General features: G+C 46.9%; 2 protein-coding genes across 3 annotated transcripts; both read right to left on the reverse strand.

The window, feature by feature from the left end:
• Window positions 1-167456: 167456 nt before the first annotated feature.
• On the reverse strand, window positions 167457-171651 carry LOC123189662 (probable GMP synthase [glutamine-hydrolyzing]). The gene is made up of 5 exons (XM_044602129.1): window positions 170498-171651; window positions 168727-168784; window positions 168521-168604; window positions 168302-168443; window positions 167457-168015 (listed from the first exon to the last, which is right to left on the reverse strand). The coding sequence occupies exons 1-5, from the start codon at window positions 170976-170978 to the stop codon at window positions 167611-167613; spliced, it is 1170 nt and encodes a 389-aa protein (XP_044458064.1). The 5' UTR covers window positions 170979-171651; the 3' UTR covers window positions 167457-167610.
• A 22286-nt stretch (window positions 171652-193937) lies between these two features.
• LOC123189663 (magnesium transporter MRS2-C) lies at window positions 193938-198151 on the reverse strand. Of its 2 annotated transcripts, none has more exons than XM_044602130.1 (5): window positions 197515-198149; window positions 196618-196746; window positions 196180-196518; window positions 196028-196075; window positions 193938-194310 (listed from the first exon to the last, which is right to left on the reverse strand). In XM_044602130.1, exons 1-5 carry the CDS (start codon window positions 198049-198051, stop codon window positions 194077-194079), a joined length of 1287 nt encoding a protein of 428 aa, XP_044458065.1. In that variant the 5' UTR covers window positions 198052-198149; the 3' UTR covers window positions 193938-194076. The 2 variants fall into 2 exon arrangements, 1 of the variants encoding a protein (XP_044458065.1); XR_006495930.1 differs by having other exon boundaries at window positions 194177-194310; window positions 195818-196075; window positions 197515-198151.
• Window positions 198152-288358: the final 90207 nt, after the last annotated feature.

Raw genomic sequence — 288358 nt, forward strand, 5'->3', positions numbered from 1 at the left:
ACTGGTTAGAGGTCGCAGTCGGCCGCTTCGAGGCTTGGAAGGCGTCAGCGGCCTGGTCCGGTGTTGGGCGGGCTCTGGAGTTCGTCCGAGCTTGGTATCCTGGGCTGAACTTGGACCAGATGAGCACCTTGCAGCAGGAGGCTGACGAGGAGCTGGAGGCGGTGCGGCCGGCTATCATCCAGCGCGCCTCAGCGATCGCCGAGTATACTGATACCAGCGCCTTTCCTCCTGAGGTGGATGACGCCAGCGTCGCTCAGCCGGAGGAGTGGTTCGGGCTGAACCCGGCCGAAGGTGAGGACTCAGCGAAGGAGATTGCCTCAAGTGATGAGGGCAAAGGGGAAGAGGGAGAGGATGACGAAGACGCTGCACCAGATGGTGAAGCGACCAGCCCGCCTCAGCCCGATCATGCCTCTAGCAACGATGCCGAGACTCGCCAGCCGGTCACTCCTCCAGCCGGCACCGCCGACTCCGCCAACCTGCCCAACTCGCCTGTTGTTCCCCTGGCTTGATCCGCCGTCCTAGCTTTCCTGCTTGTTACTTCTTTCCAACTTGCGCAGTTCCACCCACTGGGGGTGTATTCAGACTATGTTGAATGCTGGCCTTTCGAAGGTATTTTGTGTAAATATTATGCATGTGTTTGGCTTCCGTTTATGTTTGCTTTTTATCCTTTGGCTTTTTCCTTTGCCGCCTTCCCTTGGCCGCCGCCTTCCCAGCCGGACAGCTGCTCTGCAGTCTATGGCCGGAGAAGGACTTGGTCGTTTTGGGAAGGCAAGTACTCGAGCTTTCTCAGATTGCAGCAAGGTAAACGGGAAGCCGGCCAGCCGGCTACTCTGGTAGCCGGCTGGCGGGTGGGAGGCCAGCTCACGTTATATAAGTTCATTGATCCTTAGCCGTTTTCCGCATGGGCATCCTTTCCTGCCCTTGGCTATTGCCAGTCGGACAGTCGGTTCTTCGAGCTGTGACTTTTTGGCAAGAGGGGGCTTGGGTGCCGGCACACTACTTGTCTGACTGCAGGTGGAACTTCAGATATAACTTGAGGCGGCGAGTCCCCAGGCCGACTGGTCGAACCCGGTGCCGGACGAAGAAAGCAAGTGTAGTAACATAATCGTATGCATGATACTCGTCTTTCATAGATAAAAGAGGGTAGTCCCTGAGCGCTCCATGGGGCACCCCTTGTCTCGTACTTAGTACAAAAGGTAGCGTGCTACGTACTGTTTTTTAACTGTAAAATCTTCAGAGGAGATTGGCGTTCCACGATCGTTCCGACTCCTTTCCGTAATCATCTCTCTTGCGTGCCTTCGGCTTCTGCGCGTCGATTAGGTATTAGGAGTCGTTGCCTAAAGCTCTGCTGATGATGAAGGGGCCCTCCCAAGGGGCCGAGAGCTTGTGCTGGCCGGCTGTTCGCTGGATTAGCCGGAGCACAAGATCACCCTCTTGGAAAGATCTTGGCTTGACCTTTCGGCTGTGGTAGCGGTGCAGACCCTGCTGATAGATGGCGGACCGACTGAGAGCTAACAGCCGGCCCTCTTCCAGTAGGTCAACACCGTCTTCTCATGCTTCCTTGGCTTCCGCCTCCGTGTACATGGTGACCCGAGGTGAGTGGAACTCGATGTTAGTTGGGATGACAGCCTCGGCACCATATACAAGGAAGAAAGGGGTGAAGCTGGTCGACTTGTTTGGGGTAGTGCGCAAACTCCAGAGGACGGCCGGCAGCTCGTCGAGCCAACAGCCGGCCGAACGCTCCAGTGGCACGACCAGTCGGGGCTTGATGCCGGAGAGGATGAGGCCGTTTGCTCGCTCGACCTGGCCGTTTGACTGCGGGTGGGCAACGGACGCTAGGTCCAGCCGGATGCCGCGTGTTGCGCAGAAACGTGCTAGTGCTCCCTTTGCAAAATTTGTGCCGTTGTCGGTGATGATGCTATGTGGTACGCCATACCGGGTTGTAATATCTGCGATGAAGGTGACGGCAGTCGGCCCATTCAGCTTCTTGATCGGCTTTGCCACAATCCACTTGGTAAATTTGTCCACAGCGACGAGCAGATGCGTCATACCGCCGCGTGCCATCTTGAATGGGCCCACCATGTCCAGCCCCCAGACGGCAAAGGGCCAGGTGAGGGGGATGGTCTTGAGTGCAGAAGCCGGCAGGTGTTGCTTGGAGCTGAAAACTTGGCACCCTTTGCAGTGTTTGACTAGTTCGTTCGCGTCTTCCAAAGCAGTCGGCTAGAAAAATCCATGGCGAAAAGCCTTGGCGATGAGTGATATTGAGGCTGCGTGGTGGCCGCATTCGCCTTGGTGGATGTCCCTGAGGATTGCTATGCCCTTCTCTGGTTCGACGCAGCGCTAGAAGACTCCAGTGACGCTGCGCCTAACAAGCTCTTGGCTGATGATTGTGTAGGCTCCGGCTCGGTGTTGAACTTGTCTTGCCGAGATCTCGTCGGTTGGCAGCTCTCTGTTTACTAAGAAGTTGAGGATGGGCTGGGCCCATGATGGAGCTGTGACTTCTTCTATTGTCAGTACTGCCACTGTGATAGGGGCAGGTGGGCTGGGTGGTGAAGAGTTGGAGTCAGAGTCGGCTATCGCCTATTGTGTTGATGTAGTCCCCGGGCCGGCTGCAGTAGCCCCCGGGCCGAGTTCCGAATTCCCCAGGTCGGGTGCGACTATAGCAGTCCCCGGGCCGCCTGTTGGAGTCCCCGCGCCACCTGCTTGGTTTCCCAAGTCAGATCCGACTGCGTTGGGGTCAGGTGGCACGAAGATGGAATCAGATTCTGGAGACGGCTTGATAGATGGCTTGAGGAGGCGGTGGAGAGAAACGCCGGCTGGTATGGCTTGCCGAGTGGATCCTACTTGTGCCAGGGCATCTGCATGCATGTTGTCAGCACGTGGTACATGAAGGAACTCACATCCTTCAAAATATCCACTGATTTGCTGGATGAGGTAACGATAGCTCGCCATGTTTGCGTCTTTGGCGTCCCAGTCATCGGATGACTGTTGGACCACCAAATCCGAGTCGCCATAGCACAAGATCCGGCGGATGCCGAGCTCTTTGGCTAGCCGGAGCCCGTGTATGAGCGCCTCATACTCGGCCACATTGTTGGAGGCGACAAAATGAATTTGCAATGTATACTTGAGCTTGTCGCCCTTGGGAGAGGTGAGGACGATGCCGGCTCCCAAGCCAGTGTGCATCTTGGACCCATCGAAGTGCATCCGCCAGTGCGTGGAGTCGGGAGCCGGTGGCAGGTATTGGGTTTCGGCCCAATCGACGAGGAAGTCGGCCAGCACCTGGGACTTAATAGCGGTGCAGGGCTGGTAGAAGATTGCGTAGGGGGCCAGCTCAATGGCCCATTTGGCCACTCGGCCGGATGCATCCCGGCTGCCTATGATCTCGGCGAGCGGGGCAGTACATATGACCGTGATGGGGTGCTCTTGAAAATAGGGCTTGAGCTTCTTGGCAGCGAAGTACACACCGTAGCACATCTTCTGGTAGTGTGGGTAGTTCTGCTTCGAGGTGGATAAGACTTCTCTTAAATAATACGCCGGCTTCTGAACCAGCTGAGCCCGGCCTTCTTCTGGGCACTGGACTACGATGACAGTGCTGACCACCCGGCTAGTAGCGGCAATGTAAAGGAGCATGGTCTCCTTTTCAGCCGGTGCCGCCAAGACAGGCGGCGTGGTCAGCATCTTCTTTAGCTCGTGGAAGGCTTGGTCCGCCTGGTCGTTCCACTCGAAATGAGCAGACTTCTTCATGAGTCGGTAGAGGGGGAGGGCTTTCTCTCTGAGCCGGCTAATGAAGCGGTTCAGGGAAGCCAAGCATCCGGTGAACTTCTGGACATCCCGCAGCTTGGTGGGAATCTCCATTCTCTCTATGGCCTTGATCTTCATTGGGTTGCACTTGATGCCGTGTTCGGAGACCGGGAAGCCTAGGAGCTGGCTGGCTGGTACTCCGAACACGCATTTCTCGGGGTTGAGCTTGATTTGGAATCGGCGCAAGTTTTCAAATGTTTCTCTGAGGTCTTCCAGCAAGGTGCCACGCTTCTCTGTCTTCACTACAATATCGTCTACATAGACGTGGGCATTTCTGCCGAGCTGCTTGAGGAGGCATTTCTGCATGCAACGCTGAAAAGTGGCACCGTCATTTCTCAAGACGAATGTCATAGTTAGGTAGCAGAAGGCTCTGAATGGTGTGATGAAGGCGGTTTTCAGGCGGTCAGCTGGATCCAACTATATCTGGTGGTAGCCTGAGTAAGCATCCAAGAAGCTCAACAGCTCGCATCCGGCTGTGGAGTCTATCACTTGGTCAATCCTTGGCAGGGCAAAAGGATCTTTGGGGCAGGCCTTGCTGAGGCTAGTGTAGTCTATACACATGCGCCACTTGTTCTTTTTCTTCAGCATGAGGACCGGGTTGGCAAGCCACTCTGGGAAGAAAACTGCCATAATGAAGGCGGCTGCCAGAAGCCGGGCTATCTCTTCTCCTACAATCCTTCTCTTCTCCTCCGATAGTCGGCGGAGAGGCTGTTTGACTGGTTTCGCACCTTCTCGGACATGTAGCTTGTGCTCGGCGAATTCCTTCGGCACACCCAGCATGTCCTTGGGGGACCATGCGAAAATGTCCCGATTCTCACAGAGGAAATCGGCGAGCTCGCCTTCCTATTTGTTGTCCAGGTTTGCCCCGATGGTGGCAAACCTTTCTGGGTGATCTGGGTCCAGAGGTACCCTCTTGGTTTCTTTGGCCGGCTGAAAAGAACCTTGGGCACCACATTCCTTGGGGTCAGGGGACAGGGCTGGCTGCTTGCCAGTCATGGCCACGACTCGGTCCAGTATCTTCTTCTCTTCAGCAATTACAAGGGACTCGACCAGTCGGCTGCTGGCAGCCGCACACTCGGAGGATTTCTTGTAGTCTCCGGCTATGATGATGATGCCCTTGGAACTTGGTATCTTCATCTTGAGGTAGGCATAATGGGGTACAGCCATGAACTTGGCCAGGGCAGGTCGGCCAAGCAACGCGTGGTAAGGGCTCTCTAGATCCACCACTTCAAACCACACCGCCTCTCGACGGAAATGATCCTTGTCCCCGAAGAGGACATCTATCTTGATCTTGCCGATTGGGGAGCATGACAAGCCGGGTACGATGCCATGGAACACAGTCCGACTGGGCATGAGCTACTTTGTCTTGATGCTCATCTTCTCCATGGTGTCACGGTATAGGATATTGATGCTGCTCCCACCATCTACCAACACACGGAGAACGGGCGGCTCACCTTTCCGTAGCGAGGGTGGCGTCCAGAACCAATGCGTAAGAGCCGGGAGACGGCATCACCTCTGGGTGATTTGTCCGGCTCCAGGTAATAGGCCTTTTGGACCAGTGCATGAATTCTGGGTTGTTGGAGGCGACTGCGTTGACTTCTTGGTGTTGTCGGCGCCGGCTACACCGATCTTCTGGCTGGCTCATAAAGACGATGTAGGCGGCATGCTCGTCGGGGTACTCGTCTTGAACTGCCCCGACCGCTGGTCGAGCGGCCGGCTGCGGAGGTGCCGGAGGCGGGTGACCAGCAGGCGGAGGTGGCGCCATCCCCTCACCCTTGGAGATCCGTGTGAGCCAATGGCATTTTTCGGTCGTGTGGTTTGAAGGCTTTGCGCCGCTGTGAAACTTGCAGGGGGTATCAAGTGCTTGCTCGTAGGAGAAAGCCGGCTGCCAAGCCGGCCTACCGCCCTTCTGCTTCTTGGGTGTGGGCTGCCCTTCGGGTTGTTCGTCTTCAACTATGGCCACCTGCCGACTGGTGGAAAGCGGCACGGGAGCCTTGCGCTTGGGGTTGTTCTGGTGCGGGCATCGGCTGGATTCTCCAGCCGGCGTCTTGGGACTTGGAGCGAGCACCTTCCTGGAGGCGTCCACTCGGAGCTCGGTCTTCATTAAGGAATCGGCCGTGGCGTATTTATCAGCTATGATCAACAACTCGTCAAAGCGTAGTCGGCTCGTCGCAGAGGAGTTGGTGCTTGAGGAGGGTGCCTTCTCGGCACCCGGCGGTGAAGTACTCTATAGCTTGAACCTCGTGCACTCCCTCGCAGGAATTGCGGAGCTCGGCCCAATGCGTGAGGTAGTCGCAAGTCCATTCGTTGGGCCCTTAGACGCACAAGGAGAGCTGTTGGGGCTTGGGAGCCCGCTTGTAGGTGCTGGTGAAGTTGCGTATGAAGGCTTCAGTGAAGTCTAGCCAGCTGTTAACACTATAAGGCTTGAGGCTGTTAAGCCAGGTGCGCGCCGTGCCTTGGAGCATGAGGGGCACATATTTTACGGCAACACGCCTGTTGCCGTTTGCGATACTAACCGCGGTGGAGTAGTCGATCAACCAATCTTCCGGCTTCACGGAGCCGTTGTACTTGGGCGTGTCTCTTGGGAGCGAGAACCCTTTGGGGAAGGGCTCGTCGCAGATGTGGGGGCTGAAGCAAGACGGGCTGACATCATCTTCTTCTTCCAGGGCCAGGGATCGCACAAGGCGGTCGATCCGATGGCGGGTATCATTCTCGCCGACTCCTTCGTGGCGACCCAGCCGGCCGCTGAGAGTCGGATGCATGGCAGGCGGCGGGGTGGGGTATCTCTCCCCATGAGGAGGAGGAGGGGGGGTTGCCCCACCACTCCACGGCTCGAGGCGGCCCTCTGTGTCACGCTCGATGGAGATTCGAGTCCGGCTGCGGCTGGCAGCCGGCTCCTTTTCTTTTCTCGCGCGGGTGTTGCCCGCGGTCGGTGTTCGGGACGTCGCGCCGTGCTCTCGGCGCGGGGGAGGACTCTCGGCACGGCCGCCGGCTTCATGCCGCTCTATGGCCGCGTCGATAAGTTGCTGGATGTGTCTGGTCATGTAGGGGAGCTCATCAGGCCCCAGCCCATTCAACTCGTCTGCGGCCGCCTGGGCGGCGCGCAAGTTCTCGAGAGTCGTGGCATAGATTGGGAGGTCTGCTCCCAGCATGTCAGCGATAGCCGCGCCGTGTTTCTTGACGATGCCGACGCGGCTCGGTCCATCAGGAGGCGGCGTGCCGAAGGCGGCACGGACGACCTTGCGCTGGTGAGCCTCGGTGAGGCGTCTCATGGTGGCGAGCTTCTGGCCCTCCGCAACGAGGGCGAGGCGGCGCGCCTCCAATGTCTTGTCGTCCGCGTCGGCCAGGACGGGGACGGACAAGTCGTGCAGCACCGTCTATAGAGCGTCGTGGGCATTTTCGTCTGAGGGGGCGTCGTGGCTGATGACCAGTACCTCGGTGATGGCACTGCCGCTGCTGTCGGCTCGAGGAAGAGGGTCGTTGATGACCACCACGTTGGTGGGGAAGGCGTCAAGGGATGCCGTGTCGGAGTCGACAAGCATCGGGTCGGTGGAGCCAACCGACTCCAAGTCCGCGGCAAGCTCGCCGGAGACGTGGAGTTGGTCAAGGAGGCTGATGAGGTGGCTCTCGGGGCAGTCTGTGCCCGCGTCAGATGCGGGCTCGTCGGAGATGCGAGCCTCGCCAAGAAGATCAGTGAGGCAGCTCGCTGCGCAGGCGTCGGCGACATCTTGCAGCGCGTCGGGGCAAGCGCCATCAGGCGAGCCGGGCTGGCTACGCACGTTGGGAAGGAAGAGGGTTCCCGTCTAGAACAGGTCTCCGAACGACGATGCACCTGGCCCCATGGTGGGCGCCAAATGTCGGGTGGTTGGTGCGACATATGCCAATGGATGGCTTATCATTGTGGGAGCCAATAAAACATCGTCGGTGCCTGGAAACGGGATAAGGCGAAGACATGCACGCCGGCGAGTCTTACCCATCTTCAGGGCTCTTTGTGGAGATAACACCCCTAATGCTGCTCTGCGGGGTCTCCGCATGATCACTAGCTCGATGGGTAGCTACAGAATGCTCCTTGAGCTGTTCGGTGAAAGGATGAAGGAGGGCTAGGCCAGCCCGCTCCTCTTCTCCTTGTGGTGTCTAAAAACTATCCAAATAGCGATCCCCCTGCATGGGAACCCTGGGGGGTTTATATAGGCCTACCCCCCAGGGGTACAATGGTAATCCAGCTGGGCGTGGGCCCTAGCCGTCTGTGTCTACGCCCGCCGGCTTCTCCGCCGACTGGTGGGCCCGCCGGCTGCCGACCCTTTAGTCGACAGGCCGGCCCCACCGCTCGGGGGTCCTGTCGGGGGCTGGTTACTGTTACCTTGCCCCTGCTGATGATGGCTTTGTCGTGGTAAGCATGGCTACAGTGCCGCCGCGAGGCGACTCATCACTATAGCCTTACCTTCTCTTGTCTCCTTAATGAAGCACCTCCTTGGAGGGAGAGAGCTGGCCGGCTATTGGAAGCTGGCCATACCCTTGGCCGACGGTGGGAAGCCTGGCTGCCTTTGGGATCTCCCTGACCGAGGGGCCCCGGCACCCACGGGTCGTACTGACCGCTCGCCGTGGGTGACGTCACGATCATCGTGGCAATAGTGCCACGCCGGACGGGTGATGGCCGCCCCATACGGTGCACTGTGGCCATGTGTGCGCCCGGATTCGGGGGTGGCAGGCTTTACTGTTGCCACGCCCCGTCTTGTCGCCGTTATGTGGGTGCAGACTCTGAGGGCAAGATCTTAGCCGCCTGCTGAGGGGCCGGCTCCTGGGAGTTGGCCTTTTCATGGCCGGCTTCTGGAAGTCGGCCTTCTCGTGGTCTTGTTTCTCAAGGATTTCAGGGCTGGGCCGCCTTTGCGCAGACGGCTTGAGAGGTAGCCGGCTGGGGGGAAGGTGGCCCCATGTCTTGGACGCTTGGAGGTTTGATCGGCCTATAATTTTTCTAAAGTGCCAGGGGAAGCCGGCTAGGCTACCCATGGTCATTTACTCCGACAAGGCGCGGAGCCGGAAAACTCAACAAACCAACACGAACGAGAAAAGATGCCCCCCATGCTTTGCCAATGAATATATGACTGCGAATTCAAATCCAAAAGGCGGTAAACCGAGCTATAGAGAAAGGGGTTGAAAGCAAAAAGCCTGCGTCCGGCACCTAGCTAGTCTTCTTGTCTTCTCACCAGCGCAAAGCCTAGTGCCTTTGCTGGCCGTGAGCTTAGTCATTGGGAGACAGTGTCGACGGCCAGCGCTGGGCGTGGTGTTTCCACTAGGATGTGGGCGGCAGCCCCCGAGGCCCGAGGGCGGCACTCCTGAGACTCCGGGGCGTGTACAGCCCCACTCATTATTATGTGAGAGTGTCATGGGCGGAGACCTTCACAGGCGCGAGCCTTGCTTCATATCGCCAGAAGAGGGTCCCGCCTTGCGCCACCCTCAACCACTGTTGGAGCATCCGGAAACTAGGACGAGGCCAAGGGGCAAAGGGGACGCCAGCGGTTCCCTCGGCGACCAAGGGCCCTCTGCCGGGGGAGGGCTCGCTGACGCCTCCCTGGCAGAGAACCTACCTCCGGGTGATGCCTTGCCCCGCATGACATGAGGGAGGGCCTTGCTCCGGACCCCTTCCATGTAGCCCCCAGTGCATCACTCCTGATTGGAGTGGGGCTGCAGCACTGTGATCGCCGTCAACCGCCGCAGCTCGATCCACCTACGGCCCATGGTTAGCATAAGCCTGCTCCTGAGATATCAGCGGTACCCTCGGGTGGTTGTCGCCAGCGGGTTCGGCGAGGCTCCTAGGTGGCTCGTAGAAGGCCTCGGCCTCCAGCATCTCTTCCTCCCAGCCCGGCTCGTGGAACATGCAGGGGTCATTTTCTAGCGTGTACTCCTAATCCACCATGCGGGGCACATAAGCTTCCTGAGCTGCCTCACCGAGACCTCTGCCAAAGCACCCTGCGCCCCACACTGCTGAGCCCGGCGCGCCTGTCGGTGTCAAAACCGGCGGATCTCGGGTAGGGGGTCCCGAACTGTGCGTCTAGGCCGGATGGTAACAGGAGGCAAGGGACACGAAGTTTTACCCAGGTTCGGGCCCTCTTGATGGAGGTAAAACCCTACATCCTTCTTGATTAATATTGATGATATGGGTAGTACAAGAGTAGATCTACCACGAGATCGGAGAGGCTAAACCCTAGAAGGTAGCCTATGGTATGATTGTTGTTCTGTATGTTGTCCTACGGACTAAAACCCTCCGGTTTATATAGACACGGAGAGGGTTAGGGTTACACAAAGTCGGTTACGATGGTAGGAGATCTACATATCCGTATCGCCAAGCTTGCCTTCCACGCCAAGGAAAGTCCCTTCCGGACACGGGACGAAGTCTTCAATCTTGTATCTTCATAGTCCAGGAGTCCGGCTGAAGGTATAGTCTGGCTATCCGAACACCCCCTAATCCAGGACTCCCTTAGTAGCCCCCGAACCAGGCTTCAATGACGATGAGTCCGGCGCGCAGATTGTCTTCGGCATTGCAAGGCGGGTTCTCCTCCAAATTCCGTGTACCTGTTGAATAAAGTCCGATTTCTTGTAAATGTTGCGCTCCTTGGCTTCTACGCCCAATAATGGCCGTCTCCCACATGTCAAATGAATATGAAAAGTCTGAGTGTTTTTACATCCACACCCCTAGCCGTGTAAATGAGCCACCCATTTAAGGGGACGAGGATTTAGATCCAAATCACACCTTCTTCCCTTCGCGAGTGTTCATTAGAGCGCATCCGACAAAGGTCCATTCCACCATGGCCAGCCGTCGCAACTCCTCCATTTGCCCTTCCAGCCCTCAGCCTGGATATTCGGAGAGATGCTCCATCCCGCATAGCGAGCTAGTGATGCTCCAGACCAAGGGATTTCTCCCCCCGGCCTATATGGTCCCAGTTCGAGCCGGTCTTGCCATCTATAACGGCGGAGAGCAAGCAGAGAGTGCCCCTAATCCCTCCAAAGGAGAGCGGGTATGCCTTGTCCCTTATTTAATAAGTGGGCTCGGATTTCCAATCCATCCTTTTCTCCGGGGGCTCCTGGAGTTCTATGGCCTCCAGCTACACAATCTTACGCCCGCCTCTGTATTGCATATCGCGGGCTTCATAGCCCTCTGTGAGCTGTTTTTGGGTGTTGAGGCTCATTTCGGGCTATGGAAAGAGCTATTCTGCCTTGTGCCCCGTTCTCAGAAGGGGTCAATATATCAAGTGGGCGGAGCCGAAGTGTGGCGCATCGCCGGGACTGGATATCTATCCGGAACCCCAAAGAAGGCGTCCGAGGACTGGCCTTCGGAATGATTTTACATGGAGGACGTCCCGCTGCCGGATCCTGTCCGGACCGGCCTTCCTGAGTTCGACAGTGCTCCACTAAAGAAGTGCCTAAGTTGGCGTCCACGGAGCCCTCAGAGGGAAAGTGACAAGGACGTTCTTTACCTGATGGTCCGGATAAGATTGTTAGCTCATTCTGGACTGACCATGATCGGGGTCATGGCCGCATGCATCATGCGAGGGGTGCAGCCGCTACAGTATAGAGGCCACCCCATGTGGGACTTCAACAGCGATGATAACGCCACCCGCTACGGCCGTAAGGGGCCGGATTCAGCTGCGGCTCTAACAAAGACCTTGTCCGCTTTGTACAAGGGAGAAGAGGAGGAATTTCTCCGTGTCAACCAACAGGGTGGATTTTCTATGTACAATCCCCCAAGCTGGGTAAGCGATCACATTTACTTGCCCATCCGTTTTATATTCCCATTGTTAAATATTCAGTCTGACGACTTCAACGCAGGAACTGTGCTAGGCTATTAAAGAAATAAACAGCCCTCCTCCACAACCCGAGGACCCAGGACGGTCCCTCGACCCGGCCTCTCAAGAGGATCCGGACTTATCTGTGGAGCTGATTGATGGAGTGTTCCATCAATTGAGCAAGGACAACGCCTTGGTGGCCATTACGGCCGATTACCCAGGGCTAATCCCGGCCTCCCAGGTAACTGAGGTCGAAGTCCCAGTACCCCGAATAGGAGTCCGCCCTCTCGTGTTTTCAGTTTCCTGATTACAACCGGGCTTTGCAGGGGAGGTTTTTGAGACGGGAGGCCGAACCTGCGGCGACAAGCCAACGAGGGGCCGCAGGGCCCCGTGGGCAGAAAAGAGGTGCAGTCCGGACCGAGGCGTCAGCGCAAAGGTATGGCGCGCCCCCTTATCCCAGGTGTTATACCTTCAAGGCATATTAATACTCGTGCTCTCTTCGGGACAAAGAGACCTCGCCGTACTATATCCGGAGAGGCTGCCAATCGTGCCTCCACCAGCCAGGCTCCAAAGCCTGGTCCGAAGGCGGAGGCGAACACAAGGCGCGCACCGGACGCTCCTCCGACGGAGGATGTGGACAGGTTGTTTGCCACCAACTCTGAGGTGGAGAGTGCCATGAACCACAGGCATCGCCAGACAATTCTTCGCGACGCTTGTTTCTCCCAAGAGGCATTAGATGCCTTCAATTCGGGAGATGCGTACCTCCATGCCGCTCAAAATGGTCTAGCCAGAGCCACGGAGCAATATGTAAAAGACATACGGGTAAGAAAATTTTGGTAATTATATATATATACCAGTAGCCCCCGAGACTTGAAACAGTTAGAATAACTGATTTAAGGATCATTTGTTATGCAGGTTCTTACAAAAAAGAATTCCCTACTGTCCCAGGAGCCGGAAGAGTGCAAAGCCCAACTTGAGGCCGCATTAGCCGCGACAGGGGAGCCCAAGGAGACCCCCTCTGGTAATATACACTTCGAAAGATAAGTATTTTGCAAAGCACGACATGGATGCGAATCTGACAAATGAAATTGCAAATGGCGCCGAATTGAATCCGGAAAGGCAACACCTCCTACGCCAGCTGAAGGCTAGTGAGAAGGTGCTGACAAAGGTGAGGCGGGAGAAGAACAATCTCCAAGATGCCAACACCAAGCTGGGCGTCGACCTGAAAGATGTTCGTGCCCAACTGTCAGACTCCGTTACGGAGAATCAGCGGCTTCGGCGCGGCATATTTAGTAAGTGCTTGAACGAACCTTTGAAAAAAAGTTCGGCGGGGAAGTCGACTAACAGAGTAATGTCTGTAGGTGTGCTAACAGGTCGTCCTGCAGAGGAGATGCCCGGTTCTATGGGTGACCTTCTTTCTGAGCTCTCGCAACTGCTCGAGCGAGTTCGGTAGGCGATGCAAGGCGTCGCCCAGGCCTTGTGGCCATCCATCTCCATGCCCGAAGGTCTTGGAGAGCTTGTGGAGAAGCTAAAGGGAGCACGGCGGCGCTTCCGATTGTGGAAGATATCAGCCTGCCATCAAGGTGCTAGGTAGGCCTGGGCCATGGTGAAGACGCGGTACACAAAGGCTGACCCCAACCAAATGGCCGAGGTTGGTCCTGTGGGGCCCGATGGGAAGGAGATCCCTGTAAGCTTAGTATACGGCCAAGTAGAATTGGCCGCAAAGTATTCCCAGCAGGACTGTAAATTAGACAGCCTATTAGATGGTATTGAAGAGGAATACAATTAGTCAGAATGACTATGTAATTTAATTGACATTCATAATGCCTTCTAGCCGGATTGTAGATCGTTTGTCATGGCCGACCTTTTCGCTTCAGCCTCGGGACCTGACGGTCCGGAGTGTGTCCGAATTCCCATGTGGTTATATAAGAACCGGGGAATGCATGGAGACCAGGCGTAGGGGTCATTAGTGCGTGAACAGACAAGTGCCCGACTAGTTATGTTATATTACATGGTTAGTAAGAAACATCTTCCAGGGAGAATAGTTCCGTTAGGGGTTCCTTTCCCTGGGAGGCATGCCCTAAAGTGCATGCCCATTCTGCGAAAAAGACGCGAGAAAAAGCCTTTGGGGGTGCATAAATAAATAAGTGAAAAGATCATCTTTTAGGTCACCGACCGAATATTCCCTTAAGAACGCTAGCTTTCGGCTTCACCCAGTCTAAGGTACACATCCGGCTGATCCGGCAGTAACAATCGTAGAGGTGCTCCCTTTACCGCCTAGCCGAATAAGCGGGAATGTAGGGGTAAGCACAGGAGCCAGGCAACCCAGCTTGGCCAAAACTTAAGTCATATCGATGCATATAATGGTGAAATAAAAGGTACATGTGGAAGTGTAACACATGTGTTGGGCATGAAGCCCGTATAAATAAGCTTCTGTTAAAAGAAGCCCCCAGGTTTAATGAGTGCGGATAGCACATCATTGGATGAGCCTTTAAAGGCTATTAGAGAAAGGAAGGGGAGAAGGAGAGAAATGTAAGACCGAAAGTATATAAAAATGGACAGAGGAAGGAGACGAACACAGAGTCCAGCGCTAGGCATAGAATCTTCGGAGACGGGCTGCGTTCCATGGGTTCAGCTCGAGTCGGTTATCCGATGCATCTCGCAGGCGGTACGCTCCACTAGTCAGGACTTGGTCAATTATGAAGGGACCTTCCCACTTGGGCTTGAGTTTGTCCTTTTTCTTGTCCGGCAGGCGTAGAACTAATTCGCCAACGTTGTAATGTTTGGCCCGTACTTCTCTGCTTTGGTATCTTCGAGCCTGCTGTTGATAAAATGCGGAACGGGCTTTTGCCACGTCACGCTCCTCCTCCAATGCGTCCAAACTGTCCTACCGATCGAGCTTGGCTTCTCTTTCTTCGTACATGCGCACTCGAGGTGAGTCATAAATTATGTCGCAAGGCAAAACTGCCTCTGCGTCGTACACCATAAAGAATGGTGTGTATCCGGTGGTGCGATTCGGCGTGGTCCGCAGCCCCCAGAGTACGGAGTCGAGCTCCTCTACCTAGTGCGTGTTAGATTCCTTGAGGGACCGCACTAATCTGGGTTTGATGCCGCTCATGATAAGACCATTTGCACATTCGACCTGGCCGTTAGTTTGTGGGTGATAGACGGAAGCATAATCGAGCTTGATGCCCATGTTTTTGCACCAGAGTTTTACCTCATCGGCCGTAAAGTTCGTGTCGTTATCAGTGATGATGCTGTGGGGGACGCCGTAATGGTGTACAACCCCGGATATAAAGTCTATCACTGGTCCAGATTCGGCCGTCTTAACAGGCTTGGCTTCTATTCATTTGGTGAACATATCCACCATGACCAGTAAGTATTTTTGCTTGTGGATTCCGCCTTTAAGGGGTCCAACCATGTCAAGCCCCCAGACCGCGAAGGGCCAAGTGATGGGGATGGTTTGGAGGGCGGTGGGTGGCATATGGCTTTGGTTTGCAAAGAGCTGGCAACCGACGCATCGTTGGACTAAGTCCTGGGCGTCTTCCCGGGCCGTCGGCCAATAAAAGCTTGTACGGAAGGCCTTGCTTACAAGGGACCGAGCTGCAGCGTGATGACCGTCGAGTCCGGCATGAATTTCAGCCAAGAGGTTCCGCCCTTCCTCTTCGGAGATGCACCTTTGAAGGACTCTGATAGTGCTTTTCTTATAAAGCTCTCCCTCGTGGACTTTGTAGGCATTGGATCGCCGCACTATGCAGCGCATTTTGATCCTCGGGGAGTTCCTGCCTAGTAAGGTAGGCGAGGAATGGTTCTGTCCACGGGGCGATGACGGCCATTATTACGTGGGCTGAAGGTGTTATTTCATTGGCAGAGCCTCCGATTGTGTCAGAATGTTCGGTGTCAGGCAGTGCGGTTGGGTCCGGGCTGTTATTGTTCGGCTCCCCTTCCCATACTACGGATGGCTGGAACAGCCTTTCCAAGAAGATGTTGGGGGGGACTACATCGCGTTTTGCGCCGATGCGTGCCAGGACATCTGCCGCCTGATTATTTTCCTGGGCTATATGGTGAAATTCAAGCCCTTTGAACCGAGCTGACATTTTTAGGACGGCGTTGCGGTAAGCTACCATTTTTGGATCCTTGGTATCGAAATCTCCATTTATTTGGGATATTGCGAGGTTCGAGTCCCCGCGCACCTCTAGGCGTTGAATGCCCATGGATACTGCCATCCGGAGACCATGTAAAAGGGCCTCATATTCGGCTGCATTGTTGGAGTCTGTGTACATAATCTGGTGTACGTATTGAACTGTGTCTCTTGTGGGGGACGTCAAAACCACGCCAGCCCCTAGTCCGGCCAACATCTTGGAGCCGTCAAAATGCATGATCCAATTTGAATATGTGCCGTACTCTTTAGGGAGTTCGGCCTCCGTCCATTCTGCGACAAAGTCGGCCAAAACTTGCGACTTGATGGTTCGCTGTGGCTTATAAGTTATGTCGAACGGGAGGAGCTCAATGGCCCATTTTGCAATCCGGCCCGTTGCGTCACGGTTGTTTATAATATTGTTAAGTGGTACTTCCGAGGCTACTGTTATTGAACACTCTTGAAAGTAGTGTCATAGCTTCCGGGATACCATGAATACCGCATACGCAATCTTTTGATAATGCGGGTACCGTGATTTGCATGGAGTGAGGACAGTGGACACATAATAGACCGGCTTTTGAAGGGGGAATTTGTGTCCGTCCGTTTCTCGTTCGACAACGAGCACTGCGCTTACAACCTGATGTGTTCTGCAATGTACAATAGCATTGGTTCGCCAATGTTTGGCGCGGCCAGGACTGGGTTTGTTGCCAATATGGCTTTTATTTCGTCGAGTCCGGCCATGGCTGCATCCGTCCATTCGAAGTGTTCGGTGCGCCGAAGGAGGCGGTAAAGGGGTAGGGCCTTTTCTCCCAAGCGGGAGATAAAGCGGCTTAGAGCCGCCACGCATCTGGTTAACTTTTGTATTTGTTTGAGGTCCTTTGGGATATCCAATTGTGACAGAGCTCGGATCTTGGCTGGATTTGCTTCAATTCCTCTACCGGATACAATGAAGCCCAAGAGCTTTCCAGCTGGAACGCCAAAAACGCATTTTTCCGGGTTGAGCTTGATGTCGTATGTTCGGAGGTTATCAAATGTGAGCCTCAAGTCGTCTACTAGAGATTCGACATGTCTTGTTTTGATGACCACATCATCTACATATGCCTCCACTGTTTTGCTGATCTGGTTTGCCAGACATGTCTGAATCATGCGCTGATATGTTGCGCCGACGTTTTTGAGCCCGAAGGGCATTGTGTTGAAGCAGAATGGGCCGTATGGTGTGATAAATGCCGTTGCGGCTTGGTCTGATTCTGCCATCTTGATTTGATGGTAGCCGGAATATGCGTCGAGGAAACACAACGAATCGTGTCATGCGGTAGCATCGATAATTTGATCGATGCGGGGGAGGGGGAAGGGATCCTTTGGGCAAGCCTTGTTAAGGTCTTTAAAATCAACGCACAGGCGCCAGGATTTGTCCTTCTTTGGTACCATCACCAGGTTTGCTAGCCAGTCCGGATGTTTTATATCTTTGATGAATCCGGCCTCCAATAGCTTTGCTAGCTCCTCTCCCATGGCATGTCTCTTAGGTTCAGAAAAACGCCGAAGAGCTTGTTTGACAGGTTTGAATCCTTTTAGGATATTTAAGCTGTGCTCGGCCAGCCTGCGTGGGATTCCTGGCATGTTTGAAGGGTGCCAGGCGAAAATGTCCTAGTTCTCTTGTAGGAACTCTCGTAGTGCGGCGTCTACATCAAGGTTTAACTGTGCCCCGATGGAAGCTGTTTTATTGGGGTCCGTTGGATGGACCTGGAATTTGACTATTTCGTCCGCTGGTTTAAAGGAGGTGGACTTGGATCTTTTGTCGAGTACCACATCGTCCCTATTCACCGTGGAGCGTAGCGCAGTCAGTTCCTTAGCCGCTAGGGCTTCGGATAGTGCCTCGAGGGCCAGTGCGGCTATCTTGTTTTCGGCGCGGAGTGCTATGTCCGGATCACTAGCGACAGTGATGATCCCGTTAGGCCCGGGCATCTTGAGCTTCATGTACCCGTAATGGGGTATTGCTTGGAAGATTGTAAACGCTTCCCGTCCTAGCAGAGCGTGATAACCGCTGCTGAACGGAGCCACATGGAACATGACCTCTTCGGACCTGTAATTATCCGGCGTGCCGAACACCACATCTAGTGTGATTTTTCCTGTACAGCGCGCTTCCCGACTGGGGATTATTCCTCTAAAGGTTGTGCTGCTTCGCTCAATGCGGTTCCAGTCTATTTCCATTTTTTGAAGGGTTTCCTCATAAATGAGGTTCAATCCGCTGCCGCCGTCCATTAGTACCTTGGTAAGACAAAAGCCGTCCACTATTGGACTGAGGACCAATGCGGCTGGTGCTCGGGCTGTTCGGAATTTAGGTTCATCACTGGCGTTAAAGGTAATAGCCGTGTCACTCCATGGGTTTATTGTTTCTACTTGGTAGACTTCGGCAAGGTTGTGTCCTTTTTCGCATATTATTTTATGTGAAAGTCTCGAAGACTATTAATACCGTATTGGTGTCTCTGGGGTGGCTTTCTGTGGCCTCCGGAATTAGGAGATCTTCACCAATTTTGGCCACCTGCCGGGGTATCCAACATGCTCTAAGTCTGTGAGTTGGTTTGGCGTCCTCTGTACTATGAATTTTACAGGGTCCATTAAGCCATCCTTCCAGTACGGTTCCATGCCCTGTAGAGGGTTTTTGCTTTTTGGTGTTTGACCCGGGTGTCTGGCGATGATGCACCCTTTTATTTCGGACTGGGTTTGTATTCAGGGCCGGATCGTCCCAAAATTTTATTTCGGTTTTCCAGGCGCTTTCCATTGCACAGTACTTTCGTACAATGGATGCCAAGTCAGCAAAGCGTGTAATATCACGGCGACTTATGGCGTTGAGGATTCCCTTGTCCGTGCAATTATTGCAGAAGATTGAGATTGCGTCTTCCTCGCGGCAGTCCCTTATCTTGTTCCTAACCAGGAGGAATCTGGCCCAGTAATGATGTATTGTTTCTTCGGGCTCTTGCCTGATTTGGGATAGGTCGCTTATGTTCGGGTGGGTGGGTGGAATTAAATCCGAAGCCTCACCCAATCTGAGGCTCGGAGGTCGAGGAATTTCCGAACTCGAAAATTTGGATTCCTGGATGTTGTCCAATGAATCCAGCCCGTCGCCTGACTCTAAGTTCAGGTCTTGAGTGATATCCTCCCCTCCACGGGTATCTGGCTTGGAGGGATCGGGAATCCGGACGTAGCTAGTCCTTAAGATAGATGAAGGGTCGCCGCACTGTCTCTCTACTACGGCAATGTGATGGGTGACTTGGGGAGAGTTAATCTCTCTCAGATCGGGTTTAGGCCCAATCTGGTCATAATCCGTAGCGACTCCCAGGGCGGCGATGCGATCCAAGAGCTCGTTTATGGAGGAGAGCTCCATTGGATCTAATTGCTCGGTGAGTTCCGAGCTGACATGAAGATTGTTTTCGATGGCTCGAGAGGTCATCATCGGCGCAGAAGCCGAACAGGCGGTCATAAGAAAACCACCTAGCCGGAGGGTTTGGCCGACAGCCAAAGCTCCCTTAGCAACGGTGCCGTCTTTAAAGACGGGGCGAGGCATCCTTCCCGATGGCGACGACACAGAGGAACTCTCAATGAAAGCACCAATGTCGGTGTCAAAACCGGCGGATCTTGGGTAGGGGGTCCCGAACTGTGCGTCTAGGCCGGATGGTAACAGGAGGCAAGGGACACGAAGTTTTACCCAGGTTCGGGCCCTCTTGATGGAGGTAAAACCCTACGTCTTGCTTGATTAATATTGATGATATGGGTAGTACAAGAGTAGATCTACCATGAGATCGGAGAGGCTAAACCCTAGAAGCTAGCCTATGGTATGATTGTTGTTCCGTATGTTGTCCTACGGACTAAAACCCTCCGGTTTATATAGACACCGGAGAGGGTTAGGGTTACACAAAGTCGGTTACAATGGTAGGAGATCTACATATCCGTATCGCCAAGCTCGCCTTCCACGCCAAGGAAAGTCCCTTCCGGACACGGGACGAAGTCTTCAATCTTGTATCTTCATAGTCCAGGAGTCCGGATGAAGGTATAGTCCGGCTATCCGAACACCCCCTAATCCAGGACTCCCTCAGCGCCTTCCTGGTGGTCGTGTGGTGGCTCTCGATTGGGACCGTGAGGAGCGACGCCCGCGCCTATGCCTCCTGGGGAAGGCAAGGGCGCGGCAGGATGTCCGGTACCACCGGTCGTGCTGGCGCTGGCGAGCCCTCCTGGCGCACCTGGGAGCGCGCGGGCGCAACAAGGTCCGTCGTGCGACCTGTCCACAACTTGAGATGTAAGTAGGGAGCAGAAAGGCGGTGTACCCCTGGCCGCAGCATCCAGTAGCTCGGCGACGCATTCCAGCAGCGCGTCACGGCCGCCCTCCATCAGCCGGCACCGCAGCAGCTCCCGCGCCACCACGAGCGCGACTCGCATGTTCCCCTATTCCCATAGGGTGTGTGGCACCATCGCTGCTGCGTAGCTTGCGGTGGCCCACGCACGTTGCGCTGTGAGGGCAGTGGACGTTGATCCATGCTTCCCCCGCTCGCGGGCATTGGGCGGCATGCGGGCCACCTGGAGTGCAGAATTGAGGTCTTCTTGGGCAGACGGCGGCACCCGGGCGGGCCATGCCACCCAGCGGTCAGCTTGGGTCCTCCGATCGCCGGACATCAGAGCCCGACGGCGGGTCGGCTACGGAGAGGGAAGCTTCGGTCCATCCCTACCTGGCGCACCAAATGTTGGATTTCGGTTTCCGGCAAAACCCTTAAGGTTCGAACTCTGGGGTGCGCACGAAGATCTCTCCCTCTCCCTAGCTCACTCACTCACCATGATCTCAAAGCTCAGCTCGTCGAACTCTAAGGACAAGGGACACAAGAGTTTATACTGGTTCGGACAACCGATGTGGTGTAATACCCTACTCCAGTGTGGTGTGGTGGATTCCCTTGTAGGCAGAAGATGAACAAGTACAAGGGAAGAACAACCTCCTGAGGAGAGGTGTTCTTAAGCTCGGTGAGCTGGTGCGTATGAGGGTGGAATGGATCCGATCCCAGCTCTCGTCCCTCCTATGGTGGAGGCTAGTCCTATTTATAGAGGCCCCGGTCCTCTTCCAAAATATTAGGCGGGAAGGGATCCCACAACGGCCAATTTGAAGGGGGACATATCATACAAGCTATACTGACAAAAGGTGGTCTTTGCGTGCCAAAGGCTCTGGTGGTGACACCATCGTGGGCTCCGTGATAACCTCCGTCCTGCTGGTCTTGGTCTTGTTGGACCGATATGGAAACCTTTGCATGATGCCTCGGGACTCCTCGCCTACTCCTGCTCCTTTAGCACCAAAGATGCAACTGGTGCTCTGTGCCCGCTGGCGCCCGCCTGGCACCCGCCTGGCCTTGGTCATCATGGCTCGCGCCACAGGAACCTCACGAGGTGCCCCTCACCTTGATCTCTCCGCTCCTCGCGAGCCGGCCTAGTGAGGCCGCCATTGAGGAGGTCTTGTGTCGTCCTCCTCACGAGGCTTCGCCCCTCGTGAGGGTCTTGAGCGTTGGTTGATGAAGATGGGCCGTACCAGGCCGTTGGCAGAGCCACGCTGTGGGCCGCAGGCAAGCAAGTCTGGGGACCCCCGTTCCAGAATGCTGACAACTATCACCGCCAGTGAGTTATCACTACACCCTGACATCGTCGATGGCATCGAGCTTCCAAAGCCGAAGGCGGAGTTCCACACCGACTCCGACGACCACTCCAGCGACGACTCCGACGACCACTCCAGCGACGACTCCGACGACCACTCCAGCGACTACACCGATGATGACGGACAGCTGGTTAGTCATCTATACCCATTTATGTGTTAAATAGATCATAGGGTTTCTCTAGTTACTCCTGCCTCCCCCTTTTTGGAATAGAAATCCTATGGTTATTCTCTCCCAATCCATGAAATCTAAGTAAGTTTCGTTAAATCCGTGTAGTGTATTTATTGTTTGAACGGTACAGGTGATAAGTGATTAGTTGTTTCATCTGTGCAAACGATTTCTGCTAGTAATCCGACTATGGTTAGTGTTCGTGCTAATAATTCCTAGCCAGGGCTTGACAATTGATTTTCAAAGACCTACATAGGTTTGTGCCATTATTTTCTTCAAGATTGGTCTGTACATAGACGACTGCGCTTAAAAATCAAACCATAATCTCTGGATATGTATAAATAAATAGCCATAAATTCCTCATCCTACTTCACGGTGTGTGATCGGTTCGCTCTAGCAAACCGTCGCCCCCAAAATTCTTTGTGGGACAGAAAACCCTCACCACCCAATTCAAGAGAAAAAAGAAAACCCACACCATACCCACGTCACAAAAACCCTCACCCCGCCCACCACCCCCTCGGCCCCTCCGGTACGTTCCCCATTCACACCTGCACAAGCTCCTCCGCGTTTATGCCATGGCACCGCCTATCGCGGCGGTAAACACTTAGCTCGACACCTGCCGCCGCCAGGCTGCCGGCAAAGCCCACTGCATTTCGCCACTTCTGCTTGCCGCCGCCTATCGCCATCGACTTTCTTGATGCTGCTCGCGGTCAACCCAGCTCTGCTCGGTTGGGGAATCTGCCGTACTGAGGGTTCTTTCTCATGGACGACAAAGTAACTAGTTTAACGAGATATTATCTCATCTCTTATCCCAGTTCATCTGCCTCCTTTAATCACCCGGCAGAAATCACTGTGAATTCATTTTTATTCGAGCTGATTTGAGGGTTTTCTTTCATTCATAGAATGTACAGTGCGCCGACACTTCAGGACTTGGTGACCGCCGCCAGAGATTCCATCTCATCATACCAGATAACTTGAGGACGCGCATGATATGTTCAATCTCACACTAAATCGGTTGGCATGGCCTACTTTCCTGAACATATTCTAAATGTTGCTACATTTGGATAAAAGGTGCCACATGCACCATATACATCAAAGGGGATTTCCCCCCTCTTCTTTCTATATTAGGCAAATTAATAATGTATTGTTCTTTCGATTACTCTCATATTTCCATGACATCATGTTTACCCTATCTGTTTAATTATATACTTTTGTCCTTCGATTTCAACTGTTGTATAGTTCTTTCAATTTGGGCCCATATTTGCATGTTACCATATTTTCTTTAACAATCCTACCATTTTCTGCAGGACATCCCTCGCTATGCAACAGATTATGTAGTGCAAATTTTTTCCCTTTACATACATCAAGGCTCCACGAATGTCATACTGCACACAAACCATGGATTTACAATCATTGCTACTGTAAGACTTGATGAACGTGGTGACTCCTATTTTGGCACTGGCTTTTGGAATGAAATTGCAAAGTTTTATGTACTAAAAGCTGGCACTAAAATTGCACTGCACATAGAAGGGCCTAGTCATGAGATATATGCTAACTTCCCCAACAAAATCATCCGTCCAGACTTTGTTCGAAGTAAGTTTTCTTTTCAACTATCTCCATATGTTGACTTACCCAGCAATGTCAAATGAATTGTGTAGTATTTAAGCAACCAATTGTAATTCCCTTGTCTTACTATATTCCTACCTAATAACTTCTAGTTATGAATACACTTTTCTATTGCCCTGTTTTAACTAAATATTCCCTGTACTCCCATTTCTATCAGAAAGCGCCACTGACAAGGAGACTCCGAAGGTGGAGAACGGGGCTGCCAACAAGCGGAAGTGGGGCGATCTAGAACCGCAAGCGACTCCAGTAGGCCTAGACTTAATCAGCAGCCTCCCCGATGATATGTTGAGAGTCATCATATCCCTCCTCCCAATCAAATATGGGGCGCGGACAACCCTCCTTTCCCGGCGGTGGTGCCCCCTATGGAACTCCAGCCCTCTCGACCTCATCGACACCCACGAGCTCTGCCATGGCTATCGCAAAAGCTTGGATTCGTTCTCCAAGATCCTCGACAGTCACCTTGGCCCAACCAGAGGCCTTAGAATGGCAAGTTCCGTTCCAACGGCAAGGACCGAGCCAAGCTTGACGACTGGTTCCGATCCCTCGCCCTAGATCAGCTCGAGGAGCTCACTTTTTATGATGGGCATATGTGGTCGCTACCAACGTCTGCACTCCGCCCCACGCCCATGATGCGTGTCGCCAAGTTCATGAACTGCCATTTCCTGCCCCTTAATGACGCGCCCGCTCTTATTTTACCACGACTGAAGCACCTCGAGATCGTCTCGTCTGCCTCTCAAAGGGTGACATGGAGCGCCTGCTTCATGGCTGTACTACACTCAAGTACCTTCGTCTTCAGGCGATCAATGGGTTGATTACCTTCCACATCACCTCCATGACTCTCCGGACTATTTATGTGTGTTGCTGGTGCGGCAGGAAGACATCACAAAAGGTGGACCACGGTATGGTCATCCATGACACACCAGCACTTGAGAGATTACTTGTAGTTGATCAAGAAGGTCCAACAAGAATCATTGTCATTTATGCGTCGAAATTGACAGTGGTGGGCTACTCGTCTGACAAATACTCCGAACTTGTTATTGGATCCACACCCATTCAGGTACAACAACCGCCTTCTACCTCTCCTTCTACAAATTAACATTATTTCTAATTTTGAAGATGTTTGTTCGTCTGTCATTCAGAAAATGATTCCGACAAGCTTGACCCTGAAACTGCGCGCAGTGAAGGTCTTGGCACTAGAATCTATCGGGCCCGACCTGGAGCAAGTTGTCAGTTTCCTGAGATGCTTTCCGTGCCTGGAGAAGCTATATATTGAGGTGATGTTCCTTTCCTGTTAAATTTTAACCATAAGGGAGTTCAATTTGTGACACCTTTTTCCAAGTTTACAATGACAATGTACTACGATTTCTGAAGGTTCTTTTGGAGGATTTCAGTACATACATGCCCCTCCCCATATTGGTTGCTTGATCCATATGGTTACAATCAATAAGCATTTCTCCTTTGGATTCATCTGTACTAGTTTCCTTAGGGAACTTCTCATCCACTCCAACCTCTTGTGAAGAAGGCTACATTTTTCTAGAATGTAATCAAATGCCCATGTTAATACAATGTTCAAAACTGCATGTAGGCACTAACACGTTTTCTTCTTTTGCAAATAAGATTAGGCCCACTGGTGGATAATTTGATACAATATAACAATCACGTCGAATGCCTAGATCTGCATCTCTCATAAATTACTTTGAACTCCTACCGAGGGACCTTACCGGAGATTATATTCACCAGGTTCTTTGTTCTCAGAGCAAGGGTGCTGAAGGAAATGAGGTTTGCCCTACATTTATTTCACAAAAATGAATGGTCTGTTGATCAGCGCCGGCGCCTGCGGCAGAACGGAGTAGGTTCCAAAAATGTTGAATTTCATTTTGGAACTTCAGATGACAGAGTAATCGGAAGTCATCGGGTCAACCCCATACATGACTTCTTAGTGGCTGACCCCTTTGCAAAAATTGTGAGGTTTCGAAGCCAGACTTAGAAGCGGTGATATTAGTTTGAACCTCTCTAATATCCATGTTCAGCGCATCAGCGCGAGCCTTTGCAGCTGATGAGCCGAGTTTCATTTCTAACATCAGTTTGAACCTTGTAATCTTCGAAATTGAGCCATATAACTCTGGAATTTGAACATTGTAACATTTCAAGCTTTTGTGTTACAATCATTGAAATGGCATCGTATGAGACTCGTATATTGCTAGCACTATTTTGACCTTAATATGCAATGGTCTTAGTGTTGGGGATCGTTGCAGAAATTAAAAAATTTCTATGCATCACCAAGATCAATCTATGGAGTAACTAGCAACGAGAGAGAGGGGAGTGCATCTTCATACCCTTGAAGATCGCGAGTTAGAAGCGTTGCAAGAACGCGGTTGGAGGAGTCGTACACGTAGTGATTCAGATCGCGGCCGAATCTGATCTAAGCACCGAACAACGGCACCTCTGTGTTCAACACACGTGCAGCCCGGTGACGTCTCCCGCGCCTTGATCCAGCAAGGAGGAGGGTGATACATCTCCAACGTATCTATAATTTTTGATTGCTCCATGCTATATTATCTACTATTTTGAATGTTTATGGGCTTTATTATACACTTTTATATCATTTTTGGGACTAACCTATTAACCCAGAGCCAGGTGCCAGTTTCTGTTTTTACCCTGTTTTAGGGTTTCGAAGGAAAGGAAAATCAAACGGAGCCCAATTAACCTGAAACTTCACAGAACTCATTTTTGGAAGGAAAGAAGCCCAGAAGACTTGGAGTGCACGTCGGGGGATCTGCGAGGAGGTCACGAGGCAGGGGGCGCGCCCACCCCCCTGAGCGCGCCCTCCACCCTCGTGAGCCCCTCGTGGCCCCCCTGACGTACTTCTTCTGCCTATATATCTCCATATACCCTAAAAAATCCGAGGGCACAATAGATCGGGAGTTCCCCCGCCAGAAGCCTCCGTAGCCACCGAAAGCCAATCTAGACCTGTTCCGGCACCCTGTCGGAGGGGGCAATCATTCTCCGGTGGCCATCTTCATCATCCCGGTGCTCTCCATGACGAGGAGGGAGTAGTTCTCCCTCGGGGCTGAGGGTATGTACCAGTAGCTATGTGTTTGATCTCTCTCTCTCTCTCTCTCTCGTGTTCTTGAGGTGATACGATCTTGATGTATCGCGAGCTTTGCTATTATATTTGGATCCTATGATGTTTCTTCCCCCCTCTACTCTCTTGTAATGAATTGAGTTTCCCCTTTGAAGTTATCCTATCATATTAAGTCTTTAAAGATTTGAGAACACTTGATGTATGTCTTGCCGTGGATATCTGTGGTGACAATGGGATATCACATGATTCACTTGATGTATGTTTTGGTGATCAACTTGCGGGTTCCATGACCTTGGGGACCTATGCATAGGGGTTGGCACACGTTTTCGTCGTGATTCTCTGGTAGAAACTTTGGGGCACTCTTTGAGGTCCTTTGTGTTGTTTGAATAGATGAATCTGAGATTGTGTGACACATATCGTATAATCATACCCACGTATACTTGAGGTGACATTGGAGTATCTAGGTGACATTAGGGCTTTGGTTGATTTGTGTCTTACGGTGTTATTCTAGTACGGACTCTAGGGCTGTTTGTGACACTTATAGGAATAGCCCAACGGATTGATTGGAAAGAATAACTTTGAGGTGGTTTCGTACCCTACCATAATCTCTTCGTTCGTTCTCCGCTATTAGTGACTTGTGAGTGAATCTTTGTTGCATGTTGAGGGATAGTTATGTGATCCAATTATGTTATCATTGTTGAGGGAACTTACACTAGCGAAAGTATGAACCCTAGGCCTTATTTCCTATCATTGCAATACCGTTTACGCTCACTTTTATCATTAGTTACCTTGCTGTTTTTATATTTTCAGATTACAAATACCTTTATCTGCCATCCATATTGCACTTGTATCACCATCTCTTCGCCGAACTAGTGCACCTATACAATTTACCGTTGTATTGGGTGTGTTGGGGACACAAGAGACTCTTTGTTATTTGGTTGCAGGGTTGCTTGAGAGAGACCATCTTCATCCTACGCCTCCTACGGATTGATAAACCTTAGGTCATCAACTTGAGGGAAATTTGCTACTGTCCTACAAACCTCTGCACTTGGAGGCCCAACAACTTCTACAAGAAAGAAGGTTGTGTAGTAGACATCAAGCTCTTTTCTGGCGCCGTTGCCGGGGAGGTGAGTGCTTGAAGGTATATCTTTAGATCTTGCAATCGAGTCTTTTAGTTTCTTGTTTTATCACTAGTATAGTTTATAAAACAAAACTATAAAAGAATGGAATTGAGTTTGTCTCATACGCTTCACCTTTTTAATATCTTTCGTGAGTATGATGGAAAGGATAATTGTGCTCAAGTGCTAGAAGAAGAAATCTATAAAATGTTTGGCATTAAATATTTGAATGATGAGCATGATTGCAATGTTGTTAGTACAAATTCTTTGAATATCCATGATACTAATGATGATTGCACTAGTTATGATGAAAATGTCTCCTATAAACATGTCAATTTTTGTGGAGTGCATTGGGTTTGTAAGTACACACCAAATAGGGAAGATAGATATTGCAAGAGGCATAAGTACTTAGAAACTAAATTGTTGCAAGAAGAGCTAGATGGATGTGCTGAAAATTTAATTTTTCTTAGCCCTACTTTTGAACTTTGCAATGAACGTGATCATTTTAGTACCCAATGCAAATTGTTTCATGATCGTATCGTGTCCAAAAATTGTGATGACTTGATTTCCCTTGCACATCATAATGAACTTAGTTTGCTCTTGGGTTATGAATAAATTAAATGTATAACTAAGGATATTCCAAAATTGCCCTTGATAAAGTTCTTCATTTTGATCTAGAGAAAATTTATATGTATTGTGCGGTGAATTGCATTCAAAATCCTTATATTGCCAACTACATAAAGAAAAGAAAACAAATAGAAGATGAAGAGAATACTAATGAAAGGGAAGAGGCTTCCCAATACCCTCCTATTATTTCTTATGATGAATCAGGTAACGAGGAGGAGCCTCCTATTCAACCAATCTCATTAATAAGGAGCTCCAAAAAGAGGATTGAACCCACACATGATGTGGTGAAGAAGAAGAAAAGAAAAAGGAAGAGAGGTAAAAATATATCTCTCCCAAATAGTGGTGATCCTATTACTATGTGCCTCATGAAAATATAATTGCGTAAGATAATGACAGTTCTTATGATCTTGAAAATCTTTTTGGCACTTGCTTGGAAGAATATGATAATTGCTATACTATTGGTGCTATCCATACTATTAACGATGAGAGTGATTATGCTTATGATATGAAAAGGCCCAAGCTTGGGGATGCTATGTTTGATTAAGAAGATGTTTTTGAGAATATATTTGCTGCGATTAATGTTTGTCCCAAGCTTGGGGATGCTATGATTAATGAAGATGATATTTTTAGTCTCCCAAGTTTTGATATGCAAGTTTATAATGATGATAGCATGCCTCCTACTTATGATGATTATTGTGATGATACTTAGGCTATAAAAAGTAGTGATTATATTTATAAAACTTGTCATGATTATGATTACCCCTTCTCTGAGCATTACTCTTTTAATATGGAAACAATTTATAGTATTCGAGTCTCTTATGATACTCCCACTATTTTGATTGAGAAGAATTTTGCTTATGTGGAGAGTAGTAAAATTCTATGCTTGTAGATCATGAAAAGAATGCTTTAGGCGCTGGTTATATTGTTGAATTCATTCATGATGCAACTGAAAATTATTATGAGGGAGGAACATATGCTTATAGGAGTTGCAATAATATCAAGTTTCCTCTCTATGTGCTTAAAGTTTTGAAATTATGCTTGTTTTACCTTCCTATGCTAATTGATTATTGTTTCCACAAGTTGTTTGCTCACAAAAGCCCTATGAATAGGAAGTGGGTTAGGCTTAAATTTACTAATCATATTCTTCATGATGCTCTCTTTATGTTACAAATCTTACCTTTTATGTGAGCATCATTGAAATCATCATGCCTAGCTAGGGGCGTTAAACGATAGCGCCTGTTGGGAGGCAACCCAATATTATTATTATTTTCTTGATTTTTGCTCCTGTTTAGTAATAAATAATTCATATAGCCTCTGTTTAGATGTGGTTTTATGCTTTTAATTAGTGTTTGTGCCAAGTAGAACCTTTGGGAAGACTTGGGGAAAGTCTTGTTGATCATGCTGTAAAAAACAGAAACGTTAGCGCTCACGAGAATTGCTGCCATTTTTATTTGGAGAGTGTTATTTAGTTAATTCTTTTTGAATATGATTAATAGATAAATTCCTCAGGTCCATAAATTTATTTCAGAATTTTATGAGTTCCATAAGTATACGTTTGATCCAGATTACTACAGACTGTTCTGTTTTTGACAGATTCTGTTTTTCGTGTGTTGTTTGCTTATTTTAATGAATCATGGCTAGTAAAATAGTTTATAAACCATAGAGAAGTTGGAATGCATTAGTTTTAACACCAATATAAATAAATAATGAGTTCATTACAGTACATTGAAGTGGTGATTTATTTTCTTATACTAACGGAGCTTACGAGTTTTCTGTTAAGTTTTGTGTTGTGAAGTTTTCAAGTTTTGGGTAAGGATTCGATGGACTATAGAATAAGGAGTGGCAAGATCCTAAGTTTGGGGATGCCCAAGGCACCCCAAGGTAATATTCAAGGACAACCAAGAGCCTAAGCTTGGGGATGCCCCGGAAGGCATCCCCTCTTTCGTCTTCGTTCATCGGTAACTTTACTTGGAGCTATACTTTTATTCACCACATGTTATGTGTTTTCCTTGGAGCGTCAATTTATTTTGTTAGGATTTTCTTTCTGTTATTTAGAACAATTTTTTGCATCTTTTATTTCAATAAAAGTGGCATTGATAGCCTTTACTATGCCTATGTTACAAGTATACATGTTGCTGCTTGAAAACAGAAAGTTTACCGCTGTTGCAATATTCCCTAGAAAAGTCAGAATGTGATAAAATGTTGAAACCTTTTGCATATTAAGCTCTGATAAATTTACTACAGTGGGAATTTTATTTCATAATTTTTGGAGCTAGGGAAGTATGGATGTTGCTGCATTCTTTACAGACTGTCCTGTTTAGGCAGATTGCTGTTGTGTTTGCATTGTTTGCATATGTTTTGCTTCTTTAATGATTCTATTTGAGGATAGGACTATTAAATATGCAGAGGCATTTAGTATGCAATTTCAAATAATAATTTTAGGGATTTTCTAAAGTAGAGTATGATAAGGTTTTGGCAATGCTTTATACTAACTTATCTCACGAGTCCTTGTTGAGTTTTGTGTGGATGAAGCTTTTGAGATTTAGGGAGACCTTGATATGAGAGGAATTAAGGAGACACAAAAGCTCAAGTTTGGGGATGCCCGAGGCACCCCAAGATAATATTTCAAGAATTCTCAAGCATCTAAGCTTGGGGATTCCCCGGTTGGCATCCCACCTTTCTTCTTCAACAACTATCGGTTAGTATCGGTTGATCCTAAGTTTTTGCTTCTTCACATGATGTTTGCCACTCTTAGAATGTCATTTTATTTTGTTTTGCTTTCCGTTTGAATAAAATACCAAGATCTGAAATTATTAAATGTTAGAGAGTCTTCACATAGCTGCATAATTATTCGACTACTCATTGATCTTCACTTATATCTTTCGGAGTAGTTTGTCATTTGCTCTAGTGCTTCACTTATATCTTTTAGAGCATGGTGGTGGTATTATAGAAATATATGAACTCTCATGCTTCACTTATATAATTTTGAGAGTTTTAAATAGCATGGTAATTTGCTTAAATAATTCTAATATGCTAGGCATCCAAGAATAGTAAAAACTTTCATATAGAGTATTGAATACTAAGAGAAGTTTGATGCTTGATGATTGTTTTGAGATATGGAGATGGTGATATTAGAGTCATGCTAGTTGAGTAGTTGTGAATTTGATAAATACTTGTGTTGAAGTTTGTGATTCCCGTAGCATGCACGTATGGTGAACCGTTATGTGATGAAGTCGGAGCATGATTTATTTATTGGTTGTCTTCCTTATGAGTTTCGGTCAGGGACGAGGGATGGTCTTTTCCTACCAATCTATCCCCCTAGGAGCATGCGCATAATACTTTGCTTTGATAACTTATAGATTTTTGCAATAAGTATGTGAGTTCTTTATGACTAATGTTGAGTCCATGGATTATATGGATTCTCACCCTTCCACCATTGCTAGCCTCTCTAGTACCGCGCAACTTTCGCCGGTACCTTAAACCCACCATATACCTTCCTCAAAACAGCCACCATACCTACCTATATGGCGTTTCCATAGCCATTCTGAGATATATTACCATGCAACTTTCCACCGTTCCATTATTATGACATGCTCCATCATTGTCATATTGCTTTGCATGATCATGTAGTTGACATCGTATTCGTGGCAAAGCCACTATTCATAATTCTTTCATACATGTCACTCATGAGTCATTGCACATCCCGGTACACCGCCGGAGGCATTCATATAGAGTCATATCTTGTTCTAAGTATCGAGTTGTAATTCTTGAGTTGTAAGTAAATAAAAGTGTGATGATTATCATTATTAGAGCATTGTCCCAGTGAGGAAAGGACGATGGAGACTATGATTCCCCCACAAGTCGGGATGAGACTCCGGACGAAAAAAAGAGGCCAAAGAAGCCCAAAAAAAGAGGCCATAAAAAAGAGAAGGCCCAAATAAAAAATATAAAAATAAAAAATAAGAGAAAAAGAGAGAAGGGACAATGCTACTATCCTTTTATCACATTTGTGCTTCAATGTAGCACCATGATCTTCATGATAGAGAGTCTCCTATGTTGTCACTTTCATATACTAGTGGGAATCTTTATTATAGAACTTGGCTTGTATATTCCAATGATGGGCTTCCTCAAAATGCCCTAGGTCTTCGTGAGCAAGCGAGTTGGATGCACACACACTAGTTTCTTTTGTTGAGCTTTCATATACTTATAGCTCTAGTGCATCCGTTGCATGGCAATCCCTACCCACTCACATTGATATCTATTGATGGGCATCTCCATAGCCCGTTGATATGCCTAGTCGATGTGAGACTATCTTCTCCCTTTTTGTCTTCTCCACAACCACCATTCTATTCCACCTATAGTGCTATGTCCATGGCTCACGCTCATGTATTGCGTGAAGATTGAAAAAGTTTGAGAACATCAAAAGTATGAAACAATTGCTTGGCTTGTCATCGGGGTTGTGCATGATTTAAATATTTTGTGTGGTGAAGATAGAGCATAGCCAGACTATATGATTTTGTAGGGATAGCTTTCTTTGGCCATGTTATTTTGAGAAGACATAATTGCTTAGTTAGTATGCTTGAAGTATTATCATTTTTATGTCAATATGAACTTTTGTCTTGAATCTTATGGATCTGAATATTCATACCACAATTAAGAAGAATCACATTGAAATTATGCCAAGTAGCACTTCGCATCAAAAATTCTGTTTTTATCATTTACCTACTCGAGGACGAGCATGAATTAAGCTTGGGGATGCTGATACATCTCCAATGTATCTATAATTTTTGATTGCTCCATGCTATATTATCTACTGTTTTGAATGTTTATGAGCTTTATTATACACCTTTATATCATTTTTGGGACTAACCTATTAATCCAGAGCCCAGAGCCCAGTGCCAGTTACTGTTTTTACCCTGTTTTAGGGTTTCGAAGAAAAGGAAAATCAAACGGAGTCCAATTGACCTGAAACTTCACGGAACTCATTTTTGGAAGGAAAGAAGCCCATAAGACTTGGAGTGCATGTCAGGGGATCTCCGAGGAGGTCACGAGGTAGGGGGGCGCGCCCTCCACCCTCGTGAGCCCCACGTGGCCCCCCTGACGTACTTCTTCTGCCTATATATCTCCATATACCCTAAAAACATCCGAGGGCACAATAGATCGGGAGTTCCGCCGCCAGACGCCTCCGTAGCCACCGAAAGCCAATCTAAACCTGTTCCAGCACCCTGCCGGAGGGGGCAATCCTTCTCCGGTGGCCATCTTCATCATCCCGGTGCTCTCCATGACAAGGAGGGAGTAGTTCTTCCTCGGGGCTGAGGGTATGTACTAGTAGCTATGTGTTTGATCTCTCTCTCTCTCTCTCTCTCTCTCTCTCGTGTTCTTGAGGTGATACGATCTTGATGTATCGTGAGCTTTTCTATTATATTTGGATCCTATGATGTTTCTTGCCCCCTCTACTCTCTTGTAATGAATTGAGTTTCCCCTTTGAAGTTATCCTATCGGATTGAATCTTTAAAGATTTGAGAACACTTGATGTATGTCTTGCCGTGGATATCTATGGTGACAATGGGATATCACGTGATACACTTGATGTATGTTTTGGTGATCAACTTGCGGGTTCCGTGACCTTGGGGACCTATGCATAGGGGTTGGCACACGTTTTCGTCATGATTCTCCGGTAGAAACTTTGGGTCACTCTTTGAGGTCCTTTGTGTTGGTTGAATAGATGAATCTGAGATTGTGTGACACATATCGTATAATCATACCCACGGATACTTGAGGTGACATTGGAGTATCTAGGTGACATTAGGGTTTTGGTTGATTTGTGTCTTAAGGTGTTATTCTAGTACGAACTCTAGGGCTGTTTGTGACACTTATAGGAATAGCCCAATGGATTGATTGGAAAGAATAACTTTGAGGTGGTTTCGTACCCTACCATAATCTCTTCATTCATTCTCCGCTATTAGTGACTTTTGAGTGACTCTTTGTTGCATGTTGAGGGATAGTTATGTGATCCAATTATGTTATCATTGTTGAGGGAACTTACACTAGCGAAAGTATGAACCCTAGGCCTTATTTCCTATCGTTGCAATACCGTTTACGCTCACTTTTATCATTAGTTACCTTGCTGTTTTTATATTTTCAGATTACAAATACCTTTATCTACCATCCATATTGCACTTGTATCACCATCTCTTCGCCGAACTAGTGCACCTATACAATTTACCATTGTATTGGGTGTGTTGGGGACACAAGAGACTCTTTGTTATTTGGTTGCAGGGTTGCTTGAGAGAGACCATCTTCATCCTACGCCTCCTAGGGATTGATAAACCTTAGGTCATCCACTTGAGGGAAATTTGCTACTGTCCTATAAACCTCTGCACTTGGAGGCCCAACAACGTCTACAAGAAGAATGTTGTGTAGTAGACATCAGAGGGCGAGTTTGAGGAAGAAGGCTCCAACAGCAGCACGACGGCGTGGTGGTGATGTAGTGTGATACGTCTCCGTCGTATCTACTTATCCAAACAGTTTTGCCCTTTGTTTTGGACTCTAACTTGTATGATTTGAATGGAACTAACCCGGACTAATGTTGTTTTTAGCAGAATTGCCATGGTGTTGTTTTATGTGCAGAAAACAAATATTCTCGGAATGACCTGAAACTCCACGGAACATCTTAGAAAAAACAATAAAAAATCATCGCCAAAGATGAAGACCAGGGGGCCCACACCCTTCTCACGAGGGTGCGGAGCGCCCCCCTAGGGCGCGCCCCCCTACCTCATGGGCCCCTTGGATGCCCTCCGACGCCAACTCCAACTCTATATATTTGCTTTCGGAGATAAAAACTAGGAGAGAAGAAATTATCGCGTTTTACGATACGGAGCCGCCGCCAAGCCCTGGAGGAGCCACCGCCAAGCAAAAATTACCGCGGGAGGAGCTGCCACCTGGCCACGAGGGTGGTGGGCGCCCCCCCTCTAGGGCGCGCCCCCTGCCTCGTGGGCCCACGGTGGCCCTCCTCCACTTATCCCAGCACCCATCTTCTTCCTCTGTCTCACACAAACCCGAAAAACCAACTCAAGCATGAGTTCCAGCCACTTTTGCTGTGATTTTCGATCTCCTTGCTCAAAGCACCTCTCGCAAAACTGCTTGGGGAGATTGTTCCTTGGTATGTGACTCCTCCATTGGTCCAATTAGTTTTTGTTCTAGTGCTTTATTCTTTGCAATTTTTGCTGCATAGGTGACCATGTTCTTGAGCTTGCATGTCAAATTTATATGGTTCCAAGTAGTTCTAATGCTTGATTTAGGCTCTAGGCACTTGTAGGAGTAGTTGCTATCAGTTTTATTAAAGTTGGTTCACTTTTGTTTGAAGTTACTAAAAATTTCAGATTATTTCAAAAAAATGAGGAGATTTTTGAGGGGCTCATCGAGCCAAAGCTCGAAGGAAAAGGCACCGAAGCCTAAGTATAATTTGCCGCGCACCGCGGAGATTCGGGCGTGTGAATGGCCTTTTGAAGATTTCTTGAGAGTAGCCGGTATCTATGAAGATTTTCATGAATTGGCTCACAATGCAGGCCTCACCACTTTTCTCCATGACCAATGCGATCAGTATCTCTTACTCACAAATACTTTTGTGCAAAACTTTCATTTTCATTCTAGGAACCCACCACCTACGGTGGAGTTTCATTTATATGATGAGCATAAGGAGATGTCACTTTATGATTTCTGTCGAATTTTTTTAATCCCTTTTTGAGGGCAAGACAGAAGAACCACATCATGATGATGTGGTTGGGTTTATTGATACTATCACTATAGGAGAAACTAGAAAGGTTTCCAATGCACGAATCACTAGCATACATTTTCCTGTTTTACGCTACTTTGCATTATTTGCTAGTCGTTGTTTAGTTGGACGCGGAAACAGTGGAAACCTTAGTATCCCTGATATAATTATTCTGCACCATGGTTTATACAGTGATAACACTTTTAGTATGGGCGGTATTATTGCTAGACGGTTAAGTATGAACCGTACTAAGGGTCCCATCTTTGGGGGCGTCTATGCCACACGCCTAGCTGCACATTTTAACATACCTATTAGGCACGCTGAGAAGGAAGAAAAGGTGCTGCCCCGTGTTTATATAGATCATAAAAGTATGGTGGCACATGATTTTATTGTTAATAATAGGGCAGGAGAGCTTAAATATCAATTGTTCTTTAACAGACATCATCCTGAGACTATTATCTTGCCTGCTCCTTCTTTGTTTAATTTTGTAGGACCCTACCTCGTTACGTGGGCTGGCATCAAGCTTACAAGAATCCTGCACCAGCCCCGGAACAGGAACCACAAGATGAACCTCCACGACAATCTATTTATTCTTGGGATCCAGAGATGACTGTCAGCCAGTGGCAGTCAGAGTCTTCTTCTTCATCACAGTATGATCCCAACTATTCTTCCTCATCACAGTACGACCCCAACAACTATTATTATGGATATCCGCTAGGCTAGCTGTGGCCATAGACCAACTTAGGCCAAAAGCCTAAGCTTGGGGGAGTACGTATTTCTCACTGACATTACATTTATGTTCACACACACTCATTGCTAGATGTCGGTGCTCATACTTTTTCACTGTAATATCCATGCTAGTTTATTTTCTTTTTCCTGCTTTCTTCTTGTGTGTTTGTTAAACCTTAAGAAAAAACAAAAAATTAGTAGTAGTTTATTTTTCTGCTGTAGTAGTAATAATTAAAAAGAAAACCCAAAAATATTTCCCGTTCTTCTTTTGCTTGTTGGGAGCTTTCCCGTGTAAATAGTTTTATTTCTTTTCTTTTCTTTGGGGTCATTAGGAGAAGACCATAATTAAATTGTTGAAGTGGCTCTTATAAGCATTATTGTTGATTTAACTCAGAGCCCATATTGCCTTGTCTTCTCCTGTTTATTGAATGCTCGTAGATTCCATCTTAGTCCAAGGCATGTGCACCCTTATTATTATTCACACCGTTCGGTCGTGCAAGTGAAAGGCAATTATGATGATATATGATGGACTGACTGAGATGAGAAAAGCTGGTATGAACTCGACCTCTTTTGTTTTTGTAAATATGATGAGTCCCTCATTCTTGATTCAGCTTATTATGAATAAACATGTTTGCAATGACAATTAGAGATCATAGTTGCTTGTGCCATGCTTGATTAGCTATGAGTTATAATGGTTTACCTTGTGTGCGAACATGCTATTGAGATGATTATGATGTGGTATGATGGGGTGATATCCTCCTTTGAATGATTTAAGTGAGTTGACTTGGCACATGTTCACGCATGTATAGTTGAAACAAAATCAACATAGCCTTCACGATATTTATGTTCATGGTGGATTATATCCTACTCATGCTTGCATCCAATGTTTATTAATTTTAATGCATGTACATGGCTGTTGTCGCTCTCTAGTCGGTCGCTTCCCAGTCTTTTGCTAGCCTTCACCTGTACTAAGCGGGAATACTGCCTGTGCATCCAATCCCTTAAACCCCAAAGTTATTCCAGATGAGTCCACCATACCTTCCAATATGCGGTATCTACCTGCCGTTCCAAGTAAATTTGTATGTGCCAAACTCTAAACCTTCAAATAAACATTCTGTTTTGTATGCTCGAATAGCTCATGTATCAACCAAGGCTGTCCTTATCTTCCGTGTTAGGCGGGTTATTCTCAAGAGGAGTGGACTCCACTCCTCACTTACGAGAAAATGGCTGGTCACCGGGATGCCCAGTCCCATGCTTTATGCAAACTAAATCAAAATTAATTGCAAACAAAACTCCCCCTGGGACCTGATGTATGTTGGAGGCACTCGTTGTTTCGAGCAAGCCATGCATTGATGCTTGTTGGTGGAGGGGGAGTATAAACTTTACCATTCTGTTTGGGAACCGCCTATAATGTGTTTAGCATGGAAGATATCGCCATCTCTTAGTTGTTACGTTGACAATGAAAGTATACCGCTCAAAATAAAATTTATCTCTATTTCAAAACCGAGCTCTGGCATGTCTACAAATCCCTGCTTCCCTCTGCAAAGGGCATATCCATTTACTTTTATGTTGAGTCATCACCCTCTTATTAAAAAGCACTAGCCGGAGAGCACAACTGTCATTTGCATTCATCACTGTTAATTTATATTGGGTATGACCATGATTGGATCTCTTTTACCATGAATTACAATGTCTAGTCAGTCCTTGATCTTTAAAGGTGCTCTGCATTTATGTTTTGCGGTCTCAGAAAGGGCTAGCGAGATACCATCTTGTTATATCATATTATGATTGTTTTGAGAAAGTGTTGTCATCCGAGATTTATTATTATGACTTGCTAGTTGATTATGCTATTGATATGAGTAATTATGAGACCTGAGAATTATTGCAAATGTGGTTAGTTATGATCTATGCTGAAAACTTGAATGCTGCCTTGACATAGTTACAACAACAAGAGCAAACAGAGTTTGTAAAAGTTTTTCTTTCTTTCTTTCAGTTTGTCAACTGAGTTGCTTGAGGACAAGCAAGGGTTTAAGCTTGGGGGAGTTGATACGTCTCCGTCGTATCTAATTTTCCAAACACTTCTGCCCTTGTTTTGGACTCTAACTTGTACGATTTGAATGGAACTAACCCGGACTGAAGCTGTTTTCAGCAGAATTGCCATGGTGTTGTTTTATGTGTAGAAAACAAATATTCTCAGAATGACCTGAAACTCCACGGAGCATCTTAGGAAAAACAATAAAAAATCCTTGCCAAAGATGAAGACCAGGGGGCCCACACCCTTCTCACGAGGGTGGGGGCGCCCCCCCTAGGGCGCACCCCCTACCTCGTGGGCCCCCTGGATGCCCTCCGACGCCAACTCCAACTCTATATATTTGCTTTCGGAGAGAAAAAATAGGAGAGAAGAAATCATCGCGTTTGACGGTACGGAGACGCTGCCAAGCCCTAAAACCTCTCGGGAGGGCTGATCTGGAGTCCGTTCAGGGCTCCGGAGAGGAGGATTCGTCACCGTCATCATCATCAACCATCCTCCATCACCAATTTCATGATGCTCACCGCCGTGCGTGAGTAATTCCATCGTAGGCTTGCTGGACGGTGATGGGTTGGATGAGATTTATCATGTAATGGAGTTAGTTTTGTTAGAGTTTGATCCCTAGTATCCATTACGTTCTGAGATTGATGTTGCTATGACTTTGCTATGCTTAATGCTTGTCACTAGGGCCCGAGTGCCATGATTTCAGATCTGAACCTATTATGTTTTCATGAATATATGTGAGTTCTTGATCCTATCTTGCAAGTCTATAGTCACCTACTATGTGTTATGATCCGGCAACCCCGAAGTGACAATAATCGGGACCACTCCCGGTGATGACCATAGTTTGAGGAGTTCATGTATTCACTATGTGCTAATGCTTTGTTCCGGTTCTCTATTAAAAGGAGGCCTTAATATCCCTTAGTTTCCAATAGGACCCCGCTGCCATGGGAGGGTAGGACAAAAGATGTCATGCAAGTTCTTTTCCATAAGCACGTATGACTATATACGGAATACATGCCTACATTACATTGATGAATTGGAGCTAGTTCTGTGTCACCCTATGTTATGACTGTTACATGATGAACCGCATCCGGCATAATTATCCATCACTGATCCGGTGCCTACGAGTTTTCCATATACTGGTTTATGCTTATTTACTTTCCCGCTCCTACTGTTACAATCACTACAAAATACCAAAAACATTACTTTTGTTGTCTTTACTTTTGTTGCTGCTACCACCACTATCATATTACTTTGCTACTAAACACTTTGCTGCAGATACTAAGTTTCCAGGTGTGCTTGAATTGACAACTCAGCTGCTAATACTTGAGAATATTCTTTGGCTCCCCTTGTGTCGAATCAATAAATTTGGGTTGAATACTCTACCCTCGAAAGCTGTTGCGATCCCCTATACTTGTGGGTTATCAGAGTGGCAGTTCTCCGGCAGGGCTTCGCCAAGCTCACGCGGAGGAGGAGAGGTGTTGGGGAGGGGAGGGGCTGTGCCTTGGATGTGGTGCTGCAGCCCTCCCCTCGCCCCTCTATTTATAGGTAGAAGGGGGAAGGGGGTCGGCCCCTCTAGATGAGATCTAGAGGGGGGAGGCGGCCAAGGGGGAGGGGGCTTGCCCCCCAAGCAAGGGGGCGCCCCTTTAGGGTTCCCCCCAAACCCTAGGCGCATGTGCCCTAGGGGGGATGGCGCCCAGCCCACTAGGGGCTGGTTCCCTTCCACCTATAGCCCATAAGGCCCTCCGGGGCAGGTGGACCCTCCCGATGGACCCCCGGAACCCCTCCGGTGGTCCTGGTACAATACTGGTATACCCCCCGAATATTTCCGGTGACCGTATGACGACTTCCCATATATAAATCTTCACCTCCGGACTATTCTGAAACTCCTCGTGATGTCCGGGATCTCATCCGGGACTCCGAACAACATTCGGTAATCACATACAAATCTTCCTAACAACCCTAGTGTCATCGAACCTTAAGTGTGTTGACCCTATGGGTTCGGGAACCATGCAGACACGACCGAGACAACTCTCCGGCCAATAACCAACAGCGGGATCTGGATACCCATGTTGGCTCCCACATGTTCCATGATGATCTCATCGGATGAACCACGATGTCGAGGATTCAAGCAATCCCGTATACAATTCCCTTCGTCAATCGGTACATTACTTGCCCGAGATTCGATCGTCGGTATCCCAATACCTCGTTCAATCTCGTTACCGGCAAGTCACTTTACTTGTTCCGTAATGCATGATCCCGTGACCAACTACTTAGTCATAATGAGCTCATGATGATGCATTACCGAGTGGGCCCAGAGATACCTCTCTGTCATACGGAGTGACAAATCCCAGTCTTGATTCGTGCCAACCCAACAGACACTTTCAGAGATACCTTTAGTGCACCTTTATAGCCACCCAGTTACGTTGTGACGTTTGGTACACCCAAAGCACTCCTACGGTATCCGGGAGTTGCACAATCTCATGGTATAAGGAAATGATACTGACATTAGAAAAGCTCTAGCAGACGAACTACACGATCTTGTGCTATGATTAGGATTGGGTCTTGTCCATCGCATCTTTCCCCTAATGATGTGATCCTGTTATCAATGACATCCAATGTCCATAGTCAGGAAACCATGACCATCTATTGATCAACGAGCTAGTGAACTAGAGGCTCACTAGGGACATGTTGTGGTCTATGTATTCACACATATATCACGATTTCCTGATAATACAATTATAGCATGAACAATAGACAATTATCATGAACAAGGAAATATAATAATAACCATTTTATTATTGCCTCTAGGGCATATTTCCAATAGTCTCCCACTTCCACTAGAGTCAATAATCTAGTTACATTGTGATGAATCGAACACCCATAGAGTTCTGGTGTTGATCATGTTTTGCTCGAGGAAGAGGTTTAGTCAACGGATCTGCGACATTCTGGTCCGAATGCACTTTACAAATATCTATGTCTCCATTTTGAACATTTTCATGAATGGAGTTGAAGCGACGCTTGATATGCCTGGTCTTCCTATGAAACCTGGGCTCCTTGGCAAGGGAAATAGCTCTAGTGTTGTCACAGAAGAGAGTCATCAGGCCCGACGCATTGGGAATACCTCCTAGGTCGGTAATGAACTCCTTCATCCAGATTGCTTATTGTGCTGCCTCCGAGGCTGCCAAGTACTCCGCTTCACATGTAGATCCTGCCATGACGCTTTGCTTGCAACTGCACCAGCTGACTGCCCCACCATTCAAAATATACACATATCCGGTTTGTGACTTGGAGTCATCCAGATCTGTGTCGAAGCTAGCATCGACATAACCCTTTATGACGAGCTCTTCGTCACCTCCATAAACTAGAAACATATCCTTAGTCCTTTTTAGGTACTTCAGGATATTCTTGACCGCTGTCCAGTGTTCCATGCCGGGATTACTTTGGTACCTTCCTACCAAACTTACAACAAGGTTTACATCAGGTCTGGTACACAGCATGGCATACATAATAGACCCTATGGCCGAGGCATAGGGGATGACACTCATCTTTTCTCTATCTTCTGCCATGGTCGGGCATTGAGCCGTGCTCAATCTCATACCTTGCAATACAGGAAAGAACCCCTTCTTGGACTGATCCATATTGAACTTCTTCAATATCTTCTCAAGGTACGTGCTTTGTGAAAGACCAATGAGGCGTCTCGATCTATCTCTATAGATCTTGATGCCTAATATATAAGCAGCTTCTCCAAGGTCCTTCATTGAAAAACACTTGTTCAAGTAGGCCTTTATGCTTTCCAAGAATTCTATATCATTTCCCATCAATAGTATGTCATCCACATATAATATGAGAAATGCTATAGAGCTCCCACTCACTTTCTTGTAAACACAGGCTTCTCCATAAGTCTGCGTAAACCCAAAAGCTATGATCATCTCATCAAATCGAATGTTCCAACTCCGAGATGCTTGCACCAGCCCATAGATTGAGCGTTGGATCTTGCACACCTTGTCAGCATTCTTAGGATCGACAAAACCTTCTGGCTGCATCATATACAATTCTTCCTTAAGGAAACCATTAAGGAATGCCGTTTTGACGTCCATTTGCCATATCTCATAATCATAGAATGCGGCAATTGCTAACATGATTCATACGGACTTCAGCTTTGCTACGGGTGAGAAAGTCTCATCATAGTCAACCCCTTGAACTTGTCGATAACCCTTAGCGACAAGTTGAGCCTTATAGATGGTCACATTACCATCTGTGTCTGTCTTCTTCTTAAAGATCCATTTATTTTCTATGGCTCGCCGATCATCGGGCAAGTCAGTCAAAGTCCATACTTCGTTTTCATGCATGGATCCTATCTCGAATTTCATGGCTTCCAGCCATTTGTCGAAATCTGGGCCCGCCATCGCTTCTTCATAGTTCGAAGGTTCACCATTGTCTAACAACATGATTTCCAGGACAGGGTTGCCGTACCACTCTGGTGCGGAATGTGTCCTTGTGGACCTACGAAGTTCAGTAGCAACTTGATCTGAAGTTTCATGATCATCATCATTAACTTCCTCTCTAGTCGGTGCAGGCACCTCAGAAACATTTTCTTGAGCTGCGCCACTCTCCGGTTCAAGAGGCAATACTTCATCAAGTTCTACTTTCCTCCCACTTACTTCTTCCGAGAGAAACTCTTTCTCTAGAAAGGATCCATTCTTGGTAACAAAGATCTTGCCTTCGGATCTGAGGTAGAAGGTATACCCAATAGTTTCCTTAGGGTATCCTATGAAGACGCATTTTTTGATTTGGGTTCGAGCTTTTCAGGTTGAAGTTTCTTGACATAAGCATCGCATCCCCAAACTTTCAGAAATGACAGCTTAGGTTTCCTACCAAACCACAATTCATACGGTGTCGTCTCAACGGATTTCGATGGAGCCCTATTTAAAGTGAATGCGACAGTCTATAGCATAACGCCAAAATGACAGCGGTAGATCGGCAAGAGACATCATAGATCGTACCATATCCAATAGAGTGCGATTACAACGTTCAGACACACCATTACGCTGAGGTGTTCCAGGCGGCGTGAGTTGTGAAAAAATTCCGCATTTCCTTAAGTGCGCACCAAATTCGTGACTCAAATATTCTCCCCCACGATCTGATCGTAAGAACTTGATTTTCCTGTCACGTTGATTCTCAACCTCACTCTGAAATTCCTTGAACTTTTCAAAGGTCTCAGACTTGTGTTTCATTAAGTAGACATACCCATATCTACTCAAGTCATCAGTGAGGGTGAGAACATAACGATAGCCACCGCGAGCCTCAACACTCATTGGACCGCACACATCAGGATGTATGATTTCCAATAAGTTGGTTGCTCGCTCCATTGTTCCGGTGAACGGAGTCTTGGTCATTTTGCCCATGAGGCATGGTTTGCACGTGTCAAATGATTCATAATGAAGAGACTCCAAAAGTCCATCTGCATGGAGTTTCTTCATGCGTTTGACACCAATGTGACCAAGGCGGCAGTGCCACAAGTATGTGGGACTATCACTATCAACCTTACATCTTTTGGCATTCACACTATGAATATGTGTAACATCACGTTCGAGATTAAATAAGAATAAACCATCGACCAGCGGGGCATGACCATAAAACATGTCTCTCATATAAATAGAACAACCATTATTCTCAGATTTAAATGAGTAGCCATCTCGGATTAAACGAGATCTAGATACAATGTTCATGCTCAAAGCTGGTACTAAATAACAATTATTGAGGTTTAAAACTAATCTCATAGGCAAATGTAGAGGTAGCGTGCCAACGGCGATCACATCGACCTTGGAACCATTCCCGACGCGCATCGTCACCTTGTCCTTCACCAGTCTCCGTTTATTCCGTAACTCCTGTTTTGAGTTACAAATATGAGCAACCGCACCGGTATCAAATACCCAGGAGGTACTACGAGCGCTGGTTAGGTACACATCAATAACATGTATATCACATATACCTTTGACATTGCCGGCCTTCTTATCTGCTAAGTACTTGGGGCAGTTCCGCTTCTAGTGACCGTTTCCCTTGTAATAAAAGCACTCAGTCTCAGGCTTGGGTCCATTCTTTGGCTTCTTCCCGGCAGCTTGCTTACCATGCGCGGCAACTCCCTTGCCGTCCTTCTTGAAGTTCTTTTTACCCTTGCCTTTCTTGAACATAGTGGTTTTATTCACCATCAACAGTTGATGTTCCTTTTTGATTTCCACCTCCGCTGATTTCAGCATTGAATATACCTCAGGAATGGTCTTTTCCATCCCCTGCATATTGAAGTTCATCACAAAGCTCTTGTAGCTAGGTGGGAGCGACTGAAGGATTCTGTCAACTACCGCATCATCCGGGAGATTAACTCCCAGCTGAGACAAGTGGTTGTGCAAACCAGACATTTTGAGTATGTGCTCGCTGACGGAACTATTCTCCTCCATCTTACAGCTGTAGAACTTGTCGGAGACTTCATATCTCTCGACCCGGGCATGAGCTTGGAAAACCATTTCAGCTCTTGGAACATCTCATATGCTCTGTGTTGCTCAAAACACTTTTGGAGCCCCAGTTCTAAGCTATAAAGCATGCCACACTGAACCAGGGAGTAATCATCACTGCGCGTCTGCCAGGCGTTCATAACGTCTTGATCTACTGGGGAAACAGGTGCTTCACCTATTGGTGCATCAAGGACATATGCTTTCTTGGCAGCTATGAGGATAATCCTCAGGTTACGGACCCAGTCCATGTAGTTGCTGTCATCGTCTTTCAGCTTGGTTTTCTCTAGGAACGCGTTGAAGTTGAGGGCAACATTAGCGTGGGCCATTTGATCTACAATACATATTGCAAAGATTTTTAGACTATGTTCATGATAATTAAGTTCATCTAATCAAATTATTTAATGAACTCCCACTCAGATAGACATCCCTCTAGTCATCTAAGTGATACGTGATCCGAGTCAACTAGGCCGTGTCCGATCATCACGTGAGACGGACTAGTCATAATCGGTGAACATCTTCATGTTGATCGTATCTTTTATATGACTCATGTTCGACCTTTCGGTCTTCCATGTTCTGAGGCCATGTCTGTACATGCTACGCTCGTCAAGTCAACCTAAGTGTATTGTGTGTGTAAATCTGGCTTACACCCATTGTATGCGAATGTTAGAACCTATCACACCCGATCATCACATGGTGCTTCGGAACAACCGACCTTAGCAACGGTGCATAGTTAGGGGGAACACTTTCTTGAAATTATTGCGAGGGATCATCTTATTTATGCTACCGTCCTTCTAAGCAAATAAGATGTAAAACATGATAAACATCACATGCAATCAAATAGTGACATGATATGGCCAATATCATTTTGCTCCTTTTGATCTCCATCTTTGGGGCGCCATGATCATCATTGTCACCGGCATGACACCATGACCTCCATCATCATGATCTCCATCAACGTGTCTTCATGAAGTTGTCTCGCCAACTATTACTTCTACTACTATGGCTAATGGTTAGCGATAAAGTAAAGTAATTACATGACGTTTATGTTGACACGCAGGTCATAAATAAATTAAGACAACTCCTATGGCTCCTGCCGGTTGTCATACTCATCGACATGCAAGTCATGATTCCTATTAAAAGAACATGATCAATCTCATACATCACATATATCATTCATCACATCCTTTTGGCCATATCACATCACACGGCATATGCTGCAAGAACAAGTTAGACGTCCTCTAATTGTTGTTGCAAGTTTTTACGTGGCTGCTATAGGTTCCTAGGAAGAATGTTTCTTACCTACGCCAAAACCACAACGTGATATGCCAATTTCTATTTACCCTTCATAAGGACCCTTTTCATCGAATCCAATCTGACTAAAGTGGGAGAGACAGACACCCGCTAGCCACCTTATGCAACTAGTGCATGTCAGTCGGTGGAACCACTCTCACGTAAGCGTACGTGTAAGGTCGGTCCGGGCCGCTTCATCCCACGATGCCGCCGAATCAAGATAAGACTAGTAACGGCAAGTAAATTGACAAAATCGACGCCCACAACAACTTTTGTTCTACTCATGCATAGAAACTACGCATAGACCTAGTTCTGATACCACTGTTGGGGATCGTTGCAGAAATTAAAAAAATTCTATGCATCACCAAGATCAATCTATGGAGTAACTAGCAACGAGAGAGAGGGGAGTGCATCTTCATACCCTTGAAGATCGCGAGTCGGAAGAATTGCAATAACGCGGTTGGAGGAGTCATACACGTAGCGATTCAGATCGCGGCCGAATCCGATCTAAGCACCGAACAACTGCGCCTCCACGTTCAACACACGTGCAGCTCGGTGACGTCTCCCGCACCTTGATCCAGCAAGGAGGAGGGATAGGTTGAGGAAGAAGGCTCCAACAGCAGCACGACGGCGTGGTGGTGATGGAGTGGTAGTTCTCCGGCAGGGCTTCGCCAAGCTCACGCGGAGGAGGAGAGGTGTTGGGGAGGGGAGGGGTTGCGCCTTGGATGTGGTGCTGCAGCCCTCCCCTCGCCCCTCTATTTATATGGAGAAGGGGGAAGGGGGCCGACCCCTCTAGATGAGATCTAGAGGGGGGCGGCGGCCAAGGGGGAGGGGGCTTGCCCCCCAAGCAAGGGAGGGCGCCCCCTTTAGGGTTCCCCCCAAACCCTAGGCGCATGGGCCCTAGGGGGGATGGCGCCCAGCCCACTAGGGGATGGTTCCCTTCCACCTACAGCCCATAAGGCCCTCCGGGGAAGGTGGACCCTCCCAGTGGACCCATGGAACCCCTCCGATGGTCCCGATACAATACCGGTATACCCCCGAATATTTCCCGTGACCGTATGATGACTTCCCATATATAAATCTTCACCTCCGGACTATTCTGGAACTCCTCGTGACATCCGGGACTCCGAACAACATTCGGTAATCACATACAAATCTTCCTAATAACCCTAGTGTCATCGAACCTTAAATGTCTAGACCCTATGGGTTCGGGAACCATGCAGACATGACCGAGACAACTCTCCGGCCAATAACCAATAGTGGGATCTGGATACCCATGTTGGCTCCCACATGTTCCACGATGATCTCATCGGATGAACCATGATGTCGAAGATTCAAGCAATCCCATATACAATTCCCTTCGTCAATCGGTACATTACTTCCCGAGATTCGATCGTCGGTATCCCAATACCTCGTTCAATCTCGTTACCGGCAAGTCACTTTACTTGTTCCGTAATGCATGATCCCGTGACCAACTACTTAGTTATAATGAGCTCATGATGATGCATTACCCAGTGGGCCCAGAGATACCTCTCCGTCATACGGAGTGACAAATCCCAGTCTTGATTCGTGCCAACCCAACAGACACTTTCGGAGATACCTGTAGTGCACCTTTATAGCCACCCAGTTACGTTGTGATGTTTGGTACACCCAAAGCACTCCTACGGTATCCGGGAGTTGCACAATCTCATGGTCTAAGGAAATGATATTGACATTAGAAAAGCTCTAGCAGACGAACTACACGATCTTGTGCTATGCTTAGGATTGGGTCTTGTCCATCACATCTTTCCCCTAATGATGTGATCCCGTTATCAATGACATCGAATGTCCATAGTCAGGAAACCATGACCATCTGTTGATCAACGAGCTAGTCAACTAGAGGCTCACTAGGGACATGTTGTGGTCTATGTATTCACACATGTATCACGATTTCCGGATAATACAATTATAGCATGAACAATAGACAATTATCATGAATAAGGAAATATAGTAATAACCATTTTATTATTGCCTCTAGGGCATATTTCCAACACTTAGATTTTATTAACCATTCTCGAATCAATTTACCTTGTCAATCTCACATCACACGGTCTGTATAGCTAACTCGACTGCAATCTTTTACATTATTGCACATAGTTGGTTTCTTCCACCGTGTGCACTGTAGAGTGCAAAATTAATTATCGCACCCGAGTGTCCATCATCACCCTTCTATGTAACTTTGACCTCATCACCCAAGGGTAAAATTATGACCGATGTCATTCCACACACTTTGTTTTTACAAAGCTTTTTGCCAATAAACTCCCACGATTTGCCCCTCTTCTAGCCGAGGCGTGGCCAAACTAGTCAGGCGGGAAGCTTGCGCGGTAAACAGTGCGGTAGCACGGGAATAGGCTCACCAACAATACATTTGGCGCCTCTTCGAGCCCACGCCTAGGGTGCGGTGTTGTCAAGCGTGCACTGGATTCTCAAATCCTCCGCTATGAACACCGTGACAAGACATGATGATTACAGGCCGGCCGGCCCCCATTTATTACAGCAGCCATTTAACCTACCCTTGTGTCTCTTCAACCTTTCGATCGCGCCCCACCATTGCAAGAAGCACACCGACCAAGAGAAATTCTTATAGGGTATCCTGCGCGGCTCCAATGGCGCTCCTAGCGGCTGCCGAGACGAGCAGCAGTTCACCATGCGTGCCGTGGTGGACACCCACAGAAGGTTCATGGACCTCTCGGTGGTGTACACCAATGACCCGGTCTGGGCGGAGCACTCCATCCACATCATGGAGTTGTTGCTTGCCGAGGAGAAGTACAAGGTGGTCGGGTTTGACCTCGAGTACACCCATGCTTGTGTCGGGTCTCATCCGAAGGTCGCCGTCGCCCAGATGTGCGTGCGCCACCACGTCCTCGTATACCCCTACTGTGTGGCCACAAGGCCTTGCGAGCGTTTCGCCAGGTTTGTTAATAGCCCCCACTACATGTTCGCTACGGTGGACATCAACAACGATGTAAAGGCGCTCAAGAATTCGGGCATTGCCTGCCAGAATCTTGTCGACATCCAAGGCCAAAACAAGATCAGGGGTAGCAAGGAGCATGAGAAGAACTCACTGGTTCACCTCGCTGAGGCCATCATCGACCCCTACTACATAGAGATGAAGGATTCGTGCAATAAGGACAAGTGTGCCTGGCACTCGGCCTGGATGGAGAAACTCGACAAAGCTCACGTCGTGTACGCGGCGAAGGAGGCATACACGAGCTATGACATGTATAGGCGGATCGTTGACATGAGGAAGTCCCTCCTTCCCCAAAACGGTCAGGGATCCAGCCGGAAGCAGAGCAATGGCAAGCGTCGTCGCAATAATAAGTAGATGATTAGATCCTCGTTTCTCCTACTTTAGTATGCATGTAATTGCTTTCTTTGGTGTGTGGAAATGTTATGTGTGTAGTCACTTGTGTAATTGTATGCTTAATTTGGTTATGCAATGTTGTAGTTTTAAGTATATATGTTGATGCTCTGTAGATAGAGCGTAGATGTTGTGCGGACAAAGAAAATCACATCGCACACGGACTAAACAATGGAATCCATTGGTGATGTTTTCAAGAATCACTCACAATTGTATACCAGCAATCGTTTGCTCACAGCACACACGGCTTGTTAGCAGTAATCGTCTGTGTTGTTATCGGGCTTCGCACACGTTTCCGATCACAGACCTGTTTGCCTCGTATCACACACATCTTGTTCATTTGAACCTTTTATGTTCTCATGTCTCAACGCAAACAGTTCATCCAAGTGAACCACATGCCGTATATCGCACACACCTTTGATCTAGCTGACCGTTTCTTTTTTGTTGCCTAATCACAAACAGTTCATCCGAGAGAACCGTATGTTGTACATCGCACACACCTTCATCTGGATGCCCGTTTCTTTTGTTCCTCCTCATCGCAAATGGTTAATTGAGCTGAACCATATGCCCTGCATCGCACACGCAAATAAATTTCTACCGTGTTTGATGCATCCTCAATCGCAAACGTTTTGCACCTTTTTGACGGTTATTTTACACCACCGTTTGTGATTATGGCATCGCACAGAGTTTTGTCAAAGGGTCTCTGATCACAGTGTCGCATTAGCAGCATCCTGAAGTAGTGCCTATGCATAGATTACCTCAATGTCACTGCGGGAATCCGCGAGTTCAATGCCAAAACACATATCAAGTGAATCAATATGATACCCATTATCACCATGAGTATTCATATGCAAGACATATATCAAGTGCTCTCAAATCCATAAAAGTATTCAGTCTCATAACAACGAAATCTCAAAGGGAAAAACTCAATTCATCACAACAAGATAGAGAGGGGAAAACACCATATGATCCGACTATATTAACAAAGCCCACGATACATCAAGATCGTTACATCTCAAGAACACGAGAGAGAGAGAGAGAGAGAGAGATTAAACACATAGCTACTGGTACAAACCCTCAGCCTTGAGGGTGGTCTACTCCCTCCTCATCGTGGTGGCCGCTAGGATGATGAAGATGGCCACCGTTGATGATTTCCCCCTCCCGCGGAGTGCAGGAACGGGGTCTAGATTGGTTTATCATGGCTACAGAGCCTTGCGGAAGCGGAACTTCTGATCTAGGGTTACCCCGAGGGTTTTTGGAATATTTGGTGATTTATAGGGCAAAGAGGGGGTGCGGGTGGCCACCGAAGTGGGCACAACCCACACGGGCCCGCTTGGGCCCGCCCTAGTGGGTTGTGGCCCCCTTGGGGCACCCCCCAGGTGCTGCTCTGGCCCATTGGATGTCTTCTGGTCCATAAAAAATCCACAAAAAATTTCACGGTGTTTGGACTCCGTTTGATATTGATTTCCTGCGATGTAAAAAACAAGCAAAAAACAGCAACTGGCACTGGGCACTGGATCAATAGGTTAGTCCCAAAAAATGATATAAAGTTGCTATTAATTGATTGTAAAACATCCAAGAATGATAATTTATTGGCATGAATACTTCATAAATTATAGATATGTTGGAGACATATCAGCATCCCCAAGCTTAATTCCTACTCATCCTCGGGTAGGTAAATGATAAAAGAAATAATTTATGAAGTGTGAATGCTAGCAAAGTGCACAAGTTTGATCAATGACAATTTCAACCACTTTTACTAGCATCACAACATCAATTCTTTCTTATAAAACTTCTCATGTTAAAGTAGCAACCAATTCACATGTTAAGGTTCAAACAATGAATTCTCTTAAAACTCAACAACCCATGTTCTCAGTCACGAAGCCATTGCAATTCAACTTATTCAACGGAGTTTAAGTAAGAGCTCCACATACTCAACCATCATATAGTATTCTATGATTGCTAACAGTCACCGCATACACATGAGCAAAACGTTTCAATCGGACACATAGAAAGACAGTGGCTTATAATTTCGCCTCCCAACGTATTCACCTCGAGGGTGATGTCAACAATAATAACTCATGATACCCATATCCAAATGGATATATGTGCCTAGATCTTTCCTCACCACATGATGCTTGCCAAAAGAGAAAATAAAAAGGAATAGAGAGAAAAACTTTGACTCTTGCAGGAAAGTAAATACATAAAAGTAAAAGATAGGCCCTTCGTAGAGGGAAGCAGAGGTTGCCATGCGCTTATTTGTTTGTATACTCAACCCCTTAGTGCAAAAGAATGTAAAGTTATATTGCCCCTTATGATAGCAAGCTTTATTATGCAGTCTGTCGCTTTTATTCTTTGCCATCACAAGTTCGTACAACACTCAATTTTCTCTTACACTAAATGATCTAACATTTTTAGAAGCAATTTTTATTGCCTTATTGCACCGATGACAACTTACTTGTAGGATCTTGCTCAATCCTTAGGTTGGTATGGTGGAATCTTGACAATAAGATTTGGGTTTAAGGGTTTTTGGATGCAAAAGTAGTATCTCTACTAGGTGCGGAATTTTTGGCTAGCAAAGATGGGGGGCAAGCACCACATGTTGAAGGATCTATGACAATATAACTTCTATGTGAATATGAACAAAAATAAATCATTACGTTGTCTTCCTTGTCCAACGTCGACAATTTTGGCATATGATTTTTTGATGGGGGCTCACAATCACAAAAGATTTCCAAGATAGTGTATTTGCATGTGAAAGTTCTCTTCCTTCTACTAATCATTCAGGTACTACTTGTATGACCAATATTGTGATTGTCAAGCTTCAAAAGATTTCACTTTCTAATCCCAATGTGAAACTACTACTAGGCATGATATGAACATATAATTTTAACTTCATGATATTCAATTCATTCAACAATTTAATCATAGGATATAAGTGAAGCACAAGAGTAAATGACAAGCTACTCCAAAAAGATATAGGTGAAGATCAAGCGAGTAGTTATGTAAATGGGTAGCTATTTGAGGAGTCTCTCTTATTTAAAAGTTTCAGATGTAAGTATTTTATTAAAACAGCAAGCAAAACAAAACAGAATGTCATTCCAAGAATATCACACATCATGTGAAGAAGAAAAAACTTAGGATCAACCAATACTAACCGATAATTATTGAAGAAGAAAGGTGGGATGCCTACCGGGGCATCCCCAAGCTTAGATGCTTAAGACTTCTTGAAATATTATCTTGGGGTGCCTTGGGAATCCCCAATCTTGAGCTTTTGTGTCTTCTCAATTCCTCTCATTTTAATGGTTTTCCGAAATCTCAAAAGCTTCATCCACACAAAACTCAACAAGAACTCATGAGATAAGTTAGTATAAATCAATGCAAAACCTTATGATGCTCTACTGTAGCAAATCACCAAAATTATTATTCAACATTGCATACTAAATGCCTCTTCATATTTAATACTCCTATCCTCAAATAGAATCATTAAACAAGCGAGCATATCCAAACAATGCAAACATAACAACAATCTACCAAAATAGTGTAGTCTATAAAGAATGCAAGAGTATCAATACTTATTTAACTCCAAAAATTATGAAAACTTACCACATTGTAGAAAATTTATCAGAGCTTATTTTTCAAAAAAGTTTCAACATTTTATCACATTCTGACTTTTCTAGGGAACTTTTGCAACAGCGGTAAACTTTCTGTTTTGAAACAGCAACTCATATACTTGTAAGAAAAGCATGGAAAGGCTATGCTTGACACTTTTATTGAAATAAAAGATGCAAAACATTGTTCTAAATAACAAAAAGAAAATCCTAACAAAAGAAAATGACGCTCAAGCAAAACACATATCATGTTACGAATAAAAATGTAGCTCCAAATGAGGTTACCGATAATGTTGAAGACGAAAGAGGGGATGCCTTCCGCGCATCCCCAAGCTTAGTTGCTTGGATCTTCCTTGGATATTAACTTGGGGTGACTTGGGGTCCCCAATCTTAGGGTCTCATCACTCCTTATTCTCCTCATATTGATGTCTCACCCAAAACTTGGAAACTTTAATCACACAAAACTTAACGGAACTTCGTGAGATAGGTTAGTATGATAAAGAGCAAACCATTCACTTTGGTACTGTCAAAGACAAGATTCATAATTATTTCCACACAATTCCTATTGTAACTTATCATTTTTCACAATTTATATTGAGAAATATAAGCCATCAAACTAGGAAACAAGCAAAATAAGAATTGAAAACAGAATTTGTCAAAAACAGAACAGTCTGTAATGATCTGGACAACAACCATACTTCTGCTACTCCAAAAATTCTGAAAAATTAGGAAAACGTGGGAAATTGTATATCAATCATTTGTAAAAAAAAAAAGAATTTATCACGTTTCAGCAGAGCAGATCAATTCTATTTCTGGAAGCAAAAGTTTATGTTTTTGCACAGAATCAAGTCAACTATCATCCACACTATCCAAAAGGCTTTACGACACTTTACTGAAACAAAAGCTATCAAACATGATTACTACAGTAGACTAATCATGTGAACACACAAAAACAGTAGGTAAAAGTGTTGGGTTGTCTCCCAACAAGTGCTTTTCTTTAATGCCTTTTAGCTAGGCATGATGATTTCAATGATGCTCACGTAAAAGATAAGAATTGAAACATAAAGAGAGCATCATTAATCATAAGTTCCTCTCTCATAATAATTTTCAGTAGCATCATGAGTAGATTCATCAATATAACCATCACATAAAGCATTCTTTTCATGATCCAAAAGCATATAAAATTTATTACTCTCCATGTAGGCAATTTTATTCTCATTCATAATAGTGGGAGTATCATAGGAAACTCGAATACTATAAATTGTTCCCACATTAAAAGAGTAATATTCAGTAAATGGATATTCAAAATTATGACAATAATTATCAATACTTTTTATAACATAAGTATCATCTCAATAATCATCATAACTGGTAAGCATGCAATCATCATAGCAAATTTGATCATTCAAAGTAAGGGGACTAAAAGGATCATCTTCATTAAGCATAGCATCCCCAAGCTTGGGACAAATATTAGTTGCAGCAAATAAATTCTCAAACATGTCATTCTAATCAAACATATTATCCCCAAGCTTGTGGCTTGGCATATCATAAGCATAATAACTCTCATCATTAATAGTATGAATAGCACCAACGGTATAACAATTAATATCATCATAATTTCCCAAGTTGGTGCCAAAAAGATTTCCAAGGTTATAAGAAATATCATTATCTTCCCAATCATAATCATCACAATAAGCAATAGGCATAACAAAACCATCATCAATAATGCTTTTGGACATTGTGCCATAAGACATAGAAGCAATATCATCATCAAGTTCATCATCTTCCACAATTATTTCTGATTCATTTTCATGAGGCACAAAAATAATAGGAGCAACACTATTTGGGAGAGATACCTTTTTACCTCTATTATTTCTTCTTCTTTTCTTCTTCTTCACCACATCATGTGTGGGTTTAATTAAATTTTTCAAGCTTCTTGTTGAAGAGATTGATTGGATAGGAAGCTCCTCCTCGTTACCTCCCCAGCAACGGCGCTAGAAAAGAGCTTAATGTACACTACACAACTTTATTCTTGTAGACACGTGTTGGGCCTCCAAGCGCAGAGTTTTGTAGGACAGTAGAAATTTTCCCTCAAGTGGATGACCTAAGGTTTAGCAATCCCTGGGAGGTGTAGGATGAAGATGGTCTCTCTCAAACAACCCTGCAACCAAATAATAAAAAGTCTCTTGCGTCCACAAGATACCCAATACAATGGAAAATTGTACAAGTGCACTAGTTCAGCAAAGATATGGTGATAAAAGTGTAATATGGATGGTAGAAATATATTTTTATAATCTGAATAAATAAAAACAGCAAGGTAGCAAATAGTAAACAGGCACAAAAATGGTATTGCAATGCTTGAAAATGAGGCCTAGGGTCCATACTTTCACTAGTGCAATCTCCGAACAATGCTAATACAATTGGATCATATAACCATCCCTCAACGTGCAATGAAGAATCACTCCAAAGTTCCTATCTAGCGGACAACATAAGAAGAAATTGTTTGTAGGGTATGAAACCACCTCGAAGCTATTCTTTCCGATCGATCTATCCAAGAGTTCGTACTAAAATAACACCAAATAATTTCAGATTCATAATACTCAATGCAACAAAAGAACCTCAAAGAGTGCCCCAAGATTTCTACCGGAGAAACAAAAGAAAAGAACGTGCATCAAACCCTATGCATAGATTACCCCAATGTCACCACGGGAATCAGCAAGTTGAATGCCAAAACACATATCAAGTGAATCAATATGATACCCAATTGTCACCACGAGTATTCATATGCAAGACATATATCAAGTTCTCTCAAATCCATAAAAGTATTCAGTCCGATAACAACGAAATCTCAAAGGGAAAAACTCAATTCATCACAACAAGATAGAGAGGGAAAACACCACATGATTCGACTATATTAACAAAGCCCGCGATACATCAAGATCGTGGCATCTGAAGAACACGAGAGAGAGAAATTAAACACATAGCTACTGGTACAAACCCTCAACCCCGAGGGTGGTCTACTCCCTCCTCATCATGGTGGCCGCCGGGATGATTAAGATGGCCACCGGTAATGATTTCCCCCTCCGACGGAGTGCCGAACGGGGTCTAGATTGGTTTCTCGTGGCTATAGAGCCTTGCGGCGGCGGAAATTCTGATCTAGGGTTACCCTGAGAGTTTTTGGAATATTTGGTGATTTATAGGGCAAAGAGGGGGTGCAGGAAGCCAACGAGGTGGGCACAACCCAACTGTGCGCCTCTGGGCCCCCAGGCATGCCCTAGTGGGTTGTGTACCCCTCGAGGCACCCCCAGGTGTTGCTCTGGCCCACTGGATGTCTTCTGGTCCATAAATATCCATAAAAAGTTATGCGGTGTTTGGACTCTGTTTGATATTGATTTCCTGCGATGTAAAAAACAAGCAAAAAACAATAACTGGCACTGGGCACTGGGTCAATAGGTTAGTCCCAAAAATGATATAAAGTTGCTATAAAATGATTGTAAAACATCCAAGAATGATAATAAAACCGCATGAATACTTCATAAATTATAGATATGTCGGAGACGTATCATTGCACCGGCTATATAAGTGGTACCAAAGCTCCTCCAAGCAGTCCATCCTCCTCACCACTCGACTATCAACCTTCCCGGCCCCTCAACCCAGTCCCGGAGCCCCTCCTCGTCCACCATAGCCGCCATGGACGCCTCGTCCCTCCGCTCGAATTCGAGCACCAGGACCACTCCCTCCCCACCTAGCCACCACCAGGAGATTGATACATCTCCAATGTATCTATTATTTTTTATTTTTCCATGCTATTATATTATCAATCTTGGATGTTTTATATGCATTTATTGTAACATCCCAAATTTCAATTTGGATGTTATACATAGGTCATCATATGCATATCATATTTTATTTGCATTTTGGTTGAGATCCTAAAAATCTTAAGCAACAGGACCCAAGGAGAGAGTTGGAGATTTCACAAATTTTCATATTTGATTTTTTTTAATTTGAAAAAAGAGGATCAATTTGAATTTAATATTTTTCTCTCCAATTATTTCCAATAATAAAAATAAATGAGAGAAGATAAAATGACTTCTTCAAAAGAGAGGAATATTGGAGGAGAAATTTTAAAATCAAATTAATATTTTATTTGCATTTTATTTGCTATTTTATTTGAACTAGAAAAATATACATTTTTGAAAACTTCATTCTTAGGCCAGAAAAATGTCCATCTTGTCCTAAATATTAGGTTTGGACGGTGAAAATTATTTTTGGTATTTAAAAAAAATATTTTATTAGGAATTTTCTTTCAGGCGGAATTAAATTTTTTAATAAAAAAAAGTTCCTTGCCCGAGTGGGCCAAAGGCCCAGCCGAGCCGGCCGAGCAGCCCTGCGCCACCTTCCTCCCAGGCGAGAGGAGTCCTCGCCGCCACCGTCGCCGAGGGAGTCCGGCTCGGACTCCCCTTCGCCGCCCCCTGCCGCAAGAAACCCCCCTTCGGCCTTTATAAGCCGCCTCGGCCCCCCTCCTCCTCATCACCGTCGCCGCCTCCCCGCAGCCACAGCCGCCGCCGCTTGCCGCGCCGCCCGCTGCCGTGCGCCGCCACCGTATTGCCGTCGCCTTGCCGTTCATCGTTGACCGTCGCCGGCCGAGACCGTTAACCAATAAAAATCGTTCTGTTTTGTCGGTTTTCTTTGTGGTTTTTTTTCGGTTTTGTTGGTATAGTTTTAGATCAGTTTTTGGTTTTCGTTTTAGTTTATTTAGCAAACGTTCACCGGTTAAGTTATGTTAACGAACGGTTTTCATTCGTTAGTCTCTAATAGCGGACGTTCACCCGATATATTTTTCTTTTAGTTTTTAATTTTTGGCCAGGGACCTATCAGCGAATACTTTTATCACAGATTAGTCCCTGGTCTTCAAACCCTCACTACTTTTACTCGTTTGTCCAAATCCAGTGAAACCAACGCCAAAATCTTTGTCTTGTTCCCCTCTTTCTAGATAAACAACTTGAACATGGTTTTGACAAATTAAAATTCGGTTTCAAGCAGATTTGTATTCGAACTTCTTTTGATCGCAGTTTGAGTTTCATAACTCCGATTCAATTGATTCTTTTTGCAAATGGAAGCTCTTTAGTTGAACTTTCAGTTAAATCTTTTCTCTTGAGTAGTTTTACCCTTGAATATTATGATTGAGTGCTTATGTATGCTATTGTTTGTTTACGATAGAGTTTCCGGAGTGCAAAGCATGCTACTACGAGTCACTAGGGTTTGCAGATCATCAGCAAGTCAAGTAACACTTTGATCATACCCCTTATTACCCAGTTTTATGCATTAGTATCAATCCTCAAACATTGCATGGTTAGGACATGATAACATGGGGGTGTTTGGGAATTAGTTGATGAGGTAGAACCTATTGTCTCTATTTCAAACCCTGGGTGTTACTACGTTATGCCTATACTGCTATGCTATGCTCGTAGACGTGGTTTGGTCTGAGTGATCCATGACAAATGTGAGAGTTATCATTTATTAATGGTTAAAATTAAGGTGGCTACTTTAATACACATCTGGGTGGATTGGTTGGGGCACCCTGGACGACGACAACCAACAACAACAACAACAACAACAACAACCAACAACAACAACAACAACAACAACAACAACAAACAGCAACAACAACAACAACAACAACAACAACAACAACAACAACAACAACAACAACAACAACAACAACAACAACAACAACAACAACAACAACAACAACAACAATGCCTCCAGTTGACAACTTAGCCCATTTTCTGAGGTTGAATTCACCGGTGTTTTCCAGTAGCACCGAGCCGATTGTTGCTGATGACTGGCTCCGCAGGATTGGAAGGGAGCTGACCACCGCAGGTTGCACATATGCTGAGAAGGTGCGCTTTGCCGCACATCAATTGGATGGACCCGTAGCCTCATTGTGGGAGAATTACACCGCCACTTTCCCCATGACCAATGTCACTTGGGATCAGTTTCAGCAAGCATTCCGCACAGCACACATCTCAACTAGAGCTATGAGCATGAAGAAGCGTGAGTTTTGCAACTTACGCTAGGGAAATCATACTGTGGCGTAGTAAGTGGATGAGTTAAGCAAGTTCGCCCGCTATGCCCCAGATGATGTGGCCACAGATGCCGCAAAGCGGGAGAAGTTTATGGAAGAGCTGAATGATGAGCTGAGTATGCAGTTGATGGTGGCAACATTCACTAACTACCAGGAGTTGGTAGATAGGGCGCTTATGATGAAAGGCAAGCAACAGCAGATAGAGAGCCGCAAAAGGAAGTATGGACAGGGGAAGTACAATTCCGGAGCTCAATAGAAGCCTTGTTTTAACCCGAACTCGGGAGGACATACCCATCATAACCATGGAGACCATACCCACAATGGAGGAAGCTCACATAACCACAGTAGCCCTAAGAATGGTAATGGAAATGGAGGAAACAACGGTCAGAATTGTTACAACCCCACTAAACCCGCTAAGAAGGATCTAAGTCACATTACTTGTTTCAAGTGCAGGAAGACTGGACACTATGCCACGGAGTGTCCTGAAGAAAAGAATGGAAATGGAAATGGGAATTCTGGGAAGAAGCCCAACCCTTTCACCAGAGGACAGGTGAACCACGTTAACATGGTGGAAGTTGAAGAGCAGCCAGATGCAGTTATCGGTAAGTTTTTGATTAAGTCATTTACTGCTACTGTTCTTTTTCATACTGGTGCAACGCATTCATACATATCGAGGGGATTTGTGGATAAGTATAAGTTGCCCACCAAAGTTCTTAAGATACCAATGTTAGTAAGCTCGCCAGGAGCAGAGTATATGGCAAGCAGAGGATGTTTTCAGATGCCATTGACCATAGGTAGGCATGTTTTCCCCTCAGGCCTAATAATTTTGGAGTCATAAGGATTGGATGTGATACTGGGCATGGATTGTCTATCGATGTATGGAGGAAATATTGATTGTGCTAGTAAGTCAATTCTACTCACCACCCCAGAGGGTAAACGGATCAAGTATGTGTCCTGGCATGCGCCAAGGAGGACTCAAGTAAATTCCCTCTCAGGAGTTGTTCAGGAGGAAGCACCAGTCGTGAAAGAATACCCTGATGTATTTCCAAAGGAATTACCAGGCATGCCACCAGATCGAGACATAGAATTTTTTATACAGCTGTTGCTGGGCACCGGACCAATATCGAAGAGACCGCATCGGATGCCCGCAAATGATCTGGAGGAAATTAAGAAGCAGATTAAGGAGTTACTTGAGAAAGGATATATCCGACCAAGTTCATCACCGTGGGGAGCCCCAGTGCTCTTAGTTGAGAAGAAGGATGGAACTTTGAGAATGGTTGTTGATTATCGGGCTTTGAACAAAGTGACGATCAAGAACAAGTACCCACTACCATTGATCAACGATTTGTTTGACTAGCTACAGGGAGCCAAAGTATTCTCCAAGATCGATCTTCGATCAGGATACCACTAGTTGAGGATCCGAGAACAGGATATACCTAAGACAACTTTTACCACAAGGTATGGGCTATATGAGTACACGGTCATGTCTTTCGGATTGACTAACTCCCCTGCCTATTTTATGAGTATGATGAATAAGGTGTTCATGGAGTTCTTGGATAAGTTTGTTGTGGTGTTCATTGATGACATATTGGTGTACTCGAAGAATGAAGAGGAGCACAAGGAACATTTGCGGTTAGTTCTCGAGAAGCTCAGAGAACATCAGCTATACGCCAAGTTCAGCAAATGTGAGTTTTAGTTGAAGGAAGTTGGATTTCTTGGACATGTTATATTAGGAGAAGGTATAGCAGTAGACCCTACCAAGGTTTAGTCTGTCACTGAGTGGTTGGCACCCACCTCAGTTGGAGAGATCCGTAGTTTTCTATGACTCGCAGGATATTATAGGAGATTCATTGAGAATTTTTCCAAGATTGTGAAACCCATGACGGAGTTGTTGAAGGATATTGCCGAGTATGTAGCAGTATGTGATGTATGTCAGAGAGTGAAGGCAGAACATCAGAAACCGGCAGGATTACTTCAGCCTATGCCGATACCCAAATGGAAGTGGGACAAACTTGGCATGGATTTCATCACCGGATTACCCAGGACACAATCAGGATATGACTCTATCTGGGTAGTAGTTGATTGCTTGACCAAAGTGGCTCACTTTATCCCCATGAAAACTACTTATACAAGCGCAAAGTTGGCCAAGATATATATGACTAGGATCGTGTGTCGGCATGGAGTTCTGAGGACCATCGTATCAGATAGAGGAACACAATCTACCTCGAAGTTTTGGAATCAGTTGCATCAGACTTTCGGTACCAGGCTAGATTTTAGTACAACCTTTCATCCGCAGACAGATGGATAGACCAAGAGAGTCAATCAGATTCTGGAGGACATGTTGAGAGCTTGTGCGCTAGATTATGGATCTAGTTGGGATGATAATTTGCCTTACGTAGAGTTCTCATACAACAACAGTTATCAGGCTAGTTTGAAGACGACACCTTTCGAAGCTTTGTATGGTAGAAGGTGTAGGACCGTCACCTTTCGAAGCTTCCCACGACTCCTGCGCGTGGCGCGGCATGGGGAGGCGCGTGTGACGTGGGTGGCATGCGTGGGGTTGGTTCCCGCAGGCATGCGTCACATCGTAGTAAAGGGGCGGTTCGCGCCTTCCCCATAAATGGAGGGAGGCGTGGAGGCGCGGCCCATTTACTGAATGGGGCTGAGGCGCGCTCTTCAAGGCGTCCACTCCCCACGATCACGGGGTGGGGAGTGGTCGTCTCACCCGTCCCCTTGGTTCTGCACGTCTGCCAAGTGTCTCCCATGCGCTTGGGGTGGCAAACGGTGGAGGCGGGAAACCGGGCCGTCGCTGGTTGGGGCGGCGGGCCGGTCCTGGCTCCCTGCGCCTTCCGTACATTGATTGTCCGAGCGGGGCGGCCGAGCCCCAACCCCGATCCTTTATAAAGAGCGGGAGGGGGGGATGGCGTCCCGCATTCTTTCATCTTCTTCTTCCTCCAGCTTCTGCTCCTCCCTTCCATCCGTCATGGAGAGAGGGAATCCCGGTCCTTCAACAGTGGCGGTGAGGGTCGCCGCTCGACAACGCGTCCCTCTTTCTCTTGCACCCGCGGTGGCAGAGCCAGCCGCGAGGGGAAGGGGGAGGAGGCGAGGCCGTGGGCGAGGCCAGGGCACTCGGGGAAGAGGAGGACGTGGCAGCGCGCCGGCCTCGCCTCCGCCAGCAGCTCCTCCTCCAATGGAGGGCCATGTTGGGGATGACCCTTTGAGTTCTTCGTCAGGCTGCGCTGTTCGCCGCGTCGTCGCCTTCGTCTCCCGACTTCATTTGCGCTGGAGATGGAGCTGGATCCGCCGAAATCATTGCGGCTGCACATGAGGGGCTACGGGATCAGTGGCACGCGGGTCCGCGTCGACTTCCCCGCCCCTCACGTGATGTATCTTTGTCGGGGATGGAAGACGTTTGCTCATATCCACCGCTTGACGGAGGGGCTCACTCTCCATTTTAAGCTGATGGAGGGTGGCCTTCTCTCCGTCAAGGTCTTCGAGTGCTTTGGGACCTGTGCAAGGTGCTGCGTGGAGAGCTCTTCTGATAGTGAAGACTCCTCCTAGGGCGGGAGTGATGAGGAGGACAGCAGCAGCGACGATGAGGGTAGTAGGTGGCAGGATGACGGGTCCGACTAGGTGTCGGGTGCCGCTCCATGCGGCACCGGCGACCCCATCATCCGTGTCGCCGGCTCCTTGAACTTCTCGGGGTCGTCTCCTTGGGCGGCTGGTGTTGGGAGGCTGCGGAAGAGGAAGAGGGCGGGCGGCAAGGCCGTCAAGTCGGAGTACGCGGGCACTGACGCCTTCGACGCGTGCTGACGTCCTGCCGCCTCGTCTTCGAGCGCTGCTTCCAGCGCCGCCATCACCATCCAGCCTTTGGACGGCCACCAAGATGTTCTCTTGGTGTCTTCTGCCACCCGTAGCTCACCTAGGCTCTCCTTTTGTCCCTTTCGCCTCCTTGACCTGCCTCCTGAGGAGAGGGACAAGAAAGGGATTACGGGCACCTTATCTCTTTTTAGTTTGTAAGCCTTCGGGCCTTTGTTGAATTTAAAACTTGTAATCCCATCATTCATGTTTTTCATTCCCTATGGATTGTACCTGAGTGGAATGTTTTTTTAATGAAAAAGGGATGCTTGCCGGGTCATTTGTTTGTGGGTGGAACCCACAACAAGGAGTAAATCCTTGATATCTTCAAGATAAACATTTCCTTGCCCGGCAACAGGCCTTGCCGTCTCCCCACTTCGCTCGACCTTCCTCACGCCTTTGGCGGAGGCAGGGATGAGGCAGGTTCAGGCTCCTTGTTTCATCCTTTTGCTGCCGCGACTACGACCAAACTTGGCCCCAGGAACGAGCCCTAGGGCCTAGAGTTATGGGAGCACGGTAGCTTAGGGGAAAACGAGGTTTCACATACCTCAGTCCATAATGGAATGCATGATAAGGGATGAAGAACTTATCTGAAGCTGCAGTCCCCGGCAACCCTGGTTCGCCGTGGGTGAATCTTTGCTCTTGCAGCCCCCGGCAATACTGGCTTGCCAGGGGCTAGATGCTGGTCTATTCCTCTCTTTTTTTTCTTCTCCCCAAGTGGTTCGACACGGATATCTTTGTGTCCTGTGAACCAAAGAAGACAAAAGAAAGACAAAGAGACACACACTCGACCTCTAAGCTAGGGGTTAGTCGCCGCTAAGCACTATCAACCCTAACCAAGGACGAGACTCAACCTAGCATGCATGCTATAACTTAGGGCGCCAGCGCTTCATTTATTTATGCTCAGGGTCTGCGCCTGGCTTTGTACAGAGGGTTACATGCATCATCGGCAAGGCTCGTACAAAAGGTGGCTTGCCGGGGGGGGGGGGGGCAAGCCGCACCTCATGGGTAAAACTTGCGAAGATGCTCAATGTTCCAGGAGTTACTCACCGGAACGGCATCTTCGGTCTCCAGGCAGACTACGCCGGGCCTGGTGACTCGTATTACCCGATAAGGGCCTTCCCACTTTGGCGTCAACCTGTTGGAATTCTTGGCCGATTGAACGCGCCGAAGAACAAGGTCGCCTTCCTCAAAGCTTTGGGCATGAACCTTACAGCTATGGTAGCGGCGCAAGGCTTGCTAGTAGCGCGCTGCTCTCACAGCCGCCCGAAGACGATCTTCCTCAAGGAGCGTTGCGTCATCTTGCCGCAATTGCTCTTGCTCAAGCTCGTCATAAGCGAGTACTCGAGGTGACCCGTATATGAGTTCCGTGGGGAGAACTGCTTGTGCCCCGTATACCAGGGCAAAGGGTGTCTGGCCGGTGGCTCGATTTGGTGTCGTTCTGATTGACCAAAGAACCGCCGACAATTCATCAACCTAGCGCCTTCCACTCTTGTGCAGTCTGTCAAAGGTCTTTGTCCTCAGGCCTCGCAGTACTTCAGCATTTGCCCTCTTAGCTTGACCATTGCTTCATGGGTGACCAACGGAAGCGAAACAGACCTTGTTGCCGAGGTCTTGAATATATTGCATGAAGGTGTGGTTTGTGAACTGCGTGCCGTTGTCGGTGATAACCCTATTGGGTACACCAAAACGGCCCACCAGTCCTTTGAAGAACTTGATGGCTGACTGTGCTGTGACCTTCCTCACTACTTCCACTTCTGGCCACTTTGTGAACTTGTCGATTGCAACGTACAAGTACTCAAAGCCCCCGACATCGCGGGGGAAAGGGCCCAGTATGTTGAGCCCCCAGACTAAGAAAGGCCAGGAGAGAGGAATGGTTTGAAGGGCTTGAGCTGGCTGATGAAGCTTCTTTGAATGGAACTGACACGCTTCACACCAGGTGACTAGTGTCGTCACATCCTGGAGGGCGGTGGGCCAGAAGAAGCCTTGCCGAAACGCTTTGCCGGCAAGGGCCCTTGACCCGATGTGGGATCCACATATGCCTCCATGTATCTCTGCCAACAGCCCCAGTCCTTCCTCTCGAGGGATACACTTCAATTTCACGCCGTTCGGCCTCTTTGTGTACAGGACGTCATCGAGGAACTAGTACATAGTAGAGCGACGGGCTACTTTTTCCGCTTCTTCCTGCTCCTCAGGAAGTTCCCCTGTTTGGAGGAATCAAACGGTATGTTGTGCCCATGCTGGAGCCTGGGGCTCGACGGCAAGGACTAAAGGCATTTCCTCCGCTATCGGAGCGGCTGTCTCCATGGCAAGAGCTTGATGCTCTGTCGGAGGTAGCCGTCCTGTGGCAGGCTCAGTGTCTCCGGCAACATCCTTGCCGGCGGCTCCGGGGAGCTCGGCGGGAAAGTACTTGCCGGGCCCTGATTTTCTCCTCTTGTTCGGCTCTGTTGATGGATTAACGGATGGCTGAGTTAGCCGAAGCACAAAGGTACCTGGTTCCACAAGTAGCTTGAGGGCAGCGCGTTTTGACAGGTAATCGGTGATATCATTCTCCGCTCGGGGAACGTATTCTGCCTGTATACCGTCAAAACGCTCTTCCAGCTTTCTCACTTCATCGACGTAGGCCTTCATCAACGGGCTCTGGTAATCCTTGTTGACTTGCTTGACGACAAGTTGCGAGTCGCCTCTAACGACGAGTTTCTTGATTCCAAGGTCCGCCGTGATCCTAAGACCGGCAAGCAGCCCTTCGTACTCAGCCATATTGTTTGTTGACACCTCCCTGGGGAAGTGCATCTGGATCACGTACTTGAGGTGCTCTCCGGTGGGCGCGACAAGCAGTACGCCAGCCCCGGTGCCCTGTAAGGAGAAAGCACCATCAAAGTACATGATCCAGTCGCAACTTGCCTCCTTGCCGGGGAGAGCAGTCTCTTGGGTTTCTTCATCAGGCGTCGTGGTCCATTCTGCAACGAACTCCGCCAGGACTCGGCTTTGAATCGGCAAGGTACTCTCAAACTTGAGGCCAAAGCTGGACAGTTCTAGTGCCCACTCCATGATCCTTCCCGTTGCGTCTGGATTGTGCAATATCTGTTGCAGAGGGAGGCGAGTGACGACAGTGATTTCGTGCGCCTGGAAGTAGTGACGCAGCTTCCTCGAGGCCATAAGAAGGCTGAAGAGCAGTTTCTGCACACCGGAGTACCTCGATCTAGCCCCCTGCAGGAGGGAACTAACAAAGTAGACCGGGTGCTACACCATTTTCTTCTTCGACGGCACTTCAATTGGCTGCGTCGTGTCGGCATCGGTGGCATCGAGCTCCGTCGCTGCTATTACCTCATCATTAATTTCTCTCTGTGCCACTAGTGCGGCGCTGACCACCTGGTTCGTTGCCGCCATGTACAGCAACAACGGTTCCTGTGGCCTAGGCGCAACTAGTATCGGCGCGGAGGAGAGGTACCTCTTCAAATCTTGCAATGCTGCTTCGGCTTCTGGCGTCCACTCCATCGGGCCCGCCTTTTTCAAAATCTTGAAAAAGGGAAGGGCGCGCTCGGCGGACTTGGAAATGAACCTGCTCATGGCGGCAACGCAACCAGCAAGCCGACGCACATCCTTGACTCGCTTGGGCGCTTCAATCTGCTCTATAGCTTTGATCTTGTCCGGATTGGCCTCTATCCCACGTTGTGACACAACGAACCCAAGAAGCTTGCCAGACGGGACGCCGAAGACGCACTTCTCAGGGTTCAGCTTGAGATTGATCTTGCGTAGGTTTGCAAATGTTTCTTGTAAATCTGATATGAGGGTTGCCCTGTTCTTGGTTTTGACCACTATATCATCCATATAAGCTTCCATATTTCTATGGAGCTGGGGTTCAAAACCAATCTGGACCGCCCTTGCAAACGTTGAACCAACACTCTTCAACCCAAAAGGAATCCGTATAAAGCAATACATACCACATGGGGTGATGAATGTCGTTTTCTCTTCATCTTCCCTTGTCATGAAGATCTGGTGGTAGCCGGAGTAGGCATCAAGGAATGACAATAGATCACACCCAGCTGTGGAGTCAACAATCTGGTCGATGCACGGCAACGGGAAGGGGTCTTTGGGACAAGCCTTATTAATATCTGTGTAATCAATACACAGCCTCCACTTCCCATTTGCCTTGCGCACTACCACCGGATTGGCCAACCATGTTGGATGGAGCACTCCTCTTACCAAACCCGCTGCTTCCAGTTTCCGGATCTCCTCTATGATGAACTCTTGTCGTTCCAAAGCTTGCTTTCTGACCTTCTGCTTGACGGGCCGCGCATGAGGATAGACAGCAAGGTGGTGCTCAATCACCTCCTTGGGAACACCGGGGATGTCGGATGCTTGCCATGCAAACACATCGACATTCGCCCGCAGGAAGGTGACGAGCGCGTCTTCCTAGTTCGATTGAAGTCTGATTCAACTTGAATGGTGATGAGATAAGCCATAATAAAATAGCATGATGAAATGACAATGCATATGAGCAGGATATCAACATAAACATGAATGGGATGCATAACCATTTTAACATATGAATCATAACATCAACAACAATAAATCATTTAATCTCCTAGATGCAACTGAGCATGGCATAGCAATGATCATGAATATCACAAGTATTTTCATAGCAATTCATAACAATTCGTATGAGCATATCATTTATCACTAGAATGAAATAATTACAATAAGAAACACTAAAATAATAATAACAACAAATAATCATTTAACTTACTAGAATAAAATGAACTGACATGATGATGAGCATGAATTCACAAGCATATAAATAGCATTCAATAATGAAATAACAAACATTTATTTATTCATTCAAGTGGAAACCAAAGCTATTGCGAGGGCTTCATGCAAGTGGCTGTTGTGGCTTGCCTGGATATGAAGTATTCATAGGGAAGAAGCGCGAGGAGCTAGTGGACTGGAAAAGTTTCCCTCTTGGTGGAGCGGATTAGGGGCAAGGGAAAATGGTCATTTTCAGAATGTTAAACATAGTGAAAACAATACCAACAGAATGGGCTCGACAAATAGAGAACGTGGTTTTTTGAATCACCTGATTCGGAGTCACGGTTGAGGAGATACGGCCATTTGTTCGTTAGGCAGAAAAGAAAGAAAAAGTGTGCTTTTCTACTGTTAACAGACGAACGCTCGCAATATAAGGTTATCGGCCGGTGGGAAGAAATGCGAGGAGCTCGGGGAAAAACTTTTTTTGTAAAGTGGGGGAGATGAAAATGAGAGGCAAATGGCAAATAATGTAAATTGCAAGGAGATGAGATTTATAATTAGGAACCTGATATTTGTTGATGATGTCTCCCCAACAACGGCGCCAGAAATCCTTTCTTGATGGCTCGTGTCCGCGTTAGTATTTCCATGAAGAGAAGGAATGATGCAGCACAGCTTTGGTAGTTATTTCCCTTAGTGATGAAACCAAGGTTATCGAACTAGTAGGAGAACCAAATAGCACTACGTAAATGGTGCCTGCACACAAAGAACAAATACTTGCAACCCGACGCGTAAGAGGGGTTGTCAATCCCTCTCGGGTAAAAGATAGATTGGTTTGTACGATTTTGGATAAATAGATCTCGTGATGAAACAAAATAAAATAAATAAAGAAAAAGTGCAGAAAGGTATTTTTGGGTTTTTAGAACAATAGATCTGAAAGCAAAAGCAAATAAAAATAGATCCCAAAGCAAATATGATAAAGAATAGACCCGGGGGCCATAGGTTTCACTAGTGGCTTCTCTCGAGAAATATAGCATATGGCGGATAAATAAATTATTGTTGGGAAATTGATAGAACTTCAAATAATTATGATGGTATCTAGGCAATGATCATTATATAGGCATCACGTCCAAGATGAGTAGACCAACTCCTGCATGCATCTACTACTATTACTCCACACATCGACCGCTATCCAGCATGCATCTAGTGTATTAAGTTCATGGGAAAATGGAGTAATTCAATAAGAACAATGACATGATGTAGACAAGATCTATTCATGTAGGAATATACCCCATATTGTTATCCTTAATGGCAATGATCAATATGTGTCTTGCTACCCCTTCTGTCACTAGGAAAGAACATCGCACGACCGAACCCATCACAAAGCACCTCTTCCCATGGAAAGAAAAATCAATCTAGTTGGCCTAACTAAACCAATAACTTTCATGGATAAATACGAGGCTATAAGTAATCATGCATATAAGAGATCAAAAACGAATAACTTTCATGGATAAAATAGATCTGATCATAAACTCAAAGTTCATTGGATCCCAACAAACACACCGCAAAAAGAGTTACATCAAATAGATCTCCAAGAGACCATTGTTTTGAGAATCAAAAGAGAGAGAGGAAGCCATCTAGCTAGTAACTACAGACCCGTAGGTCTACAATGAACTACTCACGCATCATCGGAGAGGCACCAATGAGGATGATGAACCCCTCCGTGATGGTGTCTAGATTGGATCTGGTGGTTCTGGAACTTGCGGCGGCTGGAATTGTGTTTCGTCAACTCCCCTAGGGTTTTTGGATTTTTGGGGGTATTTATAGAGCAAAGAGGCGGTGCAGGAGGCGGCAGAGGTGGGCACAACCCACCAGGGCGCGCCTGGGCCCCCATGCGCGCCCAAGTAGGTTGTGCTCCCCTCGGAGCCCCCTCTGGTACTTATTTGGCCCAACATGTGTCTTCCGGTCTAGAAAAATTCTCCAAAAAGTTTCATTGCATTTTGACTCCGTTTGGTACTGATATTCTGCGAAGTAAAAAACAAGCAAAAAACAGCAACTGGCACTGGGCACTATGTCAATTGGTTAGTCGCAAAAAATGATATAAAGTTGCTATAATTATTGTAAAACATCCAAGAATGATAATATAACAACATGGAACAAGCTAAGATTATAGATACTTTGGAGACATATTAGCATCCCCAAGCTTAATTCCTACTCATCCTCGAGTAGGTAAATGATAAAAATAGTATTTTTTTATGTGGAATGCTACCTAACATGGTCATCACATATTCTTTTCTTTTTTAGCATGGACATATGGACTTTTATACTCTACCCACTATTGTGATCCCCTATAGTTGTGGGTTATCTAGACCTTTTTCTGGCGCTGTTGCCGGGGAGTATAGCTCTATTCTCTGAGTCACTTGGGATTTATATATGTTGATCACTATAAAGAATTTGAAAGATACCAAAACCAATATTTTTCCCTCTAGAACGAGGGGAGGTAAGGAACTTCCATCCAGCTCTGCACTTGATTCACCTTCTGTTTCGAGTAAGCTTGCGACACCTACACCTGCTATTGATTCTGATATGTCGCATGTTATTAATGATGCTACTTATGCTATACATGATGCTTATGATGATACCACTGCTTTGTTTGATAATATTGTGCCACTGGGTGAATTCCTTGATAAACAAATTGCTAGAGTTAGTGATATTGAGAATGCTGAAAGTGATGATATTTCTAAAATTGATGAAATTATTGAAACTGAAAACTTTGAAACACCTAATAGAACTAGCTCCCCTAGATATGAACTTAAATTATAACTGAGAGTTATGTTATGGATGGAGAGGTAGCTATAGGGACTTTCTTGCTTGTAAGGATAGAGATGATCTTAAGAAATTATTATGCAAGTGGAAAGAATTTTTTTTGAATGCTAGAATGCAATACGATCCTAAGTTTGCTACTTCACCTATCTTTGTTACTGATAAGGATTATGAATTCTCGGTCGATCCTAAGTTAATTACTTTGGTTGAATCTAATCCTTTCCACGGTTATGAATTTGAAACTGTTGTGGCACATCTTACTAAATTAAATGATATAGCCACCCAATTTTCTCATGAGGAAAAAATCGCTATTACTATATTCTTAAGTTGTTTCCTTTCTCGTTAAAGGGTGATGCTAAGATATGGTTTAATTCTCTTGCTCCTGGTTGTGTGCGTAGTCCCCAGGATATGATTAACTACTTCTCTGAAAAATATTTTCCTGCTCATAAGAAACAAGTTGCCTTACAGGAAATATTTAACTTTGTGCAAATTGAAGAAGAGAGTCTCCCACAAGCTTGGGGGAGGCTTCTCCAATTACTTAATGCTTTTCCTGATCATCCTCTCAAGGAAAATGAAATACTTGATATCTTTTATAATGAACTAACCAATGCTTCTAGGGACCACCTAGATAGTTGTGTTGGTTGTATTTTTAGGGAACGAATTATTGAACAAGGTGAAGTGCTATTGAATAATATATTGAGCAATGATAATGATTGGACTCTTCCTAAACCAACTCCTAAGCCAACTCTGAAGAAAAGAGGTATTCTATTTCTCACTCTTGAATATATGCAAGAGGCAAACAAATCTATGAAAGAAAATGGTATAAAAGCTGAAGATGTTAAGAATTTACCACATATTGAAGAAATACATGGTCTTGATAACCCGACATAGGTAGTAGAGGTAAATTCTCTATATATTCGATGAAGGTGATATTTCTCATAATAAGTCTGCTAGTCAATGCTTAGATGAGTTTGATAACTTTATTGTTAAACAAAAAAAATTCAAAGCTTATGTTAGTAGACAATTGAAACGTAATGCTTATATGCTTGATTGCTTGGGTGACTATATGTGTAGAATTGTTAATGATCTCAAGATTATTAGTAAACATGCTTCCATTGTATAAACCCAAGTAGAGAAAGTTCTCAAACCACAGAATAATTTGCTCAATGTGATGAATAATAAGAACAATGATCATGTTGTTAGAGTTATAACTAGAGGTGGTAAAATGACTCGGGAACCTTTGTATCCTGAAGGCCATCCTAAGAGAGTTGAGAAAAATTCTCAGAGGATTAATACTGATGCACCTAGTCCTCCTAGTAATAAAAAGAAGGGTTTTTTTTTATTTCTGTGCCCCTGGTTCCTTAGCTCTACTCACTCATCCCCACTCTGTTAACTTTTGCTCACTTTTTCCCATTTCCTTGCCCGAAACCCTCAGAACAGGTTACGACAGACGTTGCCATCGGTCAATGCCTTTGACCGTTAACTCTGACGAGTGCGGCCGCGTAGGGCCGAGTACACCTTTGACCGTTACATGTATAGTTGTTTCGTATGCTGACCGTACAGGTATTCGTATACGTGGGCGCATGCAACTGACCATGGTCATGGGGTAGCATGTGTCCATGGGACATGCCCGAAATGTACCATCATATAAAGAGGGGCAACCACCTCCATTGCCCCCTACCATTTCCCCCCAAATCCCATCCCTGCCGCATCGTCTTCCTCTCCCGCACCAGCATCGTCTCGCTCTCCTCCACTGCCTCGACTGCACCGTCTCGCTCTCCCCCGCCGCATCCTCTTTCTCACCTTCATCACCTCCATCTGCCCGGAGATGGCCGAAGCCCGTGGAGACACCGGCGGAGCGTCTAGAGATGTGGTCGAGCTGCAGGGTGCGATGACCGCGGATGTTAGCGGCATCCACGGCGATGCGGGGAAACTCACAATCGCTGCGGATGTGGAGAAGGAGGTGGCGGGCTCCACCTCGGCACTGCAGAAGGTGACGGCGTCCAGCGGCACAGTCCATCCCGATACCCCCGATGCGCAGCCTGGCGAGGAGCAAGAGGTATTTGCACTTGCTTTGCTTTAGGATATTAGCTTGTAGAGTTAGTTGGATTGGTTAGATTGTGGATTCATATGGTAGTTCAGATGGTTAGAGTAGTTGGTTTGACGGATGGGACGGGGTTTTCTGTATTGGGGGGATGGGGGTTTTTGTACTAGGGTTTGTTGGATAAATTCGTTGCAAAAATGCTAGATAGATCTATTTATTAGATGTGCTTCAATGCTACACAGATGTATGCTTATTAGATTTTTTAATGCTCACAGATTGGGGGGTTTAATGCTACAGACATGCATGCTTATTAGATTGAGTCCCTATTAGATTTGTTTTTGAATGCTACTTAGATTGAGATTTTGAATGTCATATGCCCAAATGGAATCCATTGATTAAGAAGTTATCTGATTCGTTAGTATATAAATTTTTCCACAATATGTAGTTATATTAGCTATGTTGTTCAATGTGTGTGCATGACAAATGATCAATGTGTTATTTGAATGTCATACTTGGGTTTTGAATGTCATATGTAGTTATATTAGATTTGTTTTTGAATGCTACTCAGGTAGGAGTTTTGAATGTCATATTGGGAGTATATTAGCCCTATGATCAATGGGTCATGTGTGCATATCTAAATTTTCAATTGGCTACTAGTGATGGATGTAATTGTATATTCAGGAGGATGATTGTTGGGGGGGAGAGGAAGCTGGCCGACTACGACCCGTACGATCCAGAGTTTAGTGACGACGAAGAATATGAGGTAAGCCTATCCCTTGTTCATTTAGTTCCTTTAACATGGTGTATATGAATCTATAATGTATTAATGCAATTCATTCATGTGTGTAGTATGATTCTGGAAATGATGTGTACAAGGGCAACGTCACATCCTTCACAGCCAAGGAGGTGGAGAAGATCAACACCATGGGAGTTGCTTCCTTCTACAACTGCAAGATCAAGAAGTGGCACTGCCCCTACTGCACCACCAAGCCAAAGCCAAAGGATGGCCGCTTCGATCACCTTCTGTCTCATGCAAAGGATGTAGCGATCCGCGGGGAGGACTACATGATCAGGGAGCAGCATGCTGCGCTCGCGAAGAACTTGACTCCGGCGTGAAGTGATGTGATTATGTGATGCTGTCAACTGAATCTTAATCTTTTGGGTTACTTTGGGTCCGGTTACTTTTGGTAAACTGAATGTGGCTGTTTATGGTGTGAACTGAATCTATGGTGATGCTAGTAATGTATTATTCTATCTCTATTTGTCTGTCCTTATATTTGCATGTGGTGTATGGTTAATTAGTTCTGTTTAGATGTTGTGAACTATGAGTTTAGGTGCTGCAATGATCACACATGTTGTTTCAGTGTTGCTTCACTGATCAGACATGTTGTTTCAGTGTTGCTTCACTGATCACTTCAGTGTTGCTTCACCGATCACACATGTTGTTTCAGTGTTGCTTCACTGATCACACATGTTATTGGGCTCATGTCTATTAATCAAATCAAATGAATGCTTTTTCCCACCAGCATGTTTCATTATCTGATGTTTTGAACTGACATTCGGTAGGACAGTATAAATTCAAGAAAATGCAAAAAAAAACCTTGGCAAACTATCTATGTTTGTGTAGGAGATCATGTGTGCAAAATTTGAGGTGATTTAGAGGAGGTCAAAGAAATTTGAATTTGAGAAATGTGCTCCAAATGAGCTCCCAGGCTAGGGTAAACAGCCCATTTGTAATCAAGTTTTTTTGGACCTACTCTAAATGAGCCAAATGTTTTTTATTAACACCTATTCAATCTATGTAGTGATTCGAAGTTTCACTATTTTTTGAATTAATCTTCATATTTTTACATTTTCTTTTGAAAAATATGCTTTAATATAAAAACTATTAAAAACATGTTTAAAATATGAAAATGGAAAACTAAGTTTAGATCCTTCTTATTCACTTTGAAATAAAGCTTTGGTGATTTTTTTGCTTTTTAAAATTTTTCAAAAACAGAAGGTAACCCTACCTCATCTCCTTGAACTCTGTGAAATCTAGTAGGTGATAGCTCATATGTGTGATGGTTTTCTCATGAAAATGGCCATTGACCAAGTTTATGATTTTTGGTTGGTAACATGTCACATAAGACAACATTGTGCGTAGGTATCATATTTTTTGATTTTTTTTCAAATTAATGGTGCTCATTTGACCTCGATCGTGCCAGCTAGGGTTTTTTCATGAAAATGACCATATACCAAGTTTAGTATTTTTTTCCTCGTTAGTGTGTCTTATAAAACGGTGAACGGTGAAGGTTTCATATTTTTTTGATTTTTTTAATTAGTTATGCTAAGTCAAAGCTTTCGTAACCCTGTTGACCAGCTCAAAACCCCTCTAAACCCCGCGGGGTTTTGCCTAACCATAGCTCCAAACGTTAGTTGTCCGATCATACCCTGGTGCCAAGCGACAGCCCTTAGATGTGGTCTTCTAGAAGGAATTCGGTGGGCAGGCTACGTGCAGGCTCCGGGCCATTGGATCACAAGGACGGCTCTGCATCGTTGGATCGTGGGGCGATCCGCGAGAGGTGATCCCATTGGTTGTGCTCGGCTGCTCTCCCACCACTGACTCCACGAAAAAAACGTTGTTATTGGGCCCAAAAGGAAACCAAGCTTTGGTTGGGCCGTCGAATTGTGTTGTTTTTTGTGAACGTGTTGGCTCTATTTTTTGCATCGTTTGAAATTACACAACAATTGACATTGTGTAGAAAATTTAGTTCTTTTTGTTCTATACAAATGCAAAATGACCAAATTTATAAGGGCTAAATTTATTTTTATCATGCAAAATGGCCACAAACTATTAAAAAATGGGTCATTTTGCATTTGTATAATGGCCACAAGCCCTCTATCTTTCTTTTTTTATCATGCAAAATGACCAAATTTATAAGGGCCAAATTTATTTTTATCATGCAAAATGGCCACAAGCCCTTCAAAAATTGTCTCTTTTTGTTCGTATAATATATATGACCACGGATTCCCACGCGTGCAATTAGCTTCTTTTTCTTCTTCTTTTCAAACCACCGTTTCCCATGCGTGTACACTCCCAATGCTGCGGTGGGTTTGAAAATGGGCTACTAACTTCACATTTGACCCCGTTATTGCCACGGACAAATAACACGTAGCACTACGGCTATTTAAGCCACCCTCTGCCTCTGCCATCTCCCACCCTCTGCTTCTACCATCCCTCTGTTGGGGAATGTAGTATTTCAAAAAAATTCCTACGAACACGCAAGATCTATCTAGGAGATGCATAGCAACGAGAGGGGAGAGTGTGTCCACGTACCCTCGTAGACCGAAAGCGGAAGCATTTAGTAACGCGGTTGACGTAGTCGAATGTCTTCACGATCCAACCAATCCAAGTACCAAACGTACCGCACCTCCGTGTTCTGCACACGTTCAGCATGATGATGTCCCTCGAGCTCTTGATCCAGTTGAGGACGAGGGAGAGTTCCGTCAGCACGACAGCGTGGCGATGGTGATGATGAAGTTACCGGTGCAGGGCTTCGCCTAAGCACTACAACGATATGACCGAGGTGGTAAACTATGGAGGGGGCACCACACACGGTTAAGAGATGTCTGTTGTGCCATTGGGGTGCCCCCCGCCTCCGTACATAAAGGGGGGGGGAGGAGGTGGCCGGCCTAAGGGGCTCGCCATAAGGGGGAGTCCTACTTGGACTCCTAGTCCAAGTAGGATTCGGCCCCCTCGTTCCTTCTACCGGAGAGGGAAAAGGGGAAGGGAGAGAGAGGGAGAAGGAAAGAGGGGGGCGGCCCCCTCCCCTAGTCCAATTCGGTTTGGGCAAGGGAGGTTCCCCTCTCACTTGGACTTTCTCCTCTCCTCCAATAAGGCCCAATAGGCCCAATACTTCTCCTAGGGGGTTCCGGTAACCTCCTGGTACTCCAGAAAAATGTCCGAACCACTCGGAACCATTTCGATGTCCAAATGCAACCTTCCAATATATGAATCTTTACCTCTCAACCATTTTGAGACACCTTGTCATGTTCGTGGTCTCATCCGTGACTCCGAACAAACTTCGGTCATCAAATCACATAACTCATAATACAAATCGTCGTCAAACGTTAAGCGTGCGGACTCTATGGGTTCGAGAACTATGTATACATGACCAAGACACACCTTCATCCAATAACCTATAGCGAAACTTGGATGCTCATATTGGCTCCTACATATTCTAGGAAGATCTTTATCGATCAAACCGCATAACATCATACGTCATTCCCTTTGTCATCGGTATGTTACTTGCCCGAGATTCGATCGTTGGTATCTTCATACATAGTTCAATCTCATTACCAGCAAGTCTCTTTACTCGTTCTGTAATACATCATCCCGTAACTAACTCATTAGTCACATTGCTTGCAAGGCTCATAGTGATGTGCATTACCGAGAGGGCCCAGAGATACCTCTCTGATAGACGGAGTGACAAGTACTAATATCGATCTATGCCAACTCAACAAACACCATCGGAGACACCTGTAGAGCATCTTTATAATCACCCAGTTACGTTGTGACATTTGATAGCACACAAAGTGTTCCTCCGGTATTTGGGAGTTGCATAATCTCATAGTCAGAGGAATATGTATAAGACAAGAAGAAAGCAATTGCAATAAAACTAAACGATCGTTATGCTAAGCTAACGGATGGGTCTTGTCCATCACATCATTCTCCTAATGATGTGATCCCGTCCATCAAATGAAAACACATGTCTATGGTTAGGAAACTAAACCATCTTTGATTAACAAGCTAGTCAAGTAGAGGCATACTAGGGACACTTTGTTTTGTCTATGTATTCACACATGTATCAAGGTTCCGGTTAATACAATTCTAGCATGAATAATAAACATTTATCATGATATAAGGAAATAAAAATAACAACTTTATTATTGTCTCTAGGGCATATTTCCTTCAATCTCCCACTTGCACTAGAGTCAATAATCTAGTTCACATCGTCATGTGATTTAACACCAATAGTTCACATCGCCATGTGACCAACACCCAAAGGGTTTAATAGAGTCAATAATGTAGTTCACATTTCCATGTGATTAATACCCAAAGAGTATTAAGGTGTGATCATGTTTTGCTTGTGAGAGAAGCTTAGTTGACGGGTCTGCCACATTCAGATCCGTATGTATTTCGCAAATTTTTATGTCTACAATGCTCTGCATTGAGATACTCTAGCTAATTGCTCCTTCTTTCAATATGTATCCAGATTGAGATTCTGAGTCATCTGGATTAGTGTTAAAGCTTGCATCGACGTAACTCTTTTATGACGAACTCTTACTCAACTCCATAACCGAGATACATTTCCTTAGTCCTCTTAGGTAACTGAGGATAATTTTGACCGTTGTCCAGTGATCCACTCCTGGATCACTATTGTACCCTCTTGCCAAGCTCATGGTGACGTACACAATAGGTCAGGTACACAACATAGCATACTTTATAGAACTTATGACTAAGGCATAGGGAATGATTTTCATTATCTTTCTATTTTCGGTCATGGTCAGGTTTTGAGTCTTGCTCAACTTCACACCTTGCAACATAGGCAAGAACTCCTTCTTTGACTGTTCCATTTTGAACTACTTCAAAATCTTGTCAAGGTAGTTCTCATTGAAAAAAACTTATCAAGCGTCTTGATCTATCTCTATAGATCTTGGTGCTCAATATGTAAGCAGCTTCACCGAGGTCTTTCTTTGAAAAACTCCTTTCAAACACGAATTTATCCTTTCTAGGAAATTCTACATCATTTCTGATCAACAATATGTCATTCACATATACTTATCAGAAAGGTTGTAGTGCTCCCACTCACTTTCTTGTAAATATAGGCTTCTCCAAAAGTCTGTATAAAACCATATGCTTTGATCAAACTATCAAAGCATATATTCCAACTCCAAGAGGCTTGCACCAGTCCATAAATGGATCGCTGGAGCTTGCACACTTTGTTAGCACCTTTAGGATTTGAGAAAACCTTCTGGTTGCATCATATACAACTCTTCTTTAAAAAATCCATTAACGAATGCAGTTTTGACATCCATATGCCAAATTTCATAAAATGCAGCAATTGCTAACATGATTTGGACAAACTTAAGCATTGATACGAGTGAGAAAATCTCATCGTATTCAACACCTTGAACTTGTCGAAAACCTTTTTCGACAATTCAAGCTTTGTAGATAGTAACACTACCATCAGCGTTCGTCTTCCTCTTGAAGATCCATTCATTCTCTATGGCTTGCTGATCATCGAGCAAGTCCACCAAAGTCCACACTTTGTTCTTATACATGGATCACATCTCAGATTTCATGGCCTCAAGCCATTTCACGGAATCTGGGCTCATCATCGCTTCCTCATAGTTCGTAGGTTCGTCATGGTCTTGTAACATGACTTCTAGAGCAGGATGACTGTACCACTCTCGTGTGTAACATATTCTGGTTAACCTACGAGGTTTGGTAGTAACTTGATCTGAAGTTTCATGATCATCATCATTAATTTCCTCGCTAATTGGTGTGGGCATCACTAGAACTGATTTCTGTGATGAACCATTTTCCAATTTGGGAGAAGGTACAACTACCTCATCAAGTTCTACTTTCCTCCCACTCACTTCTTTCGAGAGAAACTCCTTCTCTAGAAAGGATCCATTCTTAGCAAAGAATATCTTGCCTTAGGATCTATGATAGAAGGTGTACCCAACAGTTTCTTTTGGGTATCCTTGAAGGAAATATGCCCTAGAGGCAATAATAACGTTATTATTTATTTCCTTATATCATGATAAATGTTTATTATTCATGCTAGAATTGTATTAACCGGAAACATGATACATGTGTGAATACATAGACAAACAAAGTGTCACTACTATGCCTCTACTTGACTAGCTCGTTGATCAAAGATGGTTATGTTTCCTAACCATAGACAAAGAGTTGTCATTTGATTAATGGGATCACATCATTAGGAGAATGATGTGATTGACTTGACCCATTCCTTTAGCATAGCACTTGATCGTTTAGTTTATTGCTATTGCTTTCTTCATGACTTATACATGTTCCTATGACTATGAGATTATGCAACTCCCGTTTACCGGAGGAACACTTTGTGTGCTACCAAACGTCACAACGTAACTGTGTGATTATAAAGTTTCTCTACAGGTGTCTCCGAAGGTACTTGTTGGGTTGGCGTATTTCGAGATTAGGATTCGTCACTCCGATTGTCAGAGAGGTATCTCTGGGCCCACTCGGTAATGCACATCACTATAAGCCTTACAAGCATTGCAACTAATGAGTTAGTTGCGGGATGATGTATTATGGAATGAGTAAAGAGACTTGCCAGTAACGAGATTGAACTAGGTATTGAGATACCGACGATCGAATCTCGGGCAAGTAACATACCGATGACAAAGGGAACAACGTATGTTGTTATGCGGTCTGACCGATAAAGATCTTCGTAGAATATGTAGGAGCCAATATGAGCATCCAGGTTCCGCTATTGGTTATTGACCAGAGACGTGTCTCGGTCATGTCTACATAGTTCTCGAACCCGTAGGGTCCGCACGCTTAAAGTTTCGGTGACGATTGTATTATGAGTTTATGTGATTTGATGTACCGAAGGTAGTTCGGAGTCCCAGATGAGATCGGGGACATGACGAGGAGTCTCGAAATGGTTGAGACATAAAGATCGATATATTGGACGACTATATTCGGACATCGGAAAGGTTTCGAGTGATTCGGGTATTTTCGGGGGTACCGGGGAGTGACGGGAATACGAGGAAGAAGTAATGGGCCTCATGGGCCAAGTGGTGGAAGAGAGGAGGCAGGGCGAGCGCCCCCCCTAGCCCAAACCGAATTGGACTAGGGGGCCGGCCCCCCTTTCCTCCTTCTCCTCCTTCTCCTTCCTTCTCCTTCTCCTCCTTCCTTTCCTCCTCCTAGTAGGAGTAGGAAAGGGGAGTCCTACTCCTACTAGGAGGAGGACTCCTCCTCCTGGCGCGCCCATAGAGGGCCGGCCGGCCTCCCCCTTGCTCCTTTATATACAGGGGCAGGGGGCACCTCTAGACACACAAGTTGATCAGTTGATCTCTCCCAGCTGTGTGCGGTGCCCCCCTCCACCATATTCCACCTCGGTCATATCGTAGCGGTGCTTAGGCGAAGCCCAGCGTCGGTAGCAACATCATCACCGTCGCCACGCCGTCGTGCTGACGGAACTCTCCCGTGAAGCTCTACTGGATCGGAGTTCATTTGACGTCATCGAGCTGAACGTGTGCAGAGCTCGGAGGTGATGTACGTTCGGTACTTGGATCGGTCGGATCGGGAAGACGTACGACTACTTCCTCTATGTTGTGTCAACGCTTCCGTTGTCGGTCTACGAGGGTACGTAGACAACACTCTCCCCTCTCGTTGCTATGCATCACCATGATCTTGCGTGTGCGTAGTAATTTTTTTGAAATTACTACGTAACCCAACAGTGGTATCAAAGCCTAGGTTTTATGCGTTGATGTTGTGCACGAGTAGAACACAAGTGAGTTGTGGGCTATACAAGTCATACTGCTTACCAGCATGTCATACTTTGGTTCAGCGGTATTGTTGGATGAAGCGCCCCGGACCGACATTACGCGTATGCTTACACGAGACTGGTTCTACCGACGTGCTTTGCACACAGGTGACTGGCGGGTGTCAGTTTCTCCAACTTTAGTTGAACCGAGTGTGGCTACGCCCAGTCCTTGCGAATGTTAAAACAACACCAACTTGACAAACTATCATTATGGTTTTGATGCGTAGGTAAGAACGGTTCTTGTTAAGCCCGTAGCAGCCACGTAAAACTTGCAACAACAAAGTAGAGGACGTATAACTTGTTTTTGCAGGGCATGTTGTGATGTGATATGGTCAAGACATGATGCTAAATTTTATTGTATGAGATGATCATGTTTTGTAACCGAGTTATCGGCAACTGGCAGGAGCCATATTGTTGTCGCTTTATTGTATGCAATGCAATTGCACTATAATGCTTTACTTTATCACTAAGCGGTAGCGATAGTCGTGGAAGCATAAGATTGGCGAGACGACAACGATGCTACGATGGAGATCAAGGTGTCGCGCCGCTGACGATGGTGATCATGATGGTGCTTCAGAGATGGACATCAGAAGCACAAGATGATGATGGCCATATCATATCACTTATATTGATTGCATGTGATGTTTATCTTTTATGCATCTTATCTTGCTTTGATTGACGGTAGCATTATAAGACGATCTCTCACTAAATTTCAAGATAAAAGTGTTCTCCCTGAGTATGCATCGTTGCCAAAGTTCGTCGTGCCCAGACACCACGTGATGATCGGGTGTGATAAGCTCTACGTCCATCTACAACGGGTGCAAGCTAGTTTTGCACACGCAGAATACTCAGGTTAAACTTGATGAGCCTAGCATATGCAGATATGGCCTCGGAACACTGAGACCGAAAGGTCGAGTGTGAATCATATAGTAGATATGATCAACATAGTGATGTTCACCATTGAAAGCTACTCCATTTCACGTGATGATCGGTTATGGTTTAGTTGATTTGGATCACGTGATCACTTAGAAGATTAGAGGGATGTCTTTCTAAGTGGGAGTTCTTAAGTAATATGATTAATTGAACTTAAATTTATCATCAACTTAGTACCTGATAGTATCTTGCTTGTGTATGTTTGATTGTAGATAGATGTCCCATGTTGTTGTTCCGTTGAATTTTAATGTGTTCCTTGAGAAAGCAAAGTTGAAAGATGATGGTAGCAATTACACGGACTGGGTCCGTAACTTGAGGATTATCCTCATTACTGCACAAAATAATTACGTCCTGGAAGCACCGCTAGGTGCCAGGCCTGCTACTGGAGCAACACCAGATGTTATGAACGTCTGGCAGAGCAAAGCTGATGACTACTCGATAGTTCAGTGTCCCATGCTTTACGGCTTAGAATCGGGACTTCAACGACGTTTTGAACGTCATGGAGCATATGAGATGTTCCAGGAGTTGAAGTTAATATTTCAAGCAAATGCCCGGATTGAGAGATATGAAGTCTCCAATAAATTCTATAGCTGCAAGATGGAGGAGAATAGTTTTGTCAGTGAACATATACTCAAAATGTCTGGGTATCATAATCACTTGACTCAACTGGGAGTTAATCTTCCTGTTGATAGTGTCATTGACAGAGTTCTTCAATCACTGCCACCAAGCTACAAGAGCTTCGTGATGAACTATAACATGCAAGGGATGGATAAGACAATTCCCGAGCTCTTCGCAATGCTAAAGGCTGCGGAGGTAGAAATCAAGAAGGAGCATCAAGTGTTGATGGTTAACAAGACCGCCAGTTTCAAGAAACAGGGCAAAGGGAAGAAGAAGGGGAACTTCAAGAAGAACAGTAAGCAAGTTACTGCTCAGGAGAAGAAACCCAAATCTGGACCTAAGCCTGAAATTGAGTGCTTCTACTGAAAGCAGACTGGACACTGGAAGCGGAACTGCCTAAGAAGGATGGCAAGGTGAAGAAAGGTATATGTGATATACATTTTATTGATGTGTACCTTACTAGAGCTCGCAGTAGCACCTGGGTATTTGATACTAGTTCTGTTGCTAACATTTGCAACTCGAAACATGGACTACGGATTAAGCGAACACTGGCAAAGGACGAGGTGACGATGCGCGTGGGAAATGGTTCCAAAGTCGATGTGATCGCGGTCGGCACGCTACCTCTACATCTACCTTCGGGATTAGTTTTAGACCTAAATAATTGTTATTTGGTGCCAGCGTTGAGCATGAACATTATATCTGGATCTTGTTTGATGCGAGATGGTTATTCATTTAAATCAGAGAATAATGGTTGTTCTATTTATATGAGTAATATCTTTTATGGTCATGCACCCTTGAAGAGTGGTCTATTTTTGTGGCACTGCCGTTTATGGTCATGCACCCTTGAGTAATATCTCGATAGTAGTGATACACATATTCATAATGTTGAAACCAAAAGATGCAGAGTTGATAATGATAGTGCAACTTATTTGTGGCACTGCCGTTTAGGTCATACGGTGTAAAGCGCATGAAGAAACTCCATACTGATGGACTTTTGGAATCACTTGATTATGAATCACTTGGTACTTGCGAACCGTGCCTCATGGGCAAGATGACCAAAATTCCGTTCTCCGGTACTATGGAGAGAGCAACGGATTTGTTGGAAATCATACATACAGATGTATGTGGTCCGATGAATATTGAGGCTCGTGGCGGATATCGTTATTTTCTCACCTTCACAGATGATTTAAGCAAATATGGGTATATCTACTTAATGAAACATAAGTCTGAAACATTTGAAAAGTTCAAAGAATTTCAGAGTGAAGTTGAAAATCATTGTAACAAGAAAATAAAGTTTTTACGATCTGATCATGGAGGAGAATATTTGAGTTACGAGTTTGGTCTACATTTGAAACAATGCGGAATAGTTTGGCAACTCACGCCACCCGGAACACCACAACGTAATGGTGTGTCCGAACGTCGTAATCGTACTTTACTAGATATGGTACGATCTATGATGTCTCTTACAGATTTACCGCTATCATTTTGGGGTTATGCTTTAGAGATGGCCGCATTTACATTAAATAGGGCACCATCGAAATCCGTTGAGACGACGCCTTATGAACTATGGTTTGGCAAGAAACCAAAGTTGTCGTTTCTGAAAGTTTGGGGCTGCGATGCTTATGTGAAAAAGCTTCAACCTAATAAGCTCGAACCCAAATCAGAGAAATGTGTCTTCATAGGACACCCAAAGGAAATTGTTGGGTACACCTTCTATCACAGATCCGAAGGCAAGACTTTCGTTGCTAAGAATGGATCCTTTCTAGAGAAGGAGTTTCTCTCGAAAGAAGTGAGTGGGAGGAAAGTAGAACTTGATGAGGTAACTGTACCTGCTCCCTTATTGGAAAGTAGTACATCACAGAAACCGGTTTCTGTGACACCTACACCAATTAGTGAGGAAGCTAATGCTAATGATCATGAAACTTCAGATCAAGTTACTACCGAACCTCGTAGATCAACCAGAATAAGATCCGCACCAGTGTGGTATGGTAATCCTGTTCTGGAAGTCATGCTACTAGATCATGATGAACCTACGAACTATGAAGAAGCGATGGTGAGCCCAGATTCCGCAAAATGGCTAGAAGCCATGAAATCTGAGCTGGGATCCATGTATGAGAACAAAGTGTGGACTTTGGTTGACTTGCCCGTTGATCGACAAGCAATTGAGAATAAATGGATCTTCAAGAAGAAGACTGACGCTGACGGTAATGTTACTGTCTACAAAGCTCGACTTGTTGCAGAAGGTTTTTGACAAGTTCAAGGGATTGACTACGATGAGACCTTCTCACGCGTAGCGATGCTTAAGTCTGTCTGAATCATGTTAGCAATTGCCGCATTTTATGATTATGAAATTTGTTAAATGGATGTTAAAACTGCATTCCTGAATGGATTTCTGGAAGAAGAGTTGTATATGATGCAGCCAAAAGGTTTTATCGATCCAAAGGGAGCTAACAAAGTGTGCAAGCTCCAGTGATCCATTTATGGACTGGTGCAAGCCTCTCGGAGTTGGAATAAACGCTTTGATAGTGTGATCAAAGCATTTGGTTTTGTACAGACTTTTGGAGAAGCTTGTATTTACAAGAAAGTGAGTGGGAGCTCTGTAGCATTTCTGATATTATATGTGGATGACATATTATTGATTGGAAATGATATAGAATTTCTGGATAGCATAAAGGGATATTTGAATAAGAGTTTTTCAATGAAAGACCTCGGTGAAGCTGCTTACATATTGGGCATTAAGATCTATAGAGATAGATCAAGACGCTTAATTGGACTTTCACAAAGCACATACCTTGACAAAGTTTTGAAGAAGTTCAAAATGGACCAGGCAAAGAAAGGGTTCTTGCCTGTGTTACAAGGTGTGAAGTTGAGTAAGAATCAATGTCCGACCACCGCAGAAGATAGAGAGAAAAATGAAAGATGTTCCCTATGCTTCAGCCATAGGCTCTATCATGTATGCAATGCTGTGTACCAGACCTGATGTGTGCCTTGCTATAAGTCTAGCAGGGAGGTACCAAAGTAATCCTGGAGTGGATCACTGGACAGCAGTCAAGAACATCCTGAAGTACCTGAAAAGGACTAAGGATATGTTTCTCATATATGGAGGTGACAAAGAGCTCATCATAAATGGTTACGTTGATGCAAGCTTTGACACTGATCCGGACGATTCTAAATCGCAAACCGGAAACGTGTTTATATTGAACGGTGGAGCTGTCGGTTGGTGCAGTTCTAAACAAAGCGTCGTGGCGGGATCTACATGTGAAGAGGAGTACATAGCTGCTTCGGAAGCAGCAAATGAAGGAGTCTGGATGAAGGAGTTCATATCCGATCTAGGTGTCATACCTAGTGCATCGGGTCTAATGAAAATCTTTTGTGACAATACTGGTGCAATTGCCTTGGCGAAGGAATCCAGATTTCACAAGAGAACCAAGCACATCAAGAGACGCTTCAATTCCATTCGGGATTTAGTCCAAGTGGGAGACATAGAAATTTGCAAGATACATACGGATCTGAATGTTGCAGACCCGCTCACTAAGCCTCTTCCACGAGCAAAATATGATCAGCACCAAGGCTCCATGGGTGTTAGAATCATTACTGTGTAATCTAGATTATTGACTCTAGTGCAAGTGGGAGACTGAAGGAAATATGCCCTAGAGGCAATAATAAAGTTATTATTTATTTCCTTATATCATGATAAATGTTTATTATTCATGCTAGAATTGTATTAACCGGAAACATCATACATGTGTGAATACATAGACAAACAGAGTGTCACTAGTATGCCTCTACTTCACTAGCTCGTTGATCAAAGATGGTTATGTTTCCTAGCCATAGACAAAGAGTTGTCATTTTATTAATGGGATCACATCATTAGGAGAATGATGTGATTGACTTGACCCATTCCTTTAGCATAGCACTTGATTGTTTAGTTTATTGCTATTGCTTTCTTCATGACTTATACATGTTCCTATGACTATGAGATTATGCAACTCCCGTTTACCGGAGAAACACTTTGTGTGCTACCAAACGTCACAACGTAACTGGGTGATTATAAAGGTGCTCTACAGGTGTCTCCGAAGGTACTTGTTGGGTTGGCGTATTTCGAGATTAGGATTCATCACTCCGATTGTCGGAGAGGTATCTCTTGGCCCACTCGGTAATGCACATCACTATAAGCCTTGCAAGCATTGCAACTAATGAGTTAGTTGCGGGATGATGTATTATGGAACGAGTAAAGAGACTTGCCGGTAACGAGATTAAACTAGGTATTGAGATACCGACGATCGAATCTCGGGCAAGTAACATACCGATGACAAAGGGAACAATGTATGTTGTTATGCGGTCTGACCGATAAAGATCTTCGTAGAATATGTAGGAGCCAATATGAGCATCCAGGTTCCGCTATTGGTTATTGACCGGAGACGTGTCTCGGTCATGTCTACATAGTTCTCGAACCCGTAGGGTCCGCACACTTAAAGTTTCGGTGACGATTGTATTATGAGTTTATGTGATTTGATGTACCGAAGGTAGTTTGGAGTCCCAGATGAGATCGGGGACATTACGAGGAGTCTCAAAATGGTCGAGACGTAAAGATCGATATATTGGACGACTATATTCGTACATCGGAAAGGTTCCGAGTGATTCGGGTATTTTCGGGGGTACCGGGGAGTTACGGGAATAGGAGGAAGAAGTAATGGGCCTCATGGGCCAAGTGGTCGAAGAGAGGAGGCAGGGCGCGCGCCCTCCCTAGCCCAAACCAGATTTGACTAGGGGGCCGGCCCCCCTTTCCTCCTTCTCCTCCTTCTCCTTCCTTCTCCTTCTCCTCCTTCCTTTCCTCCTCCTAGTAGGAGTAGGAAAGGGGAGTCCTACTCCTACTAGGAGGAGGACTCCTCCTCCTGGCGCGCCCATAGAGGGCCGGCCGGCCTCCCCCCTTGCTCCTTTATATACAGGGGCACAGGGGCACCTCTAGACACACAAGTTGATCAGTTGATCTCTCCCAGCCGTGTGTGGTGCCCCCCTCCACCATATTCCACCTCAGTCATACCGTAGCGGTGCTTAGGCGAAGCCCTGCGTCGGTAGCAACATCGTCACCGTCACAACGCCGTCGTGCTGACGAAACTCTCCCGTGAAGCTCTGCTGGATTGGAGTTCGCGGGACGTCATCGAGCTGAACGTGTGCAGAACTTGGAGGTGCCGTATGTTCGGTACTTGGATCGGTCGGATCGGGAAGACGTACGACTACTTCCTCTACGTTGTGTCAACGCTTCCGTTGCCGGTCTACGAGGGTACGTAGACAACACTCTCCCATCTCGTTGCTATGCATCACCATGATCTTGCGTGTGTGTAGGATTTTTTTTGAAATTACTACGTAACCCAACAATCCTATGAAGACGCATTTCTCCGATTCGTGTTCGAGCTTATCAGGTTGAAGCTTTTTCACATAAGCATCACAGCCCCAAACTTTAAGAAACGACGGCTTAGATTTCTTGCCAAACCACAGTTCATACGATGTCATCTCAACGGATTTAGACGATGCCTATTTAACGTGAATGCAGCTGTCTCTAATGCATAACCCCAAAACGACAGTGGTAAATCGGTAAGAGACATCATAGATCGCACCATATCCAATATAGTACGGTTACGATGTTCGGACACACCATTACGCTATGGTGTTCCAGGTGGTGTGAGTTGTGAAACTATTCCACATTGTTTTAAATGAATGCCAAACTCGTAAATCAAATATTTGCCTCCGTGACCAGATCATAGAAACTTTATTTTCTTGTTACGATGATTCTCCACTTCACTCTGAAATTCTTTGAACTTTTCAAATGTTTCAGACTTGTGTTTCATTACGTAGATATACCCATATCTGCTCAAATGATCTGTGAAGGTCAGAAAATACGGATACCCTCCACGAGCCTCAACACTCGTTAGACCACGTACATCGGTATGTATTATTTCCAATAAGTCAGTTGCTCGCTCCATTGTTCCGGAGAATAGGGTCTTAGTCATCTTGCCCATGAGGCATGGTTCGCAAGCATCAACTGATTCATAATCAAGTGATTTAAAAAGCCCATCAGCATGGAGTTTCTTCATGCGCTTTAAACCAATATGACCTAAACGGCAGTGCCACAAATAAGTTGCACTATCATTATTAACTTTGCAATTTTTGGCTTCAATATTATGAATATGTGTATCACTACAATCGAGATTCAATAAACCATTTATATTGGGTGTATGACCATAGAAGGTTTTATTCATGTAAACAGAACAACAATTGTTCTCTGACTTAAATGAATAACCATATTGCAATAAACATGACCCAATCATATTTATGCTCAACGCAAACACCAAATGACATTTATTTAGGTTCAACACTAATCCCAAAGGTAGAGGGAGTATGCGATGGTGATCTTATGAACCTTGGAATCTCTTCCAACACACATCATCACTTTGCCCTCAACTAGTCCCTGTTCATTTTGTAACTTCTGTTTTGAGTTACTAATCATAGCAACTGAACCGGTACCAAATACCTAGGGGTTACTATGAACACTAGTAAAGTATACATCAATAATCTGTATATCAAATATACCTTTGTTCACTATGCCATCCTTCTTATCCGCCAAATGTTTGGGGTAGTTCCGCTTCCAGTGACCATTCCCTTTGCAGTAGAAGCACTCAGTTTCAGGCTTAGGTCTAGCTTTGGGCTTCTTCACGGGAGTGGCAACTTGCTTGCCATTCTTCTTGAAGTTCCCTTTCTTTCCCATTGCCCTTTTCTTGAAACTAGTGGTCTTATTAACCATCAACACTTGATGCTCTTTCTTGATTTCTACCTTTGTCGATTTCAGCATCACGAAGAGCTCAGGAATTGTTTTTGTCATCCCTTGCATATTATAGTTCATCACGAAGTTCCAGTAACTTGGTGATAGTGACTAGAGAACTCTGTCAATCACTATATTATTTGGAAGATTAACTCCCACTTGATTCAAGCGATTGTAGTACTCAGACATTCTAAGCACACATGCTCACTGGTTGAGCTATTCTCCTCCATCTTGTAGGCAAAGTACTTGTCAGAGGTCTCATACCTCCCAACACGGACATGAGTCTTAAATACCAATTTCAGCTCTTTGAACATCTCACATGCTCCATGGCGCTCAAAACATTTTTGAAGTCCCGGTTCTAAGACGTAAAACATGGTGCACTAAACTATTAGGTAGTCATCATGTCGAGCTTGCCAAACGTTCATAACGTCTGCATACGCTCCTGCAATAGGTCTGTCACCTAGCGGTGCATCAAGGACATAATTCTTCTATGCAGCAATGAGGATAATCCTCATATCACAGACCCAGTCCGCATCATTGCTACTATCATCTTTCAACTTAATTTTCTCTAGGAACATATTAAAATAAAACAGGGAAGCTATACGCGAGCTATTGATCTACAACATAGATATGCAAATACTATCAGGACTAAGTTCATGATAAATTTAAGTTCAATTAATCATATTACTTAAGAACTCCCACTTAGATAAACATCCCTCTAGTCATATAAATGATCACACGATCCATATCAACTAAACCATGTCCGATCATCACGTGAGATGGAGTAGTTTTCAATGGTGAACATCACTATGTTGATCATATCTACTATATGATTCACGTTCGACCTTTCGGTCTTAGTGTTCAGAGGCCATATCTGCATACGCTAGGCTCGTCAAGTTTAACCCGAGTATTCCGCATGTGCAAAACTGGCTTGCACCCGTTGTATGTGAACGTAGAGCTTATCACACCCGATCATCATGTGGTGTCTCGGCACGACGAACTATAGCAACGATGCATACTCAGGGAGAACACTTGTACCTTGAAATTTAGTGAGGGATCATCTTATAATGCAACCGCCGTACTAAGCAAAATAAGATACATAAAGGATAAACATCACATGCAATCAAAATATGTGACATGATATGGCCATCATCATCTTGTGCCTTTGATCTCCATCTCCAAAGCACCGTCATGATCTCCATTGCCACCGGCTTGGCACCTTAATCTCCATCATAGCATCATTGTCGTCTCCCCAACTATTGCTTCTACGACTATCGCTACCGCTTCATGATAAAGTAAAGCAATTACATGGCGATTGCATTTTGTACAATAAAGTGACAACCATAAGGCTCCTTCCAGTTGCCGATAACTTTTATAAAACCTGATCATCTCATACAAAAATTTATATCTCATCACATCTTGACCATATCACATCACAACATGCCCTGCAAAAATAAGTTAGACGTCCTCTACTTTGTTGTTACAAGTTTTACATGGCTGCTATGGGCTTCTAGCAAGAACCATTCTTACCTACACATCAAAACCACAATGATTTTTTGTCAAGTGTGCTATTTTAACCTTCAACAAGGACCGGTCGTAGTCAAACTTGATTCAACTAAAGTTGGTGAAACAGACATCCGCCAGCCACCTGTGTGCGAAGCGCGTCGGTAGAACCAATCTGATGAACGCGGTCATGTGATGTCGGTCCGGGCCGCTTCATCCAACAATGCCGCCGAATCAAAGTAACACGATGGTGGTAAGAATTATAACTATTATCTCCCACAACTCTTTGTATTCTACTCGTGCATATAACATCTACGCATAGACCTGGCTCGGATGCCACTGTTGGGGAATGTAGAATTCCAAAAAAATCCTACAAACACGCAAGATCTATCTAGGAGATGCATAGCAACGAGAGGGGAGAGTGTGTCCACGTACCCTCATAGACCGAAAGCGGAAGCGTTTAGTAACGCGGTTGACGTAGTCGAACTTCTTCATGGTCCAACCGGTCCAAGTACCGAACGTATGACACCTCCGAGTTCTGCACACGTTCAGCACGATGACGTCCCTCGAGCTCTTGATCCAGTTGAGGATGAGGGAGAGTTCCGTCAGCACGACGGCGTGCGACGATGATGATGAAGTTACCAGCGTAGGGCTTCGCCTAAGGTGGAAAACTATGGAGGGGGCACCGCACACGACTAAGAGATGTCCGTTGTGCCTTTGGTGCCCCCACGCCTCCGTATATAAAGGAGGGAGGAGGAGGAGGTGGCAGGCCTGAGGGGGCGCGTCATAAGGGGGATCCTACTTGTACTCCTAGTCCAAATAGGATTCGTGCCCCTCCCCCTCCTTCCTTCCACTGGAGAGGAAAAGGGGAAGGGAGAGAGAGGGAGAAGGAAAGAGGGGGTCGCCCCCCCCCTAGTCCAATTCGGTTTGGGCAAGGGGTGCGCCCTGATGACCCACAAGTATAGGGGATCTATCATAGTCCTTTCGATAAGTAAGAGTGTCGAACCCAACGAGGAGCAGAAGGAAATGATAGGCAGTTTTCAGTAAGGTATTCTCTGCAAGCACTGAAATTGTCGGTAACATATAGTTTTGTGATAAGGTAATTTGTAACGGGTAACAACTAATAAAAGTAAATAAGGTGCAGCAAGATGGCCCAATCCTTTTTGTAGCAAAGGACAAGCCTGGACAAATTCTTATATAAAGGAAAACGCTCCCGAGGACACATGGGAATTATTGTCAAACTAGTTTTCATCACGTTCATATGATTCGCGTTCGGTACTTTGATAATTTGATATGTGGGTGGACCGGTGCTTGGATACTGTCCTTCCTTGGACAAGCATCCCATTTATGATTAACCCCTCTTGCAAGCATCCGCAACTACAAAATAAGTATTAAGGTAAACCTAACCATAGCCTGAAACATATGGATCCAAATCAGCCCCTTGCGAAGCAACTCATGAACTAGGGTTTAAGCTTCTGTCACTCTAGCAACCCATCATCTACTTATTACTTCCCAATGCCTTCCCCTAGGCCCAAACAATGGTGAATTTTCACGTAGTCGATGTTCACATGACACCACTAGAGGAGAGACAACATACATCTCATCAAAATATCGAACGAATACCAAATTCACATGACTACTTATAGCAAGACTTCTCCCATGTCCTCAGGAACAAACGTAACTACTCACAAATCATATTTATGTTCATAATCAAAGGGGTATTAATATGCATAAAGGATCTGAACATATGATGTTCCACCGAATAAACCAACTAGCATCAACTACAAGGAGTAATCAACACTACTAGCAACCCACAGGTACCAATCTGAGGTTTTGAGACAAAGATTGGATACAAGAGATGAACTAGGGTTTGGGATGAGATGGTGCTGGTGAAGATGTTGATGGAGATTGACCCCCTCCCAATGAGAGGATCGATGGTGATGACGATGGTGATGATTTCCCCCTCCCGGAGGGAAGTTTCCCTGGCAGAACAGCTCTGACGGAGCCCTAGATTAGTTCCGCCAAGGTTCCGCCTCGTGGCGACGGAGTTTCATCCCGTAAGCTTGCTTATGTTTTTTTCCTGGACGAAAGACCTCCTATAGCAGAAGATGGGCATCAGAGGGCTTCTAGAGGGCCCACGAGGCAGGGGGCGCGCCCAGGGGGGTAGGGCGCGCCCCCACCCCCGTGGATGGTGGGTGGCCCCCCTCTGGTACTTCCTTCGCCCAATATTTTTTTTATATTCTGAAACGTGCTCCCGTGAAGTTTCAGGACTTTGGAGTTCTGCAGAATAGGTCTCTAATATTTGCTCCTTTTCCAGCCCAGAATTCCAGCTGACGGCATTCTCCCTTTTCATGTAAACCTTGTGAAATAAGAGAGAATAGGCATAAGTATTGTGACATAATGTGTAATAACAGCCCATAATGCAATAAATATCGATATAAAAGCATGATGCAAAATGGACGTATCACGCCCCTCTCACGTGGCCTTTCTCCTCTCCTCCAATAAGGCACAATAGGCCCATACTTCCCGCGGGGGGTTCCGGTAACCTCCCGGTACTCCGGAAAAATGCCCGAACCACTCGAAACCATTCCGATGTCCAAATGCAACTGAGGGAGTCCTGGATTAGGGGGTCTCCGGATAGTCGGACTATCTCCATTGGCCAGACTGTTAGACTATGAAGATACAAGATTGAAGACTTCGTCTCGTGTCCAGATGGGACTCTACTTGGCGTGGAAGGCAAGCTAGGAAATACATATATGGATATCTCCTCCTTTGTAACCGACCTTGTGTAACCCTAACCCTCTCCGGTGTCTATATAAACCGGAGGGTTTTAGTCCGTAGGACAACAATCACAACATACAATCATACTGTAGGCTAGCTTCTAGGGTTTAGCCTCTCTGATCTCGTGGTAGATCTACTCTTGTAACACCCATATCTTCAATATTAATTAAGCAGGACGTAGGGTTTTACCTCCATCAAGAGGGCCCGAACCTGGGTAAAACTTCGTGTCTCTTGCCTCCTGTTACCATCCGGCCTAGACGCACAGTTCAGGGCCCCCTACCCGAGATCCGCCGGTTTTGACACCGATATTGGTGCTTTCATTGAGAGTTCCTCTGTGTCGTCGCTGTTAGGCTTGATGGCTCCTACTATCATCGATAGCGATGCGGTCCAGGGTGAGACTTTTCTCCCCGGACAGATCTTCGTATTCGGCGGCTTTGCACTGCGGGCCAATTTGCTTGGCCATCTGGAGCAGATTGAAAGCTACGCCCCTGGCCATCAGGTCAGATTTGGAAGTTTTAATTACACGGCCAACATCCGTGGGGACTTGATCTTCGATGGATTCGAGCCACAGCCGGGCGTGCCGCACTGCCGCGATGGGTATGACCTAGCTCTGCCATCGCACGGTACCCCAGAGGCCGCACCCGCATCAGCTCCGACCCTTAGCTCGGAGCCAGCTGCGCTAATTGAGGACGGGTGGCTAGACACCACCTCAAGGGCTGCAGTCTCAACGGCGATCGAGCCGAACACCAGCATCATCCTCTACGCAGCCCGTGACTCCAAGGTGCCGGACTCTCCTCCGGACCCCGAACCATCCGCGCCCCTGCCAATCGAATCCGACTGGGCGCCGATCATGGAATTCACCGCTGCGGATATCTTTCAGCACTCGCCCTTCGGTGACATTCTGAATTCACTAAGGTCTCTCTCTCTCTCTCTGTCAGGAGAGCCCTGGCCGGATCATGGCCAACAGGACTGGGATGCGGACGACGAACAAATTCAACACCCACCCACCACCCACTTTGTAACCATTGTCGATGATTTAACCGACATGCTCGACTTCGACTCCGAAGACATCGACGGTATGGACGACGATGTAGGAGACGAACATGAACGAGCACTTATAGGGCACTAGAAAGCCACCTCATCGTATGACATATACATGGTGGATACACCCAATGAAGGCAACGGCGATGAGATAGCGGAGGATGACCCCTCCAAGAAGCAACCCAAGCGCTGACGTCAGCGGAGCCGCTCTAAGTCCCGCCAAAGCAAAAGTGGTGATACTGGCACAGGAGATAATAACACTCCGGATAGCGCCGAAGACAACGAAAACCCCCTCCAGCAAGAGTTAGATCAGGAGGATGAAGGAGCCAGCTCTCCTGAGAGAGTGGCTGACGGAGAGGAGGAGGATGACAATTACATGCCCCCCTCCGAAGACGAGGCAAGCCTCGGCGACGATGAATTTGCCGTACTAGAGGATCCCATCGAACAAGAGCGCTTCAAGCGCAGGCTTATGGCCACGGCAAATAGCCTGAAGAAAAAGCAGCAGCAGCTTCAAGCTGATCAAGATCTGCTAGCTGACAAATGGACGGAAGTCCTCGCAGCCGAGGAATATAAACTCAAGCGTCCCTCCAAGAGTTACCCAAGGCGCAGGTTACTACCCCGACTGGAGGAAGAAGCGTATGATACGGCTGATCGGCCACCTTGGGGCCGCGATAGAGAGGCATTCCTGCCGAAACTTCAGCCTCCGCCCCAACGCCATCCAAATAAAAAGGCATGGGGAGATACGCCAGACCTGCGAGACATATTGGAGGATAAAGGAAAGCATTCAAGATCGATCTACGGATCACGAGGGTGCACCACTCTACGAGACGGTAAATGTCACGCCGGATACAGTAAAGCAAATCCGGTTGGGCCGAACACAGCGGGCAGGACCCATACGAGCTACATTGCGATATAGCCCAATACAGAGGCGACGCACACCCCTTATGCTTCACAGACGAAGTAATGGAACATCAATTCCCAAAAGGTTTCAAACCTGTAAACATTGAATCATATGACGGCACAACAGATCCCGCGGTATGGATTGAGGACTTCCTCCTCCACATCCACATGGCCCGCGGTGATGATTTACATGCCATCAAGTACCTCCCACTAAAACTCAAAGGACCAGCATGACATTGGCTTCATAGCTTGCCAGCGGACTCCATTAGCTGCTGGGAAGACCTGGAAGCCGCATTCCTCGACAACTTTCAGGGCACTTATGTGCGACCACCAGACGCCGATGACTTGAGCCACATAATTCAGTAGCCAGAAGAGTCGGCCAGGCAATTCTAGACTCGGTTCCTTACAAAGAAAAACCAAATCGTCGACTATCTGGATGCGGAGGCCTTAGCGGCTTTCAAGCACAGCATCCGAGATGAGTGGCTAGCCCGGCACCTTGGTCAGGAAAAGCCGAAATCTATGGCAGCCCTCACGACGCTCATGACCCGCTTTTGTGCGGGAGAAGATAGCTGGTTGGCTCGCAGTAACAACATATCAAAGAACCATGGTACCTCAGATACCAAGGACGGCAACAGCAGGTCATGTCGCAACAAGCATAAGCGCCGCATTAACGGCGAAAGTACTAAGGATACGACAGTCAATGCCGGATTCAAAGGCTCTAAACCCGGTCAGCGAAAAAAGCCATTCAAACAAAGTACGTCGGGTCCGTCCAGTTTGGACCGTATACTCGTTCGCTCGTGTCAAATACACGGCACCCCAGACAAGCCAGCCAATCACACCAATAGGGCTTGTTGGGTGTTCAAGCAGGCCGGCAAGTTAATTGCCGAAAACAAGGACAAGGGGCCGCATAGCGATGACGAGGAAGAACCCCGGCAGCCGCACACTAGAGGACAAAAGAGGTTTCCCCCGCAAGTGCGGACGATGAACATGATATACGCAACCCACATCCCCAAGAGGGAGCGGAAGCGCACGCTCAGGGATGTATATGCGTTGGAGCCAGTCACCCCAAAGTTCAACCCTTGGTCCTCCTGTCCGATCACCTTCGATCGCAGGGACCACCCCACCAGTATCCGTCATGGCGGATTCGCCACACTGGTCCTAGACCCAATCATCGACGGATTTCACCTCACTCGAGTCCTCATGGACGGTGGGAGTAGCCTGAACCTGCTTCATCAGGACACAGTGCGCAAAATGGGTATAGACCCCTCAAGGATCAAACCCACAAAGACGACCTTTAAAGGTGTCATTCCAGGCGTAGAGGCCCACTACACAGGCTCAATTACACTAGAAGTGGTCTTCGGATCCCCGGATAACTTCCGAACCGAAGAGTTAATCTTCTATATAGTCCTGTTCCGCAGTGGTTATCACGCGCTGCTCGGAAGAACTGCATTCGCTAGATTCAATGCGGTACCACATTATGCATACCTCAAGCTCAAGATGCCAGGACCTCGCGGAGTTATTACAGTTAATGGAAACACAGAGCACTCTCTCCAAATAGAGGAGCACACCGCGGCCCTCGCAGCATAAGCGCAAAGCAGCCTCTCAAAGCAATCTACCAGTTCAGCGTTTCAAAGCCCGGACACCTTCAAGCGCGCTCGGGGCAATCGGCAAATAGACTGCCTGGCGTGATCTGAGCTCGCGTAGCTATACGGCAGCCACCCCAATCCCAACCCAACGATGTTGTTCATGCCGCGCGTACATAATTACGCATTAAAAATACCATGGGCACAGAGGGGAGGGGGAGGCACAACTACGGCATGCCCCAAAACGCGGCCTAAACCGCACCAGGGGCTTCCTGTTTGGTTATTTTTCTTTTTCTTTCAGGACTTCAATCTCTGGAATCACTGTCCGGCAGCTCTATTGTCGAACACATGATACAGCAACCAAGCAGGCCGACGACTACGGAATTCCGAGGTGGATTACAGATTTCATATAATTCCTCAGCTCGCCCTTGGAAGGGACATAGTCCTACTCTTTTGCTCATTACACTATCTATATCACTCTGCTTTAATGCAATTTTTTAATATACAATGCATGACATTACGACTATTATCGCATTCTTGTTATATGTATACATATCTATGTGTTCATTAATGACGCCTAGCAACCGTACACTCTGGTACGGCCAATGCACCAGGGGCTTACGCACCCACAATATGGTGTGAAAAGTCCGAACACTTTCACAAGTGCGGCACCCCGAACTTATAGCATTATATGCATCAGCTCCGAATCATGTCTTTGGTCAAATGTTGGGTTTGCCCGGCTCCTATGTTTTGATACCTTACGTTCCGCTCCATCAGCTAAGGTAGCGCTAGGAGAACTACTGCGATTGTGCCCCGGTTCTGCCGGGCCGAGCACCTTAGTAGAGAAAGCTAAAACTGACTGTCATGATAAGGCGAGAGACTGGTCGCTGTTCGGCGAGGTTTTTCGAGTCCCTAAAGACTTATGCTGCTTAGGGCGAGGGGCCGGCTCCATCCGGCTTACAGGCGTGTATCACGCCCCGAATTCGGCCTTCCGAACACCGGGGGCTTCGCCGAAATTTAAAATTATAGAATTCTATGGCTAAGTGAGAGTGATAAAGCAATATTAGTCTGGTTGCCTTGTTCGTTGTGCTGAGCACCTCCCTCGAAGGACCCAAATATGGGAACAAGAGTGCTCAGGTTTATCCCGAACACCCCAGCACTAGCGGCATGGGGGCAGAAGCCGAGGACTAGCCATCTCTCAGATTGGATAAATAGCCAAATAGAAGGCAATATTTTAAATTCACACAAGCGTTGCATAGCGAATACGATACAAGTTTTCATACATACAAGACAAAACGAGCAAGTCTCATTCAAATATTACATTTTGCAAACACTCATCCGCGATAAGACGGGCGCCCGGCAGAACACCCTCGTAGTACATCTCGGGGTGGCGGTGCTCCTTACCCTCCGGCGGCCCCTCCTTGATCAGCTTCACGGTGTCTAGCTTGACCCACTGCGTTTTTACACGGGCGAAGGCCCGGCGTGCACCTTCAATGCGGACGGATCGCTTGACGACCTCCAGCTATGGGCAGGCATCCACAAGCCGCCTCACCAGGCCGAAGAAGCTGTTCGGAAGGGCGTCGCCAGGCCACAACCGGACTATGAAGCCCTTCATGGACTGATCCGCCGCCTTATGTAGCTTGGCCATCTGCTTCAGCTGGTCGCTCATTGGCACGGGATGTTCGGCCTCAGCATACTGATACCAGAACAGCTTCTCCGTCGAGCTTCCGTCCTCGGCCTAGTAGAACAGTGCGGCATCGGACACACTGTGGGGCAAATCTGCGAATGCTCCTGAAGAGCTCCGGATTCGGGTAAGTAATCGGCAATTCACCTTTACATGCTTGCTTTGCATATAGAAAGCCTTACCCGCCGCTATCTTCTTCATCGCGTCGATCTCCTGAAGGGCCTTCTGGGCCTCGGCCTTGGCACTCTTGCACTCTCACGGGCCGCGGCAAGCTCAGACTCTCTCGTCTTCAGGTCAAGCTCCAACGCCTCGTGCTTGGTCACGAGAGCCTGGAGCTCTTGCTACACCTCGCCCACCCGAGCCTCGTGCCTCTCTCGCTCGGTGCGCTCCTAGGACGCCTTTTCTTCGGCCTGGGACAGCGCTTGCTTCAGGGTCGCCACCTCGGTCCTGGCCCCTGGCAAACATACAATAATCCTGTAATTTAGCAATCGCGTCCTTTTTCTCATCTACAGACGGGGTATTACTTACCCTTGTTCTCCTCGAGCTGCCTCTTAGCAAGGCCGAGCTCTTTCTGGGACCCCTCGAGGGCCTCCTTTAGTACGGCGACCTCCGCAGTCAGTGCGGCGGATGCCAGCAACGAAGCCTGCATATGCATATTGACATACTTATATTAGACTCCTGCGATATTATTTGATCCTCTGTTCGGCTTTTCTTTGTGAAAACCGAACAAAGCATCAGGGGCTACTGTCTATGCGGTAATATTTCTACTACATTTTAAAACACTTACCTCGAAGCCTGTTAGAAGGCTAGTACAGGCTTTAGTCAATCCGCTCTTGGCGGACTGAACCTTGTGGATCACCGCACTCATGATAGTACGGTGCTCCTCCTCGATGGAAGCGTCGTAGAGCGCTTCCAACATAGTGTCCGGCGCTTCTGGATGGACAGAGGTCACCGGCACAGGCGTCTCACCTCCCCTAGAAGGGGACCGCCTACCCGAGCTCGGAGCCGTTGGAGGGTCCGGCGCGGTGTTCGGCAGAGGGCCGAACTCGGAGCTCTCGGGGACCCCGTCCCCTCGGCTCCCGGAGTCTGGAAGGTCGCCTTGAGGCGCCTCCGGGACTGTCCCCCCTCGATCCGGTGCCTCTTGAGACAGCACCTCGGTGTCGTCGGTTGGATGAGGGGAGGTGGCAGTCGGGACTGGATCACTATCCATGTCCGACGCGCCCAGGGAGCCGTCTAAGGATACCTCGATATTGGCTCGGGGCGGCCTGCACAATTGAGTTCGGCGTTAGGGAAAGCAATGCGACAAAGGAATCCTATGGGTTACTTTGGTATCCGAATACTTACGATCTCCCCTGGGGCTTGGCCCTAGGCAACCACTCGTCTTCACTTTCGTCGGCGGCGGTGGAGCTGTCCGGAAGGAGCGTCCTTCCCTTCTTGGACCCTCCGGCCTCCCCAGTCGGGGCGGCCTTACTTTTCTTGTCTCCCCCAGTCGGTGGGGGAGCCTCTTCTTCCTCTTCCTCGTCTTCGGGGGAAGAGTGCACCACAGACTCGTTGGACGGCGAGTCGGACGACGCCTGGCGTCGGGAACTCTTTCGAGCTCCCTTGGCCTTCTGGGTCTTCTCCGGCACCTTATAAGGGGCCGGAGTCAACATCTTCGCCAGAAGGGCATCGGCTGGGCCTTCGGGCAAGGGAGCCGGATAGTCAATTTGTCCGGCCATCTTCTGCCAGTCCTGTTAACGGCACGGGAGTTTAGATAACGCATAGAATCAATCTATATAGAAAACAAGTATCCTGTGAAAGGTAAAACAACTTACCGCACTGGCGTGGCGCTTCGCGCTGAATCCACAATCCTCAGTAATGGGGGGAGGGACCGCGGCGCCCTTGAACAGCACCCTCCAGGCATCTTCATGAGTCGTGTCGAAGAGCCTGTTCAGAGTTTGGTGCTGCGCCGGATTGAACTCCCACAAGGTAAACTCCCGTTGTTGGCACGGGAGTATCCGGCGAACGAGCATAACCTGGACTATGTTGACAAGCTTGAGCTTCTTATCCACCATGTTCTAAATACATGACTGGAGTCCGGTCAGCTCTTTTGAATTACCCCAGGACAGGCCCTTCTCTTTCCAGGAGGTGAGCTGCATGGGGATGCCAGATCGGAACTCGGGGGCCGCTACCCATGCGGGGTCGCGTGGCTCAGTGATATAGAACCAACCCGATTGCCACCCCTTTACGGTGTCCAGAAGGTGCCCTCGAGCCATGTGATGTTGGGCATCTTGCCCACCATGGCGCCTCCGCACTCCGCCTGACAGCCGCTCACTACCTTCGGCTTGACATTGAAGGTCTTCAGCCATAAGCCGAAGTGGGGCTTGATGCGGAGGAAGGCCGGCCCCGCACACGACGATGAACGCCGAGATGTTGAGGATGAAGTTCAGGGCCAGATCGTGGAAATCCAGGCCGTAATAAATCATGAGCCCCCGGACGAAGGGATGGAGAGGGAATCCCAGCCCATGGAAGAAATGGGTGAGGAATACCACCCTCTCATGGGGCTCGGGGGTGGGGATGAGTTGTCCCTCATCTGGGAGCCGGTGCACGATATTGTCGTGCAGGTATCCGGCTCTCCTCAGTTTCTTGATGTCTCCCTCCGTGACGGAGGAGACCATCCACTTGCCTCCCGCTCCGGACATGGTTGGAGAAGGTTGAGATGGAAGTGAGGACTTGGGCGCTAGAGCTCGAGTATGCGGGAGTGGATGAGCAGAGGAGGAAGAAGGCGTGGATAGAAAGGTGAATCCTTATCCCTTTATATGGGCGGACAAAATTAAACGTCCCCACTTGCCTAGTAAAACTCGCTTATCCCCCAAGCGCCGCAATTGATGGCGCGGTTGGGTTACCCACGCCCGTATTGATGAGAATCCCGTAATAAGGGGACACGATCTCTGCTTTGACAAGACATGTCGAAAAACTGCCTCGCGTTATGTGCGGGGCTCGTTAAAAGAAACAGTTCGAATAGTCACCGGGCCATGACATGACATCATGCCGTCAAAACAAGCTAGCAAATTAGATCTGCGAAAAAACATTATTCTCTCTGCGGTGAAATGTGGGACTTATTTGGCAGGGTCGGACACTATTCTCATATTCAACTTCTTCTGTAATGTATTCGGAGAAGGAACCCGCCATGCAATGCCAAAGACAACTGCGTGCCGGACTCGTCGTCATTGAAGCCTGGTTCAGGGGCTACTGAGGGAGTCCTGGATTAGGGGGTCTCCGGACAGCCGGACTATCTCCATTGGCCGAACTGTTAGACTATGAAGATACAAGATTGAAGACTTCATCTCGTGTCCGGATGGGACTCTACTTGGCGTGGAAGGCAAGCTAGGCAATACGTATATGGATATCTCCTCCTTTGTAACCGACCTTGTGTAACCCTAACCCTCTCCGGTGTCTATATAAACCGGAGGGTTTTAGTCCGTAGGACAACAATCACAACATACAATCATACCGTAGGCTAGCTTCTAGGGTTTAGCCTCTCTGATCTCGTGGTAGATCTACTCTTGTAACACCCATATCTTCAATATTAATCAAGTAGGACATAGGGTTTTACCTCCATCAAGAGGGCCCGAACCTGGGTAAAACTTCGTGTCCCTTGCCTCCTGTTACCATCCGGCCTAGACGCACAGTTCGGGACCCCCTACCCGAGATCCGCCGGTTTTGACACCGACATCAACCTTCCAATATATGAATCTTTACCTCTTGACCATTTCGAGAATCCTCTTCATCTCCGTGATCTCATCCGGGACTCCGAACAAACTTCGGTCATCAAATCACATAACTCATAATACAACTCGTCATCGAAGTTAAGCATGCGGACCCTACGGGTTCGAGAACTATGTAGACATGACCGAGACACATCTCCGGTCAATAACCAATAGCGGAACCTGGATGCTCATATTGGCTCCTACATATTCTACGAAGATCTTTATCGGTCAAACCGCATAACAACTTACGTCATTCCCTTTGTCATCAGTATGTTACTTGCCTGAGATTCGATCGTCGATATCTTCATACCTAGTTCAATCTCATTACCGTCAAGTCTCTTTACTCGTTCTGTAATGCATCATCCAGTAAATAACTCATTATTAACATTGCTTGCAAGGCTCATAGTGATGTGCATTACCGAGAGGGCCCAGAGATACCTCTCCGATACACGGAGTGACAAATCCTAATATCGATCTATGTCAACTCAAGAAACACCATCGAAGACACCTGTAGAGCATCTTTATAATCACCCAGTTACATTGTGATGTTTGATAGCACACAAAGTGTTCCTCCAGTATTCGGGAGTTGCATAATCTCATAGTCAGAGGAATATGTATAACTCATGAAGAAAGCAATAGCAATAAAACTAAATGATCATTATGCTAACTAACGGATGGGTCTTGTCCATCACATCATTCTCCTAATGATGTGATCTCATTCATCAAATGACAACACATGTCTATGGTTAGGAAACTTAACCATCTTTGATTAACAAGCTAGTCAAGTAGAGGCATACTAGGGACACTTTGTTTTGTCTATGTATTCGCACATGTATCAAGTTTCCGGTTAACACAATTCTAGCATGAATAATAAACATTTATCATGATATAAGGAAATATAAATAACAACTTTATTTTTGCTTGTAGGGCATATTTCCTTCACCCTCATCCATCTACCCTTCTTGCTCTTCGACCCCTTCTCCTTGTTCTACACATCCCTCAGCCATGCAGTACACTGGACCAACCTACCGCTTCCCACCCACCGTGCCGGAGAGGCTCTACCCTACCGGCATGTACGTTGATCACACACTACGTGTGTGGGTGATATCAAGGCTAAGGACCGCAAGGAACTTCACCGAGTTCTTCCCCGCATCCGACTACCACCACCTCCCGCGGGGATCTCCAATGATGTTCCGCATCAAGGAGGTCATCCAAAACCAGGTGGGGGTTGCTCTCCTTGCCCACTTGACCAACACATTTGACGCCTTCTACCTCCTCGGCCAGGTGTTTTGGTGTGGCTCCGAGTTCATCGCTTCCACCACCCACAACAGGTTCACGGAGTACACCAATATCTTCCCCACCGCGACACGCATGCATACTCTTCCGTACCCCATCGACAACGCCCCGGAGGAGCAGTGAAAAGGGCGCCCGGAGGAGGAGCGAGGTGGAGAAGGCGGCGACTAGGGTTCTAAACCCTCTATCTTTTTTTATTCTATGTTATGTTAAGTTGTAATTGAACTACGTTGGAGTTGTTATGGGCTTGTTGGCCCTTTTCTTAAGTTCTATTATTAAGTTTTCTATCTATTCTATTATTAATTTCTTCCTAGTTTGAACTATGTGATCGTGCTATGGGCTTGTTGGCCCTATCTACATATTGGGACTTCATATTTGTTGATTGTTTTCTTAGAGAGCTCGGTTTGTTAGTAGGGTTCCCTTGTTAGTAACCACCTAGTTCATGCAAGCAAGATTTCTTAGTAGGGATGAATGAGTAGAGCTAAGGAAGGGAGTGGCTCTTTTTTTACACAAGCCACAAATATGTAGCCACCTAGCTAGAAGAGAGGAACCAGCGACAGTGACCGTCGCTGCATCCGTGGCGGCTGGCGTGCAAGAAAGCTGCTCGGTCAGTGCATCGTGGCGGACGCATCAGCGCATGCAGGCTCGGTCGGCGCATCGTGGCATCGATGCATGCAGGCTCGATCGATGCATGCAGGCAGGCTTTGTTGGGTGCATGCATAGCAGGCTTCTTTCCTGGCGGCGCGCAGACGTTTAATGCAAGGGAAGGCCCAACGAAACCACAGCCCAATGGTCGAACAGCGACACCACCCAATGCGGTCCCACTTGTCAGGTCTAACGGACGACAAAGTCCAACATGGCCCCACTAATAAGAGTTAACGGTCAAGCCTTTGACCCGGCGGCAATGTTTGTTGTGACCAGTTATGAGGGTTTCTGGCAAGGGAGTGGGTAAAATTGAGCAAAAGTTAAGAGCGCAGGGATGAATGAGTAGAGCTAAGGAACCAGGGGCACAGATGTAAAAAAAACCTAAAAAGAAAAAAGGAAAGTGATATGACTTTGCATGCTTCTAGTGAACATGTTATAGACACACGTGAGAATCCAAATGATATTTGTATTTCTGATGCTGAAACTCAATCAGGTGATGAACATGAGCCTCATGATAATATTAATGATGATGTTCATGATGATGCTCAACCTAGCAATGATAATGATGTGGAGATAGAACCTGATGTTGATCTTGCTAAGCCACAACCCAAGAATAAAATATATGATAAGGAGGACTTCATTGCTAGGAAACATGGTAAAGAAAGAGAACCATGGGTTCAGAAACCCATGCCCTTTCCTCCTAAACCATCCAAGAAAAAGGATGATGAGGAATTTGAGTGCTTTGTTGAAATGCTTAGACCTGTCTTTTTGCGTATGCGTTTGACTGGTATTCTGAAAATGTCTCCTTATGCTAAGTATATGAAAGAAATTGTTAAAAAATAAAAGAAAGATATCGGAAGCTGAAATTTCCACCATGCTTTCTAGTTATACTTTTAAGGGTGGAATACCAAAGAAACTAGGAGATCCAGGAATACCAACTATATCATGCTCCATTAAAAGAAACTATATTAAAACTGCTTTATGTGATTTGGGAGCCGGTGATAGTGTTATTCCTTTCTCTTTATATCGTAGACTTGATTTGAATAAGTTGACACCTACTGAAATATCTTTGCAAATGGTTGATAAATCAACTGTTGTATCCATCTATATTAGTGAGGATGTGCATATTGTGGTTGCAAATGTTACTATCTTAACGTACTTTGTTATTCTTAATATACCCGAGGACAACGGTATGTCTATCATCCTTGGTAGACCCTTTTTGAATACTGCAGGGGTTGTTATTGATTGCAACAAAGGGTTTGTCACTTTTCATGTTAATGGTAATGAGCATATAGTACACTTTCCGAAGAAAAAACCTCAAGTGAATAGTATCAATTCTATTGGAAAAATTTCAACAGTTACTAGTGGAGGTTTTGAATTCCCTATTCCTAGTGTCAAAAAGAAATATGATATTCTTATTGTTGGGGACATGCATATCCCCGTTGAGGTAACCTAGTGTTATACGAAAATTCTCTGGTTTCATGCCATTTGGAAGAAGTTTGTTAATAAGACTTGATCAACCTTGTTAATGGATTCCTTCTGATGGGCATCAGATGGATGAATTTAGTAAACACAACTTTTTGTACCCACTTTTTACTTTATGTTATTTAGAATAAATAAAGCAAAAATACTATTATTCCTCTGTTTTCTATATTAACCGTGCAATAAAAAGTCCCAAAGTTCTCGAAATGCCTTGAAACTTTAGTATGATTTTTTCTAGAATATTTGAGAATTTTTGGCACTGAGAACACACCAGTGGCAGCACCAGTGGGCCACAAGGCCACAGGGCGCGCCCACCCCCTGGGCGCGCCAAGATGGCGTGTGGGTCCCATGTGGGTCACCCTCACTTATTCCAGCACCCATTCACTTTGTCCTCCTCTAGAAAAAATCCCACCATTGCTCAAACCCGTGTTCTAGCTCACCTTCCTGCCATTTTCGATCTCCTAGCTCAAAGCTCCATTCGCAAAACTGTTTTGGGGGGTTGTTCTTCGGTATGTGACTCCTCCAATGGTATAATTAGTTTTGTTCTAGTGCTTTATATATTGCGAATTTTTGCTGCTGTGGTGACCTTGTTCTTGAGCTTGCATGTCAAATTTATAAGGTCTAAAGTAGTTTTGATGCATGATATAGCCTCTAGGCACTTGTGGGAGTACTTGCTATCAATCTTATTGAGTTTTGTTCACTTTTATTTTGAATCGCTAAAAATTTCAAAAAAAAATTAAGAGGAAGAAAAATGTTTAGAAAGATATACCAAGGTGGTTCCTCGAGAAAGCAAGCCACAAGGCTCGCGATACGTGAATCGGACCTTGAACCACCAAGGGAAGCTCTAGTGCAGCCTTGGGAGTGGCCGTTGGATCAATTCATGGTCCATGCAGGTTTCAAGGAGGACTTTGATGTGTATGTACAAAATGCTGGCCTTGAGGACTTCGAGATAAGTGTGGGTAGTACTATCACCTCACTGATTCATTTGTGCGAAGATTTAAGTTTACATCCTAGCGCAATACTCATTCTGTTCTATTTGATCTTTATGATAAATCCTTTACCATGTACCTAGAAGATTTTAATGATGCACGCAAAATTCCACAATGGGGCATTCATAGTGAACCTCGTAAAACTGATTATAATGATTTCCTTGCTAGCATCACTATGGGAGAAACTAGAAATATTACACAAGCTACCATAGGAAGCATTCACTTTCCTGCCATACATTATTTTCCTCTCTTTATCAGATGCATTAATGGTAAACATGATCATAGCCACCTTTGTGCATCAGATCTTAGTGTCCTCAAGTGTGCGGTAATGGGTGATAAACGATATACCTTGGGGGCTATTATTGCAAGTAGGTTACATCATAATGCTAAAGATGGAGATTTCTTTGGTAAGATTTACGCCGCCCGTTTAGCTAATTATCTTGGGGTACCCATAAGGGAGGATGACATTGAGTTACCACCTACTTCCCTTGATTATAATGCTATGGTACACTACCAGTTTCTTGAGAGGAACGAACAATCCCTCCTATAACGACTAATCTTTGATAGGGAGCGCGTCTTCTATATCACGCTTCCCGCTCCTGCCTTCTTTGACTTTCAGGTAAAACGGAGATACTTCATAACCAGAGAGGAGGAAAATGAGTATAAGAGAGCAGGGGAGGCCGCTCACCTCCACGAGGCAGCTCTCCAAGTGATAGCTGCCACATCCCAGTACAACCCCAACTACAACTTTGGATATCCGCCAGGCCAGCCGTGGCCCTAGACCATCTTAGGCCAAAAGCCTAAGCTTGGGGGAGTACGTATCTCTCACCGATATTACATTCATGTTCACACACTCATTCCAGTTGTCGGTGTTCATACTTTTTCATTGTATTATCCATGCTAGTTTATTTTTCTCGCTTTCTTCTTGTGTGTTTGAAAAACTTTGAGAAAATCCAAAAAATTAGTTCTCGCTTCTTTTTAGTTTTTATTTCTAGTTCTTTTTAGTTGTAGTATTAAAAGAAAACCCAAAAATATTTCTCGTTCTTCTTTTGCTTGTTTTTTTGACACCTGAAACAGTAGGAGAGCCTCCTACTGCAAATTTAATAAAAGAAAGCAAGTATGTTACATGAGATCATTTGAAAATCATCCCCTTTGGGAATGAGGGTAGGGGGTGACTTTTTACAGGGAGTTTAAGGATGGATGAAAGAAAGGGTTTATGTTTATCTCCTACTCTATAAGTCAGGAGAAAAAGACCTTCCTTTAGTCTAGCAAGCCAGGAGGCTTGAGATGGGAGCACTCCTCTGAAGTGCTTATTATTGCGTTCCTTCTAGATGCTCTAGGCAGCTAGCATAAAGATTTCCATGAACAGTGGTTTATTCCAAGAGATTTTAGCTTGTTCCACCCAATCTAGAAGTGTAGGCGTTGTATGGCCCATGATCTGAAGTTTGTCCCAGCATTCAAGGCGAAAGGTGCATTCCAAAAAGAGATGTTCCACTGTCTCATTGTTGCAATTTGTGCATAGGAGGCACCCAAAGTCATTGCCAATGTTATAGTGTCTCCTTTTGAGCATGTCTCGGGTGTTGAGTCTATCCGAGAGTAGAAACTAGCCAAATACTTTGATCTTCATTGTTGCTTTGGATTTCCAAATCCATCTGTATGCTCGGTGTGCATGGATATCCTTGAAGTATAAGGTGTAGAACCTGTTGGCTGAATAGTAGTTGGTCCCCCAAACACATGTCCATTCATCATTAGTCAGGGGGTTTAGGAGTTCAACATGCATGGTTTTCTGCTATAAGTCTCGTGTCTCCTCAAGGGCTTGAGTGGAGAGTGGCAGATGGAACGTTTCACTAAGAGATGTGCTGCACAAGAAATCACGCACAGATATATCCTCCTGTTGTGTGAAGGAGAAGGCTCTGGGGTGGGTCTCAGCCAAAACCTCTCCAATCCAGACATCCTTCTAGAATAAAGCCGAAGATCCATTACGAATAGTCACATTGGTGATTCCTCTATATACTGGCATGAGTTTTGAGACGTCTCACCACCAGAAAGAACCGCACGGATCAGTCACATGTGGGATTTTATTGATGTAATATGTGTTCCAAATCAGCTCTACCCAAGGTAGGTCCCAGTGGTTATAGAATTTGTGGAGGAATTTGAGGAGTAATGCATCACTTTGCACCTGAAGATTAAGGATGCCAAGCCCTCCACACTCTTTAGGTTTCCAAATCATGTCCCATGAAGCCAAAGAGTTACACTTCTCACCTTGGTCTGTTTTCTTTGTCCATAAGCATTTTCTTCTGATTTTGTCTATAATCTCAATAATGCCAGCTGGGAGTTTGAGAGTGCAAAGGGCGAAAATTATTAAAGATCTTATGACTGAGTTCAGAAGTGTGAGTTTCCCTCCGTAGGAAATCATATTAAGGGTGGCAGACAGTCTTCTCTCCACACGACAAACAAGGGGCATGAGATCCAGAATGGTTAGTTTAGTAGTGCCCATTGGGAGCCCGAGATAGGTGAATGGTAGCTTGCCAACAACACGACCAAAGATATTTGCCAATGCAGTCGTAGTGTCTGGGTCATAGTTCAGTGGTATGAGGGTAGACTTGTGGAAATTTATCTTCAAGCCAATTGAAGTAGCATAGTCAGAGAGTATGTTCTTGATGGTTGTGGCTTGGGCAGAGCAAGCAGGCATAGCAAGAATAGTATCATCCATGTATTGTATCACTAGATAGTCTTTCTGGCTATTGCAAGGAAAAGGTAAGCTGATCTCACCTCGTGAGAATGCACCATTGACCGCCGCTTGCAAAAGGTCAGCCGCAAGTACGAAAACTAGTGGAGACAAGGGGTCACCTTGGCGTACTCCACATTTGCAATGGAATTGCCTTCCAGGTACACCGTTGAGCAGGACTGCAGATTTGCCTGATGAGAAGATGCATTGTATCCAGCCAAGCCATTTTTCATTAAATCCCATATTCTTCATGATGACCAGCATTGCCTCATGGTCTATTGTATCAAATGCCTTAGAAAAATCAAGTTTGGGAAGCACAATTTCTTTCTTGGAGCTTTGACATTGATAGGTGTATTCAAAAGCCCATGCAAGGCAGTCTTGTATGGTACGACCTTTGAGAAATACATACTGGTTCGGTGAATAATTTTGAGAATGATTTTCTGCAATCGATTAGCCAATATTTTTGTGATCACTTTTAGACAATAGTTTAGAAGAGTAATTGGCCTGAAATCGTTCACAGTGCTGGGAGCATTGTTTTTTGGGATCAGAGTGATAAACCCATCATTAATGCTTTCAAGATTGAGATTTCCATCAAAGAATTGGTTGCAAAGTTTATAGAAATACTCTTTTATTATCGGCCAACAAGCTTTAAGAAATGCTCCATTGAATCCATCCGGGCCAGGTGCGCGGTCAACAGGCATTGTTTTAATAACATGATCGATCTCAGCTTGGGTGAATGGGACTGTTAACTCATCGAGACCTTCAATCCTTTTGATAATTCTTTGAAGGTCAAATTTCATATCATTATGAGAGGAAGTGCTAAGTCTCTGTTTAAAGGAGTGGAACAGTAAAGCTTCTTTCCCCGTGTGATCATCCACGCAAATACCATCATCTGTGGACAGTGTTGCAATATTATTTCCGCGGTACCTCTCAGATGCCATGGCCTGAAAAAACTTGGAGTTTTCGTCTCCGAATTGCACCCATCGAATGGTGCACCGTTTCTTCCAATATAATTTTTGGTAGTTAAGCAGTCCGATGAGGTGGGCCTTGAGAATTTTTCTGAAATTTACTTCAGGTGTGGACAATTGTCTTTTGTTTTCCAGCCCATCAATTTCCAATAAGGCCCTGTTCGAATTTTCTATGGCAATGGAGAGTTTTGAAATGCTTTTTCTCCAGTATCTGAGGTCATGTCTTAGAGTTTTGAACTTTCTGCAGAGCACTGTTGCCATATTTTGGGAAGACACAGGTTTTGACCAAGCATTTTGAACTATTTGCATGAAGCCTGGATGTTGTAACCAGAAAGATTCAAACCTGAATAGTTTGGAGCGAGGGATGGAAGTTTCAATGTTGATGACGCAAGGGATGTGGTCAGATACTGGTCGTCCGAGGGGTTTAACCATTGTATGAGGGTAAGTGCTTGTCCAATTATTGCTTGTGAAGAACCAATCAATCTGCTCGAGTAATGGATCAAGTTGCATGTTACTCCAGGTATACTCGTGGCCTTTAATGGGTAGTTCAATTAAGGCTTGTGACCGAATAAAGTCATTGAAAGTAATCATGTCACTATAACTCCCACCAGGCTTGTTTCTATTATCAGGGCTTCTAATGAAGTTAAAATCGCCGACCAAGAGCCAATCTTCATTAGAGGGTATATTTAATGCCATGAGCCAATTAATGAAGTTAACTCGGTTGACCCCTTGACATGGTCCATATACATTAACCAGGGTCCAAAAATGAGTCGATTGGGTTGACTGAAAACGTGTAACCAGGGCAAAGTCTTCGTGCGCTATGGTGGTGGCTGTGAAAATGGCACTGTTCCAGATCGTGGCCAGTCCTCCTGAAGCACCCCGGGAGGGCACAAAATCAAACTGATCAAAACGTTTAGGGCAACAAGACTTAATGAAAGTGTGATCAAAATATGGTTTTTTGGTCTCTTGCAAGTAGATAACAGCACAACCACACGAGTTGATTGCATTTGAAAGTGCTAATTGTTTTGCCTCAGAATTCAAACCCCGGACGTTCCAACAAAGTACGTTCCAATTAACATGAAGGACCATAATAAATATAGGATAATATGAAAGTACGAGCAGATAAACGCCAAAAGGATGAGCCCCGGACAGAGGGCTTAAGCCTGGGCCGAGGGTGGGCCATCTTTAGGAGATGCCTGGAGCTGCTCATCAGTGAGCTCTTTAGCAGGAATTCCACACATGACAGTACCAATGTGCTGAATAACTGGTATCACCGTGGGTGGTGGTATCTCTTAGGTTGCAAATGGCTCAGAAACAGCAGTGGTGGAAGCCGCAGAGGGAATCACCCTAGGTTTTACCTTGGAGACCTTGGTCTTGGTGTCCGAGAGAGGTGGAACTTTGAATCCATCATATTTATTGGATCTGCTGCTATGGCGAAGAGGAATGACAGATTCAGGGGCAGGTGCTTTTCCACGTCGACTTGCAGAGGCAGTGACAACAGGTGCAGGTGGGTCAGGTGTTGGCATAGTGATTTGCATAGCCATATCGATAGCAGAGTCCTCCATATGAGAATCTTCCATATGCTAAACAGCAGCCACATCCACTCCAAGATCAGTACTAGGGCTATCAAGTGCAACAATGGCAGAGTTATTCTGAAAAATAGCTTCATTTGCTACTGACAGTGGCTCAGGTAATTCAGTTAAACTTAGGGTGGGAGGAGCAGACAGTGTATGAGGCAAGACACTGCCAGAATTAGTCACAAGCTGAGTAGCTTCAGACAGTTGCAGAACACCATCCTGCTCAACAATGGTCAGCCTCATATCAACTCTTTCATATCTGAATCCATAACCAGTACTCCATGGTCCATAGGCAGCAATGATAGGCATAATTCCAGCAGAGAGGAAAGTATTGAGTTTTCTTATAGGGATACCTTGGTTAATCAGCATAGAAGACATGATGTCACCATTAGCTGTCATCTCAAAATGCAGCCCAATAGCAGAAATTGAGATTTGCACATCTAGTGAGCTAGGCTGGGGTGCCCTGACAGCAGAACTCTCCCCTTCTTCATAGTGAGCTGCAATACTATTGAAAATGTTCCGAGGTACTAGGACATAGGTGTCAGAGACTGTAGCACTAGAGTCTGAAGATCCAAAAGCAGAAATAGAGTCATTCCAGGCCATGCCTGGGCTGTCCTGTAGGTTGTTGGATGGAAGAATTCCATCTTGCACTTGTAACTGTCGGCGTTCTGGGAACGGGGGTCCCCAGACTTGCCTGCCTGCGGCCTGCGGCATGGCACAAAGGGGGGCCCAACATGGCCCATCTTCATCAACACAGACCCAAGACCCTCGCGAGGGGCCAAGCCTCGCGGGGCGGACGACGCGGAGCTTCCTCAGGCACGGCCTCATCAGGCTGGCTCGCGAGGAGGTGGAGAGATCAAGGCGGGGTACCTCACGAGGTGCCCGTGATGCAAGCCATGACGACCAAGGGCGCCAGGTGGGTGCCAGCCCGCGAAGTGTCCTCCTTTCCCCTTTGGTGCAAAGGGGGCAAGCGCAGCCGCGGAGTACCGAGGCATCAGGCAAAGGTTGCCATTTCGTGCAACAAGACCAAGACCAGGAGGACTGCAAGACGGAGGTCATCGTGGAGAGCTGCAACCCGTTCCGTCAGGTACCCGCGCGGCAAGAGCAGAGCTGCCAAGAAGTCCCTCGCCCACAAGAAGCTGCCCGGGCGCTCCGTCCTCCAGCACGTCGCGACCATGCTCCTGCTCCCGCGCGTCAAGACCTCGCGCTGCTCCTAGCTGCAGCGCATGGGGACGTGCAAGACCATGCTCTCCGTCACCCAAGGCCTCCCGTGGCCACAGCAGGCTGCCGCGCCTTCACCACCGAGCTACGCAGCGTCGCGTGGCCTGGCAAGTTCAAGCCAGATCTGCCTCCTCGTTACGATGGCACGGCTGACCCTGCGGAGTTCCTCCAGCTCTACGAGCTGAGCATCAAAGCTGCCAACGGAGACGAGAAGGTCATGGTGAACTGGTTTCCCATGACGCTCAAGGGCGGGGCCCGCACCTGGCTCCTGAACCTGGCTCCAGGCAGGATCTCCTCCTGGGACGAGATGCGCACCCGCTTCATCGCCAACTTCCAAGGTACTCGCGACCGGCCACCCGCCGTGAGCGACATGCGCCGCATCAAGCAACAACCCGGGGAGACCCTGCAGAAGTACATCTAGCGCTTCAACAACACACGCCTCAAGATTCCCAAGGTGACTGAGGAGGCCATCATCTCAGCCTTCTCCGACGACGTGCGTGATGTCAAGATGAAGGAGGAGCTGGCGATGCATGAAGACCTGTGCACTTCCTTGGAGCTATTCAACTTGGCAACCAAGTGCGCCAGGGCTGAGGAAGGGTGTCTCTCCCTCCTCGAGCTGCCGGCCGCAGACCCAGAAGAGAAGAAGCCCAAGGCCAACGATGTGAAGTGCAAGGGGGCTGCCGTGCTCGCGGCAGAACCAGACACCAAGCGGGGCAGAGATCAGCCCGAACCTCCGAAGGGCAGTCGGTACTGTGTGTACCACGACCTCCACACCCACAACACCAACGAATGTCAAGAGCTCCGAGCCGTGCGAGAAGGAAGGATCGGCCGTCGCCCGACCGCGGTGACCGGGGCTACGGTCGAGGAGGAGGAAGGAACGCATGACGCTGGGAAGACCGTGGCCCGCACTAAGGGTGGCGTGATCAACCTCGCGAGGATCGCTGGCAAGACCCGCCTCGTGAGGGAGACTGGAGGGATCAGCCTCGTGAGGATCACCCACAAGGCAACGCAGGCCTCCCTCCGCTGCTGCCGCAGCCTAGGAGAAACGAGGACCGCCACCAGGACGAGGGGGCTGGGGGCTTCCAGGAGCCGCGCGCGATCGCCTGCATCCTGGGCGGGGCTCAAGCCCCAGCCTCTCAAAGCATCTTCAAGCAGTTCGCCCGCGAAGTGAATGCAGCCCTCCCCAGGCTCGAAGCCACACGCCCTCTTAGGTGGTCGGCGTGCGCCATCACGTTCAGTTCAGCAGATCAGCTCAAGTGTGCGGCTACAGCCGGAGTCCTCACGATGCTTTGTTCCCCAATCGTCAGCAACGTGGTGGTCACCAGGACCCTCATCGATGGCGGGGCAGGGCTCAACGTCCTGTCCGTGGAAACATTCAACAATCTCCAAGTGCCCTACAGCCAGCTTCAGCCAACCAAGCCTTTCTCCAGAATCACCGACGGCTCCACGGTCCCGATTGGGCAGGTCCGCCTCCCTGTCACCGTCGGGGCACGCGACAACTACCGCACCAAGCTCATCGACTTTGACGTCGCTCACATTCGCCTGTCGTACAACGCCATCCTTGGGTACCCAGCGCTGGCCAAGTTCATGGCCGTAACTCACCACGGCTACAACGTCCTCAAGATGCCAGGAAGTGGCGGGGTCATCACGGTGCCCTGTGAAGAGAAGGACGCGGTGTGTTCCCTGGAACGAGCCTTTCAGGCCGCGTCACTGGAAGACCCGGATCACGGAAGCAGGAGGCTTCCGGAGACCGCCCCCAAGAAGAAGAAGACATCGTCCGGCCCGGCCCCTCAGGAGGCAGGCCCCTCTGGGCCCGTGCCTGCCCAGGGGGAACCTCCTTCCATCGCATAGGAAAGCGCGCCCGGCGCCCTCCTCAAGCAGGGCTCGGGGGCTCTCCCCTGGAGGGCCACCGACCTAGCTAGGGTCACGAGGGAGGCGCTTGGGCACCACATGGAGGCGTGTTTCGAAGCACGTTTCCCTCAAGAAGGAGCAAGGCAAGGAGAGCCAGACCCTCAGGAGTTCTTCAGCAAGGCCATTCAGGAGCTACAGGAGTCAAGAGTCATGAAAGGCAGACGCCGCCTACCATCAGTGGCTCCCCATCCAAGCGAGGATGGTGGGTTGCGCATCTGCATCGACATACCAGGGCTCAACCGAGTCACCTCTCTGGAGTGCCTCTGGCCCTCGCGAGTGGGGCGCTGCGGAGGTCCACCCCACAGCTATGTTCGCATGCCTTACGGCTTGCCGAATGCGGCTCCCACGTACCAGCGCCTCATGAGGGGCATCACGGAGGCACAAGAGGCCAGGCGTTCCGCAGCCCTGGCGGAGATGGAGATGGTCCGCGAGGAGCCGCCGGCACCTCCGGAGCCTCCCGAGGCCCCTGGGCCTGGGGGCTCGTGAGGATCGGCTTCCGCAGCCATCGAGTCTGCTACACCAACACCCCTTCATCCTCAACGTCATCAGGTGACATCTTTCAAGTTTCACTTCCAGCTGGGAGCGCCCCCCAGGGCTGCATTATTCCCAGGCCGCGTGGGTTCGTCCCTGCGTCGTGTATCCCTTTTATTTCGTGTTGTTAGCTTACCTTATCGGGGGTGCCCCTCAGGCTGCATGATCCCCAAGTCGCTCAGGCCAGACCCAGCGGCATGTATCCCATTTGCGTTTATTTCCGGTTATGCGTTAGACCCACCATGCTTGATTATTTGATGCCGGTCCACGGCACCTCTTCTTCTCCATGCCGACCACTTGCACGTTAAAGGGGGGGTACCTGAGCATCATGACTCAGGGCTCTTACTGGCTCTCCAGCCCTCACCCTCTGGCCTTGTCCACGGCATCGCGACCTAGCATACCAGCGACGGCTGAGACCAGCTCGAGGGCCGGGACCCGAGGACGTAGAGTGCCTACATCTAACCAAATTTGCAGGGACACATCACAAGATAAGGCCCAGTGCCAGGCGCAACCCGCCTAGAGGTAGGGCCCTGTGAGTCCCGCGCTGGCTCACGGGTGCCCAGATACACCTCGCCAGGCCCTACCGTGCCAGCCATGTGTCAGGGCGGGGCTGTACACGCCCCGGGGGCACCTCCCGGAGGGGGGCCCCCTCCCACGTACCAATGGAAGCACCATGCTCCGTGCTGGCTGACGACACTGCCGAGGAGCGGCTATGCCCGTACACATACGGAAGCGCTATGCTCCGCGCTGGTGATAAACAACTGAGGGTGGCCCTCGGGCCGCATCAACCTCAGGGAGACCAGAGCTCAGTGTCTAGCCTCATCGTAACGCCTCCCCTCGGGAGTGCCGCGTGAGGGGGCTGGGCATGGGGGTTGTGCCTGGGTCACACCCAGACACACGCCGCCCAGCCAGGTCCCCCCGGGCCTGGTTCGTCGCGCGTCTCTCCCCGAGCGGAGCCAAGGTACGAAGGCCGTTTGAGCGTCAAGGGGGACTCCTGAGCATCGCGACTCAAGAGCCTAACTGGTCACGTAGCCCCTCACTCCTTAGTTCTGAAAGGCTAATGGCGGTTGAGGTATGCGCGCGGCCGGGCTCTGCAGACGTAGAACGGTAGATCCACCCACATCACACCTCCCTACATGTTGTTCGTGCGCCAAGGGTGACTCCTGAGCATCGCGACCCAGGAGCCTAACCTGTCACGTAGCCCCTCACTCCTTGGCCCCGTCCTGGTTTCCGGTCGGGACCAACGTTGGGTGAGGCATGCGTGGGGCCGGGCTCTGCCGGCGTAGAACATAAGCAAGTAGGAAGGAAAAGCGCAAATTTCAAGGAATTCAAAAGCAAATATTACAGTCCACACTTTTATCTCAATGCCAAACGCAAGTTTAAACGCCTCCCCGAGGCATGATACATGTGCAGGAATTAAAGGCAGGACAGGAGCCACAACGGAGTCACTTGTCGGTGGTGGAGCAGCGCGGAGTGGGTTCGCCTCATGGAGCAGTGGGATCGGCAGCGCCTTGCTTTGGCTTGGTGCTGAAGGCCCGGAACTTCCCTAGCAGAGCCTCCGCGCGACCCTTCACGGCCTCGGCAGCGGCACGCTCGCCGCTTACCGGCTCCAGCAGGCTGTCGAGGTCGACGCTGGGATCGCAAAGGTTGATGTGGGTGAGGACCCACGTCAGTGCTGCAGAAGATAGGACACGCGCCTCGGCCTCGGCCGTGGGGCCAAGGCCAAGGGCGACATCTTCAAGAGCTGGTCCCGCAGGCCTTGCAACTCATCCTCCAGCACCTTGCAGCGACCACGGACGTCGACCACCTCCCCCAGGGCTGCGTCACGAGTAGCCTTCGCCTCAAGGACGGCCTGCTTATCCTCATCGCAAGCCGTCGAGTCCTGAACCAGCGCCGCCCGAATCGAAGCGTCGGAGCGAACCCATCCTAAAGCCAGCTCCAAGCGCCCGGCCACGAAGCAAGGGTCGGCGCCAAGAAGATCCTGCCGCAGTCGGTCCAGCTCAGCAACATCGCGATCCAGAACGGTAGAAGGAGTCGGAGAGACAGCAGCTGGTGGAGTAGGAGGAGAAGGCGGCAGCGCGGCCACAGCATCCTGAGGCGGAGTCTGCCGCGCCCCAACGGCTGTAGTAGCGGCGGCAGGCAAGGACACCTCGGGAGTCACTTGGGCCGTAGGGGCTGAGCTCGCCCCAGCCGGCTCAGCCAGGCCTCGCGAGGACGACCGGGCAGGAGAAGCCTGTGCGTCGCGGTCACCCTCCTTCGCGGGCAGAGGCGCTGCCACGGATGGAACCTCAGGAGCTCCCTTCGACTTCTTTGCTCCGGGCGCCAGCCTATCCAAGAGATGCGGACATCAAGCCTCAGAAGCAGAGCAAGAAATAAAGACAAGAATCAAATGCTTACGGGTCGTCGCCAGTGAGCTCAAGCGGCCTCCGGCCAAATTTGAAGCCTGAAAGCCGGCTGGAAGGGTCAACCTCGGGAAGCTTGGAAGCGGAAGGTGCATCTGCGGTCTGCCTCGGGGCTGGGGCAGACCCGCGGGAGATCAGCCCGGTCCTGTCCTTCTTCAGGATCGGGGGCAAGCTCCCGCCGTCCTGCTCGTCGTCATCCTCGTCGTCATCGCTCGGAGAGAGGCGGAGAACGCGGGACCTGCACCGGGGGAGGGGAGCCCTCGACTCTCCGTCAGTCGCCTCGGAGTCAGGCCCTTTTTCCCGCTCCCCTCCTTCATCCTCTTCGCTGGAGTCGTTGGAGGGCACGTCCACCGGTTCCTCGGGAGTTTCCATGGGCACGGGCCCATCCCCGTTGAAGACGGGCATGGACTCCACTACCTGCTCCCAGTCGTCGCGGAGGAACAAGGGCGTAGGAGCGCCCACCAACCTTGCCACATCGCCCCCGACCAGAGATTGGAGGACCGCAGCCAGATCTCCGTCGGCCAAGGCCGCGGGGCTCGGACGGGGCCTCCACATTGGAAGTGAGTACTGCCGAAGCGGAGCCAGCTGGTGCTCCAGGAATTCCCTCAGCAGTGACGCGCCGGTCAGCTTCACCGCTGCCATGTTGGCCGGCCTCAGATCCGCGTCCATCTTCTCCAACACCAGCTTCGCGCGGGGGTCCGCGAGCTCCGCTCGACCCCAATCGCTGGATCTCGTGGGCTGCTCCGTGGGCAAGATCAGCCGAGGGTGGATGCGCCCAGCATCCACCAAGACCCACTTGATCCTGAAGCCCTCAATCCTTTTCCTGGGGTTCGAAATGGCAATGGCGCCATCGTACACGATGAAGCTCGCGCACGCGGAAGCAGGACCGCGAGAGGTCCGGAGGTAGAAGTAGTGGCGCAGCAAGGCCACTGAGGGCTGCACCCCTACGTGAGCCTCGCAGTAATAGGCGAAGATTGCCAGGAGAAGGATGGAGTTGGGGTGGAGGTGCAGAGCCTTTAGCTTATAATGGCGGAGGACAGAGAAGAAGAACTCGGAGAAGGGAGGCACCAGGCCAGGAGCAATGGCACTTACGACGAACGGATAGAAGGTGCTCCCTTGACCCTCAGGGGTGGCGGAGCCGGCCTTGAACACCTTCGCCCCGTCGATGCCCCGCGGCGTCGCCATCCGGCGCAACCGGGCAAGGCTCGCCTCCGACACATTCGGCGAGTCCAGGTCAGACAAGTACCAAGCTACGGCCGGGGGCTGACAAGGCGCCATGGCTTCCTAGGTCACACGGTCGGAGTAGATCTGGAAATTTTGGAGGAAGGAAGGAGAGGCGCAAGAAAGGGGATCTGAGCAGCAACCGGGGAAAGCAAAAAGAAAAGCCTAAGCGGATGTCGCTCCTTTATCAACTTGCACGGTTGCTAAGGCGCCCACGTCCAATCAACCGTCACACGGCGCCCAAGGCGGCAGGCAGTTAGGGCCCGCGGCGCTTCGCTCTTGCCCTTCCGCCTCCCTGCACGGCCAAGTCCGGGCGCGCCTTGGGCCCGGGGGCTACTGTCGATGTTCTGGGAACGAGGGTCCCCAGACTTGCCTGCCTGGGGCCTGCGGCGTGGCACAAAGGGGGGCCCAGCACGGCCCATCTTCATCAACACAGACCCAAGACCCTCGCGAGGGGCCAAGCCTCGCGGGGCGGACGACATGGAGCTTCCTCAGGCACGGCCTCATCAGGCTGGCTCGCGAGGAGGCGGAGAGATCAAGGCGGGGTACCTCACGAGGTGCCCGTGACGCAAGGGGACAAGCGCAGCCACGGAGTACCGAGGCATCGGGCAAAGGTTGCCATTTCGGTGCAACAAGACCAAGACCAGGAGGACTGCGAGACGGAGGTCATCATGGAGCCCAAGACGGCATCACCACCAGAGCTTTGCGCAGGCGAAGACTACTTTTGTCAGGATAGCTGGTACTAGCTATCCCCTTTCAAATTAGCCCGCAATTGTTGGCTCCCTTCCCGCTCGATATTTGGGAAGAGGACCAGGTCCTCTATAAGTAAGACCAGCCACCCACAGTGCGGAGCCAGGGAGGTTGGAGATCAACAATCGAAGAGAGAGAGAGAGAAGGGTGACTGAACTCCTCCCAGCAGTTCATCGCCCCAGCCAAGAACAGACCCTCGCGAGGCTATTCTTCCTTGTATTGTTCATCATCATCAGCCCAAGAGGCAATCCACCACACCATACACTGGAGTAGGGTATTACACCACAACGATGGCCCGAACCAGTATAAACCCTGTGTCTCTTGTGTTGTTCTTTCCATAGCTTAGATCTTAGCGAGGCGGAGGGGTGCAGGTAGGTAGGAGGCGAAATCTCCGCGCGCACCCCAGTGTCCGAACCTCAAGGGTCTGCCGGAACCCGAAATCTGACAGTAACCCCTCAGCAGCAAGCCAAACCTGGTAATTATAGACAGCAGGTGGTGGTGAAGGCGTCCAAACTCCCCAATTGGGCTGGAAGTGAATCTCATTACCTTGCTGAACCTCCTCATTATTCTAGTTAGGTGCTGCATTTTGTGCTAGCCAGTTATGCAGCTGCGCTTGATACATATGCTCTATCGTCAGACCCTCTCCAAATAAAGGATGTGGGATTCCATCAGCAGGTGGAGGATCAATGCCCGCCGGAGGGACATTAGGGATATGCGCATTCCAGTCACTACTTCTCAAGATCGTGACACAAATGGTCCAGCAGTGTCGTGCTCCACCAAGTTGGTGCATGACGAAACTTTTAGGCACCCTACTAAGACTGAGTACTCTGGCTTTGATCAACACAACCTTCCTATCCCCTCTAGGGTTATTCCAGGTAATCAGCTCACCAAACTTATCTACTGATTTGTGAATGTAATGTGAAGTCTGATAATCGTGAGGGAAACCAATGTATAGGAGCCACACTTGAGGACCATAAGTAGTCAACCTCATGTTAAGAGCAGCATCATGAGGACAAAAGAGACAACAGTGTTCAGATTTTCCTCATCTTCATCGAGCTCAAAAGTAGTACCAACCACATCATCTCTAATGACTGAATCCGGAAATCCAAAAATTACAATGCCTAGCGGGTAATCATCCACCTTAGTGGGAAAGAAATGAGACTCATGGAGCAAACCTTCGATGGTGTGGCGCAACGCAGCTTTCTGGTGGAACGGGACGAAGCGATTGACTTCCGCCACCGCCAGGAAGTCATGGCGCAGCGGCGGAGTGGGACTGACGACCATCTCATCCCGCACAACAGGATCCTCAGGGCCCAGCTCAATTGTCATCCCTTGTGGCAGGTAAGGAACGACATTGACAGGGTAGTTCGCCATGGGCGAGGGTGGGCGAGGAACCAGAGGAGCGTCAGAGGAGGTGGTAGGAATAGCAGAGGAAGAAGGCGTACCGGTGGGGCTGATTCTAGTCTTTGGGACCCAAATTCCCCGTCGGACCGCCGAGTAGCCCAGCAGGAGGTCACCACGTGTTCAGGAGCACCACACGATGCACAGCGGATGGTCACTCTTCCACGGGTGCCAGTGCGTCGACTTGTGGGAAGTGTATCAATATTATCTATCAAGATGATTTCTTGCTGTTGCGGTTGTGCCAAGTCCAGAGCAAGAATAGAAGGAGAATTATTATTGATGTTGTGAGGATTTGTATCAAAATTATCCGCAGAAATATTTAGTAAAGTATCCTTGAAATCTTGGTCATTTCGAGTATGCAACGAAGCCACAGCAGTTGGGCCATCATGGGTATCTGGTATACGGGCAATTTTATGAGCAGTGGGCCGAGACTTGGGCTTCCAAAACATGTAAAGTGCAGTGCTAAGCCCACACTGATGTTTACTATGGCCCAACCAGCCACAACGATGGCAGAGGACCAGAGCAGGGCAGTCATAAAAATAATGTTCACTGGTTCCACAAGTGTTACATGGAGAAGGTCCAATCGTTGGTGACACATATGCATTAGCATGATTGGAGATGTCAGTGTTCTCATGCGGCTCACATTGGCAAGATGTTTCTAAGCAAGATGTACAAGCAATACCCGAGCAGGATTCAGCAAGATGGCCCAAAAGTGTGCACTGAGAGCAGATATTAAGCCTTTTGTAAATGTAATCCAATGTTGGTATAGATGACAGTGACCATATCGTGGCAATGTGACTCCGAGAATAACCAAACTTCATTTGGTCAAGAATATGGAACACCATAAAAGTTGGTATATTATCCCAATAAAGTTGCTGAAAATACTGACCTTCAAAAACGTGTCGTGTATCCTCAGAATTGGTGGATAATTCAAAATTGAAAGCACCGAGACATAAATCCTGAGGTAATGAATGATGATTGTCCTGATTGCTATTATTGCTCAGGGGAGTATTGACATGATGGAAACTCCCGAAATGAAGGCCGACCCCTGAATTATTGTCATGAATGCCATTAAGACCATTAATGTTAGGAATCTGGTTACCCAGAATGGTCTCGCCGGTGTCACTCGCCGGAATACACGTCGGCGGTGACACCACAGAAGATTGCAAAGTAGGGGTTGTCAATTTATGACCATCACCAGTATCGCATGGATGTAAAAAAATCAATTTTGCTCTCATTGCCATGGGAGATCATGTGGAAACCGCATGGATAACCATATCGGAGTGCCAATGATGATCATTCCAAGGAGTAGAGGCCATGGAAGATCTAAAAAGTTGAAAATGGCAAACAAAGTCAGGCCAAATCCGATCTTTGAGATGATATATGAAATGCCCAACTTTGTTGGAGGCTAAAGAGAACCAAAAACTTCTTTCACCAATGGATTTGACATTGAGTCCCGATGGTAAACCTCCAATGCAACATTACAAAGCAATACCCACAGATTCTTCGGACAAAGGGAAGGAAGCCGAGGAGAAGTGAACCACCAAGAAAAACTCCTTGGTACCCAAAGAAGGTGAGAAATGGACTGTAGAACCGAACCTTCGACGCACCTGATCAGCAATGGAGAGCCCAGGCTTGAAATCCCAGTGTAGGAGGCCCTCCATGGTGGTACAAAGCTATAGATCGCCATTAGGGTGGGAGGGCCAGTGGAGAGGGGAGGAGGAGGAGGAGGCCATCCAAAACGACTAAAATTGACTTATTCTTCTTTTGCTTGTTGGGACTCCCATGTAATAGTTTTTCTCGTTCTTCTTTTGCTTTCTTCCGAAAAACAAAAACTCCAAAAATATTTCAGTGTGTTTCTTTGAAATTCTTTTCTTTTTCTTTGGGTCGAGAGGAAGACCACAATGAAAATGTTGAGTGGCTCTCATATGCATTATTGTTGATCTAACAGGGAACCCATATTACCTTGTCTTCTCCTTTGAATGAATGTTTGCATATCCCAGCTTAGTCCAATGCACGTGCACTCTTATTATTATCCACACCGTTTGGTCGTGCAAGTGAAAGGCAATAATGACGATATATGATGAAAGGGTTGAGATGGAGAAAAGCTGGTACGAACTCGACCTATTTTGTTTTTGTAAATATGATTAGTTCATCGTTCTTGATTCAGCCCATTATGAATAAGACATGTTTGCAATGACAATTAGAGATTATAGTTATTCATGCCATGCTTATTTAGCTACGAGTTGATAATGATTTACCATGCATGCCAACATGCTTTTAAAATGGTTGTGGTGTAGTATGATAGGATGGTATACTCCTTTGAATGATTCAAGTGGCTTGACTTGGCACATGTTCACGCATGTAGTTGAAACAAAAACAACATAGCCTCCACGATATTTATGTTCATGGTGATTTATATCCTACTCATGCTTGCGCTCAGTGTTAGTTAATCTCAATGCATGTTTATGACCATTGTCACTCTCTAGTTGGTCGCTCCTCAATCTTTTGTTAGCCTTCACTTGTACTAAGCGGGAATATTGCTTGTGCATCCACTTCCATAAACCCAAAGTTGTTCCATATGAGTCCACCATTCCTACCTATATGTGGTATCTACCTGCCGTTCCAAGTAAATTTGCGTGTGCCAAACTCTAAACCTTCAAATAATAATTTGTTTTGTATGCCTGAATCGCTCATGTAGTGACTGGGGGCTGTCAGTATCTTCCATGCTAGGTGGGTTATTCTCACAATGAGTGTTTATTCACTTGTCATTCACGAGAAAGTGGCTGGTATTCGGGATGCCCATTTCCATGCTCAAATCAAATCAAAATATAACTTCAAACAAAACTCCCCCAGGACTGTTGTTGGTATGGATGGTACCTGTGGATTCGGATCAACTGTGGAGTGTGCTTGTTGGTGGAGGGGGGTAAAACTTTACCATTCTGTTTGGGAACTGCCTATAATGTATCTAACATGGAAGATACCAAGATATCTTGGTTGTTATGTTGGCAATGAAATCATACCGCTCAAAATTATTTTCATCTCTGTTTTAAAGCTCGAGCTCTGGCACCTCTGCAAATCCCTGCTTCCCTCTGCGAGGGGCCTATCTATTTACTTTTATTGTTGAGTCATCATCCTCTTATAAAAAGCACCAGTTAGAGAGCACCATAGTCATTTGTATGCTTTGCTATTAATTGATATAGAGTATGAGTACGGCTCTGGATCTCTTTCACCATGAATTATAATGTCTAGTCAGTCCTTGATCATCAGGGGTGCTCTGCATTTATGTTTTGCAGTCCCAGAAAGGGCTAGTGAGATACCATTTTGTTATATTATATCATGATTGTTTTGAAAAAGTGTTGTCATCCGAGATTCATTATTATTGATCGCTAGTTGATTATACCATTGATATGAGTAAATGTGAGACCTAAATGTTATGGTGAATATGGTTAGTTTGTAATCTTTGCTGAAAACCTGAATGCTGGCTATACATATTTGCAACAACAAGATCAAACAGAGTTTGTAAAAGTTTTTCTTTGTCACTTTTAGTATGGGACTAACCCGGACTGACGCTGTTTTCAGCAGAATTGACACGGTGTTATTTTGTGCAGAAATAAAATTTCTCGGGTTGACCTGAAAATTTGCGAAGAATATTTTTGGAATGTATAAAAAAATTGGCGCAAGAATTATCCAGAGGGGGTCCACCCAGAGGCCACAAGACTGGGGGCGCCCCCTCCCCCCCCCCCCCCGGGGGCGCGCCTAGAGGGCTTGTGGGCCCCCTGGACCTCCTCCGACCTCAACTCCAACTCTATATAACCCTACTCGGGGAGAAAAAAATCAAGGAGAAGGATTCATCGCGTTTTACGATACGGAGCCGCTGCCGCCTCTTGTTCTTCATCGGGAGGGCTGATCTGGAGTCCATTCGGGGCTCCGGGGAGGGGGATTTGTCGCCATCATCATCACCAACCTTCCTCCATCACCAATTTCATGATGCTTGTCGTCGTGCATGAGTAATTCCATCGTAGGCTTACTAGATGGTGATGGGTTGGATGAGATTTATCATGTAATTGAGTTAGTTTTGTTAGGGTTTGATCCCTAGTATCCAATATGTTTTAAGATTGATGTTGCTATGACTTTGCTATGCTTAATGCTTGTCACTAGGGCCCGAGTGCCATGATTTCAGATTTGAACCTATTATGTTTTCATGAATATAGTTGAGTTCTTGATCCTATCTTGCAAGTTTTATACACCTATTATGAGTTATGATTACCGTAGTTTGAGGAGTTCATGTATTCACTAAGTGATAGTACTTTGTTCTGATTCTCTATTAAAAGGAGGCCTTAATATCCCTTAGTTTCCATTAGGACCCCGTTGCCACAGGAGGATAGGACAAAAGATGCCATGCAAGTTCTTTTCCATAAGCACGTATGACTATATACGGAATACATGCCTACATTATATTGATGAATTGGAGCTAGTTCTGTGTCACCCTAGGTTATGACTGCTACAAGATGAATATCATCCGATACAATTATCATTGCCGAGACATTGCCTACGAGCTTTTCGCATATTGATCTTTGCTAAGTTACTTTCGTTGCTACTATTGTTCAATCACTACAAAAATGCTACTATTACTTTTGCCACCATTACCGTTACTTCCGTACTACTTTGCTGCAGATATTAAGTCTTTTAGGTGTGGTTGAATTGACAGCTCAGCTGCTAATACTTGAGAATATTCTTTGGCTCCCCTTGTGTCGAATCAATAAATTTGGGTTGAATACTCTACCCTCGAAAATTGTTGTGATCCCCTATACTTGCGGGTTATCAGGTATCGCCATACCTAGTTCAATCTCATTATCGGCAAGTCTCTTTACATGTTCCGTAATACAAGATCCATGTGACTAAAATCATTAGTCGCATACTTGCAAGCTTCTTGTGATGTTGTATTACTCAGAGGGCCCAGAGATATCTCCCCGCACACGGAGTGACAAATCTCAGTCTCGATCCATGCAACCCAACAAATACCTTTGGAGATACTTGAAGAGCACCTTTATGATAACCCAGTTACGAAGTGACATTTGATAGCTCACTGTAAGGGCATATTTATCCCCTAGTAGTTTTGGTGATTGATGATAATGCTTTTGCGGACTAATCGTGTGCATTGAGCATTGCATATATATCATGTCTAGGCACAAGACGATTTGGTGCCCCACGAAGCCTATTGAAGATGGCGTTTCTCTATGTTTCCTTTCGGTGAATTTGAGTCGTAGGAAAGCCGTACTATTAAGAGGGGGTCTGCATTGGAAAGGTTTGGGTGGAATCATCACGTACACGTCAGTTCCTTTATGCACCTCCTTTCCTTTGGCTCTTTGGAGCATCCTCCGTTTCTCTGTGTCTCTGCAAAATGAAGGACTCCTAGTGTTGCTAAAGTGGGGCACGTGGTAGTACTGCTCTTCTGAGTGGTAGTACCGCAGGCCCTTGCAGTAGTATCGGCCACGGGCGCGGTAGTACCGCAGGTGCTCACGGTAGTACCGCTCCTTGGGCACAATAGTACTGTGGCCTCAAGCCAGGCATAGCTGCACGAGCGGAAGTAGGGGCGGATGTAATTTTTTACATCCGCGCCCTATGTGGTAGTACCGCTCCAGGCTTGCGGTAGTACCGTGGCCTCAGGCCAAGCTCAGAAGCATGAGCGGAAGTAGGGGCGGATGTAATTTTTTACATCCGCGCCCTACACAGTAGTACCGCTCTAGGCTTGCGGTAGTACCGTGTCGGATTTTTGCACAGATTGAAACTCAACAGAGGTAGCCACGAATGTATTTTTATATGTCTGTGCCTTCCCAGCCTAGACTAACCCTACCTTGCGGTAGTACCACAAGGGTGAGCGGTAGTACCGCGCCAACGGTTCTACCGCTCTCTGCCTCCTCGCAACAGGGCTGGTCTAGCTCCTGCCGCACCAGCGGTAGTACCGCAGAGCCATGCGGTAGTATCGCAGGCCCTTGCGGTAGTACCGCTTGTCTGGTGCAGTAGTACCACTCTTCGCAGGCTGAGTTAGTGGATAACGGTTGGATTTGTTCTATCACCATAAAAGGGGAGTCTTCTTCTCAGAGTGGACTACCTCTTCCACCCCTAAGCTCCATTGTTTCTCTAAGATCCATTTTCGCCCGATCTCTCTCCCCAGCCAATCAAACTTGTTGATTTTCTAGGGATTGGTTGAGAAGGCCCCGATCTACACTTCCACCAAGAAAAATTTAATTCCCCCCACTAATCCCTTGTGGATCTTGTTACTCTTGGGTGTTTGAGCACCCGAGATGGTTGAGGTCAGCGCGGAGCCATATTCCATTGTGGTGAAGTTTCATGGTGTTGTTGGGAGCCTCCAATTAAGTTGTGGAGATTTCCCCAACCTTGTTTGTAAAGGTTCGGTCGCCGCCTCCAAGGGCACTAATAGTGGAATCATGGAATCTCGCATTGTGTGAGGGCGTGAGGAGTATACGGTGGCCCTAGTGGCTTCTTGGGGAGCATTATGCCTCCACAATGCTCCAACGGAGACGTACTTCCCCTCAAAAGGAAGGAACTTTGGTAACACATCCTTGTCTTCACCGGCTCCACTCTTGGTTATGCCATACCTCTACTTGTGCAAGATTATTTTGTGTTGCATCTCTTGCTTGCTTGTGTACTTGTTGTTGTTGCGTCATATAGGTTGCTAAACCAGTTGGACATCTAGACAACCTACTCTTATGCAAAGTTTAAGTTGGTAAAGAAAAGCTAAAAATTGTTAGTTGCCTATTCACCCCCCCCTTTATTCAACTATATACATCCTTTCAATTGGTATCGGAGCCTCGTCTCTTTATTAAGGACTTTGCCGTCCGAAGAGTATGGTTGACACCATGGACAGTGAGGAGGAGCACCCCAGTGTGATTCCGTCCTCATCTACGACCGATGGGGGAACCTCGGTCTCGCGTGAGGAGTTCAATGTGGCTTTGGACATATTGAAAACCTCCATGACGGCAGAGGTCAAAGGCATGCTTAAGAACTTTCTTGATGGTCTCAAATTATCCACCGCGCCGTTGGAAGTGGTTGATCCCACTAACAAGGTGACGAATGCTAACTCCGACAAGGGGGAAGCTACTAGTGAGAAAGTTCCTTTGTCTAGTGGTAGAAATGGTAGTGGCATCTTTGCCCATGTGGAACATCCTATTACTTATGGAGGACCTATTCCCTCCACCCATTTAAATCATGTCGGCCCTCCTCCTAAGATTGTGAAAAATGAGGATTTTGACGCTTGGGTTTATCGCTTTAAACGTCATTTAAATCATGTTAATACTAATCTTTGGAGAATCATTGAGCAAGATTTTTATCCGTATGACCCAAGCAACTTCACAACTAGAGAAGCCGTGGATCATCAATTCAATGAGAATGCTCTCTTCATCATCCAAGATGCAATTCCATCTGAAGATCTTGCACATCTCCGACCTTTCACCATGGCCATGGAAGCATGGCACCATAGTGTCTCTCTTTACAAGGAAAGCGCAAGCATTCAACACTCCAACTATGAAGTGGTGCAAGATGAAGTCCATGAGTTTGCAATGAATGAAGATGAATGTCGGGGGTTGTGTCGTGGAGTTGACACGGCAGATGTCCTAGAGCAAGGACTTAGTCGTAGGGCCATCGCACTAGGAAGCTTAAAGGGGTTAACCGGGACAAAGGACACGAGAGAGTTAAAATAACCTATAGACTTAAAATATAGGCCGAGACTTTTACCTCTGAATCATTGCCTGATAGAAACAAAACTTGACCCGTAGTCCCAAAGGACCAGTTTATTTTGAGCATTAATGAATCGGTACTTTTAGAATGAAAACCACCTTCAAAATACTTAACACTCCGGTTTAAACTTGAAAAACTTGCTGAACTGCGTGCATTAGCCCCCAAGTGCCAAGTGATGTTACTTTGTAAAGGACTTGGGACTTCAAATATGTTGGTAGAGTCATAAAAATTTGATTTGACATACATTAGCCCCCAAGTGTCAAGTGGTTTATTCATAAAGTACTCGAGACTTGAGTCTTCAAATTGCATACTGGAATTTGAAACCAAGTCTTGATGTATCTGAATGTTATCACATAATGCATTGTCTAAACTGAACTCCCAATTGATTGATACAAAGACCCGGCTAGCGAGCCAGGAATCAGAAATTAAGTCTTTCACCTCCCAACTGCAAATAAGCCTTTCTGAAATGGAGAAGTTGAAGACCGACCGTGCTGTCAAAGAGAAAACGTGGGCAGATGAGAAGATACTTCTAACCCGGCGAGCTGAGACAGTCGAAACAGCTCTGAAGGAAATTTCAACCGAACTAAACGGTTTAAAAGGCCGGGTGTCTCAGATGGTCGCTGCTATCTTTGGTAAGCTTCCTGATTTGATCTTTCATATGTATTTCTTGTCAAACCGGAATATGATTCGTCAACTAATTGTGAAAAATGAATGTAGGTCCACGAAGTAAGAATCTAAACCAGGACCCATTGATTAAGATGAAAGTCGTGTACACTTTAACTGCACAATTGTATATTGGCGCACAATGAGCTCTGGCTGCCATCTCTCCTACTAATCAAGGGTCTAACTGGATCAGTGACATCTTGAAGAAGCTGTCCATTCTCCCTGCCAGATTCCAGGAGGTGAATCGCTCCTACGCGCGAGCCGGAGCATTGACTGCCCTAAGCCGCTCCAAGGCTTGGGTACCAGATCTAGACCCGGCAGATGTGGCAAGGGGTTATCCTACCATGAAGGAGGACGTGTCTCCTTTTGATCAGGATGACTTTATAGCCTGCGTCCGTGAAGTCCGGCCTTAGGCGACTAGCCTTGGAGATGATACCAATGTGGACAAGTATCAACCGGGTTTTGATAATGAGAATAAGAAGATGGCCCCTCCTTCCTATAAAGTAACCGACTTGATCCCACCAGTGAGAGAAGACACATTTGCCCCGGAGGTTGATCCGGTTGGCCTGATTGATGACGAAGCTAAATTTGTCGCCATGAACGGCTATGACTAGTCAAACCCAACTTCCAGCATATTCAAGATGTTGAGCCGGTGAGGGAAGGACAATGATCATCTTCATGGGCTTTAGAAAGCCTTGTAATAGCTTAGCTGCTAAAATCACCGTATGTTTGCTTATGCCATCGCGCATAAAACACTTCTATGTGAATCTGTGCTTCCGGGTGCCAATGATTTAATGCTTTTCTTATGCCTCGTTTAATGCCTGTCTCTGCAATGTTTGAACTTTGTTCCTGTGAACACAAGGAAAAAAGAAATACCTGGCAAGGCGGTTTAGAAACAACTGGGTTTAAAAATCTCTCTTACAACTCGTATCTCCACCTCAAAGAACAAAGACAAATATAAATAAAGGATAAGGTTTAGTACTAACTCTTAAATTAACGCAGCCGGTAAGTGCGTGTAAATAAGAATTATACCTTGTCCTTGTTGATTTTTAGGCCGCTGGCTCAAATAACCCGGGTGACGAACTTGATAATTCAATATGTATGAAAGTTAATAATCCTTGAATATTCAATAATCATATCGCAGTTGCTCGTACCTTTAGATCCTTAGACCATCGGTTTGAATAACCTGGGCGGCTGTGCTGTCTAATAATTGAGCCGGCGAATAAAACCAAACTAACTTATTTGTAATATTGAAATAGCAAAAACTCAAAGGCAAGCAACAAACATAATTTTAAGTCTGTATTCAAAAGATTGGGGGTTTCTGATTCGAATACGATCAGTAAACCGGACCAAAAGGGTTAAGCTAAGGTTCAAATACGACCATATAGCCCCCAGTGGCTTCGGCGTTGCGCTGATCAAGAGGGTACCGACAGCTATGTTCTCTTTGGTTCGAATACGACCTATGTTTGAACAGGAAGCCCCCAAATGACCTTGAGAGGTTTTTAACGACCCTGATTCGAATACGATCCAAGTCGGCTCAAAAGGGGTTAAGCTATGATTCGGATATGATCAAGAAGCCCCTAAGTGAGTTTGGCCTTGAGCCGATCAAGAGGGTTACGACAGCTATGTTCTCTTTGGTTCGCATACGACCTATGTTTAAACAGGAAGCCCCAAGTGACCATAAGATTTATAGCTAGATTCGGATATGATCATAAGCCGGACTAGAAAAGGTTAAACTTGATTCAAATATGATCAGCTCCTTAATAGTCATTTCTGAAATAATAATAAAATGCATAATCTTTGAAAAGAAAAGAGACCGATGGTCTTACTTTATTGCTTATCATCGTATATACAATGTAAAAGTATGTACATGATGAGAGCCGCTGGCTTAGGTATAATATGGCTGAGGTTGAGCAATGTTCCACGGCCGGCGGGTCTCCTCTTCTGACTTACGTGAGTCTGCGTGCGCTCAAATGTCAATGAGGTAGTAAGACCCGTTGTTTATATTTTTACTGACCACAAAGGGTCCTTCCCAAGGTGGGGATAGCTTGTGTGCATCTGAAAGATCTTGGATGAGCCGGAGCACCAAGTCGCCTTCCTGAAAAGTCATGGTCTTAACCCGGCGGCTGTGATAACAACGCAGGTCCTGTTGATAGATTGCTGACCATGCTGCAGCTAAGTCTCTTTCTTCATCCAATAAGTCAAGCGCATCTTGTCTGGCTTTTTCATTGTTAGCTTCAACATAAGCCGCCACGCGGGGTGAGTCATGACGGATGTCACTGGGCAATACTGCTTCTGCCCCATAAACCATGAAGAAGGGTGTGTAACCCGTAGACCTGTTGGGTGTAGTATTGATGCTCCATAACACTGAAGGCAACTCCTCTACCCAACAACCCGGCGTTCGCTGTAAAGGAACCATAAGCTGGGGTTTTAGCCCTTTCAGAATTTCCTGATTGGCTCTCTCAGCTTGACCATTGGATTGAGGATGAGCTACAGAAGAAACATCAAGCCGGATGTGCTCTCGCTGACAAAACTCCTCCATAGCCCCTTGGGACAGATTAGTGCCATTGTCTGTGATAATACTGTGTGGAAAACCAAAACAGAAGATTATTTTCTTCATGAATTGAACCGTCATGGCTGCATCACACTTACTCACAGGCTCCGCCTCAACCCATTTAGTGAACTTATCAACAGCCACCAGGAGATGTGTCTTCTTGTCCTTAGACCTTTTGAAAGGTCCCACCATATCAAGCCCCCAGACTGCAAATGGTCAAGTGATTGGAATCATCCGGAGCTCTTGAGCCGTCACATGCGCTCGTCATGCAAATTTCTGACACCCATCACATCTGCTGACCAAATCTTCTGCATCAGCGTGAGCCGTCAACTAGTAAAAACCATGGCGAAATGCCTTGGACACTAAAGATTTTGACCCGGCATGATGACCACAATCGCCTTCATGGATCTCACGAAGGATTTCTTGACCTTCTTCGGGGAAACACACCATTGAAATGCTCCGGAAACACTGCGATGAAATAACTCTCCATCCGAAATTGTCATGGACTTAGACCGCCGGGTTATCTGTCGAGCCAGAGTCTCATCTACTGGCAATTCTCCTCGGGTCATGTAAGCCAAGAACGGCACCGTCCAATCTGGGATGACATGAAGAGCCGCCACCAACTGCGCCTCCGGGTCAGGAACAGCTAAATCTTCTTCTGTGGGCAACTTGACAAAGGGGTTATGCAAAACATCTAAAAAGGTGTTGGGTGGTACTGGCTTACGTTGAGACCCCAGCCAGCTCAAAGCATCAGCTGCTTCGTTCTTTCGACGGTCAATGTGTTCCACCTGATAACCTTTGAAATACCCTACAATAGAATCAACCTCTTGGCGATAAGCCGCCATGAGAGGGTCTTTGGAATCCCACTTGCCAGACACCTGCTGAGCCACTAGATCTGAATCACCAAGACATCTGACCCGGCTCAAGCTCATCTCCTTTGCCACTAGAAGACCATGGAGCAATGCTTCATACTCTGCTGCGTTGTTAGTGCACGGAAACATCAATCATAACACATAACAAAATTTATCACCTCGTGGGGAAGTTAATACAACTCCAGCCCCCGAGCCCTCCAATTGCCTGGACCCATCAAAATGAATAGTCCAATATGTGTTGTCCGGCTTTTCTTCTGGCATCTGCATCTCTGTCCAGTCATTGATGAAGTCAACCAGGGCTTGAGACTTAATCGCAGTGCGTGGAACATACTTCAGCCCATGAGACCCAAGCTCAATTACCCACTTGGCCACTCGCCTTGTAGCTTCTCTGTTTTGAATAATGTCTCCCAAAGGAGCAGAGCTAACTACAGTGATTGGATGTCCCTGAATGTAATGCTTAAGCTTCCGTCTCGCCATGAACACCCCATAAACAAGCTTCTGCCAATGTGGATATCGTTGCTTAGACTCAATTAGCACTTCACTGACATAATAAATCGGCTGCTGAACCGGATGCTCTTTGCCAGCCTCCTTGCGCTCTACCACCATAGCCACACTAACAGCCTGTGAGTTGGCAGCTACGTATAACAATAGCAACTCTTTCTCAATTGGAGTGGCTAGGACCGGCGGCTCAGCCAATTGTGCCTTCAGATCCTCAAAAGCGGCGTTCGCAGCATCGCTCCAAACAAACACATATGTTTTCTTCATCAACTGATACAGAGGCATAGCCTTTTCCCCTAACCATCTTATGAACCGGCTCAAAGCAACCACACGACCCGCCAGTCGTTGAACATCATTGGCGCAGGTTGGTTTGGCCACGGATGTAATTGCCTTGATCTTCTCTGGGTTAGCTTCAATACCTCGGTTAGACACCAGAAAACCCAAAAGCTTGCCGACTGGCACTCCAAAAACACACTTGGCCGGGTTAAGCATCATCTTGTAAATCCGAAGATTATCAAAAGTCTCTTTCAAGTCTGTGACCAAGGTTTCTTCTTCCTTGGACTTCACTACTATATCATCCACATAGGCATGAACATTGCGCCCAATTTGATCATGAAGACAATTCTGCACACACCGTTGATAAGTCGCCTGAGCACTCTTGAGCCCAAAAGGCATAGACACATAGCAGAAAGCCCCAAAAGGAGTTATAAACACTGTCTTCTCTTGATCCTTGACTGCCATCTTAATCTGATGATACCCAGAGTAAGCATCTAAGAAACTCAACCGTGCACAACCCACCGTAGCATCAATGATCTGATCAATACGGGGAAGAGCAAAAGGATCAGCCGGACAGGCTTTGTTTAAATCTGTGTAATCCACACACATACGCCATGTGCCATTCTTTTTTAGCACGAGCACCGGGTTAGCTAACCATTCTGGGTGGAAGACCTCTACAATGAACCCGGCCGCCAAGAGCCGGGCCACCTCTTCTCCAATGGCCTTGCGCCTTTCTTCATTGAACCGGCGAAGAAACTGTCTGACAGGTTTGAACTTTGGATCGATGTTAAGAGTGTGCTCAGCGAGTTCCCTCGGGACACCCGGCATGTCTGAAGGTTTCCATGCAAAGATGTCCCGGTTCTCACGGATGAACTTGATGAGCGCGCTTTCCTATTTTGGATCCAAGTTTGCACTGATGATGAACTGTTTGGATGAATCGCCAGGCACAAAGTCAACCATCTTAGTGTCATCAGCCGATTTGAATTTTAACTCTGGCTCATGCTCTGTTGTTGGTTTCTTTAATGACGTCATGTCCGCCAGGTCAACATGATCCTTGTAGAATTTCAACTCCTCTGTTGCACAAACAGATTCAGCATAAGCAGCATCCCCCTCTTCACATTCCAAGGCGATCTTCCGGCTCCCATGGACTGTAATGGTGCCCTTGTGACCCGGCATCTTGAGCTGCAAATACACGTAACACGGTCGAGCCATGAACTTGGCATAAGTCGGTCGCCCAACAGAGCATGATATGGGCTTTTGATCTTAACCACTTCAAAGGTTAATTTTTCTGCCCTGGAGTCATACTCATCCCCAAAGGCTACCTCCAGCTCGATCTTACCAACTGGGTATGCTGACTTACCGGGTACTACACCATGAAAAACAGTGTTGGATTGTTTAAGATTTTTATCCGTCAATCCCATCCGGTGGAACGTCTCATAGTAAAGGATGTTGATGCTGCTGCCTCCATCCATGAGTACCTTAGTAAACTTGTACCCACCAACCTAAGGTGCCACTACCAAAGCCAAGTGACCCGGATTATCAACCCGAGGCGGGTGATCCTCTCTGCTCCACACAATAGGCTGCTCCGACCAACGTAGGTAACGTGGGATTGCCGGTTCAATGGCATTGACGGCCCTCTTGTGGAGTTTCTGGTCTCTCTTACATAAACTGGTAGTAAAGACATGATATTGTCCGCTACTCAACAGCTTCGGGTTGCTCTGATAGCCGGATTGTTGCTGCTGTTGATTCCCTTGGTTGTGTTGCTGATTATAACCTCCCTGGTGACCGGGATGTCCCTGACCATGAAAACCTCCTCCGCTTGAACCCGCGCCCGGGCCCTAAAAGCCGCCTCCACCAGAGCCGCCACCCGGGCCGTGACCCCCATCAAATGCGTTCGAATTTTTAAATGCCTTCATGATCATGCAATCCTTCCACAAGTGGGTGGCTGGCTTCTCCCGGGTGTCGTGCTTTGGACAAGGTTCATTCAATAACTGCTTAAGGGTGGGGCCTGACCCGCCCGATCGAGGGGGTTGTCTGCCCTTGCGCCACTGATTACCACCCTGCGCATTAGTATTAGCAACAAACTCATAAGCCTTACGCTTATTACCTCCTTGATTTGCCGGGTTATGCTAGTGACCCTTTCCATTGCCGTTCTTCTTTCCCTTCGTTGATTTTTCTTCATCAGATGCCGGGTCTTTGGTGGTATCGGAGTCGGCATACTTGACAAGAGCCGCCATCAACATTCCCATGTCATTACAGTCACGTTTAAGCCGCCCCAACTTCTGCTTCGGAGGTTCAAAATGGCAATTCTTCTCCAACATCAAAACTGCTGAGCCGGCATCCATCTTATCAGATGAATGTATTATTTCCTTGACCCGGCACACCCAATGGGTTGTAGATTCTCCATCCTCTTGCTTGCAATTGGTCAGATCCACAATTGACATTGGCTGCTTACACGTGTCTTTAAAGTTCTGGATGAACCGTGCCTTCAACTCTGCCCATGAGCCGATGGAATTGTGTGGTAATCCTTTCAACCAGGTCCGAGTCGTTCCATCCAACATCATGGTAAAATATTTGTCCATTGCAGCATCACTAACCTCCAACAGCTCCATAGCCATCTCATAACTCTCAATCCAAGCCCCTGGCTGTAAGTCAGCCATGTAGTTAGGCACCTTATGAGATCCCTTGAAATCCTTAGGTAACCGCTCATTGCGTATGGATGGGACCAGGCAAGGTACGCCTCCGGTTCTTGTAGCCACTCCTGCCTCAACCGAGGTTGCTGGATAAGCCGGAAAGGCTTGGTGAGCCACCTGCTCTGCTGCTATCTGAGCCGCCCGTTCCGCCTCTTGACGAATCCTCTCCTGATCCGCCAAGTTAAGAGCTCCAGCCCGCACCGGCTCATACCTATATGGCCGGTTGTGACGTTGAGCATTACTTGACATTTCTGCAGATTCCATGTGCCTACTGTAACTCGGGCTCCGGATTGGGCGAGGAGTTGAGTGAATCTTGTCTCAACTGTGGGAGTATGCATCCTGCTGGGCCAAAGCTGTCTGAAGTAGTTCTCTTACCCTCCGGGTTTCAATTACTGCTGGCGAGTCGCCTTCCATCGGGAGAGCTGCCAATCGAGCCGACGCCATAATGAGGTTCTCCATGGGGTTGGAAAAGTGACCCGGGGTGTTGATATATAATGAGGAGGAGTTGTATTCATGCGCGGCGGCTCCATGGTGTGTGGCTGAACTGGTGCACCAGGCGTCTCGACCCGGTTTGCCTTCGGCGGGTTGCCCCCTCCAGCTCCGGGTGTATGGAATAGATTCCTCGGACCCAGTGTTAGAGGCAGACGCGACTGAGTTTTCTGACGCCTCCTCCTCATGACTTCGTTTGATGCATTAAGATCCACGGAGAGCGGGAAGGTTTCTGCTTGAAGCTGCTGAGCACGAGCATCCAAACTTGCTCGTTCTGCTACCATCCGGGTTTCCTCCGCGGCCAAATTTTCCTTAGCTTGCGCCATCTCCTCCCGCATGCGTGCCACTTCCGCATCATGCTGGGCTTTATCCGCTGGCTCTACCGCAATGGTTAACAGAGTCATCAGTTTATCCATGAGGTCCATGAGAACCTGAGCCGGGGGGCGCGCGGGGTCTCCTGACCCGGCAGCTACCGACCCGGTGGCTGCTGCTGTCGCTGCGGTGGAGTTCTGCCCGGGATGCGTCCCTGCCATGAAGACTCCGGCCCAATTTGGCGGCTCAAGGGGGTCCGGAATACTGCTGCCATCGGAACAGCCCCCGAGCAAGCCGTCTCGCAGTTGGTACAACGAATCCGTCTCCCCTGTTGATGATGCCGTATTAGAGCAGATGGCCGTCTCCCCGCCTTCCATTGATCCTTCAGAGTATTCACCGCCATGAATGCAGCCTACGAAGGCATGCTTCATGACAGATTGAACACGGGTGGACCCGGCGCGCTGAGCCATTTCGATGAGGTCGGTGTGGACATCCGGCGCAGGCTCTGACTCGCTGATCCGGGCAATGAAGACGTGAATTCCGCCAAAGGGGACCCGGTATCCGTACTCGATCGGGCTGACCTCGGGGCCCCAGCCTTCATCGTCGATGTAGATCTTGCCGCGACGACTCTTGGTCATCCGGCCCACAGCATATCCCTTGAGCCCTTCGAAGTTGCCCTTCAAGAACACAAATCCACCATGCGCTGGCCCCATGGTGGGCGCCAACTGTCGTGGAGTTGACATGGCAGATGTCCTAGAGCAAGGACTTAGTCGTAGGGCCATCGCACTAGGAAGCTTAAAGGGGTTAATCAGGACAAAGGACACGAGAGAGTTTTATACTAGTTCGGCCCCTTACGATGAAGGTAAAAGCCTACATCTAGTTGGGATTGGTATTGCTGAGTTTTCGACTTCCAAGAGGCTCAATTCGCCGTCTTGGTTATCGACTTGCTTGTGTGTTCCCCAAACCACCACCGAGTCGTCCCCTTATATACACAGGTTGACGCCAGGTGGTCTACAGAGTCCCGACCGGCTCATAATCATGTCCGGCTCGGTGACTTTCTTTACATGTCTTTCTGTACAAGTATTTCCTTACAATGGCGGTTTACAATATCGGGCCTCAAGTCGGCCCCAGGCCTTTGGGCCTTCTATAAGACTTAATAAATTACAAACTTGGATGTTTACTGAACTTCTTGCGTAACCCGCCATTGAAGCTGACCCATCCCCTCCTGGGCGGGTCTCAACTGATAGTAATATCCCCAAGAGGTTGGGTGTGACATATGCCAATGGATGGCTTATCATGGTGGGAGCGATTAGAACATTGTCGGTGCCTAGAAACGGGATGAGGCGTAGACACGAACGCCGGCGTACTTCACCCAGGTTCGGGGCTCTCCTAGGAGATAACACCCCTAGTCCTGCTCTGCGGGGTCTCCGCATGATCACTAAGGCAAAGTGAATACAAGGGCGCTCCTCGAGCTGTATGCTGAAGGTAGGAGAAGGCAGGTCTAGCTTTTTCCTCCCTCTATGATCTGGTCTAGTTCTAATGGGTCGGAACCCTTTGCATGGGTGCCCTGGGGGGTTTATATAGGCCTACCCCCCAGGGGTACAATGGTAAACTGACTGGGTGCAGGGCCCAACCGTCGGTCTTCGCCTGCTGGCCCTTCCACCGACTGCTGGGGCCCGTCGACTAGTGGGCCCCGCCGACTAGTCTAGTACGGAGCCAACAAGCCATACCCGCCGCTTGCAGGTCTTGCCGGCTGCTGATTACTGTAGTCGTGCCTCTAATGACGCAGGCTTGCTCATGGGGTCATGGCTACAGCCCCGCCGTCTGGCAGGTGATCACTGTAGCCACTCCCTGTCTCGTCTGGTTAATGGCACCGGGAACCCGGGGGAGGGGCAGGCCGACTCCCGGGGGACGGCTCCCTACGGGTCCGACTGGTGGCGCTCTTGCCGTCTTCTGGACTCTCGCTGACCGGTAGGGCCCGTCGTCCATGGACCGTATCGACAGGCCATTGTGGGCACAGGACTCCGCCCACTGTTGCTGATGTCAGGGATGGCATGGCAACAGTGCCGCGCCAGACGGAGATCTCCGTTGGTACCATGCACTGTGGCCTAGCCATCTCCTGGAAAAGGGGAGGGAGTGGGTTTCACTATTGCCACTCCCCGTCCCATCCCCCCTAATGAGGGCATGGGCTTTGTTGGTGTCGTGGGCCGACTCCCCGTGGCCAGCTTCTCTGGAAGCCGCCAGGCGGGAGTCGGCCGGTCTTGACCTCGCCTCTAGGACTCGGCTGCATGTGGGTAGCCGACTGTTCCTTCAGCCGTCCTCCAGAAGGCGGCTCTTCATCTAGCGTCTCGAGGGGCGCAGTCAGCCCCGATGTCTTGAAAGGTTTTGGGCCTCGGGTTAGCCTACATGTGGCCCATTACTCCGACAGTAGTCCCCGATGCTGATGAGGCGCCGCGGACGATCAGCCGAGGAGCCTCAGCAGTTTCTTTCTCCGAGTGCTTGAGGTGAAAACCTCGTTCGATTCCTGTCGGGCCGACTGGCAGGAGTCGGACTCGCCCAATTTGAGTCGCCCAAAATTTTCAAACGCCCCGGCGGGATCCCAGTGGAGTACTAGCTAAGCTTCCAGGCCGCCGCCCGTTTCGAGCCCGTCACGTGGCAACGAGCGGCCAGGCCAGTCTGCTCTCCCACATGCGCGACGGGACATGCCTACAGGTGGGGCCCGCCACTACCACGCATCAGCGCGCGAGCGGATCCGCTGCGGCCCGGGTGGACGGTTGAGGTTCCCGTTGAGTTACTGCATGCAGGAACTTTGCACGATAAACGTGGGGGGCGTGGGGTAGTGGGCGCAGTAGATCCCACAACCGCCCCCTCGGCTTCGCAGCCCATGAGTCTATAAGTAGGGGGAGGAGGGGGAGCGGAGGAGCACGCGCACGCCCCGCCTCCTCATACTTCTTCTTCTTTTTCTTCTTCTCGCCGTTGCGCCTCAAGCTACGTCGAGCGCTGCAGTGGTCTCCTCACAATGAGTTCTTCCTCCACCGTCACGCCCCCTATGGTGCACTCCGGCACCTAGGACGGTTCGGAGGTCCACGACGATCACGTCGATTTCCTCCGCAAGACGCGTCGGCTACTCGGCGAGGATCTCGTGCGGGTCCGTCTTGCGCGAAGGGGGGAAATCTCGCTGGCGCCGCAGGAGGACGAGCGGGTCGTCTTCCGCTCGCACTGCCTACGTGGCCTTGGCTTACCGGCGAGCAGCTTCTTCCACTCTTTTCTTGAGTTCTACGGTCTCTAGCCGCACCACCTCACCCCCAACACGGTGGTGCTGATGTCCGCCTTCATCACCTTGTGCGAAGGCTTCCTCGGCGTTCTCCCCACCATCGAGCTCTGGGGGGAGTTCTTCTACTCCAAGCTCGGCACCCAAGCCGTGGACGTGCCGGCTCAGTGCGGCGCGTTCATCGCCGTGCGGAGGTCGGGGGCCGACAACCCATTTCCCTCCATCAAGCTGATAAAATCGGTGAAGATGTGGCAGCGGTCGTACTTCTACGTGAAGAAGGTCTCTGCGGAGGGCGACTGGGTCAATCTGCCGGCCTACCTAGCCGGCCCGCCAGCGGGGAGGAAGCCCAACTGGTCGTATTGGGCCAGGACGCTGACGCCCGCAGGAGCCGGCGTCGTCGCGCGACTCTGAGTGCTGACGCAGTTGGAGGGCCTGACCAGGCCGGATTTGCTAGCCACCTTCATGGCGCGCCGAGTGCTCCCACTCCAAGGTCGCCCCCACATGATTTGCCAGATGAGCGGGCATCGGGACCCGAGTCGGATGTGCACCAAGGAAATGCCTCACGAGGAGGTAGCCTACATGGTGAATTATCTTGCGAGCTGTGACCTCAAAGAAGAGTGGCAGTTCGGCAAGGAGCCGTATTCACGTGCCGCCCCTCCGCCTCTGGTGAGTCGTTTCTTTTTATCTTTTTCTTCGACTCCCCTGACTTCTTCGTTGCAGAGTCTGTCTTGTCTGATCTAACCAGTCGGCTTTAGTCAGAACCCCCTCCTCCAGCCAGCAGCCGGCACCATAGGGCCGGACCGCGAATTCCTCCCCGACCGAGCGGAGAGCGACGTTGATGACCCCGACTTGGGGGCGGCAGCCCTGGAGGACGACGCCAAGGGAGGAAGCAGCGCAGCGGGTGGCCCGAGACTTGGGGCCAGTCTCGAGGACTGGCCTGACAATGACGAGGAGGTCGCCCCGTGCCACTAGCCAGGAGCCGGCCAGCCGGGCGCGAGCTCGTCCGCCGCGTCGGACGCCCAAGGCGGCGCTAAGAAGCGCAGGGCCGGGACGAGCTTGTTCGGCAACTGGCCGAAGAAGCCCAAGGGCTCAGCCGCGGTGACCAAGCGGGACGAAGCGGCCGCAAAGGCCAACCACTTCCGCAAGGTGGTGAAGACACCGCAGTTGGTTTCTGCATAAGTGCTACCTTCCTTTGCGCCTTCCCTTTTTCTTCGTTCACTCCGTCTGAAATTCCTTTGCTTTACATTCTTGACTTTAGAGCCCCGCTCTCTCTTGGGAAGTCGGCCGCCGGCTCCATCATGAAGTCGGCAAAGACCTCCTCTACCTCCCGGCGGATTGATCCGGCCGCTGACCTCCGGGAGGCGACGGAGCGAAACGCGCGGGAGGCGTGCGAGGAGCGGGAAGCCGCCCGTCTGAAGAAGGCGGAAGTTGACAAGGCGGAGGCTGCCGGCCTGGAGAAGCTAGCGGAAGCCGAGGCCGCTGACGCGGAGAAGAAGCATGCTGAAGAAGCTGCACACCGCCAGTCGGCGGTGTTCGTCGTCCCTCTGAACTCTGCGCCACCACCACCGGAGTTCACGGCGCAGACTGGGGAAGTCGGCGACAAGAACCCGACCATGGAGAGGGACGGCAACAACATCGCCACGCCATACGTAATCGTGCCGCCACCGCCACCGTCTGGGAGCGCGCCAGGCGGGCAGCCGGCGGACCCGCCGGTGCCGCCAACTGAAGACGTGGTGGCAACGGGCCTGGCTCTCGAGGTCGGCATGCCGACGCGCCATCGTCTCGCGAAAGGAGGCCTCGGCGCCGCGCCCTCTGGAGACCGGTGCCATGAGATCCACGATCCCGGACACCAAGGGGCCGAGCGCCGCACCCACTAGGTGGGTGCGGGGAGGCGGGACGGGCCCGTTGAACCAGGCGCTTTTGGACGTCCAAGCCAAGCTCCGAGCCGAGGGCAACGCCATCAAGGAGTGCACCAAGGCGTATCTGGCGTCGCGAGCAGCCATCCGGGTACGCGTCCTTCCTTCTTTGTTTTTGTTTCTTGTTCTTCTTTGTGGGGGCGCGCCAGCGCACCTACTGGGTGTAGTCCCTGAGTTTCGGGCCGGCTGTTGAGCAGGCTCGGAACTCTAATCGGCGAGTTCCGAGTACCAACACTTTGTCTGAAATTTTGTCGTAGGATTACCACAATCTTCGTGTGACTGCCTTCAACGCCAACGTTGAGGAGCTGGCCAAGCGGACCACCGACTTGTCGGACAGCCAGGGTGAGTCCTCTTCCTTCTCTGCGGGGCACGCTGGTGCACCCGCTGACTGTTGTCGCCGAGATCTGGGCCAACTGCTGAGCAGTCGGGCCAGATCTCCCTGGCGACTATTCTTCTTTGTTGATGATTCCTTTCTTCGCGGGGGCGCGCTGGCGCACCCGCGGGCTGTAGTCCCCGAGATTCGGGCCGACTGCTCAGCAGTCGGGCCGGATCTCCCCGGTGACCTTTCTTCCTAGTTGAAAACTGACACCTTTTCTTCTTCTTCTTCTTCTTCTTCTTCTTCTTCTTCTTCAGAGGCCAATGCCGCCCTGCAGCAGCAGCTAGCGCGAGGCCAACACTGCGCTGCGTGTCAAGGAGGAGTGCTGCCAGCTGGCGGAGGAGCGCGACCGGCTGGCTAAGCAGCTGGCGGAGCAAAAGGAGCTGCTCAAGATGGCCCAGAAGGAGGCAGAGGACAAGGAGACTGCCCTCCTTGCCGAATTCGCGTCCGAGCGCTCCTCCTGGACCAACACGGAGGCGACGCTGGTCTCCGGCTTCCATGCGATCGAAGATCTCATCGACGGTGAGCTTCCCCTCATTTTCCTTTTCTAAGCTGCCGACTGCTAGTTGAGTCGACCTCTAGTCTTTAATCTTGTTCTTCGTTCTTCTGCCTTGGCAGACTTCTTCCCCGGCCACTCGGTCGCTGCCAACCAAGCCATCAAAGCGGATCGCGAAGGGAGGAGGGCGGACGGCGCATAGATCGCCGCCGACGCCCCCCGAACTCTTGGCGACCAGATCCTGAGCATCGAGGCCCGCCTTCGGCCAGCTAACCGGATGCTGCGCCGGCTTCAACGTGTCGGTGCCTAGGCGATTGCCGCCCTGTGGCCGGATATGCAGGCGTCGCGCACCCCCAGTCAGACTGCCGACTGGCTGGAGGTAGCAGTTGGCTGCCTTGAGGCCTGGAAGGGCTCTTCGGCCCAGACTGGAGCGCGGCGGGCCTTAGAGTTCACCAAGGCGTGGTATCCTGGGCTAAGTCTAGCCTAGCTAGCCACGTTCCAGCTAGAAGCTCAGGTGGAGTTGGCGGTCGTGGAAGACGATCTCGTCAAGTGCGCCACATCGATCGCTGAATACACTGACACCAGCGTCTTCGTCCTAGAGCAGGCTGAGAACGGCGAGGAGGCGCCGCCGGAGTGGTTCGGGTGAATCCGGACGATGGAGAGGACTCGGCGGAGGTGATTGACTCCAGTGGCAAGGAAGAAGGCGAGGAGGAGGAAGGAGATGAGGAGGAGGCGCTAGAGGTCGGAGCAGACGGCCAGCCCCAGCTCGACTGCGCCTCTAACAACGAGCCGCGCCCAACCGAGCCAGCTACTGCCAGAGGTGACCAAGCGACCAGCCGGCCGCTCCGGCAACTGGCACCGTCGACCCCTCCAGTCCTCCGAATCCGTCTATAGTTTCCTAGGCTGCCACTTCATCTTTGTTTTTATCTGCTTAATAGTCTCGATGAACTTGTTAATTTGCACAATTCCACCCGCGGGGTGTATCTTGAACTTCTATTTTGAAGATTCGGCCAAGGGCCTTTTCTATGTAAATATTTCTCCGTCTTCTATCTCTTCTTGCTTATTGCTCTTTGGCTTTTTCCTTTGCTGCCTTCCCTTGGTTGCCGTCTTGCCAGTCGGACAGCCGCTCTGCAGATTGTTGCTGGATCAAGTACTTAGCTTCTTTGGGAAGGCAAGTACTTAGCCGTTTAGAGTTTTTTTTAGCAAGTTAATTAGAAAACGGCGAGCCGGCTGCTCAAGAGTCAGCTGTAAAAAGGCTGGAAGCCGGCTCAAACTATGTACATGCTTTTGAGTCCTTAGCCATTTTTCATGTGGGCACTCATTCTACCTTACTCCTGCCCACCAGACAGTCGCTCTGCGAGCTGCGGCTTCTGACAAGAGACGGCTTAAGTGCCACACACTACTTGTCCGGCTGCAGGAAGTCATTTCATAGTATAAGGCGGTAAGTCCCCGGGCTGACTAGTCGAACCTGGTGCCCAATGGCATAACAAAGAATAACATACTCGTAGGCATAATTCTTATCATATAGATGAAAGAGGGCAGTCCCCGAGCTCTTCTCGGGGGGCCTGAGGTTTTCGTACTTTAATTCAAAAGGTAGCGTGGTACATACTGGATTAACTGTAAAATCTTCGGAGGAGATTTGCATTCCATGGCTGCTCCGTCTCTTTGCCGGAGACGTCCCTCTTGTGTGCTTGGGGCTTCTGAGCGTCGATCAGGTAGTAGGAGTCATTGCCCAACACTTTGCTGATGATGAAAGGGCCTTCCCAAGGTGCTGAGAGCTTGTGCTGGCCGGCTGTTCGCTGGATCAGCCAGAGCACAAGATCTCCTTCTTGGAAAGATCTCGGCTTGACCTTCCGGTTGTAGTATCGGCGCAGGCTCTACTGGTAGATGCTAGACCGGCTGAGTGCTAACAGCCGGCCCTCTTCCAGCAGATCGACACCGTCTTAGCGTGCTTCTTCTGCTTCCTCTTTGGTGTACATGGTGATTCGAGGGGAGTCGAATTCTATGTCCGTTGGGATGACGGCTTCGGCACCGTAGACGAGGAAGAAGGGTGTGAAGCTGGTTGACTTGTTTGGAGTTGTGCACAGGCTCCAGAGGACGGCTGGGAACTTGTCAAGCCAGCAGCCGGCCGAGCGCTCCACAGGCTCGACCAGTCGAGGCTTGATGCCGGACAGGATGAGGCCGTTTGCTCGCTCTACCTGGCCGTTGGACTGTGGATGGGCAACGGATGCTAAGTCCAGTCGAATGCCCTGCGTCGTGCAGAAACGGGCCAAGGCACCTTTGGCAAAGTTCGTGCCGCTGTCGGTGATGATGTTGTGCGGTATGCTGTACCGAATTGTGATGTCGGAGATGAAGGTCACAGCAGTCAGACCATTCAACTTCTTGATTGGTTTTGCTTCTATCCACTTGGTGAACTTGTCCACTGCGACAAGTAAGTGAGTCAAGCCGCCTCGTGCCGTCTTGAATGGTCCCACCATGTCCAGGCCCCAAACAGCAAAGGGCTAGGCAATGGGAATAGTCTTGAGTGCAGAAGCCGGCTGATGTGGCTTGGAGCGGAACTTCTGGAACCCTTTGCATTTTTGGACCACGGCCTTGGCGTCTTCAAGAGCAGTCGACCAGAAGAAACCATGGTGTAAGGTTTTGGTGACGAGTGCTCTTGAAGCCGCGTGGTGGCCACACTCACCTTGATGGATGTCCTGGAGAATTGCTTGGCCTTGCTCCGGCTCCACGCAGTGCTGGTAGACACCAGTGACAATGCGCCTTACAAGCTCTCTGTTGACTATGGTGTAGGCTGCCGCCCGGCGTTGCACTTGTCAAGCTATGATCTCATCAGTTGGCAGCTCTTTGTTCACCAGGAATTTGAGGATGGGTTGGGCCCACGAAGGGGCTGCAATTTCTGCAACTATTAGGACTGTGACTTGGACGAGGGCGGCTGGGCCGGGAGGCGGTGGGTTGGAGTCGGCAGCCGCTTGTTGTGTCAATGAAGTCCCCGGGCCGATTGGCGCAGTCCCCGGGCCGGGCTCTGGAGTCTTCGGGCCGACCGCCGCAGTCCCCGGGCCGGGTGCGACTGCCACGATCCCCGCGCCGCCTGCCGGAATACTCGTACCATCTACGGGGGCTCTCGAGTCGGATCCGACTGCTTCAGGAGGAGCCAGCATGAAGATAGAGTATGACTCTGGCGATGGCTTGACAGACGGCTTGAGGAGGCGCTGAAGGGCGACGCCGGACGGTATTGCTTGACGGGTGGAGCCGATTCGTGCCAGGGCGTCTGCTTGGTCGTTGTCATTTCTTGGCACATGGAGAAACTCACACCCCTCAAAGTATCCACTGAGTTGTTATACAAGGAAGCGGTAGCTCGCCATGTTTGCGTCTTTGGCGTCCCAATCACCTGATGACTGCTAGACCACCAAGTCGGAGTCACCATAGCACAGGATACGGCGAATGCCGAGCTCTTTGGCCAGCCGGAGCCCGTGAATGAGTGGCTCGTATTTGGCGACGTTGTTGGAGGCGGCAAAATGGATTTGCAGCACATATTTGAGCTTGTCGCCTTTGGGAGAGGTGAGGACGTTGTCGGCTCCCAAGCCGGTGCGCATCTTGGAGCTGTCAAAATGCATTCGCCAATGGGTGTAGTCGGGCGCTGGCGGCAGATACTGGGTCTCGGCCTAGTCGACGAGGAAGTCGGCCAGCGCTTGTGACTTGATGGCGGTGCGAGGTTGGTAGTAGATGGTGTAGGGGGCCAAATCTATGGCCCATTTGGCCACTCGGCCCAAAGCATCCTGTCTCCCGATGATCTCGGCTAGTGGAGCCGTGCAGACCACAGTGATTGGATGTTCTTGGAAGTAAGGCTTCAATTTCTTGGCGGCAAAGTGCACGCTGTAGCACATCTTCTGGTAGTGGGGGTAGTTTTGCTTGGAGGTCGACAGTACTTCACTCAAATAATATACCGGTCTCTGGACTGGTAGTGCCTTGCCTTCCTCCTTGTGCTCTACTACGATGACTGTGCTGACTACTCGGCTGGTGGCGGTGATGTAGAGGAGCATGGGTTCCTTAGGAGTCGGAGCTGCGAGGACAGGTGGAGTAGTCAACATCTTCTTTAGTTGGAGAAAAGCTTCATCCGCCTTGTGGTTCCACTCAAAAAAGTGGTCTTCTTCATGAGTTGGTATAGGGGGAGAGCCTTCTCGCCCAGCCGACTGATGAATCGGCTGATGGATGCCAAACAGCCGGTGAACTTTTGTACGTCCAGCAGTCGGCTGGGTACCTCCATTCTCTCAATGGCCTTGATCTTCACAGGGTTGCACCTCTTATGCCGCGGTTCAGAGACCAGGAAGCCAAGAAGCTGGTCGGCTAGTACTCCGAAGACGCATTTCTCCGGGTTGAGCTTGATTTGAAATCGGTGCAAGTTCTCAAAGGTCTCCTTGAGGTATTCCAGCAGTGTTCCACGCTTCTCCGTCTTCACCACCACATCGTCCACGTAAACATGGGCATTTCTGCCGAGTTGCTCGGTGCAAGTTCTCAAAGGTCTCCTTGAGGTATTCCAGCAGTGTTCCACGCTTCTCCGTCTTCACCACCACATCGTCCACGTAAACATGGGCATTTCTGCCGAGTTGCTTGAGGAGGCACTTTATCATGCAACGTTGGAAGGTGGTGCCGGCATTCCTCAAGCCAAACGTCATGGTAAAGTAGCAGAATGCTCCAACGGCGTGATGAAGGCGGTCTTCAGCCTATCGGCCGGGTTCAACTTGATCTGATGATATCCTGAATATGCATCCAAGAAACTCAACAGCTCGCATCCGGCTATGGAGTCTATCACTTGGTCGATCCTTGGCAAAGTGAACGGGTCCTTGGGGCATGCTTTGTTGAGGCTAGTGTAGTCAATACACATTCGCCATTGCTTGTTCTTCTTCAGTACCAGGACCAGGTTGGCTAGCCATTCTGGAAAGAACACTTCCATGATGAAGCCGGCTGCCAGTAGCCGGGCTATCTCTTCTCCGACAACTCTTCTCTTCTCTTTCAACAAGCAGGCGCAAGGGCTGCCTGACTGTCTTGGCGTTGGACCGGACATGTAATTTGTGCTCAGCGAAATCCGTCGGGACACCTGGCATGTCTTTGGGGGACCATGCGAAGATGTCCCGATTCTCACGGAGGAAATCGACGAGCTCGCCTTCCTATTTGCTGTCGAGGTTTGGCACCTACGACAGCGTACCTCTCTGGGTGCTCCGGGTCCAAGGTATCTTCTTCGTTTCTTTGGCCGGCTTGAACGAGCCCTCAGCTTCCGACTCCCTGGGATCGGGCGACATCTCTGGCTGCTTGCTTGCCATCGCCACAACCCGGTCAAGGACCGCTTCTCAGCTGCGATCACGAGGGACTCGGCCAGCCGACTGCTCTCTGCTGCGCAGGCGGACGACTTCTTGTAGTCGCCAGTTATGGTCAGAATCCCCTTGGAACTCGGCATCTTCATCTTGAGGTAGGCATAGTGGGGGACAGCCATGAACCTGGCCAGGGCAGGCCGGCCAAGTAGCGCATGGTATGGGCTCTCAAGGTCCACCACCTCGAACCAAATTGACTCTCGACAGAAGTGATCTTTGTCTCCAAAGAGGACGTCGATCAAGATCTTGCCGATTGGTGAGCAGGAAAGGCCAGGAACTATGCCATGGAACACTGTCCGGCTGGACTGAAGCTGCCTCTGTCTGATTCCTAATTTCTCCATGGTATCCTTGTACAGGATGTTGATGCTGCTGCCGCCGTCTATCAGGACTCTGGAGAAGCGAGCAGCTCGCTTGTCCGTGGCAAAGGTGGCGTCCAAACCCAAGGCATAGGAGCCGGGTTTGGGCATTACTTCCAGGTGGTCAGCTCTGCTCCAGCTGATGGGCTTCTCAGACCAATGCATGAACTCTGGTGTGTCAGATGCTACTGCATTCACCTCCTGCTGCTGCAGCCGCCTGCTGCGTCGATCATCGGCCATGCTGGTGAACACGACATAGGCTCCATGCTCTTCTGGGTACTCGTCTTGTATCGCGCCGACTGGTCTGACTGCCGGCTGCTGGGGCGAAGGAGGAGGCGGTTGCCCAGCAGGTGGGGGAGGCAAAAGGTCGTCTCCCTTGGCGATCCTGGTGAGCCAGTGGCACTTCTGAGTGGTGTGGTTGGACGGCTTCGCTCCACTATGGAATTTGCAGGGTCCATCCAAAGTCTGCTCATATGAGAAAGCCGGCTGCCAGTTGGGTTTGCCGCCCTTCTGGCGTTTGGGCGGAGGTTGCCCTTTCGGCTGCTGGTCTTCGACTGTCGCCACCTGCCGACTGGTGGAAGCCGGCTATGGGGCTTTGTGCTTGTGGTCGTTCTGCTGTTGACGCCAACTGGTGTCTCCAGTCGAGGTTCGAGGAGCCTGAGGAGCCACCTTGCCTGTCGCACTAACTTGAATCTCCGTCTTCATGGAGGAGTCGGCCGTGGCATATTTGTCTGCTATGATCAGCAGCTCGTCGAGGGTCTCCGGCTCATCGCAGAGAAGCCTGTGCTTGAGGAGGGTGCCCCCTCGGCATCCTGTAGAGAATTACTCAATGGCCTGCACCTCGTGCACGCCCTCGCAGGAGTTGCGGAGCTCGGCCCAGCGCGTGAGGTAGTCGCGAGTTGACTCGTTGGGGCCTTGCACGCACAAGGAGAGCTGGCGAGGTTTGGGAGGCCGCTTGTACGTGCTGGTGAAGTTGCGGATGAAAGCGTCGGTGAAGTCGACCCAACTGTTGATGCTGTGGGGCCTTAAGCTGTTCAGCCATGTCCGGGCCGTGCCCTGGAGCATGAGCGGAACGTACTTCACGGCAACACGCTTGTTGCCGTTTGCTATGCTGACGGCCGTGGAGTAGTCGACTAGCCAGTCTTCCGGCTTCACGGAGCCGGTGTATTTGGGTGTGTCTCTGGGGAGCGTGAACCCTTTGGGGAAGGGCTCGTCTTGGATGTGGGGGCCGAAACACGGCGGACCCAACTCATCTTCTTCCTCAAGCACCAGGGATCGGTGGAGACGGTCGATCCGGTGGCGGGCGTCATTCTCTCCAACTCCCTCTCGGTGGCCAAGGCGGTCGCCGAGCGTCAGGTGGTCAACAGGCGGCGGGGAGACTCGCCTTTCCCTGCGAGGGGGAGGAGGCGGACAGTCGTCCCATCGTTCCACTGTTCTTGGGCGGCCGTCTTGGTCGCGCTCTATGGTGATGCGAGTCCGACTGCGGCTGGCAGCCGGCTCCTTGTCCTTTCTTCCGCGGACGCCACCAATCGGCGTCCGAGATGTCGTGCCTTGGTCTCGGCGGGGAGGCAGGTCGTCATTCTGCCGGTGCGGTGCATCGGTGCGGCAGCCAGCCTCGTTCTGCTCCGCAGCCGCGTTAAGGAGTCGCTGGACGCGCTCCGTCATCAAGCGACGTTCTTCGCCCTCGAATTTGTCCAGCTCGTCCGCCGCCGCCTGGGCAGCTCGGATGTTCTCCGCAGGCGTGGCGTAAATGGGGCGATTTGCCCCGAACAGGTCGGCGATGGCCACGCCGCGCTGCTGGACCGCGCCAAGGCTGCTAGGTCTAGCCGGAGCCGGCGTGCCGCCCACAGCGCGGTCCATCTCGCGCTGGTAGGCCTCTGATAGGCGTCTCATGCTGGCCAGCTTCTTGGCGCCTTCGACTAGCTGAAGGCGGCGTGCCTCCAGCGTCTCGGCGTCGGCGTCTTCGGGAATGGGCGCTGCCAGGTCTTGCAGCGCCGCGTTGAGCGGGTCATAATCACCCCCGCCGGAGTGCTCGCCATGATCAATGACAAGCACTTCCGTGACGGTGCTTCCGCCGCTCTCCGCGCAAGGGAGCGGCTCGTCATAGACCACCACGTTGGTGGGGAACGTGTCAAGCGACGCGGTGTCGGAGTCGACCAACATCGGATCGGTGGAGCCTACGGACTCCAAGTCCCCAGCTGGCTCGCTGGCGACGTGGAGTTGATCGAGGAGGCCCGCGAGGAGGCTCTCTGGGCCGCCTGTGCCCGCGTCGGATGCGGGCTCGTCGGAGAGGCGGACCTCACCGACAAGGTCGGTGAGGCAACTGGCCGCGCAGGCGATTTCAGCGCCATGCAGCGCGTCGGCGCAGACTCCGTCTGGCGTGCCGGGCTGGCTGCGCTCGCCAGGGAGGAAAAGGGTTCCCGTCCAGAACAAGTCTCCGGACGATGGTGCACCTTGCCCCACGGTGGGCGCCAAATGTCGGGGGTTGGGTGCGACATATGCCAATGGATGGCTTATCATGGTGGGAGCGAGTAGAACGTCGCCGGTGCCTGGAAACGGGATGAGGCGTAGACATGAACGCTGGTGTACTTTACCCAGGTTCGGGGCTCTCCTAGTCCTACTCTGTGGGGTCTCTGCTTGATCACTAAGACAAAGTGAATACAAGGGCGCTCCTCGAGCTGTATGCTGAAGGTAGGAGAAGGCAGGGCTAGCTTTTTCCTCCCTCTATGATCTGGTCTAGTTCTAATGGGTCAGAACCCTTTGCATGGGTGCCCTGGGGGTTTATATAGGCCTACCCCCTAGGGGTACAATGGTAAACTAACTGGGCGCAGGGCCCAGCCGTCAGTCTCTTCGCCTACCGGCCCTTCCGCTGACTGTTGGGGCCCACCGACTGGTGGGCCCCGCTGACTGGTCTGGTACGGACCCGACAAGCCGTACCCATAGCTTGCGGGTCTTGCCGGCTGTTGATTACTATAGCTATGCCTCTAATGACGTAGGCTTGGTCATGGGGTCATGGCTACAGCCCCGCCGTCTGGCAGGTGATCACCGTAGCCACTCCCTGTCTCGTCTGGTTAATGGCGTCGGGAACCCGGGGGAGGGGCAGGCCGACTCCCGGGGGCCGGCTCCCTACGGGTCCGACTGGTGGCGCTCTTGCCGTCTTCTGGACTCTCGCTGACCGGTAGGGCCCGTCGTCCGTGGACCGTACCGACAGGCTGTCATGGGCACAGGACTCCGCCCACTGTTGTTGATGTCAGGGATGGCATGGCAACAGTGCCGCGCCAGACGGAGATCTCCGTTGGTACCATGCACTGTGGCCTAGCCATCTCCTGGAAAAGGGGAAGGAGTGGGCTTCACTGTTGCCACTCCTCATCCCATCCCACCTGATGAGGGCATGGGCTTTGTTGGTGTCGTGGGCCGACTCCCCGTGGTCGGCTTCTCTGGAAGCCGCCAGGCGGGAGTCGGCCGGTCTTGACCTCGCCTCTAGGACTCGGCTGCATGCGGGCAGCCGACTGTTCCTTCAGCCGTCCTCCAGAAGGCGGCTCTTCATCTGGCGTCTCGAGGGGCGCAGTCAGCCCCGATGTCTTGAAAGGTTTTGGGCCTCGGGTTAGCCTACCCATGGCCCATTACTCCGACAATGAAGAACCTCATGAACTTTACCAGAGGTTAACCACTCTCGCGGTCTCACTCCGAGATCATGGGAGCAAGGGTGCGGATGACAATTGGATCAAGCGCAAGCTTCTCAAGGCCATGATGCCTTACCACAAGGCCATGTCCTCCGTCATCCGTCAAAGGCCAGACTTCCACACCTTGTCCTCAAGTGAAGTGTTGGATGATTTTGTGGCAATGAGGATCTTGGACAAGACCGCCGACAATGCAGTGTTGCATTCTCAAAGAGCTAAGAATCCCAGTGTTGCATTCTCAAAGAGCTAAGAACCCAACCTTGGTTTGAAGGCCAAACTTAGTGTGGAAGAAGAGGATGAAGAGGAAGAAGAAGAGAGCAATCCCGAAGATACAAAATGTGCTTACCATGAGCACATGGTTCTCACTTCAACGCAATTTTGGAGCAAGAAGAACACGAGGCCCAACTTCAATAAGAACAACTCAAGTGGCGCGAAAGGCAAGCAACGAGTGAGGACTTGCTATAATTGTGGCAATGTGAGCCACTTTGTTGCGGAGTGCCCATATGAGAAGAGGGAAGACAACGGTGGCAAGCTCATCCGAAAAGACAAGGCCAAGTCCTTCCCCAACAAGAGCAACTTCACCAAGAAGACTCCTCCCAAAGGGTTGGTGGCACAAGAAGAGTACAATGAGGATGATGATGATGATGAAGACGATGAGTCGATTGCCATGGCCTCCGTTGCCATTGCGACAACTCCAAGGGTGTCTCTCTTCGACTCACCCAATGAGAACATCAATGCCAGGTGCCTCATGGCTAAAGCCACCAACAAGTTAACCCCCAACATCAAAACTGCCATCATTACTAATCCTTCTTTGACAGATTGCATTGATGAAAATGAGGGGTCTAATGAGGAGGAAAATGAATTTGAGTCTTTTATGAGTAAGCTCAAGGGTAAATCCAAGAAGCACTTTGTTTCTCTCTTGGAACAACTTGGTGAAGCCAATGACATGATCGGGGCTCATGAAGAAACCATCTCTAAGATGGAAGGGCATAGTCGTGGCTATGCCGATGAGATATCGAATCTCTCTAATGCGCTTGAGGAAGAGTGCGGTCACCGTTTGGCTCTTGAGGACTCACACAATGATGACCATGCTAAATTAAAGAAAGATATTGATCATGCTCTTGTTGTATCTCGTGTGCTAGATTCTGAGAAGGCCAAACTTGGGGTTGATCTTGCTAGACTCAAGGAGGTGTTTGATATACTTGACAAGGCTCACAAGGTCTTGAAGGGTACTCATGCTAGTCTTAAAGAATCTCGTGATCAACTCCAAGTGAAGCTAACCAAGGAGAAAGCCACTTTTCCTCATATGGTTTTAATTGATAATGCAAACACTACTAACCCTTGTTGTGAGCATGTGCATCTTGTTGAGGAGAATGCAAAGTTGAAGGAGCAACTTGAGAAAGGCCTAGTGTCATGCATACAAGGTGAGAAGAACCTCAATGACCTTTTGAGCAATCAAAAGGAAGTTGTAGCCAAGGAAGGAATTGGGTTTGCTTACAAGCCCAAGAATAATAAGAAGAATGACAAGACCAAACGACCTCCTCCTCTCAAGCAAACTTTTGTGAAGGAGGGAGAGGGGGCTTCTAAGGAGAAGAAGAACAATGAGAAGGGTGGTGGTGTCAAGAAGGGCATTGCCACCCCTTCCAACAAAGCCGGGATTTTAACCCTTCTTATGTGTTGTGTCGTGCTAGTGATGGGCATTTCTATGCTAAATTTGTTGGTTCTCCTTATGAGTACATTGAATGGTCTATTTGGGTTCCTAAGACCCTTGTTACTAACATCAAAGGACCCATTACAAAATGGGTACCTAAAACCAAGAATTGATCTCTTGTAGGTGTTTGCTTCCGGTGGGGGATCATGGTTGCTTGATAGTGGATCCACTAATCATATGACCGGAAGCAAGGACTTGGTGGTGGGCGTGCACAAGATTCCATCTATGCCCACCAATGTCGAGTGGGGTGATGCCTCGTCCTCTAAGGTATTGGGACTTGACAAGGTTGTCATTTCTCATGATCTCACGATCGAGAAGGTCATGCTTGTTGAGTCCCTTGCATACAATTTACTTTCCGTTCGTCAACTTGCAATCATCAGCTTTGCCACTTTCTTTGATATTGATACTGTGGCCATCTTGTGGAGCAAGACTCTTAAAGTAGCCTTTGTTGGGCATGTCAAGAACGGTATCTATGTGATTAACATTTCGGAGCGACCCACTAAGACCGCGACATGCCTAATGGCTAAAGTTGACGTGGGATGGCTTTGGCATCGCCGTTTAGCCCATGTCAATATGACATATTTGCAAAGTCTTCTCAAGTGGGACCATGTCCGTGGACTAACAAATGTTATTTTTGCCAAAGATCGTGCTTTTAGTGCTTGCATTGAAGGAAAGCTACATGAGAAGGCTCACCCTCCCACGACTATCATTTACTCAAAGAGGCCTTTGGAGCTCCTTCACTTGGATCTCTTTCGGCCTCCATCCTTTGATAGTCTTAGGGGTAGGAAGTATTGCTTGGTGATTGTGGATGAATATTCAAGATACACTTGGGTTTACTTCTTCAAGAGGAAGAGTGAAACTCAACAAACCGTCATTGACTTTGCAAATGAAGCTCAACGCCAACACAATGCAAGGATCTTGACAATAAGAAGTGACAACGGCATCGAGTTCAAGAACTACACCTTGGATGAGTTCCTTAGTGATGAGGGGATCAAGCATCAATATTCCGCACCTTACACCCCTCAACAAAATGGTGTAGCAGAGAGGAAGAACCAGACGTTGATGGATGCGGCAAGGACCATGATGGCGGAGTTCAAGTCTCCATACAACTTTTGGGCCAAAGCCATCAATACCGCATGGCATGCATCCAATCGGCTCTATCTCCGCAAAGGCTTGAACAAAACTCCATATGAGATACTCACCGGTAACAAGCCCAACCTCAAGTACTTTTGGGAGTTCGGGTGTAAGTGTTTCATTCTCAAAAAGGGTGTTCATTTGTCAAAAATTGAGGCTAGAGCTCATGAGGGCATATTTATTGGTTATGCTACAAACTTCATGCTTACCGTGTCCTCAATAAGTCCACGGGACTTATTGAGGAGACGTGTAACGTGGAGTTTGATGAGAATAACGGCTCCCAAGTGGAGCAAAGTGGTACTTGTGATGTAGGTGATGAAATTCCTCCCCAAGCCATAAGAAGAATGGGTGTTGTTTTATCCTACCCATTGAGGAACCCCTTGTGGCCGAAGGAGAAGGACAATGTTCCACTCAAGTGGAACCATCACCAACCCAAGACCCACACGCTTCCGAAGAACAAAGTGAAGGCCCTCAACCTCATGAACAAGACCAAGGGCAAGATCAACCTCAAGATGGTGGTGAACCACCAAGTGATGCCCAAGGTCAAGTTCTCTCCTCCGAGCAAGCTCAAGACGATGCTCAAGATGATCAAGTTTCCGCTCCTCAACTCACTCATGAGGAGGAATTGGAGCGTCGTGCCGCCAAGATTGCTTCCAAGCTCTCTATCAAGGGTCATCTCATGACGAATATGCTTGGAAGAATACGAAAGGGGGTAAGCACTCGTAAACAATTGGCAAACTATTGTGAACATCACGTGTTTGTCTCTTGTGTTGAACCCCAAAAGGTCTATGAGGCGCTCAAAGATTCAGATTGGCTTAATGCCATGCATGAAGAACTCAACAACTTCGAGCACAACAAGGTGTGGATATTGGTGCCAGGGCCAACGGGGAACCATAATGTCATTGGAACCAAGTGGATATTCAAGAACAAGCAAGATGCTCATGGAATATTGTCCACAACAAGGCTCGCTTGGTAGCACAAGGCTATTCCCAAGTTAAGGGTATCGACTATGGTGAAACCTTTGCTCCCGTTGCTCACCTTGAATCTATTCGTTTGTTGATTGCTTATGCTTCTCATCATAACTTCAAGGTGCAACAAATGGATGTGAAGAGTGCTTTTCTTAATGGTCCTATTAATGAGTTGGTGTATGTCAAACAACCCCCCGGGTTCGAGGATCCCTATTTCCCTGATCATGTGTACCAACTAGATAAGGCACTCTATGGCCTTAAACAAGCCCCACGTGTGTGGTATGACCACCTTACCGAGTTATTGCAAGATCATGGGTTTGAAATTGGGAAAATCTACCCCACTCTTTTTACTAAGAAGGTCAAAGGGGAGTTGTTTGTGTGGCAACTATATGTTGATGATATTATCTTTGGTTCTCCTAACAAATATTTCAATGAGGAATTTGCCGCTCTCATGACCTCAAAGTTCAAGATGTCCATGATGGGAGAGTTGAAGTTCTTTCTCGCGTTCGAAGTCAAGCAACGAAGAGAAGGAACCTTCATCAACCAAGCCAAATACACTCAAGACATGCTCAAGAGATTCAAGCTAAGTGATGTCAAGCCAGCTTCCACTCCAATGCCCGTCAAATTCCAACTTGACATAGATCCCAATGGTAAAGCAGTGGTTCAAAAGGTATATCGCTCCATGATTGGCTCCTTGCTTTACCTTTGTGCATCTAGACCGAATATCATGTTGAGTGTGGGAATTTGTGCATGGTTTCAAGCCGCACCTAAGGAGAGCCACTTTGTGGCGGTCAAGCGAATCTTTCGATATTTGGCTCATACCCCAAACTTTGGCTTATGGTACCCAAGAGGAGCAAACTTCAATCTTGTAGGCTATTCGGACTCTGATTGGGTGGGAGACGAAGTGGATAGGAAGTCAACTTCCGGAGGGTGCCAATTCCTTGGTTGCTCTTTGGTGAGTTGGTCTTCTAAGAAGCAAAGTTGTGTGTGTCTCTTGTCCATCGAGGCGGAGTATGTGGCCATCGGTATTTGTTGTGCACAACTTCTATGGATGAGGCAAACTTTAAAGGATTATGGTGTCATTTGTGACAAAGTGCCTCTTTGGTGTGACAATGAAAGTGCCATCAAGATATCTCTCAACCCGGTGCAACACTTCAAGACGAAGCATATTGAGATTCGGTATCACTTCATCCGGGATCATATTAGGCGAGGGGAGATCGAGCTCAACTATGTCAACACTCATGATAACCTTGCAGATATCTTCACGAAGCCTTTGGATGAAGCAAGATTTCGCGAGTTAAGGCATGAGCTAAATATCACTAATTTGAGCAATGTGGCTTGAACCCTTGCACACCTCACCATACTAAACTTGATGTCTTGTTTAGGTGTAGGCATGGACATAGGGGGGAGTGTTGTTCTCTCAATGAACTCTCCCTCCCCCCCCCCCATTATGCATAAATTGATCAACTCTTTCACATTAGCCATTTTTATGGTACTTGTGCTTCAAAGACGAGTTTTGTTCATGGGCCCAAGGATAATTCTTTACGGTGCCATACCAATTGACTCAAACATAGGTGGCTCCAGCCACCGCCCTCTCTTTGGAGAGGTTGTGTCTCGTGTTTGGTCCTTGTTGTCTCTTGCATTTCTTCTCTTTGAGCCGAGTTTGTGGTTGAGTTTCCTCTTTTGTTTGCTTTTTGTGTGTTCGGTTGCTTGAAGGTGGCGTTGCAAAGGTCGTTTTCCTCTCGTGTTTGCGAAACTTGCGCTTTCTTGGGAGTACGGTACTACCGTGGTAAGACACGGTACTACCGCAGGAGGAAGGCTGCTCTGTGTGTTCATAGTTGCAGCCTTACTACCGCTTCCATCGCGGCAGTAATTTTTTACTGCCGCTGGAAGAGCGGTACTACCGCCCAGCGAGCGGTACTTCCGCCCGGGCGGTACTACCGTGAGGACCCTCGATACTACCGCGCCACCGCGAGCAGGTGGGGGTTAAGAGCGGGGCAGGGGGAGTTCCAACTCCCCCATACCCATTCATATCCTTTCCCCACCCCATCTCTCTCTCTCCTTACCAAGAACGGCGCCGGAGGACCTCGCCGGATCTCCATCTTCGGCCGCTCTCCTTGCATTTCGACCGGTGGGATCGTTCCCCACCTCACCCTCTTGCCATGGACTCCGGTGGTGGCTCCGATTCCAATGTTTGTCGCTCGACCAACCCGCGATACAGGATCCAAGCGTCTTCGCAATCAAGATGCTCCGGAGGGCTCCAATGCCCCACAACGCCATGTCAAGAAGACCGCCACCAAGACCAGGGAGCCATCAATGGGCATGGATGAGATACCACTAGCTGAGTTTGTCACTCGCGGGAAGATCAACCCCTATGTGAATCCCCGTGCAAATTTCAGAGGGAATGATTTGTTCTGGACCAAGCAGTTGTATCTTATCTTTCTGGATGTGATCAAGGCCAAGCAAAACATGTACGTGGACTGGATTGACATGGTTCATATGAGGAAGGATCAACACCGGGAATATTTTGGTGAGGCTTTGGACCTGGTGGAGCAATTTTGCATTGAGCACATGCTTACTTTCCACCTGGACTTAGACCCTGAGATTGTGGCCCGGTTCTTTGCTTTAGTCCACTTCCACACCGATGAGGAACAGACCATGACATGGATGACCAATGGGAAACGGATGACTGATATGTGGAAGGACTTCATGGATTTGCTACAGGTTCTTGATGAGGGGCTCAACAAACCCGTTGGTGTTCGTCCTCATGCCAACCCCAAGTCAGCCAGCAAGAACAAGCTTCAGCCCTACTATGTTGAGAAGAAGCTTCCCAGTGGCAAGAAGGTGTGGGTGCTGAACTCATTCCTTGACATCATGCATCGGATCTTCCATAACTCCCTCTTTCTGCGCATTAGCGACAAGGACAAGGTGCATGCCTATATCGTGGATATGATGCTCATCTGTGAGGAGGTGCGTCGTGCTCAGACGCAACCACTTGATGTCTCACATATCATGTGGTGTGAGATACAGTTTGCGGTGTTCAACCGTAAGGTACCCATCTATGGACCTTACCTGTTTCACTTGATCTCAAGGACTTGGGAGAAGCTCTATCCCAATGATGAGTTTGTTGCCCCCGACTGGATTCATCACGAGCCCATCAAGCTCTGCATCAAGAGTCAGTGGGCTAACACCACTACCCGTGCTAAGGTTGAGGTTGCTCAGATGAATGTGGATGAGGATGAGATTGAGGAGGAGGAAGCGGATGAGGACAACTCTGCAGGCTACTCACCTTCATCTTCTAAGCCTTGGGCTAAGAAGCTGAAGAACAAGATGAAGGCTCTATTCTGCATGCAGGCCAAGGGACAGTACAGGTCGCATGTTGCTCAGAAGGAGAGTCGTTGTCACAACAAGAGGATCTTGAGGACGTTTGGCGAGGAGATATCAAGCAGGTCCGAGAAGCACATCACCCCAGAGGCAGAATGGATGGCGAAGCAGGGCTATCAATGGACTGAATCTGAGGAGGAGACCATCCCCGCTGCCGAGTCCAACGAGGGGTGTGACGAGTGATCACTTTAGCTTGGGCTACCACCTGTGTCGTAGGTGTCCTCTCTGCCTTTTTGGTGTCTCGATGCCAAAGGGGGAGAGAGAGAGTAGGATTTGCAAGTCTTGTGTCATGTCTTTAAGCTTTGTCGCTTTGCTTTCGTTCTATTGAACCTCATTTGCTTTGGTTTGGCTTGTGCTCGTGTGTGGTATTTCCCTTTCATATGGTGTAAGACATATGCACTCTAGCATATCTTATTGTCTTTCATACTTAGTAGCCCGTGAGCTTATGCTATCTTGTGCTAGTTACTTTATGCTCATATTTATTATCTTGCCTCCTTGCTTAGTATTAGTTACCTTATTGCAAGATATGCCTCGTCTATATAATATAGGGGGAGTGGTGATCCTAGTATGTGTGTCGTGCAGTCCAAAGCATTTCTCGAGAGTGCACACATCTAGGGGGAGCCCGTCTATATTCTATAGGTGTTGGGTTTGCCTATGTTTCATTTTATATCCCTATGTGCAAATCCCATATTGTCATCAATCCATCAAAAAGGGGGAGATTGTAAGGGCATATTTATCTCCTAGTAGTTTTGGTGATTGATGACAATGCTTTTGCGGACTAATCGTGCACATTGAGCATTGCAGATATATCATGTCTAGGCACAAGACAATTTGGTGCCCTCTAAGTCTATTGAAGACGGCGTTTCTCTACGTTTCCTTTCGGTGAATTTGAGTCGTAGAAAATCGTACTATTAAGAGGGGGTCCGCGTTGGAAAGGTATGGGTGGAACCATCACGTACACGTCTGTTCCTTTCTGCACCTCCTTTCATTTCGCTCTTTGGAGCACCCTCCGTTTCTCCATGTCTCTCCAAAATGAAGGACTCCTAGTGTTGCTGAACTGGGGCACACGGTAGTACTGCTCTCCTGAGCTGTAGTACCGCAGGCCCTTGCGGTAGTACCGGACACAGGCGCGGTAGTACCGCGGGTGCTCATGGTAGTACCGCTCCTTGGGCGCGGTAGTACCGTGGCCTCAGGCCAGGCACAGCTGCACGAGCGGAAGTAGGGCGGGTGTAATTTTTTACATCCGCGCCCTACGTGGTAGTACCGCTCCAGGCTTGCGGTAGTACCGTGGCCTCAGGCCAGGCTCAGCAGCACGAGCGGAAGTAGGGGCCGATGTAATTTTTTACATCCGCGCCCTACATGGTAGTACCGCTCCAGGCTTGCAGTAGTGTCGTGTCAGATTTTTGCACAGATCGAAACTCAACGAAAGTAGCCACGGATGTATTTTTATATGTCCATGCCTTCCCAGCCTAGACTAACCCTGCCTTGCGGTAGTACCGCAAGGGGGAGCGATAGTACCTCGCCAACGGTTCTACCGCTCTCTGCCTCCTCGCAACAGGGCTAGTCTAGCTCCTGCCGCACCAGCGGTAGTACCACAGAGCCACGCGGTAGTACCGCAGGCCCTTGTGGTAGTACCGCTTCTCTGGTGCGGTAGTACCGCTCTTCGCAGGCTGAGTTAGTGGATAACGGTTGGATTTGTTCTATCACTATAAAAAGGGGAGTCTTCTTCTCCGAGTGGACTACCTCTTCCACTGCTAAGCTCCGTTGTTGCTCTAAGCTCCATTTTCGCCCGATCTCTCTCCCTAGCCAATCAAACTTGTTGATTTTCTAGGGATTGGTTGAGAAGGCCCCGATCTACACTTCCACCAAGAGAAATTTGATTCCCCCCATTAATCCCTTGCGGATCTTGTTACTCTTGGGTGTTTGAGCACCCTAGACGGTTGAGGTCACCTCAGAGCCATATTTCATTGTGGTGAAGTTTCATGGTGTTGTTGGGAGCCTCCAATTAAGTTATGGAGATTGCCCCAACCTTGTTTGTAAAGGTCCAGTCGCCGCCTCCAAGGGCACCAATAGTGGAATCACGGCATCTCGCATTGTGTGAGGGCGTGAGGAGTATACAATGGCGCTAGTGGCTTCTTGGGGAGCATTGTGCCTCCACACCACTCCAACGGAAACGTACTTCCCCTCAAAAGGAAGGAACTTCGATAACACATCCTCGTCTTCACTGGCTCCACTCTTGGTTATCTCGTACCTCTACTTGTGCAAGATTATTTTGTGTTGCATCTCTTGCTTGCTTGTGTACTTGTTGTTGTTGCATCATATAGGTTGTTCACCCAGTGCACATCTAGACAACCTACTTTGATGCAAAGTTTAAATTGGTAAAGAAAAGCTAAAAAAATTAGTTGCCTATTCATCCCCCCCCCCCTCTAGTCAACTATATCGATCCTTTCACTCACAAAGTATTCCTCCAGTATCTAGGAGTGGCATGATCACATGGTCGAAGGAATAGATACTTAACATTACGAAAGCTACGGCAAAGTGAACTTAGTGATACCATCAGATGCTAAGCTTGTGGTTGGGCATGTCCATCACATCATACTCCTAATGATGTGATCCCGTTGTCAAATGACAACTGATGTCTATGGTTAGGAAACCTTAACCATATTTGATCAACGAGCTAGTCTAGTAGAGACTTACTAGGGACACGGTATTGTTTATGTATTCACACATATATTTAAGTTTTTGGTCAATACAATTCTAGCATTAATAATAAACATGTAGTAACTCCATTTTTATTTAATCTACATATTAGGTTTGACTGAAGTCAAATTTCATAAAGTTTGATCAAGTTTATAAAAAATATATAAACATTTACCATAACAAATCTATATGATGTGAAATTACATTCAATAATGAATCTAATGCTATTGATTTGTTATTGTATATGTTAATATTTTTGTTTATAAACTTTGTCAAATTTTATGAAGCTTGATTTTGACCAAAGCTAATATGCGGACTAAATAAAAATGGAGGGAGTATCATGAACAATGAAATATGATCATAACCAATTTATTATTGCCTGTAGGGCATATTTCCAACGACAAATTTGCAGAAGTTTGAATATATGGCCGAGGCACTATCAGATACTTATCTAGGCTTACCATCCACTGTGGGTCTACATAGGACTGATTGTTTCCAGTTTTTTATGGATCAAGTTATGAAAAGAATTATGGGATGGAAGGAAAGGAAAGTTTCAACACGAGGAAAGTAGGTGCTACTCAAATCAATTATACAAGCTATACCATCTTATGCAATGTCAGTTTTCAAAATTCCAAAATAGATTTGTAAAGGAACTACATACGTGGTGTCATATTATTGGTGGGGTGATGGTGACAACCAGAGGAGAATGCACTGGTTTGTGTGGTGGAAGTTGTGTGTGCCAAAGAAAGAAGGTGGAATGGGATTTTGAGATATTCATTGTTTTAACCTAGCCCTGCTTGCGAAATAGACTTGGATATTAATTGATAATCCAGATTCCCTTTGTGCACGTGTTCTCAAAGCCAAGTATTATCTAGATTGTGATATTTTGAATGCAACTCTGGAAAAGAAAGCCTCATTCACATGGCAAAGTATTATGTTGGGGGTGCAGACACTAAAAAAGGTCATACATGGAGGGTTGGTGATGGTAGTCGAATCAATGTTTGGGATGATGAATGGATCCCTAACTCACCTACCAAGAAAGTGATCATGGCTTGTGGAGGCAATTTACTATGAAAGGTAAGTGATTCCATTGACCCTGTTGCGGGTCGTTGTGATGAAGAGTTGGTTTCTCAAACATTCTGGCAAGTTGACGTGGCGCAGATCCTTGCGATTTTGTTGCTTGAATTTGATATGTCAGACTTCGTAGCATGGAACTTGTGCAAAAACGGGAGATTCCTAGTGAGATCAACATACTTTGCAGAGTGGCACAACGAATATGGACATAAAATATCAGGAGAAAATACAGTCGGACCCTTATGGAACTCACCAATATGGGGGACGGTCTAGAGCTTAAGCTATCCTGGCAAGCGTCAAATTTTCCTCTGATGAACTTTGTTAGGATCGCTCCCATGTCGGGTGACTTTGGCTAACAGACGTATAAAAGTTATTGGGCAATGTCCTACGTGCGGTATAGGAGCGGAGGATACCAAGCACCGGTTATTCACTTGTGCAAAGCTAAAGAGGTATGGAGGTTACTGGGTCTGGACGTTACTATTGATAGAGCATGCGTCGTGGATCATACAGGAGAAAATGTGCTTGAATATTTAGTGGTGCAACCAGTTGAAGAATGTGTGATACTCGATCTGAGAAATTTCAGCGGAAGCAATTGCTATTGGTTTCTGGTATTTATGGTGAGAGAGGAGAAAGTTAGTGCATAAGAGCATCTCCAACAGCCGTCCAACGCGCGACGCGCTAAAAAGTACTTTGCAGCACGCTCATCGCCTGGTTTGGCGCGGCGGGCAGCGCTGGCTCCAGCAGCCGCACTAAATTTAGCACGCGCGCGTAGCTCTAGTAGGCGTGCTGCAGCGCGCACGCTGTCGCACGAACACTCTGGACTAGGTTGCATACATATCTTTTTAGATAAAACGATACATAGATATTTTACATAGTTCATAGCATAGATAGATAAAATTATGGTGCGATTACATAAAAACTACAGTGCAACTACATACTACGGTGCAACTGAATAAACTATGGTGCAACTACAACCTACTCCGAGTCGTCCTCATCATCATCATCATCATCGCTGGTGTTGTCCGAGGTATCGAGCCACATGTCCTGCCAATGAAGATCATTATCCTAAAAGATCGACTCCCCACTTGTTTCAACGATATCGCACTGCGATATCGTCAGTGCCTTCCGCCGATGCCTGTCTGCCCGCTCCGCGCGGCGCTTTGCCGTCCTTTCCCCCCAATAGGCGTGCTCGGCGGCGATGTCCTCCGGGTGGCGCCGGCGCCACTCCGCCATGGCTCGCTTGTCCTCCTCGGCGGTGAGGAGGCGGCGCTGCCGCCGGCGACGCTCCGCACGGTCCTGATCCGTGATAAGACGAGGCAGAGGGGCGACGGCCTACGCCTGCTCGCGCGTGAAGACGTCGCGGAAGTTCATCTGCGACGGAGGCCTCTCTAGGCGCCATGCCGCCGCGTCGTGCGTGCGGGCGGCCTCGTGCGCGGTCCCGAACATGCCGAGGCCGAGCCGGACGTCGCCGGACCGAATCTCGGCGTAGTAGTTGCCGTCGGGGCGCTCGCGGACGCCGCGGTAGCCAGACGATCCCCGGCGGCGCGGCGGCATGGTGGCGCGGTGGGGGCGGGGCGAGCAAGCGGCAGAGGGAGCGGGGAGAGCGCGCGTGGCAGTGTGAAGGCCGCGTGGCGAGCGCCGCAATTTATAGGTGCGCTGGAAGCGGTACGCCAAATCTAGCGCGCGAGCTGCCGTCTTTTCCCACGCGCGCGCAATTGTTTCCCGCGCGCGCTACTTTCCTGTCGCCGCTGGAGCGCGCCAAAAAGTCTCTCGCGCGCTAAAAAGCCGGTTTACCACGCGCGCATCTTTTTGCACCGCTGTTGGAGATGCTCTAATGAAAAGGTCCAGGAACCTAAGTTCATAGCAACGGCAATCAGAGATTTGGTTGCTAACTATACTATGGCGAGTGATGCAAAGGCAACGATCAAGCGACATGGCTGGGAAAGACCAAGGAGCAACTATGTGAAGCTAAATGTATATGAGGCTAGACTCGAATGGCAGATTCCTCGTGGCAGGAACCGAGGAAGTCGATTGGTGCAGAGATGCACTTATGGCCTAGGCATTGGCCTTACGGTTTGGTGACTACAGTCGAGTGTAATCGCACAAAGGTGAACTCCGACGACATCGAGGTGATAGAGACAATGAAGAATGAAGATCGCTTTTTCGGTCTTACGGTTTGGTGACTACAGTCGAGTGTAATCGCACAAAGGTGAACTCCGACGACATCGAGGTGATAGAGACAATGAAGAATGGAGATCGCTTTTTCGGTCTATCGGCAACAGTTTTTGATTATCAGCATAAAGGTGAACTCCGACGACATCAAGGTGATAGAGACAATGAAAAATGGAGATCGCTCTTTCAGTCTATCGGTAGCAGTTTTTGATGATCAGCAGTTTTTGATTATATATATCAGCTTATGCGTGATTTCTCACATATTACTTTTAAACATGCTCCTAGAGAGACTAATTGTACTGCCAATGATTTAGCCAAACTAGTTAGAAGTAAGGTGTATGCGGGGTGGGTGAAAGATCCACCTGTAGAAATTGTTGATAAGATATATTATGGTCATCACCTTGCAATTGCAATAAAGAGTACTTTGATGTAAAAAAAACTAACTAACAGAGTACGAGGGCCAACCTGAGATGCCAGCTCCACCACTGATTCAGGAAAAACAAATGCATTTGCATCACAAAGAATATACATCATTACATGCTGCTGTTCAACCAGTCTTAACACGCCGAGAAAAGCTACCCTACGATACACAAAATGCACACAACGCTTATACATGGCTCCAGCGTCCCCATCACAGCCGCCGCTACGAGATGCTGAGCTCGTCTATCGTTCTGGACAGCCCAATGTCAACGGCTAGTCCGTTAGCAGCTCCGTTCGCCTTTTGCTCCGCGGCGTGATTGCTGGCGCCTGAATTTGCTTCGCTGCCAGATTCGGTAGTAGGCTTAGCACCAGTTGCGGCTGCGGTGCATTCAGCAAACCGGTAGCAGGAGACGAGGTGGTCGTTGGTCATGCCGGAGACTTGCATGAAGGTGTACACGACCGTTGGGCCTACGCTTCGGAAACCCCTTCGGACCAAATCTTTGCTTATCGCGTCCGCTTTAGATGTCTTGACAGGAACCTGACGGGGATACCTGAATGTGCTCAATATAGGTCTGTGGTTCACAAAGCTCCAGCAGTACTTATCAAATGACCCAAACTCCTCTATAACCTGCAATGATAGACACATGGTGAAGGTAAGACAACACGGTTCAAGAATATCTTGTGGCAAAGATCATGTGCGGCTTTTTTATCAGTAGAAGTGGGTGCAAGAAACTGCGTCCAAAATGTCAGTAAGAAAGGTAAATGTTTCATTTCCATATGGAGCTACCAAAACTTAAGGAGAGTAAAATACAGCTATATATATTTCACTTGTTCTAATCCCAAAGCAGCACTTAGTTTCAAGAATGAAGATTCCCATAATCATGACATAGAATTATTATGAGTAAAGGGCTAACCTTCAGTATTTGTCGTGCATTCTCAATAACACCGCGCAATTTCTGTTCAGATAACAAGGAGCTGCTAGGACTTCCAGGTGCAATAATCTTCCTCTCGCTTAATTTAGAGACTGATGCAGGGTCAAAATCCATGAAAACCTCCCTGTCAAGCACACCTGAATATGTTACCAGGGTTGCCAAATGCCAACATCCAAGTACATCAAAAGTGTAAAGAGCTACCTGAATATAGATCTCTTGTTCAAAATTGTTGGCCATGTAAGTTCGGCCAGTGAACCCGAGAGCACCAGTAACTCAAACAACTTCCTGTAATTAAAATAAGCACTTCATAAGACATTCTTTGGAGAAACATAAAACAGTATGTTTTACAAAGAGTGTTGTATGCCTAAAGAAACTAGTAATTTTTATCAAGGTTCATTATTGCATACTTGTCGTCGTGAACTGGAACTCCCCATTCTTCGTCATGAAATGCAACATAACATGGATCTGCACTTGTAAGTTAATATCATCAAATCAAGTGATGACCACACTAAAAATAAGAACTTAAGAAGAATTTTTTGGATAAAAATGCACCATGAATTATATGAAGCAAATGATGGCTAATAAGCAATAAGATAGGGCAATAGCTTTTACATGCGATGGACTCTCTGAACAAACACTAGATTAGTGATATAATCAGCTTGATCTTATTGCAACAATTGGTAATTAAAGGGGGGGGGGGATATCCAGGTAGTGAAATGCACTAAAAATAACAATCCTACACTTCGTTGAGTATAAGTTCATGTTCCCAAAATTTATGGTAGTCCCACACTGGGATTCAAATGCAGGTTTCCTTTTTGCTGTTAAGATCCACGTGACAAAATAAAGTTGTGATTACATATTACCAGGTCCACATGTAATGAAAATAGCATTGCTGGAGCAAAACAGGGGAGGGGAGAAAAGAAGCCACTCCTGCCTACTTTAATATCAAGCCTATGAACAGGCAAGCATGTGAAAATTATTCCTCAAAGATCCCAACTTGGAAATCCACAAGATTCTACTGGACAGACCCAGTGCATAGAAGCTCCCACACAAGGTGGGGTCTGGGGAGGGATTATAGGAACCTAGTCTTACCCCTGCAAAGTGCAATGCAGAGAGGCTGGTTCGAACCCAGGACCTCTTGGCACAAGTGCCACAAGATTCTAGTGACTTCTCCTAAATAGTTTACATGTTTGTGAAGGTACTCAACGATTATATCCATATTTGTGGTCAGTGAATTTGTTGCACTACTGGTAAAAAACAGGGGTAGCCCACTTGCAGCTCTGTAAGAGAATGCTATCCACAATACTCAAAACTCATGGGCATCCAATTGCAAACTTCTTTGAATAGGTCATACCTATAGTCACACACACAAAGTCCTTGACTCACCAAGAAGATACCAACAAAATTCTCATTTTCACCTACCCTCTTCAATAAGGTCTTATATGTAACATGACAAACATCGCTGGTCCTACATGTTGTCAAAAAAATATTGCTAGTCCAACGGAACATTGTTTCACATTTCTAAGTTTATAGCTGTGCTTTCATCGTGAATGATCTTGCAGAATATCTATGTATATGTTGTTTCAGCAAGTAGAATTACAAAAATACCCACTGTGCGAAGGTTTTCTAGAGTAAAGTCCCTGTATGACACAAACTATCAGGCATAATTCTACACTTTACTAGTCGCATCTAGAAATACCTACCTTCTGCATACAAAATCAGTAAAAAAAATGCTTACCCACAACCACACCAGATCCACACGGCGCATTAATGTAAACAAGAATACTGATACAGTGAGTAACTTCATAAGGTAGAACGACAGCCTTTACCCTTTAGCAATGTACCTCCTTGTGATGATAGCTTTCTAACTACTTAATCATAAAATTTCTTAGTACTTGCAACAGTTGGAATCTTAAAGATCAGAGACCCCTGAAATGCTTCATCCATGAGTGAATCATAAAGTCCTGGTCCCCGGTTTGCATCATTGGAATCTAGCATTCTAAACTCAATAAAATGGACCTTTTCATCTGAATTTTAGATCTGATGCAGATTGCCTCCTCTGCCTACAACAAAGCCACTACTGCAGTACTAGAAACCATTGCACTAGACCAATTGCAGGTTTATATGTTCAAAGGAGCAGTGAATCAAGAAAATGCAAAGCAATGGAAAAAGACGCACCGGTATTAGCAGTCACCCAAGCACACCTCCTCTTCAGACCAGAAGCATCACTTGGAGAAGCAGATCCAGCCTCCCTTTCCAGCATGGCAGAGACCTTATGATCAGCCTGGGAGACGGTCTTCTTCTTCCTCGGCCCAAACACCGGCCTCCCAATCCGCCCAGTGGATGCCCGGCTGCAGAACGAGTCTGTCGAAGCGTCTGATGAGCATGAGGCGTCAAGAGAGAACCCTGAGCGCAGTAGCAGCTCCTGCCGGCGCATCCCTGCCGGCACGCTGAGCGAAGGGAGCAATGTAGGCACCGCAGCAGGCTTCTTCTCCTCCACTGTCGCTGTTGCTGATGCGACATCCCTCCCAGGCCTCGGCGACGCCTTCCGACCCCGGGTAGCAGACACAGATCGTGTCCTGCTCCCCGCAGACCGCGGCTCAGAGTCTCCACCACCTGAAGCCGGAGACAGACGCCCCCTCGAACTAGACCCGGACATCGCGGCCAAATCAGCAACTCGTCCCAACCTCCCCAAAACCCCTCCTCCTCCTCGCCCCTTCACAGGCTTAGCAGGAAACCAAATCGACGAGGCACAGCTGGTCGGGAAACATCAAATTGCGCGAAAGCAAGCAGCAGACCTCGGGCGACTCGCCGCATTCCGAACGATCCCCAGCCCTCTCTCGGCAAATCCACGAGCAAAACCCTAGCAATCGACGCCCGACCTCCCCGGCATTGCGGAGAGCGAGCTCAGAGGCCCCGATCTAAACCCCAGAAACGCCGAGACCTCCCCGCCGCGAGCTCCCGGAGGCAAAAACGAAAGCTCAGCCGCGAAACCTCGCAGGCATCGGCGGCGGGGCGGGGGAACGGCTCCCGCGAGGCCCGATTTGGGTTCCCCCCGAGCAGCACGCCCCTCCTCCGAACCCCGGCAACGGCGACGCGGCGCGCGAGCAGCCAAGATGGAACCCTAGGAGCGCTGGGGGTGGCGGAGGCGGAGGCGGAGCGGGGGCGGGGGAGGGGGCGGAGGCGGAGATGGAGTGAAGTGTGCCGAGCAGGCAGCAGCAGCCAGCAGTAGCAGCAGCAGCTCGAAATTTACTGCCGCTGGTATGGTATTGGTGGGTGGTATGCCGAGCAGGCAGCAGCAGCCAGCAGTAGCAGCAGCAGCTCGAAATTTACTGCCGCTGGTATGGTATTGGTGGGTGGTAGGTGCCTTCGCCTGGTGTTTAGCAGTAGATTTGGTTTAGCGAGGTGTTTTGGTCCTGGTACAGCTGCTTTGCGTGTGCGCCGTTTTTGGCCTTGGAGTTGGTGGTGGCAGCTCGAAGTTCACTGTGATGTGTCCCCTTGCTTCGAGAGAGATGCCTCAGGGTGTGTTTGATAGGATGTATTAAGGGTGCATGAGGGCAAAAGTTTCTAATCCGATCTATTTTTGCTTGTTTGGTAGGGTGCATGGACCCACCTGAGCTATGCTCATCTGATGCATAAAAGTGCCCTCGGCCATGTTCATCTCATGCACCCCAGACAGGGTGCATGGAGGTAGCTATGTTGGCCCTGACACTCGTCCTCACCGACCAAACCACGTCCAAATATGTTTATTTTTTTCAAAAAGAATCAGAATTTCAAAATTTGTTTAAATTTTCGAAAAACTTTAGAATTTCAGGAAAAAAAATAAAAAAATAATTCCAAAATTGTTTAAATTATTGAAAAAATCATAATTTCAAAATTTGTTTGAATTTTCAATTTTTCTAAAAAAACATAAATGTTCGGAATTTCAAAAGGAAATCAAAATTCGTTTGAATTTTGAAAAAAAATATTTTTTATAAAATATTCAAATTTTGTTTAAATTTTCAAAAAACTCATAATTTCAAATCTGTTCAAATTTAAAAATAGAATTTTAAAATTTATTTTAATTTTCCAAAAAAGTTTAGAATATCAAATTTTATTTAAATTTTCAAAATATGTTTAAATTTGTGTTGACATTTTTTCGATTTTGTTCATCATTCAAAAAAAATATTCAGAATTTGAAATTGTTCAGCATGTCTAAACACATGCAGGCTGCCAAACAAAATCTCATCTCAGCATGTCTCAACGCATACATCACTACCAAACAACAGCAACTGCATGAACTCAGCATGTCTAAACTCAGCATGTATGAGATGAGAACAATTAGGCTAGGTCCATACATGCTATCAAACACACCCTCAATGCTCTCTCGTCCAGCGTGACAGAGGATTCCGTGTTTTCGTGTGGAGGTTGCTTCGCGGTCGTCCTTCTTTGCCTTCAATCTTTCTTTCTTTCTTTTTTTAGCCTTCGATCATTGTTAGGGCCTATTTGTTCCAAAGGATTTTCATAAGAATTTAGAAATATAAATTTTAGGAGAAAAATTTATGTTGGTCATTTGGTTGGTATGATTGAAGCATCCACTCAAGCCTCTTCGAAAAGAATAGTACTTTGTGTTTTTTAGTATGTAAACAAACCAACCAAAATCATGTAGGATTTGAATGAGCATGACATTAACCTTAGTGCAAAACTGACTAGGACATCTTTTTCCAATAGGAGGAAGTATTTTTTGTATTCATACATTTTCTGGAATTCTGCAAATCAAAGAGATTGTTGGTGCAATCTCAGAGTAGTTCAACTGTGGGTGCCACTAGACTGAGGCTTCACTGGATATGTTGTTTGGACTTAAGGTTCAGCTTGTGCTGCTTCTACCTTTCATTGAAAAAACGTACATTGCTTCTTCTTTCTTTTTTTGCGGGAAAAATGTACACACCTCAGGCAAATAATAGCCAGGTTAGCAGAATTTGGATTGTGGCATGTTTTCCTCTTCTGTAAATTTGTGAGTGTATGACTATGCGCATTATTAGATAAAGTTGTTGAATGCTAGATATCCCTAACCAGAATATTCTCTTAAAACTTAGTCAAAATTGTATTTATAAGTTTTATAGAATTAAGGAAAAGAAAACACGCACATGGGGATTGGATAGAAACCCGCCCTTACATTTTTTCATAAACAAGTATGAACATTTGCGAGAAGCCGTGGCACATTTATTATTGATGACCTTTTGCTGCTTGGCTAGTTTGTGCTTTTCTTTAGTTTCGCAAAATGAAGCTAAAAATGTGCTTGAGTATAGCATGACACACTTAGCATTTACAGCCAACAAAGAATATGGAAATTGTATGGCATGCTTGCCTAAATGCGCATGGCGTGAACAAAAGGTGTGGGTATACCCTTTTTCGAGGGCAAAAGATTTCCCTCATCCAATAATTAAGAAGAATGGTGACAGAGGTTTATAAAAAGGAAAGGACAAAAGATACAAGTTGAACTACTCTCCTGGCAATGATGTTTCTCAAGTGACTGGCACCCGCAGTTGCCTAAAACTTGGCCTCGCTCTTGATATTGATCAAAAGGGGAGGTGATGACGACGGACTTGTTCTAGAAGACTCGCGCATTTTGCTTGTTCCATAAGGCCCAATTAGTAATATTGTGAGGGAAGTCATCGCTTTTCGATTTGTAATATTTTTGCTCCACATGTTGATCCATCATTTTTATGATTGCTATCTCGCTCACCGTGATAAGTCTAGCCATTCATTAACCATTCTCCAAAACTCTCAATGTGAAATAGGTAAAGAACATATGCGTGCCCGCTAATTCGTGCGCCCTCTTGTAAAATGGGCCTAAAAATCGGTCAAACCTGCTTTTCCAAACAGTTAGCGGTCCACACCCTATCTGGAGTCATAAAACATGCAAAATGGGCGTAAAAAGGTGCATTTTGGGTGTGCCCTAGGTTTAAACTTCACCGAACATGACACGCAGACATAAACAGATTGTCTGTTTGGATTTGAGGTTCGGTTTTTGTTGCCTATAGGCACAAGCTCAACCAAATATCTGGTTCTATAACTAGATTTGCATTCTATCACTCCCCCCTGTTTGCCCTGCTACGAATAATAAATAGAAGATGTGTTTCCTGGACGTTTCACTTTATTTATGTCAAACTTGTCATCACCTACCATACATAAACTGGAATCATTTCACATTTTACCCATCCCTCTAGCCTAACTAGTCGAGAATTTTGGTTATGATAATTATTATTTGCATTATTTGGTAAAATCGTTGAGTGTTGGATATTTCTAATTTTCATGTTCTTTCTTCCCAAATCGTGTTTGGTTTTGCTACTGGACATGCGTCTAATTTTTTCCAGTTCAGTCAAATTTTTATCTTTTTTAATGTGTGTTTGCTTTTTCTTTCTTGTTCTTCTCCAACTCAACAAAAATCATGTGCATCCCTTCAGTTGTAGACACATCTTAGCTTTTCTTGAAACAAAATCACTTTATTAGATTTGAATAACAGTTGCATAGTCCATAAGGAAAGGTATAGTTTGGCTCATAGGTTCCTTCAACTAAGCACGGGTAGCATGAAATCTAGCCAACATGGCAAGCTCATAAGTAAATCTTATTTGCTTCACTATTATAATGTACGAAACTACTTTGAGGAAAATCACAAGCAATGTTATAACAATCATCAAAAACTGTCGCGCTTTGCTCCTGCTAATCGAGGGCCATTATTCATGGTGATGATGTCCTAGAGATTATCAAAATTAATGACAAGGCGATTGCATCCAGTCGATTGCACAAGGGACAGGCTGAATCTCAGTGCAATAGCTTCAGTAGTCAGGACATCAGCACAACAATCAATTCTTCAATACTCCACCCCACCCTCAACCAGATAAACTTTCTGCTAGCATCTCTCAAAATTGCACTAGTCGAGCCGCTAAGCAGGTCTTAGTCAAAAGAGGCATAAAAATTAAGTTTAACAAACTCCACAGTGAGCCAAGTCCAACCTCCTCTTCATGGTCACATCAAGGAAGAAGGAACCACATAGTTAGCCGCCAAAGCATGAATCTCCAAAGCAACTTGATTAATATCCTGTGTCCTCTCACCATGAACGAACTTACGTCTTTCCCACCACAAATACCAAGTGGTAATGGTGATCGTCTCATGAATATTTTTAAGACCCAAAATAGATAAATCCCGATCAGGCAAATGGAGTAAAAACTCAAGAACAACTTCACCAACACGGTCCATCTCACAAGCTTTTTTAATTACATCGTCCATACCCAACCCTCTCCAAACATATTTCACCATCTGACATTGAAATAATATATGATATTTGTATCCTCTGGTCCATTTGTACATGAGGTACGGTGAGATGAAACTTTCAAGTGCCTGTTGGCAAGCAAAACATGACAAGTTCACTCTTAACTTGTTGGCTTTTGTCTTTCTTTTATCTTCAGGGTTGACAAAAATGAAGCTAAAGTTTTTTTATAAAAAATAGCATATGGGCCACTTATATCCACAAAAAAAACCTCAACTTGTTATGACTAGCTAGTCAAAAATACGATAAGGGGTGGCAAAAAGCGTGAGCAATGGCGAAATCATGTTTGGCAGGCAACCAAGCGAGTTGGAGCCACATTCTCAAGCTTCATCAAAACAAAAATCCTTGGAGCAACTTCAATGCGCTGACCCAAACAAACGCGTGTTTTGTCCGTTTTTTGTCCGTTTGGATCGGCCGCCCGTTCGTCCTCCGTCCTCTTTTTTATTTGTGGTTTTTCAAACAAAATACAAACATTTTACATAGTTTCACAAGCAAACAAATATAGCATAGTTCACAAGCCAAATAAATATATCATAGTTTACAAGCCAAATAAAAATTAAATTGTCTTGAATATATTTTTTTTTAAAAAATACATCTATTGGCTGCCAAGTGAGCCCACATATGCTCAACCAAATCATTTTGCAGCTAAACGTGAATTTCCCAATCACGCATTTGATGATAAAATTGAGTGAAATGTGCAAATATTGCCACTCCTTCATGCTCAGGCACAACATTAATACCCTTAAACTGAAACTCTTGGTCGTAGATATGCTCCGGACGCTCATCCCACAACTTTTTGGTGCTCCAAGTTCTAGCAGGAACATCGAACGATGCCCCATCAAGATTACAGAACATCAAAGGCACACTCCACATCCTTCCTAGCACTCTCGTCCTCTTGTGCAAATCTCCTCCACTTCTCTCCTACAGGGTTTGAGATTATCTTCACAATAATAGTCCACTGAGGATAGATACCGTCAGCTAGGTAGTATCATTTGTTGTAGTTGTGGTCGTTGATGTTAACATTCACCGACGGGCAGTTGCCTTCGGCAAGCCTTGCAAACACCGTAGAGCACTGAAGCACGTTGATATCATTGTGAGATCTGACCATGCCTAAGAAAGAGTGTCAAATCCAGAGACCTTGTGAAGCCACAACCTCGAGTATGACGGGGCAAGCTTTGAAATGGCCCCTATACTACCCCTCCAAGAAGAAGGGCAGTTATTCCACACCCAGTGCATGTAGTCTATGCTACCAAGCATCGTCGGGAAGCCCCTGCTGGCATGCATCGCCAACAAGCGGGTTGTATCTTCAACATTTGGCTCTCTCAAGTACTCAGGGCCAAACACTACAATCACAGCCTTGCAGAATTTATACATGGAGTCTAGACACGCAGACTTGCTCATACAGATGTACTCATCAATGAGAGCATCAGGAACTGATACGTCTCCGTCGTATCTATAATTTTTCATTGTTTCATGCTAATATTCTACAACTTTCATACACTTTTGGTAACATTTCATAATATTTTTGGGACTAACATATTGATCCAATGCCCAGCGTCAGATTCTATTTGTTGCATGTTCTTTATCTTGCAGAATATCCATACCAATCAAAGTCCAAACGTGATAAAAATTTACAAAGATTTATTTTGTAATATATGTGATTTTTGGGAAGAAGAATCAACGCAGGACGGTGTCCGAGGGGGCCATGAGGCACCTGGGCACTCCTAGGGGGTATGGGCACACCCAGGTGGCTTGCGAGCCCCTCGTAAGTCGGTTGCTGGCCTTCTTTCGCCACAAGAAAGATAATATCCAGAAGAAAACCGTGTTAAAATTTCAGCTCAATCGGAGTCACGGATCTCCGGAAATTTAAGAAACGGTGAAAGGCCAGAAAACAGGAACGCAAAATAAAAGAGAACAGAGAGAGATCCAATCTCGGAGGGGCTCCTGCCCTCCGGGAGCCATGGAGACCATGGACCAGAGGGGAAACACTCCTTCCATCTATGAAGGAGGCCAAGGAAGAAGAAGAAGAAGAAGGACGGGGGCTCTCTCCCCCTCTCTCCCGGTGGCGCCGGAACGCCGTCGGGGCAACCATCGTGACGGTGATCTACACCAACAACTTCGTCTCCATCATCACCAACTCTCTCCCCCCTCTATACAACGGTGTAACACCTCTTCTCCCTGTTGTAATCTCTACTTAAACATGGTGCTTAATGCTATATATTATTATCCAATGATGTATGGCCATTGTAACGCCCCGAGACCGATGCGCCAGGTGTATTCCAGTTATTCGCTGTTGTTGCCTTGTCATTTGTTTGTGTGTCATGCATTCCATATCATGTCATCGTGTGCATTTCATTTGCATACGTGTTCATCTCATGCATCCGAGCATTTTCCCCGTTGTGCGTTTTGCAATCCGGCGCTCCTATGTCCTCCGGGGTCTCCTTTTACCTCTTTTCGTGTGCGGGTGTTAAACTTTCTTGGAATGAACCGAGATTTTCCAAGCGGCCTTGGTATACTACCGGTAGACCGCCTGTCAAGTTTCGTGCCATTTGGACTTCGTTTGATACTCCAACAGTTAACCGAGGAACCTTAAAGGCCTCGTGTGTGTTGCAGCCCAACACCTCTCCAAGGTGGACCAAAACCCCCACTATCCTCTCGGTCGTTCGATCACGACCGCGTGGCCGAAAACCGCTCCTCATTTGGACTCTCCTAGCTCCCTCTACCTATATATATGTCCTCTCCCCTGAATTTTCGCGGATGAACCCTAGCCTTCCTCTTCCTCACGCCGTCGGACATGTCCGCCCGGCGACCGGACGTGTCCGCCCTCGCCCTCAGCCAATCCGGAGCCGCCACCTGTCCACCAACGCCGTCCTTGTGCCGCCGGCCCGCGGAGCCCATCATGGGCCCGCACGGGCCCGAACCACCGCCGCCGAAGCCCGAAACGGCCCCCGCGCTCCGCCGCCTCGCGCCTCGCCGCCGGCCGTCGCCCCGCGCCTCCCTGCAACCGTGCTTCGCCGCTCCACCGCCGCCTGACGCTGTCCTCGCCGGAGTGCGCCGCCCGCCGTGCGCCGCCGTCTCGTGCTCGCGCCCGTAGGGCTCGCCCCGCGCCGCCTCGCTCACCCCGCCGCCCGTTGCTTCGCGCTGCTTCGCCATCGATCTCTGCTCCCGACCGCTCCGCCTCGTCGGCGCTGCCCCGCACGTCCGCCTTCGCCCTCCGCCTCGCCGCAGGAACGCACCGCCCGAGGTCACGCCGCCTCCTCCGCCTTTGTCGTCGCCGGTGACCTCCGGATCCGGCGCCCCCAACCACTCCGGCCTCCTCCTTCTTCGTCTCCGTCTAGAACTCCGGCGAACCTCGTGGACCGCACCCCGAAACCCTAGATCTGAGCAGGTTGACTCTGTTTTCTCTCTAAGTCCTTTTTCCTGATAATTTCATAGCCCTGTTCATAATGCCATAACTTCAACACCGTTGGTCCGTTTTGTGCATATGAGATATCGAAATGTTCATCTGTTTGTCCTCTTTATTTCATTCCATTGCACCATGTTCATTTGAGTCCATCTTGATGCCCTAAATTCTGTTGCAAGAATGATATGTAATCTTAGTGTCTGCCTCTTATCAGATTTTGGACATTTGTCATTTTGCCATGTTGTTGTGTGCCTCCTATGAGCATGAGCTCTACACGTGTTTTGTTATATGCCACGCCATCTTTACAGGGGTGTATGCCATGTATTTTTGTGATCATTGTGGTGACTAGCACAAGCATGCAAAGTAGCTCTCGTAATATTGCTGATTTCAGGGACTTAGAATTCGTCTAAGTCATTTCCCTAATGTTATTTTTATGTCATGTATTCATGTTGCTACAGAGTGATCCATGCCTCTTTTGAGCATGTTCAGTAAGGATGATTTTGAGATATTGTTATGCTCTATCTATCCATGCCCTTGGTTGCATTTATGGAGTACCCTAACATGACTCAGTCTTGCTCTACTTTTGCTACAAAATGTTCCTAGAAGATTGTTTACGTGTTAATCAATTTTGCCGAGGTTGTTGTAGTTGATCCATGCATGCTATGAGGTTGTTCTTGCCATGTTTAGCTTATTGATCATGTCTTCTTGCTGGTAGTATGCTTAGTTTGTCATGCAATGCATTGTGTTGAGTGCATCGAGCTCGCAAACATGCCTTCGTAATTCTGTTTATGCCATGTCCAGTTTTCTGGTAAGTCTGAATCTGTTAACAAAACTTGCTATGTTTACATCAGTGCCATCATATCTTATGATCCTTTTTGGGTTATGGTCAGTAAGGGACTTTTGTTATATGCTTTGAGTAGATTCATGCCATGCCTTGTATTGCTATGATCTGATCTTGTAGCATGTTGTTATCTTGCTCTAAACATTGCTTCCTGATGTTAAATCCTGACATGTTATTTCACTAAGTCTGTGATGCTGTTATCTTTTGCTCTTTTTCCATGCTTGTTTGAACCTGCTATTGAGTGATTTAGCCGTAGCTCAGTGTTCATCTTTTGTCAAGCATTTTGTATGGATCACTGCCATGTGCTTTGTTGTTATGTTAGAGTTCAGTAGCTTAATTTCTTGTTGCATTCTAGATGGCATCGTGCTATTAATCGCAGATTTGTGCCATTATTGTTTTGCTTGCCATTTCCAAACCGTGCATCCGATTCCGGTGATCTTTATATTGATTTCGACCGAAATCAACTCATATTTCCAGCGGCACTATTGGTTTTCCAAGTTGAGTCCTGGTTCAATATTTTCCTTCCGGAGCACGCATATGCATTGCATATCACATCCCGCATATCATGCCATGTTTTGCATCATGTTGCTTGCGCATTGCACTGTGGTTGATTGTCGTTTCCTTTGCTTGTGTGCTTGCCTTGGGTAGAGCCGGGAGACAAGTTCATGTTCGAGGTACCCGTAGAGTACGATTACGAGGATCAAGTTTTCGTCTTCTCGGGGAACTTTGCAGGCAAGATGACCATACCCTCGAAATCACTTCTATCTTTTCTTGCTAGTTGCTCGCTCTATTGGTATGCCTATGCTGCAATACCTACCACTTGCTATATCATGCCTCCCATATTTCTAAGCCAAGCCTCTAACCTACCTTTCCTAGCAAACCGTTGTTTGGCTATGTTACCACTTTGCTCAGCTCCTCTTATAGCGTTGCTAGTTGCAGGTGAAGGTTGGAGTTTGTTCCATGTTGGAACATGGTTATTGTTGGGATATCACAATATCTCTTATTTAATTAATGCATCTATATACTTGGTAAAGGGTGGAAGGCTCGGCCTTATGCTTGGTGTTTTGTTCTACTCTTGCCGCCCTAGTTTCCGTCATACGAGTGTTATGGTCCTTGATTTTGCGTTCCTTATGCGGTTGGGTTATAATGGGAACCCCTTGACAGTTCGCCTTGAATAAAACTCCTCCAGCAAGGCCCAACCTTGGTTTTACATTTGCCTAACAACCTAAACTTTTCCCTTGGGAGTAATTAACCCGAGGGTCATCTTATTTTAACCCCCCCCGGGGGCCAGTGCTTCTCTAAGTGTTGGTCCGAACCGAGTAGACTGCGGGTCCACCTCGAGGAAACTTGAGGTTTGGTTTTAATCGTAGGATGTCTCATCCGGTGTGCCCTGAGAACGAGATATGTGCAGCTCCTATCGGGATTTGTTGGCACATTCGGGCGGCTTTGCTGGTCTTGTTTTACCATTGTCGAAATGTCTTGTAACCGGGATTCCGAGTCTGATCGGGTCTTCCTGGGAGAAGGAATATCCTTCGTTGACCATGAGAGCTTGTGATGGGCTAATTTGGGACACCCCTGCAGGGTTTTGAACTTTTGAAAGCCGTGCCCGCGGTTATGGGCAGATGGGAATTTGTTAATGTCCGATTATAGAGAACTTGACACTTAACTTAACTAAAATGCATCAACCGCGTGTGTAACCGTGATGGTCTCTTCTCGACGGGGTCCGGGAAGTGAACAGGGTGTTGGAGTTATGCTTGAACGTAAGTAGTCTAGGATCACTTCTTGATCATAGATTCTCGACCGTGTTTTGCCTTCTCTCCTCGCTCTCATTTGCGTATGTTAGCCACCATATATGCTAGTGGTTGCTGCAGCTTCACCTCATACCTTTTCCCTACCCATAAGCTTAAATAGTCTTGATCGCGAGGGTGTGAGATTGCTGAGTCCCCGTGACTCACAGATTACTTCCAAAACCAGTTGCAGGTGCCGATGATACTGTGCAGGTGACGCAACCGAGCTCAAGGAGGAGCTCGATGAAGATCATGTGCGGTGTGTTGTTTTCGTTTCCAGTTGATCAGTAGTGGAGCCCAGTTGGGGCAATCGGGGATCTTTTGCATTAGGGGTTGTCTTTCTTTATTTGGTTCCATTGTCGGACCTTGATTGTATTCAGGATGATGTAATGCTATATTCATGTATTGTGTGAAGTGGCGATTGTAAGCCAACTCTGTACCTTTTTCTTATTCAGTACATGGGATGTGTAAAGATTACCCTCTTGCGACATTGCCTACAATGTGGTTATGCCTCTAAGTCATGCTCCGGCACGTGGGAGATATAGCCGCATCGTGGGTGTTACAAGTTGGTAATCAGAGCCTTCCCCGACTTAGGAGCCCCCTGCTTGATCGAATCGCTGGCGTTGTTGAGTCTAGAAAAATGTTTTGAGTCTTTTAGGATTATATATATATCGGAGAGTATGATTCTTTTTACTCCCCAGTCCCTTCGTCGCTCTGGTGAGGCCTCCTGACGTAGAGTTTTGACTCTTCTCTCCTCAAATTTCACTAACAAAAATTAGGATCACGCGGGTATCTTGGAATCGTTCTAATGGTTTGTGACGAGAACATTGTTCTTGGTGCCTCCTGACATTTAGGGGTTGTGGCATTGTCCCGGGGAGTTGAGCTCCGAGGTGTTGTCATCACAATTTTATCGTTGCAGTTCTGGAATACCTGAGTTTCGCCGACATCGAAAATCTCTTTTATGCAGTTGTTGGTGAGATAACCTCGACGCCACCCAGTACTGGGGCGGGAGTTCGGGAGTATTGCCAAAACTCGTATAATGGATGCTTTTCGAAGGTTGAGGTAAACGATTTCCGAGGGTTTCTTGGTTATGTGTTGAAGGATGGATACAGCTGGATGTAGGATTTGCTAGTTTTGGGTGAGATATTATGCTTCCCCTGTATCCCCAACACCTGATTGCATAACCGGAAAATTTTGGGAGTTTCATAAGTGGGAATTCAAGTAGCTCCTAGGATATCTTTCCGACAGATGCATGATATGAGATTGAGGTTCGACGTCTAGTGGTCCGCCTATCCAGGGTTGGTTTTAAAGTGGTCTCATTGTGTCTTAGAGAGTCCTTGGCTATGCTGACTCGGGGACGCTTCGTATGTCATGTGCACTGCCTTGTACATGATGGTGCTGTACGATCGAGCCCGTGTGGGCCCCACCATGAAAACTTCGAATGAAATCTCTATCATATGTTTGTTCCGGTTTATTTTCCAAGCCAATCCTTTGTTTTGTTTTGAGTTGTGGTATTCGAGTTGTTTCCTTGTTAAGTGATGATTCCATACCTTTCCGAATCGGTGTTCTCATACTCTGATGTGAATACCAATCCTTCATGATAATCGAGATTGTCATGTCAACCCTTTTCAACCGGCGTGTTTTCTCTTCAAGTGGATCCAATCACTTCAACATCCGCAAGATCACCTCTTAGTTTTTCCCAACGAAGCCGTTTCATTCATCCCAAATTGTCTTTATTTTCCCACCCTCCCACCCTTTTTATTCAAGGACTCGGATTTTCTTAATCAAGCCCCCTTTTAGGGATGTGAAGTCTCCTCATTCTTTTCAATCAATGTTCTTACTCGGTGGTTCTCTTGAAGATGCTCTACAAGTTTATCATTCTTTGTTATCATTTTCTTCTCCGGTGGATTCAATTCAAGCTTCGGTGTTGAGTTTATTCCTTTCATTTGTCCAATGTTTCTCCATGCCGACGCACCTCTTAATCTTTCACTTCTCGCTATTCAATTGTTCCGGAGTGCTGAAGATATCTCGAGGTTGTTATCTCATTCAAGCCATTTAATTCAACCGGTGCAATCTCCCTTTTCAAGCAATCTTTTCAATGGTGTTTTCTTTTGAGTGGGCCCTAACCCACAGGTCTTTTTCCAGGATCTTACCTGACTCTTCTATTTTCCCAGAGCTATCCTCAAATTTCTTTCAAAGTTGACATAAGAATGAATTATCATCAGTCATATGTTCTTCTCTAAGATCTTCCAAATTCTTTTCCTTGTTGGTTCAACCTTTCTAATTTCCATTCCGGAGTGCCTCGGCAACTCAAGGTGGTGTTTCTCGTCGTCATTCTCAGATTTTGTAGACCGAAGAAGATTTTTTCTCTTTCAATCTTGCTCCATTCTCTTCAAGACTCGTGGTTCAAGCTTGATTCCATCCTCTCATAATTGTTTTCGATTGTCAGAATTCTTTTCACCCATCCGGAGCAATTCATGAGTCTTTTCAGTTTGATTCTCCGGAGCCCATCATCTCAGAATTATTCATTCTCAGCGTGTAGCTATCGTTCTCCAAATGTTTCCCGTCCTTCATTCAAGTATTATCTAATCAGCTCATGATCTCTTCATTCTCTTATATCTAAATTTCCTCAAGTATCTTTGTTCATTTTCAAATTCTTACCGGTGATTCATCCCTTTACTTAGTTTGTTTTTCAATTCTTACGGTGGTTCGTTCAAGAGTTCTTATCCTTCGTTGTCATACAGATTCATTTGTTCTTCATCCTACCGGTGGATCATCGAAGACCGTCTCAAGTTGCGCTATATCTATCTTAATCCTTTCAAAGAGAATAAGTAGTATGCCAAATCCGTTACTTGCCATCAATCTAAATTGGTGAAGGATGAGCATAACATAATTCTTATTCTTGATTCACCCAAAGGATTAATTCTTTATTTCGAGGGCTCATCAAATTCTTGATTTTCTTTTGTTCATCTTTTCTTTCTCGGAGTTCCAAGCTCTCATCATCATGAAGATCCATCTGAATCATTACCTCGAAGTGTTCATCGAGATTCTTTTCATAGGAGTTCAAGCATTCTGCATCCTGCATCCCAAAGTCATATTCGTTCTATCTTATCTTTTGAGGTGGTGTTATGTCATTGTTGATAATTTTTCCTTCGTGTTTCATGATTCACAAGTTATCAAGAATGAGGTATTTTAAACCCATCAACCTCTTCATTGGATTTATCTTGAGTTATATTTCACCTAAATCTTTCCCTAAGGATTTTGCTAATTATGGTGCTTATAAACGACAGTAGTTCTCCATAGATCCTCCCGGTGAAATAGCTTCTCGTCTCCTTGTTCATATCAATCCAATCTATTGTTTCCGTTAGTGGCATAATTTCAACTCATAATTTTGAGATGTCTTCCATAAGCCCACATCAAGCTTATCCTTTCGTTGTTGATAATCCAATAACTCCGTTCGACAATATGTTGTAAGCTCACTCAAGATCGTGTTTCCCTCCGTTCATTCCATGCCATTCTTTCTTCTTCCGGAGGCATTGTGATGTTGCTCTCTTCGACCCATCATCTTGTTTTGTCAAGCTCATGTTTCTTTCTTTTGCTTATCCATTTAACCGGAGTGTTGTGCCCTCTGCTCAAGTTCTTTTCTACTTATCTAGTCTTGCATCTCTTTTCAACCGGAGTGTTGCCCGAATTTGTTTTTCCTTGTTCCTCTTTTCTAACGGAGTGTTTTCAATTTTGTTCATCTCCGTTGTATTCTTTTCTCGAAGTTGTTCAACCTCGCAAGGTTCTTTGGTTTCACTCGTTTGTCAAAGAAGCAACTTAGTTTTACCTCTTCTCTTTCTCTTCTGTTTTCCCTCCGGTGCCATTCTAGATCTCGGGACGAGATCCTCTCGTAGTGGTGGAGTGTTGTAACGCTCCGAGACCGATGCGCCAGGTGTCTTCCAGTTATTCGCTGTTGTTGCCTTGTCATTTGTTTGTGTGTCATGCATTTCATATCATGTCATCATGTGCATTTCTTTTGCATACGTGTTCGTCTCATGCATCCGAGCATTTTCCCCGTTGTCCGTATTGTAATGTGGTGCTCCTATGTCCTCTGGCGTCTCCTTTTACCTCTTTTCGTGTGCGGGTGTTAAACTTTATCGGAATGGACCGAGATTTGCCAAGCGGCCTTGGTATACTACTGGTAGACCGCCTGTCAAGTTTCGTGCCATTTGGACTTCGTTTGATACTCCAACGGTTAACCAAGGAACCGTAAAGGCCTCGTGTGTGTTGCAGCCCAACACCTCTCCAAAGTGGCCCAAAACCCATCTAAACCCCCTCCATCCTCTCGGTCGTTCGATCACGACCGCGTGGCCGAAAACCGCTCCTCATTTGGACTCTCCTAGCTCCCTCTACCTATATATGTGTCCTCTCCCCCGAATTTTCACGGATGAACCCTAGCCTTCCTCTTCCTCGCGCCGTCGAACATGTCCGCCCGGCGACCGGACGTGTCCGCTCTCGCCCTCAGCCAATCCGGAGCCGCCACCTGTCCACCGCCGCCGTCCTCGCGCCGCCGGCCCACGGAGCCCATCGCGGGCCCGCACGGGCCCGAACCGCCGCCGCCGAAGCCCGGATCGGCCCCCGCGCTCCGTCGCCTCGCGCCTCGCCGCCCCGCGCTTCACCACTCCACCGCCGCCCGACGCCGTCCTCGCCGCAGTGCGCCACCCGCCGTGCGCCGCCGTCTTGTGCTCGCGCCTGCAACGCTCGCCCCGCGCCGCCTCGCTCACCCCGCCGCCCGTTGCTCCACGCTACTTCACCGTCGATCTCCGCTCCCGGCCGCTCTGCCTCGTCGGCGCTGCCCCGCACGGCCACCGTCGCCCTCCGCCTCGCCGTGGGAACACACCGCCCTAGGTCGCGCCGCCTCCTCCGCCTCTGTCGTCGCCGCTGACCTCCGGATCCGGCGCCCCCAACCACTCCGGCCTCCTCCTTCTTCGTCTCCGGCTAGAACTCCGACGAACTCCTTCTCCGGCGAACCTTGTGGACCGCACCCCGAAACCCTAGAACTGAGCAGGTTGACTCTATTTTCTCTCTAAGTCCTTTTTCCTGATAATTTCATAGCCATGTTCATAATGCCATAACTTCATCACCGTTGGTCCGTTTTGTGCATATGAGATATCGAAATGTTCATCTGTTTGTCCTCTTCATTTCAGTCCATTGCACCATGTTCATTTGAGTCCATCTTGATGCCCTAAATACTATTGCAAGAGTGCTATGTAATGTTAGTGCCTGCCTCTTATCAGATTTTGGACATTTGTCATTTTTGCCATGTTTGTTGTGTGCCTCCTATGAGCATGAGCTCTACATGTGTTTTGTTATATGCCATGCCATCTTTACAGGGGTGTATGCCATGTATTTTTGTGATCATTGTGGTGACTAGCACAAGCATGCAAAGTAGCTCTCGTAATATTGTTGATTTCAGGGACTTAGAATTCTTCCAAGTCATTTCCGTGATGTTATTTTTATGCCATGTATTCATGTTGCTACAGAGTGATCCATGCCTCTTTTGAGCATGTTCAGTAAGGATGATTTTGATATATTGTTATGCTCTATCCATCCATGCCCTTGGTTGCATTTATGGAGTACCCTAGCATGACTCAATATTGCTCTACTTTTGCTACAAAATGTTCCTGGCAGATTGTTTACGTGTTAATCAATTTTGCCGAGGTTGTTGTAGTTGATCCATGCATGCTATGAGGTTGTTCTTGCCATGTTTAGCTTATTGATCATGTCTTCTTGCTGGTATTATGCTTAGTTTGTCATGCAATGCCTTGTGTTGAGTGCATCGAGCTCGCAAACATGCATTCATAATTCTGTTTATGCCATGTCCAGTTTTCTGCTAAGTATGAATCTGTTAACAAAACTTGCTATGTTTACATCAGTGCCATCATATCTTATGATCCTTTTTGGGTTATGGTCAGTAAGGGACTTTTGTTATATGCTTTGAGTAGATTCATGCCATGCCTTGTATTGCTATGATCTGATCTTGTAGCATGTTGTTATCTTGCTCTAAACATTGCTTCCTGATGTTAAATCCTGACATGTTATTTCACTAAGTCTGTGATGCTGTTATCTTTTGCTCTTTTGCCATGCTTGTTTGAACCTGCTATTAAGTGATTTAGCCGTAGCTCAGTGTTCATCTTTTGTCAAGCATCTTGTATGGATCGCTGCCATGTGCTTTGTTGTTATGTTAGAGTGCAGTAGCTTAATTTCTTATTGCATTCTAGATGGCATCGTGTTGTTAATCACAGATTTGTGCCATTATTGTTTTGCTTGCCATTTCCAAACCGTGCATCCGATTCCGGTGATCTTTATATCAATTTCGACCGAAATCATCTCATATTTCCAGCGGCACTCTTGGTTTGCCAAGTTGAGGCCTGGTTCAATCTTTTCCTTCCGGAGCACGCATATGCATTGCATATCACATCCCGCATATCATGCCATGTTTTGCATCATGTTGCTTGCGCATTGCACCGTGGTTGATTGTTGTTTCCTTTGCTTGTGTTATTGCCTTGGGTAGAGCCGGGAGATGAGTTCATGTTCGAGGTACCCGTTGAGTACGCTTATGAGGATCAAGTTTTCGTCTTCTCGGAGAACTTTGCAAGCAAGATGACCATACCCTCGAAATCACTTCTATCTTTGCTTGCTAGTTGCTCGCTCTATTGCTGTGCCTATGCTGCGATACCTACCACTTGCTATATCATGCCTACCATATTGCTAAGCCAAGCCTCTAACCCACATTTCCTAGCAAACCGTTGTTTGGCTATGTTACCGCTTTGCTCAGCTCCTCTTATAGCGTTGCTAGTTGCAGGTGAAGATTAGAGTTTGTTCCATGTTGGAACATGGTTATTGTTGGGATATCACAATATCTCTTATTTAATTAATGCATCTATATACTTGGTAAAGGGTGGAAGGCTCGGCCTTATGCCTGGTGTTTTGTTCCACTCTTGCCGCCCTAGTTTCTGTCATACCGGTGTTATGTTCCTTGATTTTGCGTTCCTTACGCGGTTGGGTTATAATGGGAACCCCTTGATAGTTCGCCTTGAATAAAACTCCTCCAGCAAGGCCCAACCTTGGTTTTACATTTGCCTAACAACCTAAACTTTTTCCTTGGGAGTAATTAACCCGAGGGTCATCTTATTTTAACCCCCCTGGGCTAGTGCTTCTCTAAGTGTTGGTCCGAACCGAGTAGACTGCGGGGCCACCTCGGGGAAACTTGAGGTTTGGTTTTACTCGTAGGATGTCTCATCCGGTGTGCCCTGAGAACGAGATATGTGCAGCTCCTATCGGGATTTGTCGGCACCTTTGGGCGGCTTTGCTGGTCTTGTTTTACCATTGTCGAAATGTCTTGTAACCGGGATTCCGAGTCTGACCGGGTCTTCCTGGGAGAAGGAATACCCTTCGTTGACCGTGAGAGCTTGTGATGGGCTAATTTGGGACACCCCTGCAGGGTTTTGAACTTTCAAAAGCCGTGCCCGCGGTTATGGGCAGATGGTAATTTGTTAATGTCGGATTATAGAGAACTTGACACTTAACTTAATTAAAATGCATCAACCGCGTGTGTAACCGTGATGGTCTCTTCTCAGCGGGGTCTGGGAAGTGAACACGGTGTTGGAGTTATGCTTGAACGCAAGTAGTCTAGGATCACTTCTTGATCATAGATTCTTGACCGTGCTTTGTCTTCTCTCCGTGCTCTCATTTGCGTATGTTAGCCACCATATATGCTAGTGCTTGCTGCAGCTCCACCTCATACCTTTTCCCTACCCATAAGCTTAAATAGTCTTGATCGCGAGAGTGTGAGATTGCTGAGTCCCCGTGACTCATAGATTACTTCCAATACTAGTTGCAGGTGCTGATGATACCGTGCAGGTGACGCAACCGAGCTCAAGGAGGAGCTCGATGAAGATCGTGTGCGGTGTGTTGTTTTCGTTTCCAGTTGATCAGTAGTGGAGCCCAGTTGGGGCGATCGGGGATCTTTTGCATTAGGGGTTATCTTTCTTTATTTGGTTCCGTAGTTGGGCCTTGATTGTATTCTGGATGATGTAATGCTATATTGTAAGCCAACTCTGTACCTCTTTCTTGTTCAGTACATGGGATGTGTAAAGATTATCCCTCTTGCGACATTGCCTACCATGTGGTTATGCCTCCAAGTCGTGCTCCGACACGTGGGAGATATAGCCGCATCGTGGGTGTTACAGCCATCCTATGATGTTTGAGTAGATTTGTTTTGTCCTATGGGTTGATTGATGATCATGACTGGTTTGAGTTGTATGTTTTATTTTGGTGTTGTCCTATGATGCCCTTCGTGTCGTGCAAACGTGTGGGATTACCGCTGTAGGGTGTAGCAATACATTCTTGATTCGCTTCTAGTGGGTGGCGTGAGTGAAGAAACACATACCTGAGTAAAGGGGTTGTTGCGTCTGGGAGTAAAGAGGATTTGTTACTTAATACTATGGTTGAGTTTTACCTTAATGATCTTTGGTAGTTGAGGATGCTAGCTAGAGTTCCAATCATAAGTAACATATGATCCAAGTACGACAAGTATGTTAGCTCATGCCTCTCCCTCATATAAAATTACAATAATGATTATCGGTCTAGTTATCAATTACCTAGGGACAAATCCTTCTCTTATGTTACAAAAAGTTTTCTACTAAATAACTAACTTTTATTATCTTGTAAATTACTCGTAGTTTTATTTCTGCTAAGTACTTCTAGTTTTATCGGTGCAAATATATCCTATCACCTACAAAATAGTTTCATACTTATTATAGGTAAAGCGAACATTAAGTGTGTGTAGAGTTGTATCGATGGTCGATAGAACTTGAAGAGAATATAAATTCTACCTTTAGCTCCTCGTTGGGTTCGGCACTCTTATTTATTAAAAAAACTACAGTTGATCCCCTATACTTGTGGGTTATCGGGAACTCCATACGCAAGCATCCAGATTGCTGCGGTGCATTTCTGATATGAGGAGAAGCCAATCTTTCCAAGTGCATCCTCCTTGCACTCGAAATACTAATCGTATCTGACCACCCCCTCTCGAATACGGTTGAAAACATGCTTAGCCATACGAAACGGCGCCGTAATTGGTGATGTTTGAAGAGAGGGTTGGGTGTCTCAAAGTAGTCATTCCAAAGAAGAAAATGACCGCTCTCTCGGTTGCGATTCAACGCCGCAGTGTGCCCCGGGATCGAGCCCCGGAACAACGGTTGTTGCCTACTAAGGTGGTCATGGACGACCAACACAACAACCACCATCTCCTCATTCGTTGGATGAAGAATCATCCGAGTCGCAGAGGAAATTATGGAAAAAGAACTCGTCGGCAGAGTCCATGTTTACCTTGCGGGCAAACCGTCGAACAACTTGCGGGCGTCGTCGAAGAAACTGATCGGTGAAGAGACGCGCGCCTCCCCTGGACTAGTTAGCTGGCTAGACGACGTCCGGCGAGCATGGCGGTGTCAGACGAGCGTGGCGGCGTTGTCGAAGGAGCGGGTCGGGGAAGCGGGGGCGAGGTGGTGCTGTGGTGGCCCGACGACGAGGCGGTAGTGGCGACGACGTGGGAAGGTGGCATTCTACGGGGGATGTATGTGGGTGCGGACTGCTGGCGATGGCACCGAAACTGGGCGGCATTGGCGACGGGGTGGGGGCGGTCGGGGGCTTGATGTCGATGGGAGGAAGAGAATGACCTATATGCCACCGATTGGTGGGCCAGAGGGAGGAGTAGGCGGGCTTCGCGCGTCCGCCTTGTATCCGCGCAAACGCAAATGACGCCCAAATTTGGGTCAGAAATGGCTCGTTCGGCGGACGAAAAGCGGACGTGCGTTTGGGTCGGCACGTTGAGCCGATTTTTATATTTGTTTTAATCCAAACAGATATGTGCTGACGAAATGAATCGGCGTGTTGGAGTTGCTCCTATGTAGACACAAATCAATCATACATTGAGTAACCACGTTCCATTATTCGCTATCAGGAGATTGGAAACCAGCGCGTTCTGACCACCGGCCTGATCAACACGGAATCGGTATTTTTAGAGTATACGATGATTAGGCCATGCGATCCGCTCCAATGAATTGACGCGACTTCACAAAACAGAAAAATAGGGCGTTTGTAGAACAGACGATGACACCGTCGTACTTGTCCTCGTCACTGCCAACAGCAAGAACGTCAGCACCACCGGACCGGAAGCTTGGTCCCGAGCGGCTCGATTTGTGGCACATTTCGTTCTCGCATTTGCTGGATGTACGTTACATGTCATGTCATGTCATGTGCTGCTAACTAACGGTAGCGTACTGGTACCACCCACCTAGGTCACAGGTAGTAGCGTGTACCGCCGAAGAAGAAGACGCAACGCTGAATTGCTGATCGTTCCTTTTCCCCGCGGATCATGGCCTTACCACTAGGTCCCCGATGGCCAGCGGGGGATTCGGTATAACAGCTCATGTTCGTTTGTGCTTCGCGTTTCCACTGAACTGGACACGTGTTAGCTGTAGGAAGTATGATTACGAAAGTGACTTCGGTTCACCAGTTCAGACTCAACTCCTCACTTTACGTTAGTGGACTTACAGGTTGGGCCGGGGCTCCACGCTCTTTTTTTCTGTGTGGGACGATGCCGGGGAACCGGCGAGTACTTTCTTGATAGAACAAGACAGGCCGGTTAATACTACCACTTGCACCTTTTTCTCTTCCGAAGGAGCAGTGCACACCTAACAGCATCTCGGGTTCGGCTCATGTGCAGGGTTCACCGCATGGATTAACGTGCAGAGCAAATAATAAAGTGAGACGTGTTCTGGTGGGACCAACTAATAAGGCCTTTTTTTCTAGGAGTTTTCTGATTCTCAATCTTCTTCGTTCTTCTTCTAGACTAGAGACCATGAATCTGATCGTGGCCAAGGCTGCGGCGGCGTGAGGCTGAGGTGATGGTGTGGGCAGCCAAGGCGGGGCCGCGGAGGAAGACGTCGCGAGGCTGAGGGGCACGTAGCCATTAGACTTCGGTCCAAAAAAAGCAGCGATTGGACCATGGTTCCTTACGTAATGGAGATGGCAGCACTCATGCGTTGAATTCACAGTCCTCGTGCATGGAGGTGAGTTGGAGCGGCGGAGCGGCACGTCCTCTGTCTTGTCCGGCTTCATGCGGCGCGGGGAGTTTCATTTGTGTGGCGGCCGGCGGCCGGGGGCGTCGTCGTCAATGGGATGACAGCTAGCTACTCTCTCGAGGAAGCACCCTAGTATTACAAACGTTGATTTCATAGGACGTAAAGCTTCATGGTCTCTACCCTTGATTAATGGTGGAGTAGAAGATTGAGAACCAGGAAACTGGTAGAATAAAAAGAGAGAAATAAAAATGTCTTTTCTGATGGTCCCACTGGGACATGTGTCACTTGATTATTGGCCCTGTATATTAATCCGTGTTGTGACCCCTGCACCCGAGCCAAACCCATCCAAAGGCTTCTTCCACGTGTATGTCGGGCGGACAGTCTCAACATGCCCACACACGAAAACGATTGCCCAGCTCTCCCATGCCCAATACAAATGTCCGGACAATCCCTACTCGCCCAACCAATCCATATGTGGGGAGAAATGGGTTGCCCGGGAGTCTAGACTTATCTTAACCATGACACATGGACCCAACAGAAAAAAAATCATCCAATGGTGTGCCCTTTCCTATCCCTGTAGGACCTCCGCCATGGCGCCTCTCAACTTCATGCCCTATTTTCCAACAAGCCGCCAAGGAGTTGTGCACCGCCCGAGCCATGGAGGAGGTCTGCCACCTCAATCGTGAGGGAGCACGCCGCCACCGCCGAGGTGGAGGATACCTAGTGGAGGAGGCACACACCGCCCATCAAACCGCCCTAGCAATGGAGGAGGTGCTCGCCACCTGAGCCAGGCGGCCATGGTCAACACCATCGAGCAAGCCGAATCAGATGCCTCCGAGGAAGTCTCTTCAAAGGAAGCATCAATAGTAATAATGGAATAAATATCTGGGGGGTATATATCTGTGATGCCTTCATAGTATGATGGTTGAATTTTGAAGGGATGAGAATGCAATTGGAGGACACATAGTTTGAGGAAAGACGAAGGGTGTTCGTGAAAACAACCAGACGTGTCACGCACAAATGTGGGATGATATATTAGATAAAACCTCTTGGAGATGCCAATGCTTATCAGACGGTCCAGACGTGTGAAGCTAACCCATTGAGACAGGAAGCTTCAAAATCGATATCAGATGCACACGCTACAGCCAATGCAGCTCCAACATTGTGTATATTCACTGGAACAAAGGAGAAAAAGTATGTACAATTGCACGCCAGCGAAGCTGGTAAAATAATGAACTGCCGAATGCTGCTTTCTGCAACATGCAGCAGAAGGTTGCAAGAATACATTTTACAAGGGGAAGAACCTTCTCTTCTTAAAGTACCACAGGAGGCAGGCGAATATGACCGCGCCACAAACACCCGTTATGATGAGCGTCCACTCAAAAGCGTGAGGCACTTTAAGCACAGCGACCCCCTCAAAGTTCATGCCGAAGACCCCAGAGACAACCCCGAAGATGGCTACCACAAACGTAGCGGTGGTCAGCAGCAGCTCGAACTGGATCAGTTGGTTCCGGACATTATCCTGCAATAACAGCATTCGTGAGAATCATCATGTAAGCATTTTTTCGGTCAAGATCATAAAAAATGGTAATCAAACACATGAAAGAACACCCTATTCTCTAGTGGTATTACTGAACCTAACTACAGTTTGATGTTCCCGGTATCCAAGATAGTCTTAAACGTCTTTAAAAAAAAGATAGTCTTAAATGTCTTTAAAAAAAAGATAGTCTTAAACCATGAACGCATCTACCATAGAGAAAAATATGACAGGCATTATGGATGAAATGTGTCAACCATCAGCCATCACCAGCCATTGTAACATGACAACCACATATCAACTTGCTCCGAAAGAAAGTTTTTCATTGGTTCCACATTTGTTATTACTGTCACCTAAGATAGCCCTTTCCCTTTATTCTATCCTTTTATCCCCTTCATGAAACAAAGTTGTTTTGTCCAAAGGTTACTCGCAGCATCAAATGACTGGTCAACTGAAACTAGTATCTCGTCAATGTTCTTAAAAAACTAGTATCTCATCAAGTCATCAGTGCACTTAAGAAACTAGAATCTCATCAGTGTTCTTAAGAAACTAGCATCTCATCAATGTTCTTAACTCTTAAGAAACTAATATCTCATCACACCAGGCTATTAGTGAGTAGTGACCAAGGTTTTTGAGTCGCCGAGTCAAGCCAAGTCGCCGAGGCTGCGGCTAGTGGCTTGCTGGCTTGAGTCAGCGACTTGGCTTGATTAGTCGCCCCAAGTCGCCATGGCACAACAGTACATAGAGCAGCAGAGAACATAGATATACAGCAGCAGCAGAGCACATATACAGCAGAGAAAATATACTACATCTAAGCAGAGCACATATAGAGCCCACCCTGCGCTCTCTTTCATATACTACATCTAAGCAGGGCACATATAGAGCCCACCCTGCGCTCTCTTTCCTTCAGTCCTCCTCCTTCCCCAGTCCCCACATATACATCAGCAGCAAGCCACGCAAGCCAGCAAGCCAGCGAGTCGCGCGACTAATCGCACCAAGTCGCCGGCGAGCCACGCGAGTCGCGCGACTCGCTCCCTGAGTCAAGTCGCCTGCGCGAGCCAGCCACGCGGCGACGACTCGGCGATTAGTCGGCGACTCAAAAACAGAGGTAGTGACTATATCAGATCAGCTACTGCTTGTCCTAATTCAGGAACAAAAGAGTGGTCAAAGAAAAAAATGTCTAAACAGATAAGTCTAATATATGATAAATAAATAAATAAAGCCACAGGAAGTATTTTCTAGTACCAGGCTATAATTAGTGTATTAACTTGTGTTACTTGTCAACCATTTATGGTTTATATTGAGTACTTACTATCTTGCCTGTATCATCCTGATGTTCCCACGAACAGTAAAATACAAGTTATTCAACCTTGCTTACTAATGTTTGTTTCTAAGTTAACTTATCATTTCCATTTGAGTGGGGGACAACAACTATTATGTCTGTCAAACTGAATCTCTTTGTGTGTTTTAATTACAAAATAAACAGTATTACCTATCCAGAAATGTGCCACCAAGAAGCTACATATCAATCTTGTAATAACACATGGTAACCGGCATATCATTTTCTCGCTTTGGTGTAAAACCAGGCAAAGTGAAACATGCTGATTTGAATGAGAAACAACTTCTTTTAACGTGATTCTTCATCTGAAAGTTGAGCAATAGGCATGTTCAAATGATACAGTATGAAATCAGGGGAATATACCAGCTGGATATTGATGAAATCCTCTGTGTCATCAATATACTCCTTCAGCTGGAAAAAAATAATGTAAATAGCAAAATTGTCAGCTAATGTATTTCTTAAAAGAGAAATCAATTGAACAATAGGCTAACTAAAAGACAGTTCATGCTTTATACCGAAGTTAATTTGCTGAGAGTGTAGTCAATAACCACAAAGTAAGCCTCCAGCAACATTTCCAGTTCTTCTATGTTATATTGACTGCTCTCTGAGCTCTTGAAGCTGCTGTGCCTGCTTCTAGCAAAACTAAATTGCTTCTCAAGCCGCCGGGGCGCAGGGGGCGACGAAACTGGTGAAACTGGAGCAGAGACGGATGCACCGAAGGCATTATTTCCAGCAACTCCTTGAAGGCCCTCCTCGTCCAATGATGATGCTTCCATCCTCATCTTCTTTTCCGTGAGGTACATTTCAGCCATATCACCATCGTCGTCCATCAATTGCTCTATCTCATCTCTGACCTTAATGGTGAAAATTGGACATTTCTTAAGACTGGAAACGGATACTGTTTGACAACCTAACTAATAAGAGCAGTAAAAACATAATGGAAGTCCATTTACCTTTTGGACCCTCCTAGTCAATGCAACCAGCTTGCTCTTTAGGCGTCGAGCACGCTCCAAGTCAAGGGTACTGATTTTGGCCGTTAACTCATCTAGCAGTGGATAAGCTTCAGCCTCCAGCTCAACAGCCTGATAAAATTTGCAAGCATTTTTAGTTCTCCAGTCAGATGCCAAATCATTATCCTTGAAACAGCTCAGAAAGTGGGAAACTCAAATTGATCATCACATGATTTGTCAGCTGATAACCAAATTTGTAATGTGTGGCTTCATTTTCATCGATAATTGGCGGTTATGGTCAATTCAATTTTCTGGAAACCAAACAGAGTAAAAGAAATTGAGACCAACAATGGTTGACACAGAACAATGCTACATTTGATAGAGTTGTCAATTTGTCATTAAGATAAGAGGCTGGGCATGATGAAAATTCAAATGGTGACACGCAACCTCATTTGACCATTGGTACGTGGCAAACTGAACTTCCTATGTGGTGGATAATCTACTCCATAGCTTATTTCACCATCAGATACTTTCCTGTCAGTAATAGAATATGATCAAGAGGAAATCTATTCTTTTCAGAATACAGTGTGGAACTGTGGATGTTAAGTACATCATACTAGGATATGACTGTTCAACTAATCACAGTTTAAGCAATGACACACTCCATATGGAATACTAGCCCAATGTAAGAATTCAAATTAACAATTGAGAACCATCATTAATTCAATCATCACATGCTCCCAAAGGACCGGAACTATCAAGCTCATCATGCACCAAAACTGTACGCCGGCTAATAGAGTACTCCATTAGTTGAGACAGGAGCACAAGTATTATATTCTACACCATCTAGTAAATTACTTAGTAGTAGAACGCAAAGGTCTGCAGAGCGCTGTGTGGAACCTGAGCGTCTAGGAAGGAGCAGGCGGCTTCGAGCGCGACCTCCAGAGCGATGAACTCGAAGGGCAGGTCGTCGGCGCAGTCCACGAGACGGCGTTGCAGCTCGTCGACGTACCTCCGCACGGCCTCCTCCGCAGCGGCTCCGCCGTCAGCGTCGGGGTCGCGCAGGACGAGCGCCTCGTCAGCGGTGATGATGCACCGTATCCGCTCGAGGTTGCAGACGACGGCGCGCTCGCGGCCGAGGATGGCGGAGGGGTAGACGAAGAGCGGGTCGAGGAGGCGGAGGTCGCGCGCGGGCAGGTCGAGCCGCCGCATGAGCGCCGGCTTGGCGACCTCCACCGCCTCGGCCGCGCCCGTCGCCGCGTCCACCCGCACCCACGAGCGCCGCCCGCCGCCGCGCTTCTTCAGGCCGTGGACGTCGATCGTCACGCCACCCCCACCTCCGCCGCCGCCTGGCGCCGCGGGCTTGCCGCGGCGGTGGGGCCCGTTCGAGGCGGCGCGGGGAGGGAGGAGGAGCCGGTCCTTGAGGTCCTGGTCCATGGTGGCCGGGATCTGTGGTGGGGGCGGCGTGTCAGTGACGGGCTAGGTTGGTAAGCCGCGGAGGAGGTGGAGTGCTTGTGTGGAGAGGAAGGGGTCTCCACGGTGGGCGGGGGATCAATACGAGGGAAGAACATCACATGATTCTCGATGGTGGGCTCGGGTGGGCATGCACGTGACGTGGTACCTTCCCTGTCGTTGGATTCAGCAGATGTTTTTTTTAGCACGGTCATCGATTCTAGGGTTATTCTGCAGTTCATCGTCCAAAAATACAAAGGTAAACATGGTTCTATGCACACCTACGTGAACAATAAATTCAAAAAATATTTAAAAAATAAAAATTCTAAAATTTTGGGTATTAAATTTGGTCGGCCATTCTACTCAGGCATGAAGTTTCGTGAAGTATTAACACATGTTAAAAAATACAATTGGGGCCATACTATTCATCATATAATTTTTCAAATATAGCTTCAGTTTTATCATTTTTTCCCAGATTTTTGTGGGCGTCATTTTTCGTGAAACTTCGTGTGTGAGTTTATCGGTTGACTATGCATGTTAGAAGAAAAATATATTTTTGACTTTTTCTAATATTTTTAATTTACTATTTATAAGGGGTGCATATGAAACCATGTTCATCAAATTTGTGGTCGTTCATCGCCATGCTTCATTATATTGTGTACCGTGACAAATGAAGAGAAATATAATTTCTTTTGCCAAAAAGAATCCAAATCTATTATACATATATATATATATATATATATATATTACTAATAAAGAAAATAGGTATTTTTGGTCTGTCATATTTTGCCAAAAAAATGATGTTTCTGGTAATCGACCTGCAGTCCAGTTTTGTGTGAGATTTTTACTTTTGCATAAAATTCCCTGATGTTTCTGATAATCAGCTATCATGTCAGTTTTAAGTCGGATTTTCGCTTTTGCAAAAAATCCCCGATAATTGGGTTAATCAATCCATAGTACATATCAAATACTTTTTAAAAAATTCATAACTTTTGAATCCTGGCTCCAAATTTAACAGGGTATATATGGAGTTTTATTAGAAAATGTGTCGAATCTAACTATGATGTCATTTTACCTCTTACCCATTTTAATAATGCTATTTAGGGTGCAACCTAATCGATAGCGCATGATCCATCTTTCTTTCACACCACGCCAATCTATATTGAAAATGAACGCCTCAGTAAACCAGGACTGGAGATGAAAAAATCATTTATAACCACGCATGCACGTCTCATCAAAACCACACAAGAGGAAAACAAATTTCTCATCTTACGCCGAGAGAGAGACGCCTTAGGATTGCAGCATTCAAACGTGTTGTGATTTTGTGAGCACTAAGGCCACCGCCGACAAGGGTGAGAAGGAGGATAAGTGGTAACATATATGTGATGCCACATGTTGAAACAGATGTCGTGGATCTATTGGGGTCTTGGCTCATGGTTATTGGATTAGGGGAGTGTGGTATTTTTTCTCCCGTTGCAACGCATGGTCTCTTTTGCTAGTCTATTATAAAGGATCATAAGAAGTACAAAACACCGTACAGAAATAAAATTGCATCAAGGACTCTGCACCACTGAACTACCATTGCCGCTGTCATAACTCGAGTTGACCTTATTGATGACAGTTAGGAAATCTTCGTGCACGTGCTCCTAAGGACTAGTGCCCCAGAGCCGCGGTCCTTGCCATTGAACTCTTGGATTGATCTCAAGCGCCTGGCACCAAATCTCATTGGCGTGCACACACAAAGAGAAGCCCTAACCTCATTGCTCTAAGGAGACGTCATGCATCTACGTCCAGCCTCCGTCGACTTCGTCCCAATGGACGGACTCCAGGAGGATCGGAGCCCAGCAGACCAACTAAAAAATGAAGCACCGTCATCCGTTAAAATGTCACCCCTGTGAGAAAAATGCTTAACCTAAACTACTAGCCAGAGCCGAGACACAAGAATATCCCTCCCCGCCAACGTTTGTCCAAGCGGCGGGCAAATACAGAGAAACATGATTTGTACCTTAAGATTCCATTGATCTTTTATAGAGAAATTTATCAGGCGTGTCTGTTGCTTACTCGATCATAAAAGTGTTCCTTTAGTTCCCATGAATATGAAAACACACATGAATAGGATAGTAATACATGTACAAAACATATGTTTCATAAACAAATGACTTATCTCAACTTGGATGTTTAGTTCAAAGCTACTAGAAAAAAGGAATCATAATAAACATGATCAAATCAAAATCAAAACACATAAAATGCATAGTTAGAATGTTAGGCGCCACCCTATGGCGCCTCCTGAGAGAGCTGGGGCGATGCCAGGTAGGACGCGCCCCTTCCACTCTCCTATTTTTACCAAGTAGTGTGCTTTGGGTATTATTTGATGTTGCCGTGAAGGAACTGACATTTAAAATAGAACAAACCAGCAAAAAAGCAACACATGTAGATAAAACAATCACATTATGGATATTAACAGGTGCATGTAAACCTCATCAGTTACTTGTTTGGTGGTTGGTGCTTTCAGATGACCAAGGGTATTGTATCCGGATTAATAATTGCCATATATAGATCATATATACAACCCAGGGTTTACGAAGACTACCGAGAATATATTGCTATGCAATCTATTTAGTGGCAGCGAATAATTTAGGCAGAGAAATGCTACATCAAAAAATTTAACCCACCAGTGGGCATCGAAAAAATATAAAGCTTCATTGTTCCAATTACAGCGAAGAAACCTTTTAATTTTTGGTACCTGCCATCAATATATACGACATAGGTGATACGTCTCCAACATATCTATAATTTTTGATTATTCCATGCTGTTATATTATCAATCTTGGATGTTTTATAATCATTTTATAGTCATTTTTTGGTACTACCTATTGACATAGTGCCAAGTGCCAAGTGCCAGTTGCTGTTTTTTCCATCATAGAAAATCAATATCAAACGGAGTCCAAATGCCAGAAACTTTACAAAGATTTTTTTGGACCATAAGGAACATAATGGGCCCTGGCTGCGCCTGGGGGGTGCTCCGAGGAGAGCACAACCCACCAGGGCGCGTCAGGAGGCCCAGGCACGTCCTGGTGGGTTGTGCCCACCTCGGGTGCCCCTCGGACCGCCTCTTTGCTCTATAAATACCCCAATATTCCCAAAACCCTAGGGGAGTCGACGAAATATTGATCCAGCCGCCGCAAAGTCCAGAACCACCAGATCCAATCTAGACACCATCTCGGATGGGGTTCACCACCTCCATTGGTGCCTCTCCGATGATGCGTGAGTAGTTCTTTGTAGACCTTCGGGTTTGTAGTTAGTAGCTAGATGGCTTCCTCTCTCTCTCTCTCCCTCCCTCTCTTTCTCTCTTTTGATTCTCAATACAATGGTCTCTTGGAATCCATATGATGTAACTCTTTTGCGGTGTGTTTGTTGGGATCCGATGAACTTTGAGTTTATGATCAGATCTATCTCTTTTTATATCCATGAAAGTATTTGAGTTTCTTTGATCTCTTTTATGCATGATTGCTTATAGACTCGTATTTCTTCTCTGATATTTAGGTTTTGTTTGGCCAACTTGATCTATTTATCTTGCAATGGGAAGAGGTGCTTTGTAACGCCCCGAGACCGACGTGCCAGGTGCCGTTCAGTTATTCGCTGTTGTTGCCTTGTCATTGCTTGCGTGTCATGCATTGCATATCATGTCATCATGTGCATTGCATTTGCATACGTGTTCGTCTCATGCGTCCGAGCATTTTCCCCGTTGTCCGTTTTGCATTCCGGCGCTTCGTTCTCCTCCGGTGGCCATTTCTAGCCTTCTTTCGTGTGTGGGGATTAAACATTTCCGGATTGGACCGAGACTTGCCAAGCGGCCTTGGTTTACTACCGGTAGACCGCATGTCAAGTTTCGTATCATTTGGACTCCGTTTGATACTCCAACGGTTAACCGAGGGACCGAAAAGGCCTCATGTGTGTTGCAGCCCAATACCCCTTCAATTTGGCCCAAAACCCACCAAACTCTGCTCCATGTCCTAGAGCGTTCGATCACGATCGCGTGGCCGAAAACCGCACCTCATTTGGACTCTCCTAGCTCCACTTATGCCTATATATAGACCCCTCCATTTTCGGATCTCTCCCTCTCCCCGAAACCCTAAAAACCTCTCGGCCGCCGCCAGACAACGTCCGCGCGAGCCGGACGTGTCTGCCCCGCCGCCTCCAGCCTATCCCGCATCGCCACATGGCAGCGTGCCCACATCACCGCCGCCTCCCACCGACGCGGGCCCGCAGGCCCAGCGCCGGCCCGTCCGCCGCCCGACCGGGCCACTCCGCCGCCCGCCGCCGCCTGTTCTTCTCCCCGACGCCACCGCCTGCCTCCGCCGCGCGCCGCCGCCATCCGCCGCCCGCCGCCTGCCTCCGCCGCGCGCCGCCACCTCACGCGGCCGCCGCCTCGCCCGGCCCCGCCTCGGGTCACCGCCGCCATGACGCCGCCGAGCCGCCCACCGCCTCCACGCCGCTCCATCTCCGGCGACTAGGCCGGATCCGGCCGCCCCCTCACCGGCCCCGGCCTCTCCCCTCCATCTCCGGCGACCAAGGCGATTCCGGCGAGCTCGGTGAACAGTGCACTACAGTACCCGGGCGCCAGATCTGGATCTTTGGAACCCTAGGGTTGACTTTTTCTCCCTCTCCCCTAATTTTTATGCCTACTTTGACCTGCCTTAACTTTGCATCCGTAGCTCCGATTTGGGCATATAGTATATCAGAATGTTCGCCTCGACGAGTATATCATTTCATTCCATTGCATCATTTGCATTTGAGTTCATCTTGATGCCAGAAATGCTGTTAGAAGGAGGCTTCGTGAGTTAATTGACAGATCTGCTAGTTCATCTTAGCCTTTTGTCATTTTTGCCATGATTATTGTGTGCATGATATGCCTGTGAGTCCTTCATATGTTTTGTTAAGCATTTTGTCTTCTTTCCAGAGGTGCAACCCATGCATTTTTAGGATGTGTGTGGTGACTTGTGCATGCTTGCAAAGTAAGGCACCCGGTAAATCTGATTTCAGGGACTTAGTTGTTTTCACTTAGTTTGGGATTATTTAGTTCATGATGCCATATGTTCAGCTTGTTTTCTAGTGATCCGTGCCTCTTGTGAGGATGATCAGTAAAGGAGTTTTGTTAATCATGTTATGCTCTATCCATCCATGTCTTTGTTTGCAATTATGGAGCACCATAGCTTGAGTCAATCGAGCTCTACGTTTGCTTCGTGGTGAATCTGGGCAGATCGTCAACTCGTTTGTGATTTTGCCAATGTCATTGTAGTTGATCCGTGTATGCTATGCCATTGTTCTTGCCATGTCTAGCTAGCATTTTGTGCCTTCTTAATGGATGTATGCTTGCCTTGCCATGACTTGCACCGTGGTGAGTGCATCGAGCTCGTTTACGTGCCTTCGTGAGTTATATTTTAGCATGTCTCAGTTTTCACTAAGTCTGAAAAACTGATTGTGTTTTAGCTATGTTCGTGTGCCCGTTAGTATATTTTGCGAACCCTTTTGGCCCCAGGTCACTTTGGGTCTTTTGTTAAGCTTGTTGAGTAGCTCCATGCCATATTATTACTTGTCTTAATAAGGTCTTGTATCATGTTGTTTTGCTTCTCCGAAGAGGGCTTCGTGATCTGAAATTTCAGACAAGTGTTAATTTCACTAAGTCTGGAATCTGTTTTGCATTTGCGTTTTTGCCATGCTTGTTTGAACCTCATAATGGATGAATTGGCCGTGGCTCAGTGTTAGTATTTTGTTAAGCATCTTGTGTGCATCCCTGCCATGTATTTTATTGTCATGTTTGGTGGTTGTAGCATGTTCATCTCATTGCATTTAGATGCCTACTTGCTGTAAATCGCAGACCGGTGTCATACCTTAAAACGCTTGCCATTTCCAAACCGTAACTCCGATTCCAATGATTTTTATATCGTTTTCAAGCGATTTAATCCCCTCTATCCAGTAGCACACTTGGTTTTCCAAGTTGGGGCCAGGTTCATGCATTTCCTGTCATATCTTGCATTTTGCATCCCGCATCGCATCCCGCATAGCATATCATCATTTCATCATATTGCTTGTTCTTGCACGTGGTTGATTGTATCCTTGTTGCTTGTTTGTCTTGTTTGGGTAGAGCCGGGAGACGAATTCGCTACCGAGGAGCCCGTTGAGTTTGCTTGTGAGGATCCAGTCAACTCTGACAACTGTGCAGGCAAGATGATCATACCCTCGAAATCACTACTATCTTTGCTATGCTAGTTTGCTCGCTCTTTGCTATGCCAATGCTACGATGCCTACCTTTTGCTTGTCAGCCTCCCAATTGCCATGTCAAACCTCTAACCCACCTTGTCCTAGCAAACCGTTGATTGGCTATGTTACCGCTTCGCTCAGCCCCTCTTATAGCGTTGCTAGTTGCAGGTGAAGATTGGAGCCGTTCCTTGTTGGAACATTTATTTACTTGTTGGGATATCATTATATTGCTATGTTATCTTAATGCATCTATATACTTGGTAAAGGGTGGAAGGCTCGGCCTCTCGCCTAGTGTTTTGTTCCACTCTTGCCGCCCTAGTTTCCGTCATATCGGTGTTATGTTCCCGGATTTTGCGTTCCTTACGCGGTTGGGTTATAATGGGAACCCCTTGATATTTCGCCTTGATTAAAGCTTGTCCAGCAATGCCCAACCTTGGTTTTACCATTTGCCACCTAGCCTTTTCTTTCCCTTGGGTTCTGCAGACTCAAGGGTCATCTTATTTTACCCCCCCGGGCCAGTGCTCCTCTGAGTGTTGGTCCACCTGTCAGCTGCCGGTGGCCACCAGGGGCAACTCTGGGCTGGCCTACTCGTACCTAAGACAATCTGAGTGTGCCCTGAGAAAGAGATATGTGCAGCTCCTATCGGGATTTGTCGGCACATTCGGGCGGTGTTGCTGGTCTTGTTTTAACCTGTCGAAGTGTCTTGAGTTACCGAGATACGAGTCTGATCGGAACGTCTTGGGAGGAGGTCTATTCCTTCGTTGACCGTGAGAGCTTGTCATGGGCTAAGTTGGGACTCCCCTGCAGGGATTGAACTTTCGAAAGCCGTGCCCGCGGTTATGGGCAGATGGGAATTTGTTAATGTCAGGTTGTAGATAACTTGAACCTTAATTAATTAAAATGAATCAACTGAGTGTGTTACCGTGATGGCCTCTTCTCGGCGGAGTCCGGGAAGTGGACACGATGTTGGAGTTATGCTTGCGCAGGTTGTTCCCCTAGATTCTCGCTCGTGCTTTGCCTCCTCTTCTCGCTCTCTTTTGCGGATAAGATAGCCACCATACATGCTAGTCGCTTGCTGCAGCTCCACTTATCTTTGCCTTACCCATTCCTTAAGCTTAAATAGTCTTGATCGCGAGGGTGCGATATTGCTGAGTCCCTATGGCTCACAGATACTATAACTCCAGATGCAGGTCCAGGTGATTCCGCTCCAGGTGACGAGTACGAGCTCAAGTGGGAGTTCGACGAGGACTCTCAGCATTACTACGTTTCCTTTCCCGATGATCAGTAGTGGTGCCCAGTTGGGGGTGATTGGGACCTTGTCGCATGTTGGGTTTTCTTCTATTTTGGCGCCGTAGTCGGGCCATGAGTGTTTGTATGATGGATGTTATTTATGTACTTTGATGTGACGTGGCGAGTGTAAGCCAACTATGTTTCTCCCCCTTTTATTATATCTTACATGGGATGTTGTAATGATTGCCTGACTTGCGACATTGCTTTCAATGCGGTTATGTCTCTAAGTCGTGCCTCGACACGTGGGAGCTATAGCCGCATCGAGGGCGTTACAAGTTGGTATCAGAGCCTTGCCCGACCTTAGGAGCCCCATTACTTGATCGTCTTAGCAGCCGAGTTGTGTCTAGAAAAAATGTTTTGAGTCTTTAGGAATTATATATCGGAGAGCTTAGGAATTCTTTTTACTTCCCAGTCTCCTCATCGCTCTGGTAAGGCATCCTGACATAGAGTTTTGACTCTTCTCTTCTCAAATTTCACTAAATTTTTTTTAGGATCACGCGAGTATCTTGGAATCATTCCGATGGCTTATGATGAGAACATTGTCTTGGTGCCTCCTGTCAGGGGTTTAGTGGAAGTGTCCCGGGGAGTTGAGCTCTCAGGTGTTGTCATCATAATTTCATTGTTGCAATTCTGGAATACTTGAGATATGTTCGCCGACATCGAAAATCTTTTTTATGCAGTTCGTTGGTGAGATAACCTCGACGCCACCCAGTACTGAGGCGGGAGTTCGGGAGTATCGCCATACCTTGTATAACGGATGCTTTTCGAAGGTTGAGGTAGATGGTTTCCGAAGGTTTCTTGGTTATGTGTTGAAGGATGGATACAGCTGGATGTACGAATTGCTAGTTTGGGTGAGATATTATGCTTCCCCTGTATCCCCAACACCTGATTTCATAACCGGAAAATTTCGGGAGTTTCATAGGTGGGAATTCAAGTAGCTCTTAGGATATCTTTCCGACAGATGTATGATATGAAATTGGGGTTCGACGTCTAGTGGTCCGCCTATTCACGGTCGGTTTTACAGTAGTCTCGTTGTGTCTTAAAGAGTCCTTGGCTATGCCGACTCGGGGACGCTTCGTATGTCATGTGCACTGCCTTGTACATGATGGTGCTGTACGATCGAGCCCGTGTAGGCCCCACCACGAAAACTTTGGGCGAAATCTCTATCGTATGTTTGTTCTGGCTTATTTTGCAAGCCAATCCTTTGTTTTGTTTTTGAGCTGTGGTATTCGAGTTGCTTCAATGTCAAGTGTTGATTCCATACCTTCCCGAAATAGTATTCTCATACTCCGATGTGAATACTAATCCTTCTAGATCATGGAGATTGTCATGTCAATCCTTTTAACTGGCGTGTTTCTCTTCAAGTGGATCCGATCTTTTCAACATCCGCAAGATCAAGTATCGGTTCTTCTCAACGGTGTTTGTTTCATCCGTTCCAAGTTGTCTTTGTTTTCCCGCCCACCCACCCCTTTTTCTTCGACGACTCAGATTTCTTAATCTAGTATCATCTTATTGATGTGAAACCTCTCCATTCTTTTCCTTCAATGTTCTTATCCGGTGATGCTCATGAAGATTTTAATGAAGTTTCTAGTTCACCATTATTCATTCTTTTTCTTCTCCGGTGGAACCAATTCAAGCTTTCGGTGTTGATCATATCTTTCTCCTCGTTCCAAATACATTCTCATACCGGTGCACCTCATAATAATTCACTTCTCGCTATTCATTTGTTCTGGAGTGCTCAGGATATCTCGAAGATTCGTGTTTCCACTCTGCTTTCATTCAAACTCTTTCGAGGATGTTATCTCTTTCAAGTCATTTAATTCAACCGGTGCAATATCTTTCAAGTAATCATTCCAACGGTGTTTATTTTGAGTGGGCCCTAACCCACAGGTCTTTTCTCAGGATCTTACCTGACTCTTCCAGTCTTCCCGGAGCTATCCTCAAATTTCTTTTGAAGTTTGACGTAAGAATGATTCATCATCAGTCATATGTTTTCTCCAAATTCTTGCAAATTCTTTTCATCGTTGGCTCAACCTCTCCTCTTTTAATCATTCCGGAGTGTCTCAACAATTTGGTGCTGGTTCTCGTCGTCATTCTCGGATTATGAAGACCGAAGAAGAATTTCCCCTTGAATTTTGTTTCGATCTATCAAACATTTGTGATTCTAGCTTGTTCCCATCCTCTCATAATTATTTTTGATTGTGGGAATTCTTTTCTCCCATCCGGAGCTATTCAAGAGTCTTCTCAGTCTGATTATCCGGAGCCCATCATCTAAGACTTATTCATTCTCAGCTTTCAGCTCTCTTTCTCTAAATCTTACCAGCGCATCATTCAAGTATTCTCTTATCAGCTCGTGATCTCTTCGTTCTCATGTATCTAAATCCCCTCTAGCTTCTTTGTTCATTTTTCAATTCTTCCCGGTGTTTTGTTATCTTTTATTCGTTCATTTGCAATTCTTACGGTGGTTCGTTCAAGATTTCTTCTTCTTTCTTATCATATCAATTTATTCGTTGTTTCAAACCTTCCATTCGTTCAATACCTTCCCAAGTCTGATGTTATATCTCTCTTAATCTTTTCTACGAGAATAAGTAATATGCCAAACCCGTTGATTGTCATCAATTTAATTGGTGAAGGATACGCATAATGTAATTCTTATTCTTGTTTCATCCTAATGATTAATTCCTTATTCCGGAGGCTCACAAGATTCTTGATCTCAATTGTTCATCTTATCTTTTCTTCCCCGGAGTTCCAAGCTATTTCAATTATATCACCAGGAGATTCATCTAAATCGTCGCAAGGCTTCGCTTGTGTTTTTAACTTCTCTTTCCTTTCGTTTGACCATTCTTTTGTTTACCAGAGTTCTTCATGGAGGCTCTACATGACGGTTCATAAAGGATTTAATTCCTTCTCGAAGTGTTCATTGAGATTCTTTTCAGAGGAATTCAAGCATTCTTCATCTTGTAATCCGGAGTGCAGTTCTTCCTATCTAATCTTTTGAGGTGGTATTATGTCATTCTTGATAATTTGAATTCATGTTTCATGATTCACAAGTTGTCAAGAATGAGATATTTTAAATCCATCAATCTCGTCATTGGAGTCATCTGGGGTGATATTTCACCTAAAGCCTTCCCAAAGGATTGTGGCTAATTATGGTGCTTATAATGACCCTAGTTCTTCTTTATCCTCCCGGTGAAATACTTTCTCGTCTCCTTGTTCAAATAAATACAATTCTTTCACGTGAGTGGCAGATTGTCACCTCATAATTTTGACATGTATTTCATAAGACCATATCAAGATTATTCTTTTCGTTGTTGGTTTTCAACAACTCCATTCTAGCATTTGTTGTAACCGTGCTCTCTCAAGATCTTGTTTCCCTTTGTTCCGGAGTCATTGTGATGTTGCTCTTTTCAACCCATCATCTCGTTTGTCAAAGATCTTGTTCTTATTTTGATTGTCAATTTAACCGGAGTATCGTGCCCTCTTTTCAAGTTCTCTCATCTTATCAAGTTTTGCTTCTCTTTTCTACCGGAGTGATGTCCGAATTTGTTCTTCCTTGTTCCTATTTTCTATCGGAGTGTTCTCAACTTTGTTCATCTCTGTTGTTTTTCTTTCTTTCAAGTTATTCAACCTTTCAAGGTTCTTTGGTTTCACTTGTTTGTCAAAGAAGCAATTTGTTTTACCTCTTCTCTTATCTCTTCCGTTGTCCCTCCGGTGCCATTCTAGATCCCGGAACGAGATCCTCTCGTAGTGGTGGAGTGTTGTAACGCCCCGAGACCGAAGTGCCAGGTGTCGTTCAGTTATTCGCTGTTGTTGCCTTGTCATTGCTTGCGTGTCATGCATTGCATATCATGTCATCATGTGCATTGCATTTGCATACGTGTTCGTCTCATGCGTCCGAGCATTTTCCCCGTTGTCCGTTTTGCATTCCGGCGCTTCGTTCTCCTCCGGTGGCCATTTCTAGCCTTCTTTCGTGTGTGGGGATTAAACATTTCCGGATTGGACCGAGACTTGCCAAGCGGCCTTGGTTTACTACCGGTAGACCGCCTGTCAAGTTTCGTATCATTTGGACTTCGTTTGATACTCCAACGGTTAACCAAGGGACCGAAAAGGCCTCGTGTGTGTTGCAGCCCAACACCCCTTCAATTTGGCCCAAAACCCACCAAACTCTGCTCCATGTCCTAGAGCGTTCGATCACGATCGCGTGGCTGAAAACCGCACCTCATTTGGACTCTCCTAGCTCCACTTATGCCTATATATAGACCCCTCCATTTTTGGATCTCTCCCTCTCCCCGAAACCCTAAAAACCTCTCGGCCGCCGCTGGACAACGTCCGCGCGAGCCGGACGTGTCCGCCCCGCCGCCTCCAGCCTATCCCGCATCGCCACGTGGCAGCGTGCCCACATCACCGCCGCCTCCCACCGACGCGGACCCAGTGCCGGCCCGTCTGCCGCCCGACCGGGCTACTCCGCCGCCCGCCGCCGCCTGTTCTTCTCCCCGACGCCGCAGCCTGCCTCCGCCGTGCGCCGCCGCCGTCCGCCGCCCGCCGCCTGCCTCCGCCGCACGCCGCCACCTCACGCGGCCGCCGCCTCGCCCGGCCCCGCCTCGGGTCACCACCGCCACGACGCCGCCGAGCCGCCCACCGCCTCCACGCCGCTCCATCTCCAGCGACCGGGCCGGATCCGGCCGCCCCCTCACCGGCCCCGGCCTCTCCCCTCCATCTCCGGCGACCAAGGCGATTCCGGCGAGCTCGGTGAACAGTGTGCTACAGTACCCAGGCGCCAGATCTGGATCTTTGGAACCCTAGGGTTGACTTTTTCTCCCTCTCCCCTAATTTTTATGCCTACTTTGATCTGCCGTAACTTTCCATCCGTAGCTCCGATTTGGGCATATAGTATATCAAAATGTTCACCTCAACGAGTACATCATTGCATAATTTGCATTTGAGTTCATCTTGATGCCAGAAATGCTGTTAGAAGGAGGCTTCGTGAGTTAATTGACAGATCTGCTAGTTCATCTTAGCCTTTTGTCATTTTTGCCATGATTATTTTGTGCATGATATGCATGTGAGTCCTTCATATGTTTTGTTAAGCATTTTGTCTTCTTTCCAGAGGTGCAACCCATGCATTTTTAGGATGTGTGTGGTGACTTGTGCATGCTTGCAAAGTGAGGCACCCGGTAAATCTGATTTCAGGGACTTAGTTGTTTTCACTAAGTCTGGGATTATTTAGTTCATGATGCCATATGTTCAGCTTGTTTCCTAGTGATCCGTGCCTCTTGTGAGGATGATCAGTAAAGGAGTTTTGTTAATCTTGTTATGATCTATCCATCCATGTCTTTGTTTGCAATTATGGAGCACCATAGCTTGAGTCAATCGAGCTCTACTTTTGTTCGTGGTGAATCTGGGCAGATCGTCAACTCGTTTGCGATTTTGCCAATGTCATTGTAGTTGATCCGTGTATACTATGCCATTGTTCTTGCCATGTCTAGCTAGCGTTTTGTGCCTTCTTAATGGATGTATGCTTGCCTTGCCATGACTTGCACCGTGGTGAGTGCATCGAGCTCGTTTACGTGCCTTCGTGAGTTATATTTTAGCATGTCTCAGTTTTCACTAAGTCTGAAAAATTGATTGTGTTTTAGCTATGTTCGTGTGCCCGTTAGTATATTTTGCGAACCCTTTTGGCCCCAGGTCACTTTGGGTCTTTTGTTAAGCTTGTTGAGTAGGTCCATGCCATGTTCTTACTTGTCTAATAAGGTCTTGTATCATGTTGTTTTGCTGCTCCGAAGAGGGCTTCGTGATATGAAATTTCAGACAAGTGTTAATTTCACTAAGTCTGGAATCTGTTTTGCATTTGTGTTTTTGCCATGCTTGTTTGAACCTCATAATGGATGAATTGGCCGTGGCTCAGTGTTAGTCTTTTGTTAAGCATCTTGTGTGCATCCCTGCCATGTATTTTGTTTTCATGTTTGGTGGTTGTAGCATGTTCATCTCATTGCATTTAGATGCCTACTTGCTGTAAATCGCAGACCGGTGTCATACCTTAAAACGCTTGCCATTTCCAAACCGTAACTCCGATTCCAATGATCTTTATATCGTTTTCAAGTGATTTTATCCCCTCTATCCAGTGGCACACTTGGTTTGCCAAGTTGGGGCCAGGTTCATGCATTTCCTGTCATATCTTGCATTTTGCATCCTGCATCGCATCCCGCATAGCATACCATCATTTCATCATATTGCTTGTTCTTGCACGTGGTTGATTGTATCCTTGTTGCTTGTTTGTCTTGTTTGGGTAGAGCCGGGAGACGAGTTCGCTACCGAGGAGCCCGTTGAGTTTGCTTGTGAGGATCCAGTCAACTCTGACAACTGTGCAGGCAAGATGATCATACCCTCGAAATCACTACTATCTTTGCTATGCTAGTTTGCTCGCTCTTTGCTATGCCAATGCTACGATGCCTACCTTTTGCTTGTCAGTTTCCCAATTGCCATGTCAAACCTCTAACCCACCTTGTCCTAGCAAACCGTTGATTGGCTATGTTACCGCTTCGCTCAGCCCCTCTTATAGCGTTGCTAGTTGCAGGTGAAGATTGGAGCCGTTCCTTGTTGGAACATTTATTTACTTGTTGGGATATCATTATATTGCTATGTTATCTTAATGCATCTATATACTTGGTAAAGGGTGGAAGGCTCGGCCTCTCGCCTAGTGTTTTGTTCCACTCTTGCCGCCCTAGTTTCCGTCATATCGGTGTTATGTTCCCGGATTTTGCGTTCCTTACGCGGTTGGGTTATAATGGGAACCCCTTGATATTTCGCCTTGATTAAAGCTTGTCCAGCAATGCCCAACCTTGGTTTTACCATTTTCCACCTAGCCTTTTCTTTCCCTTGGGTTCTACAGACTCAAGGGTCATCTTATTTTACCCCCCCCCCCCCCCGGGCCGCTGCTCCTCTGAGTGTTGGTCCACCTGTCAGCTGCCGGTGGCCACCAGGGGCAACTCTGGGCTAGCCTACCCGTACCTAAGACAATCTGAGTGTGCCCTGAGAAAGAGATATGTGCAGCTCCTATCGGGATTTGTCGGCACATTTGGGCGGTGTTGCTGGTCTTGTTTTAACCTGTCAAAGTGTCTTGAGTTACCGAGATACCGAGTCTGATCGGAACGTCTTGGGAGGAGGTCTATTCCTTCGTTGATCGTGAGAGCTTGTCATGGGCTAAGTTGGGACTCCCCTGCAGGGATTGAACTTTCGAAAGCCGTGCCCGCGGTTATGGGCAGATGGGAATTTGTTAATGTTCGGTTGTAGATAACTTGAACCTTAATTAATTAAAATGAATCAACTGAGTGTGTTACCGTGATGGCCTCTTCTTGGCGGAGTCCGGGAAGTGGACACGGTGTTGGAGTTATGCTTGCGCAGGTTGTTCCCCTAGATTCTCGCTCGTGCTTTGCCTCCTCTTCTCGCTCTCTTTTGCGGATAAGATAGCCACCATACATGCTAGTCGCTTGCTGCAGCTCCACTTATCTTTGCCTTACCCATTCCTTAAGCTTAAATAGTCTTGATCGCGAGGGTGCGAGATTGCTGAGTCCCTATGGCTCACAGATACTATAACTCCAGATGCAGGTCCAGGTGATTCCGCTCCAGGTGACGAGTACGAGCTCAAGTGGGAGTTCGACGAGGACTCTCAGCGTTACTACGTTTCCTTTCCCGATGATCAGTAGTGGTGCCCAGTTGGGGGTGATTGGGACCTTGTCGCATGTTGGGTTTTCTTCTATTTTGGCGCCGTAGTCGGGCCATGAGTGTTTGTATGATGGATGTTATTTATGTACTTTGATGTGATGTGGCGAGTGTAAGCCAACTATGTTTCTCCCCCTTTTATTATATCTTACATGGGATGTTGTAATGATTGCCTGACTTGCGACATTGCTTTCAATGCGGTTATGTCTCTAAGTCGTGCCTCGACACGTGGGAGCTATAGCCGCATCGAGGGTGTTACAAGTTGGTATCAGAGCCTTCCCCGACCTTAGGAGCCCCATTGCTTGATCGTCTTAGCAGCCGAGTTGTGTCTAGAAAAAATGTTTTGAGTCTTTAGGAATTATATATCGGAGAGCTTAGGAATTCTTTTTACTTCCCAGTCTCCTCATCGCTCTGGTAAGGCATCCTGACATAGAGTTTTGACTCTTCTCTTCTCAAATTTCACTAAAAAAAATTTTTAGGATCACGCGAGTATCTTGGAATCGTTCCGATGGCTTATGATGAGAACATTGTCTTGGTGCCTCCTGTCAGGGGTTTAGTGGAAGTGTCCCGGGGAGTTGAGCTCTGAGGTGTTGTCATCATAATTTTATCGTTGCAATTCTGGAATACTTGAGATATGTTCGCCGACATCGAAAATCTCTTTTATGCAGTTCATTGGTGAGATAACCTCGACGCCACCCAGTACTGGGGCGGGAGTTCGGGAGTATCGCCATAACTTGTATAACGGATGCTTTTCGAAGGTTGAGGTAGATGGTTTCCGAAGGTTTCTTGGTTATGTGTTGAAGGATGGATATAGCTGGATGTAGGAATTGCTAGTTTGGGTGAGATATTATGCTTCCCCTGTATCCACAACACCTGATTGCATAACCGGAAAATTTCGGGAGTTTCATAGGTGGGAATTCAAGTAGCTCTTAGGATATCTTTCCGACAGATGTATGATATGAAATTGGGGTTCGACGTCTAGTGGTCCGCCTATTCACGGTCGGTTTTACAGTAGTCTCGTTGTGTCTTAAAGAGTCCTTGGCTATGCCGCATCGAGGGCGTTACATGCTTTGTAGTGGGTTTGTTCTTACGGTGCTTGATCCCAATGACAAAAGGGGAACCGACACATATGTATCATTGCTACTAAGGATAAAACGATGGGGTCTATCTCTACATAGATAGATCTTGTCTACATCATGTCATCGTTCTTATTGCATTACTCCCTTTCTCCATGAACTTAATACACTAGATGCATGCTGGATAGTTCTCGATGTGTGGAGTAATAGTAGTAGATGTAGGCAGGAGTCGGTCTACTAACCATGGACGTGATGCCTATGTAATGATCATTGCCTGGATATCGTCATGAGTATTTGAAGTTCTATCAATTGCCCAACAGTAATTTGTTCACCCACCATTTGCTATTTTTCTTGAGAGAAGCCACTAGTGAAACGTACGGCCCCCAGGTCTCTTTCTCATATTATTTGCCTTTGCGATCTACTTTTTCTTTGCGTTTATTTTTAGATCTATTAAACCAAAAACCCAAAAATACCTTGCTGCAATTTATTCTTATTTATTTTATTCGGCGTTTGATCTATCAATCTACAACAAATTTACATCACGTCTGTTTGCCTATCTTGAGGCGCCATACCCCGGAAGGGATTGACAACCCTTTTAACACGTCGGGTTGCGAGAAGTTGTTATTTGTGTGCAGGTGCTATTTACGTTGTGTTGCTTGGTTCTCCTACCGGTTCAATAACCTTGGTTTCACATCTGAGGGAAATACCTACCACCGTTGTGCTGCATCATCCCTTCCTCATTGGGGAAATACCGATGTAGCTTCAAGCGACATCAATAGGCCACAAGTAAGTTGGAGTAGGATGACATTATGCAGACAAAGAAGAAAGGATTGCACATGTTTGTAGGTCATGTTGTGCAGAGCTGCTGATACTTGCAGAATTAGTCAAACCTTCATTGGTTGCCATTGATGCTTTGACATATAGCTGCGAACTTAGAATGTCACAGCTTCACCATTAGTCATGACCACAACACTCACTTTCTCGCTGAAGGCTAGGTCCCTAAGAAAGTGGAGGAGTAGAGGGGCACTGCACAAGAACACATAAGGTTTAAAATAGCTTTGACGGGAGGTCACCAGGCAAAGTGGTGTCACCATGCCAGGGGAGGTCGCCTCACAGCTCCTCCCTCTCTCAGCATACAACTCGCTCACTGGGTGATTGAATTCTTTGGCACTTGTGCATGTGCCTAAGCTCAAAAGCTCTCTTTTGCCGCTCTTCAAATATCGTTAGGACCTACCTGACACATGCATTATATCATGATACTGTAGGATCGAAAGTATGTTTAGAGGGGGGTGATTAGACTACTTGACCAAATAAAAACCTAACTTTTTCCCAATTTTAAGTCTTGACAGATTTTTAGCAACTTAGCACAAGTCAAGCAATCAACCTACACATGCAAGTATAAGAGTATAGCAGCGGAATGTAAATCATTGCATATGAAGGTAAAGGGGAGGAGTTTAGAGGGAGCAAACACAATGTAGACACGGAGTTTTTGGCGTGGTTCTGATAGGTGGTGCTATCGTACATCCACGTTGATGGAGACTTCAACCCACAAAGGGTAACGGTTGCGCGAGTCCACGGAGGGCTCCACCCATGAAGGGTCCACGAAGAAGCAACCTTGTCTATCCCACCATGGCCATCGCCCACGAAGGACTTGCCTCACTTGGGTAGATCTTCACGAAGTAGGCGATCTCCTTGCCCTTACAAACTCCTTGGTTCAACTCCACAATCTTGACGGAGGCTCCCAAGTGACACCTAACCAATCTAGGAGACACCACTCTCCAAAAGGTAATAGATGGGGTGTTGATGATGAATTCCTTGCTCTTGTGCTTCAAATGATAGTCTCCCCAAAACTCAACTCTCTCTCACAGATTTGGATTTGGTGGAAAGATGATTTAAGTGGAAAGCAACTTGGGGAAGGCTAGAGATCAAGATTCTTGTGGTTGGAATGGAATATCTTGGTCTCAACACATGAGTAGGTGGTTCTCTCTTAGAAAATGTATGGTAGAAGTGTAGGCACGTTCTGATTGCTCTCTCCACGAATGGAGGATGGGTGTAGGGGTATATATAGCCTCCACACAAAACCTAACTGTTACACACAATTTACCAAACTCGATGAGACCGAATACACAAACTCGGTCAGACCGATTCAGTTCAAAATGTGAACGTTAGGCTTTTCGGTGGGACCGATATGATCAACTCGATGGGACCAATTTCATTAGGGTTAGGGCATAATGTAATCTCGGTGAGACCGATCACATGAACTTGGTGAGACCGATTTCTGTAATAGGCAAACAGAGAATTGGCCGAGCAAACTCGGTGGGACCAATCGCTCATTTCGGCGAGACCAAAACGTTATGAAAAGGAAACAGAGAGTTTGCATTGCAAACTCGGTGGGACCGATCGCTCATTTCGGTTAGACCGAAACATTACGAAGGGAAACTGAGAGTTTGCAATCCCATCTCGGTGAGACCGAGATCCCTATCAGTGAGACCGAACTGATTAGGGTTTCTGGCTATGGCTATGTCAAATGATCTCGGTGGCGCTGGATAGATCAAATGGGTGGGGCCGAGTTTGACTTTTGGTTTAGGACATATGTGGATATGAGAAAGTGGTTGAGGGCTTTTGGAGCATATCACTAAGCATTTTGAGCAAGCAAGCCATTAAGAAACACCTCATCCCCTTTTAATAGTATTGGCTTTTCCTATGGACTCAATGTGATCTTGGATCACTAAAATGAAAATGTAGAGTCTTGAGCTTTTTGCTAATATATGTCCTTAGCATTTGAGGGGTCCACATTCGTAGTCCATGCCATGCCAATCATTGAACTTCCTGAAATGATCATCTTGAAAGAGCATTAGTTCAATGAGCTATATGTTGTTAGGAATTACCAAAACCACCCAGGGATAGTTGCACTTTCAATCTCCCCCTTTTTGGTAATTGATGACAACATATAGATCAAAGGTTCGACAAATGATAATAAGATTGAAATACATTATCGCTTTGAGAAGTATGTGATAAGCAAGAGCTCCCCCTAAATTTGTGCACTATTTAAAATTTGCTTTTGAATGCAAATGCACAACTGATTAGGATCATGGGTTACTCTTTCATGTCACATACATCTTGGTGGAGCGCTCAAAATGATAGAATATGAAATATGCACTCATCACCAAGGCAAAGTGAATGATCATACATAAGAGATAAATAACAGCCTCATTCAAGCACAAGCATTAAAGTATGATATGATCAAACACATGATCAAACGAGTATCTCACATACACATAGTATCATCCAAGCAAGCACACAAATAAGTATCAACAAGAGGCAAATAAGACAAAAAGAAGCAAAGCTCTCTGTCTCAAAGCCTATGATCTATACACTTTGTCCCCCTTTGGCAACAAGTTACCGAAAAGCTTGAAAATGCATAGTGCTATGTGTCTCTCTATGCTTGATCTTCGGGAGGGGGCGTTGAGAGGGCTCCAAGGACGAATGCATCGGTGGAAGTTCTTGGAGCTGGTGGAGTGGCAACTGGAGGTGGCACTGATGATGTGGCTGCAGATGCTGAAGTAGTTGCTCTTGTGTCAGTCATTGGCACTGCAACAGACCTCTGCCCTCTTGGCACTCTCTGAAAGGCATCTGTGGTAGCCTGCCCTTTCCTCTCCTCAGCTTCTTACTAGAGCGGCTCAACTGCTGTCTGCATCTCTGTTACTGTCAAGTCAAGATCATAGAATTTAGTCTTAATGATCCTCTCCAGGCTCTCTTGGTTCTGAGTCAGGGTGGCCAATCCCTTCTCAACCCTCAAGGTGGCTTGAATTAGATATCCAAGTTGGTCTTGCTTTGACTTGAGGAACACTTGAGAAGCCTATTCAGCACTTGGCATCTTTGCCGCCTTCTCAGAACCTAACGATCAACAACATCACAATCTGCAACCTCAGCTTGGATGATGCCCATAAGCATGTGAGCAAGTTCTTCCTTCTTTGCTACACTGTCTCTAAAGACATTCATCAGTTATTGTTGCGCAAGAATGTGCACCTCTGATTCCTCCATGATTTCCATCATTGTTTCAGCCAGTAATTGGTTCACAAACATATATATTTTTGGTTGCATTCGAGACAGAGGAAATTGAACAGATTCAGATGGCGATTTTGGTAGGCTTGTATTATTGATAGTGGAGAGTGTCTCGACCACTGAGGCCTGAGGGAGTCCTGGACTAAGGGGTCCTCGAGCGTCCGGCCTGTTAGCCATGGGCTGGACTGATGGGCTGTGAAGATACGAAGACCGAAGACTGTACCCGTGTCCGGATGGGACTCTCCTTGGCATGGAAGGCAAGCTTGGTGACCGGATATGTAGATTCCTTTCTTTGTAACCAACTTTGTGTAACCCTAGATCCTCCTGGTGTCTATATAAACCGGAGGACTTAGTTCGGATAGGGGAGATTCATTATCATAGCCATACAAGCTAGACCTCTAGGGTTTAGCCATTACGATATCGAGGTGGATCAACTCTTGTAATGCTCATATTCATGAATATCAATCAAGCAGGACGTAGGGTATTACCTCCATAGAGAGGACCTGAACATGGGTAAACATCGTGTCCCTTGTCTCCTGTTACCATCGACCTTAGACGCACAGTTCGGGACCCCCTACCCGAGATCCGACGGTTTTGACACCGACATTGGTGCTTTCATTGAGAGTTCCTCTGTGTTGTCCCTAAAAGGTTTGATGGCCCCTTCGATCGTCGATAATGATGCTGTCCAAGGAGGAACTTTCCTCCCCGGACAGATCTTCGTGTTTGGCGGCTTCTAACTATGGGCCGACTTGTTTGGCCATCTGGAGCAGATCGAAAGCTACGCCCCTAGCCATCAGGTCAGATTTGGGAGCTTAAATTACGTTGCGGACATCCGTGGAGACTTGATCTTCGCCGGATTCGAGACCGCGGTAGCCGCTCCCGGTCACCCCGACGATCATGACCTAAATCTGTCATCTAAACGCATCCAGGAGATTGCTCCTATAACCGCTCTGGCCCTAGATCCGGAGCAAGCTGCGCCATCCAAGGATGGGAGGATCAAACCCACCACGGAGGCCACAGATTCCACGGTGTTGGAGCCGCACATAGACTTAACCTCACATGATGTTTTTGTCAGCGGAACTCCGGACTCGTCTCCGGTCGTAAGTTCCGAACCACGTGAGCCCGCGGATGCCGAGCTTGATTGTTTATCGATCTTCGAATTCAACACCGCAGACATCTTCCAGCACTCGCCCTTGGGCGATGCGCTAAATTCCTTAAAGAACCTGTCCTTGGCGGAGGACTCCCAGCCGAACTATATCTGGCTCGAACCAGGGGCTGACGGTGGAGAATTTTGCTCCCCACCCACCACCCACTTCATAGCCACGATCGAGGATTCGACCGATACACTTGATTACGACTCCGAGAACATTGGCGGTATGGACGACGATGCCGAAGACAACGAAGACCCCGTTGATACAGCTAATGAACAAGATAAATGGGAAGACGGGCAGGTTAGCTGTGGTAAACAGGCCATGCACGAAGATTCAGAGGACGACAATTAGCTTCCGCTCTCTGAGGATGAGGTGAGCCTCGGCACCGAGGATTTCATCGTGCCTGAGGAACCTCTTGAGCAGGAGTGCTTCAAGTGCCAAGTAATAGCCACTGCAAGGAGCCTGAAAAAGAAACAGCAGCGGCTTCAAATTGACCAAGATCTGCTCAATGATAGATGGACCAAAGTCCTAGCCGCCGAAGAATACGGCATTAGTGGCCCAGCCAAAAGCTACCCGAAGCGTAGATTGCTACCCCAGGGCAACGATAAGGTGCTCAAGCCCGTGCCATCATCGCACATCGCGGCAGGTCGACCACAACTTGGTCCAGGTAAAGCGGCAACTCAAGCCGAACACCAGACCGCCCCACCTTGCCGCAAAGGCAAGAACAAAACAGCTCAGGGTTGTGCATACGACCTTCAACAGGACTTGGGTAGTAGAGCAGGACACTCAAGAGCGATCTACGGATCGCGAGGACATACCTCGACACGCGACGACGGCCACCTATTCGGACATGACAAACCTAGCCACGCCCGGGCCGAAAACCGCAAATGAACTCCATCGGAGGTGCGTCGCAGTGTGGCCCAACATAGAGGTGCCGCACACCCTCTTTGCTTCACAGACGAAGTAATGGAGCATGAATTCCCAAACGGGTTCAAACCTATAAATATCGAATCATACAATGAAACAACGGATCCCACGGTATGTATCAAGGACTTCCTCCTCCATATCCACATGGCCCGTGGGGACGACATGCATGCCATCAAATACCTACCACTAAAACTCAAAGGACTAGCTCGGTACTGGTTAAACAGTCTGCTGGAAAACTCCATTGGCAGCTGGGAAGATTTGGAGGTCGCCTTTCGCGACAACTTCCAAGGAACATATGTCCGGCCGTCAGATGATGAAGCTATGTACCTAGGGTAAGGTCATAGGCCTGACCTAGACACCCTTCCCTAGGACATCACCCTAAAGTCAGAAGCATTCAAGGGATACCATCATCCACTCGACCAGAAACGTTCCACTCGGAAGACTCTATGTCACTCGACCATAGCAATAATCACTCGACAGGCAGAAGATCAAAGACCACTCTGGAAAGCAATGGTCGGGGGTTTACTCTGTAGACTTAATGGTGTTGGAAATATGCCCTAGAGGCAATAATAAAAGTATTATTATATTTCATTGTTCATGATAATTGTCTTTTATTCATGCTATAACTGTATTATCCGGAAATCGTAATACACGTGTGAATACTTAGACCACACCATGTCCCTGGTAAGCCTCTAGTTGACCAGCTTGTTGTGATCAACAGATAGTCATGGTTTCCTGACTATGGACATTGGATGTCGTTGATAACGGGATCACATCATTAGGAGAATGATGTGATGGACAAGACCCAATCCTAAGCATAGCATAAAAGATCGTGTAGTTCGTTTTGCTAGAGCTTTGCAAGTGTCAAGTATCTCTTCCTTCGACCATGAGATCGTGAAACTCCCGGATACCGTAAGAGTGCCTTGGGTGTATCAAACGTCACAACGTAACTGGGTGACTATAAAGGTGCATTACATGTATCTCCGAAAGTAGCTGTTGGGTTGACACGGATCGAGATTGGGATTTGTCACTCCGTATGACGGAGAGGTATCTCTGGGCCCACTCGGTAATGCATCATCATATTGAGCTCAATGTGACCAAGGTGTTGGACACGGGATCATGCATTACGGTACGAGTAAAGTGACTTGCCGGTAACGAGACTGAACAAGGTATTGGGATACCGACGATCGAGTCTCGGGCAAGTAACGTACCGATTGACAAAGGGAATTGCATACAGGGTTTGATCGAATCCTCGACATAGTGGTTCATCCGATGACAACATCGAGGAGCATGTGGGAGCCATCATGGGTATCCAGATCCCGCTGATGGTTATTGACTGAGAGCGTCTCGGTCATGTCTGCATGTCTCCCGAACCCGTAGGGTCTACACACTTAAGGTTCGGTGACGCTAGGGTTATGAAGATATGGATATGCAGAAACCCGAATGTTGTTCGGAGTCCCGGATGAGATCCCGGACGTCACGAGGAGTTTCGGAATGGTCCGGAGGTAAAGAATTATATATAGGAAGTGCTATTTCGGGCATCGGGACAAGTTTCGGGGTTATCGGTATTGTACCGGGACCACCGGAAGGGTCCCGGGGGTCCACCGGGTGGGGCCACCTGTCCCGGGGGGCCACATGGGCTGTAGGGGGTGCGCCTTGGCCATCATGGGCCAAGGGCACCAGCCCCTATAGGCCCATGCGCCTAGGGTTTCCCCCTAGGAGGAGTCCTAGTGGTGGAAGGCACCCCTAGGTGCCTTGGGGGGGAGGAAAACCTCCCCTAGGCCGCCGCCCCCCTAGTAGATCTCATCTACTAGGGCCGGCGCCCCCCCCTTGGCACCCCTATATATAGTGGGGGAGAGGAGGGACTTCACACACCAGCCCCTGGCGCCTCCACCTTTCCCCGTTACGTCTCTCCCTCGTAGTCTCGGCGAAGCCCTGCTGCTGTGACGCCCTGCATCCACCACCACGCCGTCGTGCTGCTGGATCTTCATCAACCTCTCCTTCCCCCTTGCTGGATCAAGAAGGAGGAGACGTCTCCCGTCCCGTACGTGTGTTGAACGCGGAGGTGCCGTCCGTTCGGCGCTGGTCATCGGTGATTTGGATCACGTCGAGTACGACTACATCATCACCTTGCAAGCTTCCGCACGCGATCTACAAGTGGTATGTAGATGCAAACTCTCTCCCTAGACTCGTTGCTTAGATGAACTCATAGATGGACCTTGGTGAAACCGTAGGAAAAATTTTAATTTTCTGCAACATTCCCCAACAGTGGCATCATGAGCTAGGTCTATGCGTAGTTCTCTTTGCACGAGTAGAACACAACTTTGTTGTGGGCATGGATTTTGTCATCTTACTTGCCTCTACTAGTCTTTTCTTGCTCTACGGTATTGTGGGATGAAGCGGCCCGGACCAACCTTACACGTACACTTACGTGAGACCGGTTCCACCGACTGACGTGCACAAGTTGCATAAGGTGGCTGGCGGGTGTCTGTCTCTCCCACCTTAGTTGGAGCGGAATCGATGAACAGGGCCCTTATGAAGGGTAAATAGAAGTTGACAAAATCACGTTGTGGTGATTCGTAGGAAAGAAAACGTTCTTGCTAGAACCCAATTGCAGCCACGTAAAAGATGCAACAACAATTAAAGGACGTGTAACTTGTTTTTGCAGCGATTGATCATGTGATGTGATATGGCCAGAAGTTGTGATGAATGATGAATTGTGATGTATGAGATCATGTTCTTTGTAATAGGATTCACGACTTGCATGTCGATGAGTATGACAACCGGCAGGAGCCATAGGAGTTGTCATTATTTTTGTATGACCTGCGTGTCATTGAATAACGTCATGTAAACTACTTTACTTTAATGCTAAACGTTAGTCATAGAAGTAGAAGTAGTCGTTGGCGTGACAACTTCATGAAGACACGATGATGGAGATCATGGTGTCAAGCCGGTGACAAGATGATCATGGAGCCCCGAAGATGAAGATCAATGGAGCTATATGACATTGGCCATATCATGTCACAACTATATAATTGCATGTGATGTTTATTATGTATTATGCATCTTGTTTACTTAGGACGACGGTAGTAAATAAGATGATCCCTTATAAAATTTCAAGAAGTGTTCTCCCCTAACTGTGCACCGTTGCTACAGTTCGTCGTTTCTAAGCACCACGTGATGATCGGGTGTGATGGATTCTTACGTTCACATACAACGGGTGTAAGACAGTTTTACACAGCGAAAACACTTAGGGTTAACTTGACGAGCCTAGCATGTGCAGACATGGCCTCGGAACACAGAGACCGAAAGGTCGAACACGAGTCGTATGGAAGATACGATCAACATGAAAATGTTCACCGACGATGACTAGTCCGTCTCACGTGATGATCGGACACGGGCTAGTCAACTCGGATCGTGTAACACTTAGATGACTAAAGGGATGTCTAATCTAAGTGGGAGTTCATAATTTGATTAGAACTTTATTATCATGAACTTAGTCTAAAACCTTTGCAAATATGTCTTGTAGATCAATGGCCAACACTAATGTCAACATGAACTTCAACGCGTTCCTAGAGAAAACCAAGCTGAAAGATGATGGCAGCAACTATACGGACTGGGTCCGGAACCTGAGGATCATCCTCATAGCTGCCAGGAAACAATATGTCCTAGAAGGACCGCTAGGTGACGCTCCCGTCCCAGAGAACCAAGACATTATGAATGCTTGGCAGTCTCGCGCTGATGATTACTCCCTCGTTCAGTGCGGCATGCTTTACAGCTTAGAACCGGGGCTCCAAAAGCGTTTTGAGCATCACGGAGCATATGAGATGTTCGAAGAGCTGAAACTAGTTTTCCAAGCTCATGCCCGGGTCGAGAGATATGATGTCTCCGACAAGTTCTACAGTTGTAAGATGGAGGAAAACAGTTCTGTCAGTGAGCACATCCTGAAGATGTCTGGGTTGCACAACCGTATGACCCAGCTGAACATTAACCTCCCAGATGAGGCGGTCATTGACAGAATCCTCCAGTCGCTCCCACCAAGCTACAAGAGCTTTGTGATGAACTACAACATGCAGGGAATGGAAAAGACCATTCCTGAAGTGTTCTCGATGCTGAAGTCAGCAGAGGCTGAAATCAAGAAAGAACATCAAGTGTTGATGGTCAATAAGACCACTAAGTTCAAGAAGGGCAAGGGTAAGAAGAACTTCAAGAAAGACGGCAAAGATGTTGCCGCGCCTGGTAAGCCAGTTACCGGGAAGAAGTCAAAGAATGGACCCAAGCCTGAGACTGAGTGCTTTTATTGCAAGGGGAAGGGTCACTGGAAGCGGAGCTGCCCCAAATACTTAGCGGATAAGAAGGTCGGCAACACCAAAGGTATATTTGATATACATGTGATTGATGTGTACCTTACCAGTAATCGTAGTAACTCCTGGGTATTTGATACCGGTGCCGTTGCTCATATTTGTAACTCACAGCAGGAGCTGCGGAATAAACGGAGACTGGCAAAGGACGAGGTGACGATGCGCATCGGGAATGGTTCCAAAGTCGATGTGATCGCCGTCGACACGCTGCCTCTACATTTACCTACGGGATTAGTTTTGAACCTTAATAATTGTTATTTAGTGCCAAGTTTGAGCATGAACATTGTATCTGGATCTCGTTTAATACGAGATGGCTACTCATTTAAGTCTGAGAATAATGGTTGTTCGATTTATATGAGAGATATGTTTTATGGTCATGCTCCGATGGTCAATGGTTTATTCTTAATGAATCTCGAGTGTAATATTACACATGTTCATAGTGTAGATGCCAAAAGATTTAAAATTGATAACGATAGTCCCACATACTTGTGGCACTGCCGCCTTGGTCACATTGGGTTCAAGCGCATGAAGAAGCTCCATGCCGATGGACTTTTAGAGTCTCTTGATTATGAATCGTTTGACACGTGCGAACCATGCCTCTTGGGCAAAATGACCAAGACTCCGTTCTCCGGAACAATGGAGCGAGCAACCAACTTGTTGGAAATCATACATACCGATGTGTGCGGTCCAATGAGCGTTGAGGCTCGCGGAGGATATCGTTATGTTCTCACTCTCACAGATGACTTGAGTAGATATGGGTATGTCTACTTAATGAAACACAAGTCTGAGACCTTTGAAAAGTTCAAGGAATTTCAGAATGAGGTGGAGAATCAACGTGACCGAAAGATAAAATTCTTACGATCAGATCGTGGAGGAGAATACTTAAGTCACGAATTTGGTACACACTTAAAGAAATGTGGAATCGTTTCACAGCTCACGCCGCCTGGAACACCTCAGCGAAACGGTGTGTCCGAACGTCGTAATCGCACTCTATTGGATATGGTGCGGTCTATGATGTCTCTTACCGATTTACCGCTATCATTTTGGGGATACGCTCTAGAGACAGCTACATTCACTTTAAATAGGGCACCGTCTAAATCCGTTGAGACGACACCGTATGAATTATGGTTTGGAAAGAAACCTAAGCTGTCGTTTCTAAAAGTTTGGGGATGCGAAGCTTATGTCAAGAAACTTCAACCTGAAAAGCTCGAACCCAAGTCGGAAAAATGCGTATTCATATGATACCCTAAGGAAACTGTAGGGTATACCTTCTACTTAAGATCCGAAGGCAAGATCTTTGTTGCCAAGAACGGATGCTTTCTGGAAAAAGAGTTTTCTCGAAAGAAGTAAGTGGGAGGAAAGTAGAACTCGATGAAGTACTACCTCTTGAGCGGGATAGTGACGCAGCACAGGAAACCGTTCCTGTGATGCCCACACCGACTGAAGAGGAAAACCATGATAATGATCAAGGTACTTCGGATCAAGTTACTGCTGAACTTCGTAGGTCCACAAGGACACGTTCCGCACCAGAGTGGTACGGCAACCCTGTCCTGGAAATCATGTTGTTAGACAACAATGAACCTTCGAACTATGAAGAAGCAATGGCGGGCCCGGATTCCAACAAATGGCTTGAAGGCCATGAAATCCGAGATAGAATCCATGTATGAAAACAAAGTATGGACTTTGACAGACTTGCCCGATGATCGGCGAGCGATAGAAAACAAATGGATCTTTAAGAAGAAGACGGACGCGGATGGTAATGTTACCATCTATAAAGCTCGACTTGTCGCTAAGGGTTATCGACAGGTTCAAGGGATTGACTACGACGAGACATTCTCTCCCGTAGCGAAGCTAAAGTCCGTCCGAATCATGTTAGCAATTGCCGCATACTATGATTATGAGATATGGCAGATGGACGTCAAAACAACATTCCTTAACGGGCATCTTAAGGAAGAACTGTATATGATGCAGCCGGAAGGTTTTCTCGATCCTCGGAACGCTAACAAAGTATGCAAGCTCCAGAGATCCATTTATGGACTGGTGCAAGCATCTCGGAGTTGGAACATTCGCTTTGATGAGATGATCAAAGCGTTTGGGTTTATGCAGACTTATGGAGAAGCCTACGTTTACAAGAAAGTGAGTGGGAGCTCTGTAGCATTTCTCATACTATATGTAGATGACATACTCCTGATGGGAAATAATATAGAATTTCTGGACAGCATTAAGGCCTACTTGAATAAGTGTTTTTCAATGAAGGACCTTGGAGAAGCTGCTTATATATTAGGCATCAAGATCTATAGAGATAGATCGAGACGCCTCATAGGTCTTTCACAAAGCACATACCTTGATAAGATTTTGAAGAGATTCAGAATGGATCAGTCCAAGAAGGGGTTCTTGCCTATGTTACAAGGTGTGAGACTGAGCTCAGCTCAGTCACCGACCACGGCAAAAGATAAAGAAGAGATGAGTGTCATCCCCTATGCTTCAGCCATAGGATCTATTATGTATGCCATGCTGTGTACCAGACCCGATGTAAACCTTGCCGTAAGTTTGGTAGCAAGATACCAAAGTAATCCCGGCAAGGAACACTGGACAGCGGTCAAGAATATCCTGAAGTACCTGAAAAGGACAAAGGACATGTTTCTCGTTTATGGAGGAGACGAAGAGCTCGTCGTAAAGGGTTACGTCGACGCTAGCTTCGACTCAGATCTGGATGACTCTAAGTCACAAACCGGATACGTATATATGTTGAATGGTGGAGCAGTAAGCTGGTGCAGCTGCAAGCAGAGCGTCGTGGCGGGATCTACGTGTGAAGCGGAGTACATGGCAGCCTCGGAGGCAGCACATGAAGCGATTTGGGTGAAGGAGTTCATCACCGACCTAGGAGTCATACCCAATGCGTCGGGGCCGATCAAACTCTTCTGTGACAACACTGGAGGTATTGCCCTCGCAAAGGAGCCCAGGTTTCACAAGAAGACCAGGCACATCAAGCGTCATTTCAACTCCATCCGTGAAAATGTTCAAGATGGAGACATAGAGATTTGCAAAGTGCACACGGATCTGAATGTCGCAGATCCGCTGACTAAACCTCTCTCGCGTGCAAAACATGATCAACACCAGAACTCTATGGGTGTTCGATTCATCACAATGTAACTAGATTGGTGACTCTAGTGCAAGTGGGAGACTGTTGGAAATATGCCCTAGAGGCAATAATAAAAGTATTATTATATTTCATTGTTCATGATAATTGTCTTTTATTCATGCTATAACTGTATTATCCGGAAATCGTAATACACGTGTGAATACTTAGACCACACTATGTCCCTGGTAAGCCTCTAGTTGACCAGCTTGTTGTGATCAACAGATAGTCATGGTTTCCTGACTATGGACATTGGATGTCGTTGATAACGAGATCACATCATTAGGAGAATGATGTGATGGACAAGACCCAATCCTAAGCATAGCATAAAAGATCGTGTAGTTCGTTTTGCTAGAGCTTTGCAAGTGTCAAGTATCTCTTCCTTCGACCATGAGATCGTGAAACTCCCGGATACCGTAAGAGTGCCTTGGGTGTATCAAACGTCACAACGTAACTGGGTGACTATAAAGGTGCATTACATGTATCTCCGAAAGTAGCTGTTGGGTTGACACGGATCGAGATTGGGATTTGTCACTCCGTATGACGGAGAGGTATCTCTGGGCCCACTCGGTAATGCATCATCATATTGAGCTCAATGTGACCAAGGTGTTGGACACGGGATCATGCATTACGGTACGAGTAAAGTGACTTGCCGGTAACGAGACTGAACAAGGTATTGGGATACCGACGATCGAGTCTCGGGCAAGTAACGTACCGATTGACAAAGGGAATTGCATACAGGGTTTGATCGAATCCTCGACATAGTGGTTCATCCGATGACAACATCGAGGAGCATGTGGGAGCCATCATGGGTATCCAGATCCCGCTGATGGTTATTGACTGAGAGCGTCTCGGTCATGTCTGCATGTCTCCCGAACCCGTAGGGTCTACACACTTAAGGTTCGGTGACGCTAGGGTTATGAAGATATGGATATGCAGAAACCCGAATGTTGTTCGGAGTCCCGGATGAGATCCCGGACGTCACGAGGAGTTTCGGAATGGTCCGGAGGTAAAGAATTATATATAGGAAGTGCTATTTCGGGCATCGGGACAAGTTTCGGGGTTATCGGTATTGTACCGGGACCACCGGAAGGGTCCCGGGGGTCCACCGGGTGGGGCCACCTGTCCCGGGGGGCCACATGGGCTGTAGGGGGTGCGCCTTGGCCATCATGGGCCAAGGGCACCAGCCCCTATAGGCCCATGCGCCTAGGGTTTCCCCCTAGGAGGAGTCCTAGTGGTGGAAGGCACCCCTAGGTGCCTTGGGGGGGAGGAAAACCTCCCCTAGGCCGCCGCCCCCCTAGTAGATCTCATCTACTAGGGCCGGCGCCCCCCCTTGGCACCCCTATATATAGTGGGGGAGAGGAGGGACTTCACACACCAGCCCCTGGCGCCTCCACCTTTCCCCGTTACGTCTCTCCCTCGTAGTCTCGGCGAAGCCCTGCTGCTGTGACGCCCTGCATCCACCACCACGCCGTCGTGCTGCTGGATCTTCATCAACCTCTCCTTCCCCCTTGCTGGATCAAGAAGGAGGAGACGTCTCCCGTCCCGTACGTGTGTTGAACGCGGAGGTGCCGTCCGTTCGGCGCTGGTCATCGGTGATTTGGATCACGTCGAGTACGACTACATCATCACCTTGCAAGCTTCCGCACGCGATCTACAAGTGGTATGTAGATGCAAACTCTCTCCCTAGACTCGTTGCTTAGATGAACTCATAGATGGATCTTGGTGAAACCGTAGGAAAAATTTTAATTTTCTGCAACGTTCCCCAACAAATGGTCATTTATGTCACTTTATTACTAGCGTTACCAGAAACGCCCCATCTTTATGTACCTTAAACCCTTTGTAACTGAGGGCGGAAGGGGTATGGCGAACTCCATATAAGCCGCCCCCCTCCTCAGGGACAAGGGTTCGCACCCCCTGTAACACCACACATATATAATCCAGTCGAACGCCCCCGGGCACCGAGATGTAGGGCTATTACTTCCACCGTGAAGGGCCTGAACTTGTAAATCTTGTGTGTACAACTTCACCATAGCTGGGATCTTGCCTCCTCATACCTACCCCCTTCTACTGTCAGTCTTAGAACCACGATAGTTGGCGCCCACCATGGGGCAGGCGTCTTAGCGACTTTTTGGTGAAGTTGCGATTTTTCCGACTCCCATCATCATGGTTTCCGGCGGTGGATTGGCAGAGGGCCGTGAGATCCATCTCGGTGCGCTCGTCTTCATTGCTGACGACTCCGCCTGGCTTCAGGAAGCTACCCTTAACGTCGAGGCGCTCCCCGTCCGTGGGGCGACGCACTTTCGCACATGCGCTTGCGGTGTCCTTCTCCGGCAGCCATCGACCCAGTATCGATCGGCTCCCGTGGTGTCCTCACTCCCCGCTGTTCGCCGACGCAAGCGATTGGGAAACTAAGATGGCATTGCAACAGAGCACTAGTACACCACTTCAATGTAAAAAAACATGGTATGGTAGACAAATGAAGTACATACTGATGAATAACAATGCATAAGATATTCAGAAGCATGATGTCCAAACTAAGCAGATGGCATTGCGATAGAGTAGAATGACAGTACTTGAATTTGAAAACATGTTATCATGAATGGAATAGGTACTGAAAAACAGGAAGGCATGACACATTTACATGCATGATCAGCAGGCTAAGCACATGGCATTGCAACAGAGTAGATGCACTTTAGGACATTATATGCATGTTGTACCCATATCACATGACAAGTTAGAGAAAGGACCTTGTGGGGTGAATAGGATTCATCATCTTTCTGCAAGTCTTCTGAAGAACTGCCTTTACATGTTCCATCATATTGGGTATCATTGACGTCAAGTTTGTTGGACGTTACATTGCTCCATGAGGTTCTTATGGATATATCAGTGTGTGCAATTATATCTGACATGCATGGAAGACAACTAGTAGTTAGATTTATGTAATGAGTGCCTATAGGAGACGACATAAATAGTAGGGTTGGGGTTAACTAGAAGCAACATGTCTAAAAAACTAAAGGGAGAACATAGTGAAAGCTACAAAATATGTATCGTTTGTACTCGAGATTAACTAGATGGCACACAAAAGTATTAAAGAACAACATAGGTAATACTAGAAGTGGTATAATACTATAATCACCAGCCTGTGGGATAGCATTGGCTGATGGATGATAACTATGGAACAACGTTACCTAAAGAACAAGTCTCTTAGCTGAACTATGGAACAACGTTAACTCCTGAACAAGACCCGTAAGAGATCAGCAGGAATATACAATGAACTATGATAATCTTTTTCCATGCTTAGATGAATATCAAACCCATAAATGTTGAACACAAGTAAGATGAGGGTATAACCTAACTGGCCGCCATCCATACGAGTGAGCATCATGTGCTAACTTGTCGATGGCCCTGCAGTTGTTGTGGCTGTCCATGTTGGGCACGTGCATTTGATGCAGGGAATTGTTGAGTGGGGACTATAGCTCCCTTCTGGCGTATGCTTCCCTTGTTGGAGCAGCTACGGTGAGAAGGAAGACAGTGTGGCTGAAGATGCAGAAAACACATAATGTTATGAACGACACATATCTCTGATCTGAAAAATACCCTAAGAGATCAGCAGTAAGGTACGAGAGTGGTCACACGTCTATTGACTGAAGACTAAATTGGGGTCACATGATTTTATTTTATTTTAGTACTGTCCGATCAACGCTAGATGGCTTGATGGCCATCTTGTGCCTCCTGGCTGACACTGTTCAGAATCTTCCCCGAAGAGCCAACGACCACTGGCAGAGCAGCCTCCCTCTGCCGTCCATGGCCACAAGAGCTCCGACCAAAACCCCGCTCCCCGCCCCACCGCATTGCCATGGTTGCGCCGCCCTGTAGCGACCAGACCTCAAACAGTCTGATCTCTATGCTCCGGTGTCATCTCTGGATCAGTAATGCTGACACCACACAGTACTCGGAGGATTTATAACAGAGTCGCAATCACACACTTATTACATCGAGTGTCTCAATAGAGAACTTATTACAATAAATATGGCTTAAGGCCATCTAATAACGATAACAGCGGAAGGCTTGGAAGATAAGTGAGTCCATCAACTCCAACGGCATCACTGAGTATAGAACCACGACCTAAAAACTCCTTAATCGTTGTCTGAAAAGTCTGCAACATTAACGTTGCAGCCCGAAACGGGTCAGCACATGGAATATGCTGGCAAGGTAACACATAGAGAGTAATGGAATGAAACAGCTATACTATATGCATATCTGGCTGGTGGAAAGCTCTATGGTTACAGTTTTGCATAAAGCCAATTTTTCCCTACTTCAAAGGAATAAATTTATTTAACTATCATGGTAGTTGTTAAACATTGAGAATGGTTGACAGCATTCTCAATCCCAATTAAAAATATCATTAACAAAACCCAACAAAATTAATTTAGAGTAACATGTTGAGATTCACATGATAATCCAAGTACTAGATACTCAAGATTGTCCATAACCGGGGACACGGCTAACCATGATTAGTTTATTACACTCTGCAGAGGTTTGCGCACTTTTCCCCACAAGACTTGATCGCCTCCGTTTGGTTTCCCACACTACATGGTGTTTGAGAAGACGGATGACCGAGACATAGTCTTTCAGAAGCGTTAGCACCTTACGACCGGGTAGACCGTACCACCTACATCCCCTACATCTGCTAGTCTACCACTATAAGAGTTCGCACGACTTAGTCAACTATGCTAGAGCCCATAATAGCTTGTGGCTGCACACGGAAGTTTCTAGTATGAATAGTCTCATGATCCCTTTGAGCCTGGGTGGCGGTCCAAAAGAAAACAGGCAAGTCCTGGAATACCCAGGTGCCTCAATCCACCTAGATGTGTGTTTAAGTTGCCACCTTAGATAAACCATTAATTAACAAACTCACATCTGTCATGGATATCACTCACCCAATCCACGTCTACTAGCATAGCATGGCATAATAAGCAAACGTAGAAGTAACTCCCAAAGGTTTGATAATAAACAGGTAATAGGTACTACCTCAACTACTTCCCATCCCACAATTTAATTAGATCCTAATCATGCAATGTGTGAGGATTGATCTAATGCAATAAAATTGGGTAGTAGGAAAGGTATGATCAAAGTGTTACTTGCCTTGCTGATGATCCGGGAAACCTAGTGATTCGAAGTAACAAGCGGCGCACTCCGGGTACTCTATCGCAAACAAACAAACAAGCATTCAATAAGTACTCATCTAATGCACGGGTAAAACTCAAATAAGAGATCTAACCAGAAGGTTCAACTTAAGAACTCCGATTTGCAAAAAGAATCAAATCGATCGAAGCAACGAAAGTCAAACGACGAAAGAAAACAACTTCGTTCTACTAATCTGGATCTAGGGCAATTTTTACAGTAGCAAAAACTTGTTTAAGTTGGTTAAACGATAGGGGGTTTCGAGACGAAACTCCAGGCGCTTGAATCGCCTGATTTCGATAAACGAGCGAAAAGATATACTAAAACGAAAATCGGATCAGGAATCACGATCAGAAAAATCGCGGCTTTAATCCGAGAAAAAGGAAAACGACGAATGTTCGCTAGTACGAACGAACAGACGAACGCTCGCTATTTAAATAAACCGGAAAAACCGATCTATTTAAAAAACCGAAACTAAAAAAACAACGGAAAAAACAGATGGTTTTTCGAAAAAAACTAAAAAAACCGGCGCGGAAATCGAGGCGCGGCGAACCTCGGGCGGCGTGCGGTGGCGGCAGCGTCCGGCGGCGGTGGCGGCGAGGCGGCAGGGCGGCGGGGCTAGGGTTTGGCTCGGCTGGGCCTCTCCCCCGGCTTATAAAGCCTAGTCGGGCCGGAGTCCTAGTCGGACACGGCCCGTAGGTCGGTTTGTTTTTTTAAATATTACGCGCAGAAGAAAAATAAAAAGAAATACTAAACGGACTCCAAAAATCCCGAAATAAATTTTCCCGGGCTTCTAAAATCAAGTCGCACAAGGTGAACATGGCCTAAATGCAATTTTGAAAAACGCACATTTTTCCTAAATTCAAATAAAATAACGGAAAACTTCGAAATAAAATCTTATTTGATTTTATTATTAAATCCTCAATATTTCTTTATTTTGGGAAAGTCATTTTATTCCCTCTCTCATAATTTTGTAATAGAAATAATTGATGATAAAATAAATAAAATCAAATGATCCTATTCTCAAAATTTGAGAGAACTCAAATATGAAAATAAAAATTTCCCAACTCTCTCCGTGGGTCCTTGAGTTGCGTAGAAATTTCTAGGATCAAACCAAAAGCAAACTAAAATATGATATGCAATGATGATCTAATGTATAACATTCCAAATTGAAAATTTGGGATGTTACAAACCTACCCCCCTTAAGATGAATCTTGCCCTCGAGATTCGGGTTGGCTAGAAAATATGTGAGGGCGGTCCTTGAGCAAATCTTCCTCTTGTTCCCAGGTGGCTTCGTCCTCCGTGTGGTGGCTCCACTGAACTTTGCAAAACTTGATAACCTTGCTGCGAGTGACTCGATTGGCAAACTCGAGAATCTTAACTGGTTTCTCCTCATAGGTCAAATTGTTATCCAACTGAATTGTTTCCAATGGCACTGTGTCTCTCAACGGTATGTCAGCCATCTCCGCGTGACACTTCTTCAACTGGGAAACGTGGAACACATAATGAACTCCTGACAATCCTTCAGGTAATTCCAACTTATAGGCCACTTCTCCCATACGCTCCAAAACTCGATACAGTCCTACAAATCGTGGCGCTAACTTTTCCTTAACTCCAAAACGCTTTGTTCCTTGAAGTGGAGATACTCAAAGATAAGCTCTATCTCCAACTTCGTAAACTGTCTCCTTCCGTTTAGAATCTGCGTAGCTCTTCTATCTAGACTGGCCTATCTTAAGCCTATCGCGAATCAACTTCACCTTCTGTTCAGACTCTTTAATCAAGTCAGGTCCAAACAACTGGCGGTCTCCAACTTCATCCCACGACAACGGTGTCCTGCACCTCCTTCCGTATAAAGCTTCGAAAGGGGCCATCTTTAAACTGGTTTGGTAACTGTTGTTGTAAGAGAACTCTGCATACGGTAAATTGTCGTCCCAACTAGAACCATAATCTAGCGCACAAGCTCTCAGCATATCCTCCAAAATCTGATTGACTCTCTCGGTTTGTCCATCCGTCTGTGGATGAAAAGATGTGCTGAACTCTAGCCTGGTACCCAAAGTTTCATGCAACTGCTTCCAGAACTTTGAGGTAAACTGGGTCCCTTTATCTGATACGATACTCCTCGGAACTTCATGCAAACATACGATCCTGGTCATGTATATCTTTGCCAACTTAGCACTGGTGTAAGTGGTCTTTACCGGGATGAAATGAGCTACCTTCGTCAATCGATCAACTACAACCCAAATTGAGTCATAGCCTGAACGAGTCCTGGGTAATCCCGTGATAAAATCCATGCCTAACTTATCCCACTTCCATTCGGGTATCGGCAATGGTTGTAACAATCCTGCTGGCTTCTGATGCTCTGCCTTTACTCTCTGACATACATCACAAACTGCTACATATTCCGCAATATCGTTCTTCATTCCGGTCCACCAGAAAATGTCTTTCAAATCCAAATACATCTTGGTATTTCCTGGGTGAATCGAATATGGTGAATCGTGTGCCTCTTGCAGAATCAACTTCCTAATCTCCGGGTCATTGGGCACGTAAACACGGTCTTCAAACCATAGGGTGTCATGTTCATCCTCATGAAATCCTTTAGCCTTTCCTTTGCTAAGTTTCTCCTTAATAGAGGCAATCTCCTTGTCAGTCTTCTGAGCTTCTCTGATTCTATCCATCAAAGTTGACTGAATCTCCAATGCTGCTACATAGCCTCTCGGAACTATTTCCAAAGATAGGTCACGAAGATTTTCCACTAACTCCCTTGGTATTTCTCCCATCATTATTGTATTGACATGGCTCTTACGGCTTAATGCGTCTGCTACTACATTAGCCTTTCCGGGATGGTAATGCAATCTCATATCATAATCCTTGATGAGCTCCAACCATCTCCTTTGTCTGAGGTTTAACTCCTTCTGCGTGAAAATGTATTTCAAACTCTTATGATCCGTGTACACCTCACAATGGTTTCCAATGAGGAAATGTCTCCATGTTTTCAATGCATGCACTACGGCTGCTAATTCCAAATCATGCATAGCATAATTCAACTCATGAGGCTTCAGTTGTCTTGAGGCATATGAAACAACTCTCCCTTCCTGCATAAGCACTGCTCCAAGTCCTCGACGTGAAGCGTCGCAATATACCTCATAGTCCTTGGTTTGATCTGGCAAAATCAACACTGGTGAGGTAACCAAACATTTCTTCAATTCCTAGAAACTAGCCTCACATTCCTCAGTCCAATTGAACTTGGTATCCTTCTTCAACAACTCAGTCATAGGCTTCGCAATCTTTGAGAAATTCTCAATAAATCTCCGGTAGTATCCTGCGAGTCCCAGAAAAATCCGTATCTCTCCAACCATGGTCGGTGCTTCCCATTTGGTCACGGTATCAACTTTAGTGGGATCTACTGCTATTCCTTCTCCGGATATAACGTGCCCGAGAAATCCTACTTCCTTCAGCCAAAACTCACATTTGCTGAACTTGGCATACAACTGATGTTCTCTAAGCTTCTCAAGTACCAATCGAAAATGTTCCTTATGCTCTTCTTCATTCTTCGAGTAAACCAGGATATCATCAATGAACACCACGACGAACTTATCCAAAAACTCCATAAATACTTTGTTCATCATGTTCATAAAATAGGAAGGTGCGTTAGTCAGACCAAATGACATAACGGTATACTCGTACAGCCCATACCTGGTGGTAAAAGCTGTCTTAGGTATATCCTGTTCTCGAATCTTCAACTGGTGGTATCCTGATCGCAGATCGATCTTGGAAAATACCTTAGCTCCTTGCAATTGATCAAACAGATCATTGATCATTGGTAGTGGGTACTTGTTCTTGATCGTTACTTCATTCAATCCTTGATAATCTACAACCATCCTTAACGATCCATCCTTCTTCTCCACTAGAAGTACTGGCGATCCCTAAGGCGAAGAACTTGGGCGAATATATCCTTTATCCAATAACTCCTTAATCTGCTTCTTAATTTCCACCAAATTCTTTGCTGGCATCCTATATGGTCTCTTTGATATTGGCCCGGTGCCTGGCAATAGCTCAATCAAAAACTCAATATCTCTATCCGGTGGCATGCCTAGCAACTCTTCTGGAAATACTTCAGGGAAATCCCTTACCACTGGTACTTCCTCCTGCACAACTCCTGTTAAGCAATTTACTTGAGCCCTTTTTGGCACATGTCGGGATACATACTTGATCCTTCTCCCTTCTGGGGTGGTAAGCAAAATTGACTTACTAGCACATTCAATATTCCCTTCATACTTTGATAACCAATCCATGTCTAATATCACATCCAATCCTTGGGATTCCAATACTATCAGGTCTGAGGGAAAAACATAGTTACCAATCCTTAATGGTAACCGATCACACCATCGACTAGCCAAATATTCTGCTCCAGGTGAAGTTACTAACATGGGTGACCTAAGGGCTTGCGTTGACAGGTTATACTTATCCACAAATCCCCTTGAGATGTATGAATGCGATGCACCAGTATCAAAAAGAACGAGTGCAGTAAATGACTTAACCAAAAACTTACCTATTACTGCATCAGGCTGAGCTTCAACCTCCTCCACGCTAACGTGGTTCACCTGTCCCCTGTTGAAAGGGTTTGGCTTCTTCCCAGAGCTTCCATTGCTATTTCCATTTTGTATTTCAGGGCATTCATTGGCATAATGTCCAGTCTTCGAACACTTAAAGCAAGTGACTTGGCTAAGGTCTTTCTTGGCTGGGGTTGATGGGTTGGTGCGATTCTGGCCGTTGCTTCCTCCATTCCCATTACCATTCCTGGTGCCATTATGATTGTGCGAGCTACCTCCTCCATGGGTATGCTGAAAATGTCCTCCCGGTCTAGGGGTAAAACATGGCTTCTGCTGAGCTCCTGAATTGTACTTTCCTTGTCCATACTTCCTCTTGCGATTCTCAATTTGCTGCTGCTTGCCTTCAATCATAAGAGCACGGTCTACCAACTCCTGGTAGTTGTTGAAGGTTGCTACCATCAACTGCATGCTCAACTCATCATTCAGTCCTTCCAGAAACTTCTCCTGCTTAGCTGCATCCGTAGCAACGTCATCTGGGCATAACATGCTAACTTACTAAAGTCCTCCACATACTGGCCTACTGTCCATCCTCCTTGGCGCAAGTTGCGAAACTCACGCTTCTTCATGGCCATAGTTCCTGCTGAAACATGGGCAGTATGAAAAGCCTGCTGAAACTGGTCCCATGTGACAGTGCCGACAGGGAAAGTGGCAGTGAAATTCTCCCACCATGATGCTGCGGGTCCTTCAAGCTGATGTGCGGCAAACTTCACCTTCTCCGCATCCGTGCATCCTGCTGTGGTCAACTCTCTAGCTGTCTTGCGGAGCCAATCATCTGCTACTATCGGCTCGGTGCTACTGGAAAACACCGGCGGATTTAGCCTAAGAAAACGGGCTAAGTGATCAACAGGTGGTGGTGGTGGTGGGTTGTTGTTGTTGTTGTTCCCCTGGTTCTGACTCTGGACTAGCAACTGCATCAATGTGTTTTGCTGCTGGATCAACTGGGTGAGCTCCGGTGGAAAGGTAAATCCGGGGTCACATCTCGGAGGCATCTGAGGGTTTAGAAAATATGAGAGTTAAGAATAGAGGGGGTCTAAAGAGAAAACACTACCCATATGCACATGAGGCAAAAGCAAACAATTCACTTCATTCAATCAAACAAGGGCATACAATTGATCTAGCTATCGCAAAAGTGCTCGGACTAATATATTTACATGGTGGACTACTACTACTGATGAGGTGGTCTACTAGAAATATTCTTCGGTTGCAGACTCCATGATATCTGCTCCAGCTTCATCAACATAATCATCATCGCTATCATCTGGATCCGAATCGGTGTCGTTGATGATGATGTAGTCTTCCAGGCGAATCTCCTTGGGTTCTTCATCTTCATCTACCGGTGTAGGGCCTCCCATAAATATCCCGATCTTCATTGTTAAGTCGGCATTCTTGTCCACCAATACTTCAATTTCCTCTTCATAATCTTCGCGTGTAGCCTTGAGTTCTTCCTCCAGTTCCTTGATTCTTGTCTTAGCCTTCTTCAGATCTATCATGTCAGCGCACATCTGGTTCTCCTGTCGTCGAATGTGCTGGTTTAACCCCTGGATAAAAGCTGCAATGGATCTATCCTTTCGGGTGCTGATCATCTCCCAGTGCTCATCTCAGCGCCCACAAATCTGGTAGATAGTATCCTTGAGATCATTGCGGTAGACTTCTCCAATGCATCCCATGGTGATGTGAGCTGCCATGCTCTTTCCTAGACTCCAAGTTGGTGCATCAAAAGAAAACTCTATGGGCTCAGTGACTGGCATTAACGTCCTTCCTGGAACTTGAACTTGAATCATCCAGCGCTCTTTTTTAGGTAAAGTGGCATTGTAGGTTCCGGTGAAGCTTGGTACTCCTATGTTCAGGTATCTAGTGACTTCCTTCAAGTGACGTTCAAAGGGTGTATCTTCATCCGGTTGCGTGAACTTGTTCCTTGCATCCGCCATCCTAAAAGAGTACAAAAGATGAGGAGTCAGAGGAGAAGAGAGTGAATAGTGATCTAGGTCTTTAGCTTAGTGGTCGTGTCCTACAGTCAGCGTGTGCTTTGATACCATCTCTGTAGTGACCAGACCTCAAACAGTCTGATCTCTGTGCTTCGGTGTCATCCCTGGATTAGTAATGCTGACACCACATAGTACTCAGAGGATTTATAACAGAGTCGCAATCACACACTTATTACATCGAGTGTCTCAATAGAGAACTTATTACAATAAATATGGCTTAAGGCCATCTAATAATGATAACAACGGAAGGCTTGGAAGATAAGTGAGTCCATCAACTCCAACGGCATCACTAAGTATAGAACCACGACCTAAAAACTCCTTAATCATCGTCTGAAAAGTCTGCAACATTAACGTTGTAGCCCAAAACGGGTCAGCACATGGAATATGCTGGCAAGGTAACACATAGAGAGTAATGGAATGAAACAACTATACTATATGCATATCTGGCTGGTGGAAAGCTCTATGGTTACAATTTTGCGTAAAGCCAATTTTTCCGTACTTCAAAGGAATAAATTTATTTAACTATCACGGTAGTTGTTAAACATTGAGAATGGTTGACAACATTCTCAATCCCAATTAAAAATATCATTAACAAAACCCAACAAAATTAATTTAGAGTAACATGTTGAGATTCACATGATAATCCAAGTACTAGATACTCAAGATTGTCCATAACTGGGGACACGACTAACCATGATTAGTTTATTACACTCTGCAGAGGTTTGCGCACTTTTCCCCACAAGACTCGACCGCCTTTATTTGGTTTCTCACACTACATGGTGTTTGAGAAGACGGATGACCGAGACATAGTCTTTCAGAAGCGCTAGCACCTTACGATCGGGTAGATCGTACCACCTACATCCCCTACATCTGCTAGTCTACCACTATAAGAGTTCGCACGACTTAGTCAACTATGCTAGAGCCCATAATAGCTTGTGGCTGCACACGGAAGTTTCTAGTATGAATAGTCTCATGATCCCTTTGAGCCTGGGTGGCGGTCCAAAAGAAAACAGGCAAGTCCTGAAATACCTAGGTGCCTCAATCCACCCAGATGTGTGTTTAAGTTGCCACCTTAGATAAACCATTAATTAACAAACTCACATGTATCATGGATATCACTCACCCAATCCACGTCTACTAGCATAGCATGGCATAATAAGCAAACGTAGAAGTAACTCCCAAAGGTTTGATAATAAACAGGTAATAGGTACTACCTCAACTACTTCCCATCCCACAATTTAATTAGATCCTAATCATGCAATGTGTGAGGATTGATCTAATGCAATAAAATTGGATAGTAGGAAAGGTATGATCAAAGTGTTACTTGCCTTGCTGATGATCCGGGAAACCTAGCGATTCGAAGTATCAAGCGGCGCACTCCGGGTACTCTATCGCAAACAAACAAACAAGCATACAATAAGTACTCATCTAATGCACGGGTAAAACTCAAATAAGAGATCTAACCAGAAGGTTCAACTTAAGAACTCCGGTTTGCAAAAAGAATCAAATGGAATGAAGCAACGAAAGTCAAACGGCGAAAGAAAACAACTTCGTTCTACTAATCTGGATCTAGGGCCATTTTTACAGTAGCAAAAACTTGTTTAAGTTTGTTAAACGGATAGAGGGTTTCGAGACGAAACTCCAGGCGCTTGAATCGCCTGATTCCGATAAACGAGCGAAAAGATATACTAAAACGAAAATTGGATCGGGAATCGCGATCAGAAAAACCGCGGATTTAATCCGAGAAAAAGAAAAACGACGAACGTTCGCTAGAACGCTGGCTATTTAAATAAACCGGAAAACCGATCTATTTAAAAAAAACGAAACTAAACAAAAAACGACGGAAAAACCGGACGGTTTTTTGAAAAAAAAACTAAAAAAAACGGCGCGGAAATCGAGGCGCGGCGAACCTCGGGCGGCATGCGGCGGCGGCAGCGTCCGGTGGCGGCGGCGGGGCTAGGGTTTGGCTCGGCTGGGCCTCTCCCCCGGCTTATAAAGCCTAGTCGGGCCGGAGTCCTAGTCGGACACGGCCCGTAGGTCGGTTCGTTTTTTTTAATATTAAGCGCATAAGAAAAATAAAGAGAAATACTAAACGAACTCCAAAAATTCCGAAATAAATTTTCCCGGGCTTCTAAAATCAAGCCGCACAAGGTGAACATTTATTTGGGGCCTAAATGCAATTTTGAAAAATGCACATTTTTCCTAAATTCAAATAAAATAACAAAAAACTCCGAAATAAAATCTTATTTGATTTTATTATTAAATCCTCAATATTTCTTTATTTTGGGAAAGTCATTTTATTCCCTCTCTCATAATTTTGTAATAGAAATAATTGATGATAAAATAAATAAAATCAAATGATCCTATTCTCAAAATTTGAGAGAACTCAAATATGAAAATAAAAATTTCCCAACTCTCTCCGTGGGTCCTTGAGTTGCATAGAAATTTCTAGGATCAAACCAAAAGCAAATTAAAATATGATATGCAATGATGATCTAATGTATAACATTGCAAATTGAAAATTTGGGATGTTACACGCCCCCGGCCAATCCACAAAGACTCGCCGTCATCCAGATCCGACAGCGGTACCTTCAACCCATGCAACTCTAAGATAGCCATCTAAGTGCTGCTTCTGCGGTGAACTTGCGCCCCCGCACCCTTACGTTAGACACCATCCAACCGGCAGCCTAGGAGCTCCGCCGCCTCGAGGGGTGCTGCTTCCCATTAGGAATTGATTGGCCCAGAATAAAAATTCAGACAACTGACACCTAAATAAAGTGATTTGAGATGAGTGTATGACCTATCTTGCGGCCCGGTGAAGTAGGCAGCTCTAGCTGCCGAGTCGGTGAGGCCGGCGCGGTTGCGGTGGCTACCGACGGCAGGAAAGCAGAGATGTCGCAACGATCGATGGCTCTGGGGAAGCAGCGCTAGGATCCTGGAGGCATCCAAAGCTAGAGCCGCTCCGGCACTATGCACAACGGCGGGAGTGAATCGGCTCCGGTACGGTCCATGCGGCCATCGTCGAGGCAGCTCCGGCAGCATGGAGTAAGAGGCACACAGCGCAGTGCACGATGGCAAACGGACCGCGTCTCCGGCATGGGGGAGGAGGGTGGCGGTGAATTTGGTGCGGTGGGGGCGCCATGGAGGAGGGGCTGAGGTTTCATGGCTAGTGAGAAGGGAGCTTCTGGGGAGAAGGTGATTTGGCACCCACAAGGTATGAATGGGGAATTGGGAGGGGGAACCATGTCTTACAGACGCATTTGTCTGAAATGTGGGGGAGTTACAGTTTTACCCCTGCCTTTAGGCTTCTGGGCTTGGGTGTGTGTACCGAGGGCCGGGGATAGTAGAGTAACTTTGCTTCTCCCAAATAGTGGGCGCGAGCAATTTTGGGCGAGGAGGGCATGTTTTGAAATAGTGGGCATGAGTGATTTTGGGTGAGGGGGTGTGTTTTGAAATAGTGGGTGCAAGCGATTTCGGGCGAGGAGGGCGTGTTTTGAAATAGTCGACGCGAGCGATTTCGGGCGAGGAGAGGGTGTTTTGCCGCCCATGGTTTATGAATTATTTGGCACATGTCATTTTGGCCGAGGAGAAGGCGCGCTTGGATGAAGTTACGAACCTACCCTCGATGTACAACGGGCCAATTGTTGTGTGTTCCACATATGCCGGTAATTTCGCGTCTCCCATTTATTTGCTCGGGCGAATTCCACCGAGCAGAGGGTGTTTAGCGGTTCGTTCAAATTTTGGGAGAACGAGCATCCACTACCTTACCAAGTCGATTCGAACCAAATTTTGAAATATTAGCTTGCCACTTTTTTTAGATGGAGAGATGATGCTCGGGACTAATGTGTTTTTACATGCTCATTGCTAACGATTTACTATATGACAAATAGTTGACCCATTCAAAAACGGGAATCAAACCGAAAATGAAATATCTCGATTCAATGAAATAGCTTGTTCACCAGGTCAAAATAGTGAACTAAATCCAAAATTGAACACCTCAATCGAGTAGCATGTTGTACAGTATTATAGTACTACATGAACATGTTGAAAGTCAAATTAATGAACTTGTTTGATATGCATATCTCTGTTCATGTGTGGATTGCAAACAACATGTTCTCCAATTTAAATATTTGAATTCAAGTTTATATCGAAACATGGTTTATATCAGTCTTTGATGCATAAAACGTGACCTCCCCCTCTCCCGGACTCCTGCTCTATCTCTTGCCGACAATCTTCAATATTACAACTCGATTCTAAAACAAAGTATGACTCTATATGGATGCCTCCAGCGGTGTACCGGGATATGCAATGAATCAAGAGTGACAAGTATGAAGAAATTATGAACGGTGGCTTTGCCACAAATACTATGTCAACTACATGATCATGCTAAGCAATATGACAATGATGAATGTGTCATGATGAACTATATGGTGGAAAGTTGCATGGCAATATATCTCAGAATGGCTATGGAAATGCCATAATAGGTAGGTATGGTGGCTGTTTTGAGGAAGCTATATGGTAGGTGTATGATACCTGCGAAAGGTGCGCGGTATTAGAGAGGCTAGCAAAGGTGGAAGGGTGAGAGTGCGTATAATCCATGGACTCAACATTAGTCATAAAGAACTCATATACTTATTGCAAAAATCTAGAAGTTATCAAAGCAAAGTATTACACGCATGCTCCTAGGGGGATAGATTTGTAGGAAAATACCATCGCTCATCCCCGACCGCCACTCATAAGGAAGACAATCAATAAACAAATCATGCTTCGACTTCATCACATAACGGTTCACAATACGTGCATGCTACGGGAATCACAAACTTTAACACAAGTATTCTTTAAATTCACAACTACTCAACTAGCATGACTTTAATATTATCACCTCCATATCTCAAAACAATTATCATGCTTCAATCTTTTCTTAGTATTCAACACACTCAAAAGAAAGTTTCACAAATCTTGAATACCAAGCATATTATTATTAAGCAAATTACCATGCTATTAAGAGACTCTCAAAATAATTTAAGTGAAGCATGAGAGATCAATAGTTTATTCAAAACAAATCCACCACCGTGCTCTAAAAGATCTAAGTGAAGCACATAGAGCAAAATTATAATGCTCAAAAGATATAAGTGAAGCACATAGAGCAAAATTATCTAGCTCAAAGGATATAAGTGAAGCACAAAGAGCAAAACTACTTAGCTCAAAAGATATAAGTGAAGCACAAAGAGCAAAATTATCTAGCTCAAAAGATATAAGTGAAGCACATAGAGCAAAATTATCTAGCTCAAAAGATATAAGTGAAGCACATAGAGCAAAATTATCTAGCTCAAAAGATATAAGTGAAGCACATAGAGTATTCTATCAAATTTTAATTCATGTATGGATCTCTCAAAAGGTGTGTACAGCAAGGATGATTGTGGCATACTAAGACACAAATACACAAATAATACAAGACGCTCCAAGCAAAACACATATCATGTTGGTGAATAAAAATATAGCTCCAAGTAAATTACCGATGGAAGTGGACGAAAGAGGGGATGCCTTCCGGGGCATCCCCAAGCTTTAAATTTTTTGTGTCCTTGGATTATCTTGGGGGTGACATGGGCATCCCCAAGCTTAGTCTCTTGCCACTCCTTGTTCCATGATCCATCAAAAGAATTCACCCAAAACTTGAAAACTTCACAACACAAAACTCAAAATAGAAAACTCGTGAGCTCCGTTAGCGAAAGAAAACAAAAGACCACTTCAAGATAATGTAATGAACTCATTCTTTATTTATATTGGTGTTAAACCTACTGTATTCCAACTTCTCTATGGATTATAAACTATTTTACTACCCATAGATTCATCAAAATAAGCAAACAACACACGAAAAACAGAATCCGTCAAAAACAGAACAGTCTGTAGTAATCTGTAGCTAGCGCAAGATCTGGAACCCCAAAAATTCTAAAATAAATTTCTGGATGTGAGGAATTTATCTGTTAATCATCTGAAAAAATAATTAACTAAATAGCACTCTTCAAATAAAAATGACAGCAGTTCTCGTGAGCGCTAAAGTTTCTGTTTTTTACAGCAAGTTCAACAAGACTTTCCCCAAGTCTTCCCAACGGTTCTACTTGGCACAAACACTAATTAAACACAAAAGACACAACCAAAACAGAGGCTAAATAATTTATTTATTACTAAGAAGGAGCAAAAAGCAAGGAATAAAAATAAAATTGGGTTGCCTCCCAACAAGCGCTATCGTTTAACACCCCTAGCTAGGCATAAAAGCGAGGATAGATCTAGGTATTGCCATCTTTGGTAGGAAATTCTTTGATGAGGCATCTATTTCCCTTAGGAATTTCTTTCTTTCTAGTGATTATCAAACTTTTAGGCACAAGATCGAAAAATTCATTTGTAGCAATTGGTTCCTTAATGATAGCAAAAAGATTAGGATGAATACTTATAGATTTAAGATCCGCAGTTTCCTTACTAGATGATTCACCCTTATTTTTAGGAACATACATAAGCTTGGCAATTTTAGTAGGAGGACTTGGAGTGTTCTTTACGGAAGAAAAAGCGGTTCCCAAGTTTGTAATGATACCCTCAAGTTTATCAATTCTAGTAGAATCTAAATTTATCTTCTCATTAACTATGGGTCCCTTTTCCTTAATATTTTTCAGAGTCATTCCTACCTTAGATCCATATTGAGTAATTTGATTGTGGATCTTTTTATCTAGATTTTCAATTTATTCAATAGTGGCAACTTTATTTTCAACAATTTCAAGTCTTTGCATAACATGCTCCAAAGTTAACGTGGTTCCATTAACCAAAAGAGGTGGTGAGCCAAACAAATTTAGCATAGAATTATAAGAATCAAAAGTATGGCTACCCAAGAAGTTCCCTTCGGTAATGGTATCGAGGATATATCTATACCAAGGATTAACACCTACATAAAAATTGCGGAGAAGAACTAAGGTAGATTGCTTCCTGGTAGATCTATTTTGAGTATTGCAAATTCTATACCAAGCATCTTTTAGATTTTCTCCCTCCCTTTGTTTAAAATTTAGAACTTCACTCTCGGGAGACAATGGGGAAGATATGAGACTAGCCATGGCGACAAGCAAACAAACTAGCACACAAGCAAACAAAAAGGCAAGCGGGCAAAAGAGGAAAATAGAGAGGGAGGATAGAGAGAGAGAGGGCGAATGAAACAGCAAGGGTGAATTGGGAGGGGAGAGGAAAACGAGAGGCAAATGGCAAATAATGTAATGCGAGAGATAGGGATTGTGATGGGTACTTGGTATGTTGACTTTTTGCGTAGACTCCCCAGCAACGGCGCCAGAAATCCTTCTTGCTACGTCTTGAGCTTGCGTTAGTTTTCCCCGAAGAGGAAGGGATGATGCAGCAGAGTAGCGTAAGTATTTCCCTCAGTTTTTGAGAACCAAGGTATCAATCCAGTAGGAGGCCACGCTCAAGTCCCTCGTACCTGCACAAAGCGATAGCTACTCGCAACCAACGCGATTAGGGGTTGTCAATCCCTTCACGGTCACTTACGAGAGTGAGATCTGATAGATATAATATTTTTGGTATTTTTGGTATAAAGATGCAAAGTAAAAAGTAAAGGCAAAGTAAAAAAGCAAAGCAAGATTAAAGTGATGGAGATTGATATGATGAGAATAGACCCGAGGGCCATAGGTTTCACTAGTGGCTTCTCTCAAGAGCATAAGTATTCTACGGTGGGTGAACAAATTACTGTTGAGCAATTGACAGAATTGAGCATAGTTATGAGAATATCTAGGCATGATCATGTATATAGGCATCACATCCGTGACAAGTAGATCGAAACGATTCTGCATCTACTACTATTACTCCACTGATCGACCGCTATCCAGCATGCATCTAGAGTATTAAGTTAAAAACAGAGTAACGCCTTAAGCAAGATGACATGATGTAGAGATAAATTCATGCAATATGAAATAAACCCCATCTTGTTATCCTCGATGGCAACGATACAATACGTGCCTTGCTGCCCCTTCTGTCACTGGGTAAGGACACCGCAAGATCGAACCCAAAGCTAAGCACTTCTCCCATGGCAATAACTACCAATCTAGTTGGCCTAACCAAATGGATAATTCGAAGAGACTTGCAAAGATAACCAATCATACATAAAAGAATTCAGAGAAAATTCAAATATTATTCATAGATAGACTTGATCATAAACCCACAATTCATTGGTCTCAACAAACACACCGCAAAAAGAAGATTGCGTCGAATAGATCTCCACAAGAGAGGGGGAGCACTTTGTATTGAGATTCAAAGAGAGAGAAGAAGCCATCTAGCTACTAACTATGGACCCGAAGGTCTGAGGTAAACTACTCACACTTCATCGGAGGGGCTAGGATGATGTAGAAGCCCTCCGTTATGACAGCCCTCTTCTGGCGGAGCTCCGGAACAGGCCCCAAGATGGGATCTCGTGGATACAGAAAGTTGCGGCGGTGGAATTAGGTTTTTGGCTCCTGTTCTGATCGTTTGGGGGTACGTGTGTATATATAGGAGGAAGGAGTACGTCGGTGGAGCACCGAGGGGCCCACGAGGCAGGGGGCACGCCCTAGGGGGGGTGCCCCCCACCCTTGTGACCTCCTCTTTGACCCCCTGGAGTAGGGTCCAAGTCTCCTGGATCACGTTCGGTGAGAAAATCACGTCCCGGAGATTTTATTCAGTTTGGACTCCGTTTGATATTCTGTTTATCCGAAACACTGAAATAGGCAAAAAACAACAATTCTGGGTTGGGCCTCCGATTAATAGGTTAGTCCCAAAAATAATATAAAAGTGGAAAATAAAGCCCAATATAGTCCAAAACAGTAGATAATATAGCATGGAGCAATCAAAAATTATAGATACATTGGAGACGTATCAGGCACCACACCAATGGCAGCGGGTTGCGATGAGCAATCGGCTGCGGTGCGCGTGCTGGCGAGGGTGTGATGAGACCCACAGGCGATGGTACGGGTTGCGACTTGGCGCATATCTGGTTTTTGCCTCCTGAAGAGCAGGTGGACGAGCAGCCAGCGGACATGGTTGCTATGGCCTGAGCTTCTGATGCTAGGCAGAGTAAGTAGAGAAGAGGAGAAGCGAACGTTGGATATTTCAGTTTCATTACTTGCAGAGTAGCATAGCACCATATATAGTCATAGTCTAGGTTTGGATTCGAACTAGGTATAGGAGCACGTCTTTCTTTTTTCTAAAACTCGGCAACATCTCTTTACTGGTACACTAGCTTGTTCTGTACGCCTTCCCAAGTCTTTGATTTTTTTCCCTTTTTTGCAAGGAATGAAGGAGGACAAAATTGAGAGTTCCTGGGACTCGAACCCAAGACCTCTCGGTTGAAAACCAAGGCTGCTAGTCACTTATGTGGCGAACGTTCCCTATGAGGAGGACGGCAGACGAACACATTTTCCTCGCAGTTTTCTTCCTATATATTAAAAAGTATGCTACTTGGTGTCCGCTTAGTCAACAAATGATTGTGCCAACCTTGACCGTTGGATTGACATTCAACGTCTGTCGCGTTTCTTCAGTCTCTTCTTCCTCGAGCCGCCAAAGCCAAACCAGCGCCGGCGGGACCGCCTGCTCCCGCCTCCCACGGCTGGCTGTGATCTGCCCCAGCTCCTATTCGTTCCCGTCCGAGGCCTCACCATCGTCCTCCTCCATGGTTTGCTCGCCGCGGCGCCGCCCTCCGGTGTTGTCAACATGGTCAACAACCGAGAGGAATAAGGAGATGACTGTACATGGTGAGGATGACAGTAGGGACCAAGCAGCGCGCAGTAATTTTGTTTTTTCAGGACGGAGAAGGGTATCAACTGGGTTGTGCGGGACCCGTGGCCCGTCTAGCCCAGACTTTTATTTCATATGTTTAGCACATGACCAGCCCAGTTTGTTTTTTTTCCTTTCTGAAAATTGTTAGCCAGCTATTTTGTTTTTTTGCAGAATAACCAACGTAGGCCTACTTGCTTTTCTATGCCCTGCTGGGCCGGAAATCTTTCAAGACGAGGAGGGATGCATTTTGCCCAGAAAATGGGCTATAAGTAATAAGAAATGGGCTACAAGTAATAATAAATGGGCTGTAAAATGAAAAAATACAGCAAACAGACAATTAGTTCCAAAATACTGTTTTCTTTTGGATTTTGATATTTTAAATTTCATTGTTTTTGTGCGGGTAAAATTTCATTGAATATAAATTAAGGTATATTTAGATTTAAAATTAATTTGAATCTGGCTAGAAATTTCGGGTTGTATGTTGTTTGGGACAGATTTGGAGGCTGACTTGTGGGTCTACTAGGTTGACATGTACTTTGGCTTTGTCAACTTAGTCCACAAATGATTCTAGCAGTAGTGACCGTTGGATGTTAATCCAACGGCCGTGCTGCTTCTTCAATATCTGATCTTCTTGCTCCAGCCACCCAAACCAGCTCCGGTGGGACTGCCTGCTCTCGCCTCCCGTGGCCGGCTGTGCTGCCGCACAGGCCGCACCGCCCCACCCTACATGTCGGACCCACCAGCTATATCTTCGCACGCAAGGAAGTGCCTCCTTATTACGCACAGAAAAATGAATACCCCCTACTAGCTAGGACCCACCATAGTGGGAGGATGACTTGTGGGCCAACAAAGTTGACGGGGACGGAGGGCTTTGTCAACTTAGTCAATCTGAACGATTCTAGCTCCAGTGACCGTACGATGTCCATCCAACGGTCGTAGTGCTTCTTCAACCTCTGGTCTTCTTGCTCCAGCCGCCCAAAGTTGCCCCGGTCGTGCCGCATGCTCCTGCCTCCCGTGGCCGGCTGTGCTGCCGCGGAGGCCTCACCACCCCTACTATTCCCACCGCTGTCCAGGCCCTGCGGCGACGGCAGCCTCACACCGCAGCCGAACCAGTGAACCCTCGTACTCCTCTCCGCGCGGGCTTCCACTGTCGCGTCTTCCCCGGCTCTGCGTCGTCCCCTTCCTAGGCCTCGCCGTCGTCCACCGCCGTGGTGCTCTCCACGCGGCATGGTCAACGTGGTCAAGGAACGACTTCCATCGGAAGAGTACTGTACGTGGAGAGGCTGACAGCTGGGTCCACGGCCACAGCCCAGTTTTTTTGTGATTTGCCAAGTAAGTCGCTTTGTCAGGCCTATTGGCCTGGAAATCTTTCAAGACGAGGAGAGCTTTCATTCGGCTGGCCGACAAAATGGCCCATCAGTAATGAGAAATGGGTTGTACATTTTTAAAACACATCAAACCGGCAATTAGTTTCAAATATCTTTTTTTCATTTCAAGATTTTAAATTACATTAATTTTTATGCATGGAGAATTTGTTGGATTTTATATTGATATACATTTATTTTTAAAATCAGTTTGAATGTGAGTTGAAATTTCGGGATTAAAAACAGTTCGGATCGCACCGAAATATGCAAAATTTCGTATAATTTTTTAACCGTGGCCACAATTTGGGCTGTAATCCTAACAAAAAGAATATGGGCTCCAAAAAACCTTAAGAATTAGCAAATAGGCTGAACATTATTAGAAATAATGGCAGATGCGATGTATGCTATTTCCACATATTTGAGGCTTTCCTAAAAAAAGGTTGACGCACAAGCAGTGACTGTTGGATGTCCATCCAACGGCCGTCGTGCTTCTTCAATCTCTGCTCTTCCTGCTCCAGCCGCTCAAACAAGCGTCGGCGGGACTGCCTGCTCCCTCCTCCCCGCGGCCGGCTGTGCTGCCGCGCAGGCCTCACCGCCCCACCGTACTCCCATCGCTGGCCTAGCCATCCCTCTACTCACCCACACCTGCTGTTATTCTCCGGCGACGGCAGACAAACCAGTAAACCCTCGTACAGTTGTACTCACCTCCGCGTGGGAAACAACTGCCGAGTCTTCCCTGCCTCCGTGTCGTTCCCTTCCTAGGCCTCGCCGTCGTCCACCGCCCTGGTGCTCTCGGCGCGGCCTGGTCAACGTGGTTAACGACCGACATGCATCTGAAGTGGACTGTACGTGGAGAGGCCGACAGCTGGGTCCACGGCCGCACGCAAGGAAATGCCTCCTTATTACACGCAAAATAATGATTCCTCCACCTGACATCAGGCACCCACCGAAAGGGCCTTTGTATTTCGTGAAAAAAATGTTACCGCCGCTGACAGCTCGGACCCACCAGCTATATCTTCGCACGCAAGGAAGTGCCTCCTTATTACGCACAAAAAAATGAATACTCCCCCTGTTAGCTGGGACCCAGTATAGTGGCAGGCTGACTTGTGGGCCTACTAAGTTGACGGGGACGGAGGGCTTTGTCAACTTAGTCAATATGCACGATTCTAGCTCCAGTGACTGTACGATGTCCATCCAACGGCCGTAGTGCTTCTTCAACCTCTGGTCTTCTTGGTCCAGCCGCCCAAACCAGCGCCGGTCGTGCCTCGTGCTCCTGCCTCCCGTGGTCGGCTGCGATGCGACGGAGGCCTCACCGCACCCTACTACTCCCACCGCTGGCCAGGCCATCCCTCTACTCACCCACACCTCCTGTTACTCTATGGCGATGGTAGCCTCACACCGCAGCGAACCAGTGCCCTCGTACTCCTCTACACGTGGGCATCCACTACAGCGTCTTCCTCGGCTCCGCGTCGTCCCCTTCCTAGGCCTTGCCGTCATCCACCGCCCTGGTGCTCTCGGCGCGGCGTGGTCAACGTGGTCAAGGAACGGCTTCCATCGGACATGGACTGTACGTGGAGAGGCTGACAGTTGGGTCCACAGCCGCAGCAAGGAAGTGCCTCCTTATTACATGCAAAATAATTATTCCTCCACCTGACAGCGGGGACCCACCGGACGGGCCACCATATTTCGCCCCCTGACTACTGGGACCCACCAGCTACATCTTCGCACGCAAGGAAGTGCCTAACAGTCGGGACCCACCTGGTCGAAGCGTACGTAGCATTGTCATTCTGGTCACGAACGTGTACGTACATATATACTGGTGGATGTAGAGGTGCGCACGTGTCGTAGTAGAGGCGGCCAGGGTGCAAGAAAGAAAATACGGCCACGTATGTGTACATACAGGCGGGGTCTCGAACGCCTACTCGCGCATACATACGGCGAGGGCTCGTTGACATGGCTAGGTCGGAACGGAGAAACAGCGTCGTCGTCGTGTTCATGGGGAGGCAACGGAATGCGTCGTGTTCATGGGGAGGCAATGGAATGCATCGTGTTCATCGGGAGGCAACGGAACGCGTGGGAGCCAACCGGCTGGGTCGGAACGGAATGCGTGGTTGTGTTCATCGGGAGGGCTTGGACAGAACAGGCGATGGAAACGAGGCCTGGCGTACCGCACAACAGAGGAAACGGACCTCCTACGTATGGAACGGGGTCCTGTTGATCGGGAGGGGTCCGGCGTACCGCAAAACGGAGGAAACGGACCTCCTACGGTCGAAACAGGGGTCCTGTCAATCGGGAGGGGTGTGGCGTACCGCAAAATGGAGGAAACGGACTTGTGTTGGAGCGCTACGGTCGAAATGGGGGTCTTGTTCATCGGGAGGGGTGTGGCGTGGGGCAAAACGGGACTCCATGGGATACTGTTCATCTCCACCGTCGACCCCCTCCAGCCTCCACGAGCTACTGTTCATCCACCGTCGACCCCCTCCAGCCTCCACCTGCGACTGTTCATCCACGGGCTCCTGTTCATCCAGCCTCCATCGCGCGCTACTCCACCGGCTACTGTTCAACCAGCCCTCTCCACGGGCTCCTGTTCAACTACCCCTCCACGGGCTACTGTTCATCCTGCCCTCCACCGTCTACTGTTCATCCTGCCCTCCACGGGGTGGTCCTGTTCATCCAGCCCTCCACGGGGTCCTGTTCATCTAGCCCCAACCGGCTCGATCGATCGGGGTCCTGTTCATCCAGAGGCAACACCACGGGGTCCTGTTCATCCACCCCACCGAGAACTGTTCATCCAACCCCCCCCCCCCCCCGCAACGCTCACTGTTCATCCAGAGGCATCATCGATCGGCTTCAGTTAGCAGCAGTAGCGAAGGAATCGCTCGACCGGGTTCAGTTAATAGCCATCGATCGATCGCTCGGGTTCAGTAACACGTAGCCTGCAGTGCAATCGCTCGGGTTCAGTTAGAGCCCAACGCCTCGCTCGGGTTCAGTTAGAGCCAACGCCTCACACACACGCGCGTACGTGTACGAGAGAAACGCACATCACTCGGCCCCCGACCTCCCACCGTAACTGGGAACTCCCCGAAATTTTCCTCGCCCTCGCTTCTACCATTGTTTTTTCCGTCATGGACGGCCCAAAGATTGTCATGCAGCTGCGTCTCTGGCCCGCCCAGGACGAAAATCCCATTTTCTATCATGATTTTTTGTCATAGAAGTAGGAGCCCACCACATCTATGATGATACCGGGTTTTGTCACAATTATCGTCATAGAAGTGTCATATGTATGACAGGAAAAAAAATCGTTCGGCCCAAAATGTCACAGATGTGTCTTTTTTTGTAGTGGATGGTCTTTTCCTACCAATCTATCCCCCTAGGAGCATGCACGTAATACTTGGTTTTTGATGACTTGTAGATTTTTGCAATAAGTATGTGAGTTCTTTATGACTAATGTTGAGTCCATGGATTATACGCACTCTTACCCTTCCATCATTGCTAGCCTCTTCGGTACCATGCATTGCCCTTTCTCACATTGAGAGTTGGTGCAAACTTCGCCGGTGCATCCAAACCCCGTGATATGATACGCTCTTTCACACATAAACCTCCTTATATCTTCCTCAAAACAGCCACCATACCTACCTATTATGGCATTTCCATAGCCATTCCGAGATATATTGCCATGCAACTTTTCACCGTTCCGTTTATTATGACACGCATCATCATTGTCATATTGCTTTGCATGATCATGTAGTTGACATCGTATTTGTGGCAAAGCCACCATTCATAATTTTTCATACATGTCACACTTGATTCATCGCAATCCCGGTACACCGCCGGAGGCATTCATATAGAGGCATATCTTGTTCTAAGTATCGAGTTGTAATTCTTGAGTTGTAAGTAAATAAAAGTGTGATGACCATCATTACTAGAGCATTGTCCCAGTGAGGAAAGGATGATGGAGACTATGATTCCCCCACAAGTCGGGATGAGACTCCGGATGAAAAAAAAAGGAAAGGCCAAAAAAAGAGAAAAAAGAGAAGGCCCAAAAAATATGAGAGAAAAAGAGAGAAGGGACAATGTTACTATCCTTTTACCACACTTGTGCTTCAAAGTAGCACCAAGATCTTCATGATAGAGAGTCTCTTATGTTGTCACTTTCATATACTAGTGGGAAATTTTCATTATAGAACTTGTGTCGGAGTAATTGGACACGGATACCCCGAAGACGGCGAGACAAGAATTCAAGACATCGGGGCTAGCAAGGCCCCTCAGTCCAACTACCTGGCCGGCGGCTGGCTGTTGGCTGCTGACTGCTCCACCAGGACGACTGTTGGCTGCTGACTGCTCCACCAGGCCGACTGCTGGCTGCTAACTGCTCCACCAGGCCGACTGCTGGCTGCTGACTGCTCCACCAGGCCGACTACTGGCTACTGACTGCTCCACCAGGCCGACTGCTAGTTGTCGACTGCTCCACCAGGCCGGCTGCTGGCTGCCGACTGCTCCACTAGGCCGGCTGCTAGCTGCCGGCTGCTCCAACCAGCCGACTGCCCGAAGTCAACTACAGCCTGACGAGACACCGACGGGACGACTATACCGCGACGTCATCTACAATGTACCGTGTCCCCTGGGTTCTGATTTATAAAGTACCCTAGGGGACAAGCATGACATGCACCATGCCACTAGCCATGCCTACATAGCTTGGCTTGTAAGCTACCCAAGGTAGCTTACAACCAAAGCCACTACCACCCATGCCAACTCCTATATATATAGGCACACATCCATCCATCAGGGGATGGACTCACGCACACACACACAAGCAAGCTAGCTAGCAAGAGGGCTAGCTAGCCAGCCATCCACACACATATGCATGCATACATGTCCACGAGCACACACCCATTTAGGCAGCCCCATGCCACTCGGCCACTAGAGCTTCCATGCTCATCCGGCCACCCGCATATATACGAGGCTAGATGCCTATGGCACTGACCTCAGATACAGCTCCAGGAGCACCTTGTACTGCCCGACGTACACCCCAGATATATACTCAGACATGCAGGAGTAGGGGTGTTATCTCTCCGGAGAGCCTCGAACCTGGGTAAACTAGCACGTGCTACTCACATACCCGTCCCTGGATATTCCGGCAACAGTCTTGCCCGCACACTAAGCCACCTTGTGGCATATGTCGTCTTGCACCCCCCGTGAGAATACCACGACATTTGGCGCCCACCGTGGGGTGGTACTATGCTACCGCGCTGCTATTGGTTTCGCAGTCCGGGCGGGACCATCTTCGCCATCACCGCCGCGGCGTCGCACCATCTCTCCGGTAGTGCTCGGGGGCTCGACTTCGACCCGCCCCTAGAGCGGCCGTGCGGGATGGCGCATCCTCGTCGTCGGCTTCGCCATCTTCGTCATCACCAACGTAGCGCCGGCCGCCCGTCCGTGCACGCGCCACGCGTGATGCCTCGCCTCGGTCTGCTGTGTCCATCCACGTGCCGCTCGCGTCGGCTCCCCTCTGCGCTATGCCTTGCTCTGGCCGGAACGCGCATTCGGTCCTCTACATGCCATCTTTGCGAGCTAGCTAGATACAAGTCAAAGTATGGTCAAACCATAGCCATACATGCCTCGTACACTTCCCAAACTCATAGCCCAGATAATGGCCATGCTCTATCCAAAAAACTTGTCAGATGCAAGTCGGGCATTGCCCCGTACACTAGCCATACTTTGCCTCGCTCCGCTCCACCACGACCGTCCGGCGTACGCCCGCCTCCGCACGCTGCTCCGGGCGTTGCTCCCTTCCCGCGGCATCGCTGCAGCCCCCTGCGCACTGGGCCGCTGCTCCATGTTGCTCCAGCTCCGCTGCTCCTCTGCCCAAGCCTGGAGGTCTACATCGCCCGTTGGGAGCTGGCCGGTTCCTCCGCCTCGCGCCTCCCAGCCGGCGTCCGCCTGCTGCTCCGTCGTCCGCCACTCACGCACACGCGCACATGCTCGCGGACGAGGCTCCGCCCCTCTGGCTCTCCTCCGCGCCCCCGAGCGTCCGGTCGCCTCCCCGGATGGCGATGAACAGCGAACTCTGGACCATCACCGAAATTGGTCTTACTGACCTATGCAAGATGGCGGAGGCTGATGATACTCGCAAGTACAGGCTACTCAACCTCGCGGTGAAGGACATCATCTGCTCCAGCTTGTCACAAAACCAGTTCAGGAATGTTATGCATCTCAGCCATGCGAAACTCATCTGGGACCGACTCTCTGAGGTCTATGAAAGTCATTGATCTCTCCATGAACCCTGGTTCGAGGACCTCATGGAATCACGCAAGGCTATGACTTTCAATCTAGAATCATCATCCTCTGCACCATGTCTTATGGCAAAAGGTGCCAAGGTAACTGAATGTTACTTATCTGAGTCCAGTGATGATGAATCTGGTGATGAATTTGGACCCAGTCATGTCAAACTTGCTTCCCTTGCCACTAAACAACAAAGAGCTTTGGAAAAAGTTCAGAATATGCTAAATGAGAGCGACGATATGTTGGGTGAAGAAATGGATTGCTCCAAGGCTTTGGCTGAAATTCTTCAGGGACTCCAGTCCAAGTTTGACAATCTTCAAGGTCATCATAACACTCTCCTATCTGATGATGAGTAGCTTTCTTATGAATTTCTTCAAAGAAAGCAAGACCTTGAGAAGTTAAGAGTGAGTTATGAAGATCTTCAGAAGGAGCGTGATTCATTACTTGCTCAACAGATCAACGCTACTCAGGATGAATTTGTTCCTCCATGCTTGAAGTGCATTGAACGTGAAACTGCTAATTCTTCACCTGAATGCTCAAATACTTCCATTGCTGCAAATTCTTCAACTGCCTTTGCTATCACTGATTCCTCGTCTGAGGACATTGCTAGTATTACTGATGATGCAGGGCTGAAGGAATTGTATATGACAGGCATGTACAAAAGCCTCAAAGGGCGTCAGGCTCTTTGTGACGTGCTTAAAAAGCAGATCCTCAACAGGAACCCTAGGAAAGAGGGTATTGCATTTGAGAGGAAAATCAATGCTGATGGGACCTACTGGAAACATGAGCAGTATCCCAAAACCTTATGGGTTGCTGCAAAGGGACCTTTAGTGGATCCATCTACCTTATCTGGCTTTACATGTGAATCTCCTCATTCTTCTGATGAGTCATTTGACTCCAACTATAAACTGTTCAAAAATCAGAATGGTGAAGTATTTGCTAGATATGTTGGCACTAACTGCAGGAACGGTCCTCCTATGAAGAAAATCTGGGTTCCCAAAAGATGCCTTGAAAATCTTCAGGTGAATGTCATCATGACGCCACCTGTGAAGAATAGGAACCCCAGATCAAATTCTTCATGTGGACCAAATTCTTCATATGGATCCAAGTCCTCAAACGGACCAAATTCTTCACCTGGATCAAATTCCTCAAAAGGATAAAAGTCCTCATATGATTATCATCATGCTAACAACTCTGTTTTGCAGGGAAGGTCTAAGGATTATGGGTATGTGCATTATTCTTCAAATCATTATGTTCATAAGTCCTCGAAGAATTTCTCTGCTTACTCTTATGCTTACCCTAACCACTCTTATGTGAAACGAAGTGGATTGGCATCTATGCCACCTTTCTCTTATGGAGCTCGCAGAATGATGAACTCTTTGCCGCCCCTTCAGATGTGGGTGGTGAAGAAAAAGAACTAACCTCTTATGCAGGGTCAGGTCTCCAGACGAACTTAAACGTCTGATGAATTTTCTGAAGACCTGGATATGCTTGAAAGGACGCAAGCTAATCATGAAGAAATGAATTTTCATTTCTCACGTCCTCATACTGTTTTATCTGTTCTATTGTCTGATGAAATTGATGTCAAATTCTTCACTGATGAAGTATATGAGTTCGTAAGTTGCACTAATTCATCTGTAGGATGATCAACCCAAAGCCACTGAGTGGGTCCTCGATAGTGGATGTACAAATCACATGACTGGTGACAGGAGCTTATTGATGGACACTACTTTATCTCCATCACAGCTGAAGCACATCACCTACGCTGACAAAGGTAAAAGCAAGGTATTGGGTCTAGGTAAGGTTGCAATCTCAAAGGATCTACACATGGACAAAGTCATGCTTGTTGAGTCCTTAGGGTTCAACCTCATGTCTGTCTCAATGCTTTGTGATCTTGATATGGTGGTTGTCTTTGGCAAGTATCGTTGTGTTGTGATCATGGAAAGCTGACCATTCCAAAGTCTTCGAAGGCTTTAGGAGAGGAGATTTGTATATTGTTGATTTCTCTATAGGACCACAACCTGCTACATGTCTACTTGTAAAAGCTTCAGAAGGCTGGCTATGGCATCGATGACTTGGTCATGCTGGCATGAGGAATCTGCACACGCTCATGAAGAAGAAGCATGTCATTGACATTGAAAATGTCAAATTCCTCAAGGATCACTTATGCGGAGCCTATGAAGCTGGAAAGATGACCAAGGCCAAGCATCTAGCAAAGACTATCATGACTACTACTCGACCATTTGAATTGCTTCACATGGATCTCTTTGGCCCCACTCACTATGCCACATTTACTAATGTTGCATCCTTATATGGCTTTGTCATTGTTGATGATTACTCTCGATATACATGGGTCCATATTATCACTTACAAAACTGAAGTGCAGGAAGTCTTCAAACGATTTTCCTCGAGGGCTTCAACCAACTTTGGTGTGAAGATCAAGCACATCAGGAGTGATAATGGAACTGAGTTCAAGAACACTGGCCTTGATGACTATCTTGATGAACTTGGTATTACTCATGAATTATCTGCTCCTTATACTCCTCAGCAAAATGGTGTCGTGCAGCGCAAGAACAGGACTCTTGTGGAGATGGCCCACACTATGCTTGATGAGTACAAGACGCCTCCTCGCTTCAGGCCTGAGGCAATTGATACTGCATGCCACATCATCAACAGAGTATATCTTCACAAATTCTTCAAGAAGACTGCATATGAACTCCTCACTGACAAGAAACCCAATGTGAGTTATTTCAAAGTCCTCAGTGCTAAATGTTGGATTATAGATCCTCATCACAGTTCTAAATTTGCACCGAAAGCACATGAAGGTTTTATGCTCGGTTATGGTAAGGACTCGCACACCTACAGAGTCTTCAACACCTGTCATCACAAGGTTGTTGAAACTATAGATGTGCGGTTCGATGAGACTAATGGCTCGCAAAGAAAGCACCTACCTCCTGTGACAGATGAAATACCTCCTGAGGAATCTATTAAGCTCAAGGCTATAGAGGATGTCATTCCTACTGAAGAATCTGCTGAAGAAGTTATTCCAGACCATGAAGAACGTCATGCTGGTGCACCTGAGGAAAATGGGGCTGAAGAAAATGCTGATCAAATTCCTCAACGTCAACCCGCTCATCCTCGCATCGCAAATGAAGTGCAAATTGAGAAAATCATCAGCGGCGTCAACATTCCAGGTCCTCTCACAAGCTCAAGAGCTTCGCATTTATCTAACTTTTGTGGGCACTTTGCTTTTGTCTCTATCACAAAGCCCACTAAGGTAGATGAAGCATTTCTGGAGCCTGAGTGGATTCAGGCCATGCAAGAAGAATTGCATCAGTTCGAGCTCAACAATGTCTGGGAACTGGTCAAACGTCCAGATCCTCGCAAGCACAATATCATTGGCACAAAGTGGATCTACCGCAAAAAGCAAGATGAAAATGGCCTTGTGGTGAGGAATAAAGCCGGCTTGTAGCTCAAGGCTACACACAGGTTGAAGGAATTGACTTCGATGAAACTTTTGCACCTGTTGCTAGACTTGAGGCTATTCGCATATTACTTGCTTATGCTAACCATCATGATATCACTTTATATCAAATGGATGTGAAAAGTGCATTCCTCAATGGTAAGCTTGAGGAAGAAGTATATGTTGCTCAACCACCAGGTTTTGAAGATCCAAAGCATCCTGACAAAGTCTTCAGACTCAATAAGGCCCTCTATGGCCTCAAGCAGGCCCCACGGGCGTGGTATGATACTTTGAAGGAATTCCTCATGAAGAAAGGCTTCAAACCCGGTTCACTCGACCCTACTCTTTTCACTAAATCTTATGATGGTGAACTTTTTGTGTGCCAAATATATGTTTATGATATTATCTTTGGTTGTACTAACCAATGTTATACTGATGAATTTGGTTATATGATGAGGGAGGAATATGAAATGTCTATGATGGGAGAATTGAAATTCTTCTTAGGTCTTCAAATTCGTCAACAATGCAATGGCATATTCTCAGGAGAAATACCTCAAGGATGTACTGAGGAAATTCGGCATGCAAGATTGCAAAGGCGTCAAAATTCCTATGCCCACAAATGGCCATCTATGCACTGATGAAAATGGTATTGACTTTGATCAAAAGGTATACCGCTCCATGATTGGTTCTTTATTGTACTTATGTGCATCTAGGCCAGATATAATGCTTAGTGTTTGCATGTGTGCCTGATTTCAAGCTACACCGAAGGAATCACACCATAAGGCTGTGAAACATATTCTTCGATATCTAGATCACACACCAACACTTGGATTATGGTACCCCAAGGGCTCGGCTTTTGATCTCATTGGATATTCTGACTCTGACTATGCTGGTGATCATGTGGACCACAAGTCAACATCTGGTACATGTCATTTGCTCGGAAAATCTTTGGTCTATTGGTCCTCGAAGAAATAGAACTGCGTATCACTGTCTACTGCTGAAGCTAAGTACATTGCTGCTAGTTCTTGCTGTGCTCAATTGCTGTGGATGAAGCAAACTCTCAAGGACTACAGCGTCAACGTGAAGAATGTGCCTCTCTTCTATGACAATGAGAGTGCCATCAAGATTGCTCACAACCCAGTTCAGCACTCGAAGACAAAGCATATCCAGATTCTTCATCATTTTCTTCGTGATCATGTGTTGAAGGGCGACATTTCTATTGAGCATGTGAAGACTGAAGAACAGCTAGCCGATATCTTCACAAAGCCCTTGGATGAGAAGAGATTTAGCAAGTTGCAGTGTGAGCTAAATATCTTAGAATCTTCGAATGTTCTTTGAAAAGGACACTCATCCTAACACTTATGCAAAATTGATGACTTAGATGTGCAACACATGAAGAAATGTTTTTCTTCCATCAATGAAGACTAACACTCTAAGTGTGAATAAATTAACGAAGAATTTGATTCTCAGAACCCTACGACAATTGTACGCGGTGTCTGAAATCATCATTCTTATACGGTGGGTCACGCCACCACCAAAAGTTGAAAATCTTCATTTGAGCTTTTCCTCTTTGAAATTCCTCAGTTGTTTTTCAACTTTGCATTGTCTTCACTGTTTCCGTCGTTTTTCTTCATTGGCTACAGCATTCCCTTATTGCTAATTCTTCAAGTTGCTTTTTTCTGCTAAGTGAATGTGATCGGACCCTACCCCCTCTGTGCTAAACTCAACCCATTCTATTCACAAATTCTTCATGTGCATTCTATTTGAAACTCGTTCAAAATATTCACTGTGTCCTTGTTAGCTAAAGAAATTGCGAACAGAACTTTAAAACCTATCTTATCTAAATTTTCAGCTTTGCCACTCAAACCGTTCCACATCCCACGATAACACCTATCCATTCACCCACGATCTCACATGATCTCCACTTCTCAGTACGTGGGTGACACATGTCAAGCGAATGAGAAGGGTTAGGGGCACGTTCGTCCAAATTCTTCGGGCGAACAGTTTTTCACCATGGCTATAAATACCCCCCTCCCCTTCCTCACTTCTCTTTTACTCCGCTCGACCTCACTCCAGCTCGAGCTTCTCAAACCCTAGCGCCGCCTCTACTTCATCGTCGCCGGTGAAGAAGAGCTTCACTGCCTCGACCTCGTCCCGTCATACTCGCGCGGGCCACAAATTTCTTCACTCTGCCGCCGTCGTAGCTGTCTTCCTCTGCCGGGTTAGGGCGTGGAAGATCTGCACTGACGAACTTCACAACTCCACTTCCCAGTTCGTCGTGTTCTTCGTCTAGGGTAATTAAAAGTTACTTTTACTGCCCTCTTTGATTCAAATGATTTCTGCAAAATCCTCAAAGGTGTTTTTCTTCATATCTTCACACACTAAAACACCTCACATGTCATCTGTTCTTGATTCGTTTCTCTAAGCTATGTTTTTATTCAAGATTCCTCAAATGTGTGGATTTTTGATCTATACATCTCTAGAACCTAAGACAAAGAACGCTTAGTGAAATTCTTCAAGACATCTGGTCAAATTCCTCAAACTTGTTCTTTTTGAAAAACCTCTGAGAACGCATATGACCTCTCCAAATTCCTCACAACTATACTCTGTTCATAGGTACTTATGTCAGCTGCTGAATCACTAGGTTCTCATCAACTTAACTCATTTGCAGCGTTCCTCGAAAAAAAGTTGCGTACATCTTCAGAGAATTCCATTGTTCAAATTCCTCAGCTGAAGAAAATGGCTGACGGTAAGAAGCCACAGAAAGGAGGAAAGAGGCCTTTGGTCAATACTGCTTTTGAGATCCCTGATGACATATACAAGGACTATTGCGCTCCTGATGAGGCCACTCATGGAAAGGAAACCAAGAATGAGCGCAAAGTGCATATCCAAAGAATAGAGAGGAGATGGGAAAGAGAGTGGAGGGAGTATAGATATGTTACTCCAAAATACATGAAGAAATTCGCTCTAAATCCTCCATGCCCAAGACCTCCGTTGGCACCTGGCCAAGAAGCAGATCCCACCAGCCTCAAGCGCGGTGAGGATTATCCTAATGAATGGGCCAAGTGCCAGGCCAAGTTGGCTAGACAAGCAAGAGAAGCAGTGAGGAAATTCAATGAAGACTCTGTTGTTGTTGTTGCCACTGCTGAGGCCTCTGCAAAGCAAGCCAAAGAAGGCCATGCCAAAGAAGCCTGCTCACAAGCCAAGTGCTTCACCAACAATGCCCTCACGGCCAAGTTCCTCAGCAATGCCCTCTCGGCCAAACTATTCAAATCCCTCACGGCCGACTCCTCACGCTGCTCCTGCTCCTTCAAAATCCTCAGCTCCTTCGCTCAAGTCCTCAGCTGCTACGACAAAATCCTCAGCACCTGCGCATCTCGCCTCATGCCAAAGGACGAAGGGCATCTCTATTGCCTCAGGAGCATCTGCTAGTTCCTCAGCACCACTACATTCTTCAGCTGGTCCCACTCTATTGAAGACCAAGGCAACTACTGGACAAGGCTCTCGACCAAGTCCTCAGAAGAAGAAGGTCGCCTTCCAAGTGTCGTCAGATGAAGACGAAGCTGATGATGAGGAACTTGCCGAAATCATCAGAGACGGGCAAGTCAGGGCTGCTAGAGCCAAGGGAACAAGTGTGCCTCTGCTTTTGGATCCAAAGTTGATCCTTGAGTACATTGACTTATGGCACAATGACCCAAATACTCCCATGCCTGATTTCAAGCTGACACCTGGCCAAAGTCATATGTTGACTCATTTCATACAAGAAGAAAAATGGAAGTTTGAGAAGGCCAGGCAAATCAAGAAAGCGCAGTACAAAAAGGAGCGATACCTGAAGAAAAATGTTGTCTCTATGACAACCGAAGAACTCGTCAATATACAGTCTGAGATCAAGAAACTCAGTGATGAATTTGACGCATACCATGCTGATTGGCTGGGAGCCAAGGTTCATTTTGTGAGACTCGCTGACAACTTCACTTCAAATGTTGAAGTCCCAACGCAATCGGAAATTCCTCAGGCTGAAACATCTGCTCAGCCGACTGAAGAAAATGCCAGCAGCGCTGATGACAATCAGGCTGCTGAAGAAAATGCTAATTCCAGGGCTGATGACTGCATTCTAGCCGCTGAAGAAATTTCTAGGGCATCCACTAGTGGTGTGCCTGAAGAAAATGAAGAAGTCGGGGCAACTGCATCAGTTATGCCTGAAGAAACTCAATTAAATTCCTCTGCTCCTCCTGCGCCTACCCCGACTCCGATCTTTCCTCTTCTTTAGAAGTGAAGAAGACTAAGGCTACAGAGCGTGCAGCAGTGAAGAAAAGGAAGGCATCAGCTTCGTCAGATTCTTCAGCCCCAAAGAAGATGAAGTCTTTGACCAGCTCGTTTGCAAACCCAATTGATGATGTTCCTATCTCAACCATGCCATCAAAGGACCTTGTTCCTTTTGATGAAGAATATGTGATTCCAAGTGAATCCGATGAAGAGAATCCCTCTGCTGCTTCATCAGAGTAGATGGATGAAGAAATTGAAGTGGATACAATCCCTTCAACACCAGTTGTCTCCTCGCCTATGCCTCAGTTTACTGCTGAAGAGGTCGACGTTTAAGAAATGGAAGATGAAGATGTGGACACTGGTTGTACCACACCCGTGCTAAGTGATAACTTTTGGGAAAGTCAGCACCCAACTCTCCACTCTTCACACCATTGCAACAAATCCCTTAGTCCCCGGTAACTACTATACAAATGGGATCTGATGAACCACATGCCACACTGTTTGTCCATGAAGAAATTCTAGCCACTAGTGCTAAAGAACATGTAAATGAAGAATTGAAGTCCCAGGCTGCCACTGAAGAAGTACCTGAAAGTCAGCACCCAACTCTCCACTCTTCACACCATTGCAACAAATCCCTTAGTCCCCGGTAACTACTATACAAATGGGATCTGATGAACCACATGCCACACTGTTTGTCCATGAAGAAATTCTAACCACTAGTGCTAAAGAACATGTAAATGAAGAATTGAAGTCCCAGGCTGCCACTGAAGAAGTACCTGAAATTCCTCAGCCTGTGGAACCTGAGATTGAGATCCCAAAGGTTGTGATGCAATTGACTGCACTCCTCGTTGATGATTTCTTTGGCGAGCACGTGTTCTTCACTGACTACAACCCTTATGATTCTGCTCGTCTTAGAAGGAAGAGCTTCTGGACTGCCAGCCAGGCCAACTTCTATTCTTCACTGCTTTTCAACAAGGACAAAATCTTCTACCATGAGCATATCCCTCATGTGGACATGGAATCATTGCCTTGTTTCACTCCTGTGCTCAGTGTGCTTCATGACGCAGGCCTCCTCAACTTTTGCACTGACATTCTTGATTGGAATGAAGAGCTCATTCTTCAGTTCTACACTACTCTGCATATCACAGGTGATCCTGAAGATATCAACACCTGGGTCTTGGATTGGATGACCGATAATACTCACTATAAGGCACCGACCTCTGAATTGCTTCATGCCCTGCCCATTAGTCCACCCAGTGAAGGAGCTCATTGCTTGTACCAAGAACCTGAACTCACTGCTCATTACATGCAAGTGTTAATGAAGCCTCTGAAGCCCGGTCAAGCCCCAAGGACCAAATTCCTCGTAAAGGATTTACTCTATGTGCCCAGAACCGTCTATCGCATTCTGACGAGAACAATGAGTCCCATCAAAGGCCACGACGCATCTGATGAGGAACTAGTTGGCATCATGAAGAATCTGCTATTCAACATCATTCATAGCATTGCTATCAACTATCATGATTTCTTCATGAGGACTCTGGCAAATGTTGCACTTTCTCCGTTTGAGCTGAAGCCTTATGCACCTTGGATTATGAGATTCCTCAGGACAAGGTCTTCACTCAACTTCAAGGCTGATTTTCAGAATCACCTCAGCTACTTGCCCCCGATTGAAGTCCTCAAGCAGACATTTACTTCAACCGGTGAAAAAGGCAAGGCTCCTGCTGTCATTGATGAAGGCATTCGTCCATTGGATGGTCAGTTTCACAAAGCTGCATCTTATTCCACCAATGATGACTCTGCCACTCATGATTCTGCTGCCCATGCCTCCAAGCCAAATCCTCAAGCCACTGCTCCTCGTGTGATGACTGGCCGTGAGCTTCTGCTTAGTCTTCACTAGAAGGTGGATCGAAACCATAAATGGGTTAAGCGTCAATTTGGTTCATTTCTTCACAACATGACCGCTAAACACAATGCGGTGAAGAAAAACCATTACTATCTCCATGAGGTTTTCGGTCGCACCTGGGCTATTCTGTCCCATGTCTATAGTGAAGATCTGAAGAAAATGGGTCTCAAGGAAGATTTTGACTAGTCTGCACCTCCACCGAAGAAATTCAAGAAGGTCAAGGTCCCTTGCTTGGTGGTTGGGTCTTATTCTTCATCGCGCGACACTGATGAGCATGAAGACTTGGACGACACTGCGGTAGGCTCCACATCAACACACGACCCCAACAACGCTGGCGCTCCTTCATCAACTTGATATTCTTCAAGGGCGTTAGTCCTCATTTTCGATCATTTTGGTCATTTGATGAGAAAGGGGGAGAAATTTGAGTTAGTCTTCAAGCGGGTCTATCTTATATGGGCGTTTTTTGGCTAAGTTACAACTCTCGCTCTTCTGAAACTTTATTGGATCGAGTTGTAAACTTAAACCCGATGGTGCTCTGATACTTTTGATGCGTTTTTCTGCATGCTTATTCCTCATATATGTTAATGCACGCATGCTGAATACCTCAGTCACCATATTTCATCATGCATTTCAAATTCTCCATATTATGTCAAATGCGTGTATGAATTACAAGATATAGGGGGAGATCTCCATGATTCTATTCTTTAAAGTGTGCAATGCTTCAAAAGAAAATTCCTCACTATGCACATCTTCAGGGGGAGTTCTTCTATATCTTGCAATCAAATTCCTCAATATCAGTATTTACACTTCATATGTTTATCCCCGTTGAAAACTTAACCTTTATTGTCATCAATCACCAAAAAGAGGGAGATTGTAAGTGCATCTAGTGCCCCTTAGTGATTTTGCTGTATTGAAGACTTATAGGTTAAGGGACTAATGTGTTTATGAGTGTACACAGGTCTATAAGACTATGAGGAGTTTGATATTTATAGAGAAAGTCGACCCCTAAAAATGAAGTTCGACTTTGGATTTCTGAAGACTTTCTGAAGACTTTGAAAGTGAAGAAATTGGTGTGACCTTGAAGATTGGTATTTATTCGAGGAACATGAAGTGTGAAGACTTTTGTTTTCATAGTTTCATTTTCTCTTTCTTGAGTCATAGGAAACACCGTACTGTTAAAGGGGGTCGAGGAAATACTAAGGAAAATTTTCCATGTGATGCTCAACTCAAAATCCTACACCTACCAATCCCTTCGAGTGAAGACATTGGAAATCTCATACAGTTCAGTCATATTATTCAGTGACAGAGACGAAGTCTTCTGGTCTCTTAGGAATTTGTTCTGACTGAGGAGTTAGGAATTCGCCAGTGCGGATTGCCTACATAGTGAGGAACATGATAGCCCTGAGGAATTTGATACTCAGATTTCCGACCGTTGTTGTGCCTTGTGGCAGCTGTCCCAAAATATCTACCCACCTAACGGTCATATCTTTGAAGGGCATTTATGTCTTGTCATGTCGGGCTGCTCCCTAGGCTATAAATAGCCGCCACCTACAACCACTAGCTGGTTGGCTGCTCCGAGAGAAACTGACACTTGTCATTTGAGAGCATCCCATCCTCTGAGGACTTTGAGTGAAAATCATCAAGTGAGGAAAACCAAAACACAAACCCGAACACCTACAAACCCCAAGTGATTGAGCATCACTAAAGAGATTGATCATGCGTGGATCCGACGCTTGTTACTTTTGAAGACTGTGCATCCTCCAGACGGTTAGGCATCATGGTCTAGAGCATCCAAGAGAAATTGTGGATCGCCGAGTGACCGAGCTTGTGAAGGTTCAGAAGTCACCTGAAGACTTACCACGAGTGATTGGGTGAGGTTTGTGTGATCTTAGCTCAAGGGGAATACGGTGAGGACTGAGTGTTCTGAACTGCATGTTCAGGACTGGGTGTCCGGGACTGTGTGCCCTCAGGTTTAAATACCTAGCCACCCTAACCAGATGTACAACTGTCACAGTAGTTGGAACTGGTCTACCAAATCATTGTCTTCACCAAGCTACCTGGTTCCATTTCCTCAACCTTTCCATTTCCTCAGTTATGTGTTGAGTGCTTGTTCATATCTGTTTGAAGACTTTGACTGAAGACTTTCTCAATCTCCTCAGTTCAATTTCTTCAGTCTGTTTGTCTTCATCTTGTGTCATCCTGTGTTTACGCTTTCCGTACTTTGTGCTTGTCTTCATTTCGTTATGATGACCATGCTTGTGTTCTGTTATGTTTACTTCTCAGTACTTATTCCGCTGCAAGTAGTTCTTCGCTTAGGAATTTCCTCACCCTGAAATTCCTCAGTGAAGAATTCATAAATATCGCCTATTCACCCCCCCCCCCCTCTAGTCGATATAACGCACTTTCAATATGTGATGATATTATTTATATATTCCATGATGAGCTAATGAACAATTAATATATATATTATGAATTCAATTTTGTATCTATTTTTGTATACTAATTTTAATCTAGTTGTTAGCATCCACATATACAGAATGGACAGCGTATATACACACATCGAAACAGAACATATAAGAACGGAAAACAGAGTACACACATTGAAATAGAGGAATAAACAGAGCAATACTATGATTGCTATGAATACATAGCTATCCACGTTGAAACAACTCAACAAAATAAAACACGTCCATGAGACCATGACCAGCAGCCCTTGCCTACGGTAGCTCTTGGCTCTACCTGAACTCGTGCAGGCGTTCGTCCAAGCGGTTAACACGCTCGCGGTACATCTGAAGCGCAATCTCGAGCTCCAAGTTGGCTATTTCATCGGAGATCACCAGCTCGAGGATGCGACAGCCATGTTCCTCTACTGCGCCTATGTGGACACCTGGGCCAAGGAGGCGGTCGAGCCTACGGACCAGCGCGTTGGCATCCAGCGGGCCGCGGACAAGGCGAACGGCGCCACCCATGCGAATGACACGACGGGCGTCTGGTGCAAGTACGGCGCGACCGGCCTTTGGTGCAAGTACGGTGCTGAGGGCCTCTGCCAACTCCTGGCGAGGAATGGGGGTACTGACGGGGCGTGTACCCAGTTGCGATGCTGTGTCAATAGCAGGCAAACGCCGATGGATCCACTCTTGTTGTGCGGCGCATCGCGCCTCTCGCTCTGTGGCGCTCCAACGGTCTCGCCGTGCGGCGAGCCGCATCCTATCGGCAGGGACGCGCCTAGCTTGCTCTGCGGTGCACCATCGATCATGTTGTGCCGCGAGCTGCAGCCTGTCAGCACTGACATGCCTATCTTGATTCGCGGCGCTCAAGCGCCATGCGCCAAAGGTCTGCTCAATCCTGGCGATGACGCGCATCACGGCACCGTCCATTGAGTTGCCGGGGAGTGCCTCGGCCTTGATGGGCCGTGGCGCCTACTCGTTTTCCTCGTCGATGAGGTTGACGGCAGAGGCGACGCTTTGGTAGGTTGGCAAGCTTGGAAAAGGTGGATGTGCTATAGGTTGCGCTTGTCGCCTCCGTGCATCGTGCGCCACCTAGGTTTATGTGCAATATCGTTGGGTGGCGGGAAACAGGTGAGGAAATGGTGGGAAACAGTGGCGTGTTCATAAAACACCAACAATTAATGGAAACTTAGCATAGAAGGAACATCGAGCTAGCACAAGAAGTAGATGATGATCAGATGAATACGGACCATACTAGGGAACCCGTCGGTGATGAATTCATCAATCGCAAACGGTTGAATACTAGCAAGCGTTTTCCCACAACACACACGGCTTATTCCATCACAAACAGGTCGGATGGATCAACTGTATGCCACGTATCGCACATTGTCAAAAAGTAATGTGGTAGACCTTCTTAAACATGGGTTAAAAAAACAAGGACCTCGAGGTTAAATTAACTCATCGGATGGGTCGTATCGGTCATTTAATTTGACAAATATGACCCATCCTATCAGTTAATTTAACATCAACACAACTTCCCATCCATTCACCCATCTGATGGCTACTCCATCTTGAGCATGCTTAACTTGAGAATTCTAGTACATGAGCTACTGGTGGAATAGCTTGTCCTTGCTGATATAGGATGCCTCTTCGCATCCTTATGGCGTATCCGGATGACTGCCCGTCCCCCAGTGGCCAATATATGTTGTGTAGACAGAGCATATCACATACGTCTTATTAGAAGCAATCGTCTGTGTTATTATCGGTCTTCGCACACATTTCTAATTACAGACCTGTTTTCCGCGTATCACACACATCTTGTTATATTGAACCATTTATGTTCTCTTGTCTCAACGCAAATAGTTCATCCGAGTGAACCGCATTGTCGTATATCGCACACACCTTGATCTGGCTGACCGTCTATTTTGTGTTGCCTAATCACAAACAGTTCATCCGAGTGAACTGTATGTTGTATATCGCACACACCTTCATCTGGTTGCCCATTTCTTTTGTTCCTCCTCATCTCAAACAGTTAATTAAACTGAACAGTATGCCCTCCATCGCACACGCAACTAAAATCTGAACCGTGTTTGATGCATCCTCCATCGCAAATGTTTTGCACCTTTTTTGATGGGTTTTTTACACCCCCATTTGTGATTATTGCATCGCACACAGTTTCGTCGAAGGGTCTATGATCGTAGTGTCGCATTAGCAGCATCCTGCATTAGTGCACTCAGCCGTATCAGGGCTCCTCTATCTCTCTCAAACTTTATATCTCCCTGGTTCACACATACACATATCTCGCTCGCGCTACATAGACCCATCTAACACTCTCGGCCCTTGTTCTCTCTCTATGTGACACGCACCCCCCCCTAAGTACCAGAATCCCTCACTCCATCATAGGCACACGCACTCCTCCCCTAAGTATGACTATCTCTCACTAGCCATCAGGAACACACGTATTGTCTCCTTCCATCCATACGTCTATCTCGATATCTCTCGGGGTATCTTCTATAGCGCACACACCTTGTCACTCGGTTTCCCACCCATGTAGTCCCATCACGATCTCCAGGGGATCTCTCTATGACAAACACACACTCTCTCCTCCCCATGTCTGCATTTTCTTCATAAGTCTCTCTCGACCTCTCTCCCTTGTTTATCAGACCCCTCTTGGCCACGTACTAGGGGTCTTTCTCTCTCGGTTGCAAACAACCACACACTATCTCCTCACCTTGCTTCCGTTGTCGAAGATGCATGTGTGATATGTTTGCATAAGACACACACACACGCCTTTTCTCTACTTTTATCATGTGTTGTCCATGTCTCTTTCACACACGCACACACACTTTTTCACTCATGCTTTCTATTTCACACACACTCTCTCTCTCTAGTTAGGGACTCTCTCACGTCCATAAGCATATGGATGTTTTGAAAAGTCAAACCTCAGAAAAGTTTGACCAGGTATATGCGGAGAAAAACATTTACATCTGAAATGATCATTAGATTCATCACAACATGTACTTACTTCATACTATCATTTATCTTTGGCATTGTAGATATAAGTAATTTGTTTATAAACTTGGTCAAAGTTTCAATAGTTTGACTTTAAAAAAATGTTGGCACTACATTATCGAACGGAGGGAGTAGCTCTTTCTCTCTCTCTCTACTATCTCTCACGGGCCTCCCCTCTCACTCGAACTCTCTATACCGACGGATTATACGCTCACTGTGTCAGCGTATAGCTTCGTATATTGTTTAGTTGACCGGTCAACCAGTCCACATGCTGCCTTGTCAGCTCATGTTCTCTATCTTCGTGTGCTAGCCCATGTAGCAGTGGGTGAAAATAAGTAAACTAGAGGCCCATCTGACACGCGGTGAAGTAAACAAAGTTGAAACCACTCGGGGTAGCACCCTGCACGCTAGTAAATTGAGGGCGCATTGAGGACACAGTTCTTCCGCGTGAAGGATGCACTCGCGCACAATTCATCACTGTGCGGCGGCATGCACAGAAGGACGCACTCGCGCACACCCAGCAGGCCAGCACACAACACACACCAGCACATGTGTACACCGGCGTCGCCGCCGGTTGAGATGGACGGTGACGCAGCCAACAAGCGGAGGCGGCTCGAGCCAAAACCGCATCCGGCGAGCACGAACTTCATCAACAGCCTCCATACAACATGCTACTCATCATCATTGTCTCCTTCCATCCATACGTCTATCTTGATATCTCTTGGGGTATCTTCCATCGCGCACACACCTTGTCACTCGATCTCCCACCCATGCAGTCCCATCACGATCTCCAAGGGATCTCTCTGTCACAAACATACACTCTCTCTCCCCATGTCTGCATTTTCTCCATACTTCTCTCTCGACCTCTGTCCCTTGTTTGTCAGACCTCTCTTGGCCACGTGCTAGGGGTCTTTCTCTCTCGGTTGCAAACAACCACACACTATCTCCTCACCTCGCTTCCGCTGTCGAAGATGCATGTGTGATATGTTTGCTTAAGACACACCAGCTTTTTCTCTACTTTATCATGTGTTGTCCATGTATATTTCACACATGCACACACACTTTTTTCAGTCACTCTTTCTATTTCAATCACACACACTCTCTCTCTCTAGTTAGGTACTCTCTCATGTCCATGAGCATATGGATGTTCTGAAAAGCCAAACCTCAGAAAAGTTTGACCAGGTATATGTGGAGAAAAACATTTACATCTGGAACGATCATTAGATTCATCACAACATGTACTTACTTCATACTATCATTTATCTTTGGTATTGTAGATAAGTAATTTCTTTATAAACTTGGTCAAAGTTTCAAAAATTTGACTTTAAAAAAATATAGCCACTACATTATCGAACGGAGGGAGTAGCTCTTTCTCTCTCTCTCTACTATCTCTCATGGGCCTCCCCTCTCACTCGAACTCTCTATACCGAGGGATTATACGGTCACTGTGTCAGCATATAGCTCTGTATATTGTCTAGTTGATCGGTCAACCAATCCACATGAACTCTCTAGAGGCCCATCTGACATGCGATGAAGTAAACAAAGTTGAAACCACTCGGGGTAGCACCCCGCACGCTAGTAAATTGAGGGCACACTTCTTCCACGTGAAGGACGCACTCGTGCACACTTCACCACTGCGCGGCGGCATGCCCAGAAGGATGCATTCATGCACACCCAACACACGTGTACACCGACGTCACACCCTAGGCCAGCCAGACGCCTTGACATCCGCATGTTTAGTACCAACTGCAAGGTCCAAGCCAAGTTCGACAAGTGGTTCTTATCCCCAGCCCTAGATCAACTCGAGGAGCTCAGGTTTGAAGCTGGACGATGTCGCTATCTGCCACCGTCCGTGCTCCGCCTCACGCCAACATTGCGCCACGCCAGCTTTAGCTACTGCTATTTTCTCTAGATTAATGCCACGCATGCCCTTCTTCTCCCTCAACTCAAGCAGTTCGACCTCTTCGGCGTTGGTATCTCGAAGAAGGCTATGGAGCACCCGCTCCGCAGTTGTACTACGCTCAAGTAGCTAAGTCTTAGGCAGATCCACGGGTTCATTAGCCTCCACATCGCCTTGGCGAATCTCCGATGGATTTATGTATCTTGCTGGCCCCGCAAAAAAGACATCAATTGGTAAGAGATTACTCCAGCTATTCCACGTTATGGTCATTGAGAATGCACCTTTCCTTGAGAGATTGCTTGTATCTGATCTAGAAGGTCCAACAAAAATCAGGGTCATTGACACGCTGAAATTGACAGCGTTGGTGTACTCGTCTGCCAAATTCTCCGAACTCTTTATTGGATCCGTAATCGTTCAGGTACAACACTTAACTTCTTCTTCGTCTTCTTGAAATTCACATTTTTCAATTTCTTCTTGATATATTTACGACTGTCATCCAGAAAATGATTCCCACAAGCTTCACCCAGTCTATGCGCATAGTGAAGCTCTTGGCAATAAAATCTATCGGCCCCAATCTGGATCAAGTTCTTGGATTCCTTACATGCTTTCCGTGCATGGAGAAGCTACTCATCGAGGTGAAACTTCTTTCCTATTAGTAAACGGTAATCACAACGTAGCTCAATTTTTTCGTAATTTTCCCAAATTATGATGACAAGTGTAGTGTTCAAAACTGCATGTATGCACTGCACTGAAAGAAATGTTTTAGTATTTTTTTCTGACGTGATCACCTGCATCATTTTTTTGTTGTACTACTAGTAGCCTAGGCTAGTCATGGTGGCAAGTAACTTAGACTAGTAACTCTATGGTTACCCTAAGAGCAAGTACTACCTCCGTCCTAGTTTACTCTTCCTATTTTGTAGTATCAAAATTTGACCATAGATTTAACCGACAAAACGTTAAAGCATGTCACTAAAAATTATATCATTGCATTCGTATTTGAACATAATGTCAAATGTTATAATTTTTGGTGACATGCATTGGCATTTTATTATGTAAATCTATGGTCAAAATTTTACACTAAATACGAGGTAGTACAAAAGTTGCCTATAACGGCCCTCCACTATGTAGGCCAAAACAAGTGCCAAATTCACTTGTGATGCATTTGGCATCGATGCCCCTCCATTTCTCACCTGGTGCCACAATCTGGATCACCTACTTTGCTCCGGTGCCAAATTAACTAACGCAATGAAAAAACATTTGCGTGGGAGAGGGAGATGACTAAGGCAATAAAAAACACTTGTTTGGGAGAGTGAGAGGCTGGTGTAGTTGGTTTGATTGATTTGTTTATACATGTGGGTCTGTGTGCACAGCGGTGCCAACTCTCTCACATTGCTAGAGCGGTGCAAAAATCTTTTGATTTAACATCGATGCATATTATGTGGCATACTTTTGAGAAGCATGGCATCAGCCACATAGTGGAAGGCAACAAATGCCCAAGCTCTTCATGTGCTCCTAGGTAAATGAGAGGAAACAGAAAGAGAGCGAGAGTGAGTGAGTGAAAAAATATCACTAGCCTTAGAGCCAACCCTATCGTATGAGTGAATGACATTGGTACCTCTTGATGACACGACAATCTTATACAGCTAGCTGCTCTAATATGTTCTCTTCTTTTGCATTAAAAAAGACCCAAAAGTGAAAAATGTGCTACACTATAACAATCTCATCGAATGCCTCGATCTCCATCTTACATAATTGATTTGATCGACTACTGAGGCAATACATCTAAGATTAAATTGGCCAGGTTCTTTGTTCTGGAGGTAAGTGTGCTCAAGGTAATGAGGTTTGGCATTCTCTGGCGCAACAATGAATGGCGTGCTGATCACCGCAAGCGTCTAAGCCTAAATGACAAAGTCTCCGCAGAAGCTGAATTTGTTTTTGAAACATCAAGTTGCCAGAGACTCAAAAATTTATTTGCCCATTACTGACTTGTCAGGGCGGTGGATTTTAGTTTGTACGATAATGTTGCATCCACCTAAAGTAACGAAAGTTCTTACGTAAACTTCCTAATAATTTCCTCTTCGTAAGTGCAGCATTACTCCTAACATTTGTAATATCAGTTTGAAACTTGTAATATTGTCGTGTCCTATTCCTACGTTATCAAAATTCTACGAATTAAAGAGGTCCTGAGTTGGTGATGATGGTGTGCCTGCCATCTTTCACCAATAGCCGTCGGATCTAGATCTGCCGCATACAAAGCAAACTTAAGCAGTTTTGCAAAAAGATGCCCGCACTTGTTCCCTATTTACAAACAACTCCTTGTCTCACACAATCAGCCTTATCTCCTCCCCACCACATCTAGAAGGCCATGGAACAATCTGGCGTGATGGCCGCTGCCGGCGCCGTCCACCCCCACTCTTGGTGTTCCGTGCAATGCACAAGCATCTTACTCGCACTCTATAAGAAAAGAGTAGAGATATTCGTGGCAACGCACGGGAAATTACGTTGAACATGGATAGTGGTAAGCAGGATAGCTCTACAGCCATCATGATAGTGACTGCACACGGTGAGGCTGACTTTGGTATGCTGAACACGGCGCCTACACTCGGGTGTCATCTCGGCGCAGGGTCTTGTCACTTCACTGTGAGGAGTAATTTGACCAACGGGTAGCACAGTACTAGTACTACATTGGTAGTACTACTACTAGTCTAGCACCACCGTCTGGATTTAGTAGTACTACCACAACCATCTGGATTTAGTATTTGACTAGCAGTATCTAGTAATGCATGTCACAAAAAATATACTACTCCCTCTATAAATAAATACATGGAGTATTGTTTTATTCATTTTTGAATGTAGTCCCCGATGATATTATACACTCTCCCTTCCGATAGATGGCTCAAATATGAATTCTCGTCAATCAGACTACTATTGTACTCACCGAGCCCTCAGCTTGGTAAGCTACCTACAAAAAATTGCAATCAAAGACTACTATTATACTCCCTCCGTACTGGTGCATTAGTCACATTGAAAACCAAATAATACCAAACCTTTTAGGCGCGGTGCATTAACTACCCACCTCGTTCCCTGTTTTTGCCATGAAAAAAAGAAATCACACAATAGCAGATGTGGGGTGCGTATGCATTCAATGACTTGAGACTATATCACAACATTTTTGGTTACATGCATTAACATTTTGTTAGTTAAATCAAAGGTCAAAACTTGGCGCAAAATGCAAAGGGGACCAATAAACCAGTAAACATAAAAGTTCTCTCATTTTGCCCCAACTTGGTCTCGGTGAGATGACTATACTGCATCGGCATGGAGGGAGGGCCGAGGAGTAGATGTCCAACACACACGTGAATGCAAGTATGCAATGAAGTGTGCACTTCTCATATAAATGCTTCTCGGCAATCCAATCTACGAAATCCTACGCACCTACGCACCCTAACCAAGGGCAAGAGTGATCACTCCAATCTCAAGATCAGTTGACTAGAAGCTAGACCCGTGGAGGCAATGAGTGCGAGCATCAGTCGGTTGTGCCAGGTGGTCCACGATGCCGGCCTACGGCCTGGCACCGAGGAACGTCTCCAGGTCGTGCTTGAGGCCGCCAGGGCGAGAGGCCTCTTGGACGACAGCTTCGTCTCCTTGTCCGACGAGGTCCTCGTCGGCTTCCTCGACAAGTTCATCGTTGTCAAGAAGCTCATGGACGACCTTGCCGTACACCTCCATCCCATGCACCCAGGCTCTATGATGCCCACCACCCTCAACGGCCTCTATGGTGACAACCTCTTCAACGCACCGGTGGCCCTGCATTTCCCGTCGTCACTTTGAAGAATGTCCACCTCGAGGTCGCGCTCGCCGCGCAGCGCCTGGCGCTGCAAGACACCATCGACATAATCACCCACGTCTACGCGCAAATCTCCCACAAGGACTACTACATGCAAGAGGAGGACGATAGGACGCTGGCCTTCTTGGATCGCAGGGAAACCTTGGATGGCATTCTTCAGAAGCACGTTGAGCTCACCGCCAACACCGCTACTCCTCACACGTTGGTTGGTGACCCAGCGCACTAGGGCGTGAGGATGTCGTTGATGGATCCGTATGTATCTTTATCTTTCCATTAAATCCATGTAGTAGTATATTATACTACTAGTAATTATCTAACATTTCGCATCAACTTCATAATTTTTGTATGTACTCCATGCATGAACTGCGCAAGAACCAAACTTCTCATTACTCCAGGGGAAATCGTTATTTCTATCTATCGATCGTGCCATGGAGCATAACCAAATTTTACAAGTTACAAGTTCAAAAGGAAAAGCCTACCATGTTCACATCGCACCCCCACACGGTTGGTCTGGCACGCTACTCGAGAGGGAATGCGTGATGTGTTGCATTTTCACTTACAAGTGGGACCGCAGTTGAGCAAACCGACTATCGGCAAACCCCCACCCCGCCCATCACGCGATGGCTGAGAAAACAGGAGGGAGAAGAGATGGTTGTAGCATGGACTCCAAGAAAATTGGTGTCATATGGGACTCATGTGGGTGGAGTGTGCCGTACTGCTAGACGTGAATGCTAGTTATGGCCCATGCCACCCCACTATATCGAGGTGCTGGTTACGTAGAGCGAACACATTATCTCTCCAGGAGTACGGTACACCACTAGTACTACTCACATTGTCACGAAATTTCCTAGAGTCCGTGCTCAGCCCTCATCTCTCTGTCTCTTCTCAGCCAGCCAACAAACGCGCGGATCCCATTGTCTGTTTGCTCACATGCAGTTCCACATGTCAGTGAAAACGCAAGACGACCCACTGAACCTGCACATCTTTCACCTCGACATGCTGGTGATGAAAAACAAATCCAATAAAGATCTTTGGTGGCCGCTGTTGGAGTTACTCAAGAGTAAGATTCTATTTACAGTTTAACCCAAGATGCACATCACGTGGCTTCAACTAGCACTCAATTTTCTTGCATGACACGACCTAGATGCTTGATGTCCCATGTGTCGGCAAAAGGAGGAAGAACTTTATCAAATCTTCTCCACATTTAGATCGGAGGAGTAGGAAACACGGCAAGCTCTGCACCTACATCATACTACGTACAAGCCCACCTCACGCAGTCACTCTATCACCATATTTCTCGGCCTCCGTGCCACACCTAGCTCTAGTTCATCTAACTAGAACTAACTATTGTGCTAGCATACTCCAATATTAGGTTGGCTCTATGTGATGTGGCAACTTCATATAACTGGATGTTGGCTATACTACTATGGTACTCACACTCCAAGAAGTGAGTCGGAAACCATTCATAAATTGAGTTTATGACATGCATATGCAAATGCACCATTCATTACCTATAACAAGTCATCAACACACAACGACAATAAGGATACATGTTGGATTATAGATTAGTTCCACCAAAACATTCTAGTAAATACTAAAGTTTTCATCACACAATAAATAACAAGCAATGAAATGAACTTCAGCTCAACCAATCCTCGGCGTTGGGAACGCTTGCTTTGAACCATAGGTAAGCCTATGGGAAGGGCCATCTATTGTCAATCTCGAGACCAACGCAGGACTGATCATCTAGGCTGAAGCGCAGGACACATATTGTGATAGCCACGGTAGGGAACCATAGCAATGTCCGAGGTATAGTTACAGTTGCTTCTCATAAATGGTAGTAATATTATGTCAACAGCAGCTGGATCGCCTTTCACCATCATTGGATAGTGTTGTCCAAGGAAGAGCAAGTTTTCTTCAAGACTATCAATACTGAACCAGGGAGAAGGTTTTGGCTCTAGCACACTAGTATCCATCCCGAATACCCTGCAATGGATGTTGGAATAGGTCCGGAGAGTGCGACCATGGGAGTCAACACTTGCTTCCTTGGTAACATCAGCAGTGCCCTGTATACAGACAATAATAGGTGATCCATCGGAATAAGTTGCCAGACGCCACTGAGTATATAGGTCCTGCTCGTCATCATCACCATCATCATCTCCCCCTTGGTTATAATTTTTTAAAGTATAGGTGGTGGAATGTTTACAAGACCTTGGAAACACAAGAAGGTTAATTACTAAAGGGAAATTAGCTAACCCGCACGCATGTGGATGAAAAAATTATAATTATGGTGGAAGACAAACATACCGAAAGCATCAGGATTCCATGCAAAAACAGTTCCATGAGTGGTGGAAACAAACACACGACCCTCGTATTGAATTGCATCATAGTACACATGTACTCCCTCTGTCCCATAATGTAAGACGCTTTTCGACACTACACTATTGTCAAAAAACGTCTTGCATTATGGGATGGAGGGAGTACATCCGTGTACAGAAACTGATTTTTGAGCAATATCCATGGAGGCGTGGAAGTAAGGATGGAAACAAGCTTGTCGAAGATAGCAACGACTTGATAGTTCGTGTAATCCCAAGAGCGGGTGGGAACTCGACAAATTGCTATCTTTTGTAGACAGCAGTCACCATGATCGTACTTGAACATGCGTAGACCATCTGTGTGCTCAACCTCTGGGCACTAAGATTTTTGGAAGTGTAACTTGGTGATGAGTGTACACATTCACAAGTTCCCACTCGCAGTTGTGCCCAATATAAACAACCAAATCTCCATTTGCACCTGCCCAGGCCTTATCCTTAATCGATGGCATCTTAACATCACACGTATCATTATCAAGAGGCATCAACTTGCACAAGGCGCGGCTTTCGTCATCCGCGCACCAACGAACAGGGTCATGACGAAGAAGATAGGGGAGATCAAACCGCTCCTGGACCCTTGGGTTCTTTTTAATGATGTTATTAGTTGAGTCGAGAATGGTCTTGAATGAACCTGCCATGCTAGTCGAGGTGATGACATCGCACCTATCAATGAGTTCCTCCACCACGTCATCTTTCAGATTAGGGCAAGAATAACGGGGTCGTTTCTGGCCTGTTCCCTCCATGGAGAAGACGATCGAACGATGGCAGAAGGAAGGGTGAAGGCAAATGCAGGAGGGAGGAAGAGCGTGCGACAGCAGTTCCAGATCGAGAGTGAAAGGCGAAGAGGCGATGGACGGTTGCCACGGTACACGAAGAGGCTAGTGGGGAGCAGACGGTTGCCAAAGAGGTCACACGCGGACAACAAGGCCGTCCTGTCAGACCTAGCGCCCGTGCGGGATGGCCTCCGTCCCCCACATGAGCGAAGCCACTTCGCACCCCCACACGGTTGGTCCACCACACCGCTAGGGAAACATGTGTTGTCTTGCATCTTCACTTAGGCCAACTCCAGCGCGTGCAGCTCGGATGCGCGCTCGCCCAACCCCGTTTCCCTCGACACCCCCGAGCTACCCAACCACGGCTACCTGTTTTGCGCACCCGGCGGCCGGATTTGGAGCGGATCCGGTCAGGCTTGAGCTCGCCCAGCTGTGGGAGGCCGTGTCGTGCCATGGACTAGCCGGGCACCGACCCGGAAGGCCCCGACAAGGCTGCAAGGCCGCATGCAGGTACTGACTCCTCCTCTAGCCGCTCGGATCTACACCGTCGATAGTCTGGTGGAAGATACATGAATGGCGATCGACCGGGCTCGGTGCTGGCCCAAAAGCTCGTCGGTGCACCCTTGCCACTCATTACGTGCAATGACTGCCCAAAGAAGGTCTTGCGCCGCGTGTCTACAATGCCGGAACAACCCAGATGGGTGATCATCAAGTGCTGAAGCAATGGGGTATGTGCTACATTAGCTTTGGTTGTGCTCTCAGATTTGACTAGTTGTGCTAACTTAAAATTTTATTGTGTAGAATGGATGCAAGTTTTGGTATTAGGAAGAAGAGTACAATGACATATTGATAGAGCGCAATTTAGTAGATGTTCGTTCACCTTTAGCTAGCATAGAGGCTAGAGATGAGACTATTTCACTTGTTGATAGAATAGAGGCTAGACATGAGACTAGATGCGAGGAAGCAACGTCTACTTCTTTACACTCGAAGAAGAAAGAAGCACGCAAGATCGAGCCTCCGCAGATCAACAATTAATGCATTGAGAAGGCACTAATCCAACTTACAGGAGTAGTTATGGAAGTCGGATATCTTCTAAAACGTATTCTTGTGGTTCTTGTTTTCTTTGGTCTTGCTTTTCTAGTCGAAATTTGGTGATGTATTTCCATGTACCAAAAATCAATGATGAAAAAAAGATATGTGTTTGTAAAGAAAAATGTACGCAAACGGGATGCGGCCGGGATGCATCCGCGTGTTGGGCGCACAGCCACTGCATCCGAGAAATGGCCTGGACACGACCCCATTGCCCTACCCAAACGGACAGTATCTGGGTAAAACGGACGTCCGTTTGGGGTCGTGCGCTGGAGTTGGCCTTACAAGTGGGACCGCAGTTGAGGAAACCGACTATCGGCAAACCCTCGCCTCGCTCGCCGCGCGATGGCTGAGTTAGAGAAACAAGGAGGTTGAAGAGATAGATGTAGCATGGAGTCCAAGAAATATGGTGTCAGATGGAAGTCGTGCTCGTGGCGTGTGTCGTACTCCTGGATGTGAATGCTTGTTCTGGCCCATGCCACCCTACTATATATCAAGGATTCGAGTTGCTGGTTACGTACAATGAACACATTAACATATGGCCCACCTCACACTATGGCCAAATTTCCTGGAGTCTGTGCTAAGTTAAAAAGTGTTCTTTGTGACGGTGGATGGTTGGTCTCAAGTTTAAAACTTGTTGTATTACGTATACGTAGACGTAGAGATGGTGCAGCAGTTTTGAAAGTTTGAACCCAAACATCAGAATGCAATTTCTACAGTTGATTGGACTCATACGAGGACCTAGGATGATGGGATTCGCAACTACAGTAAAAACACCCGCCCAACGCGCGAAGCATGTGAAGCTAGTAGTACAAATAGTAGTACTATTGTTGATTGGACTCATTCGATAACCTATTGCAATGCACGTACAATTATGTATTCGGGAATATATTTTTTGCCTCGTCGCAGCACCCACTCTGAGAACCGACTCGAAAGCCATTCATAAATTTAGTAAGTTTATCATAGGCATATCATTTAGCATTATGTACAACAGGTCATCAACCCACAACGACAATGAGGATACATTATAAATACTAAATTTTTCTCACACAACAAATAACAAAGCGATGAAATAAACTTCAGGCCAACCAATTCCTTGGCATTGGAAACGCTTGCTTTGAACTAGAAGGGATTCTCTGGGCAAGGCCAGCTATTGTCAATCTTGATACCAACGCAAGAATCATCATCCAGGCTGAAGCGGCCTATATCAGGACGCATATTGTGATAGCCAGGGTAGGGAAGCATAGCAATGTCCTAGGTATAGATACAGTTGTTTCTCGTAAATGGTAGTAACGTTGTGCCAACAACAGCTGGATCGCCTTTCACCATCATTGGATAGTTTTGTACAAGGAAGAGCGAGTTTTTCTCCAAGACTATCAATACTGAACCAGGGAGAATGTGTTGGCGCTAGCACACTAGTATCCATCCCGAATACCCTGCAACGGATGTTAGAATAGGTCCGGAGAGTGCGACCATGGGAGACAACACCTGATTCCTTGGTAACATCAACAGTGCCCTGTATACAGACAAGAATAGGTGATCCATCGGAATAAGTATGACACCCTGGTTTTTGCCCTCAAGATTTTCCTTTGCCTTTTTCCTTTTTATTTGGATTTTGAGTTAATTCATTTGGAGTTATCACTTGGGCATTGTTTTGATTTTCACCCAAGTGACTCCTCTCACCTCCCACAATCCCTCTTGACCTCTCATCCATCCTCACATTGCTTTGGAAAAATTCTTCTAAGGAAAATATTCATTTTTCACCCCGAAAATGGAATATTTTCACTTTCCCTCCAAAGCAACCTCTCTGTTTCTTGCCCAAAAAAATCAGAGAAAATTGACACACACCCTTTGGATAGTGCCTCATCATCCTATGCAAAAATATCAAGAGGTCATGTGACCCAATTTTGCTAGGAAAAATCATTTGCATTCCTTGATCTTTTGGAGCTAAATTTTCTTGAGCATCACTACCTTAGTAACCTAACACTAAACCCCAAAGCTCAGCTCCTAACTCTTTCTGGTTTGATCACAACTTTGACCACAAGTTTCTGTCCAAAAACTTTCAGTAAGTGATGTGATCAACTCACTCATCCTGGTTGTTTGCTAAATCCTTTCCTAGCCTAAACAGTCCATGGTCGACAGCCTAGACATAGTTTGGCATCGCCCGGGCGTCACGATGGCATAGTGTGCATGGTGACCGCGTGAGGACACGGGCTCCAACACGCAGTCGACGCGCTCTGAGCTGCACCCGAGCCTCTGTTGAGCTCGTGCTTGTCTCAACGTCAAGCCCAGCATGCCGCACCGCGCCACCAGGCCGCTTCACCTTGATACGTCTCCGTCGTATCTATTATTTTTGATTGTTCCATGCCAATATTCTACAACATTCATATACTTTTGGCAACTTTTTATACTATTTTTGGGACTAACATATTGATCCAGTGCCCAGTGCCAGTTCTTGTTTGTTGCATGTTTTTTGTTTCGTAGAATATCCATATCAAACAGAGTCCAAACGGGATAAAAACTGACGGAGATATTTTTTGGAATATATATGATTTTTGGGAAGAAAAATCCACGCGAGACGGTGCCTGAGGTGGCCACGAGGCAGGAGGGCGCCCCCCCCCCCCCAGGAGCGCCCCTGGCCCTCGTGGGCCACCCGTAAGGCGTTTGGTGCCTTTCTTTCACCGCAAGAAAGCTAATTTCTGTATAGAGATTGTGTCAAAATTTCAGCCCAATCGGAGTTACGGATCTCTGGGAATATAAGAAACAGTGAAAGGGAAGAATCTGAGAACGCAGAAACAGAGAGAGACAGAGAGACAGATCCAATCTCGGAGGGGCTCTCACCCCTCCCGTGCCGTGGAGGCCATGGATCAGAGGGGAAACCCTTCTCCCATCTAGGGAGGAGGTCAATGAAGAAGAAGAAGAAGGAGGGGGGCTCTCTCCCCCTCGCTTCCGGTGGCACCGGAGTGCCACCGGGGGCCATCATCATCACCGCGATCTACACCAACACCTGCGCCATCTTCACCAACATCTCCATCACCTCCCCCCCTATATCTAGAGCGGTCCACTCTCCCGCAACCCGTTGTACCCTCTACTTGAACATGGTGCTTTATGCTTCATATTATTATCCAATGATGTGTTGCCATCCTATGATGTCTGAGTAGATTTTCGTTGTCCTATCGGTGGTTAATGAATTGCTATGATTGATTTAATTTTCTTGTGGTTATGTTGCTCTCCTTTGGTGCCCATCATATGATTGCGCGCGTGGATCACACCCTAGGGTTAGTTGTATGTTGATAGGACTATGTATTGGAGAGCAAGAGTGACAGAAGCTTCAACCTAGCATAGAAATTGATGCATACGGGATTGAAGGGGGACCAATATATCTTAATGCTATGGTTGGGTTTTACCTTAATGAAAATTAGTAGTTGCGGATGCTTGCTAATAGTTCCAATCATAAGTGCATAGAATTCCAAGTCAGGGAGGACATGCTAGCACTGGCCTCTCCCACATAATACTTGCTATTAGTCTAGTAAACTAGTCAATTGCTTAGGGGCAATTTCGCAACTCCTACCACCACTTTTCCACACTCGCTAAATTTACTTTATTGTTTCTTTATATAAACAGCCCCTACTTTTTATTTACGTACTCTTTATTATCTTCCAATCCTATCCAACAACACATACAAAGTACTTCTAGTTTCATACTTGTTCTAGGTAAAGCGAACATCAAGCGTGCGCAGAGTTGTATCGGTGGTCGATAGAACTTGAGGGAATATTTGTTCTACCTTTAGCTCCTCATTGGGTTCGACACTCTTACTTATCGAAAACTGTTGCAATCCCCTATACTTGTGGGTTATCAAGACCTTTTTCTGGCGGTGTTGCCGGGGAGCAATAGCGTGGGGTGGATATTCTCGTGTGTGCTTGTTTGCTTTGTCACTAAGTATTTTTTATTTGCTGTTCTTAGTTGTTCTTTATCTTTAGTTATGGATATGGAACACGAAATACCAAAAAAAATTAGGTGTACTTTCTGCTCATGGAGATGGGAAACCTCCTAAAACCCTCGATGTTGGGTATGTGAAAAATATTATGTACTACTTTAATAATCCTGAGAAAACCCCATTCAATTATGTAATGGGAGTAACGTTGGATCAACATGAATACTTTAGGGATTGCCGCTTGACACAAAAAGGGAAACTAATATGGGATCAAATTCATATATTGAAGTGGTATGCTCGGCAAGTATGCTTGAGTTATGATTATACTTGTTGCTCTAGGATGAAGGCTCCACAACTTCCCTTTTTATGCAAATTTAATGATAATAAAACTTAGCTTCTTATGCTAATGGTATATATGATTACTATGATGTGGAACAAATAGAAGAATTTGTTGCTTTTATGGGTGCTTATGAAATTGAATCTATGTTTAAAGAGTTTGAAGATTTTGATGATGTTGTTTATAGACCTGAAAATTTAGCTATCCTGAAATATTGTTATGAGAATTATGAATACAATTATGAAATTAATGCGCTTATTGAGCTTATTGGATGAAAAAGATAAGGAAGAGAGCGAAGAACAAAAGGAGGAAGAGCGGATTAGCTACCCATGCCCACCTTCTAATGAGAGTAACTCTTCAACTCATACATTGTTTAATTCCCCTTCGTGCTTACCGAAGGATGATTTCTATGATGACTATTATGATCCCTTTGATTCTCTTGAAATATCCCTTTTTGATGATGCTTGCTATGCTTGTGGCCAAGATGCCAATATGAATTATGCTTATGGAGATGAACTTGCTATAGTTCCTTATGTTAAACATGAAATTGTTGCTATTGCACCCACGCATGATAGTCCTATTATCTTTTTGAATTCTCCCGACTACACTATATCGGAGAAGTTTGCCCTTATTAAGGATTATATTGATGGGTTGCCTTTTACCGTTACACATGATGATTTTTATAGATATAATATGCATGTGCTTGCTGCTCCTACTTGCAATTATTATGACAGAGGAACTATATCTCCACCTCTCTAAGTTTCCAACACGATAAATTACAAGAAACTATTTATACTATCCATTGGCCTTTACTTTGTGTGCATGAATTGTTCTTTTATGACATGCCGATGCATAGAAGAGAGTTAGACTTCATCATTACATGATATATGTTACTTTGTGCTCACTACTAAATTATAAATCATTGTTAATTAAAATTGGCTTTGATATACCTTGGGATCCGGGTGGATCCATTACTTGAGCACTATATGCCTGGCTTAATGGCTTTAAAGAAAGCGCTGCCAGGGAGACAACCCGGAAGTTTTAGAGAGTCATTTATTTCTGTTGAGTGCTTTTATATAGTTTAAAAAGAACAAAAATAAAGAGGAGAACCCAAAACTTTTTCAAAAAGGAAAGCGAAAGTGAGAAAGACAGGCATTGTTGAAGTGGGAGCTAGCCTTGAACTTTGTTCATGCTCACGGAAACTTTGTGAATCTTGATTACCGAAACTTTTCAATAAAAATTATCCCCTTGTACAATTCCATTGTATTATAAAAATAATATGCCAAGGTTTGCCTTTAGGATGTTTATATTTGATTGATGGTTTGTACGGTGCAGGACAGAAACTTTGGCTATAGTGCGCGATTTTAAATTTCTAGCTGGAACGTCAAATGGTTCTGATTCTTTTTGCACTGTCTTACTACACAAATTTTTTATTTTTCCTAATTTTTGTAGAATTTTTCAGGTATCAGAAGTATGGTGAATGTTCAGATTATTACAGACTGTTCTGTTTTAGACAGATTCTGTTTTTGATGCATAGTTTGCTTGTTTTGATGAAACTGTCAATTTATATCAGTGGATTAAGCCATGAAAAAGTTATATTACAGTAGAAAAAATGCAAAAACAAAATATGAATTGGTTTGCAACAGTACTTAGAGTAGTGATTTGCTTTATTATACTAACGGATCTTACCGAGTTTTCTGTTGAAGTTTTGTGTGGATGAAGTGTTCGATG

The sequence above is a fragment of the Triticum aestivum genome, chromosome 2A (genome assembly GCF_018294505.1).
Source record: "Triticum aestivum cultivar Chinese Spring chromosome 2A, IWGSC CS RefSeq v2.1, whole genome shotgun sequence".
NCBI lineage: Eukaryota > Viridiplantae > Streptophyta > Magnoliopsida > Poales > Poaceae > Triticum > Triticum aestivum.

Excerpts from the sequence above, each read along its gene's own strand:
- LOC123189662 (XM_044602129.1), bottom strand. The coding sequence starts at position 170,978 with ATGTCCGGGTCTAGTTCGAGGGGGCGTCTGTCTCCGGCTTCAGGTGGT. Across the intron at positions 168,444-168,520 it reads AACAAGAGATCTATATTCAG|GGAGGTTTTCATGGATTTTG; the intron begins GTAGCTCTTTAC and ends TGTGCTTGACAG. Across the intron at positions 168,016-168,301 it reads ATGCACGACAAATACTGAAG|GTTATAGAGGAGTTTGGGTC; the intron begins GTTAGCCCTTTA and ends CTATCATTGCAG.
- LOC123189663 (XM_044602130.1), bottom strand. The coding sequence starts at position 198,051 with ATGGACCAGGACCTCAAGGACCGGCTCCTCCTCCCTCCCCGCGCCGCC. Across the intron at positions 196,747-197,514 it reads GCTCCTTCCTAGACGCTCAG|GCTGTTGAGCTGGAGGCTGA; the intron begins GTTCCACACAGC and ends AAATTTTATCAG. Across the intron at positions 194,311-196,027 it reads ATTTCATCAATATCCAGCTG|GATAATGTCCGGAACCAACT; the intron begins GTATATTCCCCT and ends CTGTTATTGCAG.